This window comes from Narcine bancroftii, chromosome 14, assembly GCF_036971445.1.
Source record: "Narcine bancroftii isolate sNarBan1 chromosome 14, sNarBan1.hap1, whole genome shotgun sequence".
NCBI lineage: Eukaryota > Metazoa > Chordata > Chondrichthyes > Torpediniformes > Narcinidae > Narcine > Narcine bancroftii.
The window spans coordinates 30,894,968-31,114,159 of NC_091482.1; the positions used below are offsets into that span (position 1 = coordinate 30,894,968).

General features: G+C 42.4%; 5 protein-coding genes across 11 annotated transcripts; 2 read left to right on the plus strand and 3 right to left on the minus strand.

Annotated features, from left to right (window-relative positions):
• Positions 1 to 4,232: 4,232 nt before the first annotated feature.
• On the minus strand, positions 4,233 to 21,698 carry nsun5 (NOP2/Sun RNA methyltransferase 5). Its single transcript, XM_069910675.1, has 10 exons — positions 21,571 to 21,698; positions 16,479 to 16,601; positions 15,491 to 15,662; positions 14,299 to 14,407; positions 11,899 to 12,037; positions 11,134 to 11,249; positions 8,048 to 8,226; positions 6,933 to 7,146; positions 5,776 to 5,925; positions 4,233 to 5,197 (listed from the first exon to the last, which is right to left on the minus strand). Exons 1-10 carry the CDS (start codon positions 21,661 to 21,663, stop codon positions 5,110 to 5,112), a joined length of 1,383 nt encoding a protein of 460 aa, XP_069766776.1. The 5' UTR covers positions 21,664 to 21,698; the 3' UTR covers positions 4,233 to 5,109.
• Positions 21,699 to 25,883: 4,185 nt separating this feature from the next.
• LOC138749401 (E3 ubiquitin-protein ligase TRIM50-like) lies at positions 25,884 to 49,517 on the plus strand. 3 transcript variants are annotated; one of them, XM_069910672.1, is made up of 6 exons: positions 25,884 to 26,437; positions 28,782 to 28,877; positions 32,556 to 32,786; positions 35,352 to 35,374; positions 43,771 to 43,895; positions 47,627 to 49,517. In XM_069910672.1, the coding sequence occupies exons 1-6, from the start codon at positions 26,033 to 26,035 to the stop codon at positions 48,172 to 48,174; spliced, it is 1,428 nt and encodes a 475-aa protein (XP_069766773.1). In that variant the 5' UTR covers positions 25,884 to 26,032; the 3' UTR covers positions 48,175 to 49,517. The 3 variants fall into 3 exon arrangements, with proteins under 3 accessions (XP_069766773.1, XP_069766775.1, XP_069766774.1); XM_069910674.1 differs by lacking the exons at positions 43,771 to 43,895; positions 47,627 to 49,517 and adding an exon at positions 41,237 to 41,361; XM_069910673.1 differs by lacking the exons at positions 35,352 to 35,374; positions 43,771 to 43,895; positions 47,627 to 49,517 and adding an exon at positions 41,237 to 41,415.
• A 19,548-nt stretch (positions 49,518 to 69,065) lies between these two features.
• lig3 (ligase III, DNA, ATP-dependent) lies at positions 69,066 to 200,492 on the plus strand. Of its 5 annotated transcripts, XR_011348698.1 has the most exons (22): positions 69,066 to 69,174; positions 86,870 to 87,468; positions 88,313 to 88,414; positions 90,203 to 90,397; positions 97,104 to 97,255; positions 129,384 to 129,550; positions 142,686 to 142,763; positions 144,309 to 144,477; positions 146,199 to 146,354; positions 148,137 to 148,268; positions 157,281 to 157,360; positions 159,298 to 159,385; positions 161,469 to 161,546; positions 162,403 to 162,526; positions 164,790 to 164,932; positions 165,043 to 165,117; positions 165,332 to 165,478; positions 166,077 to 166,221; positions 173,160 to 173,251; positions 177,588 to 177,659; positions 197,176 to 197,337; positions 198,086 to 200,492. XR_011348698.1 is itself a non-coding variant. In XM_069910904.1 (21 exons), the coding sequence occupies exons 2-21, from the start codon at positions 86,898 to 86,900 to the stop codon at positions 187,584 to 187,586; spliced, it is 3,000 nt and encodes a 999-aa protein (XP_069767005.1). In that variant the 5' UTR covers positions 69,066 to 69,174; positions 86,870 to 86,897; the 3' UTR covers positions 187,587 to 193,532. The 5 variants fall into 5 exon arrangements, 4 of the variants coding, with proteins under 4 accessions (XP_069767005.1, XP_069767007.1, XP_069767008.1 ...); XM_069910904.1 differs by lacking the exons at positions 197,176 to 197,337; positions 198,086 to 200,492 and adding an exon at positions 187,353 to 193,532; XM_069910906.1 differs by lacking the exons at positions 197,176 to 197,337; positions 198,086 to 200,492 and adding an exon at positions 186,608 to 186,834.
• Positions 177,445 to 184,577, minus strand: LOC138749758 (uncharacterized). The gene is made up of 3 exons (XM_069911568.1): positions 184,325 to 184,577; positions 178,788 to 179,271; positions 177,445 to 177,830 (listed from the first exon to the last, which is right to left on the minus strand). The coding sequence occupies exons 1-3, from the start codon at positions 184,575 to 184,577 to the stop codon at positions 177,713 to 177,715; spliced, it is 855 nt and encodes a 284-aa protein (XP_069767669.1). The 3' UTR covers positions 177,445 to 177,712.
• A 6,270-nt stretch (positions 200,493 to 206,762) lies between the features above and the next one.
• Positions 206,763 to 213,193, minus strand: LOC138749956 (P2Y purinoceptor 4-like). Its single transcript, XM_069912051.1, has 2 exons — positions 213,082 to 213,193; positions 206,763 to 208,127 (listed from the first exon to the last, which is right to left on the minus strand). The coding sequence occupies exon 2, from the start codon at positions 208,125 to 208,127 to the stop codon at positions 207,126 to 207,128; it is 1,002 nt and encodes a 333-aa protein (XP_069768152.1). The 5' UTR covers positions 213,082 to 213,193; the 3' UTR covers positions 206,763 to 207,125.
• Positions 213,194 to 219,192: the final 5,999 nt, after the last annotated feature.

The following is a 219,192-nucleotide window of genomic DNA, read 5'->3' on the forward strand; positions in this document are numbered from 1 at the left end:
GGACATCGTGTCAATGCAAAAACTCTTGGATGAATTGCCAAATTGCCAGTTAGTAATTAATCATCAAGCTTCCATTTGACATAAGAGGATAATGTTTCTATCAAAAGTATGGTAGTGAAAATGTAATGGCTGTCTTTATCAACAGTTCGTGTTTCATTCAGTTACACTGGATTAAAACCATTATATTTCTGTTACTGATAGTGGAATCTCAAGTGGTGTATGCTTGAGTACTAAAACATCTATTTTGAACTGAGTCAGACTCCTTTACCAAAAAAAATCATTTTTATAAACTTTGAGATGCAACTTCTCCATTGCTTTCTTTGCTGCACTTCTGCACAGATTTTCTCTTTAGGTATGAGGTCAATGTGCTTGTTGACTGCAACCTCTTCTCAACACACACTTTAGTTACGATGCCACTGGAAATGATCAATGAAAAGGGTCTTGATTTCAAGCTCATCGAGAAGTTTATTTAAGTGCCAGGAAGTTAGTGGGGGCATCTCTGACAATAATAATTCTTTGCACAAATGCTATGCTCGATGCACATTACAGCCATGAAAATCAATGATTTGTCTCATATTTTAGCTGCTCCCAGATAGGAAGAGTTCTGATAATACCTCAGATCAAAGTTGTCCCTGAGCATTTTCACATACACTTTCTAGACTATTTTGGATCGGGTCTGAGAATAGAATTGCACTGTATTTTGAACCACTTGCTGAACCTTTCTATGCTAAGTACTAGTGACGTGATCTGTGCAAGACCGCACTATATCAAGGGACCGCAGGAAAGAATGACCATGAAACGGCTGATTTCTCAAATTTTTTTTTGAGGTGATACTGTATTTTCTTACTATTTATGCCTAGCATCGTTTTAAATCTGACAATTTTCCTCTTCAGCTGCCCACTTTATTTTAATAATAACTATGAATTCAAGAATTTAGAAATGCTCGGTTTTATGTGGGTTATGTACCTCTGAAAACATGGCAGTCAGGATTACCTTCCTCCATTCTTGATGTCAATCAATTAAAAAGATGCATTTTTCAAATTTAGCATTGAATTTAGAAATGTGTAAATACATTTATTGCTGCTATGTAAATATTAAGTGAAAGATACTGACAACTGTATTTGGCAGCAAATAATTTCCTAAGTCATGTAGATCATGGGATTGGTAAATCAAATACACTAAAAAAAACCTTGTTTATTAGATTATTTGTAAGAATACAAAAATGCTGGAGGAACTCGTGAGCCTCCATGAGAGGTAAAGATGTCTCACCAACATTTTGGGCCTGAGCCCTTCAAGGTATGAAGAACCTTGAAGAAGAGCTCAGGCCCAAAACATTTGTTTTATATCGTTACCTCCCAAGGACACTGAGACCTGGTGAGTTCCTCCAGCATTTTTGTGTGTTTACTGCAATCACAGCGCCTGCAGAATTTCGTGTTTCACCCCTTATTCGATTAGTTACTCAGTTTTGTTTTGTGCCTACTTTGTTCAACTTCCTGCTTGTCGAACTTTGGTGAACTAAGCATTCTGGTCCACTGATCCTTTTGTCATTGCCTCTTGCCACAGCCAAGTAACTGATAGATACTTTGTTATGCACTTTACATTTTTTAAAAATGAATGTCACATGGAACATTTTACTTTGTTGAAGACAGCTCACCACATTAACTCCTTTCCATTTACTAGGTTATTTAAATCGGGGATTCTCATCATTTGTCTTGGTGCACAGGTGCCCTCTTACAATGTGTGTTCTTCATTCACAGATTATTGCCACTCAGGTACTTTTGAATTGTCCTTTATAAATGGTCAAGGCCACACAATTCCACATTAAACAAAATGATATGCAAGGATTGCAACAAGAAGGGCCAAAAGTTGTCAGATCCAATATTTTTATGGCTTTTTGATTGGGAAAGATCTATTGTACTCCAACTCCAGCAGCAACAAATAATGTGGATTTTTTAAGGTACTGTGCTTTTGTAATGAAACAAAAACATCTGAAAATCAGTTTAAAATAGAGTGGGATCATTTTGTATGCAAGACTATCCAATAGAGAACTGACATTACCCCCAGGTTTTCTCTGATGGTATGGTATCCAAGAGGACACTGGTGCCCTTTGATCTCAACTATTTAATACAGGAAGATGAAACAGAAATGGAAAAATAAAGTGAGAATTATGAAGCTATAACTGTGATTTCCATTTTGAATTGGCCATGTAATATTCCTGAAAGGTTCTAAGATTAATGCATTTAGCTCTGTGCATCTAAGGTGAGGTAGGCATCTCTTGAACATAAAACAATCCATTCAAAATTGATTGTAGGGAAGTAGTCCACCAAATACTGAACAATGCACAACAACCCATTTGAAGTAATAAGTAAAACATTTTTTAATGTGTTCTACTTCATATTACTGAGCAAACAAATTTCCATGGCCTGTCTCCAACAATATTAATCTTCACTCAGAAAATTAGTGACAGTGGGTGCCTTTCATTGCCTAAATTGCAGCAACTACTATCCACAAAAGCCGCTGTAAGGTAGGTGAAGCTCTTGTTAAGGGTTATGATTCTATCTCAGTTCAGATGAGTCTCAAAATTGTTTATTTATTAACACAAAAAACGTAATGATCTTTAACATTATATGAAATGTCTATAAATATGATGTCTTTAGTAATGATCCATAGAAAAGTACTATGTGCAAACGATCTGAGTAAATCCATATGCTTTTTCTTGGGGCAAGTTGCAAGGGTTCTGACGGAAAGTGGCCCCTACTTGAATTATCAACATTTGAGCTGTGGGATTTTGCTGCTGACACATGGGTAACAAGTAAACCATCTTCAGCAGTGGAGAATGTATCTGTATTGTCTTGACCAGAGATTGTGATGTGGGTCTTATCATTCCATTGCCACTTTACACCTCTTCAACTTCACCCAGTGTAATTGGTTGAGTCTGGTACCAGGCATTTGACCGTCTCTGCCTGGTATCACTTCTATTTCTTCGTGCTTTTCCTTTGGTCATAGGCTGTGAAAGGTAATTGAACAGGGCCATTTTTTCCAAAATATTTAGTGTGATGTCTGGCTCTTAATGCAGACCTTGTTCTATCAATTCTCTGGCTTCATTCCCCTTCTGTTCTGCAGTATTCTGTGCTGATGCTTGTAATCTGGAAGTGTAGTTGATTTCCTTAACATTCATCAAGCATTCAATTGTTTGTTTTCCCTTCAGACTACTGCATAGAGTCCTCTGGCAGCAGAAACTGTCTTGTTCAGAAGGAAACCATACTTGTGTGATTTAATGCTCATCAAGGCCAACTAAATCTAAATATAGGTTTGGGCAGCTTGTGCAAAACAGAATTGTCTTTTTTAAAAACAACCACTGGAAAACAAAAATTGGCCTCTCAAACTACAATCCTCAGATTGTCCAAATTATTTCAGGGGTTATGGAAGTATGGGTGTGTCATTTTGCAAAGATCGATTGGTGTTCCATTTAGACTTCCGATAATTTTGCAGATGCCTAGATTTATTCCTTTTCTTTATCTTGTTTTGACCCAAAAAAGGCATTCAGAATAAATATCTGTACATCAAGACTGAATATCCAGCAAGAAATGCTTTGATCCCAATGGCATGTCTGGTCCCCAATGACTTTGAATGGTAACAAATACGGGAGTGCTGAATGTTGATGAGAACATTGTAGATCGGGTGGATGTGGAGATGTTAGTATGCTTTCAAAATGTTGTAGACTTCTATCATTGCAATTTAGCTTGATAGAACTCGTGAGTGGATGTGCAGATGTAGAGCTGGCTGTGAGTATGCAGAAAACTGATTTTTGCTTATGTTGTTAAATGGAGATAGTTTTAAATAAAAAGCTGTGATTTAAAAAAAAAAACTGTTTTGCTGAAGCACTGTATTCTTACACTGGTTGCACTCAAACATGGCCAACTATTTCACAGGGAAGAATTGCATTGTTTAATTTGGCAGGCAGAAGGAAATTGTAATATTACATAAATCTTTAAGTAGGTTGTCCAATTTAAATTAGATGAGCCAGGTTTTTAATCACCAGGTGTTTAGAAGACTGGAGAACTTGACTGAAATACAAGATCTTGAGTGCTTTTGACATGTTATGTGAGGCAAGTAATGCTTCCTGTTTCAAGAGAATCTGGAGCTAGAGTATTGGTATTTTAAAAGCACATTGCATTCTCAAAACTGAATGAAGCTAAATCTGTTATGATCACTTGTAATTAGCACATTAATTGGCAAACAAACAAGTTTCCAGTTTTAATTGGATTATCAAAATTACAAGCTAAATAGATGTATTCATCTAATTATTAGCTTTTGGTAACTCCTTTAAAAAAATACTGTTGACTTGGGATGGAGGGCACTGAAATAGTTAAAACAATTGATTCAATACCAGTTAACTATGCCTCCTGCTTTTAGCCACTCTCGTCACCATATTGAGTTCAAAGCAGGTGAAAAATTAATTGATCATATACTCAAAAGAACAAAAAGTGAAATACACATTCCAGTCAGAAGAATGAAGCCTTTCCAGCTACCATGTTACATTTTCTTCACTTTAAGCTTTAGGGGTACATTTGAGTTGGGGCGGGGTGCTTTTTATAAGTGATCTCGTCTTGCTTACAAGATACTGTCATTGTAAACTAGGCATCTAGTTCAGTCCTCTGATGTTAAACAATGTGCAAAGAACCCATTCACATTCAGAGTAAAACAATCCATCCAATGCCATTCATTTTGTTTGTTAGTCCATATCATTGAGTCCTAGTATAGTTCATGTGCTCATTAGATTCTGTTCACCATCTAGACTTTAAAACAAATCAATTAAGCAGTATCTGGAGACAAAAGTTTGGCTCCAGACTGGGGGTGGGGGGGGAAAGAGAAATAGAGTTTGTTGGTAGATGGGATGATAGACAATAAACAAAGGGAGAAGAAAACTAGGCAAACAGGAGAGCTCTGGGATGTAGGTTAATCAGGGCCATGTTTTGACCCATTACCAAACAGCCTTTGATCTCGACCCAAAACCTTTTGGCCTCCACAAGTACTGCTCCACCCATAGTTCTTTTGCATTGTTTATTTGCCCTAGAACCCTGCATGTGTTTGTCATCATACTAACAACTACATTTTCTTCAGCTTCACTTTTTTGGTTTGAGCAGGTGGTGAGCTCTCCTCAGGATTTTCTTCCTCCATCTTCACAGGAGCAAGGCTGGAAAGATAATGCAACATTACTTTGAGCCCATTGGTTCAAATAGACCAGGCACTGACTGATCATATTCTCAATTCAAAAGAAAATCCATTAACTTCTACTCAAAAAGCATAAAATCAAATTGGTGGAAAGAATGAGGAGGTCACACAGCCACCCTGGAGACAGCTTCAGGTCTGTTTCAGGGTATATATTTTTTGAACTACTTGATCGAAAAAGATCAACCAGAATTAATTGTTTCTCTCACTCAGAAGCGACCTGACCTTTAACTTATTAGTCAGCTGACTCCAGCTGCATTACAATATGAGGAAAGCTATTGGTATCCTTTGGCCCAGACCTTCCCATGAATCCTGAGCTGTATCATTAAAAATTGCAGCCTCCAAGTATACAAATTACTGCATACAAAGGATTTGTAAAGAATATCACATTACTACTTAAACTTACAGCAATGCACCCATAGATTCAGTACCATGAAGCACTCAACAACAATAAGAACAGCCCCACACAGCACCTTCTAATTTTGTGTTCCAAAGAAAACGTGCAAGCTTTGATGGGGAATGTATTAATTATGCAATTATTACCTTTCTCGATTTTGTCCATTTTGCTTTTCCAACATAGCAACAAAAAAGCCATTTGTCAATGTTTCATTCAGTATGGCTCGGAGACATCTGGGGCCTTGTGGGAACGAGTCCAGACCACGACATGGCCACGAGGGCATCAGATTAACTAGTCTGAACCGAACAAAAATAGACATTAGGAATCAAAATATTACAACATGAAAAATATTGCATCTTCCCGCTCATTTGAACTCAGTGCACCACCATTAGTTTCATAGTTTCCTGGAGAGGAAATAACTGCTCCAGATTGGCTCCATTGGAAGCCTTCAAATGCATCAACTCAGTGGTCATTCATCATACACGAATCAAGGCAAACTGCTAATGTGTAAGAGGTTGTGGGCAAAACCCACAAAGCACTTTTTTCCGTCCTGACTTGAGGAGTAACAAGGCAAGTCCTAACAAGTTGCTCATTCCACAAGGCTTGAATTGGTTTCTCACAGAATGAAAGACTCGGTACAGCTGAGAAACAGAAAATCCAAAGGAGAAATATTTATTGATGGTTCACTAAATGCAAACCTTTACCTCACAGGATTAACAGTCAAAAGTCATTTGATAGGCTCTTATTCCATTTCATCCTTGTCAAAGAGCTGACTTTCTCCTCAACTCCTCAGAATTTTGAGTATGGTCTTCCTATTTATCATGACATTGGAGGAGGCCATTCAGCCCAACACATCCATGCCAGCTCCTAGATAAATCCCAATTTCCACCAATTTTTCCCAGTAAATCTGTTTTCTCTAATGCCCATCAGCTCCTCCCAATTCTCCCACCACCAACCGAGACACAGTAGCCAATAAACCTTTGTGATGGGCAAAACAATCGGGGAGAAAAGGCAATCTACTGCAAACAAATGTCGGGGTCAACCCCAGATCCATGGAGCTACAAGACAGCAGCACTAAACGCTAAGCAAAGAAAATGAAACAGGCAGTTTCAGACATTAATGAAATGATGCTCAAGTAGTTGCACAAACTCTCTTCCCAGTCAAAATGATCACCTGTGAGGCCAATATCTCTTCTAATTATACAATGTCTGAAATTAATTCAATTTTTACTGAGTTCCTCTCAAATTAGATAATTTGGGTCAGGAGTTGAAGACCATTGAAGGACCACTCATGGAGCTATTACCTGAAATTGCTTCCATATTGTTCCAGTACCTTCTCAACAACATCTTCATTCTCCTCACGATGGACTGAGCAAGTTGAATAAACTACCCGTTCCACAGCTGGAAAGCTCAGTGCATGACAGAGGGCTTTGTGCTGGAATGCTCCTAACGCTTGCAGGCGCTGTTTGCCTGATGACTCCTCATCATCTGTCATCTGGTTCAAGCGGTTCACAATTCCTAGTTTGGAAAAATAAAGCAAGAAAAGGTTTTTCAGTATGTGTGGGTCATATCAGTTCCTGACAATAAAATCAAGGGGATGAAAGTTTTGCAGCACAGAAATGGGCCCTTCAGCCCAGCGTATCCACACCAATCAAGCTCAACCCATTTACCTCCCTTCAGCCCATGTCTGCAACCTTTCCATTTACACTGCTCTCCCACTTCATTGGGCTGCACGGTAAGCGCCCACTATTACAACGCCAGGGAACCAGGTTCATAACCGCCACCGACTGTAAGGAGTTTGTGCATTCTCCCTATGACGCATGCGTTTCCTCTGGGTGCTCTGGTTTTCTTTAACCCTCCAAAAACGTTCAGGCGTTTGGGCTGGAAGGGCCTGTTACTATAATGCAACTCCAAATTTAACAAACATACTCTGGCAACTCGTTCCAAATTCCCACCCACCTCTGTGTGAAGGTTCACCTTGGGTCCCTTTTAAACCATCCCCTCTCATCTTAAATATATCCCCTCTAGTTTCCAGAGGAGCTACCTTGACTTTAAGATTTCAATGTTTTCTGCTTAATTTACTGAAGGGTCCAATTCAATGGGGAAGATTGTTTTCTTGCTTTCCCATATATTCTCTAGTCCAGCAATATAGCCATAGGGAATGGAGTGGAGTTCTAGTATTCACAGGATGGAGTTGGCTTCGCTTTTAACTTTTGCTGCTCAAGCATCTTTCTATAAAAGCCATCCATTAAGCCTCTGTATCATTGCTCTTTGCATCCTTTATAAATGATCATTTCAAGATAGCTGTAGAACAAAGTCTGGAGTTTTCCCATTTTTTCTTCTGCCTTCAGTTCAGAGTACATCCACTTAAACATTTCAATCTCAAAACTCTGCAGGAATTCAAGGAACGGTTGCTCACCTGAGCCACTGCATGAAGGATCTAGTAAGATATACTTTACATCCTTGTACTTTGAGTTGTTGGGATCTACAAGCAAGAAGTCTTGATTGGCCATTTCATGGCATGCAACTCCAGCCCTCAATAACAGGGTGCCCATTGTAGCCAAGCGCTTGGTGTCCAGATCAAATGCAAATAGTTTCCTTATACAAAATAAGACAACTTAATTAAGAAATTAGAATGATAAAAGTGGTCAGGAAATATCGTTAGCAAGTAGAATTAAGGAGAATCCCAAGACATTTTATAATATATTGGGAATAAAAGAAAGGGAAAGTTCACTCAAGGACAAAGGAAGGAATTTATATGAGGAGCTGAGGACATGTTTGATGTCCTTAATGAGTGCATTGCATCATCAAGGAGAAGGATGTGGATTATGGTAAGATAAGGAAGCAGTGTCTTGATATGAAGTAGAACTTTCCACTGAACGTGAAAGTGGTTAAGTCACCAGAGGCTGGTGGGATTTAAGCAAGGAGATGGAGGGAAGGAAAGGAGGAGTTTATTGGGGCCCCGATAGAGATCTTTTCAACCAAGGAAGGTTCCAGAAGACTAGTGAATATCTAATGTTCCTTTGTTTGAGAAGGTCAACAGGAATAAACTAGGAAATTACAGGCCAGTGAGCCTTACATCAGTAGTAGAGAAATTATTGGAGAAGATTCTCAGGGTCAGAAGTCACTCACATTTGGAAAAACAGACTTACTTAGGATCGTCAACATGGCTTCGTGCAGGTCTTGTCCACAGATTTTTAGTTTTGTGAGGAGGTGATGAAAATAATTGATGAAGTAGGAGAGAAAATGTTGTCTGCATGGACTCTAATAAATGATTGGTTAAGATCCCTCATAATAGGCTGGCCCAGAATATTAAATCATGTAGCACACATGGCGAGTTAGTAAACTGGATCCAAAATTGGCTTGGAAATAGAACACAGAGAGGGACAATCGTAGAGGGGTCTTTTTGTGGTTTGATCATTGTCTGATCAAGGGTATTCGACAATGCTGTGATGTCTTGTTTTTAATATAAAACCCCAGAATTCATGCAACCGACAAAAAGATTGTGGAAAATAAATACTGGTAGGTTAAAAAATATGCAAGTTTAAAATTGGCATGCCTCGCCATTAGTTCACTAATCTCAAACAACTACAAAATACCTTTATCCGGCATTTTCCAATCCCCATCTGTCCCGGATACTAGGGGTTTTAATGTATATAAATACAAACAACAGATTCTAGACCTGCTCCTGTGATTAGGATAAAAATGTAAGAGGCCTTAATAGTAAGTTTGCAGATGACACAAAAATTGGTAGAGTTCTGGATAGTGAAGGTTATCAAAACAGAATATAGATCAATTGGAAATCTGGGTGAAGAAATGGCAAATGGAGTTTAATCTAGGCAAATACAAGATTAGGCATTTTGTGAGGTCAAATGCAAGAGGAAAGTACACAGTAAACTGCAGGATCCTTCTCAGTTGCAATGTACAAAGGATTTTTGGGTGCATCCATAATCTCCAAAAAGCACTAAAACAAGTGAAAAAAACAGATGCAAGGCATCATCAGTCAGGGTATTGAATATAAAAGTTGGGAATTCACTTTGGTTGGGCCACATTTGGTCCACTGTGTGCCATTCTGGCCTTCACACAAAAGGAAGGAAATGGAGGCTTTGAAGAGGGTGCAGAAGAGATTCGCCAATATGTCGAATGGATTGGAGAGTCTTTGCTGCAAGAAGAGGTTGGGCAAACTTGGATTGTTTTCTCTGTAGTATCGGAGGTTGAGAGAAGTGTACAAAATGGTGAGAGGTGCAGCAAGGATAGAGAGTCAGTCTTTTTCCCAGGATTGAAATCTCAAATACTACAGGGGATAGGTTTAAAGAACAATTTGAACATGATGGAATTTTTAAACTACCATTCATTTATATAATGAGGAAGAGAATCTCTTCAGACCAAAAATATTGACATTCTATTATTTAATAGTAAAAATTAATACTTAATTGACCTGCAATGAACACAAGACAGTAGGTATTTCAGGCTCTAATCTGACAGTGATCCCTTTCCTACTGTGTTCTGAAAATTAAACAATCCATCATCCACAAGGAAGTTGGGGCAGGGCCTCAAGCCCACCGAGCCATTTAATACAATCATGGCTGATCTAGGTTGGCCCCAACTCCTCTTCAGTGCCAGTTCCCACAATGCTGACAAAAAGTATTTCTGTGACTCGGTTTTAAATAAGCCTTGTTTGTGACTCTTCCACTAGCGAGAACATTCTCAACTTCTGCCCTGCTACACTGAATACACCTCATTCCACATTTTTCTAAACCCAAAGGAATGCAAATTTAAACCATCTGGTCTCTCATGATGGGACCATTCTCTCAAACGAGATAGCACCTGGTGAATCTCCTTCAGTCCGTCTCCAGAGACGGACTTTTATATCCTTTTATATGTAGGGGACCAAATCTGTGCACATTATTCCAGACTGGCTTCACGAACTCCCTGAATTGGAACAAATCGTTCCTCTTCTTTAACACCAACTAAATTTATAATAAAGTTTGGCCTTCTTAACTACTTTCTGGAGTGGTCCAACTTTATTTTCTGATTCAGGTCTGTATATTACCTACAGTCTGTGCGCTCCAATTTTAACAACCTTACAGAACTATTTCCGTTTGAGAAAAACTCTGCAGACTCTAATCTCTCTACCTGTCTTGTCTCTCCGACATGACTTTCCTTCTAGCATTCGACAGACTGGTCTGAAGTTTTCACTTCACACTCCCCCCTCTCTGCCTTTCTAAGAATTACATTTGCGAACTTCCAATATTATTTCTCCAATACCTTTTTTGAAACAGTTCTTTTTTCTTGGTTACCTAACTTTCATTCCTAGTCATCTTTTCTTTAACTAACAGATTACCCGAGAAAGGGAGGTTAAGTGGTTATATTGTGCGGCAGGCCCACTGGTCTATATCAGGACCACTGCGCAAGAACAGCACAAGCTCCAACACAACTGGGTGGCTGCATTTGTAAAATTCACACAACCCTTTTCTGATGCACTGCAGCTAAGCCTGGACTTACCCTTTGTTACAAAGAATAGCAGCAAGATGGCTGGTCTTGTTTCCAGGAGCTGCGCAAGCGTCAATTACATGAGAACCCATTGGAGGGTTCAAGAGATGCGCTGGGAGACAACTGGCCTGCGGATAAGGGGGTAAAAAGGTATTTATTGGACCTGGCTGCAATGAGTGATTCAGTCAACACGATCCACACTACATCAAAGGAGTCAATAAGAGTTGGAGCAGGATGGGGTCTTGAGGCACACAGTCATCAGGTACAGTTGATCAAGGACGGGCCACATTACTTTACGTTTCCAAAATGAGCAATGCCTGAAAAATTTGTTTGCTTTTAACTAATCCATAAATGAAACAAAATACTACAGATGCTGGAAATCTAAAGCAAAGATCAAGACAACATTGGTGGAGCAAAAATAAGTTTCAGGTAAACGTTACAATAATTCAAGATTCCTACATTATGCACCAAGTATAACAAATAAGTACCTTCTGCTGTACCAGAAAACTTTGATCGAGTTCCCCGAAATGTACATGGTCAGATACATCACCAAACACCACTGACTGTCTGACACCACTCAAACCTCCAGTTCTTTACATTCAAAGTGAAGCAATTTAAGAATAGACCGCAACCGTTGGAGGAATAGTTCCTCCATTTAGCAGAGGTCTGACCTCTGACCTTTTGGTCCCATGTTAAAACACATGTCAAAACACATAGATATCACCAAAAGGTAGTCATAAAGGATCTTAATTAAAATAAAAAATTGAGCAGGCTTACCTTATCTTGCAGAATAATATGTCCGGCTGTGTACAAGAAGTGTTTGTGAAGATCAGTCTTTGGATGAAAAGCCAGCAACTCAGAGAGATGAGGGTCAGAGATGAATTGTTTGTGGGCAAGTTTCTTCAGCTCAGCTATACTGTGGGAAATAGTTCATGTGTGAGGGAATGGGACAAAAACCAGTTGGTGAAGATCCATTCATTTAGCAATTATTTCAAGCTTTTGAACTGATTATTCAGAACAAACCACGAATAACCCTGGAACCTGTTGAAATAAAGTCTGTTTTTTTTTGACCATCCAGAAATTAATTCAGTTCACAAACATCTGCCTTATCAAAGAATGCTGAGCAGTTAACCACTTGGAAAATTACAAAGAAATATTAAGATAAAACAAATGACAGAAGAGAAAATTGTAGTGAAAAGTTAGAAAGTCAAATGTCCCAGGAAACAGAAGAGCTTCCCCTTTTCCGATTCTATTCAAACAAACTGGATTTGCAAAGTCAGAACTGGTCATGATTCTAATTTGATGGGAAGTCAAATCTAAAGCAACAAAGGATACAGAATGACCATGACACATTATGTTCATGGATGTAGTCATAAGAAACATATTTCACACATATTCTGGAGAAAGAAACACGGTGCTGCTCTAATTACGGGCATACATATCCTTTGGTACACCACATCTATGTATTAAGGAAAACAAAAAAAAAGGCAATCCTGATCCAAGCCATCTTTCCAGGTGAAGCTACAAGCATCTTTCCCAATCTGGTGTACTGCACTCAACGTTCACATTCAGATAAAGTGGGCGGATGCTTTGCATTCAGCCCAAAGCTTCCAGTTGCCTGCCACTTTAATTCTCCATCAGCTCCTACTCTAACCTCAGTCTTTTACAAGATTCAATAGAAATTTGAGGTAAAAGCCTCATTTTGCATCAGGGCAAATTGCAAGCCTCGGGATTTTCCAACTTCACACAAATGGCTTTCTTTCTGCCTGTAATTTGTGTTCAGTTCCCCCCCACCCCCCATTTGCATGGTCTGGCCTGCTGGACATCTCCAACAGCCTTACTATTTGTAAGAAGATATTTAAAAAAAGCATAATCATCTTTTAAGTGCCACATTATCCCTGTACCTCTCATCTCAGCAAATACATTCCTTTGTTCCACCCATTCACCTACACTGCAACTTGAAACATTAAACTTTCCACAGATGCTGAGTGCTTTTTATTTATATTTTGTATTGTGGATGAAAAATGCTAGGATTGACAGTTAATTCCTTGCTTACCATGTCAAGTTAACAGAACAGTAATCCACAAAACAGGCCAAACGTTAAGCTCAAATATCAAGTTGAAAAAGTCTAAAATCCTCATATGGACTTCAATGATCATTTTTCCATAGATCTTCCATATAACCATTTAACCATATAACCATTTACAGAGCGGAAACAAGCCATGTTGGCCTTTCGAGTCCGCACCGGTTCACTGATTTTGTGCGCCCTCTTCGGGCATTGGTGATTTTAAGTGTAGTGTATCTTTGAAAATTTTAACATCTACCCATAGGTCCTCTGTACTTTGGATGTGAAATCTCATATTAAAATATTCAAAAACATTGGCTGTGTGGGAGAAGCCAGTGAGTGGCCGTGGACAATAGTTTCTCAGACTGGAGGCCTTGGACTAGTGGTGTGCTGCAGGGATCGGTGCTGGGACCAGCATAGTTTGTCATCTAGATCCACAATCTGGACAACAATGTGGTGATTGGATCAGTAAGTTTGCAGACAATATTCAGATCAGAAGCGTTGTGGACAGCAAGGAAGGTTTTCAAAGCTTGCAGAGGGATCTGGACCAGCTGGAATAGACAGCAGATGGAATTTAACATGAACAACTGTGAGGTGCTGCGTTTTGAAGGAAAAACCATGAAAAGACGGTGAACGGTCGGGCACTGAGGAGTGTGGTAGAACACAGGGAACTGGGAAAGTGCTGTCACAGGTGGATAGAGTTGTAAGGAGAGTTTTTGTCATACTGTCCTTCATATATCAAAGTACTGAGTTTCAAAGTGTGGAGTTTACGGTGAAGCCAAAATTGGAGTCTTGTGTGCAGTTGTGATCACCTGACAGGGAAGATATCAATAAGATTGAAAGAGAAAATTCACTAGGATGTTGCTCGGACTTCAGGAAATCAGTTCCAAGGAAAGGTTTAACAGGTTAGGACTTTATTCCCTGGAGGGTAGAAGAATGAGTGAGATTTGATAGAGGTATTTAAAATTATGAGGTGGATAGACAGTAAACGTAGGTCAGCATTATCCACTCAAGAGACAAACCAGCAGATTTGGGATAAGAGTGAAATCTGTCTTGTACAACAAATTCTGACATTATTTTGTACTGGCTTTTGAAGAAATTGATCAACCTACTCAGTCGCCTGCCCAAGGTAAGCGTAGTCTTCACGTTTGAAGTAGTCAATTACATCCTCCACGCTGGTTTTCAGCAGGTTCACCCGAACATACCGAGGCAGTTGGTAATCTGAGAAGAAAGGGGATGTGAGGGAGATTCTAACAATGCTAAGAAAATATGATACAAGAGAGTCTACAAGAAGGAAAAAGGTGCTGGGTGACCTCCAAACTGCAGGTAAAAGCAGCCAAACATACAACGGGACTAATCCAGCCCAAGGAAGCAAGGAGGATCCACAACCACTTGTAATTCAACTTGCCCTTGAATTCACCCCCTTTAAAGGCTAATTTCGGTATTACATTGAGTAATAATTTATATTCAGAGTAAGACGATCCAATCCCTGATGTCTCAAATCTAATTGCTAAACTTGGGCGGACTAGCCTTCCCCAGCTAAACCTACACATTAGATAGAGGGACAGAGGTAGCCCGGATTTACCCCTCTGACTACAATCCCTTGGACAAGTTTTTATTTTGGATAAGGGGATGCCTCAAACTTCCTGTCTCAAACTGAGCTAAACTATTCAAAATCTCATTCTGACCAAGTTGTGCCTCAGACCTCATTTCCAGGTCTTCACCATCAAGGAGAGGAGAGGGGAAGGGAGGAGAGAAAGAAAGAAAGGCGAGGGGAAGAGCATAGGCTGACGGGTAAGAGGTAATAGGTGGATATAGTTGAAAGGGTAGATGAGAAAGAAAGACAGACTCAAGGCAACTGATGACATGGTGCCAATGCTTCAATGAGGAAAACTGGCTCAAACACCAAAAGTGGAGAATTCTACAATCCAGACCTGAAGAATACTTCCTTGCAGTGTTTTGGGTCATTTCAATCAGATTGGATCATTGAGGGCTCGTTTTTTTTCTGGCACAAGCCGGGCAATCAGCCTAACACTGTTCCTTGACACAAGTCCATGAAACCATTTAGAGAGCATCAGCAAGTTCACTGGAAGTCATAGACAACACAATACTGCCTTCAGTCAACACTTCCAAAAATACTGAGCCTGGATCAAGTGGCAGCTGAGCCCATGCAGATAACATAGCTCCTGGTGTAGAACTCACTATGAAAATGGCAGTACAGATGCATGGATGATGTGGACATATAGTCAAAAAGGAAAAATGCGGTTTGATTTACATTTTTTTCTGTGTCAGAAGGATCCATACCTTTTGTACCAGACGTTTTTGATTCAATGAGGTCCTCATTGTTGCAGACCTTTCTCTTTACCTTCAGTCGGGCAAGGGCTGATTTTAACTGGGAGCGATGTTTCATCATCAGTACCTTCCAATTCCCGCCACATTTCAGTCCTTTCCCAAAGAGGAGGTCATACACCAGTACCTAATGATTTTTAAAAAAGTCAAAGTGACAGTTCTGAGGCAACCATCGAATTATGCAATTTTCTCACAAATGGATCACTTGTCTTCAAAACATGCAGGTTCATTCTCCTCTTTTTCAATCTTAGAATCAAGACATCTCTAATTTTAATTTGTTCTGACAAGCACTCCTTTCCTTTTGGTCACTGTGCAAGGAATTCCAGTTCCCTTACCCCTTCGACATCTGTCTAGTGCTCACAAGTAAAAATTGTACTTAAGACACAGGTAGATTCTTGAATACGTAGTAAGGCAATTAAAGGCTTTGGGGAACTGGCAAGTCTTACAGAATGTTGGAGCAGGTTCAACAAGCCAGATGGCATCTTAATTGTCCATCATGTACCAGCCAACATGGAATCTGACCACAGTCACTTTAGTCATCAGAAAAATTACTTCCCTATCTCTTGAGCTCCCCGCTTCATCTTGCTGACTCCCTGCTCTCCATTCCCATTCTATTCTCTCCCAACCTTCATTTCCTTGCCTGCTCGTCACACTCTGTGCCAACTTGCAGCCCGAGACTAGTTCAATGTACAAGCAACTACGAATTAATGAAATCCAGCAAAAAACACATTTAGCTTCTTCAAGAGTTCCCAATCATCCAGGCACAGAAATAATAGGATTTCACCCCTGTTCAAGGAAAGCAGGAATATGGCCATTCCTGGTTTGGTTTTTAAAAGAATTTTAAAACCCTACACAACCTGTTTAATTACCCACAAAAAGTGAAGAGTTTTGTAGAGAAGATTTCTCAAATGCCCTGTCCACTCACTCACATAAATGGTGGTACCTTGGCAACATTGATCTGCAGCTTCTTTTCTTTCTTCAACAGGTCTGTCATGCCAATAATCTCTTCCAATACCGAAGCATACCTCAGTGTTTCACACACCAAAGCATAGAGCTGCTTAATATTCTGAAAGACAGAATGTGATATTTATTTTTATACAGCTCATCCTACTTATTCCAAAATTCCTCTCAAGATTACTTGGTTAACCACTGGCCTAGGTACTGTATCTAGCCCAATACAGCTTTGCTCCTAGACACCAGCAGGAAAGTCTGCAAGGACACGTTTTCTGCTTTGTGGAATAGTAAGGAGACATTCTATTGTCTGACCAAACTGACTGAATTTTCCAAAGAGACAACAAAATATATATTGATGGAGCCAGAACAGTAGAAGTCAACTGTGAATTTAACAATAGCCTTCCCCACCTTACCCACTCCCCTGTCCACACCCCATGCTCCCCCTACTTCAGCACCCTGTCCTCTCCCCTTCGCCACCTTGCTTATCCTGTCCCCACCTCGCCCTCTCCCCTTCGCCACCTTGTGCTTCTCCTGTCCCCACCTCACCCTCACCTCCCTCTCTCCACCTTCCCCCTACTCCCCCCTTCTCTCCCTGCCCTCTCCACCCCTTCGCCCTCTCCACCTCTTCCCCCTACTCCCCCCACCTTCTCCTTGCCCCTTCTCCCCACCATCCTCTCCCTCCCCATCCCCCCACACTCTCCCTGCCCCTTCTCCCCACCTCACCCCTTTCCCTAAGCCCCCCTCCCTCTCTGCCATCCTCACCCCATCCTGCCATCCTCACCCCTTCTCCTGCCCCCTCACTCTCTCCCTGCCCAACCCCCTTCTCCTGCGATCGTCACCCCTTCTCATGCCATCCTCACCCCTTCTCCTACCATCGTCACCCCTTCTCCTGCCCTACCCCTCTCTGCCATCCTCACCCCTACTCCAGCCCCCTCACTCTCTCCCTGCCCATCCCCCTCACTGCCAACCTCACCCCTTCTCCTGCCCATCCCCCTCTGCCATCCTCACCTCCTCCTGCCATCCTCACATCTTCTCCTGCCATCCTCACCTCTTCTCCTGCCATCCTCACCCCTTCTCCTGCCCCATTCTCTCCCTGCCCATCCCCCTCTCTGCCATCCTCACCCCTTCTCCTGCCATCCTCACCCCTTCTCCTGCCCCCTCACTCTCTCGCTGCCCATCCCCCTTCTCCTGCCATCCTCACTCCTTCTCCTGCCCCCACTCCCTCCCTGCCCATCCCCCTTCTCCTGCCCTTCCCCCTCTCTGCCATCCTTACCCCTTCTCCTGCCCCCTCACTGCCCATCCCCCTTCTCCTGCCATCCTCACCCCTTCTCGTGCCATCCTCACCCCTTCTCCTGCCCTTCCCCCTCTGCCATTCTCACCCCTTCTCCTGCCCCCTCACTCTCTCCCTGCCCATCCCCCTTCTCCTGCCATCGTCACCCCTTCTCGTGCCATTCTCACCCCTTCTCCTGCCCCCTCACTCTCTCCCTGCCCATCCCCCTTCTCCTGCCATCGTCACCCCTTCTCCTACCATCCTCACCCATTCTCCTGCCATCCTCACCCCTTCTCCTGCCATCCTCACCCCTTCTCCTGCCCTACCCCTCTCTGCCATCCTCACCCCTACTCCAGCCCCCTCACTCTCTCCCTGCCCATCCCCCTCACTGCCAACCTCACCCCTTCTCCTGCCCCACTCTCTCCCTGCCCATCCCCCTCTGCCATCCTCACCTCCTCCTGCCATCCTCACATCTTCTCCTGCCATCCTCACCTCCTGCCATCCTCACCCCTTCTCCTGCCCCATTCTCTCCCTGCCCATCCCCCTCTGCCATCCTCACCCCTTCTCCTGCCATCCTCACCCCTTCTCCTGCCCCCTCACTCTCTCCCTGCCCATCCCCCTTCTCCTGCCATCCTCACTCCTTCTCCTGCCCCCACTCCCTCCCTGCCCATCCCCTTCTCCTGCCCTTCCCCCTCTCTGCCATCCTTACCCCTTCTCCTGCCCCCTCACTGCCCATCCCCCTTCTCCTGCCATCCTCACCCCTTCTCCTGCCCTTCCCCCTCTGCCATTCTCACCCCTTCTCCTGCCCCCTCACTCTCTCCCTGCCCATCCCCCTTCTCCTGCCATCGTCACCCCTTCTCGTGCCATTCTCACCCCTTCTCCTGCCCCCTCACTCTCTCCCTGCCCATCCCCCTTCTCCTGCCATCGTCACCCCTTCTCCTACCATCCTCACCCATTCTCCTGCCATCCTCACCCCTTCTCCTGCCATCCTCACCCCTTCTCCTGCCATCCTCACCCCTTCTCCTGCCCTACCCCCTCTCTGCCATCCTCACCCCTACTCCTGCCCCCTCACTCTCTCCCTGCCCATCCCCCTCACTGCCATCCTCACCCCTTCTCCTGCCCCACTCTCTCCCTGCCCATCCCCCTCACTGCCATCCTCACCCCTTCTCCTGCCCCACTCTCTCCCTGCCCATCCCCCTCTGCCATCCTCACCTCCTCCTGCCATCCTCACCTCCTCCTGCCATCCTCACCCCTCCTGCCCCACTCTCTCCCTGCCCATCCCCCTCTGCCATCCTCACCTCCTCCTGCCATCCTCACCTCCTCCTGCCATCCTCACCCCTTCTCCTGCCCCATTCTCTCCCTGCCCATTCCCCTCTCTGCCATCCTCACCCCTTCTCCTGCCCCGTCACTCTCTCCCTGCCCATCCCCCATCTCCTGCCATCCTTCTCCTGCCCCCACTCCCTCCCTGCCCATCCCCCTTCTCCTGCTATCCTCACCCCTTCTCCTGCCCTTCCCCCTCTATGCCATCCTCAACCCTTCTCCTGCCCCCTCAGTGCCCATCCCCCTTCTCCTGCCATCCTCACCCCTTCTCCTGCCATCCTCACCCCTTCTCCTGCCCATCCCCCTTCTCCTGCTATCCTCACCCCTTCTCCTGCCCTTTCCCCTCTCTGCCATCCTCAACCCTTCTCCTGCCCCCTCACTGCCCATCCACCTTCTCCTGCCATCCTCACCCCTTCTCCTGTCATCCTCACCCCTTCTCCTGCCCTTCCCCCTCTGCCATTCTCACCATTTCTCCTGCCCCCTCACTCTCTCCCTGCCCATCCCCCTTCTCCTGCCACCCTCACCCCTTCTCCTGCCATCCTCACCCCTTCTCCTGCTCCCTCACCCTCTCCCTGCTCATCCCCCCCTCTGCCATCCTCACTCCTTCTCCTGCCCCCTCACTCTCTCCCTGCCCATCCCCCTTCTCCTGCCATCCTCACCTTTTCTCCTGCCCCCTCACTCTCTCCCTGCCCATTCCCCTTCTCCTGCCATCTTCACCTCTTCTCCTGCCATCTTCACCTCTTCTCCTGCCATCCTCACCTCTTCTCCTTCCATCTTCACCCCTTCTCCTGCCATCCCCACAACCTTCTCCTGCCATCCTTACCCCTTCTCCTGCCATCCTCACCCCTTCTCCTGCCATCCTCACCCCTTCTCCTGCCCTTCCCCCTCTCTGCCATCCTCACCCCTTCTTCTTCCCCCTCACTCTCCCTGCCCATCCCCCTTCTCCTGCCATCCTCACCCTCTCCCTGCCCATCCCCCCTCTGCCATCCTTACCCCTTCTTCTGCCCCCTCACTCTCTCCCTGCCATCCCCCTTCTCCTGCCATCCTCACCCCTTCTCCTGCCCCCTCACCCTGCCCATCCCCCCTCTGCCATCCTCACTCCTTCTCCTGCCCCTTCACTCTCTCCCTGCCCATCCCCCTTCTCCTGCCATCCTCACTCCTTCTCCTGCCCCTTCACTCTCTCCCTGCCCATCCCCCCTCTGCCATCCTCACTCCTTCTCCTGCCCCTTCACTCTCTCCCTGCCCACCCCCCCTCTGCCATCCTCACTCCTTCTCCTGCCCCTTCACTCTCTCCCTGCCCATCCCCCCTCTGCCATCCTCACTCCTTCTCCTGCCCCTTCACTCTCTCCCTGCCCATCCCCTTCTCCTGCCATCCTCACCCCTTCTCCTGCCATCCTCACCCCTTCTGCCATCCTCACCCCTTCTGCCATCCTCACCCCTTCTCCTGCCATCCTCACCCCTTCTCCTGCCATCCTCACACCTTCTCCTGCCATCCTCACCCCTTCTCCTGCCATCCTCACCCCTCCTGCCATCCTCACCCCTTCTCCTGCCATCCTCACCCCTTCTCCTGCCATCCTCACCCCTTCTCCTGCCATCCTCACCCCTTCTCCTGCCATCCTCACCCCTTCTCCTGCCATCCTCACCCCTTCTCCTGCCATCCTCACCCCTTCTCCTGCCATCCTCACCCCTTCTCCTGCCATCCTCACCCCTTCTCCTGTCATCCTCACCCCTTCTCCTGCCATCCTCACCCCTTCTCCTGCCATCCTCACCCCTTCTCCTGCCATCCTCACCCCTTCTCCTGCCATCCTCACCCCTTCTCCTGCCATCCTCACCCCTTCTCCTGCCATCCTCACCCCTTCTCCTGCCATCCTCACCCCTTCTCCTGCCATCCTCACCCCTTCTCCTGCCATCCTCACCCCTTCTCCTGCCATCCTCACCCCTTCTCCTGCCATCCTCACCCCTTCTCCTGCCATCCTCACCCCTTCTCCTGCCATCCTCACCCCTTCTCCTGCCATTCTCACCCCTTCTCCTGCCCATCCCCCCTCTGCCATCCTCACTCCTTCTCCTGCCCCTTCACTCTCTCCCTGCCCATCCCCCTTCTCCTGCCATCCTCACCTCTTCTCCTGCCATCCTCACCCCTTCTCCTGCCATCCTCACCCCTTCTCCTGCCATCCTCACCCCTTCTCCTGCCATCCTCACCCCTTCTCCTGCCATCCTCACCCCTTCTCCTGCCATCCTCACCCCTTCTCCTGCCATCCTCACCCCTTCTCCTGCCATCCTCACCCCTTCTCCTGCCATCCTCACCCCTTCTCCTGCCATCCTCACCCCTTCTCCTGCCATCCTCACCCCTTCTCCTGCCCATCCCCCTTCTCCTGCCATCCTCACCTCTTCTCCTGCCATCCTCACCCCTTCTCCTGTCATCCTCACCCCTTCCCCTGCCCCCTCACCCTCTCTGCCATCCCCTGCCCCACTACCCCCTTCCCGTCCCCACCTTGTGCCCGCTGTTGTACACCAGTGTTTTGACGGCCCCGCGCTTGGCCTGCAGCTTCCCCAACACAGCAGCCGCCTGCATGTACAACGCCATCCTTCCTTTCAGCTCGGGCACGGGAAGCGGCGCGCGCCACTAACGTGTGGACGTTCACGTCACTTTGCGACAGGGTGGTTTGCGGCAGGGGGGCGCCAAGGTGGTTTGCGGCAGGGGGGCGCAGATTGTCGGATGAATGAAGCAGTCGGTTGGAGGCGTCTTTGTGGTCCCAGGGCAGTGATGGCAGACATAGCAGCAAAAAAAAACTTTCTCGCCCTGGGGAGCGCTCAGTACAATCATGGGAGCCCTGTAGTTGGGCATGACTCTCCTCTTGACTCAGTCCCATTCCTGCCCTCCACTTCGGGATCTGTCTACCCCTCTCAGAAAGGGAAACTCAGCAGGTTCAGTCTCGAAACGTCTCCTGTCCTTGGCCTCCTCCATTGTATTTGGGAACCGCACTCCATTTTCCTCTTGTACAGCCTGAAATCTTTTTGCATGAACATCGAGCCTTCTAATTTGAGGTATCCTGCAACCCCATCTGCATGGATTGTTCCCATCTCCACTTTGAGAGGGAAACAATGCAAGCAGATCCTGTCCTCGTTTTTTTTCCTCTTTCTAACTTTCTTTCTCTTCCCCTCACCATTCCCTGCCCAATGAATCCCCCTCTACCTGTCTCTTCACCTTCTAATCTGCCACCTCTGGACCCTCTAGAACACACATGTCAAACTCTGGCCCGTGGGCCAAATTTGGCCCGCGATATAATTATATTTGGCCCGCAAGATCATATCAAAAATGTATTAGAGGTGGCCCGCTGGCCGCCGCGCCAGTATAGCGCATGCACAGTAATCGCTGTGTCCCAGGGTGACAGAGAGAGAGAGAAAAATCCTGGTCCTTGAAAAGTAGTGGTGGGTGGTTTTATAAACACGCTGTCGTGTCCCCCCACCGCAGCGCGGCCTGGCCGGTGTCAGGGGAAGCCAAGGCCGCTTCCCAGCGCCCGGAACCCCAGTGACACAGCGTTTCTTGGAGCTGCAGATGGAGTCGGGACGCCGGAGGGAAGATTGGGGCTCCCCGCCGGGCGATGGGGGCGCCGGCCGCCCTGCGCCTTCCCACCGGACCAGCGGCGGGTGCCCGGAGTACACATGGAGAGCGAGGCTGGTAGGGCAGGTGGGGTGGAACCCCCCCGCCAATCTCGGGAGTGGCGTGGGCTGGATCGGGATTAGCCGCGCTCACCTCCTCCTCCACTGCTGACCGGGATCCCAGCACGGTCCTGAGCACGGAGACTGCCCTGGAAAGGTCCTGGGACACCGGCACGGAAAGAAAAGGGGTTCCGGGAGAAACTCAGCAGGTCAAGGGGGGTCCGGGAGAAACTCAGCAGGTCAAGGGAGGTCCAGGAGAAACTCAGCAGGTCAAGGGGGGTCCGGGAGAAACAGCAGTCAAAGGGGGATCCGGGAGAAACTCAGCAGGTCAAGGGGGGTCCGGCAGAAACTCAGGGGGGGGCCTGACCTCGCCAGGACCGTTGCCCACTCGCCCTCCCTGCCGCAGGCTGACCCGCGACTCACGGTGACGGGGCCACTGATCCGCCGAGATGCCGCCCTGCAGCGAGAGCCGATGCCCCCGCACTGTCGTTGTCGAACCCGATCGCCCGCAAACCCCGCCCTCCCGCACACAGGCCTGAGTAAGGATTATGAACTTTAATCTCAGGATAAAACGATCTTCCAATAGTTTCATGTCACAGTGATAAATATATTCCTGGTTAAAAATCGTCCTGCACTTGGATACAAGCTCATTAGGCATAAAACTTGAAAAGTGTATAAATCAAAGGATATCTATACCAATGGAAAAAGGGCATGGCAAATAACCCTGCTCGAGTTCATGCCCACAATCAGTCACCCATTGGATTGTTTCAGGAATCATGTTATTCTCCCACATTCTCAATAGCCCTCAGATTTTACTATTCGACAGCACACTAGCAACATTTGACAAATCCTCTATAGAGAAATATTATTTATTGAATATTTTATTTCTCATTTGTTAATGCTTCTGGAAAGAGTTTATCCAAAACTATTATTAAACATTTATTTTAATAAGAAAAAGTTTAACATTACATATGTTGAAAGAAGAGAAAACATGCAGATGTTGTTGAAAATTTTCAATAAATATTTAGCTTGGCCCTTGACTTAGTCCAAATTTTTAATTTTGGCCCTCCATGAATTTGAGTTTGACACCCCTGCTCTTAGAAGAAACACCACCCTGATAGAGGAGGCTGTGTCAGCGGCCAACCATCGTAGCCATCAGCGACAGACGGCCTCGGCATTTCCCAGATGGGAGCAAGGTGGACAGCAGCAGTGGGCTCCAGATCCCCATTTCTGATGGTAGAAACACCACCGCTCCGATGTTGAGTCTCCAACTGCTGCAGCTGTCGCTGGCCTCCTCAGTGGAGTGGGAGAGAGAAAATTCACTGGGCATGATGCCGCAACTAGGTCAACAGATTGCTTGGTGTGCCACAGGACACCCGCATGAGCTGATAACCTGCATGGGTCGCTGAAGTCGTCGTTCACGAGGAGTAGGTGAATGTCTTCCGGCATTGTTTGAGAAATATCTTCTCGAACAGTGAGCAGGGCCTGTGACCGTCCATTAATGCCAACATATTGTTCATAAGGGCAAGCAGCATGTGGTTCCCCAGACCGTCCATGTGGAGCAGCCATGCTGCTCGTTCGCGGCAGGAAAGGCCAAAGATGCAGATAAGGAGCAGCTTAATTGCCTCATACCTGTCGGCGGCTGATGTAAGAAGTCGACGATTCGTCCGGCAGTCTCCTGGTCGAGAGAACTGACCATATTGTAATATCTTGTGGAGTCTGTGGTGATCTACCTGACCTGAAACTAGGCCTCAGCCTGTTCAAACCAGACTAGCAGCAGCTTTAGCAAGACTGTGTTCTATGCGCTTGTGTCGTTCATCATGGGGTCCAAAATGCTGTTTTGGACTGTCGAGGTCACCACTGTAGTCGGTGTGCTGTGCAGCGGACAAAAGAATAAAACCACATTTTTCAATTACATTTTGTTGGAAAAAAGTTCATGGAATTGAAATTCTATTTATTTCATTTCTGCAGTCAGAAGCTAAGCAACTCTGTCACTGACCTCAAATAAAGATGCCAACAAATAGCCTCTGTATCAGGAATGTTTGGACACGTGGGTGTATTTGGGTGGAATGGGCTTGTGGGCCAGAAGGCCATGTTAATTTGCAGTAACTCTAAACAAAATGTTGTAGTGAGCTGCACTGATCCACAAGCGATCCAGGTCACGGAGGTCCAGGTTTGCACTGGGCTGACATCACAATGGTCCCAGTGGGAGGGACCAAAGAGGATCATGGGAATGGTGCTGATAAGCTCTTGGAGGGTTCCAATAAAGTCAGTTGGTTGATTCAACTCACTCACAGCTTTTGTGTGGTTTTTACATCAGACACTTCACAAAGTATAGCCGCTGGCCATATGCATTCCCATACTTCAAATCGTGCCCTTTGTCTATATTTTGCACTGAGAGCAAAGGTTGATACTCCATCTAAAAAATACAGTGCATTCACTAGTACAGCAGTAATGCCCTCTAGTGCCAGCTTGGCTAATTGTAATGAGGCTTCTACAATGGAATTGACATAGAACAACTGGTCACAGCAGAACTTAATGACTTTAACAATAGAACTTAGGTAGTATAGATAAATAAAGTTCATGGATAGTGTTTTGTCCTTTCAAAGGAATATACTGCTAATCAAGATGATATCTAATGCAGACCTGAAATACTAGGTAGTAGCCACTGTTATTGTATGGGAGAGAGAATGGAAGGAAAATGCAGTCTGATGAAAGTTCGACATTTCAAACAAATGACAAATACAGTATATACTCGTGTAATCATTGATACCATGTAATATTCAACACCCCACACCTTTTATGGCCCAAACATCAGGTGATTTTACCTCCTGGCCGGCCACCTGCCCATCCAAGCTCCCGACGCCCTGACCGTGGATCCTCACCCCAGCCACCCACCCATCTGAAATCCAGATGCCCCGGCCGCCCACCCATCAGAGGTCCTGATGCCCCGAGCGTGGACTTACCTCTTAGTCCCTGCCATCCAAGCTCCCGTCACCTTAACGCAGGTATTTACTACGGTCAAAAGTATGACCTGTGTAAAAGTCAACTCCCTAAATTTGACCCAAAAAAATTGGTCCAAAAATTTGAGGATTGCACAAGTATATACGGTACTGCAAATACTGACTTCATTCTAAAGGAGTCTATTGTAAATAAAATGTCACCTCCCATTCTTTACAAAAAGATCATATGATTGCTGTGCTAGATGGTGCCTTCCTCCGCCCTGCTGAAACAGCTCAAAACAAAGATAGGTGCCTGAGAAGAGTGAGGAAGTTACATTGGAAGCTTAAAACATGGCAGCAAAACAGAACTTTCAGTGCTTGGAGGATCAGCTCTTGTGCCCTGTTTGTTTGGAGGTCTTCAAGCAGCCATTGATGCTACAATGTGGTCATAGCTATTGCAAGAACTGTGTGCTCTCTCTTTCTGGGAACCTGGACAACTATTTTACATGCCCTGTGTGTCGGAAGACAGTGGATTGCAGCAGCTCTTCTCCCAATGTCTCACTAGCTCGTGTTGTTGACACATTAACGGTAATAAGTGGGTCCAGTGGCAACCAAGAAAACTGCAGAGACCACCACAACCCACTGAGCCTCTACTGTGAGAAAGACCAAGAGATTATCTGCGGACTCTGTGGGATTATTGGACAGCACAAGCAACATAAACTAACTCCCCTTTCCAGTGTGTATGAGAGGATGAAGGTAATGATCAGCCCTTTTAATTTTCTGTCCATTGATTGCCACTTATAGAAGATTAAGCAAGTGCCCATTTGTTGCCACTTTTGGGGGCAAGAGGGTGGGGGGGGGGGGGGTTGAGGAGAGTGCCACAGGATGCAGAGCCCTTCAAGTGAGTATATCTGCGGAACTGAGATGACAAAAGCTTTCCACGCAAAATCAGCAACATGAAAGGCGATCCAGGTATTACTTTTGGGCAAAGGTAAAAAGAGCTAAGAATTGAAGGAAAATGAGGTCAAAAAAGACAGAAAGTGAAGAATAAATCTGAACAACAGATATTAAGACAGTTTCAGCTTGGATCTTGAGCCTCTTATGACTACGTCAAGCAAAACACATGATCGATACGTGTGATCTTGTGCATAAAGTGCTCCAGTGCAGAAAGACATGCAGGCTAGGGAGCTCAGGGAGGTAATTAGCGATGTCCTGAAGAAAATCTATGTTACAGTAGAGGAAGTGGTAGAAGTCTTCAAACACATTGAGTGAAAAAAATCCCCAGGACCTGATCAAGTATATACCAGGGTCGGTGTCAGAACAAGTCTGATTGGGTTGGGGGATGGGGTATTAGGGTCATTAGGGTGACTGCAGGGGGAGTTGGGGGTGAAGCACAATCCAATGTTCAAAACCTTGCTCAGCGGGGTGCTGGTGGTGTCTACCTGCCATGAACCTCTGTGTGCTGCCGTCACACTTCCCTCTCCCTCCGACGTAACAGACAAATGTGCTGTTTATATTGCACAGAGAGCAGTGATGCTAGAAACTCAAGTGCTATGGGCTGGGGGAGCACAATAACTCATTTGGAGGGGCAATGTCCACCCCTTGGCACTGGCCATAGGATGTTATGGGATGCTGGAAAAGAAAGGAAAGACAAGCACTGATTAAGGACAGTCATAATGGCTTTGTGAGTGGGAAATCACATCTCAAGAAGTTGGCTGAGTATTTTGAAGAGGTGACCGAGAAGTCAGATGTGAACAGGGAGATGGATGTTGTCCTTATGGATTTTGGTGAAGCCTTCGGTGAGGTCCTGCCTGGTAGGAAGGACAGATCATATGGGACCGAGCTAGCGAATTGGATATAGAATTGGTTTGATAGTAGGAGATAGAGGATGGTAGTGGGTTGTTACTCAGATAGGAGGCCTGTGACCAGTGATGTACAGCAGGGAGTAGTGCTGGGTTTACTGTTGCTTGTCACCTATGTTCACAACTTAGACGACAATGTAGTAAGTCTGAGGGTGACACCAAAATTGGTGGTACAGTTCTTTTCCTTTTAGCGTTTTCTTTGAATGGCATTGCCATCATGATTTCTTTTCATTACAGGTCTTGATAGGGGTCGTGTACCCCGTGATGAGTGGGACTGAGATAAGTTTTTGGAATGTATTTGCTGTGGTGATGGGGGGAGGGGGGAGGGGACAAATATGGACTTTGGGTATGCATATGTACATGAATGGCTTTGTTTATTGGATTTTGTAAGTCTGCGAAAACTAAAATATTTTTAAAAAATTAGTGGTATGGTAGTCAGAGTAGAATGTTACAACAGAATCTAGATGAATTGGGAAAGTGGGCCAAGGAATGGCAGATGGAACTTGACTCGGACAAATGCAGGATGTTGCACTTTCAAAGGTTGAACCAGTGCAGGTCTTGCACAATCAATGGATGGACACTGGATACTTGGAGATGCTGATAGGGATCTGAAAGTGTCTACACAGGGATAAAAAATTATGAAATGGGCATTTGGCTTGCTTGCCTTCATCAGTCAGAATATTGATTACAGAAAAATATAAGAAATAGAAGCAGGAGTTGGCTATCCGGCCTGTTGAGCCTGCTCTGCCATTCAATGTGATCATGGCCGATCTGATGACAGGCTCATCTCTATATACCTGGCTTTACCCCATATCCCTTAATTCCCCTACTATGTAAAAATCTATCCAACCTTGTCTTAAATACATTTACTGAAGTCACCTCCACTCCCTCAATGAATTCCACAAATTCACCACCCTCTGGGAACACACAGTTCCTCCTCATCTCCATCCTAAACCTACTACCCTGAGTACAGGAACATGGATGTCATTTTTGGATCCAACCTGCCAATTCCTCAACCGACCAACTGGAAATGTCAAACGCTTTGCCAAAATCCATGTCGATCCATTCATGCTCTGCTCCCATCTTTGTCTCCTCCCACCATGATAAGTAGCCAGAATGATGACCATTAACTCACAAATAAATATGATGAATGAAAAAAAAACTGCTCTATCTAAATCTTTGCCTTTGCCATATTCTGGGAAGAAATCTTAACCTATTGGGGTTCTTTTGCTTTACAGGAACAACTTGCTTTGCTCATAACAGGAACTCAGATGCAAAGGAACAACATGGAGAGTCACATAAACAGATTAAAACACAACAGGACTCGTATTATTGTGAGTCTAATAACTCTTGGAATTGTCTAGAATGTTTGTTGTTGCTGTTGTCAGACTATTATCTCTCATTTGTAAAATGATGTCTCTGTCCTGTATTAACTGAAGTTTTAACACTATACTCTGGACTTTCATTTTGCACTAACTGCTGTAACTTCAGTAAAGGTTGACTTGTTTTTCACTGTATCTCCATAAATAATTAAAGTTCATATCTAAAAGAGCATATTTTTATTGTTCTTTGATATAAAATTGAGTGATGGTTTATGATAAATTTATCATGTTCTCTTAGCAGACTCATTGCTACTATCCAATGTAATTTGAAATGTGTTTTTCCAAAACTGTCTTGATGGGAATAGTTGTCACAGTCGTCCACAGGCACATGTGAATGGTGTGCTAAATTATGAGAGGCATAGATAATGGACGACTATCTATTGAGAAACCCTTCCTTTAACAGTGGTGAATATGACCAGAGGAGAAAGGATCAAGATTAGGGGTCAGACATTTCGAGCTACCCCATTAAAGGCGACAAACTGAATGCTTGGAAATTAGATTAGTGTAGATTGATAACCAGAATGGACGGTGGAGAGAAAGGGGCTCCTTCAATGCTATATAATCTACTTGTCTTCCTATACCGTGGAAGGAAAATGAGCCCCACAACTTTGCCAACTTCCTTGGGTGCTGCATAATTTGTTGTTGTTCTTTATGATCTTCAAAAGACAGAAAAATACCACATTAAGGCTAAGCAATTTGTTTTAAATCTACCATAACAACACGTGCAAAAGTTACAAAATAGAATAACAAAACAAATACAACCTATTTTATGCTAAAAACTCTTCTGGAACAACCAGGATATTTGAAATCATTCCAGAATCATCTGAGTTTGTGTATCCATATTATGAATGCTTCAATAGTTTACAGAAGCCCTTACCTCTGTCACAACATCGAAACCCCTAGTTTTTTTTTACAATTTTGACATACAGCACAGTAACAGGCCATTTTGGCGCACATGTCTGGCTGCTCAATTGCACCCAATTTACCTGCAGCCCCAGTACATTTTGAACAGTGGGAGGAAACCAGATCCCCCAGGGAAAACCCACACAGACACAGGGAGGACGAACAAACTTCTTGAAGACAGCACAGGATTTGAACCCTTGCCCCAATCGCTAGCGTTGTAAAGGCGTTGCACTTTCTTCAATCTGAGGCGCCTGCAAGCTCACACCAAGACACAAGAGCAACTTGTCCGTGAACTACTCTTTGCAGACGATGCCGCTTTAGTTGCCCATTCAGAGCCAGCGCTTGACGTCCTGTTTTCCGGAAACTGCTAAAATGTTTGGCCTGGAAGTCAGCCTGAAGAAAAATGAGGTCCTCCATCAGCCAGCTCCCCACCATGACTACCAGCCCCCCCACATCTCCATCGGGCACACAGAACTCAAAACGGTCAACCAGTTTACCTACCTCGGCTGCACCATTTCATCTATGCAAGGATCGACAAAGAGATAGACAACAGACTTGCCAAGGCAAATAGTGCCTTTGGAAGACTACACAAAAGAGTCTGGAAAAACAACCACCTGAAGAAACACACAAAGATCAACGTGTACAGAGCTGTTGTCATACCCACGCTCCTGTTCAGCACCGAATCATGGGTCCTCTACCGGCATCATCTACGGCTCCTAGAACGCTTCCATCAGTGCTGTCTCCGCTCTATCCTCAACATTCATTGGAATGACTTCATCACCAACATCGAAGTACTCGAGCTGGCAGAGTCCGCAAGCATCGAATCCATGCTGCTGAAGACCCAACTGCACTGGGTAGGTCACGTCTCCAGAATGGAGGACCATCGCCTTCCCAAGATCGTGTTCTATGGCTAGCTCTCCACTTGCCACCGAGACAGAGGTGCACCAAAGAAGAGGTACAAGGACTGCTTAAAGAAATCTCTTGGTGCCTGCCACATTGACCACCGCCAGTGGGCTGATCTCGCCTCCAACCGTGCATCTTGGCGCCTCACAGTTTGGTGGGCAGCAACCTCCTTTGAAGAAGACCGCAGAGCCCACCTAACTGACAAAAGACAAAGGAGGAAAAATCCAACACCCAACCCCAACCAACCAATTTTCCCCTGCAACCGTGCCTGCCTGTCCCGCATCAGACTTGTCAGCCACAAACAAGCCTGCAGCTGACGTGGACATACCCCTCCATAAATCTTCGTCCACGAAGCCAAGTCAAAGAAGAAGAACCGCTATGTCAACCATGCCACCCTAGTTAAAGTAGTGGAATTGGGAAATACTAAAAATTGAAATAGTTCCCTATTTCACAATTCATAAGAGTTTTTTTCACCAGAGAGCAATCATGTAATTAACTAATTTTACCATTCACTCTGATAAAACAGTGATTTAAAGAGGTTTGAGTTCACTTTTGATAACTCAATTTCAAAATACATTCTTAAATTTAAATTTAGAACATGCAGCACGGTGACAGGCTCTTTTGGCCCTCGAGCCCATGCTGCCCAATTACACCCAATTGACCTACAACCCAGTACATTTTGAAGGGTGGGAGAAAACTGGAGGAATCCCACCTAGAGATGAGGAGAGTGTGCAAACCCTTTACAATCAGAGTGGGATTCGAACCCTCATCGCTGGTGCTGTACCTTTGCTGACGATAATGTTGATAACTTTACAAACATCCAAAATTTCACAGCAAACAAACTCATACAATTTACAGGACTGCCCAGGTAAACATAACTTTTTTTTTTTCCCCTGCTCTATGTATTATGTATCTTGACACAGTCTAGTTTGCATATCCTTGTGGAAAATTCTACTTCCTTGGACAATACCAGTGTAATTTCATCACTACTTCACAGCGAGGGTGCATTCCTTTAACCATATAACCGTTTACAGGACGGAAGCAGGCCATGTCGGCCCTTCAAGTCCGTACCGGTTCACTTGAACAACTTCACTAGCTCCTCCGCAAACTCCTGAAGAAGGTGCAGTTTGTTTGACTTGGTCGTGCACTCGTCGTGAAACACCATGCAGGCACAGTTTGCAACCTGATAACTTGGCCAGTCGAGGCTTCTTCACCGTTCAGTAAAATCACTTGCTCCAAACCTTGAGCCTAGACCACAAACTGACACGTTCAGCACTCACCTGCTCAAATTCTGTCCTCTCTCGCTCCAAATCACCTACCTGTCTCTGGAACAGAGAGATACCAACCAACACCACCCCCCCCACCCCCCCGCCCACCACAAATCTCACATCTGGGGATCTTTGCTTTGTGTTTGAGCTCAAGAGAGAAAATGGGGAATAAGTGTGAAAAACTGCTTTGAGGTGTTTAAAATTATGAGGGGTATAAACAGAGTAAATATAGGTCGGCTTTTTCCACTGAGGGTAGGTGAAGTACAAACTAGAAGACATGGGGTAAGGGTGAAAGGGGAAAAGTTCAGAGGGAATTTCTTCACACAGAGTAGTGGGAGAGTGGAATGAGCTACCAGCTGAGGTGGTGAATACAGGCTCAATTTTAACATTTAAGCAGAATTTCATGGATGGGAAGAGGGGTGGAGGTCTATGGAATGGATAACAGTTTGGCACAGACTAGAAGGGCTGAATGCCTGTTTCTGTTACTTTGCACTAAGTATTTATTCATCCTTTCCTCAAGAGAGTCTTATCCCTTCTTTCATTTCTGTTCCACCAGAATGAATCTGATGTCTGCAAATTGGTTATTCAGAAAGAATTCCAGGAACTCAGAAGTTTTGTTGATGAGGAAGAAGCCAATTTCATTCAGTCCATCCAGTTAAAGTGTACTACTGCTGTAGAAACAATTGGCGAACAACTGCAAGAGCTGTCCAAAACACTAAAGCAGCTGAAGGAAGTTGAGGCTTCATTGAAAAAATTGGGCAATGAAAACCACCTAGATTTCATAAAGGTAGGTACATTACCTTTCACAAATCAAACTTGATTTTGGTGGAATCTTAAGGATATGGTTTTAAAAAAAGAGAGCTGTAAGTAAATGGTAAATAGTAAATAAATGGTAAGTAAATGGAAATGATGTTGAAAAAGTGTTGAATTTAGAAACCATGATGGATTCGGGATCTAACAAGGTAATCCACCAATTCTTATCTATTCTCCGACTGTTAATCAATCTTGCTCTATTCAAAATTAGAGTACTCCATTTCATGGACGACAAATATCTTATTAAACGAGAGCCCGATCTTGATGGGCTCAATTTCTGTCTTCTGAACAGCTGCATTATACGAGATGAATTAGATGCCTGATAACTCAGAAAGAATTCTCGCAACTGTTCAACATTGTGCCGACCATGCACTTAAGGGCATTTTGTCAGGTCTGCAAGGGCATCCTGTTCACTGGAATCTAAAAACAGCCTAGATACCCAGGAACAATAATGTATTGATTGAATCTCAATAAAAATGAAAGGCAATATAAGAAAATGATAATCAACAACCAAAAGCAAATCACACCATTTGTCAAATAACTGCAACTGACATTACATTAATCAATCAAGAACAAAGAAGACCCATCAAATAATCTTCCCAGCAGAGCTGTTGTGATAGTGAGTCTAACAATCATATACAATTCCTGGGCTTTGCTGATTTAGCTGAGTGTAATATGTGTTAAATTACTCTTCAGGTATATTTGCTTCTAAGCATGAGTGCCTGAAACCCTGGTTGAATAATCTCTTGGGTGATAAGCCCACGATGATTGCACGTGATGGTCAATGCACTTTCCAGTGAGAGAAGTAATGAGTGAAGACAAATCCCCTTGAAAGTAAGTTTTGTTTGGAGAGGCAAGGAAGGTTCAGTCTTAAGTGTGAGGGAGACGTTAACAGTGAGACTGCAGAGTGCTGTGGGGGAGCGAGGGAGAAAATTCCATCTTTTAGGAAAATACGGTTAATAAAAGCTGGTTGTTTCCATGAGTAAACCAGAACAGTCATTTTTTTTTACTCCAGTAAAATTGAAAAACACAAGAGCAAATTATAAGTGACATTAATTGGAGTTAAGACTTACGATGTACATGCATGGCAACAATATCTATTGTGTCATAAAATTCACATCAGCTATCCCATTATTTTGAGGCTGGTGCGGACCAGCGGAGAGTAGGGAGTCACAACGCTCCTGCAGTGTCCATCCGACTGCTGACAGCTCCATACAGGCTTTAAATGGCCTGTGAACAGAGCCGATGGTAGTTTGATTTAAAAATTCTGCAACTGCGTGGTCTGGGCCCAAGATGGTGGCAGCAGCCATGATGGGTTGCGGACTCCAGGGAAGCAGAGGACTGGTGCAGGGCACTAGAAAACAAGGAGGTCACTTCCCCCCCCCCCCCCCCATTTGAGAATCAGAGGAGATGGCCCACAGGATGGTGATGACAGCGTGACAGCGACGGGCTAGTGAGGGGTTCTGCGACTGAAGAACATGCAGGCGGGCTGGGCTGTTGGTGATTCGAGGTGAGAAGCCCACGCAGGCTGGGGGCTGCTGGCAGCTGTGGTTGAGAGATTCACACCGGGCTGCAGACTGCTGGAAACTGGTTCAAGACTGGCCAGAAAGGGTACCAGATATCGGAACCAAGATGCAAGAGGTTTCCGAGGGCGCGGAAGGCTTCCTGATCATGCTAAAGGTCCGGATCTGGAGCTCGGGCTGATGATGGTTTGGAGTGGGATCTGTGTGACTGCAGCAGCGCTGGAGGCGAATCCATGGGCACGGGGTGAATCTGGGGGGACACTCTTTTACTTCTCTTTCTCTGACTGTATGAGGTGCTTCAGGCAATTTCTGCCAATGGTGAATCTGTCTGTCTTACAGCAGACAAAAAGCAAATTCCGTGTAATATTGCACTGTCATTATTACACGACAATAAATTTAATCTTGATCTTGAATCTCGAAGTCCATGATGATTCAGACAAAATTTTATTTGCTGAAAGATAATATATCATTTAACTTTAGCTTTTATTTAATAATGGGTTTAAGGATCTGTGAAACAATCTAAAGACCTGCATAATTTCTATAAACTACAGAATGATAAATACTCTAGAATGTGTAATTTAATTAAAAAAATCATTAATTCAGGATCACCATCAATCAATTTCTGTCTGTCCACTACTTGCCACGTTGGGAGTTATGTGCTTTGGTGAGTGTGTCATCTGAGAAGCACTGGCTCTAAACACTGAAGCATTTGCACTTTTAGTCTTCCTCACCCTAAATGTATTATAGCAACCCTATCACTAACCCTTATCAGCTAAGCCTAGCTTCTCCTCGCCTGACACATGGAATCAAATGGTTGTAGAAGGTAGGGATCGGCTAGACCAGTTGGATCAGCTACCCAGTGGTGAGAGCTGATGGCAGATCGCCTTCTTGGATTTGAAGAGAATAAGGCAGGGAAGGTGGAAAGATGATAAAATCAAAAAGACTAAGAATCAAAGAAATCATATATAACATTTCCCCTTCTAAATTTCTAATTGTATTTTCTCCACATTTTCCAGGAGTACAGTTCGATTGCTTCAAGGTAAGTGCAAGTTCCAGTTTCTCGTGCTTTATTCAAGTGCTTGACGGTACTTTCCTCTCCAGTAGTGGGCTCTTGCTTGTTAAGTCTCCTGATATTCCAGAGGAAAAACAGAGACTGAGGAAATACTAAGTACTACAGACCAAGAGTGATTCCTATCCCAGAGTGATGAGAGATTTCAGAACTTCTCAAATAAAATGAGTAAAGAATCTTCCTTCTGTGCTGCACTGTGGTCCCTGGGAAAAGTTTGGCTGTCAGGTGAAGGCAGAATAGGAGTCGCTTGTGACGGACGAATGAAGGCTCTGTGGCTCTGCAACTGACTTGACACGCGATCAAAGGAGCTAACTTTGCTCTATAGTATTATTTGGGTTTTTTTTCTTATATATTTGTTTATTGTCAGAGACATAGAACACTACAGCACAATACAGGCCCTTTGACCCTTGATGTGCTGACCCATATATTCCTTGAAAAAAAATTAAATCTTCCCTACCCCACAACCCTCTATTTTTCTTCCATCCATGTACCTGCCAAGGAGTCTCTTAAATACACAATGTTTCAGCCTCCATCACCACCCCTGACAAGGCATTGCACAACTCTCTGCGTAAAAAAACCGATCCCTGATGTCTCACCTAAACTTCCCTCCCTTCACTTTGTACAATGTCCTCTGGTGTTTGCTAATCCTGCCCTGGGAAACAGGTGCTGGCTGTCCACCTTTTCTATCCCTCTCATAATCTTGTAGACCTCCATTAAGTCTCTTCTCATCCTTCTACGCTATTAGATTTCAGATTTGAGATATTAAGGAGGCACCGTTGATGTACCTGGGGTTTGTGAGCTTGTAATACGACTTCCAGATCTGAAGCATGTGCTTACAGGTGAGCAAAGCTTCATTGGGGCCTCTGCACATTCATTCCAGCTTCACTTTCGTGTACAGCAACATGAAGTGTTCAGGGTATGATTCTGAATTTTGGACCCCAGCTGCTGTTCGGCTCTGAAGCATCAACGGCTTCACTTATAGTAAACAGCACTTGTGCCGACCTTAATGAAGTGCTTTGAGAAGTTGGTTATGGAGCAAGTCAACTCCTGTGTCAGGAAGGACCTGGACCTGCTTAAATTTAGCAGATACCATCTCGCTGGTCCTCCACTCTGCATTAAATCATCTGGACCACTTGAATCCCTACATTAGGCTGTTGCTCATTGACTACAACTCAACTTTAATCATCAAACTAGCAAAATTTGTAATCAAATTAAGAGATCTGGAACTTTACAACCTTTACAACTGGATCCTTGACTTCCTCACCTGCAAATTCCAATCAGCGCAGATTGCATCATCTCCTCCTCCTTTCTGATCACCAACACTTGCCTAGTCCCATTCTATTCTCTATACACTCATGACTGCATAACCAAATTCGGCTCCAATTCAATCTATGAACTCCCTGATGGCACCTCTGTTGCTAGCCGAATGACTGGAATCGATGAGTCAGAATGGAGATCGAGAATCTGGTGAGGTAGTGCCAGAACAATAATCTTGCTCTCAATGTCAACAAGACCAAGAAAGTTCATGTGTATTTTAGGAAGGGACCACACACCTATCTGTATTGATGAGACAGAGGTGGAGAGGGTTAGTACTTCCAACTTCCTGGGACTCCATACATCAGAGGACCTTTTCTGGAGCCAGAACATTGAGGGCAAACATGAAGAAAGCACCCTAAAACCTCCATCTTCCTAAGAATTCTGGTTTGTCTTTGAACATTCTAAACCGTGGAAACTACTGACTGGTTGAATCAGGGTCATGCAGTGCACAGGAATTGAGAAGGCTACAGAAAGTAACTGTTACAAGCCCAAAGGACCCCAAAACCCAGCAGCAATAGACATTCACCAAGACAAGTGGTTTTTAAAACAAAAGTTATTTTTAATCAACTTTAAACATGAAAACAGAATCAAACTTTAACTTATCTCTAAACTTAACTAACCCAAATTAACACCCTTCTAATTCTAAGCACATGTATATGTAATGTGTGTGTAAATTTAAGAAAAGTTCTTTGGTTCACAGTCCATTATCAACTCATTCCTCTGAGTTCTCTGGATGCAGGCAATTCTGTTCTTATACTGTGCACAGAATTTAACATGTGCAAAGTTCACCAGGCTTTGGTGCTCGAAAGGTAAATGTTTACGGCTCAGGAAGGTTCTTGTAGGGTTTGCAGAGAGAGATTTGTTGTTCCAGGATTTCCACAACAGAGGTACCACCATTAGTCACCTCAAGGTGTCGCTGATGAAACTTGCCCCATCAGCGTTTTCCAGATGGTAACCTCTTTCTTTCAGGTTACGACAGAGCTCCTATCTGTTCCACTTATTCCAAGAGAAACATCAGACTGATAGCACTTCCAGCCATCCACTGCTCTGGAACTTTCTGTTTCCAAACAGCTCTTCCTGGCTTGTTTCAGCCATGACTGTTCAGTCTCTTTTCAGTGTCACATTCACTGGCTGAGAGAGCTTGTTAACTTCTCTCTCTCCAACTCCCAGGAAGCCCATGTGACTCTCTCATTTGCAACAAAACCCCCATCTTCTCCAGCAAACAATAGGAGTTGGTCTCTTGGTCAAGCTGTTGCCTTAAGTAAACAAAACCAAGGAGTGATCTTTCTGTGCACTCTGTCAAAAGAGCTTCCAACAGCCAGAGTGTCTCCAGTCCATTCATTTCATGACATCATTTCAATTCTAGCACCTGCTTGTGAAATATGCATCACATTCTCCAGAGATCCTGCAATGTTATTGAATATGAATTCTTCAGTCTTTCAAATAAGATCTGTTTTAAAATGTGTGTATGTAATCTTACCAAAATTCCTCCCAATATTTATCCATTACATAACAAACATAACCGGATCCATCACGGGCTCTGATCTTGCATCCATTGAAGACATCCATGTGATGACTGCCTCAAAAAGGCAGCCAACATCATAAAGGACCCCTTTCAGCCTAATAGCCTGAATACGCTTGAGATTGTTTGCTCTTGAAAGCTAAGCAGGCTCAGGATTGGTCAGTACTTGGAGGGGAGACTGCTTAGGTGCTGTAGGTTACTGTGAGGGGCGCTGGACAAAGTGGCGACGCTCTGCCTGCCTTATGGTAGACAAACATTAAAGAATTTCATGTATTTTACATTCTAATTGTAGTATTACGTGACATTAATGGAACCTTTACTCTTTACCATTTGCACTGGTCACAACCTCTTCTTTCTGCCTCTTTCATGAAGAAGCTTGAAGTCCAGGAATTCTACATTCAAGGATAGTTTTTTTTCCTCAACAACTATTAGGCTCTTGAACCCTCCTTACTACCCTGACCATAAACCACTCTGGCACCACAAAAAGGCTTGTCAGCCCTATTGAAACGATTTATCCTTGTACTAATTGTATCTGAATATTTATCAACTATCTCTTTTCATACTGGGTTAATTTAACGTATACTATGGTGAGTTTTTTTTTAACAAAGTTCCTGTTATATATGTACTTATGCACATGATATCATTACCAGCATATTGGGAAGAGAAGATGTATTTAGATTGAGAGGGAGCAGTGGTGGGATGGAAGGGAAGGAAAACACTTCACTCACCTCTGCTCATTCTGACTGAGAGACTGGAATGCTACTGAGATGCTTCTGGCACATTATGGATGAGATCCTTAACTAAAATATTTTCACGAGGGTTCCTATGCCTTGACGACTGCTTGATTGCTGCCTCATTGCAGGTTTTCAGCTTTGATTCTGAGCACAAATCCAGTGTGGCCGTAACTGTATGATCGAACTGACAGTCGGTAGACTTACAGATTCCTATTGAAACCAATTATCCCTTAAACTATTACACATAGGGGAAGTTATTTGGTTATCAGCATTTTTTTCTTGTAAATCCCTCACTTTCAAACAAGGAGTAGGCCTGCTTAACTGCTTAATTAAGCTGTTCCTTTAACCACCAACTGCCTCATTTTTCCATCAGATTCTGAGTAATTGATTCTTAAGGATTTCAGATCCATTGATGAAAGTGACATATTTTCAGTGTGTTATTCCTTCATTACTGGGGTGGCACAGTTAGTGTAGAGCCGTTACAGCGCCAGTGATCAGTACTGAGGTTCGAATCCTGTTCTGTCTGTAAGGAGTTTGTACGTTCTCCCCATGACTGCATGGATTTTTCCTGGGCCCTCCAGTTTCCTCCCACCGTTCGAAATGTACCGGAGGTTGTAGGTCAACTGGGTATAATTGGGCAGCATGGGCTCGTGGGCTGAAATGGTCTCTTACTGTGCTGTAGGTCTAAAAAAAATAATGATTGTTTCTTGGTTTCTGGACTGGGACAAACCTGCTTCATCCCAATGTGCCAACCTACTGTTTTCTTCAGTTAATAAGATTGAAATGGGTACTTCATGGAGCTGAGCAAACACTGATAAGAGAAACTAACTCAAGTCAGGTGCCAGTTTAAGAAAGGTGACCACTAGATAGGAGAGAGCATCAAAGCAGGTTGAAAGATTGGAAGAAATTGTTTGCTTTTGCCCAAAGGTGGGCATTGCTGATTAGACAAGTCCTTTATATTAGTTGTGATTCCAATTTGCTAAGCCTGCAAGTGATTCTTATCACAGCTACACTGTTTACAAAAGTCATTACCCATTGCAGAATGATTGTTAGTAATACACTTCAACTTAGCCAAGAACAATAGTTTTAAACATAAATAGGTGCACAGCATCAGCCAAAAGATGAATGTAACATTTACACAGCACAAGGCGTCACTGTTCCTAGTGCAGTGACATTGCTCATTGATATCGAAAATACTGAGCCCTTTTGGTATTTGCAAATTATGCGGAGAAGCGAAGAGACTATGTTAAATTTGGACATTGTGTTCTGGGTTTCACTGGTTGGAAAGGATGAAACATTCGCTGCCACTAGTTCACGATCTGGATTTGCTTCTCACTTGAAAAATTTTACATTAGATTCAAGGTTTCTTTAATTGTCACATAATAATACATAAAAATGTAATATACTTCAACTCTTGTCCACCGTACTTCAAACAAAGGGTCACCATGAGCATTGCCCAACGCCCCAACAATAAGAGAAAGAGGGAAGATAAAGAGTCCCTTCAGAGGCACCAAGTGTCTGTGGATTCACTTCCAGCATTTCTGCTGCTCCACACCCTCCTGTTTAAGCTATTGGCAACCCGAGCTCCAGGTCCAAACCATCACGATCAGGAAGCCTTCACCGGCTAAGGCCCTTCAGAAGCCTTTCTTGCCCTCACCATCCTTTTGAATCCTGATTACTGGTTCCCATGAGCCAGTCTCCAGCAGCATGCATCCTTGTGCAGGTCCTTCGGCTGTGAGTCGCCAACTGCCCGCAGTATGTATGGGTCCTTCAGCCGCCGCTGAGCCCTTTTCTAGCCTGATGCCATGGTCTCTACAGGGTTGTCTCCCATGCTTCTTCTTCTCAATGGGGGTTGTTCTCCCCGTTTCTGGTCTGCTGCTCCCCTCTTGGCATCCTGCTCAGCGTAGGCTCTGCCATTTGGGCACAGACCTTTGCAGTTGCGGGATTTAAGCGAAACAGTCAACTCCTCTAACGGGCCATTTGAAGCCTATACAGAGCTGTTGGCATCACGACCAGGCAGTAGGACTCCCTGGAGCAGTGCTGTGACTCCACTCCCCACTCCCCCACGTCCTTTTCAGGAGGTAAATAGAATACAGGATGCTTATCGCAAATTAAATAAAATTGTGAGATCTGGGATAATAGACTATATTATGATTTGACCAAGAACAAATACATGGGAGTGCACAAATAAAGGGGATTGGAATTAATGAAGGAGACTGGAGTAAACATGTGTATTTTTTTCCCATTTCACATCATTAGAAGCCTCTCAGTACGGATTTGGTAAAGACATCTTCACCACAATCTCCACCAGCCATGGGGCATCACCCAGGACATGCTCTATACTCAGTGCTACCAGTAGTAAACATGTCATAGGATTCGTACTTCCAGGTTCAAGAATATTTGCCAACCCTCAACTTCAGACTCTTGAACAATAAACATTCAGAGACTTACTTAAGGACTCATTTATTATTGTATATTTATATCTACATTTGCACACTATATTTGTTTACAGTTCTTTCTTTAAGTATAGTTACCAGTATAGAGATTACTAAACCTCGCCACAGAAAAAAGAATCTCAGAGTTGTATGTGTGATGTCATGTACTCTGACAATGAACTTTGATTAGATCTAGCTAAGTGACAAAATGGAGTGTAGGTTGTAAACATGCTCATTGTGAATTGCGCAGACCATCCAATTCATTTCATGTGGTACTCTTCAACAGAGGAGATTACTTGTTTATCAAAGGAACCCATATTTCAGATTACCGGTAAACAGTAGTGCCTAAATCACTGCCCTGTTCGCTGTCCAAGTTTGTACTTTCACATTTTAGTGTAACATTGACCGATAACGAGTGTAGGTTTAAGATAATTAGCAAAAACTAATTAATGATGGGCACACGGAAATGATACACAATATTTTTGGATAGCTTGTGATTATGGATTATGGTGGCTGAAAAGATGGTGAGAGTCGAATACATTATCAAATGGGATTTAGGTAACTAATTTAAAAAGAGTAACTGCAGAGGGCCACATTAATAGCAAAGGTGCTTTCCAGCAAAAAAAAATTCCCACTACAATGTTCAGTAACTATATATGAATATGACAGTAAGAATGTGAAAAGGCCGCACTGTTTTCCTTTAGTATATATTTTTATTATTAATAAAGTTTATTTTTGAAATTAAGATAACTGCCAGGACAATTTATAAACATAGAAAGAATGAACCACTTTCACTTTTAAAATTTAATTTTTTAATAACTTGAGACATACAGCATGGTTACAGCCATTTCGGCCTATGAGACTGTACAGCCCCAGTACACTTCAAAGGGTGGGAGGAAACTGGACCCCCCACCCCGAGGAAAACCCACGGGGAGAACGTACAAACTGCTTACAGACAGCACAGGAATCGAACCCCGGTCCCGGTCGCTGGCGCTGTAACAGCGTTGTGTTAACTGCTATACTCTCTTCTACAACATCTGAAGGAATCAACCACCAATTAAATAGTAAACAGTTGCTTAAAAAATATCGTAAAACCAGGCAGTTCATCCCATTGCTGGACACGCATTTGAACCAATTGAAGTCATTGGTTGGAGTGTTAAAGTTCCCAAATGGGATCTGGTGTCAAATTAACAGATGGAATCATGGTCTAGAGCTCCAGTTTGGAACACTGAGGACATTGGTGGTGAATAAATATGGAGGCCATGGATTCTGATCACTCACTGCAGGAAGAAAAATAGTTAAGCTGCAGCAAAGTGATTGGAAGACCAGCGTAACTATTGTAAATGATGGCGTATAAGATGACCCAAATTTCCACCTAAAATGCAGGTTTTAAGCTGTATAAGACTACCCCTAGCACTTACCACTGATCAATGGAGTGATGCTGCTTGACACATTTAATAAACTAATTCACAACATTTTAAAAGCAAATTAACCAGTAGAGATTTAATTTTTTTTAGGCATATTTTAAAATAAACCACCGTCGGCTCCTTTAACAGGCCACTTAAAGCCTGGTCAGAGCCAATGGCAGTTGGACTGGGTGGATGGAACCCATAGGTTTTGCTGTTAAAGGTTTGGATTTTAAACTTGGCACACAAGACGATCCCTGGTTTTAGGGTGACATTTTAAATGTCCAAGTCCGTCTTATACACTGGCATATATGGTATAAGAAACTTATTCAAATCTTTTTGATAAACCTGGAAAGAGTGAAAGGCTGAAATATATAGAACAAAATTTAGAGTAGTAAACTTTGCTGTCCTTATTAGTGAAGCACAATGTAGGTTTTAATCTATATAAGCTTCTTGGCAACTGCTACTACAGTATTCAGTAATTCCAAAAACATTGTGCAAAGCAAAATGGTGAAATATTCAGATTACTGGGCAGATCTCTCTATTCCATTTTGGATTACAAAGCAGCAAATATAAAACCGAGATGAGGAAGAACTTCTTTAGCCAGAGGGTCGTGGATCTGTGGAACTCGCTGCTGCATACAGCAGTGGAAGCAGATCACCGGGAGTATTTAAACAAGAAATAGACAAGTATCTCATTAGTGAGGGGATCAAGGGATATGGGGAAAAGGCCGGAAATTGGAACTAGTGTAGAGTGGCTTAGTGTAGATTTACGGAACAGACTCGATGAGCCTAATGGCATGCTGCTGTTCCTTCCTCTTGTGATATTCCCACTTTAATTCCAATGCAACCATGTCCAGATCCACTGCATCAATGACCTATCGTCTATTTAGTAATAGCTGATGATGCTAGTTTACATGTTTGCGTGTTTTATGTATTAACCATCCTTTTAGATGCACACAGGTGCCACAGCCAGCATCAGACAAAACCTTCACTACCATCTCATTCAAACCTGGCTTTAGGCATGATGACATCAAACTAACAGTTTGGAAAAAATTGCAGAAGCGGATTTTACCAGGTAGGTTTGGATATGGGATCCAAATAAAAGATCATATTGCCAGACAAGAATTGTGGTGGAAGTTCATTCTTAGATAAAATCGTGTATCAGATTGGTATGGCTAGGGGTAATGATTCTGGTTTATTTAAAGATGTGTTTTTCCACCCTGTGTAAAGGTGCACTTTGTGCATTTAACATGTACTGATTTGTGATTTTATTTTTCTCCCATTGAACATATTTAACTTCAGCATTAACTGTTTCTTCTCACATCCAAGAACCTAAACATCATCATGGACAAAGTATTGGTTTGATTCGCCCTCCATCTTTTCATACAACTTTGGCAAACCATGCCTGAAGCGTGTAATATGTACAGGATGCATTGCAACCTCTCACCAAGGTTTTTTTTAACATATCCAAATCTTGATTTTCACTACTAAGGCATCAAGTACAAGGGGATGTCACCACTTGGCAAGTTCTCTTTTAAGATACACGCCATCCATACCTGGACATACAGTGTCCTCCATAATGTTTGGGACAAAGACATTTTTTTCCTTTATTTCACCCTGTGTTCCACAATTTTAAATTTGTTATCAAGCAACTCATATGTAATTAAAGTGCACATTCCAGATTTTATGCAAGGTTATTTGTAAACATTTTGGTTTGAACATGTAGATATTTCAGCACTTTTATACTTAGTTTCCCCATTTCAGGGCACCATAATGTTTGGGACATTTGTTTGTGAGTACTCAGTTATGTTTAATTGCTTAATTGGTACAGGTTTGCTTCTAAGCTTCTGATCACCGTTGAAGTCTGTAGTTTCCATTTTTCAATATGAGGACCAGAGTTGTGCCAATGAGGCTGAAAAGCAAGAATAAAAGAGTAAGAGACATTGCCCTAACCTGAGGATTACCAATATCAACTTTTTGGAACATCATTAAGAAGAAAGAGTATACTGGTGACTACTGAGGGACTGATATTTCAAGGAAGACCGTCACTGCTAATAACAGAAGAATTCTCATCATAATGAAGAAAAATCCCCAAACGTATGTCCGAAAGATCAGAAACACTCTTCAGGAAGCAGGTGTGAATGTTTCAATGACTACTGTCTACAGAAAACTTAAAAAAAAATTTTTTTATTTTTCACACTATGAATCATGTTAACCAAAATACACACAAACATTTCCCTCTTAATCAAAAGAATAGTGTCATTTTCTCCCCTTTCCCCCCTCCCTTCCCTCCCTCCTTCCTATCCCCCTCCCTACCCACTAAACGTTCAAGATATACAATGCAATAAACCCATTAAACAATGTCATCACACAATGAAAATAAACAAGAAAATTGTGTCATCTACTTTTACACACTGGGTCAGTTCATTTCATCTTCTTCTCATTCTGTCATTTTAGCGGGTGGAGGTCCACGGTAGGCCCTCTCTGTTGTGTCCCATGTACGGTTCCCAAATTTGTTTGAATATTGTGACGTTATTTTTTAAATTATATGTTATTTTTTTCCAATGGAATACATTTATTCATTTCTATGTACCATTGCTATACTCTCAGGCTCTCTTCTGATTTCCAGGTTGACATTATACATTTTTTTGCTACTGCTAAGGCTATCATAATAAATCTTTTTTGTGCTTCATCCAAATTGAAGCCTAGTTCTTTACTTCTTATATTACTTAGAAGAAAGATCCCTGGATTTTTTGGTATGTTGATTTTTGTGATTATATTTAATACCTGGTTTAGATCTTCCCAAAACTTTTCCACTTTCTCACATGCCCAAATTGCATGTTGTTCCCGTTTCCTTCTTACAGCGAAAACATCTATCTAATACTGTTGAGTCCCATTTATTTAACTTTTGGGGCGTGGTGTATAACCTGTGTAACCAGTTTTATTGTATCATGCGTAACCTCGTGTTTATTGTATTTCTCATAGTTCCGGAGCATAGCTTTCCCATTTTTCATTTTTAATCTTTATGTTTAGATCTTGTTCCCACTTTTGTTTGGGTTTACAGCTTATTTCATCGTTCTCTTTCTCTTGCAGCTTGATGTACATGTTTGTTATAAATCTTTTAATTATCATTGTGTCTGTAATCACATATTCAAAGCTGCTTCCTTCTGGTAACCTCAGCCTGCTTCCCAATTTGTCCTTCAAGTAGGTTTTCAGTTGGTTGTATGCAAACATTGTACCGTGAGTTATACCATATTTGTACTTCATTTGTTCAAAAGACAATAAATTATTTCCCATAAAACAATTTTCTATTCTTTTGATCCCTTTTCTCTCCCGTTCTCTAAAGGAAAGATTATCTATTGTGAAAGGGATTAGTTGATTTTGCGTCAATAATAATTTTGGTAGTTGGTCATTTGGTGTTTTCCTTTCTACGTGAATCTTTTTCCAAATGTTGAGCAGATGGTGCAGTACTTGTGAACTTCTATGTTGCACCAGCTTTTCATTCCACTTATAAAGTATATGTTCTGGTAGTCCACTGAAAACTTCATGAAAATAAATACACTGCACTGCAAGATGCCAACCACTAGTCAACCACAGAAACAGGATGGCCAGATTGCAGATTGCCAAGAATATTTAAAAGAGCCTGCAGAATTCTGGAAAAAAAGTCTTGTGGACAGATGAGACCAAGATTAATCTATATTAGAGTGATGACAAGAACAAAGTGTGGAGGCATAAAGGAACTGCCCAAGATCCAAAGCAGTACCACCTTTGTCATGGCTTGCATCTTGTAATGTAGTGTCTGTATTTCTGTTCATGAAGTCTTCTGCGGACAATAGTCATTGACACGTCCTCCTGAAGATTGTTTCTGATCTGTCGGATGGATGTTTGGGGATTTTTCTTTATTATTATGAGAATTCTCTGTCGTCAGCACTGGAGCTTGGTCCCTTTGTGATTACTGAGTTCACCGGTATGCTCTTTCTTCTTAATGATGTTCCAAACAGTTCATTTTGGTAATCCTGAGGTTTGGGCAATATCTCTTTCTGTTTTAACCTCATAATGGCTTCTTTGACTTTCATTGGAACAACTCTGATTCTCATGTTGAAAAATGGCAACTACAGACTCCAAAGGTGATCAAAAGCTAAGAAGCAGGCCTTACTCTCTTATAAAGCAATTAGGGATGCCTGAGTACTCACAAGCACCTGTGAAGCCAAATATCCCAAACATTATGGTGCCCTGGAATAGGGTAACTATGTATAGAAGTGCTATAATTTCTACATGGTCAAACCAAATATATACAGCTATCCTTGAATAAAATCTAGAATGTGCACTTTAGTCACATGTGAATTGTTTGAAAACAAATTTAAAACTGTGGAGCACAGGGGCAAATAAAGGAAAAAAGTGTCCTTGTCCCCAACATTATGGATGGGACAGTACCTTGCTGTCTTCATTCTAACTGGATAAAAATCATGGAACTGCTACTTAATCGCATAATAGGAGCTGTTCAAGGGAAAGACTCAACATTACTTTCCCATAAATAATGAGCAAGCAATAAATATCAGCTGTGTTAACAACAGCCATGTCGTCAAAATGAGTCGAGGAAAATAAGATTGTTGCATTGCCTCCATTGGTACGATTTCTAATAGCTCTGATTAGCAGCAGATTAGTATATGTTCATGCTATTAACCCTTTCGAAGTTGAACTTACAATTAGAATGTAATTGTTTTCTTCCATGATTCAGACAATAAGCTCTTCCCTCATGTAGTTTCCCAGATACTTTAACAGAATTGATTGTTTGATCTCTTTCAGAACCAGAGGAATTAAAGTTAGATCCTAGCACCGCACACCCACTCCTGATCATAACCAATGGTAGCACCAGGGTTGAATGTGGAACGTACCTCAAGCGCTTGTCATTGGTGCAGGAGCGATTTGATTACAACACCTGCATTCTTGCAAACAAAGGTTTTTCTTCAGGCAAGCATTACTGGCAAGTGATAGTCAATGACAAGATGAGATGGCGCCTTGGTGTTATCAAAGGTACCACAGGCCGCAAAGGGAAGTTGAGCAAGATTCCGGAAAATGGAGTCTGGGTGATTGGAGTGAAGGAAGGAAAGATTTATGAGGCATACCAGAATCCCAAAATCCAGCTTTCACTTTTGGTGAGGCCACGGAAGATTGGCGTGTTCCTTGATTATGAGGGAGGGCGACTTTCATTCTATAATGTGGATAATCCGGATGAGCTGAGTCTGATCTATGTTTTTGATGCAGCTTTTCAAGGAAAAATTTATCCAATTTTTGATCTTTGCTCCGTTGACAGAAGCAATGACTTAGCACCAATCACACTCTGCCGTGTTTGAATTTATCCTACAAAGAGAAAGACGCATCTGGCAAATATGTTCTTCTAACGTCATGGCAACTATTTTAATGCTGTCTGATTTTATAACATGGCTCGTCATATGAGAGCCGACATTTAGTTCCCAGGATCTTTCTTTTAAACCAGTTATCAAATCTCCTGAATTATGTTTATGATGTTCAACTGTAAAATGGATTTACATTTATCGAAGCTCAGTTACTTAGGACATTGATCTGTGGGATTTGTCAACGTATCTGAATTATCCAAATGTTGTCAATTTAACTGGAATCAAATTCAGATGTAGACAGGTCAAAAGAAGTATGATTTAACATTCTATCATATTTTTCAAGATTTTTTTCCATCTGTAAGAAAGGGTGATTTTGCTTTGTCAGGAATGTGACAAATGTATTGTACGTATTGAATTCATAGACTGCAAAGAGAAGATAGAAACACAGGCCAGCATGGTTAACATAGCGGTTAGTGCAATGCTAGTACAGCACCAGCAACACAGGAGTTTTTTTTAGATTTAGCCATACATAGAGCACAGTGACAGGCCATTTCAGCCCACGTGTGCACACCACTCAATTTACGCCCAATTAACCTACACCCCCGTTACATTTCGAACAGTGGGAGGAAACTGGAGCCTCCGGGGAAAACCGACACAGACACGGGGAGAACAGAAACTCTCCTTACAGACAGAGCGGGATTCTAATTCCTGTTGTGATCGCCGGCGCTGTAAAGCCATTGCACTACCCGCGATGTCAACCATGCCATTTGACTGCAGTGCTGTTTCTAAGGAGTTTGCACACTTTCCCCATGGATTTTCTCTGGGTGCTCTGGTTTCCTCCCACATTCCAAAGATGTTGGTTGATCAGGTTAAATAGGTTAGCAGGTTAAATGTGGGCTTGTGGGCCAGAAGGGCCAGTTACCGTGCTGTACCTCTAAATGAAATTATATTAATTAGAAGAAGGATATTTATTCCATCAATTGGGCTGAATCTTTGAAAGAAATAACCAATTCATCTCATTCCCCTGATCCTTCCAAAAGAGCCCTGTACATTTTTCCTTGAGGTATATATCCAATTCCCTTTTGAACTTTATTACTGAAACTGCTTCCATCACTTGTCTTGGCAGCTACTAATAATTCTGTGTGAAACAATTTTGGCTTGTATCAGGTCTAGCCTATTTGGCTAAGACTTTAAATCTGTGACGTCAGGTTACAGGTCCAACTTTGCTAAACCATTGTTATGCTTTGATTGGCTGCTGCCGGTTGGACTTGCCTCCTGAGACTGATCCTACCCATAGCCCCTTGTATGTTCCTCTTTCTCTTTGTTTCAATCAGTTGATGAAGTTGTTGGTAGTTCTAGTCTTTTAGTTAATAAAAGCCTGATAGTTTCACAATATCAGTCTTGTGTGATTATTGATGGGGCATCAATTTTATTAACTAAAATTTTCCAAAAAATAAAGCATGGAAAAGTACCTGAAGCCTGAGAAGCTTCACATCGACCCTCAGTCACCAGATACCCCGAAAATGTTCAAACTCTGGCTATGTTGCTTGGTGGTGGCCGTGGATGCCATCACCACGGACGCTAACTGACTGAGACTACTCTTCTCGCATGTCGGGCCCCAAGTGTTCCTGTTGATCAGTGACACCAGCTTGTACCAAGCAGCTGTGGAGATCATCAAGCTCAGTATCTCAGGAAGCCTAATGAAGTCTATGCCAGGCATCTCCCAGCCACCAGAGAACAGTGACCCGGTGAGTCGACTGCCAAGTATCTATGGGCCCTCCAGATTCTGTGTAGGGCGTGTGACTGTAAGGCCATCTCAGCTGCCCAGGGGGCAGATGATCTCATCAGAGGCACGTATGTGGCTGATATCTGCTCCAGGTACATATGGCAATGGCTATTGGAGCAAAAAGTTCTCAATTTGCAAAGGGCGATTGAACTTACAGAGACACTGGAGGTGGCCCTCCAGAACTCAGATGACTACTAGGCCACTTGGGTGCTGCTGGTGCCGCTATCCTGAGATGGGGCATCATCCCGCCCTGTGAGTGACTGGTCCCCTACCCCATCCCACTACTCTAGTGATCTGACCTCAGCTGCCATTGTGGGTGATATCTCCAAGTGCTCTGTTTGTGGAGAGGGTCAGCATCCAAGGAACCACTGCCCTGACAAGGATGCAGTGTGTTCCAGGAATGCCAAAGTTTGCCAGTCCAAACCATCCGCGAGGTCTAGCAATGCCACATGCGGATTCTGGGCAGCATGATTGGTGCCATCTTCCTTGCACTCCAGCGACGCCATGTGCGAATCCAGAAGGCAGCCAATTTGGTCTGCATGCCAAATGCCATCTTCCCAGGCATACGATACTCCGAGGGGTCAAGGCTAGCCATCTTGGGGCTGAGGACAGCCATCTCGGGTGCAGGAGCACCCATCAGACTCAGACAATGAGTCTATACTGGGCTCCATCACCCTGAACCAGGAGGCCCCACTCAAACTTTCCAGGTCCACGATGGACGTCCAGGTAAACAGGTGCAATATCAACTGTTTATTCAATAGCAGGAATACAGACAGCTTTATCCACCCCAATGCTACTAAACAACTGTCCCTTAAAGTACAACCCACCAAACACAGGATATCAATCGCACTCGCATCCAAATACATGGCAGACACTCTATGGTCCTACGTAATGATCCTCACAGTTGGAGATATACTGTACAAACACCTCAGACAACTCTGTGCCCCCTGGGGCTGGATTTCCAGTGCCAACTTCAGAAAGTCACTCTGCAATTCAATGGGCCCCTCCCCCCTTACCGTCTTCAATGAACAGTTTGCAGACAGCCCCCTGTAGGTGATGTGCAGTCTCTTGACCCTCAAAGTTGATCCCCTTCTCTGTTCGCCAACCTCACACCCAACTGCAAGCTGGTGGCCACGAGGACTAGATGGTACTGTGCAGGTGACAGGGCATTCATTAAGGTGGAGGTTCATTGCTTATTGGGCAAGGGTATCATCGTAGCCAGTAATAGCCCTTGAAGGGCCCAGTTGGTCATGGGGATAAGAATAAGATGATCATAGACCATCTAAACCAACAACCAATATACCAGCTCGATGCTTACCCTCTTCCCTGCATATCCGATTTGGTCATTCAGATTGTACAATATCAGGTATTCTCCATGATTGACCTGAAGTCAACGTATCACCAGCTCCTAATGCTCTCAGAGGCCATTCGAGCCAGATGGCCACCTCTACCACTTGTTCTGGGACCCTTTTGGTGTCTCAAACAGGGTGTCCAATTTCCAACGGAAGATGTACCGCATGGTGGACCGCTATGATCTACAGACCACTTTCCCATATCTAGATAATGTTGCTATCTGCGGCTACAACCTACACGATCATGATGTGAACCTTGCAAGTTCATCTGGGCAGTGAAATGCATGAACTTTAATTATAATGAGGATAAATGTGTGTTCCAGACACCATGACTAGCCACACTTGGCTGCATGGCCAAGAACAGCATCATTGGCCCCAACCTGGGCCTAATGGAGATACTCCTCCCACATACTCTCAAAGCTCTGAAGAGGTGGCTCGATTCTTCTCATATTATGCTCAATGGGTCCACAACTATGTGGACAAGATTCGCCCATTTGTCAAAGTCTCCACTTTTCCCCTGCCAGCAGAAGCTCAACCTGCACTCAACAGTATCTAGGATGACATTGCCAAGGCAACCATGCATGCTAAAGACAAGTCCACTCCGTTCCAAGTAGAGAGCGATGCATCTGATTTTGCCTTGACTGCCACACTCAACCAAGCGGCAGACCTGTTGCCTTTTTCTCACGAACCCTCCAAGGCTCTGAAATTCGCCATTCCTCCATTGAGAAGGCATCCCAGGCCTTTGTGGAAGCTGTATGCTACTGGAGGCACTATCATGCAGGGAAACTGTTCACCCCTCCTCACGGATCAGTGAACAGTCGCATTCATGTTTAATAAAAAGCAAAGGGGCAAAATCAAGAAAGATAAGGTCCTCAGTTGTCTATTTACAACTATGACATTCTCTACTGGCTCGTGTGGTGCCCCTGTGTCTGGATGATCACCTCAATCACATGTTTCCAGATCTTGAAGCGCACCGGGGCATCTGGGTGTTAGGGGTCGATTTCCAGACTCCCGATGGTGAGGAACTTCTCCATGGTCTTTAAATTTTAAGTGGATTAAATTGTGGTGTGCTGTGGTGTAGCAAGCAGACACAAAACACAGAAAAGACTGTACTACAGGCTTTAATCCACTTAAACTCTGATAAAAAACCAGTAGTGGTCTCAATGGCTCCACATGTGACTGGCCTGTGAGGGGCTGGCTCAAGTTTATATATAGGTCAGTGATTGTCAGCCGGCCAGGTGGAGTCAGCTTCTCAGATGGTCTTCCTGCAGCAGGGCTGGTGGGTACGCGGCCCAGTGCTGTGGTTGTATCACCACAGCCTGGAAAACTTAATGAGCCCCTGCTCGCTCTATCCCGAGGAACTTGTGCTAGTGTTCAAATGGACAGACTGCAGGTTCTCCACAAGGACCTTTGCCACCCTGGAGTAACTGGGTTCTTCTATTTTAACAAATCTCGGAAGTTACCATACTTCGTCAGGAAGTCCAGACAATGACTAAAAACTGTCAGGACTGTGCAAAATGTAAACCCCAGTTCTACCAGCCAGACAAAGTGCATCTGATCAAGGCTTCCTGCCCCTTCGAGCACCTCAGCATGAGTTTCAAGGGACCCCTCCCCTCCTCCAACCAGAATGTCTACTTCCTTACCATCATTGATGAATACTCCCATTTCCCATTCACCATATCTTGCCCAGATATGACCATGACCACAATTATCAAGGCCCTCTGGAATATCTTCACTCTCTTTGGGCTTCCTCCACAGTGACCATGGTGATGAGCTGTAGCAATACCTACTGGCCAGGGGCATTGCCATAAGCTGGACCACCAGCTACAATCCTAGGGGTAATGGAGAAGTAAAAAGGGAAAAAGCCACAGTATGGAAGATCATCCTCCTGGGACTGTGGTCACGAGGTCTCCACATCTCCCAATGGCAAGAAGTCCTCCCCGAAGCACTCCACTCTGTCTGGTCACTTTTATGTACGGTCAACAACACTCCTCATGAACGGATGTTTGTTTTCTCTAGGAAGTCTGTCAGTGAATATGCTTCCCGCCTGGCTTACCTCCCCTGGACTAGACCTGCTCCGGAAGCACGTCAGGCAATCTAAGGCAGACCCACTGATCAAGATGGTCTTCCTTCTCCATACGAACTGCCGGCATGCCTACATTGCTTTCCCTGTTGGGCGCAAAGACATGATTTTGATTCTGGGACCTTGCTCCACCGGGGGCCTCTCTGACCACCACTGACCTTCAACAGACCGTCCACCTCACTTCAACCTGCAGCTGACTGTCCCCCTACCCCTGGCCACTGTTGTGCCAACAAAGTACCAGCTCCACACTCCCCCACCTGTCCCTACCCCATGACAAATCTAGACATCCACTTCACAAGATGCTCTGGATGCAAAGGTACCCCCCCCCCCCAACAATCATTGCCACATCCCTCACTGCGGCAAAGGATAGACTTAATCTGTAAAATGGATATATGTATAGTTGTTTCATCCTCTCCTTTTTTTCTCTCACCCCTCAGGACTCTTCTTAAAAAGGAAGGGTGAATGTGGTGAAGCATTGTAAGCTGCTGCCGGCTGGACTTGCCTTCTGAGACTGATCCTACCCATAGCCCCTTGCATCTTCCCCTTTCTGTTTAGTTCAATCAGTGATGAGGTTGCAGGTAGTTCCTGTCTTTAGTTAATAAATGCCTGATAGTGTCACAATATCATCCTTCTGTGATTATTGAACCAGCTACCAGTGAAAATAGTTTTCCTTTTTTTATAAAATCTCCCAATAACATTCAGTCCTTTTGGGTAAATTAGGTTTTTTTTGTACTGTTATAATAATTCTCCTCTGCATTCCTTTAAAGGACCTGACATCACTGATCTATAAAGATTTTAATAAAGTTAAAGACATTTTTTTCCACTTTCTACCATGTCAATAAATCCAAGAACTCTGTTTCTTTTCTAACATCCTGGAACTACTGAAGAATCATTTTTGCATTTTCACCCACAGACCTCTGTATCTGCACCTGATCTGCTGAGTATTTCCAACATTCCTCTTTATTTCAGATTTCCAGCGACTGTTGTGTTCTGCACATCACACATCCAACGTTTTATATGGTATCTTTTCTCTTGAACCTGCTGGGACTGAAAACAATTACATGGACAACTTTGATCTCCACATAAAACATGCCCTCTCCAATTTTTCCACTCGGTGCAATAAGCAAAACCTGATTTTCCCACATTGCTAGTCCTAATGAAGGCTCATACCTTGAAGAAGGGCTTAGGCCCAAAACGCTGTAATATATCTTTATTTCCTAAGGACCCTGCGTGACCTGTTGAGTTTCTCCAGCATTTACTGTATGTTTTTACGATAGTCACAGTGTCTGCAGGTCTTCATGTTTCAATCCATTTCGAACAATCCAGATCACAAGATTCATAAGACCAAGGAACAGAACCAGGCCACTAGGCCCATCGAGTCTGTTCCATAAATCTACACTAAGCCACTCTACACTAGTTCCAATTTCCAGCCTTTTCCCCATATCCCTTGATACCCTCACTAATGAGATACTTGTCTATTTCTTGTTTAAATACTCCCAGTGATCTGGCTTCCACTGCTGTATGCGGCAGCGAGTTCCACAGATCCATGACCCTCTGGCTAAAGAAGTTCTTCCTCATCTCTGTTTTAAATGGATAACTAATTTTCAGACTATGACCCCTTGTCCTCGATTCACCCACCAAGGGAAACATCTTACCCGCATCCAGCCTATCAAAACCTTTCAAAATACGAAAAGCCTCTATGAGATCTACTCTCATTCTCCTATACTCCAATGAATACAACCCAAGAGCTGCCAAACACTCCCCGTATGTTAGCCCTTGCATTCCAGGAATCATCTTAGTAAATCTCCTCTGCACCCTCTCCAACAACATGACATCCTTTCTAAGATAGGGGGCCCAAAACTGCACACAGTGAGCAGCTGTAGCCAAATAGCCAATAGCAATGGTTCCTCTTTGTGGTGCGATCAATGACCACTCACAGACATGAAGCACAAAGTCAAAGGCTTTATTGATCCAAAGACCCAGACATACCTCTACCTGCTGCTGGCTCACGTCCAAGGCAGGTATGAGGGAGGAGACTAGGGGTCTCGACCTTTATTAGGGGATCTTATAGGGAGGAGCTACAGGTCCGGCAGGCAGGCCAGCCTGCCCAGCCCAGTGAGGACATGCCCACAGTACTGTGTTCCACCACATTCTTCCCACACCCTCACTCCACTTTTGATGCTACCCAAGTCTCTATACTTAGCCCCCTCCCATTGCTTCTTTGTATGATGCCATTTTAAGGTATTTATTCCTGACAAGTGCAAGGTGATGCATTTTGAGAGACCAGACAAGGTTAGGATATACCCAGGAAATGGTAGGGACCCGAGGAGTGTTGATGAACAGAGCTCCCTTGGGGATTGCCCATAAGTGTAGGTATTGTTGGGGATAGTGGTGAAAAGCATACAGAAATACCTCATGTATTATGTGCAGTATGGTCACCATCATAAAGCAAAGAATGATGGTGTTGGGGAGGAATCAGAGGAGATTCAACAGTACTGGCTGGCACGTTTAGTATTGTGGTCACGCTATTATGGTGCCAGTGACCTGGGTTCGAATCCCACGCTGTCTGTAAGGAGTTTGTATGTTCTCCCCGTGTCTGCGAGGGTTTCCTCTGGGTACTAGAAGGGTTAGTCGGTTAATTGTTAACATGGGTTTATTTGGGAGATGCAGGGTTATGGGCCAGAAGGGCTGTATTTCTAAATTAAATGTAAATTTTTTAACGAATGTATGTTTCCCTCCTTCTCTATCCTTGTCTCCTTTCTTGAAGCTCTCCACCATTCACAGAGCTATACCCCCTCCCCCTGTTTTCTGCTGTGTTCTCCCTCTCTCCCTTACCCACCTATAACCTCCTGCCAGTGGGTCTGTGCTCCTCCCCTTCCTTCTCCCTATATACCATTTTGTTCGGGCACCTGTCTACATTTTTTTCATACCTTGATGAAGGGATCAAGCCCAAAATGTTGGTGATATACCTTTAACTTTGCTGTATAAAGTGCGCTGTTTGACCTGCTGAGTTTCTCCAGTATCGTGTTTTTACTTCAACCACAGCATCTACAGACTTTCGGGTTTCACTCCTTAAAAAATATGTTGCCAGGATTGGAAAAATTTCTGTTGTAAGATTGAATAGGCTGGGTTATTATTCTCAGGACAGGAATAGGCTGAGGGGTGATCTGATGGAGGTATACAAAATTATGAGAGGGATAATGTCCTTTTCCCATGGTGGGAGTACTAAAGAACGAAGGTATGATTTGTGAAAGGAAGGATGGTTGTAAGGGATGTAAGAGGGATTTTTCTTACTGAGCGAGGTATTGGAATCTGGAATCTCAACATTTAAGAAGCATCAAACAGGCACTCGAGTTGTCAAGGTTTAGAAGGCTATGGACCTAATGTGTGTAAGTGAGATTAATATAGATGGGTGCCACAGTCAGCATGGTTGTGGTGGGCTGAAGGGCCTGTTTGAGTGCTATGATGTTTGAGAATGCAGTGTCAGCTTCCACATGTAACGTGGCGACAATTATAAAACCTTTTTTAATCACTCCCCTGCTTGTCTGATATTCATGTTGCCTATACCACAATATTAATTGGCTAAGCTTTGGGCATATTAAACCAAGTGTCTTTGTCCTTTCATAACTCTAGTTTCTCATAGCATACTCCTCTCTATCAAAGTCAAAGCCTCCATATAGTTTACAACTTTGGTATCGTGTCTGACATTTGAGTTGAGCATCAAATCCCATATTTACACTAATAGCAAGAGTGCTTGATTCTCCCACCGTATCTCTGAGCTGTGCCCCTGCCTTTGCTCTTCTGTTGAACCAATCCCAATGCTTTCATTATCTCCCCCTCTGACTGTTCTAATGCTTCTGGCTGACCTTCCTTGTAAACTTGGTTTCAGAATGCATGACTTGAGTTCCATTATGGCAAACAAGATGCACTTTCACACCATGCCTGAGTGATATGGAGACAGACCCTTCAAACTGTAGCAGATTTTACGGACGATGATCCTTTCAGACCATTATCATTGTGTCTGGCAATACGTTAGAATTCCAAGTTCAAATAAACCCCTCAATCAATGAACTTTTCCCTGATATTATGACAAGAGCTTGAATCAGAGGAATTCAACTATGAGGTAAAACATGAAGTAAAAACACATAAAGCTGCAGAAATTCAGCAGACCATGCAGCGTCCCTTAAATAGCAAAGATAAAACTATAGAACCGACATTTCGGGCTTGAGGTATGGGGTGAGGGAGGAGGTGTGGGCACAAGTGTTGTACCTCTTGCAACATCCTTCCCCACCAATTGCCCCTCCCCCCCCCCCATCACCGGCCCCTTTCCCTGTGGTCACAGGAAGTGCAATACTTGCATCCACACCTCCTCCCTCACCTCGGTCCGTGGCCCCAAACTGGGTTTTCAAGTGAAGCAGCTCTTCACTTGTGTATCCACAGGACTGATTTACTCCAACCGGTTCTCCCTTTGTGGCCTTCTCTACATCGGAGAGACTGGGCGCAGATTGGAAGATCACTTCGTTGAGCAACTCCACTCCAAACGCTACAGTGGCAGAGACCTCCCAGTGGCCAATCATTTCGCACTCCCACACTCACATGTCTGTCTATGGCCTTATGCACTGTCCCACCAAGGCCTTCCGCAAATTGGAGAAAAAACACCTGATATTCTGTCTGGCCACTCTCCAGCCAGATTGACTTTTCCGGTTTCTGCTGACCTGCTCTCCTCTTCCCACTCCTTTCCCATTCTCCTCCCTTCCTTTCCCATCCCTTCACCCAGCCATCCCTCCTCCCCTTGATCTCTGCTGTCCCCACCCTCCTTTCTCCATCCATCACCTCCTGCCTTGTGACTACCTCTTCCTCACCCCCCCCCCACCCTTTTGTTCGGACACCATCTATACTAATCTCACTTACACACATTTTGTCCATACCTTGGTGAAGGGCTCAAGCCCGAAATGCCAACGATGAAAGTACATAAAGGTCACTGCTGGACCTGCTGAGTTTCTCCAGCCTCGTGTGTTTTTGATTTGCCATTTGTCTGTTTTAAAATGAACTCACGAGCTTTGTACTGATTGTTGGAAATGCAGAGTATTTTTCACCAGGGTTTTAGCATTTTATTATTTTTGTAGATTATGTTTTTGAAAAGGGTCATTTTGTCAAAATCACATTTATTTCCCTGAAAAATGAATCTTCAAATATATTTAGTGTTGATAGTTTTGAGTGAAAAATAACTGATTTTCAAAAAAAAATATTTGAACATAACTGAACCAAGTGTTATTTGCTTCATCTCTGCACCTTTTAAATCCGTAGTTGGATCTTAACTGACTTAACATCTTAGACTTGAATGGACACACATAAATAAAAGTTAACAGGTCGCTGAAATTCCTTTCATCACTACGTATGAGAAAATTTCAAAATCTCTAATCTGATTGTGAAATGTTACTGTTCTTAGGTTTTGTTCTGCTTAACCTTTTATCCGGGATCATTGGGACTGGACACCTGCTGTTATTTGGAATCTTCTGGATTTCGGGATCATTGTAGTGCGTCGAATGACTCAAAGACTTGTTGACTCAAACCAAGGCTTTTATTAACAAAAGACTGGAGCATAGTACATCAAGGTCGACCAGTCCAGACTGACCTGGGTCTGGTTAGGAGCATCCCTTTATGACCTGCCAGTGGGCGTGGCTATGGCTCTCAGCCAATCACTACTTTCTTTTCTCTTTGGCTTGGCTTCGCGGACGAAGATTTATGGAGGGGGTAAAAAGTCCACGTCAGCTGCAGGCTCGTTTGTGGCTGACCAGTCCGATGCGGGACAGGCAGACACGATTGCAGCGGTTGCAAGGGAAAATTGGTTGGTTGGGGTTGGGTGTTGGGTTTTTCCTCCTTTGCCTTTTGTCAGTGAGGTGGGCTCTGCGGTCTTCTTCAAAGGAGGCTGCTGCCCGCCAAACTGTGAGGCGCCAAGATGCACGGTTTGAGGCGTTATCAGCCCACTGGCGGTGGTCAATGTGGCAGGCACCAAGAGATTTCTTTAGGCAGTCCTTGTACCTTTTCTTTGGTGCACCTCTGTCACGGTGGCCAGTGGAGAGCTCGCCATATAATACGATCTTGGGAAGGCGATGGTCCTCCATTCTGGAGACGTGACCCATCCAGCGCAGCTGGATCTTCAGCAGCGTGGACTCGATGCTGTCGACCTCTGCCATCTCGAGTACCTCGACGTTAGGGGTGTGAGCGCTCCAATGGATGTTGAGGATGGAGCGGAGACAACGCTGGTGGAAGCGTTCTAGGAGCCGTAGGTGGTGCCGGTAGAGGACCCATGATTCGGAGCCGAACAGGAGTGTGGGTATGACAACGGCTCTGTATACGCTTATCTTTGTGAGGTTTTTCAGTTGGTTGTTTTTCCAGACTCTTTTGTGTAGTCTTCCAAAGGCGCTATTTGCCTTGGCGAGTCTGTTGTCTATCTCATTGTCGATCCTTGCATCTGATGAAATGGTGCAGCCGAGATAGGTAAACTGGTTGACCGTTTTGAGTTTTGTGTGCCCGATGGAGATGTGGGGGGGCTGGTAGTCATGGTGGGGAGCTGGCTGATGGAGGACCTCAGTTTTCTTCAGGCTGACTTCCAGGCCAAACATTTTGGCAGTTTCCGCAAAGCAGGACGTCAAGCGCTGAAGAGCTGGCTCTGAATGGGCAACTAAAGCGGCATCATCTGCAAAGAGTAGTTCACGGACAAGTTTCTCTTGTGTCTTGGTGTGAGCTTGCAGGCGCCTCAGATTGAAGAGACTGCCATCCGTGCGGTACCGGATGTAAACAGCGTCTTCATTGTTGGGGTCTTTCATGGCTTGGTTCAGCATCATGCTGAAGAAGATTGAAAAGAGGGTTGGTGCGAGAACACAGCCTTGCTTCACGCCATTGTTAATGGAGAAGGGTTCAGAGAGCTCATTGCTGTATCTGACCCGACCTTGTTGGTTTTCGTGCAGTTGATTATCCAATCACTACTACTATATGTAAATATATACATTGGTAATAGTATTCAGTACTATCACAGCTGTCGCGTTGACGTCTCTTTCTCCCCCCCCCACCACTCACTCAGCCATCCGAGTCATGCTGCTGTCTCTCCCCTCCTCACCTCCCTGCTCGAGTCGCGCTATCATCTCTCCCTCCCGCTCGCCTGCCTATTTTGCGCTGCCATCTCCCCCCCCCCCCCACCCCCACTGCTCACTGTTTTATTAGCACCAGGGGAATTATCCCTTTTTTGGTTCCCCTGCACTGGCCCAGGTACAGTAGTTTCAGCTGCATGGAGGTAGTGATGATGGCCATTGATCCCTCATTGAGCAGACTGAAAGCTCCGGGTGGCGTCAATTTGGAGGCACTTATAAATTAGCGGAATGACACGGAATATTTCAACATGAGTTGAATGAAGGTCATGGTTGACGGGTAGGGTACTTATAAAGTAATTATACCACTATTTCGTGACGCAGATCACGATGGGATACATGGGAGTTGAGCGACGGTGGCGTCAGGTCATGTTAAGCGCCAAACTCCATTTTTGATGAGCAGATATCATCGACCGAAAAAAGTGCCGGTTTTTGGAAGTTGCTGGTTTTCGGAATCCCGGATAAAGGGTTAGGCATCTGTATAATGATTAAGATTTTGTGGAATCACTATTTTCTTTCCAAGTTATAACATTAGATCCATAAATGGCATACAAACTAGATACAGGATAAATATGGACAAGTATACTGAATGCTACAGGTAGATACTAAATAAAACAATTGATTTTTGTTTTCTTCTGGTGAAAATTGATGTTCTATTTAATACTTAAATAATATTAAATAATACTATTTAATACTTAGCGTAAAGCACAAACTGTGTTGTGTAATTCCATGACACTGGGTTGGAGTTTCTTCATGAATTCAACTCACGCATCTTAATCACACAGTCTCTCAGGCACTCTGCAGGAACATCTATTAGCATTTTGTATTATTTTAATTGCAGATTAAGAAGGAACAATATTAAAAAAATTATTGGTATACGAGAAGGGATCAAGTCACCAAGGTACAACAGAGAGACCTTTAATGAAAAGCAATGCTGTGGTCACATATCCAAATATAGAACTATATTTTAGCAATTTGAGACATTTTGATTTTTATGCATTACCTGAAACCAAATCCCATAAAAATTTATCAGGATATGTACTTGAAATAGATGACAAAAATGTTCAATGCAACTATATTGGAAGGAACTGGCTCTGGTGTGATAGGCAGAATGTATTCCATGATTTTCATGACTGCTCATTGATATATCTGCTCATAAGCTAGTCAATTCAATAGAGCACGTGAAATATCAAATTGCTGATCTACTGTAGGTGCAGAGAGGTGTTTTGTGCAACAATCTCCAGCAAAAGCTGGCCTGACTTTGGAACTTCTCCCTCAGAGGAAAATGTAAGGAGGCGTTTTATTTTGTAAGTAAGAGCCAGATGGATAATTGATAAGCAGAAGATTGAGAGGATACTGCAGGAATATGGGAATGCAGAGCTGATGTTATCTGATCATTTGTGGCAAAATTGGGAGAGGAAATAATGTTCTGCCTCTGTTCCTAATTCATACACTTGCAGTTCCAAGGAATCATTTCAGATTTGGATTAATTGTATACATATTATCCCTACTAATTTGTAACTATGCATTAAGCTTCTTCAACAATTCCTTGTTCATTTTTCCAAGAGAGATAATGCTCAGTAAGCAAAGCGCCAGTCCTTTGATAATCTAGAATGCTCGGGAATGCCATATATTCTAAACTGATCATTTTATGTGCCCGAGTAACTGCAGCAAGCAAGAAGGAAGGTGAGTGAATTGTACATTTATGTATGCCAACCAACTCTCATCTCCTCATTTCAATATTACTTGAGCTTGTAAATGACCTTTAAGAATGAGTCTTACCTTCCTAACGTTGGGAAAACAACTGTCATCATCCTATCTAGATGGAACAGACCCACGCAGGGTCTTGCTGAGAGGAACTTGTTCATTTCTCTTTTTTTTAAAAAATCTGCGGGGTCCTGACTCCCTTTTCATGCCCAGGAAGTAAATGCTCCCTCACTTTGCGGAGTCATTCCAGTGGTGAGGAGTAAACGCTCTTGATCATGTTGAGAATCAAAAGCTTCAGATGTTGATTATCTCAAATTAAAAAAAATACAGAAAATGCTGGCATCATTCAATCAGAATGATTGTACAAAGAGAATGGTTCAGGATGACCAGATGACTTATTAGATACATTTTGATGTCTATTGTACTTTAAAAACATGCACATGTACTACACACACACACACACAAACACACACACACATACTTCTTTCTTTGGCTTGGCTTCGCGGACGAAGATTTATGGAGGGGTAATGTCCACGTCAGCTGCAGGCTCGTTTGTGGCTGACAAGTCCGATGCGGGACAGGCAGACACAGTTGCAGCGGTTGCAAGGGAAAATTGGTTGGTTGGGGTTGGGTGTTGGGTTTTTCCTCCTTTGTCTTTTGTCAGTGAGGTGGGCTCTGCGGTCTTCTTCAAAGGAGGTTGCTGCCGGCCGAACTGTGAGGCGCCAAGATGCACGGTTTGAGGCGATATCAGCCCACTGGCGGTGGTCAATGGGGCAGGCACCAAGAGATTTCTTTAGGCAGTCCTTGTACCTCTTCTTTGGTGTACCTCTGTCACGGTGGCCAGTGGAGAGCTCACCATATAACACGATCTTGGGAAGGCGATGGACCTCCATTCTGGGGATGTGACCTGCCCAGCGCAGTTGGATCTTCAGCAGCGTGGATTCGATGCTGTCGGCCTCTGCCATCTCGAGTACTTCGATGTTAGGGATGAAGTTGGTCCAATGAATGTTGAGGATGGAGCGGAGACAACGCTGGTGGAAGCGTTCTAGGAGCCGTAGGTGATGCCGGTAGAGGACCCATGATTCGGAGCCGAACAGGAGTGTGGGTATGACAACGGCTCTGTATATGCTAATCTTTGTGAGGTTTTTCAGTTGGTTGTTTTTCCAGACTCTTTTGTGTTGTCTTCCAAAGGCGCTATTTGCCTTGGTGAGTCTGTTGTCTATCTCGTTGTCGATCCTTGCATCCGATGAAATGGTGCAGCCGAGATAGGTAAACATACAGAGACACAAACACGTACTACACACAAGCACACACATACTATACACACACGTACTATATTTACATATAGTAGTACACACGTTCCACACACACACACACAGATGTATTACACACAAACATACACACATAGACACACACACACACACTATAGGTTCAGAATCCATTATCTGAAACCCTTAGGACGACGCTTTTTGGAATTCGGAATTTTACGGGTAATGGTGATACATTAAGTAATTGCGTTGATTGCAGATTTGTGCAAAACAAAGAGACACTCCAACTGGAAGGATCTGTGGATGGGAGGGTGTGATAGTACAGATCTATCACCAATGTACATAGTGTATATAGTTACTGTATCTAGACTGTGCTTACAGCGATTGGCTGAGAGCTAAGCCACACCTATTGTTTGGGCCTTAAAGGGTTGTGTCCCTAGCCAGGTCGGATCATTCCGGACTGGTCGGCCACCTGTGAAGAGCTCCGGTCTTTTGCTAATAAAAGCCTTGGTTTGGATCAACAAGTCTTTGGTTCTTTCGACGAGCTCTACAATTTTATTAGCAAAAAGAATTTTTTTTTGAAAGGGATGGAGCGTTTAACTCGGCCAGAAAAACTTGATATCGACCCACAGTCAGCTACAGCCTTCAAAGCCTTTAAGTTCTGGCTGCTGAACTTTGAAAACTTCCTGAGATTCATTCAGGTAGAGGAGGATAACCAGCGTCTAACAGCATTGCTGTCTATGGTGTCCTTGAGAGTCTACGAGAACATCCAGGATGAGACCACTTACACCGCAGCCATAAAGGTACTGAAAGAACTGTATGATCAACCGGTGAACAGAGTTCATGCCCGGCTCGTGCTTGCGTCGAGGAAGCAACAGCCCGGCGAGTCCAGCAGGGCATATTTACAAGTATTAAAGGCATTGGGCAAAGACTGTAACTGTGTGGACAAAACTGCTGCCGAGATCACTAGCGACCTCGTCCGGGATGCCTATGTGGCCGGGCTCCGATCGAACGAAGTGAGGCTGCGTTTGCTCGAGCAAGGGGTAGAAAAACTAGAGGACGTGGCCCGGATTGCAATCACAATGGAGGATGCAGCCTTAAAGTCCACCGAGCTCTCTAGGGACTGGATCCCACATTCTGATGTGAGTAGAGTGCCCTTCTACCCTACCCCTGACGGCCTGTCGGCTGCTGCTACCCTGCCCCGTGCGAACCCGAAATGTTATTTCTGCGGGAGGGACAAGCACAGCAGGTCCCAGTGCCCAGCAAGAAAAGCCAGGTGCCAGAAGTGCCTTAAAAAGGGCCACTTTGCTGCAGTCTGTAGGTCTAAAATGGCCGCCGGCAAACACAGTGCCTCGTGTGAAGCTCAACCGCCACTATCCCATTCAAACTCTTCTTCCCCAGAGCTCTCGTCCAATGAGAGCGAGGGCTCCCCTGCACGGCAACGCCTGACGTCACGGAGACGCCGAACCCGGAAGGGGCAACCCACCGTCGCAACCATGGTGATGGCCTGCCTCTCGCCCCCGTGCGGAACACTTGACACTACCGCCGCTGCCGCCGCCACAGCCACCCCCGGGGCCGACGCTACCGCCGCTGCTGCCGCCGCCGCCACGGACAACCCCGGGGCCGACGCTACCGCCGCTGCTGCCGCCGCCACGGACACCTCCGGGGCCGACGCTACAGCCGCTGCTGCCGCCGCCACGGACACCCCCGGGGCCGACGCTACCGCCGCTGCTGCCGCCGCCGCAGCCACCCCCGCGGCCAACCAGGTGCTCACCCTAGCGTCCATCACTGACGACCGCCAGGGCCCGACCGCCAATCGCGAGCAACTACAAACCCCACTACTTACCATTCATCCGCCACAACAGCACTTCCGGGAGGTTCTCCAACCTGCTCCTCGAGCGTTGACTACGTCATCCCGTTGCGTGACGTCATCGCGCAAAACTCCCCTGTCAACTGCTTCAATAACATTAAACCAGCAATGCTCTCATCCCCTCACCAGAGCAATGGAACTGATTAAAGTGCATGGACACTACACCAATTGCTTATTTGACTCTGGGTCAACTGACAGTTTTATCCAGCCATATCTGGCCCTCCGTTGGGGACTTGACATTATCCCCACTACCCAGAGGATCTCATTAGCGACGAGGTCGCACTCGACTGGGATAAAGGGGTATTGCATCGCCACGCTGGAAGTACAGGGCGTGACGGTCACCCACTTTAAATTATTCGTCCTTCCCCAATTGTGCGCCCCAATGTTGCTGGGATTAGACTTCCAGTGTCAGTTCCAAACGGTGTCCCTACACTTTGGGGGACCCCACGCCCCCCTCTCGGTCTGCCATCGCCCCACTCCCGAAGCACCCGAGCAACCCGCCCCCGTGCCCCGGGGCCAATCCTGCGGCCTTTCCACACTCCGGATTGCCCCGCCAGCACTCTTCGCAAACCTCACCCCTGGCTGGAAGCCTGTGGCCACCAAAAGTCGGCAATATAGTTACGAAAACAGGCAATTCATTAGGAGTGAGGTGCGTAGATTGCTGGATGAGGGCATCATCGAACCCAATTCAAGCCCCTGGAGAGCCCAGGTGGTGGTTGTCAAGAATGGGGAAAAACTACGGATGGTGGTCGACTATAGCCAGACCATTAACCGCTTCACACTCCTGGATGCGTACCCCCTGCCACGCATCACGGATGTGGTGAACCAGATCGCCCAGTACCGCATTTTCTCCACTATTGACCTACGTTCGGCCTACCACCAGCTCCCGATCCGCTGCGAGGACCGACCATTCACGGCCTTTGAAGCGAATGGGCGGCTATATCAATTTCTCAGGGTACCATTCGGGGTCACAAATGGTGTCGCGGTCTTCCAGCGGGAAATGGACAGGATGGTGGACCAGAACGTGCTAACCGCTACCTTCCCGTATCTGGACAATATCACCATCTGCGGCCACGACATGCAGGACCATGACGCCAACCTAGACAAATTTCTTCAAACTGCCCGTCAGCTAAACCTGACTTACAATTTGGACAAGTGTGTTTTCCGGACCACACGACTCGCTATTCTAGGTTGTGTGGTGGAAAACGGGATAGTCATGCCAGATTCTGACTGCATGCGTCCCTTAATGGACTTACCCCCCCCACATACCCAGAAAGCTCTCAAACGCTGCCTGGGCCTTTTCTCGTATTACGCCCAATGGGTTCCAAACTACGCCGACAAGGCACGTCCTCTTATCAAGACCACCTCTTTTCCCCTCTCGACCGAAGCCACAGCGGCTTTCGATCGAATCAAATCTGACATCGCTGCTGCGACGCTGCACGCGATCGATGAGTCTGTCCCGTTTCAAGTCGAGATCGATGCATCCGACTTCGCCCTGGCAGCCACCTTGAACCAGGCCGGTCGGCCTGTAGCCTTCTTCTCCAGAATTAGACACTCCTCGATCGAGAAGGAGGCCCAGGCCATAGTTGAAGTGGTACGTCGTTGGAGACATTACCTCGCTGGGAGGCGCTTTACACTGTTGACTGATCAACGCGCGGTCTCCTTCATGTTCAGCAACACCCAGCGTGGTAAGATAAAAAACGACAAAATCGCCAGATGGAGAATCGAACTCTCCACCTTTAACTATGACATCCTGTACCGGCCTGGTAAGCTCAACGACCCGCCTGACGCGCTCTCCAGGGGGACGTGCGCCAGCATACAGATGGACAGACTACGGAAACTCCATGAGGCGCTCTGTCATCCAGGGGTCACTAGGTTTGCTCACTTTGTCAAGGCGCGCAACTTACCCTACACAGTTGAGGAGATCCGCTCCATGACCCGAGCCTGTTCGGTGTGCGCCGAATGCAAGCCCCACTTCTTCCGTCCGGATAACTCCCACGTTATCAAAGCCACCCGCCCCTTCGAGCGTCCTAGCGTAGACTTTAAGGGACCCCTACCGTCGACCAACCGTAATACCTACATCCTTACGGCCATCGACGAATACTCCCGCTTCCCATTCGCTGTGGCCTGCCCAGACACCACTGCCACCTCAGTGATACAGGCCCTTCACAGTATTTTCACCATCTTCGGGTACCCCAATTCCATCCACAGTGATAGGGGGTCCTCATTCATGAGTGCAGAGCTGCAACAGTACCTTCTGGAGTGTGGTATTGCTTCAAGCAGGACCACGAGCTGTGGCCTGCCCAGACACCACTGCCGACAAAACGACTGGGGAATTGAGCGACGGAGCAGTCGCACCCGATGAGCCCGCTGGCGACACCACTCCAGCGACCCCAATCCCGGCACCACGGCGGTCACGCCGGATGGTCAGACCCCCTGACCGCTACAGTCCTTGACCTACCCCTTCCTTTTCATTCTCTCCCTCGTTTTTGTTTTTTTTTCCCAGGGTCAATTCTCCAAGAAGGGGTGAATGTGATAGTACAGATCTATCACCAATGTACATAGTGTATATAGTTACTGTATCTAGACTGTGCTTACAGCGATTGGCTGAGAGCTAAGCCACACCTATTGTTTGGGCCTTAAAGGGTTGTGTCCCTAGCCAGGTCGGATCATTCCGGACTGGTCGGCCACCTGTGAAGAGCTCCGGTCTTTTGCTAATAAAAGCCTTGGTTTGGATCAACAAGTCTTTGGTTCTTTCGACGAGCTCTACAGAGGGAGGATTGTGGCAGTGCTGGATGGTGGGGGCGGCGGGGGGGAGTTTGCAGCAGCCATCCAATCTCTCGATGCCCCAACAGCAGACCCTAGTTGCAGCAATCCACCAATCATAGCTCCCGATGCCCCGGCCGATCGCCTACTGGAGCTCCCGGTGCCCCTTCAGAGGTCCCTTGTCCCAGCCATCTGCCCACTGGAGCTCCTGACACCCCGGAAGCCCCCCCCCATCCGTGCTCCCGGCTGCGGATCCTCACTCTGGATGCCCGCCCACCTAAACCCTCGATGTACTGGCTGCCCACCTATCGGAGGTCCCGACCACAGATCCTCGCCCCAATCTACCGCCCATCCGAGCTCCCGATTTGTATGGTTGACGAGGGGGTGAGGGTCGTCCAGGCATCGGGTTGTCTACGATGAATCAGGCATCCATATATATATGGCGAAACGGAGGCACTGGACTCTTGCTTTCCCACTGGTGCTTGTAAAGTAAGGGCTCCACTAATTACTGACATGGACCAACATGGGATATTCAAGCCCGAGTTGAGTGTCAGATGTTTGGCGCCAAACGTGGATGTCATCTGTACCAAACACTCGCTTAGACGATATCCATGGAAAAAATGTTCTGTTTTTTTTAATGTTTTTGGTTTTCAGAATTTTGGATAATAGATTATAATGCTGGAAATGCTCAGCTGCTTGAACTTTTATTTTTTGCATTTTCTATTTTCATTTCCAATTTCCATCTCTGTAGATTTTATAATATTAATTGTTTTATTGAAGTAAAATGTTTTAATGTAGGGGAAGTGGGTGATTTTAGAATCTCTGAATAAAAACCCGCACACTACGCATTTTATTTCGCGGACAAATAATGAAAGCCTTCGCCTGGCATGCGCCTTTAAACGGCCGCCACGTCACTGAGGCTCCCGCGGAGACAAAGCGGGAGCGGCGGATTGTTAAAGGGGAGGTGTGTGGCGTGGAGGAGAGTGGGCCGCGGCCATCACCGGACTTTCGGCGCAGGTCAGTGAGACGGCGAGGAGCGCGGCTCCTTTGACGGGCCGGATGGGGGTGGCTGAGTGAAGAATGTCCCGGACCTGCTCGTTTCTGCGTGTGAGAGTCGAGGTTGACTGTGTGTGGTGGGGCCCGCAGGCCTCGGCCTCGATTAGGTGTCGCGGCCGCTTCCCACAAGGTTGGAGGAGCGGGCAGGCCGCTGACGGGACGGGGCGGGCTCGGCTGGGCCCCGTGTTTAGCGCGGTTGCTGATGGCTGTACCTGCAGTGTTGTGGTGGGTTTTGGGCGGGGGGGGGGGCGGTGTCCCTGTCCTGATTTGGGGGTGTGTGTGTCCCTGTCCTGATTTGGGGGTGTGTGTGTGTGTGTCCCAGTCCTGATTTGGGGGTGTGTGTGTGTCCCGGTCCTGATTTGGGGGTGTGTGTGTGTGTGTCCCTGTCCTGATTTGGGGGTGTGTGTGTGTGTGTCCCAGTCCTGATTTGGGGGTGTGTGTGTGTGTGTCCCTGTCCTGATTTGGGGGTGTGTGTGTGTGTCCCAGTCCTGATTTGGGGGTGTGTGTGTGTGTGTCCCTGTCCTGATTTGGGGGTGTGTGTGTGTGTCCCAGTCCTGATTTGGGGGTGTGTGTGTGTGTGTCCCTGTCCTGATTTGGGGGTGTGTGTGTGTGTCCCAGTCCTGATTTGGGGGTGTGTGTGTGTCCCGGTCCTGATTTGGGGGTGTGTGTGTCCCTGTCCTGATTTGGGTGTGTGTGTGTGTGTGTCCCTGTCCTGATTTGGGGGTGTGTGTGTGTGTGTCCCAGTCCTGATTTGGGGGTGTGTGTGTCCCTGTCCTGATTTGGGGGTGTGTGTGTGTGTGTCCCAGTCCTGATTTGGGGGTGTGTGTGTGTCCCGGTCCTGATTTGGGGGTGTGTGTGTGTGTGTCCCTGTCCTGATTTGGGGGTGTGTGTGTGTGTGTCCCAGTCCTGATTTGGGGGTGTGTGTGTGTGTGTCCCTGTCCTGATTTGGGGGTGTGTGTGTGTGTCCCAGTCCTGATTTGGGGGTGTGTGTGTGTGTGTCCCTGTCCTGATTTGGGGGTGTGTGTGTGTGTCCCAGTCCTGATTTGGGGGTGTGTGTGTGTGTGTCCCTGTCCTGATTTGGGGGTGTGTGTGTGTGTCCCAGTCCTGATTTGGGGGTGTGTGTGTGTGTCCCAGTCCTGATTTGGGGGTGTGTGTGTGTCCCGGTCCTGATTTGGGGGTGTGTGTGTCCCTGTCCTGATTTGGGTGTGTGTGTGTGTGTGTCCCTGTCCTGATTTGGGGGTGTGTGTGTGTGTGTCCCAGTCCTGATTTGGGGGTGTGTGTGTGTGTGTCCCAGTCCTGATTTGGGGGTGTGTGTGTGTGTCCCAGTCCTGATTTGGGGGTGTGTGTGTGTGTGTCCCAGTCCTGATTTGGGGGTGTGTGTGTGTGTGTCCCAGTCCTGATTTGGGGGTGTGTGTGTGTGTGTGTCCCAGTCCTGATTTGGGGGTGTGTGTGTGTCCCTGTCCTGATTTGGGGGTGTGTGTGTGTCCCTGTCCTGATTTGGGGGTGTGTGTGTGTCCCTGTCCTGATTTGGGGGTGTGTGTGTGTCCCTGTCCTGATTTGGGGGTGTGTGTGTGTGTCCCTATCCTGATTTGGGGGTGTGTGTGTGTGTGTCCCAGTCCTGATTTGGGGGTGTGTGTGTGTGTGTCCCAGTCCTGATTTGGGGGTGTGTGTGTGTGTGTCCCAGTCCTGATTTGGGGGTGTGTGTGTGTGTCCCAATCCTGATTTGGGGGTGTGTGTGTGTGTCCCAGTCCTGATTTGGGGGTGTGTGTGTGTGTGTCCCAGTCCTGATTTGGGGGTGTGTGTGTGTCCCTGTCCTGATTTGGGGGTGTGTGTGTGTCCCTGTCCTGATTTGGGGGTGTGTGTGTGTGTCCCTGTGCTGATTTGGGGGTGTGTGTGTGTGTCCCGGTCCTGATTTGGGGGTGTGTGTGTGTCCCGGTCCTGATTTGGGGGTGTGTGTGTGTGTCCCTGTCCTGATTTGGGGGTGTGTGTGTGTGTCCCTGTCCTGATTTGGGGGTGTGTGTGTGTGTGTCCCAGTCCTGATTTGGGGGTGTGTGTGTGTCCCTGTCCTGATTTGGGGGTGTGTGTGTGTCCCTGTCCTGATTTGGGGGTGTGTGTGTGTCCCTGTCCTGATTTGGGGGTGTGTGTGTGTGTCCCGGTCCTGATTTGGGGGTGTGTATGTGTCCCTGTCCTGATTTGGGGGTGTGTGTGTGTCCCGGTCCTGATTTGGGGGTGTGTGTGTGTCCCGGTCCTGATTTGGGGGTGTGTGTGTGTCCCGGTCCTGATTTGGGGGTGTGTGTGTGTCCCGGTCCTGATTTGGGGGTGTGTGTGTGTCCCGGTCCTGATTTGGGGGTGTGTGTATGTGTGTCCCGGTCCTGATTTGGGGGTGTGTGTATGTCCCGGTCCTGATTTGGGGGTGTGTGTATTTGTGTCCCGGTTCTGATTTGGGGGTGTGTGTGTGTGTCCCGGTCCTGATTTGGGGGTGTGTGTGTGTCCCGGTCCTGATTTGGGGGTGTGTGTGTGTCCCGGTCCTGATTTGGGGTTGTGTGTGTGTGTCCCTGTCCTGATTTGGGGGTGTGTGTGTGTGTCCCGGTCCTGATATGGGGGTGTGTGTGTGTGTGTCCCGGTCCTGATATGGGGGTGTGTGTGTGTGTGTCCCGGTCCTGATATGGGGGTGTGTGTGTGTGTCCCGGTCCTGATATGGGGGTGTGTGTGTGTCCCGGTCCTGATTTGGGGGTGTGTGTCCCGGTCCTGATTTGGGGGTGTGTGTCCCGGTCCTGATTTGGGGGTGTGTGTCCCGGTCCTGATTTGGGGGTGTGTGTGTGTCCCGGTCCTGATTTGGGGGTGTGTGTGTCCCGGTCCTGATTTGGGGGTGTGTGTGTCCCTGTCCTGATTTGCGGGTGTGTGTGTGTCCCTGTCCTGATTTGGGGGTGTGTGTGTGTCCCTGTCCTGATTTGGGTGTGTGTGTCCCTGTCCTGATTTGGGTGTGTGTGTCCCTGTCCTGATTTGGGTGTGTGTGTCCCTGTCCTGATTTGGGTGTGTGTGTCCCTGTCCTGATTTGGGTGTGTGTGTCCCTGTCCTGATTTGGGTGTGTGTGTCCCTGTCCTGATTTGGGGGTGTGTGTCCCTGTCCTGATTTGGGGGTGTGTGTCCCTGTCCTGATTTGGGGGTGTGTGTCCCTGTCCTGATTTGGGGGTGTGTGTGTGTCCCTGTCCTGATTTGGGGGTGTGTGTGTGTGTCCCTGTCCTGATTTGGGGGTGTGTGTGTGTGTCCCTGTCCTGATTTGGGGGTGTGTGTGTGTGTGTGTCCCTGTCCTGATTTGGGGGTGTGTGTGTGTGTGTGTCCCTGTCCTGATTTGGGGGGGTGTGTGTGTGTGTGTCCCTGTCCTGATTTGGGGGGGGGTGTGTGTGTGTGTGTGTGTGTGTGTGTGTGTGTCCCTGTCCTGATTTGGGGGTGTGTGTGTGTGTCCCTGTCCTGATTTGGGGGTGTGTGTGTGTGTGTCCCTGTCCTCAATTTTTTTTTGGGGAGGGGGTTCTGATCCTTGTCCTGATTTTGGGGAGGGAGCTGGGGTCCCTGTACCTTATTTTAAGGGGGGGGGGGTACCTAACCTGATGGGCTCTCCCAATACTCATCATGCTTTTTGGCTGATTATTGACTTACCCATAGGATCTGCCCCGTGGGAAAGAAAACTTGACTATAAAAAGTTACCATCCGACCCTGTGAAATGCTTTACAATTTAAATATTTCCTAAGATGGTGCTCTTGTGGTATGGGAAATGGTGACCAGTTTCTGCCCACTGTCACTTTGGTTTGGTGGAACATGGATCAGGGTTCTGTTGAGTTTCAGCTCGTCCATGAACACTGCAATTGGCTCTGTCCATCTGAACATGTAGGGCAAGGTTAATGTGTGCCGAAAAGGTTGCAGTTTCACGGTGCAATGATGCATTGTTCTGGAGTGTCAGCCGAGATCAGGGATGGTCAACTTTTTAATTTATACAGACAGGGAGGTAAGACATTTTGGCCTATGGGCCGAAATAGCCTGCTTCTGTGCTGTATGTCTAAATTAAAAGTTTGGCCACCCCCTGGCCGAAATCTTTGACCTCTAGCATCTGGATTTTGACATGACTCCAACAACATTTTAACTTGGCAGGATGGTGTGGTCAATGTGCTGTGCACGCGTTGTGTGGAATCCAAGCTTCCACCTTGTTAGACCCGGAGAGAAACAACAGACACCAGTGTTTTCCCAAATCCAAAGAATGAACCCTTTTATTTACAATTGGAGAACTATTTATAGTATTTACAATGGCCTTGGTCCTGAGGGAACTCTCGCGAGCCATCTCACAACATGTTGATGGATTGCTTAAGTCCCGAGAACTGGTAACAGCCACTCCTGGCGATGGTTGGGTCGCTCTGTTTCGGGCACCCTAGCACCTCACCTTTCAGCTGGTTACTCATATGAGTGGAGTCTGGGTTCCACTTGGTAGGGCTTCACTGGTGTCCAAACTCTTTGATACTTCCTTACAGGTTCCAGTGATGTAGAGGTTATAGGCTCGTTTCCTTGTGATTAGTGGTTCAATGGTTGCTGAAGTTTGAATGTGTCCTTCTGGGCATCCAGGTTGAGTTGTGCAGGTGTTGTTTCAGCTAGGTTGCATTCTGTTGGTCGCAACTGGTTGGCATGTCTGGTCCAACTTGTACATCACTTTTCTTTGGATTCTCCCCACCTGTCATACATCTAACATCTCTGTATTTCCACACCAACACACATTGACCATAATGAAACATGCTTTCTTTGGATCCATGCCAGCAATTGTACTGTTGTTCCATCTCATAATCTCTCGGTCCAGATTCAGTTCTTAGTGGAAACATGATGTCATATGGTGCTCATATTTTCCTACCAAATAAGTTTTCAGCAGGCGAAGTGCCACTTGGAGTTTGTGGGTTTGTAATTTAAGAAGAATGTCTGCAGTATCTCCTCTGTTGAACCCTCATATCTCATTTGAACATATCCACAAAATGTTCTGCTTGACCATTGGAGTGAGGTTGATATGGAGGTGAGCAAATATACATGATGCTTGCAAAAAAAAAAATGAAGACGGCTGCTGTGAACTGTTTCCCATTGTCTGAAACTAATGTTACAGGAGAACCAAATTGATTGAATATGGACTTGAGTTCCATGATTGTAGCTGATGCAGTTGGTCAGGCTATTTTGATGACCTCAGGCCATTTGGAATACGCGTTCCACTTTGATTAGGTAGTACTCCCCATTAATTAAGCCTGCTTAGTCAATATGAAGATGATTCCATGGCCTGTTTGGTCGAGGCCAGGAATGTAGATTTGGCTTAATGGAATTTTGCAGCCAAGGCACATTGGATACATGACCATGTCAGTTGTTCAATCTGCTCATCCATCAGAGGCCAATAAACATAGCTTTCTGCAAGTGCTTTCCTTTGATTCATTCCAGGATGTCCACTTTGAAACTTTGAGGATTGTAGATTACAGAGCTTTGGGTATCACAATCCTTTCTGCAAACAAACATTAGTGATTGCCACTGGTTCTTGTCTTTTGAAGAACGGCTGGATTTCCATTCGTGGACAAGCTTTGAGCCACCCTGAATGATGATAACGCATTATCTCTTGTAGGAGGTTGTCTTCGCTCGTTGCTTATCTGACTCTTTCTGCTGTGACCGGTAATGAGTTAATAACATCTTTGAATACCTGGTTGACCTCTACCTCTACAGCAGTAGATTTCAACCTTTCTCTTTCCACTTGCATACCATTTTCAGTAATCCCTATGCTATTGGTGCTCTGTGATTAATAAGGGATTGCTTAAGGTGGGATGTGAGTGGGAAGGGAAGGTTGAGAATCACTGCTCTAGACTCAATTATTACTGAAATATTTTGCTTGAGAAAAATTGTCATTGGCCCATTTCCTTTGGAGTTATGAAACCGTGCACATAACGAGTCAATTAGGTTCGATTAAAACAGTGGTTTTCAAACCTTTCCACCCACATGCCACCTTAAGCAATCTCATACTAATCACAGAGCACCAATGGCATAGTGAATCAAATACTACCAGGATCAGACTGTGATCAGTCAGAAGAGAGAATTGCTGTCCATAAAGTATTGTATGGAATTTCTTAACCACAAAAACAATTGCTAGAGCTTCCTTTTCAATTTGTCCATGGTTACTCTCTGCTGCTGTTAGAGAGCATTAATATGTGAGAAATGACTGAACCCAGCCTAGTCTGTGATGCATCTGAAGCTACAACAATCTCCAAGTTTGGATCGTAGTGTGTCAAAAGAAGGTTCAAGTTTAGCATCAACTTAACTCGATTGAATGACTCTCGACATTTTGATTTCCATTGGCTACCCATGGTAAGGAGCTCGTTGAGTGGATCACGGAGTTCATGCATCGCCGGCAGAAATAAACTGCAGTGACTGATACGACCCAGGAATGAACGTAGCGTGGTCATATTTGTGGGTGCAAGCATGAGCTTGATAGTCAGTCTTTTGTGGATTGGGCCGTTGTCCATTTTCATCAATGATGAAACCAAGATATTTCACTGACTTTATGAAAAATGTGCATTTTTCTCAATGGACTTGAAAACCGTAGTCTTTGATGAAGGATCCAATCAAGATGATCAAACAATTCTTGACCATGTGCTCCCATGACCAGGATGTCATCTAGGTACATTGCAACTCCTGGAACGTTGTTCAACATTGTGTCTATGATCTGTTGAAAGATAGCTGGAGCAGTCTTCACTCTGAATGGTAGATGTCTGTATCTGAACAGTCCACAGTGCGTGTTGATGGTTAACCATTCCTTGGATCGTCATCCACCTCCACCTGTAGATAAGCCTCTGCTAAGTCCATCTTTGAAAAGCATTTGCCACCATTCATCTTAGTGTAAGAGGCCATCAGGTAATGGCATTGGGTACTGATAGATGTCTAATGCTGCATTCAGACTAGTTGAGAAATCAACACACAGAAGTACGGAGCTATTGATTTTTTTTTTAAACACCATGACAGGTGTAGCCCATGATGTTGTAGCCATTTCAATTCTTGGTCTACTCTTGCAGTGCTGTGTATGAGACAGGTCATTTTTGGCTTGGTTTCATGTTTGGCAGAAGACAGAGTTTTGCCTTCATTTTAGTGCACTGTGTGAGGTCTTTGGAAAACATTGTTGCATGGCGTGGCTTTAGCTGTGCCAGCAACGTGGCATATATTGTTGAGTGGCTGGTCCAGAACGTTCAACCTTTTGATCCAGTTGAGAACTAGGTTAGGATATTTTACCAGATAGCATGTTCCATTTTCTCTGCCCCGTTTAAGCTGACAGAGCAGCCAACTGAACCTAACAACTCCAGGAATCCCCCCGGAAGTGTGCCGTGCTTTTGGTTGGAGTCACCTCTAGCTGACCAATCATTTTCTACTTTTCTTTGATATTAGGATAATGTCCGACCCTTATCAGTTTGAAGCCTCACTGGGAGGCCATTAATGTGCACTTTGCTCAGATTTCCTGCATTTGCTGTTAGTCACTTTGAAAGTCACTGTTGATGGGTTTGTTTCACTTTTGAGGGTGAAGTGAACTTATCAGATATTTTCCACCTTCCATCTCTACAGCATTCTGTTTTATGCCCCAGGTGCTTGCATTTACTCGAGTGTTGACGTATGTACAGGCAGTCATGAGTGTAGTGCCAGTCACTGCAGTTCCAACAGGTGCTGGGTGGGTCATACTTTTGTCCAGCAGGGTCTGATGACTTGACTGCCTGGACATAACCACTTGAAGATGGGTGTGCTACTTCCATCATTTTGCTGTTGTGTTTCAGATTAATTAAGCATTGGCATTCAGCTGTTAATCTTTGAAGAGTCATATCTGACTCCTGCTCAGTCTTCACTAGCAAACGCGTTCTGAGGTCAGCATCTTGGTGTGACTACATTCCTGCCACAAAGACTAGACACTTAGGGAGTTTAAAATGCTCACGTTGTCAATTCACCATACAGTTTATGTCACAAAATCTTTGGTATCTTTCTTAGACATTTTGAAATGCTGATACCGAATTTTGAACACTGATGTTTGCTTACCGAATATCTCTGCCAACATGTTAAGTGTTTCCCTGAAGCTGAGCTCACGAGGATGTTTTGGCAGAATGAAGTTTGTGTAGCACTCATGTTCTTGAGTGTAACTTCCTCAACAGCAGCTTAATTTTCCACACATCATTGAACATGGCAAAGTCGACTGCAAATAAATCTTCATACTTTTTAAATCAAGTTTCAAATATGCTTGATTTGGGGTCAAATGAGAACTCAGTGATAGAGCTCATTAAAGCATCTGCCAAATTTGAATGAACTTCAGGCTCACTTTCTACAATGGCTGGAGACCCAATGGACACTTTCTCTGCCAGCTGGTCAATTAGCCTCACTTTTTCTGCTGCTGCTTGAGGCCAGCCTGCAGCTGTTCCATTGTGACTGACATTGTCACCTCATCACCAAAATGCTGTAAATGTGCCAAATGTTTGTGCTGTGCACATGTTGTGTGAAAAACAAGCCTCCACCTCGTTAGTCCCGGAGAGAAACTACAGATACCAGTGTTTTCAAAATCCAAAGAATGAACCCTTTTATTTAAAATTAGAGAATTATTTATAGTATTTAGAATGGCCTTGGTCCCGAGGAAACTCTTGCAAGCCATATCTCACATGTGACTGGATTGTCCTCACACCCATTCCTGGCAAAGGTGGATTTGCTCTGTTTAGGGCATCCTAGCAGATCTGAACAAAATTAAAATATTCAGATGCTCGTAACTTCATAACAGCTGATCTGTTTCTCCAGTCTTTTTTTCAGATTCAAATACTATTTATTGTCATGTAATAAAATAGAAATGTAATATTACATGAAATTGCTACAAGGCAGGCAATGATTTGCCATTAGCATTGCCCAGCACCCCTTCAGTCAGAGAAGCAAAAGAGTCCCCCAGGGTTTGTGGATTCGCCTTGAGCGCTTCCGCAGCCTCTGCAACTGCACAAGACTCCAATTCATTACAGACTATCAGCCTCCCGAGCCCAGATCCAAATGTCCGACAAGATGAAGAAGCCTTCGGCGCCCAGGTCCCTTTGGGAGACCTCATTGCTCTCCGCGTCCACTGGAATCCTGGTTCTGATACTGTACCTCATTCTCCTGTGCCCACCTCCATCAGCCTGAATGGGTTCCCTACCTGCAAGTCACAACATCTTGCTGCTTATGCATGTCCTTCAGCCACAGAGCCCCTTGCTGGTCAGCACTCTTAGCATAGAGCCCTCTGCTTCTCCTTCTCAATGGGAGTTGTTCTCCCCATTACCCCTTCCCTGCTCCCAGAGTGTGCAACCCTTCGAGACTGCTGCAGAACATGGGTGCCACCATCCTGGTCCTAGATCCTGCGATTGCAGTATTTTAAATAAAGGCCCATTCAAGCCCATACGGAGCTGTTGGCAGTAGGACTGGGCAATAGGAAACACTACATCTCTGCTCCCTGCTCTCCCCACCGGTAGCGCTGCCATTTTTGTTTCCTTGTCCTGATATCGGTGCCCTTTTTTTTTTAAAAAAAAAAAAAAAACTTGCTGCTCCTCTTGAGTGGCCCCATCATCCATGACTGTCTTTGGGGAATTTTGCATATGCTTAATTTTGGAAGTAAGAAACCTGTTGCTCATCCATAAATGGGTGGTAGAATGTTAAAACACATGATGCTGGAGAAACTTCAGCACCTCAAACAGTGTCCTTTATATAGCAAAGGTAAAAATACAGAACCAATGTTATCAAGGTATGAAAAAATGTCAGCAGGTGTCTGAATAAAAGGGTGTGGTGGGGAGGCGTGGTTTCAAAGGCGCGAGGTGATAGGTGGCGAAGGGAGGGAGAGGACAACTTCCAGCCACCTCTCCTCCCCTTGCTCCTGTACCTTCCCTCCCTCCTCCATTTATTACCTCCTGCCTTTGCGACCATGCCTCCCTCCCATCTCTTTTATTCGGAGGCCTGCCAACATTTTTCCATACCTTGATAGTGGGCTGAAGCCCAAAATGTCGGTAATGTATTTTTACCTTTGCTATGTAAAAGACACTCTTGACCAGCTGAGTTTCTCCAGCATTGAGTGGGTTTTTACTTCAACCACAGTATCTGCAGATTTTTGTGTTTTACTTCTGGTAGAGTGTTGAACTGTTGCAAGAACCTCCATTACCTGTTATGCTTAGTTTCGTTGACTAGATGAATGGGAGTTGAGGAGAAACTGGACATGATATGCTCTATCTTGTTAAATACAGTGAGTTTTGTACGCCAAGCATATTAAATCTTTAATACCTAAAACACTTGCTGGTAACTTGTCCTTAACCTTTCAGCTCATTGTTATTGTGAATGTGGACTTTATCGAATCCAATCTATCATTTAATGTCTAACACCCACCTGCAAATACCTGTACTTTGCTTCAAGTAAGTTTGACAAAGGCTCCATAGGTCTTCTGATTTTTTTTTTGTAATCTAGCCCTGTGAACTAATGATCAGCATTCTTTGGTCTTATTCTGCATGTCCAATAACATAAAATAGGTTCTGTACATGGATTTCCAAATATCTCTCAATATTTAATCACGTATAATTTTAGAAAAACCCATTATCTAATGGGTAATTTCACTTGCCTACATAAAATGTCAGTTTGTTATAGTCGTACAGCAAAGACATGGACCCTTCAGACCACCATGTACATGTTGACCAAAATGTTTCTATCTATAATTGCCCCATTTTGCAAGCAGTCCTGTAGCCTTTGGAATCTAAGTGCTTCTCCATATATTTGTGATGTGAGTGTCTGCGCCTCCACCACCTGCTCGGGCAATGCATTCCAGATGCCAACCACCTACTTGGCTCTTCCTTGGAGAGGTGGGGAAGCAGATATGACAGCAATGTTTCAGAGACTGTCAGAAAGACACCTGAACAAGCAGGGATATGACAATAGACAATAGGAGCTGGAGTAGGCCTTTCGGCCCGTTGAGCCAACACCACCATTTTACTGATCATGGCTGATCACTACCATCAGTACCCCTTTCCAGCCTTATCCCCATAACCCTTAACTCCTTTGCCCACTAGAGTCTTATCTAACTCTCTTTTGAACATAATCAGCGAATCTGCCTCTACCACCCTCTGTGGCAGAGCATTCCACAGATTCACACTTCTCTGGGTAAAAAAATGTTTTCTCATCTCCGTCCTAAAGGGCCTACCCTGTATTATTAAACTATGCCCTCTGGTCCTCGTCTCCCCCATCATTGGGAACAAGTAATCCGACTTCACCCTGTCTATCCTCCTGATGATTTTGTATACCTCAATCATGTCCCCCCTCATCCTTCTAAACTCCATCGGATACAAGTCCAGTTTTTCTAGCATGTCAGTCAGATAGGATTAGTTTAAATTAGCATCATGGTTGTTGAGCTATTCTCTGTATCTTGTCTCTGCAGCTCCCAATTTTGTGCTCCTGCAGAGGTCCTCACACATCCCTTCCCTTTCCCAACCTCCTTAGATGTAACAAAAAGAAACTAAGTCTATCCAATCTTTTCTCATAACAGAATCGACCCATCCCAGGCAATATCCCCATGTGAAAATCACATCCTTCTCATGGAACGGACATAGTAATCAATATTTTATAAAGTTGTATCAAGACTTTATCCTCTTACATTCTATGCCTGGTTAACAAAGGCAACTATCTTGTGTATGTACGCAAAAGTGCTGGAGAAATTCAGCAGGTCCCACAATGTCCATAGGAGACAAAGATGTATAACCAATATATCAGGCCTGAGCCCTTCATCAAAGTGTGAGCAAAAAAAACAGACAGGTGCCTGAATAAAAAGGTAGAGAAGAAGGGACATGGAAAGCCCAACAGCAAGAGGCCATAGGTGGATGTGGGTAGGAGGGCAGGAGAGAAAAGCTGAAAATTGATCAGGGGTTAGCTCTGTGAATGCAGAACTAGAAGAAAGAATACATTGGGATAGAGGTTGCGAGAGACAGGGAGTGTTGAAAGAAACTGAAAATGTTGATGCCATTTGGGGATGAATTGATGGACTATGGGGTGTTGTTCCTCCAATTTGCAGGTGATCTCATTTGGGCAGTGCATGACACTATAGAAAGACATCCAATCATGGCAATGGGTTAGAGCACACATGTCAAACTCTGGCCCGCGATATAATTATATTTGGCCCGCAAGATCATATCAAAAATGTATTAGAGGTGGCCCGCTGGCCGCCGCGCCAGTATAGCGCATGCACAGTAACTGCTGTGTCCCAGGGTGAGAGAGAGAGAGAAAAATCCTGGTCCTTGAAAAGTAGTGGTGGGTGGTTTTATAAACACGCTGTCATGTCCCCCCGTCCACCCCCCCCCACCGCAGCGCGGCCTGGCCGGTGTCAGGGGAAGCCAAGGCCGTTTCCCAGCGCCCGAAACCCCAGTGGCACAGCGTTTCTTGGAGCTGCAGATGGAGTCGGGACGCCGGAGGGAAGATTGGGGCTCCCTGCCTGGCGATGGGGGCGCCGGCCGCCCTGCGCCTTCCCACCGGACCAGCGGCGGGTGCCCGGAGTACACGTGGAGAGTGAGGCTGGTCGGGCAGGTAGGGTAGCCAATCTCGGGAGTGGTGTGGGCTGGATCGGGATTAGCCGCGCTCACCTGCTCCTCCACCGCTGACCGGGATCCCAGCGCGGCCCTGAGCACGGAGACTGCCCTAGAAAGGTCCTGGGACACCGGCACGGAAAGAAAAGGGGGTCCAGGAGAAACTCAGCAGGTCAAAGGGGGGTACGAGAGAAACTTTGCAGGTCAAGGGGGAGGGGTCCGGGAGAAACTCATAAGGTCAAGGGGAGGGGGTCCAGGAGAAACTCAGCAGGTCAAGGGGAGTCTGGCAGAAACTTAGCAGGTCAAGGGGGGTCCGGGAGAAACTCAGCAGGTCAAGGGGGGTCCGGCAGAAACTCAGGGGGGGCCTGACCTCACCAGGACCATTGCCCACTCCCCCTCCCTGACGCAGGCCGACCCGCGACTCACGGTGACGGGGCCGCTGATCTGCCGAAATGCTGCCCTGCAGCGAGAGCCGATGGCCCCGCACTGTCGTTGTCCAACCCGATCGCCCGCAAACCCCGCCCTCCCGCACACAGGCCTGAGTAAGTATTATGAACTTTAATCTCAGGATAAAACGATCTTCCAATAGTTTCATGTCACAGTGATAAATATATTCCTGGTTAAAAATGGTCCTGCACCTGGATACAAGCTCATTAGGCATAAAACTTGAAAAGTGTGTAAATCAAAGGATATCTGTACCAATGGAAAAAGGGCATGGCAAATAACCCTGCTCGAGTTCATGCCCACAATCAGTCACCCATTTGATTGTTTCAGGAATCATGTTATTCTCCCACATTCTCAATAGCCCTCAGATTTTACTATTCGACAGCACACTAGCAACATTTGACAAATCCTCCATAGAGAAATATTATTTATTGAATATTTTATTTCTCATTTGTTAATGCTTCTGGAAAGAGTTTATCCAAAACTATTATTAAACATTTATTTTAATAAGAAAAAGTTTAACATTACATATGTTGAAAGAAGAGAAAACATGCAGATGTTGTTGAAAATTTTCAATAAATATTTAGTTCGGCCCTCGACTTGGTCCATGTTTTTAATTTTGGCCCTCCGTGAATTTGAGTTTGACACCCCTGGGTTAGAGAAATTAAATAGGTGCCTTCAGCCTTCCACAGGGACTGCTCCCTCCATGACATCCTATCCACATGTGACTTCACCTTCAGAGAATTATGTACCATTATTCCTAGATCCCTCTGTTCTACTGCACTCTTCAGTGCCCTACCATTCACCATGTATGTCCTATTTTGATTAGTCCTGCCAAAATGTAACACCTCACACTTATCTGCATTAAACTCCGTCTGCCATTTTTCAGCTCACTCTTCTAACTGGCCTAAATCCCTCTGCAAGCTTTGAAACCCTTCTTCAATATCCACAACTCCACCTATCTTAGTATCATCCGCATACTTACTAATCCAATTTACCACCCCATCATGCAGATCATTACTATTTGTCATACATTAATGGACCCAATACTGAACCCTGAGGCACCAGCTTCCAATCTGACAAACAGATGCCATTACTCTCTGGCATCTCCTATTCAACCATTGTTGAATCCATTTTACTACTTCCATGTTAATACCTAATGATTGAACCCATTTGTTACCCATTGGTGGTTATACCAAATTCCATGTGATGTATTAGTCTGCCAATGAGAATGGTGCAGGGAAGGCAGACCAAATAAACTTCAGAATCAAGCATTAAGTTGATCAAAGTTTCAACCTTGGGCCATTAGTTGTCATTCAAACCAGTTAAATGTGTGCATATTGGAGCGTGGATACAAAACTTTTATTAAAAATGTTTAAATGTGAATATGTATTGATTTGCAAATGGTACAGCGTAAATGTGAGGTGCTGATGTACGTACAAAGATCTAGAAACGGAAGTCGTGATCTGCAAGGCATAGAACTGAAATGTTTAGGGTGTGAATGACGGGAAAAATATTAAAAGTGAATAAGAATTGTTTGAGGACAAGCAACAGAGTGTAGTTAAAAGGATGAAGAGATAATTTTTCATTTGTAAAGTTACTGTTTGAAATGAGGGTGAAAGGTTATAAAGAATCGTGATGGGGTTAAAACATGATGGGATCTGAGCATGAGAATGCTGCTGGAGAGAAAAATAAGAGACCTGTCTGAACTAGGATTTCATTTTTTAAAATGGGAACAAGGAAAATAGAATATCAAACATTAAGAGGGGGGAGGGGGGGGGAGGGGGGGGAGGGGGGGGAGGGGGGGGAGGGGGGGGAGGGGGGGGAGGGGGGGGAGGGGGGGAGGGGGGGAGGGGGGAGAAGGGGAGGGGGGAGGGAGGGAGGGGGGGAAGGGGGGAGGGGGGGGAGGGGGGGAGGGGGGAGGGGGGGAGGGAGGGGAGGGAGGGGAGGGGGGAGGGAGGGGGGAGGGAGGGAGGGGGGAGGGAGGGAGGGGGGAGGGAGGGAGGGAGGGGGGAGGGAGGGAGGGGGGAGGGAGGGGGGAGGGAGGGAGGGGGGAGGGAGGGAGGGGGGAGGGGGGAGGGAGGGAGGGGGGAGGGAGGGAGGGGGGAGGGGGAACTGGTTTCTGCATGGCAAGCTGGCAGCTTGTCGAACCCTCATTTTGAAGATGGGTTGTGAGTTCTGAGTTCAGCCTGTTGAAAACCCTTGTGATCCATACAAGAGGAAAAGGTGTTTCATCTGAAATAAGGGAAACAAAAGAACTCTGGCAGCTTTCAGAAGAAGAGGTTATCATTTGGAAAACCCTAATCGGGCAAATTTCTTTGGCAAGACACTGAAAGCGACTGATTGGAGGTTGTGTCCAACAAGCAATAAATCTCTCTCTGAAACCAACAAGAGCCTTCCTGACCATTTAACCGTTTTCACTAGAGCCTGGTGAAAAATCATAAATGTTAAATTCTGTGCATAGTATAAGAACTTGGAAGAGTGAGAAGTGAGATTGGACTGAATCAAAGAACTTTTTTGAATGTGCACATTACATACACGTGCGCTTAGAATTAGAAGGGGGTGAAGTTAATACTAATAGTTTGATCCTGTTTTTATGTTTAAAGAAAATTAAAAATAACTTGTGTTTAAATAACTATTTGTCTTGGTGAATTTCTGTTGGTGCTAGGTTTTGGGATTCTCTGGGACCTTAACATTTTAAACACTGATTCTACCATCTCTTCTGACTCACTGTCCTCAGTGAGGGGATATCTTGACCTTTGGATCTTTCATTATTTCCCCTTTCACTTTAAATGTGTTCTTTAGTTTTAGACTCCCCTAATCTTGGAGAAAGACTGTGATCTATTCTATCGATACCCAAATTATTTTAATATGGTAAAAAAAACCACAGAAAATAAATAGTTAAAAAATACAAACGTTTCAAATTGCTGCTCCCTGGCAGTTAGTTAGCCAATCACACAATGCACAATCTCAAACAACCAGAAAATTCACTTATTGGACATCTACTAATCCCCATAGGTGCTGGATACTGGGGGTTTTACTGCATCTCTGCAAAAGTTTAAAATATCATCCTTCAGCCTCTTGCGCTCCATTGAGAACAATTCTAGTCTATCCAATCTCCTTGTAAATAAAGCCTTCCATTCCAGGCATGGTTCTGATGAATCTCTTCAACACTTCTGGTGCTACCACATCCTTTTAAGGTTATGGTGACTAGAACTGCACACAATTTTCCACATGTTCAGCTGTAACGTGATACTCCAGCTCTTGTACTCAATGCCCCTGCATATTCAGACAAGCATGAGAAATGCCTTTTTCACTACCCAATCCATTTGTGTCGTACCCCAGTGTCTCTCCATGCATTAGTACTTCTAAGGTCATCACTCTATACTTAGTGTTTGAGATCAATACTGAAAGCCCAATAAATTTTTTTGTGCAAGTTCTCTTTCAGTAAGCATCGGAAATCAGTGAGTAGGGCAGACATTGGAAGTGTAAACTCCCATTATCTCAATTTCTGTCTTTTGATGGATCTAAAAGGATGATATTTATGCTTTTGATTAACTTGCAGAGTAATGTATTGCTGGATGAGTGCATAATAACCTTCTTTAATTCTTGATACTTTTTTGTATAGGATAATCTGAAACTTAAAATGTTCACGAAATCGGGTTGTCCTATACAGAGAGTATAAAATTCTTACTTTGGCACCGCTGCCATCTTCCTGCCTGCTCCCATGCAATTTTGCGCATGCCCCATAAGTTATTTGCAACATCTCAATGCTTCTCTGCGGGGTCCATCCGCCCGATCTGACTGCTTTCAGCTCTGTCCAGGCTTTAAACGGCTTGTTACAGGAGCTGACAGTGGTTTATTTTAAAATATCCAAATTTAAACCTTGAAATGATCATTTGTTATTAAAATACTGCGATTTGCTTTTAACAGCATCTGCTGGTCAGTGGTAAGTGCCTTTTTTTGCGGGGGTGGGGAGGGAGGGGGTGGAAAGTCTGTCATATTCAAAGCGTATTGCTCAAAATCAACATTTTTGGTGGAAGTAAAATCTGAAAGTCTGTAGACACTGCAGTTCAAGTAAAAACACAATACTGGAGAAACTCTGTTCCTTATACAGCAAAGATAAAGATATGTAACTGATGGTTCATGCTTGAGGACTTTTGGGGGTTGTCCTATATATAGTCATCCTGTACAGCAGCATACATGCTACATGATTTATTTCTTCAAGAAACGATATGAAGTTGAGCAAATTGATGACTAGAACTGTTTACCATGTACATTTTCATGTGTCTGAATGTTAAGCAACTTGATTATTTTCCCCTTGTTATCATTGAATTGCCAGTCTCTTTAAAAGTTGGAGTATAAATGTACGAGAACAACTTGATATCCTATTGTCATTTTGATCTGTAATTCTGAATTGACTTGTAAATTTTCGTCTTCAACCTTGCAGATTCATGTAGCATTAGGAATATGGTGTATTGTTCATTATTGGTCAATTAGTGTTATTGTAAAATTCTCCTTTATATAGGGGAAACAAAGGAGAAAGATCTTTTTGTTTACATGACAATAAATAGAATCTTGAATGACTTGCTGTAATTTTTTTTCCTTTTTGTTTTGCAGATGAGCAGTTGACTGATGCAAAACTTCCATGTACAGGCTGCTTTCCCATTTAACAAAAGTATTATTTAGACTTGAGAAGACCTGCCCAGTACGAAGTCAACTAGATACTTTGGGAGTTGAAAGCCAAAGCACTTCTACCTTGTTTTCGGTTCCATATTTTCAGGTGGTCCAGTTTCTTTGTCCTCTCTCTGCTTCTTTGGTTGTGAGCAGTAACTGGTTACCGGCAGTGTGGAGTGCGAGACATTGTGTTTTCAGCCTAGTTGTGGTGACATTGCCTTGGGCTCCTATTTGCACATTTTCCATACCAAAGGCCAAAATGCCAGAGCAGCGATATTGTGTGGACTATGCAAAGCGTGGCACTGCTGGCTGCAGGAAATGCAGGGAAAAACTCCCAAAGGGATCCGTGCGGCTTGGGAGGATTGTGCCGAATCCTTTTTCTGAGGGAGCTGAGATGAAGGAATGGTATCACATTAAATGTATGTTTGAGAAGCTGGAACGAGCCCGACTAAGTACCAAGAAGATCGATGATATAACTGATCTAGAAGGACATGAAGAGCTTCAAGATCCTGAGAGGGATCTGATCAACCAACATATTAAAGGTCAGATCAAGTTTGATGAGGATTGTATTGTTAGATGAATTCATGTAATTTTCTTTGTGATTCAAATTCAGTGGCTTGACAGGTGGGATATGCTCCTTCTTATTAATGAGCTGGTCTGATCTGAAGTCCTGGGTTTGATTCTAGATCTGCACTGAGCAGAAGCTGGGACATTGCATTTGGTCCCGGTGCTGGAGGATTAGTAAGAAAATAGCAAAAATTCCTGATCCTGATTACAATCCAAAGACTCAGTTGGAAAGTGTCTGTTGAGAGTAGGATCAGGGCCTTGTGGTGATGCCTCCAATGCTCAAATATTTCCTGTTCTCTGTGCTTGCATCTGAAAAGTGGCCAATTGGGTGAGTTTCTGAGCACTTTGGTGATTGGGGCAGGAAGTAGGAAGTGAGGAAAGGCTGCCTCTCTAACGTGTTTCATCGGATTGCCTGTGTTGATGGTGGTAATTCATATCCAAGAATGTGCGAGTATAATGGCACTTAGGAGCACAGATTTTCTAGTTCATAAGTAACTTTCCCTTTGATTGCAATTTAAATTGTTTGTTATTAGGGCAACACAGTGTAGTGGTTAACACAACGCTATTACAAAGCTAATAACCTGGGTTCGAATCTGGTGCTGCCAGTAAGGGGATTATGCATTCTTCCTTGTGTCTGTGTGGGCTTCCTCTGGGTGTTCTGGTTTCCTCTCACCCTTCAGGGTTTGTAGGTCAATTGGAGTATTTGTACAGCATGAGCTTGTGGGCTGGAAGGGCCTGTTTCCATGCTTTGTATCTAAAAATTAAAAGAAATGTGTGCTTAATGAAAAAGTACTGATATAGTTTTAATTTCGTTTCTAGAACTTGCAGTCAAGAATGGCTTGTTATCCTCAAAAGTCAAGGCCTCTCCAAGTCAACCGACCGTTATCACCCCATCGCCTCGTAAATTCTCTGGATTCTCTGGTAAAGTCTCATGCTCCTTCAGTGGTGTTTTGTTGTGATAATAAATGTGATGAAGTGTTTTTTCTGCATTGAGGGCATCAGCTTTAAATGTTCATGTATCTGGAAAAGAAGAAATTCAAGAAGGTGCAGGCTTGTTTTTAAAAAAAAAAAACAACTTTAGATTTTTATTTATAATACTTTGCACTCCAGTGACATCAGTACTCCAGACCAGCTTGTATCTTATTAAAATTTCTGAGTTTCCTTTTGGTGACTGTTCACTTGTCAATAATGGAGAACTATTCAAAAAGTGGAAAAAAAATATAGCTGAATGTATCCTGTTTGGTGTGTTTCACTTCTAAACTCCCCACACTCCTACACCTATCTGTAGTAGATCTGGTTTTGTTCAGCAGTTGATTAATGTGGAGGGATTTTTGCTCTCTGCAAAATGGCAGTTAGTTTTTTGTTTAAGTGGTAGTTTCCTCTGTAACCTCTAATTCATTGCATGTGAACAATTTTGAGAGATGCCTTTCTCCAGATAGTTGTGAAATATTAAAGGTAAAGTGGGATGAACAGCAAAGATGGCATTTGAGGAGAACCCACATGAACACAAATAAAATGAATGATACAATGCTGGAGTTTAATTAAACTGAATGGGAAGAAACTTTTGTGAGTTTAAAGATCACATAGTCCTCTGTGTAGTTTAGGTTGATTTTCTCATGTAAAATCAATGCAAGTGCCAAGTTTATCATTTTCAATATATAATTTGGAAAAATGTTGACTGGATTGATTGTAGACAGGTTTTCAGTTAAAAGAAAATTCACATTGTGCCAGTCAGCACATATAAGAGAAATCCTTGACTTCCTCATCGGAAGATTGCAGTCCGTACGAATTGGAAACTACGTCTCCTCACTGATTATCCACACAGGTGCACCTCAAGGATACACACTTAGCCCACTGCTCGACTCCTGATACACCTATGACTGTGACCAGGGCCAATTCCAATGCTATTTACAAATTTGCTGATGACACCACAGTTGTCGGCAGAATCGCAAATGGCAATGAGGGAGATAGATCAGCTCGTTAAGTCGTGTCATTGCCAACAATCTTGCACTCAACGTTAGCAAAACCAAAGAGATTATTTTGGACTTCAGGAGGAAGTCAGAGGAACTCAACCCAGACCTCATCGAGGGCTCAGAAATGGAGAGGGTCAAGAACTTCAAATTCCTGGGTGTTACCATCTCCGCAGATCTGTCTTGGAGCCTACATGTCAATTCAGTCATGAAGAAGGCTATACTTTGAGGTGTTTGAGGACATTCGGAATGCTAATGAAGACTCCAACTTCTACTGATGTACTTCTACAGTGACTGCATCACTGTCTGGTATGGAGGCGCCAAATATCAGGACAAGAAAAAACTCCAGAAGGTTGTTAACTCAGCCTGCGACATCACAAGCATCAGACTTCACTCCATCGAGGACATTAACAAGAGGCGGTGTCTTAATAAAGTAGCTTTTATCCTCAAAGACCCCCACCACCCAGCCCATGCCCTCTTCACTCTGCTACCATCAGAGCCTAAAGACGAGCACAAAGACAGCTTCATCCCCGCTGTCGTTAGATTTCTGAATAATCAATGAACCAAAGACACTGCCTGACTTTTCATGCTCTATTTTTTTATTTATTGTTGTAAAAGTGTTTTATGAACTTTTGCATTGTGTTGCTGATGCAAAATGACTTGTTTATGACAATAGATTCTGAATACCTGTTTGACGGTGCGGTTCCATTAACTGTAATCCTGTATTTTTTTTCCTCAGCTAAAGCGGGGACCCCCAGTGACAAGCCCTCTACTTCTGGAAGTGCACCATCGATTGTAACGTGTGACCCCAACCATAAGGATTGTTCCTTGAGGGAATTCCGTAAACTGTGTGCCATGATTGCAGACAAACCGAGTTATAATACTAAAACACAGATCATACAGGACTTTCTGAAGAAGGGCACTGGAGGGGATGGTAAGTAGAAGCTTTTTAGTTTTTCAAACTTCTCTGAATGTGTTTCATTTTTTTTAAATTTTTTATTTTTCACACCATAAATCACATTAGCCATGATATACACTTTTTCTTTTTCACACATATACAGTGACTTTTTCTCCCCCCCCCCCCCCTCCCTCCTCCCAAGCCACCCCCCCACCCCCCCCTCTCATCCATTTTAGGTATACAATCTAGGTTGCATTAAGCCAGTCAGACAATGTTGTCATTCAACAAAAATACACCAGAAATTCTATTGAGTCCATTCTTTTCTTTCCTTCTCCTTCCATCAACTTAGGTAATGTTTGTCCCCGGTAGGTTTTCGCTATTGTATTTAATGTAAGGCTCCCATACTTGTTCGAATATTTCAATATTATTTCTTAAACTATATGTTATTTTTTCTAATGGAATACATTTATTCATTTCTATATACCATTGTTGTATTTTCAAATTATCTTCCAATTTCCAGGTTGACATAATACATTTTTTTGCTACGGCTAGGGCTATCTTAACAAATCTTTTTTGTGCATCCTCCAAATCAATTCCAAATTCTTTGTTTTTTATGTTACTTAGGAGAAAGATCTCTGGATTCTTTGGTATATTGTTTTCTGTTATTTTATTTAATATCTGATTGAGATCATCCCAAAATTTTTCTACTCTCTCACATGTCCAGATTGCATGAATTGTTGTTCCCCTTTCTTTTTTTTACATCGAAAACATCTATCAGATACTGTTGGGTCCCATTTATTTAACTTTTGCGGTGTAATGTATAGTCTGTGTAACCAATTATATTGTATCATACGTAGCCTCGTATTTATTGTATTTCTCATCGTTCCAGAACATAATTTCTCCCATGTTTCCTTTTTTATCTTTATATTTAAATCTTGTTCCCATTTTTGTTTAGTTTTACCATTTGTTTCCTCATTCTCCTTTTCTTGCAGTTTAATATACATATTTGTTATAAATCTTTTGATTAACTTTGTATCTGTAATCACATATTCAAGGTTACTTCCCTCTGGTAAACTCAAATTTCTTCCTAATTTATCTTTCAAGTAGGATCTCAGTTGGTAATATGCCAGCGCTGTATCTCCAGTTATATTATACTTATCTCTCATTTGTTCAAAGGATAAGAATCTACTTCCTGAAAAACAATTTTCTATTCTTTTAATCCCTTTTTTTTCCCCATTTTCTAAAGGAAAGGTTGTCTATTGTAAAAGGGAGTAGCTTATTTTGCGTCAATATTAGTTTTGGTATTTGATAATTTGTTTTATTTCTTTCTACATGAATCTTCTTCCAAATATTGAGGAGATGATGTAATACTGGAGAAGTTCTATGTTGTACCAATTTTTCGTCCCATTTATATAATATGTGTTCAGGTATCTTTTCCCCTATTTTATCTAATTCTAATCTCGTCCAGTCTGGTTTTTCCCTTGTTTGATAAAAATCTGATAGGTATCTTAATTGTGCGGCTCTATAATAATTTTTGAAGTTTGGCAATTGTAAGCCTCCTTGTTTATACCATTCTGTTAATTTATCTAGTGCTATCCTCGGTTTCCCCCCTCTCCATAAAAATTTCCTTATTATTTTCTTTAACTCTTTAAAGAATTTTTCTGTCAGTTGTATTGGCAATGCCTGAAATAAGTATAGTATCCTTGGAAAAATGTTCATTTTAATACAGTTTATCCTTCCTATCAGTGTTAGTGATAGATATTTCCAATGCTCTAAATCGTCCTGTAATTTTTTCATTAGTGGATTGTAATTGAGTTTATATAATTGGCCTAGATTTTTGTTTATTTGTACACCTAGGTATCTTATTGCCTGCATTTGCCATCTGAATGGAGATTCCTTCTTAAATTTTGAGAAATCCGCATTATTCATAGGCATTGCTTCACTTTTATTTACGTTTATCTTGTAACCCGACACTTCTCCATATTCCTTCAATTTCTTATATAATTCTTTTATTGATAGTTCTGGTTCTGTTAAGTACATTATAACATCATCCGCAAATAGACTGATTTTATATTCCCTGTCTTTTATTTTTATTCCTTTTATATTATTATCTATTCTTATCAATTCTGCTAGTGGTTCTATAGCTAGCGCAAACAATAAGGGTGATAGTGGGCATCCCTGCCGTGTTGACCTGCTTAAGTTAAATTGCTTTGATACATGCCCATTTACTGTCACTTTCGCTAACGGTCCCTTATATAATGCTTTAATCCAATTAATATACTTCTCCGGTAAACTGAATTTTTGCAATACTTTGTGAATATGTTTCATTGAAGAAAAAGTACAATCTACTCTTTCGGTCACACTCAATTTTATGTGCCACAATTGAGTCACCCTCAGCTTCTATAATCTAAGAAAACAAACCCAACCTATTCGGTCTCTCCTCTTGGCTGAAATACTCCATCACAGACTCCCAGTGAATCTCCTCTGCATTACCTTCAGTGCAAATACATCCTGTAGTATGGCAGCCAGAACTGCACACAGTTCTCCAGCTGTGCCTTAACTCATTTGTTATATAGATGTACTCCAACCTTGCTGCTTTTGTGCTTTATTTCCCGGTCAATGAAGTTCCCCCAATGCTGCTTTAAACACCATACCTACCTGTGCTGCTATTTCAGGGATTCTTGGATGTGAACAGAGGTTCCTCAGTGCTTTGTAGCACCATTAACTGTGTACATCCCAGCCATAGCCTCCTCAAATGCAATGGTTTAGGTTTCGCTTATTGTTGTTTTGCCCACTTTATCAACTCGTCAGTCTTATGTAACTGAAGAAGTCAAGATGCCACAATGTTACCCAATGTTCATGTCAATCATGTGGCAACTTACTAAACAAGGAATACAGTACTAATTTCTATGGTACACTGCTAGTCACAAGCTTTCACTTGCAAAACTATCCTACAAACATCACCCTGTGCCTCATTTCATCAAATTTGGGTTTCATGGGCTGGAAGGGGCTGATGCAATGCTGTATCTCTAAATTAAAAAAAAAAATTCTAATAGATCCCAAAGGTTCTTAACCATTGAACAAGTCTCCAATCTGAGACCTTGCTGAAGGTAGTTTTTGTGAAGTGAAACAGCAGACTCTGTGATTGTAGTAAAAGCACAGAAATGCAAAGGAAATCAGCAGGTCAAAACTAATGTTTTGGGCCTGATGCTTTCTTCAGTGGATGAGTAAAAAGCAGGCACTTGCCTGAATCAAAAGGCTAGGGAGAAGGGAAGAAAGGGTAGGGGGTGGAGTACAAGCCAACAGACAAAACGTGTTAATTGGATATAGATAGGAGGACAGGAGAGAGCAAAGGGGAGAATTGATTAGAGGGAGGGGATTGTCTTAGTGAAGGGTGGGTGAGGGAAGGGGTGAAGGGAGGAGGGAGGGGGAAGGGGCGGAGAGGAAAAGGGGACATAGGAATAAATGGGGGGGGGGGGGGGGGCTAATGGAAACTGGAAAAGTCTGCTTTTGCCATTCATTTGGTGAGTTCCCAGGCTGAATGAGAGGTACTTTCTTCCACTTTGCGGATACTTTCAACCTGGCATCGCATGAGACCGTGGACAGACATGTCGGGAATTAAAATAAGTGGTCACCGGGAGATCCCCGCTATTGAAGGGGACCGAGCTGAAGTGCTCAACAGTGATTTCAAGTTTGTGCCCACTCTCTCCAATGTAGAGGAGACCACAGCAGGAACACCAAATGCAGTGGATGATCCCTGCAGATTCACAAGTGAAGTGTTGCTTCGTGCGGAAGGGCTGTTTGGCCCCAAATGCTGGTGAGGGAGGAGATGTGGGCACAGTGCAGCTCCTCTTGAGGTCAGAGGGCAATGAGTAGAAAAGGAGGAGTGAAGAAGGAAGTCATGGAGGAGCATTTCCTGTGGAAGGTGAAGAGGGGTGGAGAAGGGAAGATGTGTCTGGTGGTATAATAATTTAGAAAGTGGCAGAAATAGCAAAGAATGATATGTTGGATCTGGAGATTGGTGAGGTGTTATGTGAGGATAAAGGGTATCCTCTCCTTGTTGCATGTGATGGTGGAGGAGGTCAGGGCACGTGTGGGTGATGGAGGATGTGTGCATTCGGCCCAAATTGATGGTGTCAGAGGTGAAGCCATTTTTGTCTTTTTAAAAAAAAAAAGAGGACATTTCTGATGATCTGGTCTGAAAGATCTCATCCTGAGAGCAGATGCGGTGGAGAGAGAGGAATTGAGAGAAAGGAATGAAATCTTTAAAGGGGACAGGTGTGAAGAGGTGTTGCTGAGGTAGTTGTGGGAGTAGGTGGGTTTGTAGAAGATGTGAGATTTTTTTCCTGAGATTGGGAAAAGGAATGTGCTGCTAGAGATAGACCAAATGAGTCTGAAGTTGACAGTAAACCTTTTCCACTTTGGTGCATCGGTGTGCTTGTTGTGGAGAGATTGGACATCCTGGGAGATTGCTTCAGCTCTTTCTGCTGCAATAGTGGGGATCTCCCAGTGGCCATTCATTTCAATTCCCCATCCCATTTCCTTGCTGGTATCTTTGTCCATGGTATCAGGGCCAGCCAGACTGAGACCACCCACAAATTGGAGGATCAACACTTAGTATTATGTCCAGACATCCTCCAACTGGATGGCATAAATTTAGTCTTTTACAGTTTCTGTTAGCACCCCCTGTTTCCCCCCCCCCCCATCTATCCCTATGTCACCTTTTTTTCTAGCCCTGTCTCTCTCCTCTTTCCCCCATCTACTTTCCCCCAGCTCTGCTTTCACAAAGCCAACCCCCCTCCTCATCAATTCTTGACTTTCCTCTACCTTTCCTCCCATCCATAACCAATTAACACCTTGTGTCTGTTGGTCTGTGCTCCTCCCATTGCCCTTTCTTTCCTTCTCCCCAGCTTTTTAATTCATGCCTTGAAGGGTTCAGGCCTGGACTTTACCTCCTAACTGAGTTCCTCTTGTGTACGTTGTGAGACGTGCTGAATTCTGTGAATTGTACTTTTCCTCATTAGCACCTCCTTTGTTTTTAAATATCACCAAATTAGTTTGACAGGCTCTCTCCTGCTGGGTTCTCTTAACTGCAGGTTAATTCTATGCCTCAAAATTCTTTTTCCAATAACTTCCCAACCACTGATATTAGACGGCCACGCTATATTTGCCTATCCCTGCTACCCAATCTGGACCAAAATACCATATTCACTGTTATCCAATCATTTTGCACCTCTTTTGAGATCTTCATCCTATTCTATCTACCAACCTGTACAGCTAGAATTGATGAGATGATGACTGAACAAATTGGTTTCAAATCTAAAAAACGCCTTTACAGCACCAGTGATTGGGACCGGATCGGGGTTTGAATCCCGCACTTTCTGTAAGGAGTTTGTACGCTCTCCCTGTGTCTGTTTTCTCCAGGGGTTCCAGTTTCCTTTCACCATTCAAAACGTACTGGGGCTTTTGTTTAATGGGGTGTAAATTGGGTAGCATGGACTCGTGGACCTAAATGGTATGTCTACATTAAAAAAATATTAAAAACAACAGGAATATTTCCTGATGAGTTTTTCCCCCTTGTAAATAATATTGTCTGATATAAGCTACTTGATATCCATGTTGTACTTGCATAAAATCTGGTATACAGATAGTTTCCCTCATTTCCAGTTAAAATTTTGAAGGCCTGCTGAGTAAGGGCCTAGAAACCTACTGACCCTCTCCAGCATTGTTTCAGTTTTCCCAAACCTGCAGTTTTATTTTAAAATATTAATGCAGGATTTCACAGCTGTACAAATTGTACCAGTGTACAATAAATCCTAATGCTGGAGGAGTGAAACACAAGAGTGAGTACCCACACCTCCTCCTTGACCACCATTCAGGGCCCAAAACCATCCTTCCACGTGAAGCAACATTGTGACTCTTCTGGGGTCACCTACTGCATCCAGTGCTCCCGTTGTGGTCTCCTCTACGTCAGAGAGACTGGGCTCAGACTGGGAGTTTGCTCTGCTGAGCATCTCGGCTCTGTCTGCCACAATGGTGTGGATCTCCCAGTGGTCACCCATTTCACTTCCCCATCCCATTCCCTTGCTGACATTTCTGCCCATGGTTTCATGTACTGCCTGACTGAGACCACCAACAAATTGAAGGAACAACACCTCATCTTCTGACTGGGCCCCTCCAACCAGATGACATCGACTTCTCTGTTTTCGTTTAAAAGCTCCCAACTCCTCACTTCTTTCCCCGTCACTTTCTCCCAGTTATCTCTTCCTTCCCTATCTCCTTTTATATAGATAGAATAAATTAAATTCTCACCTCTCCCCTTATCATATGCAGTTAACTCCTTTTGTTGGTCTGGATTCCTCCCCCATTGTCTGAATTCTGAGATTTTCTGCTTCTGGCCTCTAACTGCTTATTCCTTGAAAAAGGGCTCAGGCCCGAAACATTGGCAATATCTCTTTGTCTTTTATAAACGTTGAAAGGCTGGCCGAGTTCCTCCAGCATTTTGGTGTGTTTTTACTACTCATGCCGGAGGAGCTCAGCAGGTCTGGCAGCATCCCTGGAGGGAAATGGACAGTCAATGTTTCGGATTGAAACCCTGCTTCAAGACTAACCCCCAATTCTGCCATTGTGCAAGTTGCTTCCATCCCTACCCCACCCCACCCATCTTTAGCTCCCTCTTAAAATGCAGAGAAGGCAGACTTTTACAATGGATTTTACAAAAAAGTTTTTTTTTAAACCTCAGGTAAATTCCATGGAGATGTGTATCTGACTATAAAGCTACTTTTACCAGGTGTGGTGAAAACTGTTTACAACCTGAGTGACAAACAGATTGTCAAGCTATTCAGCAGAATATTTAACTGCAACCTTGATGACATGGTGCGAGACTTGGAGCAGGTCTGTTGTATTTTTTTTTAAAATTTAAACTGGTAGAATGATAGACTGCTACAAATGCACAATGGAGATGATGAAGAGAAAAAGAGATGTGGCTGGTTATGTGAAGAGCAAGTATAGATTTATGATGTTTTGAGCATGTACCTTTCATCAGAACTAAACAATAAACTAAATATTTTAATAAAATTCAGGCCAACTATAGAGAGAAAGTGAGGGGTTAAAATTATCTAAAAGTGATTGTGAATTGCAGTGCCAATATGAAAAGTATTTGTTTCTATATATTGTGTGGTAGGGGTTGGGTGGTGGAAGCAAGGAAATTAACTCATTTTGATCTAAAAGAGAACTTTTAGGTTGGCAAGTCTAATATGATGACAAGAAATTTATTGAAAAATAACATGACAGAATTAATCTGTACAGAGAGGCAGGAATTGATAAAGGATAATTGGCAAAGCAAAGAAATTTGAATGTGCTGAGGAGGTTTTTTTTGTATATAATTAAGTGGAGTGTTTGATGTGGATTTGATAAGATGGGTTTCTTTGGAATGGAGAGGGCTGAGGGGTAATAACTGTGAGGAGCATATATGGTGTAGATGGTTAAGAAACCTCTTGCTTTAGCAGTGATGTCGATGACCAGGGAATGCAGATTTAAGGTAAGGAAAAAGGAGTTTTTCTCCAGAATATTGCTGAAAATTAGAGTACACTTCCCAAGAGGGTGGTGGAGACAGGAATTCTCTCAATATTTAATTTGGAGGAGCATTTGAAGCATGCTGACTGACTCATGGATAGAATGCTGCAAAAGTGCACTGAGTTGGTGGGGAATGGCCACGTGTCAGGCCACCCAATTTCCATGGTTTAAATTGGAAAATGGAGGGAGAATTCCTTGGACCCACTATTCACTGTATGTAGTAATTAAGGCTCTTTTAAATTGCTAGCATTATTTTTTTCCAGGTTCCGAATAATTTTAGAAATTGAGGTGTTAATTTAATTAGATTAGGTAAAGGCTGAGACACAAATCCTCATCAATAGTTGCACCCTGAGAAATGAAGACATTTTAAAAGGCACGTTGTTTGGGCAAGGCTCAACATTTTGGTCAGGGTTGTGGGGGTAGTTGGAGGAAAAGGAGCAAAATCAACAGATCTTAAAGCTGAGGTTCTTCAGTTGATAGTAATTGCCTAAAATAATGTCAGTATTTCATTAAAGACAAAGCCAATGAACTTCTCTCAATACTATAAGACCACAAGACACAGAAGAGAAATGGGCTATTCAGCTCATTGCATTTGCCCTGCCCTATGAACAACTTTAAACTGTATTAGTGAATGTTTTGCACATAGAGAAGAAGAGTTTACCAGTTGCAGAATTTTATTCCAATTTTCATTAGAAATATGAAGGTTGAGTTCTCTTTCCCAATCATTTTTAAACTTTTCAAAAGTCCCAGAATTTATTTTTGTAATTATATTATATAATTTAGATATCACACCTTTTGGAGGGAATTTTGAATATAGTATATCCTCTAAAACAGTCGTAGTCTCCCGATTGGGAAAAGAGGGTAAAGTCGAAACTAAGAAACTCCTAATCTGCAAATATCGAAAGAAATGAGATCGAGGTAAATCATATTTCATGGATAATTGTTAAAATGACATGAAAGAGTTATCCAAGAATAAATCCGAAAAGCATGTTATACCTTTAACTTTCCAGAGTAAATAAGCTTGATCAATTAGAGAGGGATGAAAAAGGAAATTTAGTACAATAGGAGTTTCCAAGATAAAATGACTTAGGCCAAAAAATCTCTGGAATTGAAACCATATACGTAGTGTATGTTTAGCCATTGGATTATTAATTTGTTTATATAATTTAGTAAGAGTAAAAGGGAGAGCAGCTCCCAAAATAGAACTAATTGAAAAATTTTGTATCGGTTTAATTTCTAAATTTACCCAATGGGGATTTAGAGATAATTCTGAATAATTCAACCAATACCTTAAGTAACTAATATTAATTGCCCAGTAATAAATTCTAAAGTTGGGTAATGCCAACCCTCCCTCCAGTTTAGATTTCTGTAAATATTTTTTCCCCAATCTAGGATTCTTGTTTTGCCAGATATACGAGGACAATTTAGAATCGACCTTATCAAAAAAAGATTTAGGAACAAAAATAGGTATAGCTTGGAATATATATAAAAAATTTAGGTAAGATCATCATCTTAATAGCATTAATTCGGCCTATCATGGATAGGGATAATGGTGACCAATTGGTAAGTAAACTGCCGATCAGGTCCAATAGAGGGAAAAAATTAGTCCTAAACAAATCTTTATGTTTTTTAGTAATCTTAATCCCTAAATATATAAAATGGTCTCTAGATGTCTAAAGATAAACTCCATCGCTTTTATTCTCATATCGATCCTATATGTGATAAATGTCAATTGGAAATAGCTTCCCTTAGACATATGTTTTGGTCCTGTCCCTCTTTACAGAATTGTTGGAAGGAAATTTTTTCCATTATATCTATTGTTTTGAATATTGATTTACAACCACATCCCATTACTGCAATTTTTGGATTACCTATGATAGATTTGACTTATTTATCTCTTCCTGCGGATCGTATGATTGCTTTTCTTACACTAATGGCTAGAAGATCTATACTATTGAATTGGAAAGAGGTTAATCCTCCCACTGTTTTCCAATGGTTTACCCAAACTATACTATGTTTAAATTTAGAGAAAATTAGAAACTCTGTCTATGAATCCCCTTCTAAGTTTGAGTTAACCTGGCGACCATTTATTCAATATTTTCATTTGTGGTGAGTTGATCTGGCTCTGTTTTCTTTCTATGATTATGTATGATAATTGGGCTGTAAGATGAGATCGGAGTGATCGGCATGGTTTAGCTATATCTGTAGGTTTTTTTTTTAAAGTTTTTTTTTAATTCAGATTTGTTTTTTCTTTTTTGGGTTTTTTTTTCTTTTTCATATATTGTTATTAATTATATCCTTGGGAAGATGATCATTTTAATGCAACTTACCCTTCCTATCAGTGTTAGTGGTAAATCTTTCCAATGTTCTAAGTTATCTTGTAATTTCTTCATTAATGGCTGATTATTTAATTTGTATAGATGGCCTAGATTATTATCTAGTTGAATACCTAGGTATCACATTGCTTGTGTTTGCCATCCAAATGGTGATTCTTTCTTAAACTTTGTGAAATCCGCATTATTCATTGGCATCGCTTCACTTTTATTTGCATTGATCTTGTACCCCGATACTTCTCCATATTCCTTCAATTTCTTATGTAATTCTTTTATTGATATTTCTGGTTCTGTTAAGTATACTCTGACGTCATCTGCAAATAGACTGATTTTATATTCCTTCTCTTTTATTTTTATCCCTCTTATTTTATTTTCTGTCCTTATCAGTTCTGCCAAGGGTTCTATAGCTAACGCGAACAGCGAGGGAGATAGTGTACACCCCTGCCTAGTTGACCTGCTTAATTTAAATTGGTTTGATATATATCCATTTACTCTCACCTTCGCCAATGATCCCTTATATAATGCTTTAATCCAATTAATATATTTCTCTGTAGGTTGCACCTCAGTAGTACTTTGAATAAATAATTCCATTCTACTCTGTCAAAGGCTTTCTCTGCGTCTAAGGCAACCACCACTGTTGGCGTCTTGTTTCCTTGTACTGCATGGATTAAGTTAATGAACTTACAGATATTGTCCATTGTTCATCTTTTCTTTTTTTTTTAAACTTTATTTATTTGTTCAAAAAACAATTAGTATATGACATATACAACAATTAACCATAAACATGAACGTTATTTTTACATATAGAAAAAAAGAAAAAAAAGAAAAGAACCCCCCCCCCCCCACCTTCAGCCAACTCTCCTAAGGAGAGCCATAAAGAAAGAAAAAATATTAAAGAAAAATTAAGTATACATATTAAGATCTAATCAATGTAAATATTCTGAATACAACGACCACATTAATAAAAAAATTATAATTATCACCCGAAACATACATAATTTTTTCCATTATTAAACAATATCTCATCTCATTATGCCATCTATTAATATCAATCATATTTGTATCTTTCCACATACTAGCAATACATTTTTTCGCTACAGATAAAGTTAAATATACAAAAGCAAGCTGAAACCTATCTAATCCCAAGCCTTTCAGAGGTTGCAAACTACCCAATAAAAATACTGTTGGATCTAAAAGTATTTTAATCTTATACAGGTATTCTAAAAACAATTGAATTTTCTTCCAAAAGGATTGTATATGTATACATGACCAAACAGCATGAAAAAAAGTTCCAACTTTATTACCACATCTAAAACACAAATCTTAAAAACCATACTTTTTTAATTTTTCAGGTGTTAAGTATAATTGATGTAAAAAAAATTATAGTTAATCATTGCATAACGTGCATTTATCAATGTAGTTACACTATCATAACAAATATCTAACCAATCATCCTCGGAAAAAATAAAACCAATATCCGCTTCCCATTTACTTTTAGATCTATCCCAACCCTTTTTATCCATACCATCCTGTAATATTTGATACATGGAGGAAATATAACCCTTCTTTGGTACCTTCATAAGAAAAGTCTCAAATTTAGTCATTTCAGGTAAAATCATCTCTACCAAACATACGTTTTACCAAAGATCAAATTCGATAATAGAGAAACAAAGAGTTCTTATCAATACCAAAACTGTCCCTCTTCTGATTAAAAGATAAAAATTTACTCTCTTTAAAACAATCTCCCAAATTTTTCACACATTTAAATCTCCAATGCAATAAACTTCAAATATGTATTGAAAAAGAAATAAGTTGATTATTATACAACTGAGTCAAAGCTGATAATTTACCCCTAAAGCCTATCATTTTATTTTTCTTTATCCATAACTTCATTAAATGTTTTAGTATAGGCACGTTATATTGTTGTAACAAATTTATATTCCATCTAAACAAAAATTGATGTATTTCAAACTCAGAAATATTTGCCATCTCAATTTTGGCCCAACTGGGAGGCTGTACCAAATCCATCAATGAACTAATAAATTTAAGTTGGGCTGCTTCATAATAATTTTGAAAATGTGGTGAACATAATCCCCCTAACTCATATTTCCAAGTTAAATTATTCAAAGCTACTCTTGAAAATTTACCTCTCCATAAATATATCTCGAAAAAAAATATTATCAAGTAAATATGGAATAGATTGAAACAAAAATTGTATACGCGGAAAAACATTCATCTTAATTGTATTTATCCTACCCAATAAATTAATAGGTAAATCTTTCCATTTAATCAAATCAGTTTTAATTTTTTTTATTAACGGAACATAATTTATATAAAGATTGTTAATTAACATACAAAATTATAATTTGATTAGTCCATTTCAAATTAATAATATTCTTATAAACTGAATGAATCTCCTTCACTTACCGGTAATATTTCACTTTTTTCCCAATTAACTGTATATCCAGAAAGACATCCATATTGTATTAAACACACCTTCAAATGCAAAAGTGACTGAGCTGGGTTTGTTAAATACACCAATACATCATCAGCAAATAAATTAATTTTGTACTCCTCGTCTAAAACTTTCATACCTTGTATCTGTGTATTTTGTCTTATCAGCTGTGCTAAAGGTTCAATCACTAACGCCAACAAAGCTGGTGATAAAGGACAACCTTGATGAGTTGATCAAGTCAATTTAAAATGTTCCGAAATCAAATCATTCGTCGATACCCTAGCTACTGGTTTACTATATAGAGCCCTAATCCAACCAATAAAGAAAGGACCAAACTTAAATTTCTCCAAAATTTTAAACAAAAATTCCATTCAACTCTATCAAATGTTTTTTCTGCATCTAAAGATATCACCATCGGGTGCTCTGAAGATTGTCGAAATCTATTAATCAAACTAATTACGCGCAAAAATATTATCTGAAGCATATCTATTCTTTATAAAACCTGTTTGATCCATATGCATCAACTTTGGTAAAAACTTAGCCAATCTATTCGCTAATATTTTAGCTATTTTATAATCTACATTTAACAACGAAATTGGTCTATATGAAGCTGCTTTCAAAGGATCTCTTTTTTTTGGGATTACTGTGATTAAAGTACTAGAACAAGACTCAGGTAATTCATAATGTTCTCCAACTTGACGTAATACATCCCCAAACACTGTAGATAAATTATCATAAAAATTTTTATAAAATTCAACTGAAATTCCATCATCACCAGGCGATTTACCTTTCGGCATTTCCAGCAGAGCCGTTTTAATTTCCAAATCAGTAGATGGTTCTTCTAACTCCTGTATATCTGCATCCTCTAATGTCGGTAAATTCAACTGTGATTTTTAAAAAAAAAAATCAATCGATCCAGTTTCTTGTTTTCCTTCAGATGTATATAACTTTCTATAAAATGAACAAAATCCATCATTAATCTCACGAGGTTTATAAGTAATAAGAGAATTCCATCTAACACCATTAATAGTCCTCGAAATCTGTTCTTTCTTCAATTGCCACACCAATACCTTATGTGCTTTCTCTCCCCATTCATAATACCATTGTTTAGTCCTATTAATCACACATTCAAATTGATAAGATTGCAAAATATTATATTCCAGTTTCAACCTCTAATTCTATTTTCTGATCTTCTGTAGCATCTTTCTGGAATTCCTTTTCTAACTCATCAATCTGTTTCTCTAATTCAAGACTCTGATTTAATCGATTCTTTTTTATTTTAGAAGTATAACTAATTATTTGTCCTCTCAAATAAGCTTTCATAGCATCCCTTAATACAAACTTACTTTGAACAGAATTAGAATTTTCTTTAAAAATTAATTTGTTTTTTCAAAAAATCAATAAATTCCATATTTTTTAACAACATTGTATTAAACCTCCAACGATAGGCCACTTGAATTATCTCAGAAGTTGCATATGTAAAATATAACAAAGAATGATCTGAAATCACCCTACTTTTATATTCCGCTTGTTGTATTTTCTCTTGTAAATGTGCCGATACTAAAAAAAAATGTAAATCCTTGAAAACGATTCATGTGCAGATGAATAAAAGGAGAAATCTTTCTCTGTTGGATTAAGACGTCTCCAAATATCTACTAAATTAAGATCTTTCATCAACGCTTGAACCTGAACTGCCATCTTAGATTTCTTAACTTTCTTCAGAGATTTATCTAATAAAGGTTCCAAAACACAATTAAAATCACCACCAACTAAAATATTATCATTAGCCTGACCCAAACATAAAAATGCATCTGAAATAAATATTTCATCATCTGCATTTGGGGCATAAATATTAAGTAAAGTCCAAAATTCACTAAAAATCTTTCAATTCAATTTAAGAACACATCCTGCCTTTTCCTCCATTGATTATAATTCAAAACATAAATTTTTATGTATCAAGATTGCTACGCCTTTAGCCCTAGAATTAGGGCTGAAGAAGAATATACATGCCCAACCCATTCCTCTTTAATTTCATACTTTGCTTCACATTCAAGTGTGTTTCTTGTTTAAAAAAAAGCAATATCAATTTTCATTTTCTTAATATATGCCAAGACTTGCTTACGCTTAATCGTACTGTTTAATCCTCTAACATTAAAAGTAGGAAACCTCAACTTTGACATATCTACTATTATTACTAAATACCAATAATATCAACGTATATAAGCCCTCCAATAGGAAAAAAAAATCACAAATTAAAAGCTAACTAAAATAACAATAAAGAAGAAAAAAAATCCCCCCCCCAAAAAAAACTGCCAAAAGGTAGTAATCCCTAAACAAAAATTGGGTGTGGGTCACCCACCAGTGGCTGATGACTAGTAAAGAACTTAGAGCAAATCTCTCCCTCCCCAGCCAAACAATGAATAACATCAAAATATAATAACAAAAAAATAAAGTAAGAAAAAGAAAATTCTTCTTTTCATCCAAGAGATTCCAATCTCGAAGATCCCATTTCAGAAGAAGTTGGACTCTTTCCATTCCCGTTTTTCCCATTTCTGCCATTTTTTCCGTTTGCAGAACAACCAGATTTTTCTTTAGGAGACAATGGTGGACTACGTCTTTGTCCTCTTATATCTGGCAATGAATCAGTAAAAATCATTGCTTCATGATCATTCTCAAAAAACCGAAATTGATAGTCTCCATAAAACACCTTCAACACTGCCGGGTAGCGAAAAGTAGACTCATAACCTTTGCGCCACAAAACTTCTTTAACTGGATTACATCGACGTCGACGTTGTATGACCTCTTGACTCAAATCAGGATAAAAAAAACTCTGCTATTCTGAATCAATAACAGAGTTTGTCGTTATCTCGTATTTTGCACATCGAATTATTACCGGTCTCGGTGGTTGACCAGCTGAGGGTGTTCTTCTTTGAGCTCTATGGGCTTTCTCCAGTACCAATCCTCCAGAAAAAAATTCTTTCCCTAATACTTGTGGGATCCAGTCTTTAAAGAAACGAAGAGGATCTTGTCCTTCTATACCTTCTGGCAAACCAACGATTTTCACATTATTCCTTCTGCTTTGATTCTCCAAGTAGTCTATTTTCCCCTCTAACTCCTTCTCGCGTTCTCCCAATTCTATGACTGATTTTTCAACCTTCAACACTTTTTCTGTGTTAGAAGCCACTTGTTTACAGTCCAAAAAAGCAGTCTGAAATTTTTTTTAATTCTTCATAAGATGCAACCACACGTGCTTTAATTATATTCAATTCTGAACTTGGCATTTGAACCATCTCATTCATTAGAGGTTGAATGACTGCATTTAATTGCAAACACCGTAAGTCAGAAAAGCTCAGCCCTTCTCTCTGATGTAGTGGCAGAACAAGGTAACTGCAGCTCCTGCTGCAACTTGTCAGGTCTGCTTTGTTCGAGAATGAGCAAGTCAGACACCAGACTGAGTCGAAATCAAGGTTCTTTATTACCGGATTGTAACACTTGCAACTAACAGTGTTAGTTGGAGAAGGCGCATTCTCCCGATATCAGCAAGTGGTGTTTTTTTATGCCTCAGGACACGCACTTAGTAAATTATCATACCATTACATTGTCCAATGAATAAGCTGTTGCTACCCTTCTCTGTTAGTCTGCTGCACATCATCTTGTTATTGCCACACTTATCTTGATCGTACAAGGTCACACCTGCATCCTGTTACTCCTTAGTACTGGGTGACTCCTTCTCCGGTCCCAACTCATGATGTTTTTACCTTACAATCCCACCTTTGTCCTCCGCGTTACATTAGTTCGCCTATTATTGCCAAGCTCTATACGGGTTCTGTTCACGGGGTTTTTAGGCTGGTGGGCGAGGGCTCCCCCCAACCCTCTTTAGCGTATACCTCCCATCCGTTTCCCCGATCCCATTGCCCGTTTACAAGTTTTCTCCCCGTTTGCCCCCAAGCAAATAACTGGCTATCCCTTCTAAGCATTTGTAATTAGTTAAGATAAAAGTTAACGTTTGTGCTACAATCTATTTTATAATATTTGTTCTACGATCTATTTTATAATCCCTCCTCCCTGTCGCATTCTCCATCAGACTCCGGATCGATCTCAGCATTTTTTGACGCCTCCTGTGACGTGAGATAGTCCCGCTCCGTAGCTTGTAGAGCTTGATATTTTGGAGGCAGCTCATCACAGTTGGCAAAGGCTCTCTCAGTGGTCTTCGTGACCAGCGTTCGAATGCATGGAATACAACAACAGCCACAAGTGATAAAAATAGATACAGAAATGAACAATCCTAGGAAAAGTTGTCCCAACATTGTGCCCCATTTCCCAAACACTCCATGTAACCAGGACAAAACAGGGTTAGAGACTCCAGATTGGGCTTTTAATTCCTTCGCCAATGCCTTAAGTTTTGTAAGCCCCTTAGTGAGTGACCCATCTGGCCCTGTGTTATTAGAGATAGAAGTGCAGCATAGATCTCCAAACATGGCACACACTTCGCCTTTTTCCGCCAGGACCATATCAATCGCTATCCTATTCTGAAGCGTCATAAGGGAAGTTTCTGACAGTTGTTGGTGTACTGCCTCAACAACGTCCCTGGTCAAATTTGTAAGGCGCCGGACATTATAGTGAATTAAGTTTTTTTTAAATTTTTTTATTTTTCACACCATAAATCACATTAGCCATGATACACACTTTTTCCTTTTCACACATATACAGTGACATTTTCTCCCCCCCCACCTCCCTCCTCCCAACCCACCCCCCCCTCCCATCCATTTAAGGTATACAATCTAGGATACATTAAACCAGTCAGACAATGTTGTCACTCAACAAAAATACACCAGAAATTCTACTGAGTCCATTCTTTTCTTTCCTTCTCCTTCCATCAACTTAGGTAATGATTGTCCCCGGTAGGTTTTCGCTATTGTATTTAATGTAAGGCTCCCATATTTGTTCGAATATTTCAATATTATTTCTTAAACTATATGTTATTTTTTCTAATGGAATACATTTATTCATTTCTATATACCATTGTTGTATTTTCAAATTATCTTCCAATTTCCAGGTTGACATAATACATTTTTTTTGCTACGGCTAGAGCTATCTTAACAAATCTTTTTTGTGCATCCTCCAAATCAATTCCAAATTCTTTGTTTTTTATGTTACTTAGGAGAAAGATCTCTGGATTCTTTGGTATATTGTTTTCTGTTATTTTATTTAATATCTGATTGAGATCTTCCCAAAATTTTTCTACTTTCTCACATGTCCAGATTGCATGAATTGTTGTTCCCATTTCTTTTTTACATCGAAAACATCTATCAGATACTGTTGGGTCCCATTTATTTAACTTTTGAGGTGTAACGTATAGTCTGTGTATCCAGTTATATTGTATCATACGTAGCCTTGTATTTATTGTATTTCTCATCGTTCCAGAACATAATTTCTCCCATGTTTCCTTTTTTATCTTTATATTTAAATCTTGTTCCCATTTTTGTTTAGTTTTACCATTTGTTTCCTCATTCTCCTTTTCTTGCAGTTTAATATAGTGAATTAGGTTGATCCTATTTACGTTTTTATTTGCTGTGATGGGAAAGATTGCACTAAATATAGGAAAGTTTTCAAACCCAGCTGCAATCTCATCAGCTAGTTTAAATTTGTCCGGTATATTCCGGGCTTGGCCAATTGCATCAATCCACACCCCGTCAGGGTTCCTTCCTTCTGGCCCCAGGAGTCCAACACTCCTTCTTCTTCTCCACATCCAACCCCCTGTGTGGTGTAGATCTAGGGCATCCTCGTCCTCCTCCTGCCTTTCCACAATCAGGACTGGCGCATTAAGCGTTACTAAAGCACACCGACCATTCCAGTTAGAGGGGAGCCAGTTATACAGCACTCTACCTCTGCAAAACCACCAAATATCTGCCCTAGCCTGGGTCAATCGGGTAGCATTTCTGCTGCCCGTGAGATTAACACGAGTCCTGCACGAGTCACTGGGTAGCCAACCCATGTGGAAAGCGTGTGCCGCTGTGTTGTTATTGGCGAAGCAAGTAACATTACTTATGCCCGTGGATCTAAAGATAGGGGGGTCACATTGGCCGGAGCTATGGGAAACGCCTGTTCCCATGTCAGACACTATTCAGTGGGTTAGACTCTGACATTAGGTTCAAGGTGCAGTCCATAGCATCTGTCTCCTCAAAAATCGATCTGCTCATCCGTAACGTTGGCCTTCCCCGGGCACAGATCCAGCAGTTTCCATACCTTGCCTGATCCGCATATTTACCCATCTGTTCTATCCAGGAGTTTGACTCATCTATACCTGTCTCAATTGCTATCTTCTCTCCCCTGGACAGCTTCTTACTATCAAATTTTTGCACTAACTCCTCTGTAGAAGTGGGTTTGGGTATGTTCTTTGTGTAGGTTTGTAAGTCAAACCACTCCCCAAGGGTCTTTTCCATTTACAAACACTCCAATCATTAGGTAGAGGAGATCTCCAGGTTCTCTCCCTGTGCCCCCCTCGCGTGTCTTAGAGCTTCATCCCTTCATATTCCACGGGTTGTTCAGCCCCGCTTTTACTGCCAAAATCAGGGGATTTTTGCCTTTCATAGTATGAGTAACGGCACCACATATCAGGGAGACCTTAGTGAAAAAATTATAAAGGGGTCTGCTGGACCCTTTGTTAAGGGGCTTTCTTATCCATCTAGTGTCGGGTCCTGTCCACCACCAAACCTCACCCCAGGACGGACATACATGTAGGCCCCACTCCGGATATCCTCTCTGAAAGTTACACATGTAAACATCATATCCTCTCCAGGACGCCTCATTCCTACCACACGCTATGACACTGCATAGATCGAACTGGAAGGTGCTAACCTTGTCTTTATCTATCTTCAGAATAACTTTGGCCCCGCATGGATCCGAACTACCCTGTTGGCTTGTTTGGCAACCCATCAGCAGGAATGCCCATAAGGCCCTCGGCATTGTCCACATGAGTCTCATCATATTTTCCAATACTCGCTACTTGTTGTTTTGCCTTGGAGCAAAAGGCAAAATGATGCCAATTATTATCCCCTGGTTTGTCAATTCTTACCGACCTATCTGTCACGGCGGTAACAGTGTATGGTCCAGTCCATCTAATTTCAGTCCAATGTACCTTCCCTGGTTTACGGATATACACCAGGTCTCCCTCCTTCACTGGAACTCCTTCAGTGTCCGTGTTCTCCTTATTTGCATTCGCCACCTGTTGTGAAACTAAAGCATCCATATTACCCAGCATCTGCATATAATGGTCCAGTTCCACTTCCCTTTCTTCCCAATTCTTTACCCAGGCTGGATCAGTCTTTGGACCGGGCATGGGTTGACCCGTTAGAATCTCATGTGGTGACAGGAAGGTATCTTTGGCCTTCTCTTGTCGCATAGACATCAGTACTAATGGCAATGCCTCAACCCAATTCAACCTGGTCCCACCCAAAACCTTTCCTAATTTGGATTTTATCGTCCTGTTTGTCCTTTCTACTAGCCCCTGGCTCTCAGGCCTATAGACACTACCGAAACGGTGTTTGATCCCTAAGTATTCTTCAACCTGTCGGATCAGCTCATTCTTAAAGTGGGACCCATTATCAGAGCATATTCTGCTGGGGACCCCGTAGCGGGGTATCAACTCTCGCGTCAGCCAGCCTATTATACTATCCGCATCCTCCCTCTTCGTTGGGACAGCCTCCACCCACCGAGATATCGGTATCCTTCCTTTGTCCTAAGGTCAGTACCCATATCTGTATAGTCAATATAGATCTCTTTCCATGGGGCTCTTGGTACTGGAAATCGTAAAAGCGGGTGGGGTAAGGTGATCCTTTGGTTATGCCCATTGCAGATAGTACATTCAGCTCTAAAGTTGTCAATGTGCTCGCGTAAGTGGGGATTCCACCAATGTTGTTTAAGCGTATTATAAGTTTTGGTGGCGCTAATGTGAGTCGGCCCATGTGCTTCTTCAAATAATAGCGGAAGTAATTGGCGGGGGGCAACTATCGTACCTATTGGGGAGCGCCAGACATGTACTGTCCGATTGTCATCTCCTGTCGTGTAGCACCGCGTTTCATCCATTCCTCTTTCTCACTTGGGCTAGCTTTTTCCTGTATTTCTATCAGGTGTTCAATATTTGGTGGGGGTCCCTCTCCCTCCTTCTCTTTTTGGTCACTCAACTTACTACTATTTTCTCTTCTCTCTAATTCTTCTTTTTTGCCATGGGTCCTCAGAATCATCCCCTGTCTAGGTTCTTGATATCCAGTAACCTGTTTGGCTGCTCTGTCAGCCGCCGTGTTTCCTTTCCCTTCCTTTGTGTTTTGTAGGGAATGGCCTGCCACCTTAATTAGGCTTAGAGCCCGGGGAAGCATGACTGCCCTGACAAGTCTCCGTAAAACCAGATCATGTCGGACGTTTTGTCCGGCTGCAGTCCGAAAATCCTTTCTTATCCAGCCTGGTGCTTCAATATGGACTGCACTCCAAGCATACGCAGAGTCAGTATAAATGTTAACCGATTTACCTTCGCTCAGCTCCAATCCTCTTATGAGCCCTATCACTTCTGCCAATTGTGCTGATGCCGGTTGGGGGATGATAGAGGACTCTACTAGATAAGGTGCATCATCCACCCATCGTACCACTGCATATCCCGCCACATTACCCTCTGAACTTTTATGGCAACTTCCGTCTGTAAATAACTCCCAATCCACCTCCTCCATGAGTTCCTCAAATAGCTTCTCCCTCAGCTTGGAATCTATCTTGACTCTTGCTACACAGTCATGCGTCTCCATAAATCCCGAATTCAATCCTCTAGCCATATTGGAATAGTTGTCCCTTGGCGACCTGAAGGTGATGTGAGGACCCTTAGGGGCGTCCTCCATCTTAATAGATCTGTTGGCTGAGAAGCTGAAGGCACTAGACATTAAAAGGGCTGAGACACTGTGGCCTGTATTAATAATCAGGGGATGACAGAGGACAATATGTGCGGTTTTTTGTATCGTTCTAGCTGCTGTTGCGAGATATCGGAGACATGGGGCCTTTCCTCTTTCTACATTGTCTAGTCTGCAACTATAGTAACTCAATACCTTCCTTCGTCCTCTATCCTTCTGATACAGAACCGAGCTAACAATGCCCCCAGTTTCAGCCACGTCCAAGTGGAATTCTTTACTATAATCCGGATTAGCCAGGCTGATCGTTTTCCCCAATTCCTGTTTAACACGCAGGAAAACCGCCTCGCGTTCTACATTCCACCTGACTGGTTCCTTAAGCCTTCGGTGACCTATCTCCGTGACCATTTCCCTCAAACCCTGGGTCAAACTCACATATCCTGAGACATAAGTTCGACTGTATCCACAGAGCCCTAAAAATGCTAACATGTCTTGTACTGTTGTTGGTTTTCGATAACCTAGTATCGTTTCCCAATGTGTCTCGGACGTGGCCGTACCATTTTTACCAACGAGTCTTCCTAGGAAAGTTACCACCCTCCTTCCGATCTGACATTTCGACCTCTTTACTTTAAACCCTGCCTCACCTAGGCCCCTTTGTAAAACTGCTGTCCCCATTAGGCACCCATGTGCCGTTCTTCCTGCTAATAGCAGGTCATCTACATACTGAATCAGCGTAACATCTTCTGGGAGCTTCAATTTCACTAGGATTTCACTAAGGGCCTGATTGAACAGTCCTGGACTGTCCTTATAACTCTGAGGTAATCTAGTATATGTGTTCCGATTCTCTTGGTAAGTGAAAGCGAACCAGTCTTGGCATTCCTCGGCTAATTTTAAGCAAAAGAATGCCAGATCAATGACAGTGTAGTATTCGTGATCTGGACTCAGAGCCCTAAGTGCAACGTATGGGTCTGGGACTGGTCTTCCAATGGTCTTGGTAGCAGAGTTAATTTCCCGGAGGTCGTGTACCATCCTCCAGTCTTTTCTACCTGGTTTGGGGACAGGCATGATGGGCGTGTTCCACATGCTGACTGGTGCCGCCCTTAAAACCCCCGTCTCCATTAACCTCCTATCGTTCCCCTAATACCCTCCTCCTGGCTGGGCGACAAACGGTATTGTTTTTTCCATATCGCTTTCTGCCTGGGGTTGGCTAATTCCAGAAATACCTCCCCTTTTATTGCTCCCACATCGTAAGGCCCCGTTGTCCATATCTGTGGGCTCAGATCAGAAAGATATTTGTCTAAGTCCCCGTGATCAATACTTTCTCCTTTTATGGGTCGGTCTCTTTCTACTTTCTCATTTATTACCCGGTCCCATGCTTCAATATTCAGTCTGACAAATTTCCCTCCCTCCGAGGTGGAATATCCCGGGACTTCCGTCTGCCTGTATTCACACCCCATTCCCTCCTTCACCATCGGTCCCAACTGTCGGGCGTGGTAATCTTTGGCAATTCCCAAGGTTACATGCGGTACACTTTCTAATCCTAAGTGGAACTACACCATTTATTCTTCCGACAAGATAACCATAGCAGCTATTCCCTCCTTTCCCACAAAGATAAATGGACAATGTATCATTTCTGTCTTCCCTTCTTTTAGAGAGTCCCACCTCTCCTCATACTCCAGGTCCGGGTGGATGGTATAGTTTAATGTTACATGCATGGGATCCAGTGGGTATTGGTACTCCCCATACTGGGGAATACTGGCCCTCCACTCAAAAAACTGTTTAATCAGACCTGGGCCTGGTTCGTCATACAGTAGTCGACTCCAGAAAATAATAACCTCCACAGAGTCTTCTGAAGCATTGATTGGGGTCATTAGTACAAACTGTCCTTCCCTCTGCATTGTGTCCCCTGGGCATGTTAACCGAAGGCCCTTCTCAGAACATTGTATGGTTATCCCCAGTTTAGTAAGAACGTCCCTTGCCAATAAATTAATGGGGCAGCTGCACAACTAGGACAGGTGCTCTGACCCTTTGTCGTCCAAATGTCATGTCAATGTTATCGGTATAGGGCTGTGTTTCCCTTATCCTGGAGAATCCTATTGTAGATAATGTTTTGCCCGAATATGTGCTCCCTGGGGGTTGTTTAATTACAGTCGTTACTGCTGCCCCTGTGTCAATCATAAATTCAACTTTTTCTCCATTCACCGTCCCCCAAATTTTCGGTGGCTCCCAGGGAGGCGTGATTTTTGATTCTCCAGGGCCCCATCAATAATCTAATTCAGCACCTTCCCAAATATCGTCGTCATACTGGGGTGCCTGTACTTGTTGATCACTCTGCCATCCCCCAATTTTCTGGGGCCGATCGATGTGTCCATCCCTACCCCTTGCTTGTCCACTTAAATTTCCTCCTCTTCCTCTATTACCTCTAAAAGAGGGTAATCCTATGCCCCTTCCTCTCCCAGCCTCTGGACAGTCCCGCTGGTAGTGTCCAGGATTGTGGCAGTGCCAGCATAGGGTATGTTCTCCTCTATACATGGTACTTAGTGGTCTTTCCCAACCATTCCTTTCTTGGGGTCCCAGATTTATCACTGGCCCCATGGCCTGTGGGACTATCTGTTGGGCCGCTAGTTTTATCCCTATTTGTTCTATGACTTTCATCAATTTATTGGTTGTCTTGTCCACTCCCTTCTGGGATGCACTTTCTGACTTAGCCTGTTCTGATTGACGATGTCGTTTGAGTGCATGGGTCAGGTGTCTTTTCCACAAGTCCTCTGGCATCGTCTCTAACCCCACAATGTCCCTTAATTTTGCTTGAACTGGACCAGGTAGTCCGTTTATTGTCCCATTTCGAAAATGAGCATTTCCTACGGGGCTATGGTCCGGTCTTTCTCCAGTCCCAGTTTCCCATAAGTCCCACGCTCGAGAGAGGTACTCATGCGCACCTTCCCCTTCTTTTAGTTGGAGGGTTACCAAGGTGTCCAGACTATAGGGTGTAGGGAATGCTTCTCTAAGTGCTTCCCAAAATCTATTTCAAAGTGGGTCAAATTCTATTTCATCCCCCAATTTTCCGCTTTTGAGTGTTCTCTCTATTTGCTTCAGGGCTCCTTCTGCCTTCATTTTTATCATGATAGTTCTGACATCTGCAAGTGCTAATTGTTTCTGACAGGTTTCTCGCTCGAAACAAGAAATCCATGGACCAGCCCCATTACTTAATGGAGGAAGTCTTTTCATTAGACTCTCTAAGTCCATTCGTGACCAGGGTACATACTTTTGATTTCCCCGCCCCGTGATCAGCAATGGGCATTCTGTTCTACCTTTACTCTTGGAATACATCTATTTTGTCCTCCCTGTTCATACACCTCTTCGTCACTACTGTCACTGTCCCCGTCAGGTCCTGATGTCTTAGAGTCGGAGGTATATCGTTCACGCTTGTCTCTAAGATAATTTCTTCAGTCATTGTCTAGTGGTTTCACGTCTTTCTCTTTCGTCCTAACTATGTCCAGGCGGGCATGTCTACTCTTCTCCTTCCCGAGTTCTCTTGTGCTACTTCCCTCCCATGGTGGGCCGTATCTCGTTTCCTCATCTGTACTACACTTTTCGTCCTTTGCTCCTATTACTGTTCCTCCTGTTTGGAATTCTGCTGACAGTGTTGTAGTTATCTTTTCCATTTCTCTCAATACATCTACCATTAATTCTTTTTGTTCCTTACTTATCTGCCCTAGCAAAATCACATCTTTGTTTAAGTTTTCAACGTTATCCTGAACCTTTTTCATGTTCCTTTTCTGTGTCTCTAAGTCTTCTTCTATTTTCTTGGATCCTGTGGGGGTCTCGATGTCTATAAATCCCCCTTTTATTTTAAGTAAAGGGGGCTGTATCTTGACTGACGTGTCCCCATTCCCGATGTTCCCGTCATGTCCCAGTGTTTCAATATCTGGATATAAGGGACGTGACTCCTGGGTCCCATCTGGGGTGTCAGGGGTACCTTGTGACTCAACGTATGCATAGGGTGGGGGTCTACAAGCTATTTCTACAGGGGCCATAATAGGTGGGTTATCAGGGAGACTAAATTCCTCGAATAGAGCTAGGACATCACGGTAACGCATCTCCTTGTCTCTCATCTTTTTTTGTGCAGACTCTCGATTAAAGATTTTCCTTTCTATGTCTCGTTTTGTTTCTTCCAGCTTATCTAAGACCCTATGCTTTAGAATTTTGTTTCCCTCACCTGTCAGGAACATCTCGGCGCTCCCGGGTAACCACCCCATCTTCCTCCAGCGATCTACACACTTTCAGAGAATTCTTTGTTTCTCCAATGCCTCTTTACTGGTATTTCGCTTCTCTAATTCCTGATTAATTTCCCTAATAACTTGGTCAAAGGTCTTAGCAGGCAACTGTGCAGCCATTGCTGCAGGGTCGCTTCCTAATGCCTCTCTTAATTTAGGTTCTTGTCCGTTTAGAGGATCTATGTTAACAAAAATCGCCTTTAAAAATGTCTCCTTGCAGGCCGGATGACAAAAGTTTTTTAGTGAAACAGTCTCTAAGTCTGGTCCTCCGGTGGACCTCAGACTGTCCTGTATACTCTGATTGCTCGTCCTCCACTCTCTGTTTTCCCAAAGAGGTCTGAAAATTAGGTTACAACTAGGAAACCAAGTTTTTGAGCTATATTTTTGTCCAGTTTCCCTGTACCAATCTATGAATTTACGTAACTTTATCTCCTTGGTGATGCTGGGAATACCTTCATTTAACTTGTCAAAAATATTTCAAATAAACCGTGTGTCTCTTAAGATTCTGTCAACTTTTTCATTGATATCTCCTACCTGATCCGGACACAGCTTTTGCAGTCTTTGGTCGTCACCCTTGTTCACCAGGCAGGCATCTCTGAGTACTCTTTTTGTCGTCTCAAGGTCTCTAATGTCCGCTGTGGTATTCCACCACGGCAAATTTGGGAAATAAATTCTTACGTTTTCAAGTGTACAGACATTATCATACCTACCGGCCATTTATAAGCGAGTCTTATACAATGGAGACCAATAAGCCTGAACCTTCGTTTTCTTTCAAAGCCCAACCTTCACGTGGGAGATTTCTCCTCTTAATAACCGGTTTAGGGCAGAAAACTCAGGTCTCCAATTGTTCTTAGACCACCTTCTCACTCTATTGGACTTTGCAACGTCACAATAAAGACTTTTTAAACTCTAGTAGTTTGTCGGCGAAGCACTTATCAAATGTCACTAAAACACCTTAAGGACTTTTATAGTTTTGTCTGTAAACACTTGCGTGTTACAATCCTGGCAGGTGACGACCTTCAATTATGATCGTCTAATTTGTCCCATCTCCAGTTCTTACTGACAATCATAAAGATTTTAAGAGAGAGAATTTTGTTAAAACAGGCTTCTCTGGACCTTTTTGTCAGCCAGCTGAGATGATTGTCAAGAAAAACAGAAACCGTCGTCTAGTGTCCACTCACCCATCACGTCGGGGTCACCAAATTGTTAGGTCTGCTTTGTTCGAGAATGAGTGAGTCAGACACCAGACTGAGTCGAAATCAAGATTCTTTATTACCGGATTGTAACACTTGCAACTAAGTGTTAGTGGAGAAGACGCATTCTCCCGATATCAGCAAGTGGTGTTTTTTTTATACCTCAGGACACGCACTTAGTAAATTATCAAACCATTACATTGTCCAATGAATAAGCTGTTGCTGCCCTTCTCTGTTAGTCTGCTGCACATCATCTTGTTATTGCCACACTTATCTTGACACCTGCATCCTGTTACTCCTTAGTACTAGGTGACTCCTTCTCCGGTCCTAACTCATGATGTTTTTACCTGACAAACTCAACAAGGCATTTTAAAAGTTTTACTGTGGGTCTGGACTCCCAGTGACGGCACCCCGACTTCCTCAGGGGGTCGCCGTTGGTCTCCCCCCCCGCATCTCGTTTTTTCACAAAATTACGAAGGAAAGCGATATGTTCAGATTGAAATGCTTCCTGATAAATTTCCAACAATGGAGTCGTCTTCCTGTGTGTTCCCTCCATTGAAATCAAAAGGCTTTCCAAATCAGGATCCACTTCTTGGGAACACACATCTTCTTCCAGAGAACAGGTAATTCCAGTGCTATCCTTCACTTGGTGAGTAGTAGACATTTTTTTTCCTGCTCCTACAGGCAGTCTTTGAGGTTTAGACACTGAAAGATTAAGCCTGAGGCTGTATCAAGTCGCCTCCGCCCCAAATCTTCAACTCTTCGAAAATGTAATTTCTTTTGCACTTGAGGTTTAATCTTTTTACCATTAATGGCCATAATAGTTCCTTAATACTTTACACTAAAATTTAAAAAGTTTAAACTTGAAAACAAAGGGTTAAAAAACAGGTACTTAAAAGTCTGGCCAGAGAGGTCAAGATTACATGTCTAGACTCTATGCTATCTTGCCACGCCCCCGTTCATCTTTTCTTAATAAATCCAGTTTCATCTAGTTTTACTATTTTTGGTACACAGTCGGCCAATCTGTTTGCTAATAGTTTAGCTATTATCTTATAATCTGAGTTGAGTAGAGATATTGGTCCATACGATGCTCGTGTTGGTGGATCTTTCCCCGTCTTTGGTATTACTGTAATTATTGCTGTTTTGCTTGAATCTGACATGTTTTGTGTTTCTTCAGTCTGGTTCATTACTTCTAGGAGAGGAGGAATTAATAAGTCTTTAAATATTTTATAGAATTCTATTGGGAGTCCGTCCTCTCCCGGTGTTTTATTGTTCAGTAGTTTTTTTTAATATATCCTGTATTTCCTCTATTTCAAATGATTTTATTAATTTGTTTTGCTCCTCTTCTTGCAATTTCGTTGGTTCAATTTTAGCTAGAAACTCATCTATTTTGTCTTCTTTCCCTTCATTCTCAGTTTGATATAGTTGCTCGTAGAATTCCTTGAAGTTTTCATTGATCTCCGTTGGGTTATATGTAATTTGTTTGTCCTTTTTCCTTGATGCCAATACCGTTCTTTTAGTTTGTTCTGTTTTAAGCTGCCAAGCTAGTATTTTGTGCATTTTTTTCTCCTCGCTCATAATACTTCTGCTTTGTCTTCATTATGTTCTTCTCCACCTTGTATGTTTGTAGTGTTTCGTATTTTATTGTCCGCCAATCCTCTTTGTTGTATCTTCCCTTGTTGCTAATTCTTTTTCTGTACTTGCTATTTTCCTTTCCAGCTGTTCTATTTCCCGATTGTAGTCCTTCTTCATCTTAGTTACATAACTTGTTATCTGCCCTCTGTATAAATTTATCTTTCACTGATTCCGTATTTATTTCAAAGTACATTTTAATTTGGTGCTCAATGAATTCTCTAAAATCCTGTCTTTTAAGTAGCATGGAGTTTAATCTCCAGCTATACGTTCTAGGTCGGATGTCCTCCCAGCTCTCTTGCTTATAACAGGGGTGAGTGATCCGATAACAATCTAGCTTTATAATTCCGTTTTTCTAACTCTCCCTTGGATGTGGGCTGACAACAGGAACAGGTGTATCCTTGAGTATGTTTTATGAATAATATGATTATTCCTTCTCCTTTGGGTGTTGTCTCCTCCATATATCCAAAAGTTGCATTTCCTGCATCGATTTAACCATAAATTTGGTTACTTTGTTCTTTCTGCTAGTCTTTTTTCCAGTTTTATCCATCTTTGAGTCCAAATTAAGGTTAAAGTCCTCTCCTATCAGTATATCCCCCTGTGTATCTGCAATCTTCAAAAAGATATCTTGCATAAATTTTTGATCCTTTTCATTAGGTGCATATACATTGAGCAAATTCCAAAATTCAGAATATATCTGACACTTTATCATTACATACCTCCCTGCTGGATCTATTATTTCCTCCTCTATTTTGATTGGTACATTTTTATTAATTAATATAGCTACACCTCTGGCTTTTGAATTATATGATGCTGCCGTTACGTGCCCTACCCAATCTCTCCTTAATTTCTTGTGTTCCACGTCAGTTAGATGTGTTTCTTGCACAAATGCTATATCAATTTTTTCTTTCTTCTGTAAATTTAACAGCTTTTTCCTTTTGATTTGGTTATGTATTCCATTAATATTTAAAGTCATATAGTTCAACATGGCCATTTCATACTTTGTTTACCTCTCATTTCCACTTCCTCATCACCACCTTTCCTCCTTATCCATTTCTGTTTTCTTTTTTTGAACGTACTGTAAGACAACACTTCTAAAACATAAAATATTTCCACTATTCCCACATCTAAAATTCCCTTAACCCCAAATGTCCCCCCCTCTCTGAGTTGCCCCTTGTCCTTTGCTGGGCAACCACAACTCCCCTCTCCATTTGGATTGTGAACCCGCTCGCAAGCATCAATTGATTTTGCAATGACTGTTATGTTATCCCACCCAACCCCCTCCAGGAAAGACTTTTATCTTCACATATATCAAAGCTCACCCTCTTTATTCCCCCCTTCCTTTCTTCCCTTATCTTCCCCTCAGTTCTTACTTGTACATTATTTTTCTTCTTTATATGAAGTTTGTCGTCATTCTTTGTTCTTGTTACATCTCTTATCTCTCTTTCTATTTTGCAGGTGTTCTACAAATTCTCGTGCTTTCTCCGGATCCGAGAACAGTCTGCTTTGCTACCCCAGGATAACAATTTGAAGGACCGCTGGATATCTTAACATAAATTTATAGCCTTTCTTCCATTGGATCGATTTTGCTGCGTTAAGCTCCTTCCTCTTCTTCAGGAGCTCAAAACTTGCGTCTGGATAGAAAAAAAATTTTTGACCTTTGTATTCCAGTGTTTTTTTTTGTCTTCTCTCACTTTTTTTCATTACCTTCTCCAATATATTTTCTCTTGTCGTATATATCAGGAATTTTACTAAAATGGATCTTGGTTTTTGTTGAGGCTGTGGTTTTGGGGCTAATGTTCTGTGTGCCCTTTCTATTTCCATTCCTTCCTGCATTTCTGGCATTCCCAGGACCTTGGGGATCCATTCTTTTATAAATTCTTTCATATCTTTGCCTTCCTCAACTTCCTTAAGGCCCACTATCTTTATATTGTTTCTCCTATTATAGTTTTCCATTATATCCATCTTCTGAGCTAACAACTCCTGTGTTTCTTTAACTTTTTTATCAGTTTCTTCCAATTTTCTTTTTAAGTCGTTAACTTCCATTTCTACGGCTGTTTCTCGTTCTTCCACCTTGTCTAATGTTTTCCCTATTTCTGTTATGATCAGCTCTAATCTACTCACTTTTTCTTCTGTACTTTTCATTCTTTTTATTTCACTAAATTCTCGTGTCAGCCATTCTTTTAATGCTTCCATATATTCTATGTACTGTCCATTCACATCTTCTATTTCTCTGTGCAGAGCTTGATGTTCTCCTTATTCTTCTGTTTCTGCTCTAGGGTTTGTGTCTTCTACTTCTCTTCCATGTATCTGTGTCTCTTCTGACTTTCTTGTTGGGCTGTTTGTCTCAGTTTGTTGGGTATTTTTTTTAATGGTGTCTTGATGTTGGTCCTCTTCTTCTGGGCTGGTTATCTGTTGTGTCTCTGGTTTCCTTTTTTCATTCTCACCCCTCCTGTTCCCGTTATTTTCTGTATCTTCCCGCTGGGAGCCCTGCTGTCGGGTCTTTCTCAGCTGTTCGTGCTGTAGAGTTCCATTCCACAGCTGGTCCTCCTTCCCGTCGGTGTTGTCTTTGTTGTGCGTATCATGCATGGGCGATTCCTTGTGCATGCGTGATTGCGCACCTCTGTTTGGCTCCATGAGCCATCTTTGCAGTCCTGCGTTCGGTGGGTCGCCACCCTGCGGGGTTTCCACTGACCTCGGGGAGTGGGCTCCTCTTTCCACGGCAGGTCCCTGCTTTTTCGTACAGGTAAGACCTTCATTTTTCTCTTCCGGCGTCTTTCTTCTTTTCTTCCTGTTGTTTTTGGCTTTTCTTTCTTTGGTGTCATTTCCTCCACACCTTTATTTTTTATTTTTTGTGATTTGTGTGTCTAGGGCTTTGTTTTTTCCTTATTTTTTTTCCTTTTCTGGAGAGGGCTACCGGCCACTACTCCATCACGTGACTCCTCTTGTGGATTGACACCTTGATGTGGTGGAGAAGCTTGTGTGGTCCTAAGATCCTGAGAGTGATGTCGTCTGGAGCTGTGCTCATGGTGATAAGGTCGTGGGTGAGATCCCTGACCAAGTCCTCAATGGTGGAACAGGTGAACGAAGTTACTCCAAACTCAGTGGTTGTGAAGGCAGATGAAGGCTGCAACAAATCCTTTTCTTTTCCAATCTTTTTATTATTATTATAATTTATAAACACATACAGTTCAAAGAGATATGAAAAATACATAGTAAATAATGAATTCTTCTTCTTTCTTTGGCTTGGCTTCGCGGACGAAGATTTATGGAGGGGGTAAAAAGTCCACGTCAGCTGCAGGCTCGTTTGTGGCTGACCAGTCCGATGCGGGACAGGCAGACACGATTGCAGCGGTTGCAAGGGAAAATTGGTTGGTTGGGGTTGGGTGTTGGGTTTTTCCTCCTTTGCCTTTTGTCAGTGAGGTGGGCTCTGCGGTCTTCTTCAAAGGAGGCTGCTGCCCGCCAAACTGTGAGGCGCCAAGATGCACGGTTTGAGGCGTTATCAGCCCACTGGCGGTGGTCAATGTGGCAGGCACCAAGAGATTTCTTTAGGCAGTCCTTGTACCTTTTCTTTGGTGCACCTCTGTCACGGTGGCCAGTGGAGAGCTCGCCATATAATACGATCTTGGGAAGGCGATGGTCCTCCATTCTGGAGACGTGACCCATCCAGCGCAGCTGGATCTTCAGCAGCGTGGACTCGATGCTGTCGACCTCTGCCATCTCGAGTACCTCGACGTTAGGGGTGTGAGCGCTCCAATGGATGTTGAGGATGGAGCGGAGACACCAAATAATGAATTAATACAGAGATATTAAACAATAATATTGCAGAATAAAAATATATCATAAAAAAATTTTAGATCAGTTTAGAGTATGAACTATCTCTAAAAAAAAATGATATAATTAATAAAAATATATAAAAAAAAGAGAGAAAAAAACCCCAAAAAGGAAGAAAAAACAAATCTGAATTAAAAACTTAACAAAAAAATACCTACCGATATAGCTAAACCACGCCGATCACTCCGATCTCATCTAACAGCCCAATTATCATACATAATCATAAAAAGAAAACAGAGCCAGATCAACTCACCACAAATGAAAATATTGAATAAATGGTCGCCAGATTAACTCAAACTTAGAAGGGGATTCATAGACAGAGTTTCTAATTTTCTCTAAATTTAAACATAGTATAGTTTGGGTAAACCATTGGAAAACAGTGGGAGGATTAACCTCTTTCCAATTCAATAGTATAGATCTTCTAGCCATTAGTGTAAGAAAAGCAATCATACGATCCGCAGGAAGAGATAAATAAGTCAAATCTATCATAGGTAATCCAAAAATTGCAGTAATGGGATGTGGTTGTAAATCAATATTCAAAACGGTAGATATAATGGAAAAAATTTCCTTCCAACAATTCTGTAAAGAGGGACAGGACCAAAACATATGTGTAAGGGAAGCTATTTCCAATTGACATTTATCACATATATGATCGATATGAAAATAAAAGCGATGGAGTTTATCTTTAGACATATGAGCTCTATGAACAACTTTAAACTGTATCAGTGAATGTTTTGCACATAGAGAAGAGGAGTTTACCAGTCGCAGAATTTTATTCCAATTTTCATTGGAAATATGAAGGTTGAGTTCTATTTCCCAATCATTTTTAAACTTTTCAAAAGTCCCAGAATTTATTTTTGTAATTATATTATATAATTTAGATATCGCACCTTTTGGAGGGAATTTTGAATATAGTATATCCTCTAAAACAGTCGTAATCTCCCGATTGGGAAAAGAGGGTAAAGTCGAAACTAAGAAACTCCTAATCTGCAAATATCGAAAGAAATGAGATCTAGGTAAATCATATTTCATGGACAATTGTTCAAATGACATGAAAGAGTTATCCAAGAATAAATCCGAAAAGCATGTTATACCTTTAACTTTCCAGAGTAAATAAGGTTGATCAATTAGAGAGGGATGAAAAAAGAAATTTAGTACAATAGGGGTTTCCAAGATAAAATGACTTAGGCCAAAAAATCTCCGGAATTGAAACCATATACGTAGTGTATGTTTAGCCATTGGATTATCAATTAGTTTATATAGTTTAGTAAGAGTAAAAGGGAGAGCAGCTCCCAAAATAGAACTAATTGAGAAATTTTGTACCAGTTTAATTTCTAAATTTACCCAATGGGGATTTAGAGATAATTCTGAATAATTCAACCAATACCTTAAGTAACTAATATTAATTGCCCAATAATAAATTCTAAAGTTGGGTAATGCCAATCCTCCCTCCAGTTTAGATTTCTGTAAATATTTTTTTCCCAATCTAGGATTCTTGTTTTGCCAGATATATGAAGACAATTTAGAATCGACCTTATCAAAAAAAGATTTAGGAACAAAAATAGGTATAGCTTGGAATATATATAAAAATTTAGGTAAGATCATCATCTTAATAGCATTAATTCGGCCTATCATGGATAGGGATAATGGTGACCAATTGGTAAGTAAACTACCGATCAGGTCCAATAGAGGGAAAAAATTAGTCCTAAACAAATCTTTGTTTTTTAGTAATCTTAATCCCTAAATATATAAAATAGTCTCTAGCTATTTTAAAAGGCAAACTATCATAAATAGGAACCCATCCATTAAAAGGGAATAATTCACTTTTATTTAAGTTCAGTTTATATCCCGAAAAATTACTAAATTGGGCTAATAAAGATAAAACTGCAGGAATAGAATTTTCAGGATTGGAAATATATAGCAATAAATCATCTGCATATAGTGATACTTTATGAATATCCTTGCAACGAATAATACCAGTAATATTGGGTGCTTCTCTGATAGCAATTGCCAAAGATTCTAAAGCTAAGTTAAATAATAAAGGGCTAAGAGGGCACCCTTGCCTGGTGCCCCGAAATAATCGAAAATATGGCGATCTTTGGGTATTAGTAAAAACCGAGGCAACTGGGGAATTATAAAGAAATTTAATTCAAGATATAAATATTGGACTAAAATTAAATTTTTCAAGAACTGTAAATAAATAAGGCCATTCTACTCTATCGAAGGCCTTCTCAGCATCTAATGAAATAACACATTCTGAGGACTTATGTGAAGGGGTGTAAATAATATTCATCAATCTTCGAATATTAAAGGAGGAATAACGATTTTTAATGAATCCAGTCTGGTCTTCAGAGATAATATATGGTAATATCTTCTCGAGCCTTGTCGCTAGAATTTTAGAGAAGATCTTAGAATCAACATTCAACAAAGAAATTGGTCTATAAGAAGAATATTCGGTCGGGTCTTTATTTTTTTTCAAGATTAGAGAAATCGTAGCTCTGTAAAATGATTGTGGTAGTTTATCCAATGTGATAGATTCATCAAACATCTTAATAAGCCAGGGAGAGAGAGTAGAAGAAAAAGCTTTATAAAATTCCACAGAATATCCATCGGGACCTGGTGCTTTCCCTGAGTTCAGTGAGGAAATAGTATTATTGATCTCAGAATCTGTAATGGGTTTACTTAATTCTAAGTTATCTTGAGGTAATACTTTTGGGAGTTTCAAATGTTCTAAAAAATTAAACCTATTACTCAGGTCTTGAGGGGATTCTGAACTATATAAGGATGTATAAAAATTTTGGAAAGATTGATTTATCTCTTCCTGGTTAACAGTCAGTTCTCCATTCTGTTTGCGAATCTCCACAATTTGGCGTCTAACTGAAATATTCTTCAGTTGATTAGCCAACAGTTTACCCGATTTCTCACTATGCACATAAAAATCAGATTTAGATCTAATTAACTGGTTTTCAATCGAAGATGTAAGTAACAAATTATATTCCATCTGCAGTTCAATTCTTTGTTTGTAAAGTTCTTCAGTAGGATCAGTCACATATAGAAATATGTCAATGTCTTTAATCTTCTCAACCAATAGATGAGTCTTGTTTTTGATGCATTTCTTCAAAGCAACTGAGTAAGGAATAATTTGACCACGAATATAAGCCTTGAATGTATCCCACAATATTCCATAAGAAATTTCCGTAGTGTAATTTGTTGAAAAAAAAAGTTAATTTGTTCTTTCATAAATTTAACAAAGTCTAAATCTTGCAATAATGTAACATCAAAACGCCAGTGCTTAATAGTAGAAACAGAGTCTTTGAATTTAAGAGAGAGTTGTAATGGAGAGTGATCTGAAATGGCTATAATGTCATACTTACAAGCAGTTACAAGTGAAATAAAACGTGAATCAATAAAAAAGTGATCAATTCTCGAGTACGAGTGGTATACATGAGAAAAAAAGGAAAACTCTTTATCTGTCGGGTGAAGAAATCTCCAAATATCAACAGCTCCGGAGTTAGTAAGGAAAGAGTTAATATATGTAGCCGATTTATTCGGTAGGAACTGTGAAGGTTTCGACCTATCTAGCAGGGGATTCAAACAACAGTTAAAATCCCCACCCATTATTAAATGATATTCATTTAGATTGGGTAAAATAGTAAACAAAGATCTAAAAAACTCAGGGTGATCTACATTCGGGGCATAAACGTTAACCATGACAACCTTAATATTGAATAATAACCCAGTAACCAATAAAAATCTGCCGTTAGGGTCTACAGTGATGTCATGTTGAACAAATGTAATAGAGGGATCAATAAAAATAGATACACCTCGAGTCTTAGAGCATGAGTTGGCATGAAATTGTGGGCCTTTCCAAGATTTAAAAAAACGCAGATTATCCTCCTTCCTCACATGAGTCTCCTGTAAAAAAAAAAAAAATAACCTGTGCTTTCAGTCTCTGGAATACTTTAAAGACCTTCCTCCTTTTAAACAGGTGGTTTAAACCATTAGCATTCCAAGAGACAAAATTAATGTTTTGATCCATTACTTAGGTCAACCCTCCAGTATATAAAGGGTTAACCAAAGCAGGGACCCATGCACCCGGAAGAAGAATTAAGATATAAGGAAGGACCGGAAATGACGACGCGTCAGCCATATCTGTAGTTCTAAAAAAAATCAAGAAAAAACGAAAGAAAATGAAACATAAAAACCCCTGAAAGAAAAACAAAACCCACCCCCCACCCACAAAGCCCCCCATCTGACCAGAGAGCGATCAGAGAAAAAAGAAGAAATAACACTAAACCTACCCCCATGTCTTCAGATGGCAGCTCCTAATATTAAGGTAAGATCCACCACCTAAACTTATAAGAAGGATAACTTAAGCTAAAATCAAATGCTAAATATTGAAAAAAAAATATTTAAAAAGAAATAAAAGAAAAATCGTAATTGTGTAGTACCTGCTGATAAAACAAAGTCATAAAGAGTTAAATCATTTTAAAATTACTTTATGGAGAAAGACAAAGAGAAAATGGCGAATGTAAAAAAAATAAACCGCGAAAAGTTTTAATAAACAAAGAATAAAAAATCGCCATTTTCAGTAACTCAGAAATAAAATAGTAAAGAATATAATCATATTATTAGTATAGATTCTTTGGCTTGGCTTCGCGGACGAAGATTTATGGAGGGGGTAAAAAGTCCACGTCAGCTGCAGGCTCGTTTGTGGCTGACAAGTCCGATGCGGGACAGGCAGACACGGTTGCAGCGGTAGTAGGGGAAAATTGGTTGGTTGGGGTTGGGTTTTGGGTTTTTCCTTCTTTGCCTTTTGTCAGTGAGGTGTGCTCTGCGGTCTTCTTCAAAGGAGGTTGCTGCCCGCCAAACTGTGAGGCGCCAAGATGCACGGTTTGAGGCGTTATCAGCCCACTGGCGGTGGTCAATGTGGCAGGCACCAAGAGATTTCTTTAGGCAGTCCTTGTACCTTTTCTTTGGTGCACCTCTGTCACGGTGGCCAGTGGAGAGCTCGCCATATAACACGATCTTGGGAAGGCGATGGTCCTCCATCGCCATATATAGATTAATATAAAATTAAACATACACTTATATATTAAAAAAAAAATTCTCACAGAGGAGAAAAAAAAATATAAAAATGTGTTAGAGATGAACAGGATAATTAGAGCTACAATGATCTATTACTTTTCGAATGGTCAGAAATCAGAGTCTGACTATTAACCTGAAAAAGACCGATATTTACCGCATTTTTTATCGGTCACTCGGGCTGAGAGGTCGCGCTAGACGGGAAATTAGCCGACAGGTAATTCCGTGCTGCAGACACGGAGTCGAATGTTTGACGAGCTTGGTTCTCCGGAGAAATTCTGAGCCTCGCAGGATACAGGAGCGCAGGTTTCAGTTTCTTCTCAAAACATTCGGACATCAGATCTTTAAACAGTCTTCGAGCCCGTACTACCTCCGGACTAAAATCTTCATAGGCTCTTAGACTAAAGCCACAAACAGTCACTTTTCCAAATCTTCTGGCTGTACGAATCAATCTATCCTTTGTACTCACGTAGTGCATACGGACCATCACCACTCTGGGTTTAGAAGCTTCTTTTAATAGCTAGGCTGCAACAAATCCATCAGCTCCAATCATCTGGGTTTCCATGCCATTGAAACTAGTTGGTCGATTTGTGAAGTATCTTGGAGTGCAACATCAAGTACATGTTAAGCAAATGCACACACAGGCATCTTTGTTCTGTCAGAACGAAGCCTGAGGGATAGCCACGACCATACTTACTGGAAGTGAAAAATGCTTTGTGACTTGGTTTTTATTATTTAATTTGAGGTTCCTTATTTGCAATGTTTATAACATTATCCAATAGTTGCCAGCTTTGTGGTTTGTACTTTGACCACAATACAGTATTCCTTTTGCATTGAGAAGTCTCACAACCAACCGAAGAAAGAATTTCTTCTTGTACCAGGATAATTGTGGGAATCTATTTTGGTTGGAAGGAACATTCTTAACTTGCTAGTTTGGGAAGACATTGAAGGCAATTTTAGGGCCTTACTCAGTAAAAATATTTTGTTCCGATAAACCATAAACTACAACCATGGCTTTTTAAAACTGGTTTGCTTCTGTGTTAAGTAGGTTTATGCCAAGGATGGCCAAACCATGGCTCTTGAGCCACATGCGACTCTTTGACATGTAATGTGCGGCTCGCGGAAATATGTTGGCTGTTACAGACATCATAAAAGCCGGTACTCACAATGATAGGTTTAGTGTGTGCGGTTTGCAATCATGTGATTGTTGCAGCTCTCCAACATCTGATGTTTATCTCATGTGCTCTTGCGTTAGGCAAGTTTGGCTTCCTTCTTCTTTATGCCAACAATTCCAGTGAATAACTGATATGCTCCTTCTGATACTCTAAGGTGGCACACGAGTCTCATTCAATTTGATTCAGAGGTATTGGTTTAACACTGACTAATGAAGCTGGAATAGTTGGATGATTATCGTTCACGTTAGCCTCACTCCCACTGAGAGAAACTAAAGTGAGCATCAATTTTTGTGAATAAATAACACAGTAGCCTCTAATTTTATCCAATGTTGATTTAAAGTCTGACTTCAGAAAGTTGTGCGCACAAAACCTGGAATATTGGGTGAAATATTGAGAGGGTTAGTGCCTTCTTTTAGTTAAGTGACACTAAAGCAAGATATCTCTTTATATTTGGGCTGAATAGCTGTAGTACTTTCTGCATTATAACAGTGCTGTGTTTAAAAGATTTCTTTACTGTAAACTGCTACTCCACCTCAAGGAAGCGTATGAATACACATGTCTTTATTTTACCCCAGGGCGATGTCTCTGAAACTGTGCGGATCTTTTTTGAACAGAGTAGAGGTTTCTCCCCTGCTCATAAGAGTATCATGACGATTCAAGATGTTGATGCAGCTCTCACTCAGCTTTCTAAATTGACCAGGGAAGAAGATCAGCAGAAGGAGCTACAGAGTATTGCTTCAAAGTAAGTCTTTGTGTTTTCTCCAATGTCTTCTAACCTTATTTTGAAACAGGGATGCTAACACATTCAATTCTCAGATTTGCACAAGTTTCTCCACCTCCTCTGTGATGACAGTCATACATGAAACTGAATGATGACATTAACCTGGATGAAAGGCCCTAAAGTTGCTGAATTGCACCAATCAATATGTTTCCTGGTTTAAAGTAAAGCTGAATTTCAGGTGGGTGTCGTCCCCAGCATTTGCCAGGCGTAATGTTAAATTGGATGATTCTTTAAAAAGTGTCTTTTTTAAAAACCAATTTTAATAGTGGTGGCTTTAAGGGGGTTTCCTATACACAACATTGATGTGTCATTAACGGTGATTCAAAAACTTGTGGAGAGTCTGTTCTTGACTCATATGTCATCATTTTTGAGGAGCCCCCACACACGAATATATTATCATTAAAGACATCTGCCAGGCTTCTGTTCACTAGTTTCTCAGATTGAAGCTCTGAACTCTAACAGAAAGGTTTGGTGCACATAGCCCATAATGTTATTAATGAAAGGGCCTAGAAAATGCTGATCTGACATGTGGATGCATAATAATTATCTTGGTGTTTTTTCAAATTAATGTTGTGGAGATATTGTTCAATGTTAATTCTGCTTGCATTGATGGCAGAATGTAAGCATAGTTTGTAATTTGCAAAGTTGATTTTTTTTTTAATATGAATTCTGAGATATTTTGCAATTGGCTCTGGAATTAAAGCAAAAGAACCAAATTTCTTTATTTCTTTCCTTCATGCTTTTTCTCCCAATCAATTCAGTACCTAGCTTGAGGAAAGATTATTTGGATTCTTGAGAAGTATTCTGCCTGTCTTGATCCGCTTCTGTCTCTTTGATTCCTTTTTAAGTTGGTTCTTGGCTCTCCCATTACTGGCATAGGACTTTGAGGGGGGTCTTGATGGTAAAGAGCTCAGAATCAGAATTTATTGTCAAGAACATGTCACAAAATTTGTTGTTTTGCAGTACCATTACAGATGCAAATATTAAAGCAATAAATTACATTAAATATATATTAGTGAGAAAAGAGAAAGTGAGGTGGAGTTTGTGGATCATTGTCTATTCAGTATTTTCTGATGGCAGCGGGGAAGAAGCTGTTTTGGTACCATTGGGTGTTCTGTTGAGGCTCCTGTATCTCCTTCCTGATGGTAGCAGTGCGAAGAGGCCATGGCCTGTGAGGTAAAGATAGGCTGTTTTCTTGACACCATCTCTTGTAGGTGTCCTTGATGGAGTGAATACCAATGCCCGTGATTGTGCTGGCAGAGCACACAACTCTCTAGTCTTTTTCTGTCTTGTGCATTGGCACCTCCCTACAGACAGTTAGAATGCTCTCCATGGTACACCTGTAGAAATTTGCTCTACTCTTTGGTGACATACTACATCTCCTCAAACTCCTCCCGAAATGCAGCCGCCTTCGTAATTGCATCGACGTGCAGGCCCCAGGACCGATCATCAGAGATGCTGACACCCAAGAATTTGAAGTTCTTAACCCTTTCCACTTCTGACTCTCGTTGACGACTGGTTCATGTTCCATTTTCCCCCTCAAGTCCACAAGTAGTTTCTTAATTTTGCTAATGTTGAGAACAAGGCTCAGAATAAATAAAAACTTCCCATCAGGATTTCATTAAGCATTTGAGTCTTGTGCCTTCATAGGGTCTTTCTCACCTCTTCTGAAATGTATTACCTGACCATGTTCATGGGCAAGCAGAGGTGGTGATGTGATGTACATTTACTGAGAAGTTTTAAACTAACCTTTTGAAAGGAAAGTGACAAAAACATGGAACCGAAAAGTCCATTTGGCCCCTGATGTTGTGCCGATCTACTCAACAATCTGAACCTTTCCCACCTCAAATTTTTATTGTCTGAGGCTTTTAAATGTCCCTATTGTACCAGCCGCCACCACCACCCTCGTAATGCATTCCAGACACCCAGTATTCTGTTTATTTAAAAACAAACTTGCCACTGATGTCTACTCTCAACTTTCCTCCCCTCACTTTGAACAGTTTTCCTCTGGTGTTTGCTACTGTTGGTCTGAGGAGAAAGGTGCGGGCTAGCCACGCTATATATGCCTCTCATAATCTTGTAGGCTTTTAAGTCGCCTCTCATCTTTCCTTGCTCCTAAGAGAAAAATCCCAGCTCTGTTAACCTTGGCTCATAACATGCATTCTCCAATCCAGAGAACATCCTGGTAAATCTCCTCTGCACATCTTCTCCAAAGCTTCCACATTCTGCCTATAATGAGGTGACCAGAACTGAACACCATTTTTCCAAGTGTTGTCTAACCTGAGTTTTATTGAGCTGCAACATTTTCTCATGGCTCTTGAACATGATCCCCCAACTAATGAAGGCCAGCATACCATTAGCCTTCTTAACTGCCCTATCAGCCTGTGCAGCAACCTTGAGAGCTCTATGGATTTGGACTCTGAAGTCACTGTTTTTCCAAACTGTTAAGAACCTTGCCATTGACTATGTTCTCAACCTTCAAGTTCAACCTTCCATATTGTATCACTTCACATTTATCTGGATTGAATTCCATTTGCTACTTCTCTGCCCAACTCTGCATCCTTTCTATCATGTGACCTACTACAACTTCTATTCCATCTACAACATCTCCAACATTGTGTCACCAGCAAACCTACTTACCCATCCTTCCACTTCTTTGCCCAGATCCTTTATAATAATCACAAAGAGCAGGGGTCCCAAATAGATCTCTGCGGAATTCCACTGGTCACTGACCTGCAGGTAGAATTCGTTCCATCTACTACTATCCTCTGCTTTCTGCAGGCAAGCCAATTCTGAATCCACACCGACAAGGGTCCACGGAACAAATGTCTCATGTCTTTCTGAATAGCTCTACTATCAAGCACTTGATCAAATGCCGTATGAAAAATGTATATACGCTACATCTACTGCCCTACCTTCAACAATACCTTTTGTCACTTCCTCACAAAAACTCATGACCGGCCCCTCACAAAGCTATGCTGACGATCTCTGAGATACTATACCTCTAAATGCTTGTAAAACCTATCCCTAAGAATCCTCTCCAAAAGTTTTCCCACCACTGACATAAGACTCACTGGTCTATAATTCAAAGATTCTCCCTGTTATTTTTTTTTAAACAAAGGGACTACATTTGACATACTCCAATCTTCTGGTAGCTCCCCAGTTTCCAGAGAGGATGCAAAGATAATTGTCAGCACCCCAGCAATCTCTTCCCTTGCTTCCTGTAGTGACCTGGAATACATCTCATCCAGTTCCCGGGACATTAATCTGATTGTTTTAAAGATCCAGCACTTCCTCTTTCTTAAGGTCAACATGCTCCATCACAAACGTTTGTTCTACACTGACCTCACATTGACCAAGGTCCTTCTCTCTGATGAATTCTGAAGCAACGTATTCATTTAGAACTTTGCCTGCCTCCAGACACATGTTGCCTCTTTTATCCTTAAACAGCTCTACCTTCACTCTAGTGGTCCTTCTGATCTTCACGTATGCATAAAACACCATGGCACTTTCCTTAATTTAACTCTCCAAGGCCTTCTTGTGCCCCCTTTTAGCTCTCCTTAGTTCTTTATTAAGTTCCTTCCTTGCTACCATATCATTTTTATGAGCCCTTCATGACTTTTGCTTCCTTAACTAGCTGTTTCACCTCATTTGTCAATCATGGTTCCTTATTCCTACCATCTCAATGGTCCGTGCAAGTGGGCCATAAAAATCCTCCATGTTACTTCTCTGCTTTTCCCCAGAATACCAGTTCCTAATTTGCCCTCTCCAGTTCCCGTCTAATTTGAACATAATTAGTCCTTTCCCAGTTAAACACCTTTAACATTTAATCTCATCCTCTCTTTGTCCATTGCTATGCTAAAGGTCCAGGAGTTGTGGTCACTGTCACCGAAATGCTTCCCCATCAAGAGGTCTGTCACCTGACCAGGTTCATTATCTAGTACTACATCCAGTATAGCATAATCCTAGTTGGCTTGTCTTCATACTGTGTAAGGAATCCTTCTTGAATATACCTGAAAAATTCTGCCCCATCTATTTATCTTGCCTAAGGAGGTGCCAGTCAATATTTGGAAAATTGAAGTCTTCCCATAACAAAAGCTGTATTATTTGCGCACCATTCCAAAATCTGCCCACTGATCTGCTCAGTCCTGAAGACTATTTGGAGTCTTGTAGACTATTTCCAATAGTGTGATCGTTCCTTTAGTTTCAGACCTCCGAGCACACTGACGATCCCTCCACAGTGTTCTCCCTTTCTGCAACTGTGTAACTATCCCTGATTAGTACTGCTACTCCCCCATCCCTCCCTCCTGCCTTTCTACCCATTCCGAAACATCTGAACCCTAAGTACCTGCATCAGCCAGAACTGTCCTTCCATCAGCCAAACCTCTGCAATGGCCACAATTTCATGTACAGATCCATACTTGAAGTTCATTTCCTTTCTTCCTAATACGTTTTTGTGTTGAAATAAACACATTTCAATCCTTCCAGCTCCATTTATGTTCCTTCTATTGCTTATCCTTCCTCAAAGTCTCATTACACATTGTATCAAGCTTTCCACCATCTTGGAGGAGTCACGTGATGGAGTAGTGGCTGGTCGGGGAACTCCAGCCCTCTTCGGAAAAGTTTTAAAAAAACACAGAAAACACAAAGGCAAAACACAAAAATTAAAATAAAGTGAAAGTAAAGGTGGGAAGAAAATGGCAGCGAAGAAAGAAAAGCCAAAAGCAATGGGAAGAAGAGAAGAAGAAAAGACGTCGGAAGAAGGTGAAGGCCTTACCTGTCCGAGGAGGCCCGCTGTGGAGAGAGAAGCCCGCTCCCTCAGGTCAGTCGAAGTTCCGAGCTCGGAACTACAAAAATGGCTCGTGGAGCCAAGCAAACGTGCGCAACCGCGCATGCGCAACTGCATGCGCGATGTGCAAGACAAAAAAAAAACACTGACGGGAGGGGGCACCAGCTGAGGAGTCGATCTCCACAGCTGAGAATGACAGCCACAGCACAGCAGCAAGAAGAGAACATAGAAAACAATGAGAACAAGAAAGAAGAGAGTAAAAAGAAATCAAGGAAGCAACAGATGATCAACCCAGAGGAAGAAGAAGAAGAACACAGAGAAATGGAAGAAGAAGGGAAAGGCAAGACAATGGATATTTTTTTGTTAAAGAATATATGGAATCAGTAAAAGAATGGCAATCACAAGAATTTAGTGAAATAAAAAGAAGAATTAAAAGTACAGAAGAAAAACTGAATAGATTAGAGATGGTCATGTCAGATATAGGAAAAAGAGTGGACAAGGTGGAAGAACGAGAAACAGCCGTAGAAATGGAAGTAGAGGACTTAAAAGAGAAATTAGAAGAATCTAATAAAAAAGTTAAAGAGGCACATGAGCTGTTAGCTCAGAAGATAGATATAATAGAAAACTATAATAGAAGAAATAATATAAAGATAGTGGGCCTTAAGGAAGATGAAGAAGGCAAGAATATGAGAGAATTTATAAAAGATTGGATCCCCAGGGTCCTAGGAAGACCAGAATTACAGGAAGAAATGGAAATAGAGAGGGCACATAGAACTTTAGCCCCGAAACCACAACCGCAGCAAAAACCAAGATCCATTTTAGTAAAATTCTTAAGATATACAACAAGAGAAAATATATTGGAGAAAGCAATGAAGAAAGTAAGAGAAGACAAAAAGTCACTGGAATATAAAGGTCAAAAAATTTTTTTCTATCCAGACATAAGTTTTGAACTCCTGAAGAAGAGGAAGGAGTTCAATACAGCAAAAACGATCTTATGGAAAAAAGGATATAAATTTATGTTAAAGTACCCAGCGGTACTTAAAATAGTTATTCCAGGGCAACAAAACAGACTATTCTCAGATCCAGAGGAAGCAAGAAAATTTGCAGAACAACTACAAAACAAGCAGAGATGAAGACATGTAACGAGAGCAAAAATGACCACGAACTATATATATGTGTGTGTGTGTGTGTGTGTGTGTGTGTGTGTGTGTGTGTGTGTGTGTGTGTGTGTGTGTGTGTGTGTGTGTGTGTGTGTGTGTGTGTGTGTGTGTGTGTGTGTGTGTGTGTACATGAGCGTATGCGTATTTAAAGGAAAAAATATAGAGTATAGATAAGAATTAATAAGGGAAAGAAAGGGAAGAGAGGAAGTAAGGAGGGAATTAAGAGAGTGACCTTTGTTGTATATGAAAATTGGAATCTTTTCTGGGGGGCTGGGTGGGGACGAGTTACGGAGACTGCAAAATCAGTTGACGCTTGCGAGTGAATTCGTAAATCCAAATGGAGAGGGGAGTTGTGGTTGCCCGACAAGGGATAAAGGGCAACTCAGGAAGGGGAGGGGATAGTGGGGTTAAAGAAATTTTAGATAGGGGAATAAGGGAAATGTTTGATGTTTTAGAAATGTTGTCTTATAAAGTGTTCAAAACAAGAAAGCTGAAATGGATAAGAAGGAAAGGTGATGATGAGGAAACGGAAAGGAAAGATAAACAAAGTATGAAATGGCTATGTTGAACTATATTACTTTAAATATTAATGGAATACATAACCAAATCAAAAGGAAGAAACTGCTAAATTTACTGAAAAAAGAAAAAATTGATATAGCATTCGTGCAAGAAACACACTTAACTGAAATGGAGCACAAGAAATTAAAGAGAGATTGGATAGGACATGTAACAGCAGCGTCATATAATTCAAAAGCTAGAGGAGTAGCTATATTAATCAGTAAAAATATACCAATTAAAATAGAAGAGGAAATAATAGACCAGCAGGGAGATATGTAATGATAAAATGTCAGATATATTCGGAGTTTTGGAATTTACTCAATGTATATTCACCTAACGAAGAAGATCAAAAATTTATGCAAGATATTTTTTTGAAGATAGCAGACACGCAAGGGAACATACTAATAGGAGGGGATTTCAACCTTAATTTGGATTCAAAGATGGATAAAACTGGGGAAAAAAAATTAACAGAAAGAACAAAGTAACCAAATTTATAATTAAATCGATGCAAGAAATGCAACTTTTGGATATATGGAGGAAACAACACCCAAAGGAAAAGGAATATTCATATTATTCGGGTAGACATAAAACATACTCAAGAATAGACCTATTCCTGTTATCAGCTCGCATGCAAGACAGAGTTAGGAAAACAGAAAATAAAGCTAGACTATTATCGGACCACTCACCCCTGATATTGACAATAGAGTTAGAGGACATCCCTCCAAGAATGTATAGATGGAAATTAAACTCCATGCTACTTAAAAGGCAGGATTTTAGAGAATTAATTGAAAGACAAATTAAAATGTACTTTGAAATAAATACAGAATCAGTGAAAGATAAGTTTATACCATGGGACGCAATGAAAGCGTTCATCAGAGGGCAAATAATAAGTTATGTAACCAAGATGAAGAAGGACTACAATCAGGAAACAGAGCAGTTGGAAAGGGAAATAGCAAATATAGAAAAAGAATTAGCAATGAAGGAAGACACAACTAAAAGAAGACAATTGAGATAAAAAAATAAAATATGAAATACTACAAACATACAAGGTGGAGAAGAACATAATGAAGACAAAACAGAAATATTATGAACTAGGAGAAAAAAACACACAAAATTCTAGCATGGCAGCTTAAGACAGAACAAACTAAGAGAATGGTATTGGCATCAAGGAAAAAAGACAAACAAATCACATATAATCCAACGGAGATTAATGAAAACTTCAGAGAATTCTACGAACAATTATACCAAACTGAAAACGAAGGGAAAGAAGACAAAATAGATGAATTTTTAAGTAAAATTGAACTACCGAAATTACAAATAAATAAACAAAATAAATTAACAGAACCATTTGAAATAGTAGAAATACAAGAGATAATAAAAAAACTACCGAATAATAAAATACCAGGAGAGGATGGATTCCCCAATAGAATTATATAAAACTTTTAAAGATTTATTTATTCCTCCCCTCCTGGAATTAATTAACCAGTTTGACAAAACACAAAGCTTACCAGATTCATGTAAAACAGCAATAATTACAGTAATACTAAAGCAAGGGAAAGATCCACTTGCACCAGCGTCATATAGACCAATATCATTACTTAACACAGATTATAAGATAATAGCTAAACTATTAGCAAACAGATTAGCAGAGTATGTACCTAAAATGGTAAATCTAGACCAAACTGGATTTATTAAAAAAAGATGCACAACAGACAATATTTGTAAATTTATTAACTTAATTCATGCAGTAGAAGGAAATAAAGCTCCAACAGTAGCGGTGGCTTTAGACGCAGAGAAGGCCTTTGACAGAGTAGAATGGAATTATTTATTCAAAGTACTACAAAAATTCAGTTTACCAGAGAAATATATTAATTGGATTAAAGCATTGTATAAGGGGCCATTGGCGAAAGTGACAGTAAATGGATCTATATCAAAACCATTTAAGCAGATCAACAAGGCAGGGATGCCCACTATCGCCCTTATTGTTCGCGTTAGCCATAGAACCACTAGCAGAACTGATAAGAACAGAAAATAAAATAAAAGGGATAAAAATAAAAGACAAGGAATATAAAATCAGTTTATTTGCAGATGACGTTATAGTATACTTAGCAGAACCAGAAATATCAATAAAAGAATTACATAAGAAATTGAAGGAATATGGAGAAGTGTCGGGATACAAGATTAACGCAAATAAAAGTGAAGCAATGCCAATGAATAATACGGATTTCTCAAAATTTAAGAAAGAATCACCATTCAGATGGCAAATGCAAGCAATACGATACCTAGGTATACAAATAAATAAAAATCTCGGCCATCTATATAAACTCAATTATTATCCACTAATGAAAAAATTACAGGACGACTTAGAGCATTGGAAAGACTTACCACTAACACTAATAGGAAGGATAAACTGTATTAAAATGAACATTTTCCCAAGGATACAATACCTATTTCAGGCATTGCCAATACACCTGACGGAGAAATTCTTCAAGGAGTTAAAGAAAATAAGGAAATTTTTATGGAAAGGGGGGGAAACCGAGGATCGCACTAGATAAATTAATAGAATGGTATAAACAAGGATGCTTACAACTGCCAAACTTTAAAAATTATTATAGAGCCGCACAATTAAGATACCTATCAGATTTTTATCAAACAAGGGAAAAGCCAGATTGGACTAGATTAGAACTAGATAAAATAGGGGAGAAGATACCAGAACATATTATATAAATGGGATGAAAAATTGGTACAATGTAGGAATTCTCCAGTATTACATCATCTGCTCAATATTTGGAAGAAGATTCATGTAGAAAGGAATAAAACAAATTACCAACTACCAAAACTAATACTGACGCAAGATCAGCTAATCTCTTTTACAATAGATAACCTTTCCTTTAGAGAATGGGAGAAAAAAGAGTTCAAAAGAATAGAAAATTGCTTTTCAGGAAATAAATTATTATCCTTTGAACAAATGAAGGATAAATATAATATAACTCACGATACAGTGTTGGAACACTACCAACTGAAATCCTACTTGAAGGACAAATTGGGAAGCAGTCTGAGGTTACCAGAGGGAAGTAATTTTGAATATGTGATTACAGACACAATGATAATCAAAAAATTTATAAAAAACATGTATATTAAACTACAAGAAAAGGAGAACGAGGAAACAAATAGTAAAACTAAACAAAAATGGGAACGATTTAAACAAAGATAAAGAATGAAACATGGGAGAAGTTATGCTCAGGAACTATGAGAAATACAATAAACACGAGGTTACGTATGATACAATATAACTGGATACACAGGCTATACATTACACCTCAAAAATTAAATGAATGGGACCCAACAGTATCTGACAGATGTTTTCGCTGTAAAAAGGAAATGGGAACAACAATTCATTCAATCTGGACATGTGAGAAAGTGAAAAAATTTTGGGAAGATCTAAACCAGATATTAAATAAAATCACAAAAAGTAATATACCAAAAAACCCAGAGATCTTCCTCCTAAGTAACATAAAAAACTAAGAATTTGGACTTGATTTGGATGGTGCACAAAAAAGATTTGTTAGGATAGCCCTAGTTGTAGCAAAAAAATGTATTATGTCAGCCTGGAAATTAGAAGATAATTTGAGAATACAACAATGGTATATAGAAATGAATAAATGTCTTCCATTAGAAAAAATAACATCTAATTTAAGAAATAATATTACAATATTTGAACAAATATGGGAGCCATACATGAAACACAATAGAGAAAACCTACCGGGGACATCTACCACCTAAAATGACAGAAGGGGAAGGGAATGAAAAGAATTGACTCAGTGGAAATTCTTGTTTGTTTTTAATGAGTGTTTGATGGGTTTAATGTATCTTAGATTCTGAACTTTAAGTGAATGGGAGGGGAGGTAGGGAGGGTGGGATGGGAAGAGGGAGTGGGGGGAGAAAATATCTTCTGTTATTCTCTGCCCAGTCATTCTGGTTCCCATACCCCTGTCAAACTAGTTTAAACCCTCTTTTTGTACAGATTATGCATTTCTCAGAAGAGCTCCCAATGATCCATAAAATTGAAATTCTGCCCCTTGCACCAATTATACTGCCACACATTAATTTGCCATAACATCCTATTCTTGCCCTCACTGGTGCATGGCACAGGCAGCAAAACTAAGATTACTATCCATGCGGTCCTGTCTTTGCACATCCTACCTAGGTCCCTGTATTCTCTCTTCAGGACCTAGTCCCTTTTCCTACCTAGTTCATTGATGCTCATGACATCTGGGCTGCTCTTCCTCCCTCTTCAGCACGTCATTGACCTGATCCGAGATGTTCTTGAACCTTAGCACCTGGGTGGCAACAAACTATCTAATATCACTTTTGTGTCCTCTCCTGTCTGCCCACATGAGTCACAGGGCCTGATCACTATGACTTTGCTCTGGTCTTGTTCCTCCCTTTCCCCCCCAACTGTATCCAAAGCCGTATATTTGTTAAAAACACAAAATGCTGGAGAAGCTCAGCAGGTCAAACAGTCTCATTTATGTGAAAATACATAACCAAAGTTTCAGGTTTGAGCCTAATTGAGGGGAATGGCCACAGGTGACCTGACCAAATGTGTTACCATTTGGACCATATCTACTTCCCTCATCTCTTTCATAAATATGACCAAGTTTGAGAGATGGGACCTCTCCTTGCACTACCCACTTGCTTGCTTTTTCTTTCCCACTCCTGGCAGTCACCCAGCTTCCTGCCTCCTGGAGCTTTGGTGTGACTGCCTCGCTATAGCCCCCATTTATGAATTTGCCATTCTCCTGTATGAGCCAAAAGTTATCGAGCTGCAGCTCCTGTCCCCTAACGTGGTCTGTAAGGAGCATCAATTTGATGCACCTCGTGTAGACGTAGCTATCAGGGAGGTGGCGAGCCTCCTAGAATTCCAATGTCTTACAAAATGTACACTCCATTAGCCCTGTTGCCATTCTGACTATACAACTAGCCACTAATACAAGGTAAAATGAACATGTATTCTTTGCGTACAGCTTTTGTTTTAGTTCAAAGCCCTTGTTTTTATCAAACGTCGATGAGTGCAGCACAAGAACAGGCCCTGAAGATCAGATGGTCTTTGCCAATTATAATGCCATCTGCCTGCACTTGGTCCACATCCCTTTTTTCATATCCATCCAGGCAACAAAGCCTCCATTTCTATGGTGTGATGACCAGACTAATACTCCAAATGTGGCCTGACCAAAGTCTTGTCGGATTGAAACAGGGCTTCCCAGTTTTTGCACTTCATGCCCCATATGATGAAGACCAGCACGCATCTTTTACTGCCTTGTGTTGCTTCTTTTGGGGAGCTAAGATTTGCACCACAAGAACCACCTATATAGGGGTCTGTCATTTAATTTGAAGTTTCCTCTTGCATTTGACTTCCCAAAATGCATCACTCTACACTTTTCTGAATTGAATTCCATCTGCCTTTCTCAAATTTTTATTTGATATACGTTCTCCTGTAAACTGCTTGCCATCCACAACTCCACTAATTTTTGTATAGTTTGCAAACGTGTAAATCAGGCAACCATATTTTCATCCAAATCATAATTTGTTTTAAATACAAACAACAGATGGCTTGGCACTGATCATTGCAGAACACTAATGGTCAGAGACCTTCAGTCAGAATAGCGCCTGCTTACCACAGGCCTCTTTATTCTACAGCCAAGCCAGTTTTGAATCCAAGTTACTAATTCACCCAGGATCTGAGGTGACTTGATTTTCTAGATCAGTCCATCACAGGTGGCCTGACCAAATGTGTTGCCATTTGGACCATGTCTACTTCCCTCATCTCTTTCATAAATATGACCAAGTTTGAGAGATGGGACCTCTCCTTGCACAAAGCCAAGCTGAATATCCCTAATTTGTCCATGATTTTTCATTTCTTCTCCAATAACTGTCCTTTCACTGACAGAAGACTCTCTGGCCTACAATTTTCTTGATTCTGCTGTCCTCTGAAATTATATTTGAAATAACTACATGAATGTCATTGGTATAATTGGTTTACTCTAATTAAATATGGCTTAAAAATCATGAGTACTGTTCTTTGTTTTATTTTAAGTGTTTTTTCATCCTTGTATGAACCTTCTGTTTATCAATGCAGCCTTCTTGAAGATGGTTAAGTTAACTGTGCAGTTGTACTGTACGTGAAAAAATAGGAATTGTACTTTTGTGTGTTTGAAAAGATTCCAGGATTGGTTTACAGATTTGTCACTGAAAAATTTCCCACTTGCATGGGAATTGACTTCAAAATATCTGAAGGGCATAGAGAGTATAGGTTTAAGGTGAGAGGCAGAAATTTAATGGTGTCATCGTGGTATGTTGTGGTAATATGGAACATTGAAATATTCTTCTTTCTGTTTTAAATGTATAACTCTCAATCACTGTGCTCTAATCATTAATTTTAATTAATCACTCATAAAGTCTATCAATTATTTCCCTGATTGACTTTACTACATGTTTTTGGCTTTTAAATAAATTCACTCAATTTCTTCTCTTCATTTAGTCTCTTGTGCCTGAATTAATCTAAAGTGTGGTCTTTTGTGTTTTGCAGATGCACAGCTAATGACTTGAAATGCATCATTAGGCTGATTAAACATGACCTACGAATGAATTCTGGTGCAAAACATGTGTGAGTGAGATGACTCTATCACTGTTTAAAATTGATACACCTTTCACTTTGTGGCTAGATCCAAAATATTTTCTAATTTAGATCCAGTAATAAATATTTTTTGTTCACCCTTTTTGTTTTTGCAACCATTCTAAGGAATACTGCAGATTCTGTTTAGCCTCTCTTTAGCTTTCACTCATTGGAAAGATTTGAGGTGTTTCGTCAGCTCATCCTTCAGCAAGCTCCGTTCCACAGCCCCCATCCTTTTCCCACCATCACCACCACCAAAGGTGATCCCATGGTTGAGTTTATGTGTGAATGAACAGTATATCCATTGTGTCTTCTTTAACATGGTGCTGTAGTGTATGCGACTACATTAATATTTTATGAAATGTAATTTCCTTATTCAGTTCATTCATGTCAATAGTCTTAAAATAGGTGTTTTCACACTTTTGCTTTGTTTACCATTTACCAGGGAATGGTAACTTTCTTCAATGTAAAGAGGGGACAGAAGATGAGAAATATTCTGGTTTATGCACATTTCAAGATTGTAGTAAAATCCTCAAAATGTTGGAGGAACTCAGCTGGTCTTTTTCAGCATCTATAGGAAGTAAAGGTCGTGCTGATGTCTGAATGGCAGAAGCAGGAGACAGTATATCATGTCGTGGTCGCTTACCATCAGGTTCACCACTTTACAGCAGGAGGTGATGCATCTGTATGGAGTGATGGTTCTCCTTGTTGTTAAGGCAGATCTTAGATGTTCAGCAGTAGAGCGAGTATATGGCACTGTTAACTTTACCAGGTGAGTTTATGAATCTGAGTCCAAGCACAACGGTCTATGATTGTCTTCAGGAAAACATGAGATTAGTCCAACCTACTCCGACGTGGCAAGCATCACCTGCAGTATATGCGCCAAATGATTTTACAACGCTCATACTAGTGTTCCTCCAGAATGATGCTGTTCGCAAACCACTTCAGCCCATTTCCAATGGTCCTATTCAGGTCTTATGACGCCACTCGAAGCGACAGGAATGTAAAAAGCTGTCACTATTTCCATTGCCAGCAGATGTCGACGATCCATGCTCTGTGTCGGAGTCAGAGGACCAGTTGCACCCTTGCCATATGGACCATGCATTGCCTGTCTTGCACTATCGTTTAAGGTCGGGCCGAACTGTCAGCCCTCCAGACCATTACGTAGCGGGACAGTTCCATTTGGTCGCCTCCTGAGACTTTCTGATGTATCCTGCTTCTGCCTTTCTGATTTATTTTTCCCTCGAAGAAGGGCTCATAACCCTTGGCAATATATTGTTGTCTCCTATTGATGCTGAAAAGACTAGCTGAGTTTCTTCAGCATTTTGGTGTTTCTTTCCTGAATCCTCATCTATTTTTTTTCTTGCGCTAATGTTCTAGACTTTTTGGAGTTTTTTTTTGTTTTGAGTCGTGCCTCCAGGTTTACAGAACTCTCTCTTGCTCTGCTTTAAACTTTTATTGATCAAAGACTGTCCATCAGTTTCCTGAATCATTGCAGTGGTAATGAATCTGAAATTCTGATTGTATTGTATTTAGATTGGATGCTCTTGACCCTAATGCTTATGATGCATTCAAAGCTTCCCGTAATTTGCGAGACGTGGTTGACCGTGTTCTCCAGAACCAGCAAGAATCAGGGGGAGTACCAGGAATGAAGAAGACACTCAGCATTAAGGCAAACCTTTTAACCCCAATACAGCCGATGCTGGTAAGGAATCAAATGTCATATTTAACTCTGTTAGATCCTTTGGGACAGGGTGATTCCCACATTGCCAGGACTGGGGAAAGGTGCATCACCTGAGGCTGAACAAGTTTAATATCAAAGGTCTGAATTGAATAATAGAACTGTGATTTGTCCTTGTAAGGACTTAATTGAAAGGTGGATTTGGAATATGGTTGTAGATTTCATGTACATTACTACAGCTTCAGAAACATTAGCACTATATTTTAGAGCTTAGGATACAGCTTGATAAACTGTAAATATTAATTTTTTATGGTCCGATTATAATGAAGATAATGCACATTTGTTGTAGAGAACCATTCCCAAGCCAGTAATGTTCCTTTTTTTTTGACCATCTAGAAAATGACTGGGTACAGGTTATCTGTCCTTGTGTTACCTTCCAGCTCCTCTGCCTGTTTGAGTATGAATTTCTCCCCCCTCCCCTTTCCTTACAAAACTTTGATGTTCAGAAGAATTCCTGTTTTGTCACCAATATCTGGAAATGAAGGGATATTGCTGGAAGCACTCAATAGGTTGGATACATCTGAAGAGAGCGATGACCAGCTGGTGTTGTATTCTGTTACCTTTGCCGGAGATGCCCATCTGGCTTGCTCTGTAGTTCTGTTCAAACCCTTTCCAAGGTAACATTTGTCCATGTTGGATCTCACTTTGCAGCCACGCAGTGAGTTTTTAAAAAAAAAAAAGCAATTTGTGGCACAATTCAGAATGTGCTAATTATTGACTGTGCTGTCCAAAACTTTTATATTTGAAACTGTGCCTCCTCAATTGCAGTAGAAAGATCTGAGCAGGGGGTCCCCTCACCTCCACCCCATCTAACTCTTTGCAGTTAGTGGCAGAGTGCAGGAGTTAGACACGGTAAATGTGTCACTATTGATAACTGTTTGTGTTTGTAATGAGCAAAGGAGAATTGAGTATCTGCATATTTTTCATTTAATCATCAAATCTCTTCCATGCAGTTGAACTTCATCTCTATTTGAACGGTTGTTTGAAAACCTTTCTTTTTATGCCTTCATTATCGCATTAAAATATGCTGATGTTTATAAAGTCCCTTGGGTTGCTGGATTAGTTGAGAGAGATACTGGGAAATCCTGAAAATTTGTCACTTATCCTTGGGCCTGCAACAAATTAGCAGTCAGTAGACTGCCATGTAACATGGGATTAACCCCGGCAATTTTCCCGGTCCCAGTTACGCGGCAGTTAGAAAGGGTCCGACCCAGTCAACCCAGTCAGAATCCAACTGGGTCCCTGACCTACCTCAGAGGTAGTCAGGGAACCCAGTTAAACTTACCTAGGTCATGTCCACAGGAGATTTGAACAGGAAAATGGCCGACCTGCTTATTCCTGTGACATCAGCGTTCGAACATCCAGCGGTACTTCTGGTGAGTGCGTGATGCATCATTGTGGGGGCGGGATCCCCCTTAAGTCGCCGAGTTGGCAATTTAATGGGTAGATCTCCCTGCAATTTGAAAGGTGCTTTCAGCACATTTGCCACAGTTATCGCATCCAGGTTTCAGGAGGGCTACCCAGGTTCTGCAATTTGAAAGGGGCTCTTGAAGCATTATTGTTCAGTGCATGAATTGAGTCATCTTATAGAAAAGAATGTTTTTATAAAAGTTTCCTTTGAAAGATATTTCACACAAACTATTTTAATCTGGATATTTTTTAAAAAAAATGTCTTTTGTCTTCAGGCTGAAGCCTGTAAATCAATTGAATATGCTATGAGGAAATGTCCAAATGGAATGTATGCAGAGATCAAATATGATGGGGAGAGAGTTCAAGTGCACAAGAATGGAGATACCTTCCAATATTACAGCAGAAGCCTGAAACCTGTATTACCACATAAAGTGAGTATCTGTTCTTGTTTCCAACCTCTCAATTTATCTATGGGCAACGTAACATTTTTTTCATTTGACCCTAGTGCGGAGCTTGGCTGGCTGGAGAAGCTAGTGTACTTAAGGGTTCAGAATTATGAATTGTCAAAAGCCCCTGTGCCACTGGAACCTTGTCCCAGGAATTGACAGCCAATTTACCGATTAAGGGTCCAGTGGAAAGGGGAAACAATCAGCACGCCGGCAACCAATGACATAAAATCAAGCCAGGGATTGATGGCCTCAACCCTCCCCACTCACATCCCCGGTGCTGGTGTGCCAATTAAACCAGTAAAATAAAGGACAAGTTGCATCTCGGGACTATTGTTGAAGGTAGACTTGCCTATCCCCAGGGATGACTTGTGGTCAGTGGGGAAAGCAGTTTGTGTCCTAGTTGAAAGTGGCCAAGTAAAAACAGCTTCTATAACCGGGACACTGCACGGCCAATTATAGGATGCCAGTGGAAAGGTTCTTCCAAAATCATTCTGGAATTTCTTGCATGCGGCATTTCTTGCTCTTTTAAAAGTATAAGATGCAATTCACAAAAGGGAGCCAAATTTGGATCTGTAATTTGATCTCACTGGTGTATTTTTAAAAAATTTTGTTGAAAATATTTGACATTAGGCCAACTACTTCAAATTATTTTTATGTTCTACATAGAGTTGGATGGTTTTCTTGCCAGTCATTTTATAAGATCTTTGGGCAAAATAGTCGATTTGGCAATATTTATGCCAAATGTGGGCAGGTTTATATACAGACCATGATCTATGGATGCAAGAAGAGTCAATGATGCCCTAGAGACTATTCTGTCATTTGGTAAGATCATTACTGCATTATCCTTGTATCCTTTGTATGGTGTGTCCAAATAGCCATCTCCACTAAAGGGTGATCACTTATCTGGTATTATGACCATGAGCTCTGAAATTTTCACCTCTGTTAACCACTTTTCAGCATAGATTCTGCTGGTTGGTCTGGGGCAAGAGAAAATCAGAAGGTTCATCAAGCCTGTTCAACCATTTGATAAGATCATGGGTGCTTTCTGTAGCAGGACCATTATCACTCCTAATTTTTCTGCTCCCCCTGCCCCCAAATCTTTTGATTCCTTGTATCCAAAAAAAACCTCTGACTTTATTGTAGTAAATAACGGATACTTTCACCTCTCTGGGGCAAAGATTTTCAAAGAGAAAAGAAATTTCACATCTTGGGCCAATCCCTAATTTTGGGATTGTACCCCTATTGCTCCACGTTCTGTAGCTGAAGAAACAATCTTGCAGCATCAGCTTGCCTGAACCTTTCAGACTCTTTAAAGAGTTCACTGTCATTATTCTAAACTCAGGTGAGTGTAGGGGTTTCCTTTTTTTTTTGTTCCTCCAATAACATCCTTATTTCGGGCATCGATCTTCTGAATGTACAAGTTCCATGGATACATTCGATGTCTGTTCATACCAACTTACCATTCCAGCAAGACTTCCCTTTTAAAGCACTCAACACTAATTGTAAAAAAAAAGAGTAATTTACCATATGCCTTAAATTGCTTTTTGTCCCTGTATGTTTGTGAATTTCATGAACCAGGATACCTTTGTACCTCAGCATTTTCTAATTTCTTATCGTGACTTGGGAAATTCACCAAATAGGCACGAGTCTTTGATCTTTAGTCTCTAAGTATCTTGATGTGTGTCTGCTTCCCACCCATCAGTTCTAGTGAGGTGAAGATGGGCTAAACTCTGCAGAGTTTGTTTCTTCCTTTTTGTTTTCTAGGTTGCTCATTTTAAGGATTTTATTCCCAAAGCTTTTGTTGGTGGAAACAGTATGATTTTGGATTCTGAGGTTTTACTGATAGACACAAACACTGGAAAACCACTCCCTTTTGGATCACTGGGTGTACATAAGGTAATTTGATTTGAAGGTTCTAGGTTTAATTTTTCTTCATTAGAATTGACATTGATTTTAGAACAACTGCAGAAGTATTTGAGACGCCACTTTGGAGAATTGAATTCTCCATTTCATAACCTGAATTGATCAGAGGCAGTGAGTGATGAAATATGCCAATATTTTTTGTGCTATTTCTGGTAATCAGAGTGCGAGTGGGCGGAAGGGGGCCGGCTGATTTTTATGCCAGGATATTGTCCATAGATTATAGGTATTTATCATTGCATTGTGATTTTACTTGCCTGGACCTGGATTACAGTCATGGAAGTCACATTAACTCTTCCCAACCCTTTTCAGTGGATTAATGAACCCTTGAGGATAGAATGTGGTTTCTCAACCTACTTTTTTTTTTATGCACCCCCCCCCCCCCCCCCCCCACCCCATTTTCAATCCTGGGTGCTGCTGTTATTTCTAAAATTGCTACACAGTCTACACAGTCTGTCAACAACGCTTTGGACTCCATGTTGCTGTTTTCCAGGACTATCAACAAGTGCGTGTACACCATGTCTCTGTTTTCAATTACTGGTTTTATACTCCACCATCAGCTGGTTCGAACTGTAGTTTACCGATGGACTCAGTCCAGAGTATATATTATGAAAAGTTAAAAAGGGCCAGGGTACAAAGGGTTAAGGGAAGCAAGCTCAATAATCTTAATATCATTAGAAAATAGAAAATTACAGCACAGTACAGGCCCTTCGATCGACAATGACATGCCGAATATGTCCCATCGCCCTCTTTTTTTTTAAGCTCTGTGTACCTATCCAAAAGTCTCTTAAAGGACCCTAATGCATCCATCTCCTTCGTTGCCGGCAGCCCATTCCATGCACCTATCACTCTGCTTTTTTTTAATATAAAAAAAAAAGCACCCCTGATATCTCTGTACCTACTCCCCAGCACCTTAAACCCGTGTCCTCTTTTGGCATCCATTTCAGGCCTAGGAAAAAGCCTCTGACTATTTGCATGATCAATGCCTCTCATCTTAAACACCTCTATCAGGTCACCTCTCATCCTCTGCTGCTCCAAGGAGTTCACTCAACCTGTTTTCATAAAGCATGCATCCTAATCCAGGCAATATCCTTGTAAATCTTCTCTACCCCTTCTATGGCTTCCACATCTTTCCATAGTGAGGTGTGCACAGTACTCCAAGTAGGGTCTGACCAGGGTCCTATTACCTCTCAGCTCCTAAATTAATTTCCACGATTAATGAAGGCTGATATACCGTACGCCTTCTTAACCACAGAAACAACCTGAACAGCTGCTTTGAGCGTTTTATGGACTCTGACCTCAAGATCCTTCTGATCCTCCACACTTGCCATTAATACTATATTCTGCCAAAATGAACCACCACACTTATTTGGGTTGAACTCCTTCTGCCTCTTTTCAGCCCAATCAATGTCCTGCTGTAACCTCTGACAGCCCTTCACACTATCCACAACACCCCTCACCTTTGTGTCATCAGGAAATTTGCTAACCCATCCCTCCACTTCCTCATCTAGGTCATTTATAAAAATCACAAAGAGCAAGGGCCCCAGAACTGATCCCTGAGGAACCCCACTGGTCACCGACCTCCATGCAGACTATGACCTGTCGACAACCGCTCTTTGCCTTCTTTGGGCAGCCCAGTTTTGGATTCCCTTGGATCCCATGGCTCTTTATTTTCTCAAGCTTTGTGTGAGGAACCTTATCAAATGCCTTTCTGAACTCCACATACATGATATCTACTGCTCTTCCTAAAAAAAATTCAATTGGATTTGTAAGGCACGACCTGCCCTTGACAAAGTCATGCTGACTATTCCTAATCCTATTAAACCTCTCTAAATCTTCATAAATCCTGCTTCTCACGATCTTCATCTTACCAACCACTGAAGTAAGACTCACTGGTCTAGAATTTCCTGGGCTATCTCTACTCCCTTTCTTGAATAAAGGAACAACATCTGCAATGTTCCAATCCTCCAGTATCTCCCATCCCCATTGATGATTCAAAGATCATCGGCAGAGGTCCCAGCGACTTATCCAACTTGATGCTTTCCAAAAGCTCCAGCGCATCCTTTCTCTCAATATCGACATGCTCAAGCTGTTCAGTCTGCTGCAGGTCATCACCAAGATCTTTTTGCACAGTGAATAAAGTATTCGTTAAGTACCTCTGCGATTTCCTCTGGTTCCATACACACTTTCCCACTGTCACACTTGATAGGTGTGTTCTTTCACGTCTTATCCTCTTGCTCTTCACATACTTGTAGAATGCCTTAGGGCTTTCCTTAATCCTGCCTGCCAAGGCCTTCTCATGGCCCCTTCAGGCTCTCTTAATTTCCTTTTTAAGATCCTTCCTGTTAGCCTAATAATCTAGCTCTCTGAGCCTTCTTTAAGCTTTTCTTTTTGACTCTATGTTTGACAACCTTTGTATACCACAGTTCCTGTACCCTACCATAACTTCCCTGTCTCTTTGGAATGAACCTATGAAGAACTTCACACAAATATCCCCAGAGCATTTCCCACATTTTTTCTGTTCTTTTCCCAGAGAACATCTGTTCCCAATTTAAGCTTCTAATTTTGTGACTGATAGCCTCATAATTCCCCTTACTCCAATTAAATGTTTTTCTAACTTATCTCTTCCCATCTCTCTCCAATGCTATTGTGAAGGAGATAGAATTATGATCACTATGTCCAAAAAGCTCTCCCACTATGAGATTTGACCCCTGACCCCTGGTTGGGTTCATTACCCAATACCAAATCAAGTACAGACTCTCCTCTTGTAGGCTTATCAGCATATTGTGTGTCAAGAAACCTTCCTGAAGACACCTAACAAACGCCACCCTTTCTAAACCCCTTGCTCTAGGGAGATACCAATGAATATATGGGAAATTAAAATCTCCCATCAAGACAGGATCTGTTTCCCTATGCTCCTCGATATCCCTGTTCCTTTTCGGTGGCCTATTTATATTTAAAAAAAAAACACCCAGTAAAGCTATTGACCCCTTCCTTTTCCAAACTTCCACCCACAGAGATTCTGTAGACAATCCCTCCATAACATCCCCTTTTCTGCAGCTTTGACACCATCTCTAATCAAGTGTCTCCACTTCGTCTCCCTCCCTGTCCATTCTGAAACGTAAAACTCAGAACTTGAAGTAACCAGTCCTGTCCCTGAGCCATCCAAGTCTCTGTCATGGCCACCATATCATAGCTCCAAGTATTAATCCACGCTCTGAGCTCATCCGCCTTGTTCACAATACTCCTTGCGTTTAAAATAGATACATTTCAAACTGCCCGTCTGAACATGTCCTTTCTCCTATCACCGTCTATCCTCCCTCACGTGCTACCTCCAAACTTTCTCTATTTGTGAGCTGACCTCCTCTTCCCTAGTCTCTTCAGCTTGGTTCTCACCCCACAACAATTCTAGTTTACACTCTGCCCAATAGCCTTAGTAAACCTTCCCACCAGGATATTGGTCTCCCTGGGATTCAAGTGCAACCCGTCCTTTTTGTACAGGTCCCACCTGCCCCAAAAGATGTCCCAATAGTCCAGAAATCTGTATCCTTTGCCCCTGCTCCAATTCCTCAGCCACACGTTTACCCTCCACCTCATTCATCCTTCACCTCATTCTAGTCCTATACTCAATGTTTCTTGGCACAGGCAGTAATCCTGAGTTTACTACTTTTTGAGGTCCTGCTTCTCAACTCCCTTCCTAATCATTTTTTTTAGAACCTCTTCCCTTTTCCTACCTATTCATTGGTACCAATATATACCATGACCTCTGGCTGTTCTCCCTCCCACTGCAGGATATCTTGGACACGATCTGAAACATCCTGGCACCTGGGAGGCAAAGCACTATCCGAGTTTCCTTCCTTCATCCATAGAATTGCTTATCTGACATCCTAACTGTAGAGTCTCTTATCTCTTTCCCAACTCTTCTGAGCCACAGGACCAGACTCTGGCAGAGGAACTGCCACCATTGCTTCCCCCAGGTAGGCTGTCCCCTCCAACAGAATTCAAACAGGAGTACTTACTGTCAAGGTGCACAGTCACAGGGGTACTCTCTAGACCCTGTCTCTTCCCATTCTCTCTTGCCCCCCCCCCCCGCCCCCCTAACTGTTAACCACTTGTCTGTCTTCCGTAGCCCCGGTGTGACCTCTTGTCTATAACTCCTCTCCATCACCTCGTTCTCCCTGACCTGACGAAAGGTCATCAAGCTGCAACTCCACTTCCCTAATGTGATCCCTTAGGAACTGGAGCGCGACACTCCAGGTGCAGATATGGCTGTCTGGGAGGCTGGAGCACTCCAGGACCTCCCACATCTGACACCCAGCACAGAACACCGGCCTCGCACACATACTTCCAGTCCCCAAATTAATACCTGTAAACCTGCTCTCCTTGATACTGCCTAGGCCGTTTGAGCCCTACCACTCTTCAATTGTCTCACTTCGCTGCCCACTCCAAACGCCACGGGGTTGCCGCACCACCGACCCACGGTAGGCTGTGGGGTCACTGCACCACAAAGCTATAATTACATCGAGATTTTGAGCTTGCTCCCCTTGTCTGAGAAATGAAATGTTTTAAATGTAATGCATAACGTTGTCTATGGAGTACGAACATCAGTGTTGAAAGATGATAGACTTTCTGCTCCTGAGAATTTCACTCCAGAGGGTTGGATCATTGTACATAAGCATTGCCCCTAAGTGAGCAGGAAAGGGCTTTGGCAAATACTAGAGCGCATCGGATGTCCCCCAAAGTTCCTCAACATGATTATCCAACTGCACGAAAACCAACAAGGTCGGGTCAGATACAGCAATGAGCTCTCTGAACCCTTCTCCATTAACAATGGCGTGAAGCAAGGCTGTGTTCTCGCACCAACCCTCTTTTCAATCTTCTTCAGCATGATGCTGAACCAAGCCATGAAAGACCCCAAAAATGAAGACGCTGTTTACATCCGGTACCGCACGGATGGCAGTCTCTTCAATCTGAGGCGCCTGCAAGCTCACACCAAGACACAAGAGAAACTTGTCCGTGAACTACTCTTTGCAGATGATGCCGCTTTAGTTGCCCATTCAGAGCCAGCTCTTCAGCGCTTGACGTCCTGCTTTGCGGAAACTGCCAAAATGTTTGGCCTGGAAGTCAGCCTGAAGAAAACTGAGGTCCTCCATCAGCCAGCTCCCCACCATGACTACCAGCCCCCCCACATCTCCATCGGGCACACAAAACTCAAAACGGTCAACCAGTTTACCTATCTCGGCTGCACCATTTCATCAGATGCAAGGATCGACAATGAGATAGACAACAGACTCGCCAAGGCAAATAGCGCCTTTGGAAGACTACACAAAAGAGTCTGGAAAAACAACCAACTGAAAAACCTCACAAAGATAAGCGTATACAGAGCCGTTGTCATACCCACACTCCTGTTCGGCACCGAATCATGGGTCCTCTACCGGCACCACCTACGGCTCCTAGAACGCTTCCACCAGCGTTGTCTCCGCTCCATCCTCAACATCCATTGGAGCGCTCACACCCCTAACGTCGAGGTACTCGAGATGGCAGAGGTCGACAGCATCGAGTCCACGCTGCTGAAGATCCAGCTGCGCTGGATGGGTCACGTCTCCAGAATGGAGGACCATCGCCTTCCCAAGATCGTATTATATGGCGAGCTCTCCACTGGCCACCGTGACAGAGGTGCACCAAAGAAAAGGTACAAGGACTGCCTAAAGAAATCTCTTAGTGCCTGCCACATTGACCACCGCCAGTGGGCTGATAATGCCTCAAACCGTGCATCTTGGCGCCTCACAGTTTGGCGGGCAGCAGCCTTCTTTGAAGAAGACCGCAGAGCCCACCTCACTGACAAAAGGCAAAGGAGGAAAAACCCAACACCCAACCCCAACCAACCAATTTTCCCTTGCAACCGCTGCAATCGTGTCTGCCTGTCCCGCATCGGACTTGTCAGCCACAAACGAGCCTGCAGCTGACGTGGACTTTTTACCCCCTCCATAAATCTTCGTCCGCGAAGCCAAGCCAAAGAAAAGAAAGAAGAAGAACAATAAGAGAAAGAGAAGCAAAAAAGAGACCCTTCAGAGACACTCCATGTCTGTCTCCAGGGCTCAAACAGCCTCTGTAGCCTGATCAGACCATTGGCAATCCAAGCTCCGATACAATCAGGAAGCCTTTAGGAACCCTTCTTGCCTTTAGCACCCTTCTGAATCCCAGCTCTGATACCTGATTGCTATGAGCCAGTCTCCGATAGCCTGCAGCCTGAGCGATTCCTTTGTCCACAAGTTGCCCACAGCCTGTGTGGGTCCTTCAGTCGCTGAGCCCCTAACTGGTCTGCTGCTATGGTTCCTTCCCTTGGGGTCGTCTCCCAGTTTCCCCCTTCTCAACAGGGGTGTTCTCCTGGTATCTTGCCCTGCACCGTTCTGCTGCTCCCCTGAAGTCTGCAACCCTCATGCTACACTGCCCACCACACGCAGCCATCATTTTAAAAAGAATGTTGGCTCCTCTAACAGGCCATTTTAAAGCCTGTATGGCTTCCTCAATATCACAGCCAAGCTGTGGGACCCTGCAGAGCAGGGCTATGTCTCTGCTCCCCGTTCTCCCAGGTCTGCACCAGCAGTAGAGCTGCTATTACAGCAGCGCTGCTATTTTGTGCTTATGATTAAGAAAATGTTTGCTGAACAGCGAAGAGATATTAAACTATGGATCAAGTAAGTATTTGGCATCATGGAGCTGCAGAGAGTGCTGTTGGCTTAGCTGCTCCAACCTGGGTTTAATCATAACCTTGGGTGCTGTCTGCATGGAGTTTGTACTTTCTCCCCATGGATATTCCCTCGATGTTCTAGTATCCACCCACGTCCAAAAAGTTGTTTCTTGGTAGGTTCATTGGCGACTGTACATTCTCGCAAGTGCCGTTGGTGGTAAAACATGAGGATTATGTGTGTCAGAGATGATTGGCATCAGAAATAAGAAGAGTTGAATGGTCTCCTACATTGCAAGAAATATGAAACATAAAATGCACATGTTCCATAATTTCCCATTTTTAAGATCACCCTGCACAAAGGATGGTGTGTAGCTTCTATAGAACCGTGGTCTATTAGATCATGGTAATCAAGAGGCTCCAAACCCCTCTGTAACTGGATCCTTGACTTGCTCATCGGAAGACCACAGTCAGTACAAATTGAAAACAATGCCTCTTCTTCACTGACTATCATCACAGGTGTTCTTCAGAGATGTGTGCTTAGCCCACTGCTCTACTCACTATACACCCATGACTCTGTGTCCAGACACAATTCCAAAGCCACTACAAATTTGCCGATGACACCATAGTTGTCGGCAGAATCACAAACTTCAATGAGGAAGCGAACAAGAGTGAGCTGGTTGAGTGGTGTCACACCGACAATTTTGCACTTAACGTTAGCAAAACCAAGGAGATGATTGTGGACTTCAGAAGGAAGTCAGGAGAAGGTGACCCAGTCCTCATCGAGGGCTCTGTAGTGTAGAGGGTCAAGAACTTCAAATTCCTGGGTGTCAACATCTCCGAGGATCTGTCCCGGAGCCTCCATGTCGATGCAATCACTTTGTGAGGTTTTGAGGAGATGCGGTATGTCATCAAAGACTCTCGAGAGCCTTCTGGCTGGTTGCATGACTGCCTGGTATGGAGGTGCCAGCGCTCAGGACAAGAATGAACTCCAGAGGGTTGTTAAGTCAGCCTCCCCGACATCATTTGACTCCATTGAGGACATCTGCAAGAGGTGGTGTCTTAAGAAACACACTCGATCTTCAAGGACCCCCACCACCCAGACTACGCCCTCTTCACACTGCTACCATTTGGTGGGGGGGGAGGGGTGGGGGTGGGGGGTGGTGTGGAAATGAACAGGAGCCTAAAGATGAGTACTCGGGCACAAGGACAGCTTCTTCCCTGCTGCCATCAGATTCCTGAATGATCACTGAACCAAAGACACTGCCTGACTTTGACTTTTCATGCACTATTTTTATTTATTTTTTGTAAGGTGGTTTATGTGAATGTTTGCCCTATGATGCTGCAGCAAAAGAAATCTTGTGACTTGTTCATGACAATAATTTTGATTCTCTTACTTAGTTACCTCTTGTATACATTGCTATGTAGTTTTTCTATGATCCAGAAGTCTGGAATATCCTTAAAGGAAGATGACAGAGGGCTGACGAAAAGTTTGCACTCTGCTCCACTGAACATGCTGGTTTCCACTTGTGGATATTTTCTCTAGAATAGCCCCTCTAAAGTATTGGCTGCTCTTCAGTGGTGTACAGTAGCATTTCATGTGCTAATGTAGAACTGAGTGTGAAAGTGTATTGAGAGGATGTGTGCAGTGTATTGGTAATTGGTGTTGTGGCTCTGAGCCATTCAAACTGGGTGTGTCCTTGGTTAAGAGCCTCAAGAAGACTGATCTAATCAATTTTTAATTTAAATTTAGTCATAGAGCACGGTAACAGGCCCTTTCGGCCCATGAACCCCATGCTGCCCAATTACACCCAATTAACCTACAACCCCTGGTTATGTTTTGTAAGGTGGAAGGAAGTCAGAGCCCCCGGGGAAAACCCACACAGACACGGGGAGAACATTCAAACTCCTTTCAGACTGCGCAGAATTCAAACCTGGGTCCCGATTACTGTCACTGTAACAGTGTTGCGCTAACCACTTCAATATCCTGGGAAAGGCCAAGGAAAGATTGCTTGAGTTTCTCATGCAATGTTGCTATTCATTGTTCACATTTGCACAGATTTGGCTCCACTGGAAAGCATAACACACACTTGTAGGTTGCTGACAACATCAAAGTGCTTGCAAAAGTGACCACCTGGGTTAAGAGAAGGTAGAGTTTGGAGAATGCTGTCAACATTAAAGCTGTACTCCACCAAAGATTTAGTTTCATTATAAAAAATAGAAGAAGAATATTTTAGGCCTCCTGAAAATTGTTTCAATTTGTCAGGATGAAAAACTAAAGTTTTCTTTTTCTTTTGCAGAAACTTGCCTTCAAGGATGCTAATGTTTGTCTCTTTATATTTGACTGCATTTATTTTAATGGAGTTAGTCTCATGAACAGGTCTGTACATCTCCTATTGCAAATCTGTTACTGCTAAAAGCAGGTTTTTTTTATATTGTGGGGAAATTAGTGCTGAGTTTCTGCGATTTATAGAAGTAACTGTTCTTCAAAAATAGCTTTGCTTTGTTTAAATTTGTTTAAAATGGAGTTTAAATTGCTTTGGAACATGACAAGCAAACATGAAGTTGCAAGGAGCCTTATTTAAAGTTCCCCGTGACCCTGACTTCAGATTTCTTAATGTGAAATTGAGTTACTACACCCAAGCTGCTCCTTGAGGTACACAGCAGAAAGCCATCAGTTGGCCCAGATCTGGCTTGAATTAGATGGTCAGAGAGTCATTCTTGGCTCGTCTCATTTGCCAGCATTTGCTCCATATTGTCCCAAGACCTTCTTATCCGTATATCTGTCAAAGTGTCTCTTTAACTTTATAATTGTGTCTGCTTCTACAATTTCTTGGGCATTTTGTTCCCACTGAATGAAAAAAGTTACCTCCTTGGTTATCTTTTGAAACTTTCACCTCACACCTTCCAGTTCTAGAATCATTTGCCTTGTGGTAAAGCATTCTCTTTATCCATACCCCTCATGATTTTGTAACTTACAAGATCACTCCTCAGTCTGCTCTAGGGAATAAAGACCTAACCTTTCAAATTATTGATGTCCTTCCTATTCCTGCGCTATCAGAACTGAATACAATACTCCAAAATGTGGTCTCACCAATATTTTATACAGCTGAATCATGAGTTCCCAACTTTTGTACTCCATGCCTCGCCAATGAAGGCAAAGATGTAAACCGCTGCCTTCACTACCTGTCCATTAGAGCCTCCAAGCTTCAGGGAACTGTCCCTCTGGGTCTCTCTGTTCTACATCATCCAGGGCCCTACCATTCACTTTGCCAGTCCTATCCTGGTTTGACTTGCCGAAGTGCAATACCTTGTACTTGTTGGAGTTGACTTCTGTTTCATTGGGCTCATCTTCCTCATTGATCTCGATCCTGTTGTAAACTTGGACAACCTTCCTTGCTCTCTACTACACCATTGATTATGGTGTCATCTCCTCATTTATTTTACAGATAAATTTATTTCCACTGAGGGAAATATGGCAATGTAATGAAACAAACTTTCCTGAGCCAATATTTATTCTTCATAGCCTGATTAGTCAATGCATGTAAATTTCTGGGAATAATAGGTGAAGCAGCATCTGTATGTAAAGCAGTTGTAATCTTTAGAATCAATGAAACTGTTAGTTTTTCCCTCTGCTTTTAGGATCTATACCTCAGCAATTCTTCCCTGAACATATTAATTTCCTTTCTGAGGGCCCCTATTGATTCTGTTTCCACAGTGTATTGGTAGGGTATTGTAAATGCTAACCACTCATTGTGTGAAAAATGTTTTGTCATATGTCTTCTGACATGTGTCGTCTCTATTTACTAAACCTTTCAGTGACAGGAAACGGTCTCTATTTATTCAGATAAAATGCTTTATACCTTTAAACACAGCTGCAGATAGATTTTACTGATGGGGGTACTGGAGAAATTGTCAATGATCACTCTGTTGCAAGGTTTGTACTTCCAGGGCCATTGGTGCAAGAGTTTGCTTCTTGTTCATGTATGCAGCCTCAAATGTGCCAGCACTCACCAGCTCATGAGGCAAGGTCAGCCAATGGCTGCAGACTGTGTTCTGACAAGATACAGTGGGACATTAGAGCCCAGTTTTTGGGGGAGGGAAAGGAGTGTGGGCGAGAAGGCAAATGGATCAGTAGGAAGCAGCATGTCATGGTGAAGAAACATGGAGGCTGAAGGCTGTGTCTATTTAGATGAGTTTGGGATGGTGACAGGCACTTTGTGGCAGGAGTGGGATTCTGACATGCAGAACAGTAGGTGGGGGAATTGTTTACTCAACATTATCCCTGATTATGTTTGTGGTTTGTATTCTTTACAGACCAATCAGTGAGCGAAAGCAATTCCTTCGTGATAACATGATAGAAATCCCAAACCGAATCATGTTTTCTGAGATGAAGCATGTAACAGTAAGTTCTTAAAATTGGAAGCAACCTATTAAATGCTTTCTCAATCTTGCATGTAGTTATTATTGAACATTGTCTAAATTTTCGGTTTACAAGTAATACAATTGATGAGGGGCGCCACGGTTGTCGTAGCGATTAACGCAGTGCTGTTACGGCACCGGCAATTGGGTCGGGTGTTCAAATCCTCCACTGTCTGTAAGGAGTTTATACGTTCTCCCCGTGTCTGCGTGGGTTTCTTCCAAGTGTTCCAGTTTCCTCTCACCGTTCAAAACATACTGGGGGTGTAGGTTAATTGAGCAGCACAGACTCTGGGCTGAAATGAACGGTTAGTGTGCTGTATGTCTATATATTTTTCAAAAAAGTAGCATTAACTTATCTGAAGCTTTTAAATGATAACTAGAGATCCATTGTCCATGGCACTCTGCACATCTTGCAGAATTTATCACCTGGCAGTGTACTGAAAATCTCTGCCAACCAATCAGCTGGAGTATTCAGGGACATCTTCAATTTCCCACTACTGCAGTTGGAGATTCCCACCTGCTTCAAAAGGACATCAATCATACAAGAGCAGAGTGAGCTGCCTCAGTGACTATCATCCAGTAGCAGTCACGAAATGCTTTGAGAGGCTGATCATGGCCAGAGTGAACTTGTACCTCATTGACGACCTGGACCCACTGCAACTAGCCTATCGCCACAATCATTCCACAGGAGATGCTCTCTCACTGATTCTCTACTTCGCCTGGATCTCTTAGCCACACTTACATCAGGCTGCTTTTCATTGAATACAGTCTGTCTTAGTACTGGTCAGCAAACTCCAAAACCTGGGCCTCTGACACTGGATCCTTGACTTCCTCATTGGAACAGCACAGTCAGTGTGAATTGGTAATAACTTCTCAATCAACAAGGGTTTGTGCTTGGCCCACTGCTCTACTCTCTCTACACTCATGACCGTGTGGCCAGGCACAATTTAATGCTATCCACATATTTGCCAATGACACTGTGGTCATTGGTAGAATCACAGACAGCAATGAGGAAGTGTACAGGTGGGAGATAGATCGGCTAGTTGAGTGGTGTCACAACAACAACCTTACACTCAATGTTAGCAAAACTAAGGAACTGATTGTGGACTTCAGGAAGGGGAAACCAGAAGAACACAAACTACTCCTTATCGAGGGGTGTCAACATCTCTGAAGACCTATCCTGGGGCCTTCATGTTGGTGCAATTATGAAGAAGGCTCACCAGTGGCTATACTTGTGAGGATTTTGAAGAGATTTGGTATGTCACCAAAGACTTTCGTGAATTTCTACAGGTGTACTGTGGAGAGTATTCTGACTGCTATAGATCATTGGTATGGGAGGTGCCAATGCAGAGAACAGGAAGACACTACAGAAAGTTGTGAATTCAGCTAGCGCCATCATGGGCATCATTCTTCACCCCATTAAGAACATCTACAAGAGGTGGTGCCTTGATAAAGTAGCTTCTATCCTCCAGGACCCTCACATCCAGGCCACACCCTCTTCTCACTGCTACCATCAGGAAGGAGGTACAGGAGCCTGAAATCGAATACCCAATGGTTCAAAAACACCTTCTTCCTCTCTGCCATCAGATTTCTGAATGGAGAACAAACCTTGCTTTTCCCCTGTTTTGCACTTGTTTTTAAAATGTAATTTATAACTATTTTTGCACCTGTAATGCTGCCACAAAATAATGAATTTCAATTCATGTGTTCATGACAAGAAATTCTGATTCAGTGATGGTTTCATTCTGAAATCTGGGCTGTTAATCTAATTTTGTCAGAGAGAAAACTCATAAACCCTACTCTTGAAACAAATATTGCTATTAAAATATATAATGAATATTGTAAGATTTATCTGAGCTTGCCATGTGAAATTTGAAAAACTGAAAATGGCAAATAAACCTGGTAAGTCAACATCTGTGGGGAACAAAACTGAATTAAGAATTCCTATTACAGTCCTTTATCCACAAATGCTCCATGACATGAGGATTTTTAGCTTTTTGTTTTGGCTTCTTTGATAAAGCAGTGTTAATTTTACTGACTTAGTATCTTCAAACCTGTTTTTCCAGAAGGCCTCTGATCTGGGAGAAATGATCAATAGAGTTATCAAAGAGGGACTGGAAGGACTGGTACTGAAAGACATTAAGGTGAGAATTTGTCTCTGTGGAAATCTGTAGTAATTGTCTTTTTTTTTGTATCCTTGAAATTGTGAAGTTTGCAGATAGGTGTTATATCTGTGGATAGTGGTCTCAAAATAATTGTGTTCATAATCTGCACTATTTTTGAATAATCATTCAATATAGAACGGGCCTTTTGGCCCAGTTCATCCATGCTGACTAAGTTGGCATTCTGGGCAGTCCTATTTCCCAGTATTTGGCTTGTTTTCCTGGATACACTCTTATTTGTGCTTATTTCCAGGTGCCTTTTCACTCTTGTTTATCCCCTTCCAGTTCTTTGTCAACTGCAGACTTTGAACATGCTTTAGATGTCAGAATCACACCACTGCGTACGTTTTTCTCTAATTGAAAACCACTTGGTCACCACTGCACAATGTTTTTTTTTGTTCCTTGATGAATTTTGTATGCACGTGGCTATTATTCCTTTGGCCTTACTTTTGCCAATGTTTGTTATGTGGCAATTTATCAAATTCTTAACCATTCAGTCATGTCATTCAAATGTGATTTCCTTTAATAAATTCATAATAGTTGTCATTTTTAAACTAAAATTAAAATACTCTGAGTTTGAGGACAGTAGAGCAAATTCTCATTGACTGTACATAAACAACATTACAAAACACCATTTCTCTGGACATAATGGCAGCTGGAAGCATGGTGGCTGTTGTGCCTTCAATGAACTATAACAAGCATTTGAGAGATTTTGAAATAAAGTTGACAATTGTTAAGTTTAAAATTGTTCTCTCTTTTGAACTGTTAATTCATTATTTCAGCTGTCCTGTACAAGTGTTTTGAAGGCCACTGAGCATCTTTTTGCATGTGTATTTAGAGTCTCTATGAACCAGGCAAACGTCATTGGCTAAAAGTCAAAAAAGACTATCTCAATGAAGGGGCGATGGCTGATACTGCAGACCTTGTTGTACTGGGAGCATTCTATGGGCAAGGGAATAAAGGTAATGGCAACACTTTCACGAAATAAGACGAATAAAAGCGAAAAATGCTGGAATAATTGGCAGGTCAGGGATATTCTATCTTGAATAATAATCTTTTGTGCTATGAATGTGTTTTCTCCTCCCCCCCCCATACATGTTATTTTTGTTAATTTTGAGCAAACTAATGGTGCCTTCCTACTGACTTCTGACCAAAGTGGGTAGTTTCCTTCAACCCAGCCCACCAACAGCTTTGAGTTGGAGTTTAATTAAAAGAATGATGCTCAGTCAAATGGTAATTATTTTGAATTGTTAGGTTTGAAGCTTAGAACCATAGAACACTACAGAAATTCTGGTGGCCATCACAGATGACCTAAAATCTCCATTTAAGGACTCTGGCAATAGTGACTTTATATTGATCACGAGTTGATCAACATATTTTCCTCAACTGCATGAATTTGTATTAGTAGAATCCTTTCCAACAGCGCCTCACTGCCTGGGTAGAAATTTACAAATTCAACAGAGATCTGGGACATCCAATACTTATTCTATGATCAGGATGTCAATATAATATATATAGTTTATAGCAAATCATCAGAATTTGTTGTCGTGAACTATGGTGTCTTGTGGCAGTATCATAGTGTAAACATTCATATTATCACCATCTTACAACATTATTATAAAGAAAATAAAAATAAAAATGCATGCATGAAAGTCAGCCAGTGTCTTTGGTTCATTGAATCTGATGGCAGCGGGGAAGAAATAATATTTGTTAAACTACAACAACTATGAGCACGATTTTTGTCCAAGTGGAAATTAATCTTGAAATTTGTCAGCTACTTTGAAGCTTAGTTTGCGGAATAGAGATTTTCTTGCTATTGTCCTTCCAATCTTGCACCCGTTGTGATTCCAGCAAACTGTTGAGACTGGAAATTTAGAAAAATCAACAGGAAATATTATAAACACTTAGCAGAGTTTGTGGAAAGACAAATATTTGAAGACCAAGGAAGGCAAGAAAATGTGAGATTTGTTGAAGAGGGTGAGAGGCCAAGGAGAGATGAACAGAACAAAAGAATCACTGATTTAGTGAGGTCATGGGTTGCACAGGTGGCCCCAAAAGTTGTCTGGTTAATTAATGAATTAAGGGGTTGGGGGAGAGGCAAATAAAAGGGCAAGTTAAATGTAAGGGGTTGGGGGTCATTGTTTAATCTGAACACACAAGGACCACGTTGGGTATGCACATGAGATCAGGCACTGTCAGTGCAAGAAGCAAAACAGAATTGCATTGCGGATGACCTTTCAACGGAACTCCTAGTTCTGATACAAATAAGAGTTAACTGAGGATTTTAAATTCATTGGGTATCAAAGGCTGCGGTATGCCCAGATGGAAAATATAGTGGTGTTTCTCAGGCTTGTTTTGGGCTTGTAGTGTAGGAGGTCTCCAATCAAAAAGTGAGAGGGATGGACAATTAAATTGACAGATAACGGGAAGATAGATTGCCTGTAGTCTGAAAGATTATCTATCTGCAATACCTTTCATTGGCATTAAATTGAAACTCTGTCCCGATAAACCTTTTTCATTTTGTTGCCTTCTCAGCTGCTGATGTAGCCATGATGTTTTGGGCTTTGAGTTCTTTCAGTGGAACAATGCTGAGGCATAAGTTACCACAGCAAACTCATCCCACCCTAGATGGCAGCTCCTTTCTTTATCTTTCCAAGTCCTTGTAGTTTTTTTTTCTGTCAAGAGATAAACCAGAAAAGGAGCCATAAGGTTTCCTTGTCAGTTTGGGTCAGCTCTATTTCTGGGCTTCATCCTTGTGGAAGTGCCTTGCATGCATTCCAGAGACGAAGGGTGACATATTTTGTTGCAGACGGGTGGTGAAAATCAATACCATAAATAGTTCAATTAACATGAGTAGTTCATACAAAGCCTAAATTTTAGCCTTGGTTTTCTTAAATTGCATAGATTGTTTAGGTCTGTGGGTAGATGAGGATCTGAGATCCCCTCTCATTCTTATATACTCCAATGAGTACAATCCAAGAGCCATTAAACATTCCTCATTCCCCCTCATGTTCCCCCTAAACTTTCACCCTTGATCCATGTCTCGCTGACCTTCAGTGGGAAAGGCCTGTCTACATTTGCTCTGTTTATCCCCCTCATATAGCAGGAGGTTTGAGCTAGTGGAGTTTTTCTAGTGAACCGGTGCGGACTTGAAAGGCCGACGTGGCCTGTTTCCGCTCTGTAAATGGTTATATGGAGTTTATGGGTTCCTTGGATTTGTTTCAGGTGGAATGATGTCTATCTTCTTGATGGGCTGCCATGATCCCAATACTTCCCAGTGGTGCACTGTGACTAAATGTGGAGGTGGCCATGATGATGCAACACTAGCCCGGTTGCAGCGTGAACTTGACATGGTGAAAATAAGCAAGGTAATACGATATTTCTGTTGCTTGCATGACTTTGCTCTGTTTTAGAAATATTTTAACTAATTAAAATGGTATATCTAGATTATTTCTTGATTATAATTCTCTTGGTGCAGGATCCTAGCAAGGTGCCAAGTTGGCTAAATGTGAGCAAGAACTATATTCCTGACTTTATTGTTCGAGATCCAAAGGTGAGTTACTAAGCCACCATGTTGACTGTAGTCATATATGCTGTAAAGGAATGATGCTTTGAAGGGGCCATCTCTTCCTTTCACTAATTTGTCAAAATGTCCTGAGGATTTTTTTTCCCTGTGGGCAGATTCATAAAACTTTTTTGGGCAATTTGTATTCCTCTTGAGGTTCACATATTTATGTTTTGATTTTCTTTCTTTCTTTCTCTCTCAGAAAGCTCCAGTTTGGGAAATCACAGGAGCAGAATTCTCCAAATCAGAGGCCCATTCTGCAGATGGGATATCAATCCGGTTCCCGCGATGCACCCGGATCCGTGATGATAAAGACTGGGAAACTGCAACTAACCTCGTTCAACTCAAGGTACATAATTGTGCAGGTGACTGATACAATATGTTTGAATGAGGAGGTGGAGATTGATATGGAAGTGGGATACAAGTGAAAAGTCCTGGGAAGTTTGGTAAAATGTTGCTGGACCATGTTGAGTACTATCGGAATGTGGTCTTTCAGGTCACTTGCATTCACACACGTCGACAGAGATGGTCCAAGTGGGATTTGTAGTGGGCTAGTGATGGGATTGGCATTACTGTTCATGTACATTGGAAGCTGGAAATTCTGTAGTGGTTGAAAACCTGCTCGAGCTCCGAGCAGTGAAAATCTTGGGCCAGCTATTTACTTGGGCATTCTGCTATCCGATATTGATGTGGATAGCTTTATCTTCATAAACACTGGAGCCTGCAGATGCTGGAATGTGGAACTAAAAAGTATCTACTGGAGGAACTTGGGCAGCATCTGCAGAGGAAAAAAGATGTTTTAGCAGCATTTTTAGCTCCATTTTAAATTTCTGTCATCGTTGTTTTGCATTTTATTTCAAGGATTACCATGGTTCATTAATGGCAATCTGTTAATCAAATGTTTATACGTTTTCTTTTGCCTTTCTTCTATGAATGTGTCCTTTCAGGACTTGTACAGAGCTTCCAAAATGAATGAAAATACTGATATTGTGGCAGTTTTGGAGAAAGATGATGATGTACCATCGAAGCAAACCCCACATGGATCAAATCCTTCTTCCAAATCATCTGGGAAGAAAAGTAAGAGCAGTGGAGGTGAGGAAATATTGAAAACTTGAAGTGTTTGGGAAATGAGTGGTAGGTTGGAATTTGTTTTGGCTTGGGACAGGATTTTGGGTTGAGTCTAGTCCAATGGGCAGAAAGATATTACTTAATAGAATCATACATCATGGAGACAGACCAGTCATCCTACCACGTCATTGTTGATCATTAATCTTAAACTAATTCGATATTATTCCCCACATGTCCCATTCTGCTTCCTCTGCTGGGCACGAGAGACAAGTTACCTGAGTTAATTCACCTAGTAGCCATTGTACCTTTGGCCTGCGGGAGGAAACTGGAACACCCTGAGACAAACCACGTTGTCACAGTGAGAACCTGAAAATTCCACACAGATTTTGTGAAATTGGCGTACTTCCTTCGGTTAACTGGCCTTCCCTCGAATATACAGGAACAGATTGGGAGATTCAAGCAGTTATTGGAAGTTTGATTTTTTAAAAAGTATGTAAAATAATGTGCGTGAACATAGAGTTTTTTGTGGCCTGTTAGAGTGATGCTTCACATCTAGTTTTAATGTAGCACTGTAGTAGTGGAGGACGCTGTTTACATCCGGTACCGCACGGATGGCAGTCTCTTCAATCTGAGGCGCCTGCAACCTCACACCAAGACACAAGAGCAACTTGTCCGTGAACTACTCTTTGCAGACGATGCCGCTTTAGTTGCCCATTCAGAGCCAGCTCTTCAGCGCTTGACGTCCTGTTTTGCGGAAACTGCCAAAGTGTTCGGCCTGGAAGTCAGCCTGAAGAAAACTGAGGTCCTCCATCAGCCAGCTCCCCACCATGACTACCAGCCCCCCCACATCTCCATCGGGCACACAGAACTCAAAACGGTCAACCAGTTTACATATCTCGGCTGCACCATATCATCAGATGCAAGGATCGACAATGAGATAGACAACAGACTCGCCAAGGCAAATAGCGCCTTTGGAAGACTACACAAAAGAGTCTGGAAAAGCAACCAACTGATGAAGCACACAAAGATCAGCGTGTACAGAGCCGTTGTCATACCCACGCTCCTGTTCGACTCCGAATCATGGGTCCTCTACTGGCATCACCTACGGCTCCTAGAACGCTTCCATCAGCGCTGTCTCCGCTCCATCCTCCACATTCATTGGAGTGACTTCATCTCCAACATCGAAGTACTCGAGATGGCAGAGGCCGACAACATTTAATCCACGCTGCTGAAGATCCAACTGCGCTGGGTAGGTCACGTCTCCAGAATGGAGGACCATCGCCTTCCCAAGATCGTGTTATATGGCGAGCTCTCCACTGGCCACCGTGACAGACGTGCACCAAAGAAGAGGTACAAGGACTGCCTAAAGAAATCTCTTGGTGCCTGCCACATTGACCACCGCCAGTGGGCTGATATCGCCTCAAACCGTGCATCTTGGCGCCTCACAGTTCGGCGGGAAGCAACCTCCTTTGAAGAAGACCGCAGAGCCCACCTCACTGACAAAAGACAAAGGAGGAAAAGCCCAACACCCAACCCCAACCCACCAATTTTCCCTTGCAACCGCTGCAACCGTGCCTGCCTGTCCCGCATCAGTCTTGTCAGTCACCAACGAGCCTACAGCAGACGTGGACATACCCCTCCATAAATCTTCGTTCGTGAAGCCAAGCCAAAGAAAAGAAAGATAGTAGTGGAGGAAATGTAGCAGTCATTTTGGACCTGCAAGATTTCAGAAACAGTCATGGAGTTTATGGGTAGATCTTTTCATTATTTGGTGAAGAAATAATATTGCTCAAACAAGGAAAAGAACTTGCCTGCTCCTCTAAATTTTACCCATGAGATCTTTTGGGTTCACTCAGGGCTTCAGTTTAACATCTTAACGTAAAGTCAACGTTTCTGCCAGTGAAGCACCTCTCCCATTCGTTGCCTTCCTTGGTACCACACGGTCTTTAAATTATAGCCTGTATCTAATATTATTACTGATATTCAATAAAACCCCTTCTCGTTGGCATCAAAATAATGAGTATTATGCCACCCAGTGAAGTGAGACAACTGGAACACAGAAAATGCTGGAGGAACTCAACAGGTCAAGTATCATCAGGAAGAACCTAGTAAATTAGAGCAGGACAACATCATGGATCTGCATTCTTGTGGGTGTGGGTGGGTGGGTGGGTGTGTGTGTGTGTGTGTGGGGGGGTGGGTGTGGGGGTGTGTGTCTCTTCTGCCTCTTCTGCTTTCTCCTTCCAGCTTTCCACTTGTAGCTAAATGTTTTCATGTATCCCTTTGTATGATGTGTCCAAAGAACTTTGATTGTTTTCTGATTCTTTTAAGTAATGTACATTTTGTTTTTGTTCTCTGTAGAACTTCATTGTTATCCTGTCCATATGTGATATGCATAGCATTCTTCTGAAAACCACATCTGTGCTGCATTGATTTTTTTTCCACTGCATTTCTGATGGTCTATGATTCGCAGCCATACATCAATATAGGAAGAATGTAGCAGCTGAGAGTTCAAAGGCGGATGTCGATTGCTATTTTCTTGTTCATTAGGATGTTTCTCATTTCTTTAAATGCTGCCCATAACTATTCTTGCTTTTATGTGTATTTCACATTTGCCATCAGATGTTACCCATGATCCAAGTTGTGAACTTGTTTCAGGATTTCATTTCCCAATACGATCCTACAATTTGGAATATCAGGTTTCTTTGATATTACCATTATTCCGAGCTCCTATTTTAGTAAATGGGATTTTCACTGTGATTGTGGGCATCACATTTTCAAAGGGCTACGCTTCAACAGTGAATTTGAAAGACTGACTTTGAAGTCACTTTCTAGATTTTGGCCTGACAGTAGTGGTTTGTGTATATCACACACCTACATATCATATACTAGACATTTGTGCATAGCTGTGAATAGATATAGTGTTAAAGTTAGTTTAAAAGTTAAGACTATAGTTTAAGAATTAGAAATAAAATTTGTATTTTAAAATTAAACACTGGTTACGCGCAGTTCATAATACCATTACTTCAGTTTTCTTTTTAAAGTTAGGCCAAGTCTTTCACTCTCTGTGTTGATGGTAGATATTAATTTCTGTAAATTTACTTCACTGTTTGCTATCAGTACTGCATCATCTGCATAGCAGAGGTTAAAGGTTCCATTATTATCATGTAATACTACATTTAGGATGTAACATTCATGAAATTCTTTAACTTTTGTCTACCATAAGGCAGAGTCGCCACTTTGTCCAGTGCCCCTCACAGAAACCTACAACGCTTGGTGTTCCTAGGCGGTCTCCCCTCCAAGTCCAGAGCCTACTTGGCTTCCAAGATCAGACAATCTCGGGCACATTCAGGCTATTAGGTTGTTGATATGTATTCTATACTTATTCGAGGTAGGTATTGTATGGTCACGATGTTTTCACTGTACAGGGAAAACTGGTCTGGTGATAGAACACAACCTTGTCTGACCCCTTGCTTTATTGGCTGATATTTACCAATCTCGTTATCTATCTGTATGGCCTGCACTTGCACATAATTGTTCTAACTTACACCTGATATGGAAATCTAATGAAACCTAGAAACACAGAAACTGCAGGCACTTATATTGGATTGGATTGTTGCTCCTCACATTGCCTCTTGTAAGGAGCTGTTTCTCCCCCACATCTGTTCTTGGGATGGGGGTCTTTCAAGAAAAAAATCTTTTTCCACCCCAATTTCTTTTCCCCCCCCCCCCCCCCACTCCTCCCTAGGCAGACCAAAGACACAATTCCCTCAGTCCTTACTTTTGACTTTACTAATCTCCATACCTGTCACATCCGCCAACTTCAACATGATCCCATCAACAGCTACGACTTCCCTTCACCACCCTTCTCCGCCTTTTGCAGGGATCAATCTCTCCGAAACTCCTTAGTCCGTTCTTCTTTTCACCCCCCTTCAGCATTTTCTGTTACGTTCCCCACGTATTCCAGCCCCCCGCCCCTCCTCCCATCTCCATCCAGGGCTGCTCACAGACCAACCATGTGAAGCAGAGCTTTATATGCACGTCATATAACTTGCTGCATTCAATGCATTCTGTGACTGGCTACAACAATGACACTAATGGTAGATTGGGCAATCACTTCACCAAACACCTATGCTCTCACTGTGTATCCAAGAACTCCCAGTTGCTGTTTATTTGAACTCCCTCCATCACTCCTGCACAGACCTATCTATCCTTTGCTCCCTCCATTGCCAGGGTGAATCTAAATGTAAACTTGAACAAACCTTTCCTCCTCGACAGCCAATAGCATATAACCATATACAACACAGAACAGGCCAGTTTGGCCCTACTAGTCCATGCCGGAACAAATCCCCACCCTCCTAGTCCCACTGACCAGCACCTGGTCCATAGTCCTCCAATCCTCTCCCCTCCATGTAAAACACTTGTTGTTCAGGTTCGTGTCAGTCCCACAGGTTAAGAACCAGACCAAAGTGCAGGTACAAAGCACATGTTTATTTCAGGCATGGAATTGAGACAACAGGCTCGATATGTCAAGCAAATTTTTACACATACACAATTTTCTTTCTTCTTTGGCTTGGCTTCGCAGACGAAGATTTATGGAGGGGTAATGTCCACGTCAGCTGCAGGCTCGTTTGTGGCTGACAAGTCCGATGCGGGACAGGCAGACACGGTTGCAGCGGTTGCAAGGGAAAATTGGTGGGTTGGGGTTGGGTGTTGGGCTTTTCCTCCTTTGTCTTTTGTCAGTGAGGTGGGCTCTGCGGTCTTCTTCAAAGGAGGTTGCTTCCCGCCGAACTGTGAGGCGCCAAGATGCACGGTTTGAGGCGATATCAGCCCACTGGCGGTGGTCAATGGGGCAGGCACCAAGAGATTTCTTTAGGCAGTCCTTCTACCTCTTCTTTGGTGCATCTCTGTCTCGGTGGCCAGTGGAGAGCTCGCCATATAACACAATCTTGGGAAGGCAATGGTCCTCCATTCTGGAGACGTGACCTACCCAGCGCAGTTGGATCTTCAGCAGCGTGGATTCGATGCTGTCGGCCTCTGCCATCTCGAGTACTTCGATGTTAGGGATGAGGTCGCTCCAATGAATGTTGAGGATGGAGCGGAGACAACGCTGGTGGAAGCGTTCTAGGAGCCGTAGGTGATGCCAGTAGAGGACCCGTGATTTGGAGCCGAACAGGAGTGTGGGTATGACAACGGCTCTGTACACGCTGATCTTTGTGGGTTTCTTCAGTTGGTTGTTTTTCCAGACTCTTTTGTGTAGTCTTCCAAAGGCGCTATTTGCCTTGGCGAGTCTGTTGTCTATCTCGTTGTTGATCCTTGCATCCAATAAAATGGTGCAGCCGAGATAGGTAAACTGGTTGACCGTTTTGAGTTCTGTGTGCCCGATGGAGATGTGGGGGGGCTGGTAGTTATGGTGGGGAGCTGGCTGACGGAGGACCTCAGTTTTCTTCAGGCTGACTTCCAGGCCAAACATTTTGGCAGTTTCCGCAAAACAGGACGTCAAGCGCTGAAGAGCTGGCTCTGAATGGGCAACCAAAATGGCATCGTCTGCAAAGAGTAGTTCACGGACAAGTTGCTCTTGTGTCTTGGTGTGAGGTTGCAGGCGCCTCAGATTGAAGAGACTGCCATCCGTGCGGTTCCGGATGTAAACAGTGTCTTCATTGTTGAGGTCTTTCATGGCTTGTTTCAGCATCATGCTGAAGAAGATTGAAAAGAGGGTTGGTGCGAGAACGCAGCCTTGCTTCACGCCATTGTTAATGGAGAATGGTTCAGAGAGCTCATTGCTGTATCTGACCTGACATTGTTGGTTTTCGTGCAGTTGGATAACCATGTTGAGGAACTTTGGGCGGCATCCGAGGCGCTCTAGTATTTGCCAAAGCCCTTTCCTGCTCACGGTGTTGAAGGCTTTGGTGAGGTCAACAAAGGTGATGTAGAGTCCTTTGTTTTGTTCTCTGCACTTTTCTTGGAGCTGTCTGAGGGCAAAGACCATGTCAGTAGTTCCTCTGTTTGCGCGAAAGCCGCACTGTGATTCTGGGAGAACATTCTCGGCGACACTAGATATTATTCTATTTAGGAGAATCCTAGTGAAGATTTTGCCTGCAATGGAGAGCAGTGGGTAAATATACACTTTCGAATGACGAGGGGGAAAGCGACAGAAACTGGGGATGCTATGAGAGCATACACGTTCAACAATCAGATCAAGGTGATATTACGTGCCCCCAACCCCTTGACCGGTACGGACACGGCTCTGCAACCTAGCCTCGAGACTCACCCCAACCCAGTGGAGGAGGAGTCCAAAGAGGCAGAACAAGGGGGCACATGGTCCTTTATTGTTCTGGGGGCAAAGCTGGGGGGCCAATCGTAACTGTTAGTGTGGGTCCCGATGGTTGCTGAGGCCAAGTACAGGGGCTCTGCAGGGGTGAACTGAGATGATTCACCTGGGCCAATTGGGTGAAGGTCAGGGTTGAGTCTAGGTGGGGTGCCTGGACTGTAGCACCTGCTGATTTAGGTGGGCCAATCGCAAGGGTTACCTTGATGGCTTGGGGTGAGTCTTTTACCTTGATTGGCAGGTAGTGTGTCCTCTGAACAGGAGCGCATCAGCGCCACTCGGTGGATGCTGCCTCTCCATTACAACATTGTCAAATAAGGACTTTTTTTCTCTCATGCCCTTCCCTCCACCCCCCCACCCCCCCCTCCCCCCAGCCACACTGGTCTCTCCCTCTGCCTATCTCTTCAGCTCTCTCACTTCCAGTCCAATACACATTACCCTTTCTTATTTCAGTCTTCGTTAAAAGGCCCTAATAAGCAAAGTTGACTGACCACATCTATCCTTGGATGCTACCTGACAAGTTGTTTTCCAGCTTCTTGTCCCCTCAATGAAAACTTGTACTTAACTATAATATCTGCACAGACTTCAAAAGACATTTTTTAAAAATAGGCTTGTTAATATATCTAAACTGTTTTAGGTAACAGAGCCTTCTTAAAATCGCCGCCTGAACATTCAACAGGAAAGGGGATGAAGAGAAAATTCCCAGCAGAAGAGTGCAATGCAAAGAAGGTAAAGCCCCTTTGCTGCTTCACAAACTATTTTCTCCTGTGCATTATGGATTTTACCAGACTCTGCCTGGGTGCTTTGTTGTGACAAGTGGGCATTACCTGTGATTCCACATTTTGAACACCAGCTATTGCAGTATCATATTTAAAAATGCCTATATCTCTCCAGTTCTGATGAAAAGTCATTAGCCCAACCATTAAAACTTTAACTGTCATCACAGATGCTCCCTAACCTGTTGATGGTTTTGTTTTTTTTTGCGAATGCTGAAAACAATTCAGATTTATGGGACTAGCGGAACGATGCTTTGGCATAGACTAGAAGGTCCGAATGGCCTGTATTCTGTCCTGTAGTGTTCTATAGTTCTGCCATAATGTTAGGAAATTTGGAGTTTACCTTTGGAACAAAGTGTTTGGTCTGCCTATTTTTTTTAAAATGTTTCACCCATTTCTGTAGTTTTCCATCCAGTATGACTTGGTGGACTTGAGGAGAACATGGCAAATCAGCTTTGAGTGGAGGACTCAAAGTGGCACCCTGTTACCATTTTTATCCATGGTTTGTCATAATTAAAAAAAATACACATTCTTCAATAAGAGGGATATCACATCTCGTAGTGGTGCTGCCTTTCAACTCCAGAAACCCTGGATCAGTCTTGGCTTTAGGTGCTGTGAGTGTGTGGAGTTTGCATGCTCTCCCTTTGGGTTCCTCCAGGTGCTCTGGGTACCTTCCATGTTTCAAAGATGTGGTGGTTGGTAGGATAATTGGTCACTCTAAATTGCTCTAATATGTTGGTGTGAGTGAGAATGTTGGGCTGTAGAACACTACAGCACAGAAAACAGGCCATTTGGCCCTTTAGTTTGTGCTGAAACATCACTCCGTTAGTCCCACTTACCATTCATAATCCTCCATACCTCTCCCATCCATATATCTATCCAATTTATTCTTAAAAGTTAAGAGTGAGGCCACATTTACCATGTCAAATGGCAGCTCGTTCCACACCCCACCACTCTCTGAGTGAAGAAGTTCCTCCTAAACCTTTCCCCTTTCACCCTAAAGCAATGTCCTCTCTTATTTATCTCTCCTAATCTAAGTGGAAAGAGCCGCCTTGCATTTACTTTATTTTGTAAACCTTTATCAAATCTCCTCTCATTCTTCTATGCTCCAAGGAATAAAGTCCTGACCTGGTTAATATTTCCCTGTAACTCAAATCCTAAAGACCTGGCAACATCCTAGGGAATCTTCTCGGCACTGTAGTTTGGTGACCAGAACTAGACGTAATACTCCAAATTTTATCTCAACAATGTCTAACCTCACCATAACATCCCAATTCCTGTACTCAGTACTTTGATTTACGAAGGCCAAGATGCCAAAAACTTTCTTTACAACTCTATGCATCTGTGATGCCACTTTCAGGGAATTATGGATGTATTCCCAGATCCCTTTGTTCCTCTGCACTCCTCAGTGCCATACCCTTTACTGTATATCCCCTACCCTGGTTTGTCCTTCCAAAATGCTACAACTTGCATTTGTCTGAATTAAATTCCACCTGCTCATTTTACCAGTTGGTCCAGATCCCTCTGCAAATCTTCCTCGCTGTCCCCAATCTTCGTGTCATCATTATCATCCTGATCCCTGAGGCACACCAATGATTACCGGCCTCCAGTCTGGGAAACTATCATCCACTACCAGTCTGCAGGGACATTTGCAGGGACATCCAGATCATTAATATTGGTCCCAGCACTGATCCCTGAAGCACACCAATGATCACAGGCCTCCAGTCTGGGAAACTATCATCTACCACCAGTCTGCAGGGACATCTAGATCATTAATATTGACCCCAGCACTGATCCCTGAGGCACACCAAGGATCACAGGCCTCCAGTCTGGGAAACTATCATCTACCACCAGTCTGCAGGGACATCTAGATCATTAATATTGACCCCAGCACTGATCCCTGAGGCACACCAAGGATCACAGGCCTCCAGTCTGGGAAACTATCATCCACTACCAGTTTGTCTCCTTCCATTCAGCCAATTTCCAATCCAGTTTACAACCTTGCCATGGATGCCTAGTGTCTGAACCTTCTGAACTAACCTCCCATGTGGGACATTGTCAAAGGCCTTACTCAAGTCCATATAGACAGCAACCACAGCCTTTTCTTCATCTACTTTTTTGATAACATAGAAAAACTCTACAAGATTCGTTTAAAAACAGCCTACCACACATAAAGCTATGCTAATTATCCTTAATCAGCCCTTGGCTGTACAAATATTTGTGTATCCGTTCTCTCTGAACACCCTCCAATAGTTTACCCACTACTGACATCTGACTCGCCAGCCTGTATTTTCCTGGTTTAATTTTGGACCCTTTTTTTTAGACAATGGAGCAATATGAGCTGCCCTCCAATCCTCTGGCCCCTGAAATTTCTGCACTCATCTCCCTCAAGGCCCGAGGAAATAGGTCAGGCATGGGGGATTTATCTACCCGTATTCACTGTAGGGCAGCAAGCACCTCCTCCTCTTCAATCTCTCTATACTCCATGTCACTACTGCTTGTTTCCCTTCCTTCCTTGTACCTCGTGCCAGTTTCCCGATGCGAAAAAACTGTTTTAAGATTTCCCCATCTCATGAGGCTCCAAACATAGATGACGACTCTGATCTTTTAGGGGACCAATTTTGTCCCTTGCTATCCTTTTACTCTTAAGATAGCATTTTCTTGCATTTTCTATACCCTTCTAGTGCCTCATTTACTCCTCATTGCTTATACCTGCTATACACCTCTTCTTAACCAGATTGCCAATAAGTTAATGGGGATGTGGGGAGAGTAAAAGTGGGATAACTAATGCTGGTGACTTTGTACACGTTTTAAACGGCCTGTTAAAGGAGTTGATGTTTTGAAATCCTGCATCTATGGGTCTGTGTCTAGGATGGTGGTGTTTGTGCTCAGGAGCCAGCCACAAGGGGTTGCAAACTCTGGGGGAACAGCAGACTGTTGCAGGGCACCAAAAAAAGGAGAACACCCCCTGTTGAGAACGAGAAACTGAGGAGACAACCCAACAGAACAGTGACTCAGGCTGTGGGCGACACTGTTGGGGGACCTGCATGGGCTCCTGAGAACTGGCTGATGGGAACCAGGTATCGCAGCCGGGATTCCAGAGGGTGCAGAGGACAAGAAGGGCTCCCAAAGGGCCTTGGGCACTGCCTGATCATGTTGGAGGTTTGGATCTGAATCTCGGGTCGTCAGTGGATCCAACCGGGCTCTGTGCGGCTGCAGAGGCTGTGGGAGCGCTGGAGGCAAATCCATGGACACTCAGTGACTCTGAAGGGACTCTCCTGATTCTCTTTGTCCCATTGATGGGCAATGTTCATGGCAACGCTTTGCCATGCAGCAGACAAAAGCTAAAGTGTATCGTGCATGTTATATTTTTAATGTGTACAGGCAGTCCCTGGGTTTAAAAACTAGTTCCGTTACTTAAGTCCGTCTTTAATTCAGATTTGTACGATCACAGCCAGGGGTTTCCCTGTGATGCCAGCACACAAGCATTGACATCACCAGAGTAACTGAGTCTGCTATTTCCCTTTACAAACCGCTGGACCAGGACACTTTGGGTAAGTTTTTTCTGGGTTCCCTGACCACCTCTGAGGTGGATCAGCAACCTGGTTGGGTTCTGACTGGGTTGACCCAGTTGGTCCCTTTCAAGTCGCCATATAACAGGATCGCTAACCATGCAAATTGCCCCGTTAACCCCTCGTTACGTGGCAGTTTGAAAGGGCCTACTGATTTCTAGCTCTAGGAGTGCCATGGTTGCCCTTGGTGCCTTGGAGATGGGAAGGGGCAGGTTTCCATTCCCAATGATGAAAGTAGATGGGAAATGTGGATTAGATGAGGGTGTGACTTGGCTGGAAGACCTAACACCATTCAGCCACAAAGAACTGAAGATTTGTTCTAAATGTTCTCAGAACCAAGATGGATCAGGTCCTGTTGGAGCATATAGCACATCGTAAATGGGACACTGCTTCAAAAGATGTATTTGCATGTTTGTAAATAGATTGTGTGACATTCACTACAGCAATATGAATTGCTAGATTCATGGCGTTAATCTCCTGAAATTTAATAAACAACTTTATATTGTGGAAAGATATACACCTCTCTTGATAACCTTAACAAGATAAAGAGCTCCTGGAAATTTTTGCAAGGCCATTGGTTTATTTAAAATCTCACCATATTTATCCATAGCCATATCATGTAAAATAAACATTTGTCAAAATGAACCCTCCTCCCATCAAAACTTAAATGGAAGTGATCTTTGTGTCTCTTTTAACTGGCCCTTTTATTTTAAACAGATCAAATCTCCCATAGCTGAGAAGAGCAATGGCTCTTTGGTTTCCAGTCCATCTCTGACTTCTCCTAACCAGGTACGTTATTATCATTCAAATGTTTGCAATGTCAATCCATATTACTTCTGGCTTTAACTCAACAAGCCTTGCCAATGACTCCAATGGTATCTCTCATCCTTTGTTGCTTGGAACAAAATTTCTTCTGTCAGTTGCTGAGGACAGGAAGATCTAACAAAATCCATGGCAGACCTTAGGAGAGAAAAATGTCTTGATGTAAAGGGTTGAAGAAACATTGAGCTTCTAATAAATTCCAGCTTGATTTAATAATTTCAATTGCTTGCTACACCATGGGACAAGAGGGAAAAAAATACTGGATTGAATTAAGGTGGAAAGTTGGTGTAGAGCAGGGATTTTTCAAACTTTTCCACTCATATACCACTTTAAGTAATCCCTATGCCATAGGTTTTCTGTGATTAGTAAGGGATTGCTTCAGGTGGTTCGTGGGGGGGGGGGGTGGAGTTTGAAAACCACTATTTTAATCGTCCCTAATTGACTCATTATGTGCACGGTTTCAGAACTCCAAAGGAAACGGGCCAATGACAGTTTTTGACAAGCAAAATATTTCAGTAACATTTGGGTCTAGAACAGTGATTCCCTTCATCCACTCACATTCCACCTTAAGCAATACCTTACTAATCACACAGCACCAATAGCATAGGGATTACTTAAAGTGGGATGTGAGTGGAAAGAAAATGTTTGAAAATCACTGGTGCACATAGCCTAGTTTTCTTTCTGTCTCCTTGTGGGGGGCGATAGAGGATTTTCCCTTTTTATCTCTACTTAGGCACCCTCAGTGCTGCAGCTTTTTGACTAACTGTATTGCCGTGAAGGATGAGAAACGCATCACTGTTCATGTTTAAAATTGTCCCCTTCTAATGTCTTTCCTTCCTTTAAAGATTTACTTTACTGGAACTGATAATAATCTGGGGGGGCCATGGCAAGATGGTATAGAAGAAAGACATATATTCTAGCTTTCCCCAGCTGGATCATTAAATATCCAGTTTTTAAAAAGCATAAAAGTGGTTAAAAATAAGATTTAGATTTGTTTAACTAACAGTGATTTATGATAGCATCCAATGTGAAAAAATTCAAACCTCAGCTTCAGAAAAAACTACCATATAAAAGTGCGGAAGAATTGAGGCCTACCTGCATAGCTGAATCCACGGAGTTGTCGAAGGGAGTCTCCAAGCCTCAGAGGACTCCAGCCCATTCAAGTCTGACTCCGGCACCAATCCTGCCTCCGCAAGATGGCACCGGCACATTGGTGAGCTCAGCCGTTGCTGACCCGTGTTCATATGAAGTCGTGCGCGTGGGCAGCACGGCCAATAAGGGGACCCGCGAGCCCACAACCTTGCTCCTGTGGTGCGCAGTGTAGCATCGGAGGTCGCTCCTGCACGTCCGACGGCTTTGCCTGGCCTGCGTGGGGCATCGCAGGTCCGAGAACTGCTGGATAAAGTGTGGGCTGTCGGGGAGCCCGAATGCCGGCATCCCAAAGAGGTCAGGGTGCCAGTGTCAGGTGTCCAGACCTGCAGCCATTCAACCAAAGGGCCTACGATGACTGAGGAAGAAGAGGAACTTTCCTTATTGGAATTCGTCCAGGAGGAGGAGCTTGCAGTCAAAGGAGGTGGATCTCAAAAAGTGGAAGTGGAATCTGGAATGGATTTAGTGTTTACTGTTTTGGAAGGGATTGCATAGTATGTCAAAACAAATATCAACTCAAGTGAATCAAGGATTTATAGAGATGAAAATAAAAATTAATACCTTGTGTGATGAAATGTCAACTGTGAAACAGGAAATGACTATAGTTAAAAGTGATATTAATAGATGTATAAAATCAGTTGATACTATGCAAGATAACTTTAAGAAAATTGAAACAGCCTTTTCTGAGTGTCAAACTCAGGTAGAACATAATCGAGAAAAAAATGGAAAAAGTGGAAGGTTCCTTTGTAGATTGGGGGATTCAAAAAAAGAGATTTAATGAAGAAGATTGATTCATTGGAAAATCAAAGTCTAAGGAATAATGTGAAAATAGTTCGTCTTCCAGAGGACATTGAAGGTGCTGACCCTATAATTTTTTTTAAGCACTGGATCCCAGAGGTGCTGAGCAAAGAGCTTTTTCCTGAAGGTTTTGAATTGGATAGGGCTCACAGAGCTCTGAGAAGAAAACCACTTCCAGATCAAGTACCGAGAGCAGTCTTGGTTCGTTGTTTAAAATATCAAGATAAAGAAATGATTTTACATATGGCAGTACAGAACGCATGGCAGAATCGATCTCCATTAATGGTTCAAAATAACAGAGTATTCTTTTATGCCGATTTGAGCCAAGAGGTTATTAGAAGACGACAAAAATTTAATACGGCCAAAGATGTTTTGTGGCGAAAAGGCTACAAATTTGCTTTTCATTTTCCTGCAATTTTGAAGGTTTTTTATGAAAATTTTCAATCTCAATTTTTTGAGAATGATCACGATGCTTTGGTTTTTGCTAATTCTTTGCCGGAATTGCAAAGAAATGGATCTTCTCCTCCATTGTCTCTTAAGAGGAGGGTAAATGGAAATGGAAGTGGACATGGGAATGGAAAGAAAGAAGAGTTGACACAAAGTCTTTTTGATGTTGAAGATCCAGAGCAGTCATTGGGCTTGCGATGATTGGGCTGAATATATGGACTATATTCTATTGTTTGACTAAATAATAAATATGTGTCTGGCTGGGAGGGTGGATGACACTGAAAACTTTGATAGTCATCTGCTGATAGTGGGTTTACCACACCCAGACTTTTAGGGTATTAGTATCTTTGGTTGGTTTTTTTTAATATTTTTCTGTTATTTTGGTTTTTTTTTAGGGTTTTTTTCTCTTGGAAGAATTATAGAGGGGAGCATTATTTTATAGTGTGTAAATATATTAGAAGTTAAAAAAGATGTCTAAATTGAATTTTGCAACTTTTAATATTCAGGGGTTAAATAATCCAATTAAGAGAAAGAATATTGGCTTATATTAAAAAATTGAAAATTGATATTGCTTTTTTACAAGAAATAGATTTGACTGAAAAAGAACATTTGAAATTGAAAAGGGATTGGGTTGGTCATGTTTTTTTCTTCTTTTAATTCTAAGACAAGAGGAGTAGCAATTTTGATTCATAAAAATTTACCATTTGAATTGGAATCTTTAGAGGGGTATGCTGGCAGAGTATCAAGAGTGAACTGTAATTTTTTTGCTGAATCTTGGACTTTGTTGAATCTTTATGCCCCTAATATAGATGATGAGCGGTTTATTTCAGAAGCTTTTTTATTGTTAACTCAAGCTAATGAAATGTTTTAGTTGGTGGGGATTTTAACTGTGTTTTGGACCCTTTATTGGACAAAAATCCAAAAAGTATAAGGAAATCAAAGATGGCAACACAAATTAATGCATTAATGAAAGATTTAAATTTTGTGGATACTTGGAGAAAAGTTATTCCTACTAGAGAAAGATTTTTCTTTTTATTCTTCATGACATGATTCGTTTTCTAGAATTGATTTATTTTTGGTATCAGCACATTTACAAGGTAGAGTATTAAGAGCTGAAGATAAAAGTAGAGTTATATCAGATCATTCATTATTACTTTTTTCTTGTGAAAGTTCGGAGGTAGTACATCCGTCGTTTAGATGGAGGTTTAATGCAATGTTATTGAAAAAGCCAGAGTTTGTCACTTTTGTTAAAGTGCATATTTCTTTATTTTTGACCGAGAATGTTAATTCTGTGGATAGTCATTTTGTAATATGGGATGCTTTAAAAGCTTATTTGAGGGGGCAGATTATTCTACGAAAGTTGAGAAACAATATATGGCAAAAAGTTTAGAATTTGAGAAAGATTTTCAGAAAGATGTAACAGAAGATAAAAAAAAAGTTGCATTAGTGAGGTTGAAATTACGTTATAATACTTTACAAACTTATTAGTTTTAGCACTTAATTAATCGATCTAAACAACATTATTATGAGTTGGAAAGAGCTCATAAGGAACTTGCTTGGAATTGAAAGCTGAACAGACATCTCGACCTTTAAAGCTGTTAAGAAGAATTCAAAAGTTACTTACAAACCTCAGGAAATTAATGACCAGTTTTATTCATTTTATTTGAAATTGTATACTTCTGAGGGGAAACAGGATAATGGTTCTTATCTAAATTAAAGTATTAGATGGAAATTTTGTTCAGGAATTGGAATCTCCATTTACGGATTTTGAAATTAAGGAAGCTATTCAGGAAATGCCTAATGGAAAGTCCCCAGGGGATTATGGATTTCCTGTGGAATTTTATAAATTTTTTTATGATGATTTTTCTAATGTATTTGGAGAAGTGTTGAATCAAGTTACTGAAGATCAGAAGTTACCAGAATCATGTTCAAGTGCTTTAATAACTGTCATTCCAAAAAATTATAGAGATCCATTAAAAGTGTCTTCATATAGATCTATTTCTTTATTAAATGTAGATTATAAAATTATAGCTAATAGACTTGCTAAATATTTACCGAAATTGGTACATATTGATCAAACAGGTTTTATTAAGAACAGAAATGCATCAGACAATATATTTTGATTAATTACTTTGGTCAACGCATATCGAAAGCAACCTAACCATCCTATGGTGGTTGCATTAGATGCAGAAAAAGCTTTTGATAGGGTTGAGTGGGATTTTTTATTCAAAGCGTTAAGAAATTTAAATTTGGCCCTTTTTTTATTGGTTGGGTTAAGGCTTTATATACGAACCTGATTGCTAGGGTGGTGACAAATGGATAGATTTCTTCACCATTTAAATGGACTTGTTCAACTCGACAGGGCTGCCCATTGTCACCAGCCTTATTTGCGTTGGTTATTGAACTGTTAGCTCAGACTATTAGACAAAATGAAGAAATTAGAGGGATGAGGGTTAAGAATGAAGAATATAAAATTAATTTATTTGCGGATGATGTGTTGATATACTTGACGGAACCGGAATGGTCGTTGAAAAAATTACAAGAGTGTTTGTTGAAATTTGGAGTACTATCAGGATATAAAGTTAATTGGGATAAAAGTGAAATTTTACCAGTTGGAGTGGGAGATTATTCTGAATTTAAATCTATTACAGAATTAAGGTGGATAAGTAAAATTAAATATTTGGGTGTGTTTATGGATACTAATTATTAATCATTATATCAATTAAATTATGTACCTATATTAAGACGGATTAAAGCTGATTTGATTAAGTGGAAAGATCTTCCATTAACTTTGATTGGTCAGATTAATTGTATGAAAATGAATATTTTTCCTCAAATTCAATATTTATTTCAGTCAATACCTTGTTTACTTTCTAAGGGCTTTTTTCAAGATGTGCGAGAGTTTTTATGGAAAGATAAATTAGCTCGAGTGGCGTTGCATAGACTTGCATGGAAGTATGCATTGGGTGGATTACAATTACCACATTTTCAAAATTATTATAAAGCAGCCCAGTTGAAGTTTGTTAGTAGATTGATGGATTTAGATCAGCCTCCTAGCTGGGCTAAAGTGGTGATGGTGTGTATTTCTAGGGTTGAGATACATAAATTTATATTTCGTTGGAATTTGATTTTGTTACAGCAATATGATATGCTGATATTGAAACATTTGTTAAAGATTTGGATTTAAAAAAATAGGGTGCTAGGGTCGAAAGATAAATTATCAATTTTAACACCATTGTATAATAATCTACTTATTTCTTTTTCAATGTTTAATAATCATTTAAAGATTTGGGATTCTAAAGGTATAAAGATAATACAAGATTGTTTTGTAGAGGGGAAACTTCTTTAATCAACTGAGAGAAATATTTGATATACCTGTAAATTTTTTGTTTGTATTATCAACAGAGCTTTGATAAAAGATGATTATGGTAGAGAGATAATTTTACCAACTTTGTTGAGATTTGAATCTTTGATTTCCTCTATACCGAAAAAGGGTTATGTTTCAGCTATGTATAATTTGTTATAAGATAGTATGGATAAGTCGGATTGGGAGAAATCTAAACTTAAATGGGAGAGTGATTTAGTATTTATTTTTCCTGAAGATGATTGAGTGAATATGTGTCAGGACAATGTAATTAAATTGATTAATGGAATGGTTAATTATAATTTTTTACATCAATTATATTTGACCCCGGAAAAGGTTAAAAACAAAATGAGTTTAGTAATTCGGATTCATGTTTTGGAGCTTTTTTACATGCTGTTTGGACTTGTGTTAAAGTTCAATCATTTTGGCAAGGAATTAAAGTAGTTTTGGAGAAATTATATAATTTTATATTACCGTTAGATCCAACGATTTTCTTGTTGGGAAATTTGTATTCGTTAAGGGGAATGGGATTGGATAAAATTCAAATTGCTTTTGTACGTTTGGGGTTATCAGTAGCACATAAATGTGTTGCTAGTACTTGGAAATATGCATATATTATGGAAAAAAATTACTTATAATTTACGTGATAATTCTTCTTTTGTTAGTAAGTGGTCTCCGTATTTTAAATATTCATTTAGATATACTTTGAAATGTTATTAATATTTATAATATTTTCTTTTTCTAAATATAATCTATTTTTGTTGCTCCCCTTAAGGGAGTTGGCTGTAGGGGTGGGATGGGTGTTATCTTTTAAATAAAGTTTAAAAAAAAAACAAAAAAAACTGATAACAATCTGGTGCCATGGCTATATTACTCAAGGTGCGCACTCCAAAACTGGCGCTGCTGCTGTTCGGCTGCTCCAGTACAATTTGAACACTGGCATTCAGCCAACAATGTGGAAAATCCTTTGGCCAATCACCATGTGACAGTGCACTCTTGTCATTAGTGATTGCAGATGTCATATTAGTGATTGCAGATGTCATATTAGTGATTGCAGATGTCATATTAGTGATTGCAGATGTCATATTAGTGATTGCAGATGTCATATTAGTGATTGCAGATGTCATATTAGTGATTGCAGATGTCATATTAGTGATTGCAGATGTCATTAGATGGTGTGAGCAAACTGTGCACCACTCCAAAGGACAGCTCAATACTGCTAATTTTGGGGTTTGCCAGAGCTATTCGACCACAAGGATCATCATAATTTTGGTCTAAAGAGCCAATTCCAGATGTGACAGAGATTGAAAATGAAATTAAGATAGTATGCTATGTGAGCTGCTGAGTTTCTCCAGCACATAGTGTATAGTATTTAACTAACTCTGGCATCAGGGGAAAGCCTGGTTAACCTTCAGATCCTATCTCACACAAAGGAAGACATGAAGACGACACTGCAGGATATACTCAGGACTGTGTTCTAGGCCCAGTGTGTCAATTATCCTTCTTCCATCACAAGGTCAGAAGTGGGGATGTTTTCAATGTTCAGTTTCTCATTTGCAGCAAATGAAGTAAACCATGCCTGCCTGCTTGCATTCAGGAATAGGCTGCTAAGTGGCAGGTGAAGTTTGTGACCAATAGTGGCAGTAATGGCCATTTCAACAAGAGCAAATCATCTTCCCTTGGCTGTTCCCTGGAATCACCTTTGATCCCTCCCCATCAACATTCTGCACATTGCAGTTTGGACCAACCACATCACAAGAGCAGGTCAGAGGCTAAGTGACTTGCCTCCTGTTACTCCAAAGCCTTTCTACTATTGAGAGTGCACGAATCTGAGCTATACGTGGATGACTGCAGCACTAACAACAGGCCAGTGAACAAATCTCCACCTTTCCTTTGCCGCTAGAGCACATTGCTTGTGTTGAGCGCCATCTACGAAAGCCAATGCACTGACTCACAGGCTATTTCAATAATGCCCCTGGTGCCCATGACCTTGAAAATCTATTTCTGTTCCTTTATTATTGCTTTTGGCCTTAGCTTTTGCCCACTGTGACATTTAAATGAAAAATGTTTCTGATTTGCAACGATCTTTCCTGGAGCTTTTGTTTTGTTTTTGCTTGAGCATTGGAAAGAAAATGGAGGCTGTCCCTGAGGCGCTACAGTGGCAGCACTGCCACTAGTGGGGGGCTAGAGGGAGCGGAGACACAGGGCTTTACTGCCCAGGCCAACTACCGATATCTCCATGCAGGCTTTAACCAGCCTGTTAAAGGATCCAATGATGGCCTGTTTTAAAATTCTGTAACGGTGGGTCCTGGGCCCCAAGATGGTGGCGCCTGTGTTTGGCAGCAGCCTCGAGGGGTTACAGACTGGGGAAGCAGAGGACTGGCCCAGGGCACCAGACAACATCCCACATCTGAGAAGGAGAAACAGAAGATTGCTGCTGGTGACAGGACTTACACCAGGGTTGCTTGGACTGGTTCGAGATTGGCTGAAGGGGTGCCAGGTATTGGAACTGGGAGGTGGGGGAGTGCTGAAGGCTTCCTGATTGAGACGAAGGTTTGATCTGGAACTCAGGTTGGATTGAACCCTGTGCAGCTGGAGAAGCTGGAGGCAAAGCCACAGACATTCGGTGACTCTGGGAGGACTCCCTTTTGCTTCTCTTTTTCTAATTGTCAAGGGGAATTGGTCAATTTCTGCTGACAATGAATCTTTGTCTGCCTTACAGCAGTCTAAGGCAATGTTATATAATATTACATCTGTTTTATTACATACCAATAAAAGAATTTTGAATTTAAATTCTGAAGAATATAACAAAGCAGAGCTGTGGCTGTTGTGGTTGAGATTACTCTAATCATTGCAGGTAATGAGATCTTGGATGAAGGTTCCCCACCACACAGTGGTCATGCTGCAGTTGGTTCTGCTTTTTTGGCAGATGTACATCAATAACCACAATCTGAGAATTTACATTCTGCTTGCTAAATCTTTTTGTGAAACTACATTTTGCTGCTTTGTATTCTTAGCTTTACTTGTAATAATGTGCCAATAAAGCCTTCCATAGACTAATGTGCTTCGTTCTTGAGATCAAGCAATGCTTTCCTGGTATTACAGAGAGAGTGGTTAATGTGTTCTCCTATCTTTGTTTTTTTTTCTTAAATAACAGGGATGACATTCCAGTGGCAGGACATCTTGTTAGGAAGAAAGTAAGCAGTATTACAGAAGCTCACCAATTTCTTTTCAAGCAAGGGTAGCTTTGAAAGATTTAAAAATTGTTCTGAAGAATCATTTCTGAGAGTTGAGCTGATGTGATGAGTAGTCATGCCTCTACAGTGAGCATCTTGCCTTTGAAGCAGTTCTAATAAAATTGCACACTTTCAGTGTGTCCATTGACTTCTCAATGAATTATGTTTAATTTTGAATGTTACTTTATATGGCTGTACAGCATTTTCGTAGAAAGCTAGAAAAAATAAATCGGAAGGATTGACACAAATATCTATCACAATTCTCCTGGTGGTTTTGATTTGATTATAATTGTTATCTGCATTAAGAAATGTTACTTCCTCGGTTGGCTAAATGAGGATGTGAAAACATTATACAAAAGAGTTTAATCTATCTGTAATAGTTTAAACCAGCCATTTGTAATGGGGGAGGGAGGGAAACCACACAGTAAAAGTCTTGTTTTCTTATCACCTCACATAACATAAATTTTTTTTATTTCTATGTAGTCAGTAGTAGAGAAGTGCCGAAGAAACTAAAGCTTGACTGCTTGACCGGGAAGAGTCCTTGGTTGAGAATGGCGGGTTTAAATTGTGTTGCATTTTTAAACCCAAGGCAGATGTTGTGCACACTTTTCAAAAAAAAACTCTTGCAATAGTTTATTTTTTAAAAATATATTTTTATATCCTCAGACCTTGCTGGACATATTTACAGGGGTGAAACTTTATATGCCTGAATCAGTGCAAGACTTCCACAGAATCCGCCGGTACTTTATTACCTACGATGGTGACCTGGTTAAAGAGTATGACCTAGCCACGGCGACACATCTGATTGGTGAAGTGGAAGATAATTCATGTGCCAAACACGTCTCTGTGAATTGGATATGGGAGTGTATCAAGAAAAGGCGGCTGGTTCCACCATTCTGAAAGGCTGCACTCTTTACAACTCAAGGCCCAAGGATAAAATTCAAATTTGAGATCTGTAAGATGCTAGATTTGTAATCTTCTATATCCTGCAATGAATGAGATTGCACATTGGAATTCTGTTGTGTCATGTTTCCAATTCTAGACATGAATTCTGAAAGAAGACTCATGGAAAGAAGTGCTGTAGTTGTCTTCATTTTCGTTAATGCTTCTTTCTGACTAGTGCAGCAGTTTCTGCACTGGTGTTATTCCTGACTATGCCATGGAAGTGTGCATTCAAATCCACAGATCTAAATGGGAACCTAACCTGCAGAACAGCTTGTGGATCTTCTTGAAGAACAAAGATTTGTGTTTATTCTGGATTTTCAACAACCAATATAATTATTTCATTGGTTATATGTGGTTGAAATCAATAGTTCATCAATTTAAAATAAATCCAAAGAAGAATGCAGATGCTGGACATCGGAAACAAAAGCAAACAATGCTGTAAAATCTCAGCAGGTCAGGGATCATCTTTGGAAAAAGGCATGTTTCTGGTCTGTGATCCTTCACTGTAGTCCGATGTGAAGTTGATTGCTTCTCATCCATAGATGCTGCCTCTCCTGCTGAGTTTCCCAGATTTTGTTTTTGTTTCTATCTCAATTCTTAAAGTATGGGGTAACATTTACAGAGGGCAAAGATTTCACCTGAAACATTATAAAAGGTGTATTTTCTCCTTTGCCTGATGACATGCTCAGTCATTGCAAAGATGTTGTGTCACTGAGGCAAGAAGTTAAATCATTGACCTGTGTTGAATTGGCTTCTGGGCGATGGTGGTTTTATGGCATCAACACTGTAAGACCATGGTCTTCTTGGCTACTATTCTCTCATTATCTTTTGTGAGAATAACACGAAGATGTTATGATGCTCTTCTAGCTTCCATGATGAATTGGCACGTTGAACACGGCCATTTGAGCAGAGAAAATGTAGAGAAGGAAGGATTTCCACTAATTTCTCCCAACTGCTTTCCAGCTTTTTTAAAAGAAAATCTTAGTAGTAACTATTGAATATAACATAAACATTTACATAAAGTGGGCAGATGAGGGGTTAGAAAGCTGCACAGTTTCCGCATAGACATTGCATTATCAATCGATGAGCTGCCAAGCAGATTTGGATTTTAAAAAAAAACTACTCTTGGTATAACTTCTTCCCATCTTGCATTTTGGCCAAGTTTAGTAAAAGTCCTTTGGCAAAACCAGAAGGACACTGGGAAAGAATTCATTTCCTTTCTAGTTTAGGAGAAATAGTCCACATTTTTTTTTTAATTTACTATGACTTCTGTTTAAAAAGTTTATAAAAGTGAAATTATTCCTGTGTCCTAATGAGTTGTGTGCTGACACTTTGAAATGTATTTTGGATTCTTTGGCTTTCACTTGATTACTTTCTACCAGCATTTCAGTTGTTCCGAAGGTCAATTTGTTGTCGACCATGCTTATTTTTATTTTTTAAAAAGGGTCATGCCATCTATTAGTGATTTAATAATGCACAAAGGCAGGGGTCAGCAAGGAAATAAATGAGTACACGTTTGCATGTTCCTTATCCCTGAACTACTTGGCTCCTCAAAGGCTTAGTTGCAGTTTTGTTGGTTATGTGGGAGTGGAGGGAACTGGGCAAGAAGACAAAATGGGGAGGAGCAAGATGAAATGGTGATTTTTAAAAAAAATTAGAGAAGGCAAGAATCCATAACATTAATTTTGAGATTTGTAGGAGATTGGAATTCTCAATCAAAATGTGGAAATTTCGGTGCGGTGACTAACATTCATTAAAGGTGAACAAGGAGTTATCTGAATCAAAATTTATTGTCATCATTGATACAAAATTTGTTGTTTTGCAGCAGGTGTAAAATTGTCATAAATTAGCTTTTTTTTCCCAAAAACATTTATTTCGTGGGGGGGGGGGGAGGGCGAAAGAAAGTGAGGTCGTGTCTGGTTCATTCTCCATTCAGAAATCTAATGGTAGAAGGGAAAAAGCTGTTTCTATACTGTTGAGTGTTAGTCGTCAGGCTCCTGTACCACCTCCCTGAGGTGTCTCAAGTGAGGGTCACTTGAGACACAGACTCTTGTAGATGTCCTCGATGGCATGAGGGCTGATGCCATGATAGTGCTGACCAAGCCCACAACTCTGGTCTTTTTCTATCTTGTGCATTAGCACCTCCATACTTGACAGTGATGCAACCAGTCAGAATGCTGTTGAGTATCCGTTTCGGTGGGTACACAGAGAGACTAGTCTGGGCACAAGTGTTTACCTGTAACATTTATTAACACACGGGAAACAAACGAGAGAATGTTTAATGGCAACGGTGTGCTATCCCATGGTAGAGCAGGCCGACAGACGTATAACCAGGGTGTACCCGGGGCACCCAGTTTTCCTGGGCTGTCATCCGGCACCAAGATACCGTTCCTGCTCACATAATCTTTTAAACAGGTGCCAAAAGTATTGGGTCATTGTCAAGTGAAGCAAAATGTATACATTTATATTGTTTGATCAATGACATTCTATAAACTGTAACTTTGAGTCTGTGACACTACTTATAAATTGTAACTTCAATTCCCTGAGTGTGCTTAAAGACATCATTACTACAGTTCTGAGAGATTAAAAGGGAGAAAAACAACAGAAATGGTCCATTAGAAAGTGTGCCCAGAATGCACAGAACAAAAGCCCAATGCTGAGGTTTAAGTTTCCATGGAAACAGTGCTTTCCAGTTTTGCTGAGAGTGCATAATAGGTGATAAAAGCTGTTTCTTGCTGGATGCTGGAATGGGGCTAGTTGAAATCAATGATGGGATCACAGCAGTCTGTTAAAATGAGCATTTTGTGGATCCAAATATTGAGAAAGGGACAGCTTGAAGGGTAGTCTTCTGTGGGGGAGGGGTGTTTGGGAGAGCTCAAAAGATAAATTAGTCAGGGGCCCCACTCGGTGGGGGCTGGTCCAGGTTGGAGTGGCTGGCGCATGGAAGGCTCCCCCCCCCACAGGGCTTCCCCCCCCCCCCGCCCCCAATGCTCTCTCCAGAATGCACACATGTATCTATGAGATGTTGGCAGGCTGGCTGCCAAATTTACCCTCAGCCCTGCAAAGTTGAGTGGGTATTTCCCCGCACAATGTATTCTGATCCCAGAGTACTGGCTTCCTGGACTGTTTTCTCAGTTGCCGGACCCATGAAGAGCAAGACCATCCCTCTAAGGTTGGGGTCTGCGGTAATGACAAAGTAGCCTGTCTAAGACACCATTCACTTGGAGGGTGTGGCCATGCTAATGTGCTGAGCAGAAATGTTTTGAAAGAGCTCTCCTCAAAAAGTATTAAAAAGACTGTTTAAAAGCTCAAAAACCAGAATTGTATCGTCAAAAATGGAGAAAGCAAGTACTAAACAACTGAAGCAACTAAAAACACAAAAGTGACAGCTCAGCCAGGAACATCGAATGGAAGCCTGATGAGGGTCGACTCTGCAGGGGCCTTGCAACTGGTTGAAGCCAGCAGAGATGGGGAGATGGCCCAAGATATCACCACCATGATGGAAAATTTATGCAGTTGTTTTATGAGTATGGAATCAGCGATGAGAGATATATCAGAGAAGGTAACAGAAATTAAATGACTAATTCATAGACTGAGCTAGACAAAACAAAAGACAGGCACTGGAAGAAAAAGCAAGGACTGATGGACAAGATCGACCATATGGAAAACTTTAATAGATGTAACAATGTTAGAATCGTTGGACTGAGAAGGAATAAAAGACGCAGCGAGTTTCTTTGAAACTTGGATCCCACAAATGCTGGGATAAAATGAGTTAAAAGCAAAGCTGCAAATTGAAAGGGATAACCGGACCCTCAGACCCAGAAGAACCAGTGAACTTAAAGTTACCGGGAGAGAGATGCAATCTTGGGAGCGGCATATGAATATTTAAAAAAATTATGGCCCATTAGTGGTGGACAATGCAAAAGTAATGTTTTTCCAGGACTTCAACCCTGCCTTGGCAAATTTTCAAGAATAAAGGAGTAGAAGAATTTTTAAGTTATGAAAAGATTAAAGTCACCAACTGAAAGGCCTGAAAAGACTATTTCAAAACAGGACAAACTGAAATAAGTAATTTTTATTTATGCTAATAATACTGAGTTGTCTTGTTTTCACTGTTAAAAGTAATAAAACTGTGGTTTTTATGGAGAACTCTGAAAAGGCAGAAAGGTGGGAACTCCAACTTGGGGGGGGGGGGGGGGAGATGGCACCATGAAAAGAAAAATTTTAAAAGATAATGCCAAAAGAAGGGTTTCTTCAGAAGAAGAACCTGCAGTCTTTTCTCACGGATTTCTGGAATGTGTGTGTGTTTCTTAAAGGGGAAAAAGAATGTGATGGAAATATCTTTTAATAGGTAAATGTTACAACAGTATTTAAAAAAAATTAGGAAGATATTACTGTTATACAATAGTGTTTTATCCATACTGTGTTTCACATAAGTAAGGTTTATTAGTCTTAATATTAATGGGATAAACGAATCAATGAAGAGGAAGTGGGTCTTGGCATACTTAAATTAAAAGTGGACATAATTTGTTTTTGTTGCAAGAAACACATCTTACCAAATTGGAACATGATAAGTAAAAAAGAGGATGGGTGGGACAAATAATATTGTCTTTCTTTCGTTCAAAGGCAAAAGGAGTGGTGATTCTATTTAATAAAAATACACCTCGATTGATAATTTAATTGATCAAGCCAGAAGGTATGTAATGGCTCACTGTAAAATTAATGGAGAAGCATGGACATTTATGAATATGCCCCAAATTATGACGATGAAGTCTTTATGAAGGATGGCAGATGGAAGATAAAATATATTAGTTGGAGGAGACTTTAATTTCTGCTTGGATCCAACACTTGTTCCTATTGATTGATCTATCGAGGGTGAAAGCAGCAAAAACCACAATTTCATAAATGAAAGATCTAAATCTTATCGATGTATGGAGGCAATTAAATCCAAGAGAGAGAGAGACTATTTTGACCCACATACAAGGATTCTTATTTTTAATGTCTTCCCAGTTAAAAAGTAGAGTGATTAAAAATAGAATATCTAGTGAGGCTTTTATCACACCATTCTCCATTAATATTAACAATAGCAACAATGGAAAAGCAAGAGAATGCATACAGGTGCTTAAAAGAACAGACCTGCAAATTCATAAAGAGACATAGAAATATTTTGTGGAACAAATCTGCTGTATACTAGTAGTTTTCTGATATGTGACATGCTTAAAGCATATTTAAGGGGACATTATATTGTATATGAAGAATCTTAAGAGGGAACATATGGCAGAAATAAACAGTTTGGAGGATATTAAAAAGAATCAAAAATAAATCAAAGAATAAGACTACAAGAAGAATACAGATTACTGGAGAATAAAAAGCTAAGATATAATACCATACAAACTTAGGACAGAAAAAGCTATATTAAAAACAATACTATGAGTTGGGTGAATGGGCACACAAAGTTTTAGCTTGGCAGATTAAAATAGAGGAGTCATCAAGAATGATAAATGCTGTAAAAACAAACACACTCTAGTAAATAAGCAAAAATAAATTAATAACACTTTTAGACAATATTGCACAAAACTACAAATCAGAATTTGTAGTTCTCATCTAGGAGATGAGAATGAAATGGAAGAGTTTTGCTGAATGTCTAACTTTCAAGGCTGGAAGAGAGAAAGGATAGAATTAGATGCTCCCTTCACAAGGGAAGAAATCAAAAAGGCCCTGAGCACTCTTAATAAATCACCGGGAGTGGATGGGTTTCCACATGAGTTTTATAGACAATTCAAAGAATTATTAATGCCCCTTTTTACAGATGTCTTGGACCAAGATGTGGAAATACAGACCCTTACAGAGTCATTCTCAACCATGATTTTTACAGTGTTACCAAAAAAGAATATGGACCCATATACAGACCAATATCGCTGTTAAATGCTGATTACTAGACACTAGTGAAAGTATTGACTAATAGGTTAGGACAATACTTTCCAAAACTGATACCTACGGACCAAGCAGGATTTGTTAAAGGAAGGCATTCCTCAAATAGTCTTGGAATATTACTTAATATAATACACATGGCTAAATCTCAATGAAATTCCTATTACATTTTCTCTAGACATGGGAAAAGCATTCAACCATTTGAAATGGCCCTTTTTATTTAAAACACTGGAAAAAATTTGGTATAGGCAGAACATTTATAAATTGGATAAAAACTTCATACCTTAAACCACAAGATAAAATAACAATCAGATGTCACAGTGTTCCCCTTGAGTAGATCGAGTAGACAGGGAATCCCCTGTCCCCAGCACTTTTTATTTCAGTGATTGAACCACAGGCGGAGATTAGGGACCCAGATATAAAAGGCTTCAAAGTTGGGGAAGAAGAAAACAAAATCAGTCTATTCGCCAATGATGTGCTGTTGTTTCTATCAGAACCAGCTAAATCTTTCGAAACATTATAAGTAACACTAAAAAAAATGGAAGAATGTCAGGCTACAAAATAAATATGGATAAAAGCCTTTTAACATATTTTGAATGTGAAAGATACTAAAAAGGAAGTATATTTAAATGGAAGATGGATGGAATAAAATATCTTGGAATAACAACTGACAATAACTTGGAAAATTGGTACAAACTAAATTATGTACCTCTTAGTGGGAAGATAGAAAGAGACCTACAGAAATGGGGAGACTTATCGATTACTTTGGTGGGAAGGGTTAACTGCATCAAAATGCAAGTGATGGCGAGACTGCAATATCTTTTTCAATCACTGCCTATTTTGTTACTTTAAAACTTTTTTTAAAGCTACTAAACAACCGTATTAGCCAGTTCCTGTGGAATAATGAGGTACCAAGAATTGCATTGAAAAACTAACATGACACTCTGGGCTGGGAGGACTTAGACTTTCAGATTTAAAAAAAATATTACCTAGCCATACAGACTAGATTTCACTGAAGACAACCCCCTGTGTTGGGTTAAAATGGGAATGTATTCAATGGAGGAGGGGGAAGCAAAAGACTTGATCTATAAATGGAGTGTCAAATTACTAAAGAAAAAGACTGATAACTCTTCTAATACACATGATTAAACGTGGCAAGAAATTAATGAATGCATAAAAAAAGCTCTGTTGTGTAATTGTCTATGAACATGGGCAATAGAATATTAAATTTGTGGTATGACAAAGGTATAAGATATATTAAGGACTTACGCAGAAGGAACTTTTTTGTCCTATGAACAATTAAAACACAAATATGGAGTGGCCAATGGGACCTTCTGTTTTCTCCAGCTTAGATCAAGACATAATTCATTTTCTAGAATAAGAGAAAAATGGTGACCAACATTGACCCGACCTGAAATTGGTGAAACCGGACGAACAGTTTGGTTAGGGAATACATCCAAATTTATAACAAAAATGTTCTGCCCTCCAGAGCGCAAGTGCAAAACCAGAGGTCAAAGGAAAGATAGGAGTCAGACTTGGGTGTGGTGATTGCAGAAAGAAGCTGGTCAGATTGGTGTAAGAACAGCATGGCATCATTTATAAATGCAAGATACAGACTGGTTCAGTATAATTTTTACACCAATTATAACTTTCCCCACAAAAGTTACACAGATCAAAAGCAGAAATATCAGAGATGTGTTTCAGATGTGGGGCTGAGGCAGAAACATTTTGACATGCCATGTGGTCATGCATGAAGATGAAGCAATTTTGGCAAGAAATCACAGAAAAATTAACCAGGATAACAGGAGTGGCCTTCATGGGTGACCAAGAGTTGTATCTATTAGATAATTTCATGGAAATAAGTAGCAAATTGATCAAATATCATTTATAAAAATAGCCCTGGCGGTAGCAAAAAAAAGTATCACGATCACTTGGAAGTCTGACTCCCCTCTATCACGATGAACTGGAAATGAACAGCTGTATAACTATTAAAAGAACACATATAATTTAAAGAATAAATATGACACTTCTGTAAAGATCTGGCAGCCACACCTGGACCACATAGGGGCCCAGATGCAGTAATAAAAAAGAACACAAAAAGTATCCACATACAAATTGCATTTTGCTTTAGACCATTTTTGTCATTCTTGTAAAACGAAAGATATTCTTTAATCCATCTTTCCAAAATAAATCTGCACTTGTTTCCATCTGCGTCTTCCATAGATATCTCCTTTTTGAAATTGACATGGAAGCATCAAAGGTTTAGATTTAAGGAAATGATTTGGTACAAGTGCCTTGATGTCATTTGAACCGACAGAAATTTTTGTTATTGGTCAACTATCTAAAATAGCTACAATTTCACACAAAATGTCTGAAGATTGTCATCATTGAGTATTTGACTCTTCAAAATTGAATTAAGAATTTTTCTGAGTGATCTAATCATTCTTTCCCACACACCTCCATGATGTGATCCTGTGGGTGGATTAAATATCCAATTGATTTCTTTCTGAAGTAATGAATCATGAATTTGATGTTGATTCCACTTTTGAATTGCTTTTTGCAACTCTTGTCGAGCACCTATAAAAGTTAGACCCATTATCAGCATGTAATTCTTTTATTTGACTGTATCTGGCTATAAAATGTCAAAGAACATTGATAAAAAAGTCTGTATCAAGTGATGACACTGCTTCAATATGAATTGCTCATCAGGTGAAACTCTGTCCTGTGGGAAATCCATCATTTGTTGTTGTCCAGGTTTAGCATTTGTTCATTGACAATTAACACATTTTGATATAATTATTTTGATCAATGTTGAAGCACCAAATATCCAAAATTTCTGGCATAGTTCTGATAACGTGATTATGACCACCATGACCTGTTTTCTCATGCATATGTTGAATAATCAGATCAGAAATATGAAATTCTTTCGCTAATATAATTGGATGTTTCACTTCCTCTGACATTATTGCCTTTTCTAATCTTCCTCCTACTCTCAATACAATTCTTCTTCAATTTTGATATCTCGTTATCAAACACCTTTTTCTGACAAAAACAAGTTATCTCTAATTATCTCCAAGCTCTTTTCAGATTTTCTTTCTTGATATGATTTTAAAGCATAGTTTTGAAGAAATAATGTAAAAATAGTAGGTCTTCCAGAAGATATGGAAGGTTCAGATCTGGTAAAGTTTTTTAAGAAATGGATTCCTGAGGTACTGGGCAATGAATTTTTTCCGGATGGTTTGGTGCGAGACTGGGCACATAGAGCACTGAGGAAGAAAAAAACCATTTCCAGGTCAACCACCACGAGCAGTTTTGATTCGTTGTTTGAAATATCAGGAGAGAGAGATGATATTACGAGTTGCGGTGCAGAAGGTGCGGCAAAATCAGACTCCAATGATGGTTCAAAATAACAGAGTGTTTTTCTATGCTGATCTGAGTCAAGAAATAATTAGAAGGCGCCGAGAATTTAATTCAGCTAAAGAGGTATTGTGGTGAAAGGGTTATAAATTCGCTTTTCGTTACCCGGCTGTATTGAAAGTTTTTTATGGGAATTTTCAATCTCAATTTTTTGAAAATGACCATGATGCATTAATTTTTGATAATTCATTGCCAGATTTGCGAGGAAGTGGACGGTCGCCATCATTGTCGCCTAAAAGGAGGGTAAATGGGAACGGGAAGAATGGGAAACATGGAAAGAATGGAAAGAAAGTTGAATTGACACAAAGTCTTCTTGACATTGAGGACCCGGAACAATCGTTGGGACTGGAATCATTGGGTTGAATATATTTGATTAAGTACTTTCTGAAAGTCTGACTTGGGCTGGGTGGGGGGGTGGGGGGGGTGGTTGGATGACACTGAGACCTAAAAGTCATCTGCCACTAGTGGGTTTTACCACATCCAGATTTTTAGGGAGTTACTACAATTTTTAGTTTGTTTGGGGGTTGTTTATTTTTTCTATTTCTTTGACTTTTTGGAATTTTTATATAGGGGAGGGTTTAGAATATTAAGGGAATTAGAAAGGGGAGCAATATTTTATAGTAGCGTGCAGTATATTATTACATTGAAGAAATGTCTAATTTAAACTTTGCAACTTTTAAGGGTTAGGGTTACAATCCAGGGATTGAATAATCCAATTAATCATAAATGAGTATTGGCTAACTAAAAAAAATGAAAGTTGATATTGCTTTTTTGCAAGAAACACATTTGACTGAAAAAGAGCATTTGAAATTGAAGAGCGAGTGGGTTGGTCATGTGTTTTCTTCTTTTAATTCGAAGGCAATGGGTGTAGCGATTTTAATTCATAAGAAATTACCATTTTAATTAGAATAATTTGTCAGAAATGCTGGGAGGGTTCTGATGGTGAATTGTAAAATTTTTGCTGAACCATGGACCTCGTTAAATATTTACGCACTTAACGTAGACGATGAACGGTGTGTGTCGGAGGCTTTTTTACGTTTAAATCAGGCTAATGAAAATATTTTAATGGGGGAGACTAACTGTGTTTTGGTTCCTTTATTGGATAGATCTCCGAAAAGTATAAGGAAATCAAAGATGGCAACACAAATAGGAGCTTTGATGAAGGATTTGAATCTGGTTGATATTTGGAGGAGAGTAAACCCACAGAGAAATATTTTTCTTTTCATTCATCAAGACATAATTCATTTTCTAGAATAATTTTTTTTTATAACGGCTACTGTTTTTCAAACAAAACCATGAAAAGTGATAGCAAATTAATTGAGTGATTGGATCATTTTCATTAAATTTTTGAATAGTATTTGCATTAGTGCTTTGGATTTCAGGATACTCTATTGAAATTTCTTTTTACTCTTTTGGATTTTGAGGCCACTTCTTGAGATCACGTAAGGAATTGAGAACTGGACGCCCATGTGTTGGCTATTTTCAGAAAAAATTGAACTTTTGTTCCTCATGAAGCTGTATCAGATGGATTATCCACTGTTTTAACATATCTTCATTGATTAGCATGCAAAACCTTTTCGATTTCATTAATTCTTTAGTCACAAAGGTACGAATCCTTGTGGTTTTGTTATTAATGTATTTAAGCACTGATGTTCTATCAGTCCAAAACATAGAGTCTGCTAACTCTATCTGTAATTCTCCTCTTAAAATAGTGTCCATCATACTCGCTGTAGTAGCTGCAGTCAATTCCTTTCTAGGTTTGGTGACTGCATTTAATGGAGCCACTCTGGCTTTTCCCATTACAAATCTACAATGTACTTGCTCTTAGTTATTTTGCTGCACTAAATAACTGACAGGTCCAAAACCACCTTCATTTGCATCAGCAAAGTGGTGTAACTAAGCAAATGTGGCAATTCCAAAGTCTGTGGGTTTCAAACATCCGTTGACTTCAAAATTTTCTAACATTTTAGGACTCTCAATCCAATGTATCCAATCTTATGCAATGGATTCTGGTATAGTTTCATCCCATCCAAATTTTCATCTGCACAATCCTTGCAGAATTTTCCTGGCTATTAATACTATCGGTCCTAATATTTCCAAAGGATCATATATCAAACTTATGATCAAAAGAATACCTCTTCTTGTTAAAGATTGTTCTTTCAATAACAAAAATACTTAGTTTTGGTTTCTGTTGAGACAATGATTTAGACTTCTTTACATCTTTAGGAACTATTGAAGTATCCTTAATATTTCTAAATACTGGTTCAGTGTTAACATGCACATGCCATTCCAAAAATTGTACAACATCCTCAAAAGTGGCATCCCTTCCGGGAACCATCTTAATCTCTGCAATTTTGGTTCTCTATAAATCCTTCATCTTATAAAGCAATTTGTTTATAATAATTGCTAAATTGGCAAGCAAATTCTGCTCTTGCAAATGTACACTGCTTCCCATTGCATTGCAACATCCTCTCAGGAAGAGAGCATATGCTTGTAAAGCCTGTACGTCTTCTGATTTTATTGTTGACCAAGAAAGATTCTTGTCTATGTGAGTCCTTGTTATTTTTATGTTGATGGCCATAATGATGATACAATAATTCTTTTGCCCTTTTAAAACTTTGTTCTAGATTTGTATATTGGCAACTTTTGACTAACTTCTTCGGCTGACCTCCAGTTTACTGTTCCATGTAATAAAGACGATTTTTAGTGCTTTTAGTATGACTTTCAATAGGATGTTCAAAAGATTTCATGAATGTCAGATATTGTAATAGATCTCCAATATATCCTACTTAGGAAGGATATAAATAAGGTAGTGAGGGTGCAACGAAGGTTTACAAAAATGTTGCCTGGATTGCAGAATCTTGAGTACAGAGAAAGGTTGAGTAGACTGGGTCTTTATTCATTGGAGCGTAGAAGGTTGAGAGGGGATTTGATAGAGGTATATAAAATTATGAAGGGAATAGATACAGTAGATATGAATAGGCTCTTTTCCCTGAGGGTAGGGGAGATTGGAACAAGGGATCATAAGTTAAGGGTTATAAGAGGAAGCTTCTTCACTCAGAGAGTGGTGGCTGAGTGGAATGATCTTCCAGGAGAGGTAGTTGTGACAGGGTCAATTCATTTAAGAGGAGGTTAGATGAATACATGGATGTTTGGGGGTTGGAGGGTTATGGGCAAGGGAGTGGATAGGTGGAACTAATGAAGTTTCACATAAATTGGTGCGGATGAGAAGTCTGATATTGCCTGTTTCCATATTGTAAGTTGTTATATGTTATATGAACCTAATATGGGGTGCATCTCATCAGACTCTGGAGTTCTACTGTGTGATGGAGGACGGTAATACAGCCTCACTGGACTGCTCAGGTTGGCCTGTCTCCGACCTGGTAACTCCTCCCTATAGTTTCCCTAGTAAAGGCTGAGAGTGCTCATCTCCTCCCTCAATTCCAGCCTTAGATCTGGGCCAGAGGCATGTTATGTGCTGGAGGTTTCAGGATATTAAAGACTTTGACCATGTGCTTCATGTCTGTGTGTAGTAATTTATCGAGCTACAATTTAATATCCTGATTATTTTGCCATGGACAAGGCGATACAAGTGGAGAAGCTGGAAACCGATCCCAAGGAACCAGCGGTTTCCATTAAATTCGATATGTGGCTACATTGTCTGAAGGCCTTCATGAGGTGCCATGAAATCTCAGCCAATAGCGATAAGTATGATCTAATTTTTTTGTATCAGTGGGCCACCTACCAAATAATATGGGACGGTGATGGCCCTCCTGCAACAGCAATATGGGCCCCCCCCATGAACTCGACATATGCACGCTATTTACTGGGCACCCGATGCCAGGGCCCTGGGGAATCTATCAATGATTTTGTGAAGGCCATGAGGGAGTTGGGACGATCCTGTGGATGCAAGGATGTAATGGCTGCAGCTCATCAAGAAGAACTCATTCATGATGGGTTGGTGGCCAGTTTCCATTCCAACCATATCTGCGAGTGACTCCTGGAGAAGGACGACCGGACCCTCCAGGAAGTAATTCAGCTGGCCTGATCATTGAAAACAGCCTAGAAGAATGCTGAGGCCTACTCAGCAAACCACATGGCTGCCAGATCGGGTGCACGGGCACCGCCATCTTGGAACTCAGGGACCCTGACTGTTGTTGCAGCCGCTAAGCACATGAAGTGTAATTACTGCAGCCAAACCAAATACCCGAGAAAATACTGCTCAGCCCGTAGCGCAACCTGTTTGAACTGCTGGAGGAAGGAGCACTCCACTAAGGTAAGCTGCTCTAAACCCCCTTTCAGCAGTGCTGAGCATGGGCTGCAGCCTGCGTCACCATCTTGGCTCGACGCTCTTCTGCCGTCACTTCCAGTAGCTGAGAACCGAATGGCGGGAATGGGAGACCGATGACACGGGATGACGTCATGTCTGGCTTCTCTTCTGGATCACTCTGCGTACAATCCATGGGGGTGGCCATCTTCGATATCCCTAGGGTGGCTGTCTTTGAGGCAGCCATCCCAACATTATAGCAGAGTGACTCCAACAACGAGTTGACACTGGCAGGATCAGAACAGGCCATATCCACTGGTGTGATTGATGTTGGATATCGAGGTAAATGGCCACACCATGGGATGTTTGTTCGACATGGGGAGTACTGAGACCTTTATACACCCAGACATGATCCAATGCTACGCCCCGCCAAGTGCAAGACAGCATTAGCGTCCAAGTCCCACTCCACGGAAATCCACGGTGCTGCAATGACTGTTAGGGGCATGAAGTATAAAAACTTCAAACTGCTAGTAATGCCCCATCTCTGCATGCAAGTCATACTCGGGCTAGATTTCCAATGTCAACTTAAGAGTGTGCTGATGCAGTTTAACGGGGCCCCAATAGCCAATTCCTGGAGGGGCCCCCCTTTCTGAACGCAGCCAATCATACAACACTACACCGTCGATGGTAATCAACCTGTAAGCTGGCTACCTTCCGGCTCCCTCCGCATCCTCTGCCATTCCAGAACCTCACCGCCGACTGAAAACCTGTTGCCACGAAAAGCAGGGAATGCAGCCCTGGGGACAGGGAGTTCCTAAAAGCCAAAGTAGGGCAGCTACTTGCAGAGGGTATCATAGAACCTAGTAACAGCCATTGGAGGTGGTGAAGAGTGGGGAGAAGGACTGGATGGTCACTGATTACATCCAGACCATCAATAGGCTTATCTTATTGGACACCTACCCCCTCCTCGACATGGTGATTGAGATCATCCAGTTCTACATCTTCTCTGCCATAGATCTCAAGGAAGTGAACCACCAGATCCTGATCCACCCCATGGACTGTCCCTACTCAGCATTCGAGGCCGATGACTCTGCAGGTCCCGTTCGGCCTCACGAATAAAATGACCGTGTTCCAAAGAGAAATGGACTGCATGATGGGTGACAATAAATTAAAACTAGAGCTTTTTTCTCTGGAGCGTAGAAGGTTGAGGGGGGACTTGATAGAGGTGTTTAAGGTTTTAAAAGGGACAGACAGAGTAAATGTGGATAGGCTTTTTCAATTAAGAGTGGGGGAGATTCAAACTAGAGGGCATGTTTTAAGATTGAAGGGGGAAAATTATAAGGGGAACATGATGGGAAATTTCTTTACGCAAAGGGTGGTTGGGATGTGGAATGAGCTTCCGGCAGACGTGGTTGAGGCGGGATCATTGGTTACATTTAAGGAAAGACTGGATAGTTACATGGAGAGGAGAGGACTGGAGGGGTATGGACCGGGTGCTGGTCAGTGGGACTAGGACGGTGGGGATCTGTTACGGCATGGACTAGTAGGGCCGAACTGGCCTGTTCTGTGCTGTAAGTGGTTATATGGTTAAAAGCCATGTATCCCTATCTGAATAATGTCACCATCTGTGGCCAAACCCAAGGAAAACTATGAGGAACCTGCCAAAGTTCTTGGCCACTGCTAAAACCCTGAATTTACACAGCTGGCCATACTGGGATACGTGGTGGAGCATGGTGTCATTGCCCCTACCCCAAGTGCATGTCCCCCCTGCTGGAACTCCTACTGCACTAGAACCTCAAGGCATTTAAAATGGTGCCTGGGGTTCTTCTCGTACTGTGCCCAGTGGATCCCCAACTACATGGACAAAGCCCACCCTCTGGTGAAAACAACCACCTTTCATCCCCTGACAGAGGCCCGTGAGGCATTCAAGGGCATTAAAAAGGAGATTACCAAGGCAGCCATGTATGCCATTGATGAATCCATCCCTTTCCAAGTAAAGAGCGATGCCTCTGACTTCACCCTGGCTGCCATGGTGAACCAAGCAGGAAGGCCCATAGCGTTCTTTTCCCGAATCCTTCAGGGCCCCGAACTCCAGCACTCGGCCATTGAGTAGGAGGCACAGACTATAGTGGAGGCTGTGAGCCATTATTTGGCCGGCAGACCCTTCACCCCTGCTAATGGACCAGAGAAGCCAGCGTTTTTAGGTTTAACAGTAAGCAGCAGGGAAAACAATAAAAAATGACAAGATCATGAGGTGTCCACCTTCAATTACGAGATCTCATATCGGCCGGGCAAACTCAACGAAACACCTGATGCTCTCTCCAGGGGAACTTGCACCAGGCTGTAAGTAGATCGCCTTCAAGCCCTCCACCATAGCTTCTGACACCCCGGGGTCACCAGGCTCTACCACTTGGTGAGGGCCCACAACCTCTCCTATTCTGTGGAGGAGATCAGCGAGCTGTCCCAAAACTGCTTGGTCTGCAAGTTGCACTTCTACCAGCTGGAGAGAGCTCGTCTGATCGCCCACTCGCCCCTTTGAATGTCTCAGTGTGGACTTCAAGAGGTCTTCCCTTCCACAAACTGGAACATGTATTTCCTTAATATCTCCTTAGTACTCCTGCTTCCCTTTTGCAATCCCCTGCCCAGATATGACCACGCCTACAGTCATTAAATCCCTCCGCAACCTCTTCACCTTGTTCTGATACATTCACAGTGACTGGGGGTCCTCATTCATGAGTGAGGTGTTGCACCACTACTTCCAGCTGCACCCTCTGTGGGAATGGGCAGAGAGAAAGCGAGAATGGCACCATCTGGAGGAAAATCCTCTTGGCCCTCAAGTCAAAAGGAATGTCTGTCTTCCAGTGGCAAGAGGTCCTCTGGAAGCACTGCACACCACCAGATCCCTACTCTGTACGGTCACAAATGCCACCCCACAAGAGAAACTGTTTTCTTTCCCTGGGAGGTCAGCATCTGGAACCAAGACCACATGGTCTTGCTGACAACCTCTGAGCCGGTGCTTCTCCGCAGACACATCAGGAACCACAAGGCAGACCTGCTGGTCGAGGAGGTGCTCCTCTTGCATGCCAAGCCCCAGTATTCCCGCGTACAATACCCTGAGATGGGCAGGGTGACACAGTGTCCATCCGGGACCTGGCTCAAGCAAGGGGCCCGGCATGGGAGGTGCACCCAGAAGCCCTCATTAGCGACCCCAGGAATTGTCCAGGTATATGATCTCTTATAACCACAACCATCACCACCACGACCCCTCAGGCCCCTGCCCCCAACACCCCTGCAACTCCCAGCAGAACAACTGATGTTCCCACCCCCCCCCTCCTTGGAACCAGTTCACACTGCCATAGCTCGGTCCCCAGACACTCAGCCCGCCAGACTGGTCACCGCACCGCAGGAGCCGATGAACACAAGCAGTGCTGCGGTGATCACAGGGGCAGATAAAGCCACTGGACCGGCTGAATCTATGAACTGGCATAGACTGCATGACTGGAGACAATGGACACTGTCCCACTTCACCCCGCAGGACTGTATCCAAAAAGGAAGGGCTGAATGCGGTGGAATATGGTAATGCAGGAGGGGCACCGCACTGGACTGCTCGGGCTGGCCCACCTCTGACCGAGTAAAGGCCAATAAAGGCTGAGATTCCCTCGTCTCCTCCCTCAATTCCAGCCTCCGGCCCAGAAGCATGTAGCTGTGAGCTGGAGGTTTCAGGACATTAAAGGCTTTGACCATGTGCTTCATGTCTGCGTCTGGTCATTGATCGAGCTACAAACTGTATATCCACCTTTGTGTCCTGTAAGATATCTGTCTTCTATGTTACAATAATGCATTGTAGAATTTCACTGCCTCCTTCCCTGAATTCCATGACTTCTTCAATTACAAAGTCCACCTGAGTGAATGCAGATTAGGGCTATTCATTTAACACCTTACCTATGTTCTCTGGCTCTACCACTTTGATTTCTCATGAGTCCTGTTCTTTCCCTGCTTTTTATTTTGCTCTTAAAATACTTTAGTATTTTCCTGAATCTGGCCCGTCCATTCGATTTCATGCCTCTTCATTGTTCTCCCAATTACCTTTACTTTCTGTACTCCTGCAAGTTCAAACTGAAATCTCCTTGAAAAGTTACCTTTTTAATCCAACTTCGATTTTTAAAAAAATATTCTCCACATTCCTTGACATCCACTGTTCTTTGGTTGCCTTTATATTTCATCACCACATGACTTGCTTGGCCCTGAATTCTCACCATTGGGGCAAATGACTCTCACTTGTTGGATCTAGATTTACCTTCATTCAGTCCATTTTTCTCAGGTCCTGTCTTGTATTAAATTCACCCAATCTAGAACCTTAACTTTCCGGCCAACCTTGGCCTTCTACACCTTGAAACTTAGTGAGATTTGTGAAATGTTGTACTCACTCCTACTGTTACACAACTGTGTTCCCATAGAGTAAGTGCAGTACCATCTGGTAAGGAATCCTGCATCCTGCCCCAAATGCTCTCCCACAGGACCTTTAACATGTCTGCCTCTTCTGGCCTTCCAGACTAAGGTGCTGAAGTTGAAATCCCCCACTAATATTACTGTGGTTGATTTTCAATGAGCTGGCCCGCCCCCTGAACTCCTCCCTCCTGAAAATCTCTATAAAGGCTGTTATGCCCAGATCCCTCCCTCAGTACCTGCCTTGGAACCGGGCCAGCAACGTGTGAGATGTGCTGGTGTCTTAAGGTGATCAAAGCCTATTTAATCACGACTCTCTGCCTAATGTGGTTGATCATGCTAAATCTCCTCAAACACCTACTTAGAGAGGAGTTTGAGGAGATTTGGTATGTCATGGAAGACGCTTAGAAACTTCTCCAGCTGCGCCGTGGAGAGCATTCTGGCTGGTTGTGTCACTGTCTAATATGAGAGCCAACGCTCAGGACAAGAATGAACTTCAGGGGTTGCCACATCACAGGCACCAGACTTCATCGAGGACAGCTACTAGAGACTTGAGCCTCTCTCCTCAAAGACTCCCACCACTTAGGCCATGCCTTAGGTACAAACACTCGGTGGCACAAGGTCAAATTCTTCCCCGCTGCCGTCAGATTTCTGAATGAGCAATGAACCACAGACACTGCCTTGACTTTGATTTTTTGTTCACTATTTTTATTTATTTTGTCGGTGGTTTATATGAATGTTTACATTGCTGCCACAAAACAACAAATTTTGTGACTTGTTGATGACAATAAATTCTGATTCTGAGATTGCACTCTTTCAATTCCCATTGTGCAATGTTTCCCTCCCACTTTTTCTGATGCTCCGTGCAGCTGATGACTGGGTTGTGCTGGAAGGTTTGTCCCTTTCAGCTGTGAATTGAGACGGAAAATCAGCGTTCACATTGGAGAACAAGCACAACTAAACCGTTACTCCCTCTTACCCACTGGGCAATATTTTTTAAAGAGTCATTTCAAATAAACCACTTTATCAGGTCTGATACGTTTTAAATGCATGAATCATCAGAAACCATGTTGAGTAAATGTTTTTATTTGTACATAGTAATAAAAATAACTTTAAAAGCACTCTGAGATATTATAGAGCAAAACAATTATCGCCACAGACTTCTTAATGCCTCATTCAAAGACATGCCATAATCATTCAGTTTTGAACGGCTGAAAATGTCTGCCTCTTGGCACCACAGCAAGCTTTTACACAGAATAAATTAAAAAAAAACAATTTAAAGTAGAACAGGCTATCTAGTCTGTTTACATTTGACCTGGTGCAAAGCTGAACTAAACCTCAGATCCTGCTGCAGCCATTGCGTTGCTTCGAATTAAAGTTAGCCTTGTATTGGCATTTTCTAAATCATTGGGTTCCTGCATCAATGGCCACATTCATGACTCACAGTTCGACTGAGTGCTACTGCCTGCCAATGGAAGATTCTTACAAAAACCAATGCCTTTGATGGCATTAATCAGCTTTAACCGATACTTGGTATTAGCGTAAAAATACACGAAAGGATCCAGTACATTGTTAGCATAAATGGCAAGAACGCAACAGTAGTAAACAACTCCAAGTTGTTGGAAACGAGTGCAGTTATTCTGACCCACAATCGCCAGGGTTAAGCGTGTTATATTTATAGGAAGAACACATATTACAAAGATGATCAATATTATGGTCATCATTCTAACAGCATATCTGCCATTTTGAGAACGAGCAGTTAATGTTAAATTGGCCAATTTCCTTTGAACAAGTAAAGTTGACACCAGCAAGATTATAAATGGAATTCCAAAGCTCAAAGCAAACAAAAGCAGAGTGGAAGCTAGAATATTTTTCTCTATATTTGGCTGATTGAAGCTCATACAGTGTAGTTTTCCATTCAATTCAAAAGTACTGACTGTAAAAAACGAGGGGGATCCACAAAATACAGCAAATGACCAAATCAAGACACAAAGGACAATGGTACATTTCCTTGTCATTCTGTTTTGGAACTGGATGGGCCTGATGATCATGTAACATCGATAAATGCTGATCCACGTCAGGAAGAAGACACTTGTCAACAAGAAGCCATATATGAAGAATACTTGGAGTTTGCACATAAAGTTTCCAAAGACCCAAACATTGTTGTTACTATGGTAAACAATTAATAAGGGATAGGTAAATGTGAAAAATTGGTCCCCCAAACAAAGATTCAACATCAAAATGTCAATTGGGGTCTTTTTCCTCATATGTGAGTAGAATATCCATAGGGTCAGACCGTTGAAGCTCATACCTACAATGAAGAAGGTTGTAAGAGCTGGAGGCATCATTCTTGTGAGGAACTGTTCATCCAACAGGCATGTTCTATTAATCATGACTGTAGCTGATGAATTGCTTTGATCTTCAATAGGAGCCATCTATAAGTGTAAGAACAAGAGCCAAAAATTGGATTTAAATCGAGGATCCCAGATCTAGCTTTACACTATTTTTTGGAGATAAGCAAATGTAGACGAAACCAATGACTGCTTCACTGGGCTGCCACACTACATAAAACAAACTAACTCAGTGGGTCAACTGGCATCGGTGGTCGAAGTCTAACTCTCAGTGGTCAACCATTGCAATTTACTTCACTGTTCCCACTCAGGCCATTCTGTCCTCGGCCTCCACCTCATCCATTGCCAGAATGAGGCCAAATATAAACTTGAAGAGCAACACCTATTCCTCCTGGAACCCCTTAAACCCAAATGGCATGAAAGAAGGGTTGATGTTTTGGGCTGGAGCTCCTCATCAAGGTGTCAACCCTTTTTCTCTCTGTGGTGAATGTCTGCCAAGCTGCCTGTCTCCCCTCTGGTGAGCCTTATCTCTAATTATCTCTAATGTTAAGGACACTCCCCTTGGATGTAACTATATATGCATCTATTGTCTTTCATTATTGTACCATGAGTTTCTGCTAGTCATGATTATTGTTTGACCACATCGTCTTTGTCTACTTCATCAACTGGCACTTCAATTTTATTAGCAGAAATGGATGCAGAACTCAAGCTAGAGCGGCTGATAATCGACCAGTCTGCCCTGAGGGCCAGAGAAATTTTCAACCACTGAATTGCTTGTATCGATTAATACATGGCTCAAAACGAGCTCGATGAGGCAATACAGTGGGGCCACCTGAATTCTCTACTGGGTGAGGTCCCTTTCGCCGTAACGCAAGGAGCTACCACTCTGGCTATAGCCTGGGAACTATGCAGCGCCACAGAATGTGGTGCTTGCTTGACACCAGTTGCTGACTACATGCCAGAAACCCGGGCACTGGTGCTCGACTCACTGGCAAACGAATGTGATGTCAGAGCAGTGAATGGGCAACAACACCGCAATGCCTTGAAGCTGGATACTTTTGTTAACGGGATTGACTCCAATTACATCCGACAGAGGCTGCTGGAGACGGAGCCCTTAACCCGACCGGGCAGTCTCTCTAGCCAAATCACTGAGAAGTGCCATGTGGTCCAGTGAAATGCTAGAAACCGAAAAGGAAACATCCAGGAGAGCTGGAACCCTGAAGGAAAGAAAAGGGCGAACTCCTAAAAAATGCCACTTCTGTGATAAGAGCTGGCACCCCAGACAGAAGTGCCTGGCTCGATTTGCTACCTGCATCTATTGTGGGAATCTCGGCCACTTTGCTAAAGTGTGTAAGGTGATATGAAGAAGAAGATGCGTCCTGGAGCTGCAGGAATGGAAGACAATTGTGAAAAGGGGGAATCTTCAGATGAGCAGGCTGAATCAACTTCAAGTGACGGCGAGGTGAGATCCCCTGTGATACCTCAATTGACTCCAAAGCTTGGGGGATGTTATGGACTGGAATGGTCGACTATGAAGGGGGAGGTGAATGGTGAGACTCTTGATTATCTAATAGACTCAGGGAGTACTGACAGTTACATCCATGAGAGAGTTGCCAGAGCCTTAAATTTGCAGAGATATCCAGTGAACTGAAAGATTTCGATGGCTTGTAGTGAACTTACAAAAACTGTACGGGACAAGTGTAAAGTTACTTTAAATTTGCAGGGACATTACCTTGCTGATGTGTGGCTCTTTATTATGCCAGAGCTCTGCGCCCCTGTGGTACTGGGGTTAGATATTCAATCTCAGATGAACAGTGTAGTGTTAAATTTCAATGGCCACTACCCACACTTACCATCCCCCGTGTTAGTTACTGCGGTCTGTTTGCATTAAAGATCAAAACTCCTTCCTTTTTCAGTGATTTATCCCCTGAGTGTCAGCCAATTCCAACTAAGAGCCGTTCTTACAGCAAAGAGGATCGTGAGTTTATCAAAGTTGAGACCCAGAGACTGCTTAAAGAGGGAGTAATTGAACCTAGAAAGAGTCCGTGGCGGGCCCAAGTGGTAGTCGTGAAAAATCACACTAAGAGACGACTGGCTACTGACTACAGCCAGACAATCAACCTATACACGAACCTGGATGCCTACCCCCTGCCGTGCATCAATGAAATGATTCATCAGATAGCACAATACAAAGTGTTTGCCTTTCCTAGGAAATCAGGAACTGTGATGGACTGGCCAGTCTGTTTATCTGAGCCCGGAACCGTGCTGCTGAAGAGCCATGCTTGGGCGTGTAAAACAGACCCCCTAGTCCAACCAGTTCAGCTACTGCATACTAACTTCAACTACACTCATGTTACCTAAGAGATCTGGCCTTGCCTGGCTTGCCCCTTCCTTGCACCCCTACTCAGAGTGAGCCTGAGAGGTTAGACTCACCCCTACCAGCCTGTGACCCCTAGTAAGCTTTCAGATGGCCATGCTGAGGCTCCACTGCCTCACGCTGGCGATTCTGGAGCGGGTCCAGCAGTCAGTCCTTCCCACACTACAGACCCAGGAACTGTACCAGTTCCCAAAGTTGCAAAGGAGCCACCTGTTTTGAGAAGAAGCACCAGAATTCGTAAACAACCTGATAGGCTGAAATATTCATAAAACATCTCATTATATTTCGATTGCTTGCTAGATACTGGCGTATTTTGGCTGTTAGAATATTCTCAATGCCAAACATGGTATCCATGTATCGCTTGCTTCAGTCTTTCCTAGCAGCTGTCCTTTTGATTTTAACCCTTCTTCTGCCGGGGGGAGACTGTGGTGAATGTCTGCCAAGCTGCCTGTCTCCCCTCTGGTGAACCCTGCTGTACTAACATTGGCTGTGCATTATCTCTACTGTTAAGGACACTCCTCTTGGATATAACTGTATATGCACCTATTGTCTTTCATTATTGTACCATGAGTTTCTGCTAAAAATAAAAGCCATGATTATTGTTTGACCACATCGTCTTTGTCGACTTGATCAACTGGCTCTTCATTCCCACTGATGAAGCTTGACCTGCTGAGTCCCTCCAGCAGATTGTGTTTAAGCTTCAGATCCCAGCATCTGCAGTCTCCTGTGTGTCAACATTTCAGTGCTTGGCAAAGGGTTTTGGACCAAATCAGGGATAATTTGTTTCTCCCCCAAAACTGGGGCTGAACCCACTCAGTTCCTCCAGCAGTTTGTCTTTTCCTCCCTCTGAGTTTAATCAGGATAGAAAGATAGTCAGTGCCTGATTTTGGGGGGGGGGGGGGGGAGGATGGAAACAACGTAAGGAAAAGAGCCTCAATCCTTGACAATTTGGACTCTGTTCCACTGCAAACTATCCAGTCCAACTCTCTCCAAATGATAAGAAGTTCCAATGTGCACATGACAACTGAAAAATGAAGATCCAGAAATTGATAGGATCAATGCTGAAAACTTGGTGAGAAGGAGCTATTGTCACAAATTCCTGACCTTCACCCATCAGCTTCCTTCCCCCCACCCCCCCAACACCTCCTAGTGTCTTGGAGAGGGGGTTGGGGGGGGGGGGGGAACTGAGAAATGCTGGAGCCATGCCATTCTAAGAAAAGACACAAAGCCAATTGTTGTAAAACAAAGGTCTCCCATTGGGTAAATGGTCATTGCTTTGTCCCAGTGATAGAATTGTCTTCCTCCATCCACAGGCACGTTAGGCATGATCTTCACACAGGTGGCCCTTTTGTGCACCAGGTGAAGTGGCTGCCTCACAGTTGGAGTGATCCGGGTTCAATCCTGACCCTCCGGTCCTGCCTGTGTGGGATTTCCACATTCTCCCTGTGTCCAAGGTGGGCTTTTTCTGGTTGCTCTGAGAGATGTGTTTGTATGCTCATTGGTTGGTGTAAATTGCCCCTGGAGGAGGCACATGGAGGGAAATGCAGGGTGATGGCACATGAGGTTAATGGACATGCATTGACCTTTGATATCATTTCAATTATCTGAATTACCTTCTCTGTTGTGCGAAGATATATAAGAAAAATATAACGTGTCAACTTCAAGAAATACAGAGAGCAAAACCACAACTATCCATGGCCTTTTGTGGTTTGCTGACCTGATCGTCACTGAGCCCATAAGAGACCTGATAACGATTCACACTGGAGTCGTGCTAGGCTGCATCATCAACAATATGCTTTCTCGGTCCTTCTCACCACAATGTCTTCTCTCTCTTAAGCAAGCTTCCTGACATTGGAAACTCTCCGATCTTTTTTGCCTCCACTCCAGAACTAAGCGTCTGCAGATTTCCTTCCTACACTCTTGCCTCTCCAACGGTAGAGTATACAGGGTCCTCATAGCGCTCATCACCCACTATAGAACGCACAGAACTGGAGTGGAAGCAGACCATCTCTCTCTTTAATGTCCCTTGTGTTGGCCATTTTTCTGTTTTACAACTACTCATTGATATCCATAGAACCCTTTAACACTTTCGGCCCATCTAGTTTGTGCTGAATTCTGCCTAATCCCATCGACCCACACCTTCTTTGCCCCTATCATCCAGGTACCTCTCCACATTTTATATTTAAATTTTTTATTGATTTTTAAAGTTTAAGTTTAGAGCATGGAAACAGGCCATTTTGGCCCACATTTATAAATTTAGATATACAGCACGGTAACAGGCCATTTTGGCCCACGAGTCCGTGCCACCTAATTTACATCCCATTAATCTACACCCTGGTATGTTTCAAACAGTGGAAGGAAAACTACACAGACACAGGGAGAACATGCAAACTGCTTGCAGACAGCGCAGGATTCGAACCCCAGTCCCGATCGCTGGCGCTGTAAAGGCACTGTGCTAACTACTTCACTACCCATGCTGCCCAAATGTTATTTAAACGTTGAAATCAAGCCCGCATTCACCTCTTCAGCTGACAGCTCATTCCACATTCTCGCCACTCTCTGTGGCAAGAGGTTTCCCTAATGATCCCTTGAAACATTTTACCATTTACCCTTAACCCACGTCCTCTGGACCAAATTGAAGAAATGGAATTATTTGCTTACCCTCCTGTAACTTGATGCCCCAGTGGCAGGAGTGACAATCTTTCGCTAAAATGTTGACCAAAGCTTGTTTCACAATTCTTGCCAGTCCTCACATGAATGATGAAACAGTGGAGGTCCAAGATGGGGAAAGAACGCAGCATCCTGCATGCATTCAAGTCACCAAATTTTTTTTTAAATCAGGAAATGATCTAATTATTACATAACTGAAAGAAAAAAAGATTAGATCATTGATTGAATATTTTCAATCAATTCTGCATTTTCAGTAAATTCAGAATTTATTGCAGATGACTTAGCTTTTTCTAACCTGACTGTAATTGTTATTTCTCAATCTCATTTACAGATATGGTGTGTCACACTATTGCCTTTGAGGATTGTAATCAGCTCGTGTAATTTTCAATCATACCCACTGTATGTTTGAAAATATATACTTACTGAAAATAAAAAGTAGTCTTTAGTAAAAGTGGTCACAAGGGCAAGAAATTTACATTCACAGCTGGATTGGAACATCAGAACTGGGACCAGGAGTTGGTCATCAGGCTCCTTGAGTCTGTTTCACCATTCAATAAGATCACAGCTGATCCGGCTGTGGCCCCAGCTCCACCTACCATCTCTTCTCTGTAACTTTTAATTTCCCTAAACTTCAAAAATCTGTTTATTTGTTCATTGAATGAGGCCTTTTACTGCTTTCTGGGGCAGAGAATGCCACAGATTGACGAACCTCTGAGAGAAGCAATTCTTCCTCACCTCTGTCTTAAATCTACACTCCTGCATCTTGAGTCTATCTCTCGATCACTCTTTTAGTGTGGGTCGTGGAGGGTCATGTCTGAAATCTGGTGGGAATGTAGATTGTGGAGAGGCAGGCAACCTCTCCGTCTGGAACCTAATCCGAAGTCACTTCATCTGCCCATCAAGGTCAAGCCTTGCCCACAGGGTCAGCGCAGGGTCGATACCTGGACTGGACCCTCCTGCTGATGGCACTATAAAACCCACTGCACGTGAGCCATCTTTCTCTTTCTATTCAGGAATGAACCCGAGCTCCAGTCCAGGTTGGGAACCGTGGGCAACGCTGGAGGATCATTGGGAAGGTGTGCATAGATGAAGGGTTGGGAGCTCTAGTATTGTGTGCCCTGTGTCCCTAGTTTAGTTAGATAAGAGCCATGGCTACCAGGGATATCAAAGTGATGGAGGGTATTGTATGTAATAACTTGATTGTAAAGCCTTCTAACCGTGAGTGGTTGGGAGTGGGTTGTTTAATCCGGTGAGTGTGTGTCTTTTACCCCTGTTGTGACTCCCCTACACATGTAAATGAAACACTGCTGTTCAATCAGCTGCGTTCAGACTCATTACCTTGGGACCCATCAAACCGGTTTCACACACATAACACACCTGCCAATGGAAACAACCTTTCACAATTTTATGTCTTTCATGCTTCTAAACCCTTTCATGCTTCTAAACCCCAATAGTTTAGTTCCAATCTAATCAACCTCTCCTCATAACATAATCCCTTAAGTTCCAGACTCAACCTGATGAACCTCCTCTGCATAGCTTCCAAAGTCAGTACAGTATATGTTTTTAGCCCCTGCTCTACTCACTTTACACCTACGACTGTGTGGGTCGGTAGGATAATAACACCATCTACAAATTTGCTGACGATACCACGGTAGTGGGTTATATAGAGGAAGGGGATGAGTCAGTATACAGGAGAAAACTTGGCTGAATGATGCACCAACAACAACCTTGCACTCAATGTCACCAAAACCAAGGAGCTGATTGTTGACTTCAGGAAAAGAAAGCCAGAGGTTTACAATCCAGTGATCATTGGGGATCAGAGGTGGAGAGGGTGAGCACATTCAAGTTGTTTGGAGTCACTATCTCAGACGATTTTTCCTGGACCCAACACACCAATAACATCATGAAGCAATCACATCAGATCCTCTACTTCCCCAGGAGTTTGCGGAGGTTTGGTATGACGTCAGAAACCCTGGCAACTTTCTACGGAGGTGTAGTGGAAAGTGTGCTGACCGGCTGCATCATGGTCTGGTATAGGAACACCAATACCCCTGAGCATAAAGCCCTGCAAAAGGTAGTGGACACAGCCCAGGACATTACAGGCAAAACCCTCCCCAGTATTGAGAACCTTTACGGAGAACACTGCTGTCGAAGGGCAGCAGCTATCATCAAACACCCTCACCACCCAGCACATGCTCGGTTCTCAATGCTGTCATCAGGAAAGAGGTACAGGCACCACAAGACTCTCACCACCAGGATCAGAAGCAGCTGCTACCCCTCCACCAATAGACTCTTCAACAACAAACTCAATCAGAGATTCATTAAAGGACTCTTACTTGTGTAATTTATTGAATTCCTTTTTGATCTCCTTGTATTGCACAGTAAGTTTGTTTACATGCATTATCTGTTTACATCTCTTTGTTTGCTTATATGTATATGCTGTGTACAGTTTATTTTTTGCATGAGCAATTAGTGGTCATTGGTAATTGCACCCGCAGGACAAAGGAATCTCAGGGCTGTATGTAATGCCATGTCTGTGCTCTGATAATAAGTCTGAATGTGAAATATACCCTTCCTTCAGAGGAGACCAGATCTGTTTAGAATACTCTAGGTGCATTCTTTCCAGTACCCTATACTGGTGCAGTACCCTATACTGGTGCATTCTCTCCAATACCCTATACTGGTGCAGTACCCTATACTGGTGCATTCCCTCCACTACCCTATTCTGGTGCAGTACCCTATACTGATGCATTCTCTCCAACACCCTATACTGGTACAGTACACTATACTGGTGCAGTACCCTATACTGGTGCAGTATCCTATACTGGTGCATTCTCTCCAGTACCCTATACTGGTGCATTCTCTCCAGTATACTAGTGTAGCAAATCCCTCCCTTCACTTAAATTCATATCAATAAGACTGTTATATAGTTAGGATAATATGAACTATTTTGGAACTATGTAAGAATACACCCTTCTCACTGTAGTAACTGTAGTGCACCACTCTGTGTGTGTGTGTGTGTGTGTGTGTGTGTGTGTGTGTGTGTGTGTGTGTGTGTGTGTGTGTGTGTGTGTGTGTGTGTGTGTGTGAACAGTTTCCTGAGATGGTGGAAGGCATCAGTAAGTAAAGTCTCTTTTGTTATTTCAATTTTGCATCTCTTAAGTTATTTAAGAAGCCTCCCAAGTAACCCAGAGACATAACATGGTGGGTGCAGAATAAGAGAACAAGAATAAAGCCATACAATTGATTGTAAGTCACTGAAATACGAAGGGGAAGAAGGGAAAAACCATTATTGAAAAACTGTCTGGAGCAGCAGCAGTTCACCCAGTGATGGACGGGGAGGCTGAAAACATTGTTGAATCATTTAAAAGGTTTCAGCAGAAGTGCAATTTAGCATTCAAACGCTATTTTAAAAATGCAACAGCAGAAGAGAAGGTCAGTTATCTACTTCTCTGGACAGGGGAGCGAGGCCTTGACTTATTTAATACCTGGGAGCTTACAGAGGGGGAGAAAAATGATCCAGAGCAGATATTTGCAGAGTTTGCTTCTCATCTTGAACCCAGTCTAATCATAGAATTAAACACAATGAATTTCAAGGCTTAATGCAAGAGACTAATGAAACTGTTGATAACGTCCTCACTAGACTGAAAATTGTTGCTGCAAAATGCAGATTTAAGGATATAGAGGAAAGATTAGTTGATCAACTAATATGGGGAGTGCCCATTCCGAAGAGCAAAAGTCACTTATAGGGAAAGATAGCTTGAAGCTGGCTGAAGATATAGACAGAGCCTGAGCTTTCGAAGCCACGAGGACGCAAATGAAATCCTTATCTATGCAGACTCATCCACTTCAAAGAGAATTTATTTATTTAGACATGTAGAGGGTTCAGCATTATTTATTTATTTATTTAGACATGTCGAGGGACTAGGGCTAGCAGAGTTTCAGGGTCTGCCTATTTATTTATTCAATATATTTATCTATTTACCTAGCAGTGTAAGGGACTAAGGTTGAGGAGGGGGACTAGTGCGCAGGTGGGTGAAGCCAGTCGGGCAGCAAGTTTAAAAAAGACAGGACAGCTTACCTTGCTTTTCACTTAGTCAGGAGCCAAGAGAGTCACTGCAGTTACTGTGAGTAGCAGTGGTTGAAACTTTTACTTATTTTATTTAGACGCGTAGAGGGATAACGCCTAGTGGAGTTTAAAGGGCAGCCTGTTTATTTACTTATTTATTCGTTCAATCTATTTATTTAATTATTTAGACATGTCGAGAGACCGAGTGGGAGGAGCAAGTGCTTTGTGAGTACTTATAAAAAGAGTGACAGTTGATTTGTGGGAGACAGTCATCAGGTAATTAGGTTAGTTGGTAGAGGGCCAATAAAAGGAGGGTGAGGCAAAGGAGTTGCCCTGGGAGTGAGGGGCACAGGGAAAGAGTGGGGGCACTGACGTTTTGGTGAGCAGAAGCTGACGTTTTGGTGAGCAATTAACATCTCAGTCTTGGCATCAGTCTTAGGTAAGCAAACATCTTTTATGATCCCACTGTTTGATATCATCCTGATGTGGAATATTCTCCTTATTCACAGGCAGAGTCTTCTGAGTATGTACACTTGGAAGATCACAAAATTCATTGCTATTCAATCCAGCAATCTGTAAACCTAAAACTATATTAGTTTCAATGTTCCTTTCATCGTTCATTGTTTTCAATAAGATCTGTGATCTTTTTCCATGAAGATTAAGTATATTCATCAATTCAATAGTACAAAATGATGTGGTACTTCCTGGATTAAGAAGTGTGTAGTGCAAAGCTTCCTTTTTAGCTTTAACCTGCACAGGAACTATTGATAGGGGTTTGTCACCGGCCCCAGTAAGACTATTTGAACCTAAGCTGAAGTATCCTTTCTGACTCTCTCTTTAGTCTTGGATTCAGATTATTTGATATCCTTCTCAACTTTACTTCACTGAGTATGCAGTAACTTGGGATGCTTTAAATTACCATATAACCATATAACCACTTACAGCACAGAACAGGCCAGTTCGGCCCTACTAATCCATGCCATAACAATTATTTGTATCACAACTAAGTTGTGTATTGCAAGTTTTGCTGATGTGTCCTTTACCCAAGCAGTCAAAACATATTCCATTCTTCTTTGAAAAGGTTAATTTCTCATCATGTGATTTTTTTCTCCAATTGTGAACATTTTTCTAAAAGATGCTTATCTTTGCAATACTATGACAGAATATAGATATGTTTTTGTGAGATAAATTGGGGCTAGGTTTGATAGAGTAGGTCACATACAAACACTTTAAAACAGATCTTATTTAAAATACTGGACCTCTGCTCATGCTAGACATGTCAGGCCTCAGAGCTTTTGCAAAACCTTTGGAGAGTGCTCAAGAGACCTCACTAATGGATTGTTGTTTACAAAAAGGCAACAGATAAAAGAGCTTGTCGGAGCCGCATACAGTCTAGAGGGGAACTTGTTGTTCTCAGAGGGTCATGTGGTTTTGCAAGCAGAGACTCAAACAGGCTTTCTCTCAGAGAGAGAGAGAGAGAGAGAGAGAGAGAGAAAGAGCGAGAGAGAGAGAGAGACACACACATAGATCATTTCGACAGTATTACAGTCAGCTACAGCTGCTGGGACTGGAACAGGATAAGCTGGCAAGCTTGTGGAAAACCCCATTTGGAAGACAGGTTGTGAGTTTTTAGTTCAGCCTGGTCAAAGCCCTTGTGGTTCATGCAAGAGAAGAGGACTGGCTGTCTAATGTTTCACTTGAAATAAGAGAAACAAATAGGAACTCTGTGGTGACCTGAAAGAAAGAGGTTATCATCTGGAGAACCCTGATGGAGCAAGTTTCTTCGGCAAGACACTGAGGTGGCTGGGTGTCCAGCGTACAACAAATCTCTCTAAAAACCAACAAGAACCTTCCTGAGCAGTAACCATTTACCTTTCAAGCACCAAAGCCTGGTGAACTTTATAAATGTTAAATTCTGTGCACAGTATAAGAATTGCCTGCAACCAGTGAACTTGGAGGAATGAGAAGTGAGATTGGACTGTGAACCAAAGAATTTTTCTGAACTTACACACACATTACATAGACGTGCACTC

Bases quoted from the DNA above. Each gene is read 5' to 3' on its own strand.
- LOC138749758 (XM_069911568.1), bottom strand. From the start codon at position 184,577: ATGACATCTGCAATCACTAATATGACATCTGCAATCACTAATATGACA. The intron at 179,272-184,324 runs GTAATATAGCCA...CCACTTTTTGAG, and splicing joins TTTTGGAGTGCGCACCTTGA to ATCCACCTCCTTTGACTGCA. The intron at 177,831-178,787 runs GTAGGCCTCAAT...TTCTCTCCTAAG, and splicing joins CCGTGGATTCAGCTATGCAG to GTCTGCCATGGATTTTGTTA.
- nsun5 (XM_069910675.1), bottom strand. From the start codon at position 21,663: ATGGCGTTGTACATGCAGGCGGCTGCTGTGTTGGGGAAGCTGCAGGCC. The intron at 11,250-11,898 runs GTAAGCCTGCTC...CCTTATCCGCAG, and splicing joins ATATTATTCTGCAAGATAAG to GCCAGTTGTCTCCCAGCGCA. The intron at 7,147-8,047 runs GTGAGCAACCGT...TTTCCAAACTAG, and splicing joins TCCTTCATGCAGTGGCTCAG to GAATTGTGAACCGCTTGAAC.
- lig3 (XM_069910904.1), top strand. From the start codon at position 86,898: ATGTACAGGCTGCTTTCCCATTTAACAAAAGTATTATTTAGACTTGAG. The intron at 142,764-144,308 runs GTGAGTGAGATG...TATTGTATTTAG, and splicing joins AATTCTGGTGCAAAACATGT to ATTGGATGCTCTTGACCCTA. The intron at 161,547-162,402 runs GTGAGAATTTGT...ATGTGTATTTAG, and splicing joins TGGTACTGAAAGACATTAAG to AGTCTCTATGAACCAGGCAA.
- LOC138749401 (XM_069910672.1), top strand. From the start codon at position 26,033: ATGGCAGCAAAACAGAACTTTCAGTGCTTGGAGGATCAGCTCTTGTGC. The intron at 32,787-35,351 runs GTAGGTACATTA...CACATTTTCCAG, and splicing joins ACCACCTAGATTTCATAAAG to GAGTACAGTTCGATTGCTTC. The intron at 43,896-47,626 runs GTAGGTTTGGAT...GATCTCTTTCAG, and splicing joins GCAGAAGCGGATTTTACCAG to AACCAGAGGAATTAAAGTTA.
- LOC138749956 (XM_069912051.1), bottom strand. From the start codon at position 208,127: ATGGCTCCTATTGAAGATCAAAGCAATTCATCAGCTACAGTCATGATT.